General features: G+C 42.9%; 3 protein-coding genes and 2 pseudogenes across 10 annotated transcripts; 3 read left to right on the forward strand and 2 right to left on the reverse strand.

Annotated features, from left to right (window-relative positions):
- Positions 1-30,452: 30,452 nt before the first annotated feature.
- Positions 30,453-173,579, reverse strand: Msh3 (mutS homolog 3). 7 transcript variants are annotated; one of them, NM_001311120.1, is made up of 24 exons: positions 173,338-173,578; positions 171,800-171,917; positions 169,806-170,026; positions 167,724-167,912; positions 165,904-166,020; positions 165,308-165,425; positions 163,531-163,676; positions 160,821-160,987; positions 131,149-131,261; positions 128,020-128,134; positions 118,849-118,933; positions 117,728-117,837; positions 104,452-104,584; positions 93,305-93,492; positions 92,527-92,695; positions 84,502-84,566; positions 82,296-82,412; positions 75,270-75,377; positions 68,402-68,513; positions 54,149-54,303; positions 41,685-41,871; positions 39,531-39,660; positions 34,045-34,216; positions 30,453-31,121 (listed from the first exon to the last, which is right to left on the reverse strand). In NM_001311120.1, exons 1-24 carry the CDS (start codon positions 173,473-173,475, stop codon positions 31,010-31,012), a joined length of 3,285 nt encoding a protein of 1,094 aa, NP_001298049.1. In that variant the 5' UTR covers positions 173,476-173,578; the 3' UTR covers positions 30,453-31,009. The 7 variants fall into 7 exon arrangements, with proteins under 7 accessions (NP_001298049.1, NP_034959.2, XP_006517605.1 ...); NM_010829.2 differs by having other exon boundaries at positions 30,456-31,121; positions 54,149-54,306; XM_006517542.2 differs by having other exon boundaries at positions 30,456-31,121; positions 54,149-54,306; positions 169,806-169,935; positions 173,338-173,426.
- On the forward strand, positions 124,664-124,912 carry Gm20379 (annotated as a pseudogene).
- On the forward strand, positions 173,358-207,628 carry Dhfr (dihydrofolate reductase). Its single transcript, NM_010049.3, has 6 exons — positions 173,358-173,919; positions 174,225-174,274; positions 176,502-176,607; positions 184,240-184,366; positions 186,760-186,875; positions 203,300-207,628. Exons 1-6 carry the CDS (start codon positions 173,834-173,836, stop codon positions 203,376-203,378), a joined length of 564 nt encoding a protein of 187 aa, NP_034179.1. The 5' UTR covers positions 173,358-173,833; the 3' UTR covers positions 203,379-207,628.
- Gm19308 (predicted gene, 19308) lies at positions 174,925-175,400 on the reverse strand (annotated as a pseudogene).
- A 36,851-nt stretch (positions 207,629-244,479) lies between the features above and the next one.
- On the forward strand, positions 244,480-260,233 carry Ankrd34b (ankyrin repeat domain 34B). 2 transcript variants are annotated; one of them, XM_011244638.3, is made up of 6 exons: positions 244,480-244,776; positions 245,651-245,795; positions 247,345-247,427; positions 251,363-251,421; positions 251,866-252,011; positions 256,814-260,233. In XM_011244638.3, exon 6 carries the CDS (start codon positions 256,837-256,839, stop codon positions 258,361-258,363), a length of 1,527 nt encoding a protein of 508 aa, XP_011242940.1. In that variant the 5' UTR covers positions 244,480-244,776; positions 245,651-245,795; positions 247,345-247,427; positions 251,363-251,421; positions 251,866-252,011; positions 256,814-256,836; the 3' UTR covers positions 258,364-260,233. The 2 variants fall into 2 exon arrangements, with proteins under 2 accessions (XP_011242940.1, NP_780664.2); NM_175455.4 differs by lacking the exon at positions 251,866-252,011 and having other exon boundaries at positions 244,544-244,776.
- The last annotated feature ends 7,737 nt before the right edge of the window (positions 260,234-267,970 follow it).

Below are 267,970 nucleotides of genomic sequence, written 5' to 3' on the forward strand. Positions count from 1 at the left end.
TATCTGTCTGTATTATTGAGGTGTGTTTCTTCTATGCAGCAAAATGCTGGGTCTTGTTTGCATATCTAGTCTGTTAGCTTTTTATTGGGGAATTGAGTTTGTTGGTGTTGAGAGATATTAAAGACAGATGATTGCTAGTTTCTATTATGTTTGTTGTTATAGGTGGCATTATGTGCATGTGGCCCTCTCTCTCTCTCTCTTTGGCTTTGTTGTAAGATGATTAGTATCTTGTTTTTCTTTGGTGTTGGTACCCCCCATTGTGTTGGAGATTTCCTTCTAGATTCTCCGTCAGGCCGAATTGGTGGACAGATATTGTTTAAATTTGGTTTTGTCCTGTCCTGGAATATTTTAGTTTCTCCATCCATGTTGATTGAGAGTTTTGCTGGGTATAGTAGCCAGGGCTGGCATTTGTGTTCTTTTAGGGTCTTCATGACCTCTGTCCAAGCCCTTCTGACTTTTAGGGTCTCTGTTGAGAAGTGTGCTCTGATTCTGATAGGTCTGCACTTATATGTTACTTGGCCTTTTTTTCCTTACATCTTTTAATATTCTTTCTTGGTTCTGTGGATTTAGTGTTTTGATTATTATGTGACAAGAGGATTTTATTTTCTAGTCCAATCTATTTGCAGTTCTATAGTTTTCTTGTATATTTATGGCCATCTCTTTTTATATTAGGGAAATTTTCTTCAATGATTTTGTTTTATGTCCTTTAAACTAGGAATCCTCACTCTCTTCTATTACTATTAGTCTTAGATTTGGTCTTTTCATTGTGTCCTGGATTTCCTGGATGTTTTGGGTTGGAGTTTTTTTCTGTTTTGAATTTTCTTGACCATTGTGTCAATATCTTCTAAGGTATCTTCCACACCTGCGATTCTCTCTTGTATTCTATCTCTATATTCTATCTCTTATATTTTATTGGTGATACATATATCTTTATTTCCTGGCCTCTTTCCTGGGTTTTCCATTTCCAGGTTTGTCTCCATTTGTGTTTTTTTTTTCCTACTTCCACTTTTAGGTCTTGGATGACTTTATTCAATTCCTTCACCTGTTTGACTGTCTTTTCCTGTATTTCTTTAAGGGACTGATTTGTTTTCTCTTTAAGGGCTTCTACCTGTTTACCTGTGTTTTCCTATATTTCTTTCAGGAAATTATTTATATCTTCCTTAAAAGACTCATGAGATATGGTTTTAGGTCAGGATCCTGGTTTTCAGGTGTGTTGGTGTATCCAGCAACTTTGATGCGATGGAAGAACTGGGTTTTAATGATGCCAAAGTATATTGGCTTCTGTTGCTTATGGTCTTGCACTTGCCTCTCACCAACTGGCTATCTCTGGTGTTACCTGGCCTCAGTTTCTCTGTCTGGAGTGTGCCTCCTGTGTCCCTGAGTTGCTGCAGGTTTCCTGGGAGGCCTGTGACCCTGAGTGTAGCAGTTCTCCTGTAAGGCCTTTATACTGTGAGGTCTTCAGAGGGGCAGACAAGCTGATGATCTGTTGCCCTGTGTGAAGCAGATCTCCTGGGAGGCCTTCAGATTGTTGGGTCTTCAGAGGAGCAGTCAAGCTGTTGTCTTGCATGTAGCTGTTATCCTGGGAGGCCTTCAGACTGTGGGGTCTGTTGCCTTTGGTGCATCAGAACTCCTAGGAGGCCTCTAGAGTGTTAGGTTAGTTGCCCTGCATGCAACAAGACTCCTGGGAGGCCTTCAGACTGTTGGCTATTCAGAGGAGCAGACAAGCTGGTGATCTGCCCTGGTGGAAGGTGCAGGCCAGAAGGGGAGATGGAGTTCGTGGGAAGGGGTGGTCAGGAGGAGATGGAAACTGAGTCTACTGGGCTCCTTGTGGTTCCCAGCTGCTGCAGCATTTTTATCTCTTAAAACAATCTTAAAGTAATGTTTAGCATCTTTTTCTGATGATTTTTAATAACTAATAAGACTGGGGAATATTTTGAAATTCAGTCAAGCTATCCACTTTATTTTAAAAAGAAATAGAACTGGTATCAATTGTCCCCCATTGTCCCTGTTCAGATCATAAGAGTATTTATTTACACACACACACACACACACACACACGCACACGCACACGCACACGCACACATCTCATCTTTGTTTCTTCTTCACAATTAGCATTTAATTCATGGTGGGTTTTTGTTTGTTTTTGTTTTTAAAATCTTGTTTCTTATTCATTTGTTCATTTGTTCATTTGTTTTGTGTAAGAGCATTATATCCATACTCTGTTCTTAGTCACTGAGATGGATGAAATTCCAACCATATTCTAGATGAAATAAGATGTTACGAACTAACCTAGAAACCTAAGAGCTTTCCTTAACCTTCTTTCCATGGGGAAGATGCACTTCAAATAACCAGCCAGCACTGACTGCAGGAGCAAGCTATTCATATAGGATGACTGCCAAGGACCTTGAAGGCCTGTCACTTTTATTTGTCACCAGATACACAGTAACAAGGTAATAACTAGGCAGTTGAGTATGCTGCTTCCCACAACCCTGTGCCCATCTTTCTCTCAAGCACCAGTGTTTCAATGTTTTACAAACAGATGGAAGAATGGAAATGCTCCAGTGAGAGAGAGAATCAGCAAGTTAGACAACCACAGAGCTAGGAAGAGCTTGGTACTCTTGTCTGTTTGAAGGCAATGATATGATGCTATGGGATAACTGGCAGAAACAGATGTGCTAGGTTTTATTTTGTTTTGTTTAGGAGGAATAAAGATTTTCTAATTTAGGGCATAAATCTAGAAAACAATGCTAAGGACTCAGATCCTGAGTAGCAAAAGCCTTGGCCTAGGCAGACTTCATCTCTACTCTAAGGAATATAGAAAGAAGATGGAAAACTTTTTTTAAAAGATTTATTTATTATATATATAGTGTTCTGCCTGCATATATGCATGCATGCCAGAAGAGAGCACCAGATCTCATTACAGGTGGTTGGTTGTGAGCAACCATGCGGTTGTGAGCGACCATGCGGTTGCTGGGAATTGAACTCAGGACCTCTGGAAGAGCAGTCAGTGCTCTTAACTTCTGAGCCATCTCTCCAGCCTGATGGAAAACTCTTAATACTAATTATAACGGATTTTTTTTGTCAACCAAATTAAAGTAAGATAACAAAAATAAAAAAAATAGGAAATTCTTTTGTTGAAAATTAATTCAGACAATCTAGAAAACAACATGTTTTTTTCAAACATCAGCTTAACTGGTCTTAGAAGAATTCCTCTGACACATGTACTAAAGTTGCTTCAAGTAACTATAAAAAGCAACCTTTCTTTATATTTTTCCTTATTAATAAAGTTAAAAAAAAAGACATGAGAGCACAGATGATAAAAGGGGGTACCAAATAATAATAATAAAAAAAAACTTTTAGCAAAAAATAAAATATAGCAAAAAGATTTTTAAGAAGTCATGCTAGAACAATTGAGGTATTTGCTATGTACTCCCAGAAACCCAAAATTCATTCTCCTGGATAATATTCAGATACCACAGCCTGCCACAGCAATCAAGAAAGAGAAAAATTATGGAATGATTGTATTTCTGATGCCTACTACAGGGTCCACAAACATGAGAAAAAGACTCAAAGTAGCAACACATCAATTGTTGAATTTAAAAAAAAAAATCTAACCAGAAAAAAATAAGAGGATCTGGAAATTATGGATGATTTTTAAAACTGCCAGGATAAAACTGCTCCACGTAACCATGACAAGACCAAACTCGGGCTGAGGGTTCCACCCAGAGTTTCATACCTGATTTCATGATTGAAATAGAAATTTCTGGTTTCTTTGGAGACTCGGTTGTGTCATGTGATGTTTTTCTGGAAACCGCCTTGTGGAAGGATGTTTTTTTGCTGAAGCAGGCACGTAGTATCTTTCTGGAAGCAGCCTGGAAAGGAGCGTGTGGGGGTTTGCTAGAGCAGGGGCTTGAGAGGACATGTGATGCTTGGAAAGGATATAAATGTAACCCAACAGATTGTGCTGTGGCATTGGTTAGCCTTGCTTTCTTCACTGATCATCATTTGTCATGACTTCATAGGGAGAAACATACCAAAAAAAAAAAAAAAGGTCTCTTGCTATTCTGGCAGCTTCTTGGTACTTCCGCAGACTCTGGCCAATTGGCGGACCCTCATCGTTTCTTCTGGATTGAACTGTCATTGCTGATACATGAATGGTGTTTGAGAGGGGATCAAACTACCACTGCAGATTTGGTTTTGTTTGTTTGTTTGTTTGTTTTTGATAATTTTTTTGAACTGCTGATATCCTGGCAAAGCAGATTGAGTTAGTCCCAAAGGACTACTTCTAAACAGGTCCACATCCTCTTTGCTCTTTTAACTTTTTCTTTCCACTACCTATGGTGGGTGATGGGCTAGAAGGGAGGTTAAAACATTTTAAGAGCCCTTAATAAAGTAGGTTTTGAAAAATCTAAGCCTACACATGACTTACACTGAAGTCCTTGCAGTTTGTGACAGTGATTTGGAGTAGGCAGATAGTCTTACCTCGGAAAAGTGAAGCATAGAAAAGTGAGTCTCTTGAGCTGAAGCCTGAATCCCTCACACAAATGTGGCTCGGCATTAGGACATAAGAAAACAGAGGGAGAGCTGGAGATAGTGTCATGGGCATTTCGGGGGGTGGGGCAGGGAGGTTTGGTTTCCTTTGGTTGAGTTGGGGCAAAGTCCTGAGGAGAAAACCTACAGCCAGGTAACTCCTAGAGCCACCTAGAAAAAGCAAACAACTGCAGTACACTGAGGGATTCACCAAAATAGATTTTGTGGGGATCTAAACTGAACTACAGTGGTTAGAGAAACACTAAAACTCCTTGGTTTTCACCTCAGTCATTTAAAGAGCTGGCAAGGTTGAGCTATATTTAGTCATAAACAATGAGCACTTGTGAAAATCGCTGAGTGAAGGATGCTCTGTCCCTAAGTGTCATCAGTCAGGAGTCCTTGGCATGCAACTCAGACACAGCCTACACCATAAGGACATGAGCATTGCAGTAAGAAGCCCAGGCAAGCAGTCCCATGGGTGGCTTAGTGCTTTAGCTATGTCCCCAAGGGCATCTTTTGACTGTCACTGCACTGCTGTAGGTGAGCTGGTGCTTATCAATCAGCAGACTTCAGGCATCACTTTCTTACATGGTGGCTCTGAAAGCTTAAAGTGGAGGGAAGTGTGTGGAAAAACCTTCCCCTGACCAACCAACCAACCAACCAACCAACCAACCTACCTACCTACCTACCTACCAGGACAGGCGCAACTCCAAAAAGCTGTTCTCTTTGTGTGCTGCACTTACCAAAGGGAAATTCCCTTAAACTTTCAAGCCGGTTCCCTTGAATTGCATTCAAAGTTGGTCACATGTGTTCCTTGACAAATTTCTAAGTGGAAATTGAGTTGCCCTGGTTGGGTTAGAAGATTTGAACTGTAGTTGGGCACTCTGCTGAGGGCACAGCTAGAGTGAGGCTGAGACTCTGCTTGGAAGGGAAAAGGAGGGAATTTGACCTTAGGGAAAGGATGAAAAGTAAGGCTGGGTCTGGTGGCACATGACTGTCATCCCAGTACTATAGAGGCTGAAGCAGGAGTTCAAGGCCATTCCAGGCTACATACTAAGACCTTACCTCAAGAAGCAGACAAACAGATGAAGTAGTAAGTGTAGGAAAGCATTATATAAATTACATAAATGTTTTTAATGTTGCTCTTTGGTGAGTAGGGAACATGCAATAGTCAAGATAAGATGAAGACCTTTTGTGAAACAACCAACGCCAAGTAAACAAGCCGTTTTAGTTACTTTTCTGTTGGTGAGGAGAGACCATGACCAAGGCAACTTATAGAAGAAAATGTTTATAGAGGCTTACAGTTTCAGAGGGTGAGTCCATGACTCATAATGGGGATCATGGCAGCAGAGAGGCTTGACATTTGTGCAGTGGCTGAGACTACACCTGATCCACAAGTTGGAAGGAGAGAAAAGGAGAGAGCTAATCAGGAATGGCATGGGCTTTGGGGACCTCAAAGCACACCCCTAGTGACATGCCTCACCCAACAAGGCCTCACCCCTGTGACACGCCTCCTCCAACAAGGTGAGGCCTCACCCCCTAATCCTTCCCAAACACTTCCACCAACTGCAGACCAAATACTCACACATATGAGCTCATGGGGGCGAGGGGCACATTCTCACCCAAACCACCACACAGGCTTACTTACTACTTCTGCAGAATCTATACAGATCCACTGCAACTCTAATCCACAAATAGACCCAGGTTCATAAAACAGGTTTCATTGGGGACATTGCAGGTCTGGAGGGAGAAGAATAAAAGACACCGTGAGGCAAATATTAGTTCTAAACTTTTTTGCTCCAGTATGACACTTCTCAGCCCTTATCATTTATGGCCCAGGGCAAGTCACCTGGCATTACAGAGCCGCACAGACAGGAGGTACAGCCCACCTACAGGGAGGCACACTCAAAACAAATATCTGTATTCTGAATGACAATGCATAATACTGTGAAGTTGGGGTGTCATTTAGCCGTTCCTCAAAAGGCCATGCAGATGTGACACAGAACAGGGCATTTGCTGAAGGTTTCTTGTTTCCCAGGAGGTGGATCTCACTGTTGATCCCTAGATAAGAAGCGCCCAGAGAAACAGAGTCAGTGGACAACAGCAGTGGTTATTTCCTTTACTATGAAGCTTAGCAATAGGATAGACAATGCAATGATATTTTAAAAAACATTCAAAATGGCCATTAAAAATTCTCATTTCCTATCTGTAACTCTCCTTCTCCCTCTTAGGTATAAGGCCTTTGTGCAGACAGGACATTTAATGACCCCAGTGCCTCCTGTTATTTCTGTCTAGAATTCTTCTGACTCCAGGGAAACTTTTGACATACTCACTCCCACAGCCTATCCAGCCCCATTCGGACATGGCCTCACTGGGAATGTATGATGCATTTTTACTGTGAAAACGGTCATTTAGCCTGATGGCAAAGCCCATCTCTTCTAAAACTCTACTCTAGCCCTCCTAGAACACAGCGTGGGAGTGTGTCCTCAAAGCACACCCCCCGGTAAGATTTCAATTTTAATTAATTTTGTAATTGATGACATTTTAGGGAAACATATGATACAGAAGTCAGGTATGCCTTTTTGAAATAGTCAATTTTTGCTAGCTTTCTGATTAAAGAACTCAAGAAGAACTCAAAGGAGAAGAAAAGAAAGACATCTTCCAGCACTTCTAACTCACACATAACCAATACTGCAATTCAGTAATTTAAAATAATGACAACTGAGCCAGGCAGTGGTGACGCACACCTTTAATCCCAGCACTCGGGAGGCAGAGGCAGGTGGATTTCTGAGATCGAGATCAGCCTGGTCTACAGAGTGAGTTCCAGGACAGCCAGAGCTATACAGAGAAACCCTGTCTTGAAAAAACCAAAACAAACAAACAACAAAAAAAAAATAATGACAACTGGTTTTCTAGCTTCCATTCACATTGTTAAGTGAATCCCCACTGTGCAAGGACCAGCATCTTCAGAGCTGAACCCACTGAATACCAGCTCCTGACATTCCTCCTCTCCCACCACTGCCTTCTGTCCTGCAGACTTCAGTATTCTAGGCGCATGGTCTTTTTGTAACTGTCCTTTTCACATCTTTTAAAAGTCCATCCATGTTGTACATCTAGCATCCATAAAGTACATCTAGCATGTACTAGAATTTCCTTTCTTTACAATTTTAAAATTGTTGCACCTGTGTGTTTTGCCTGCATATGTCTGTGCACATGCATGTCTGGTACCCACAGAAGCTAGAAGAGATGGGCAAAGCTGAAGTAGCATGGCTTGAGCCACCATGTGTTGCTGGGAACTGAACCCAGGTCCTTTCGAACAGCTAGTGAGCTTAACTGCTGAACCATCTCTTCAGCCCTAGCTACTATGTTGACTATGTGTATAGTTCATTGAAACACAGTCAGGATGCAGAAACTTTAAAGCTTTCTTCCTTATACTTTTCCCAAATTCTAATCCAAGCATCCACTAATCGGTTCCTTATGTATTGTTTGCCATTTCTATAATGTCAAAAATTAAAACCATAGAGGAAGTAACCTTTTAGCAAAGATTTCTTTCAATTGGCATGACATATGTGATATTTAAGGGTGTCACTGTATTAGGAATGCTTCTTTGTTGTCACTGAAAAGTGTTCCATTATGGGTCTAGATAGATGGCTTAGCCAATAAAGTGTTTACTGCGAAGTGTGAAGCCCTGAGCTTGATCCTGAACATTTACATAAATGCTGGATACAGTGGTGTGCACATATGATTCTACTACTGGGAAGGTGGAGGCAGGGAGAATCCCTGAGTCTTGCTGGCAGATCTAGCTAGCAAAGTTGGTGAGGTTTAGGTTCAGTGAGAGACATCGTCTCAAAATATACAGTGCAGAGCTATTTAGGAAGTAGGAAAAAGACCCCTCTGGCCTTCACCTGCATCTCTCCTCTCTCTCTCTCTCTCTCTCTCTCTCTCTCTCTCTCTCTCTCTCTCTCTCTCTCTCTCTCTCTCTCTTTCCTTTCCCTTTGCCCAGTCTTTATTTATTTATATAATTTTTTGAGACAAGGTCTTTCTATGTAGGCTTGGCTATACTGAAACTCACTACATAGACCAGGCTGGCCTCAAATTCATGGAGAACCCGCTGTGTCTGATTTCCAATTGCTGGGATGCAGCACTCCTACCTGACCCTTGCCCACTCTTTTGTTTGTGTGTGTGTGTGCTTATGGCTTAGTTTTGAGAATTTTTCATATAGCATGGCTATATGGTCTTTCTTGGATGTATGATTTGTAGAAATTTCCTAGTCTCTGTATAGTTAATCTTTGTAAATTCTTTTTTTTTATTTATTACGTATTTTCCTCAATGACATTTCCAATGCTATACCAAAAGTCCCCCATACCCTCCCCCCCCCCCACTTCCCTACCCACCCATTCTCATTTTTTTGGCCCTGGCGTTCCCCTGAACTGGGGCATATAAAGTTTGTGTGTCCGATGGGCCTCTCTTTCCAGTGATGGCCGACTAGGCCATCTTTTGATACATATGTAACTAGAGTCAAGAGCTCCTGGGTACTGGTTAGTTCATAATGTTGTTGCACCTACAGGGTTGCAGATCTCTTTAGCTCCTTGGATACTTTCTCTAGCTCCTCCATTGGGAGCCCTGTGATCCATCCAATAGCTGACTGTGAGCATCCACTTATGTGTTTGCTAGGCCCCTGCCTAGTCTCACAAGAGACAGCTATATCTGGGTCCTCTCAGCAAAATCTTGCTAGTGTATGCAGTGGTGTCAGCGTTTGGAAGCTGATTATGGGGTGGATCCCTTTGTAAATTCTTAATGGTGTATGTTAAAGGTTAAATGATTTTTAACTTTGAGGAAGACTATTTTAAAAAAATAATAAATTACATTGGGCAACTTACTTTAAAGTTCTCTAACTCTAGATTGTAAACATGTTTCTGTTTCCTTTTAGTAAGTTTTAGACTGTATATCATGCCCTCAGTTTATTTGGACATAGTCTCTGTGCAAAGAGTCAGGTATAGTTCAGATTCATCTTCAAGGGTACAGATGTCCAGTTGTCCCAGTGCTATTTGTTCAAATACTACCCTTTCTCTAAAATGTTTTTTCTTTATGGTCAAAAGTCAATTGAATAGCCATGCACATACTTGTAATCATAGCACCTGGGAGGCTGAGTGGAGAAAATCCAGAATTCAAGGTGAACCTGAGCTACATAGTAAGTATTGGGGAAGCCAGGCCTCTATAGGAAGAGCAGGTCTTAAGAAGACAAGAACAATAACCAAAACTAATGGTTTAACCACATTCATGTGGGTTTATTTCTGGCCTATGTTGTTCTGTGGGTCTAAGTGGTAACTGTAGGAAATGTCACATGATCTCAACTACTGTGTGCTTGGAGAAATTCTATAAACCAAGTAAGTAGTGTTATCCTACTGTTTCAAACCCATTTGTATTTCCTTAAACATTTTAAAACATCTTGTTTATAACTACAAATAAAAAAAATTCTGGGATTTGGGTTAGAATTTACTAATAGTTTAGATAAGTTTGGGAGATTTGAAATCTTAGTGCTATGGATTCTCTTCATCTGTGAACGGCACCTCTTCATTTATTTTTAGAACTTCATTGACTTCTATAGTTTGTGTCTCTGGTTTTCACCATGTGATTTGGGCAGAACTATTGTATTTTGGAAGAAGTAAATTGTACCTCTTTTTAAAACTGACTTTTAAAAGCTCACTACTGTTTACAAGCATAGCAGAACATACAAAAAGTGTACCTATTTTATGTTACCAGGAGTCATGCTGGCCACACGAAACTGAGATTCAGTTTTTGTAGAGTCTTTTGGATTTTCTACACTGGCAGTTTTTCACATAGGTTGTCATTTGAATAAGAATGGCCCTCATAGCCTTAGATTTGAAAGCTTTGTCATCAGGGAACTGCAGGATTGAGAAGGATTAGTAGGTAAGCCTTGTTGGAGGAAGTGCATCATTGGGGATGGATTTTGAGGTTTCAAAAGCTCAAGCCAAACCAGTCTCTCTCTCTCTCTCTCTCTCTCTCTCTCTCTCTCTCTCTCTCTCTCTCTCTCTCTCTCTCTTCTTTCTCTCTTCTCTCTCTCTCTTCTTTCTCTCTCTCTCTCCTCTCTCTCTCTCTTCTTTCTCTCTCCTCTCTCTCTCTTCTCTCTCTCTCTCTCCTCTCTCTCTCTCTCTCTCTCTCTCTCTCTCTCTCTCTCTCTCTCCTTTCTCTCTTCTCTCTCTCTCTTCTTTCTCTCTCTCTCCTCTCTCTCTCTTCTTTCTCTCTCTCTCCTCTCTCTCTCTTCTCTCTCTCTCTTCTCTCTCTTCTTTCTCTCTCTCTCTCCTCTTTCTCTCTTCTTTCTCTCTCTCTCTTCTCTCTCTCTCTTCTCTCTCTCTTCTCTCTCTCTCTTCTCTCTCTCTCTTCTCTCTCTCTTCTCTCTCTCTCTCTCTCTCTCTCTCTCTCTCTCTCTCTCTGAATGTAACTTCTCCAGCACTGTGTCTGCCATGCCTGCTGTCATGCTCCTTGCCATGATAAAAATGGACTATACATCTGAAACTATAAACAAGCCCCCAATTATGTGCTTTCTTTTACAAGAGTTACCTTGGTCAAGGAGTCTCTTCACAGCAAGAGAACACTAAGGCAGGCATATTCCTTATAAATGGAGAAAGTTCTATTTCCTGCTTTCCAGTCTGTCTGCTACTACTTCTCTTTTCCCTACTACACTGGCTAGGAAATCTAACATGATGTTAAATAGAAATGTTGACAGAACACATTTGCTTTCTCCTCAATCTTAGGGGAAAGCAGTTTTCTTCTTCTCTGAGAAGGTGAGGTTGGAACACACCTTTAATCCCAGCACTCAAGAGGCAGAGAAAGACCAGTATCTATGTGTTTGAGGTCAGCCATGGTCTACACATCAAGTTCCAGGAGAGACAGGACTACACAGAGAACCCCTGTGTGGTGGTTTGAATAGGAATGGCTCCCACAGACCCATTGTTTGAATGCTTGGCTCATGGGGAGTGACACCATTAGGAGATATGGCCCTGTTGTAGTAGGTGTGACTTTGTTGGAGCAAGTGGGTATGGACTTTGAGTTCTCTTTTGGTCAAGCTCCACCTGTGTGGAACAGAGTCTCTTGCTGCCTGTAGATCAAGATGTAGAACTCTCAGCTTTTCCAGCACCTTGTCTGTAGACATGCTTCCCACCATGATGATAATGTACTAAACCTCTGGAACTAGAAGCCAGCACAATTAAATGTTTTCCTTTATAAGAGTTGTCTTGGAGATAGTGTCTCTTCACAACAATAAAATCCTAAGACACCGCATCTACAAAAGCCAAAGCCAAAGCCAAAGCCAAAAACAAAACAAATCAAAACAAAACAAAACTGATGTTAGCCATTCATGTTTTATACCACATTGAGGAAGGAAGCTGTCATATATTCCTAGCTTGTTTTTACTTCTCAAATAAAAATATTGATGTTTTTATTGACATTTGACATATTTGATCATATGACTATATGACCATGTTTGAAACACTTGAGTCTGTTAATAAAGAGGATTACATTGCTCAATTTTCAATATAGCTAACTGGTCTTGTTCTAAGAGAAATCAATGTAGTTTTGATGCATTTTTCTATTTATATATTGTTGGATTCAATTGTCACTATTTGTTAAGGGCTTTATGATGATGTCTAAAAGTCTCATCATGTCTTTAAAATATCCTCCTGACCTAGTAAAGGGGAAACATTGGCTCTTACTATGTACTGGGCATCCTCACTCTCCCATCTGGTTCTTTGGAAGATGAATATAGAATGGATTTCATTTTGTTTTGTTTTGGGGTTTTTTGTTTTGTTTCGTTTTGTTTGTTTGTTTTGTTTTTCGAGACAGGGTTTCTCTGTATAGCCCTGGCTGTCCTGGAACTCACTTTGTAAACCAGGCTGGCCTCGAACTCAGAAATCCACCTGCCTCTGCCTCCCAAGTGCTGGGATTAAAGGCCTGCACCACCACGCCCGGCTTCAGTTTTTTTAAAGAGAGTTGTCCATTTTACCGAGGTTGGTGAACTTGTGTAGGCTTGTTCATTGGATTCCCCCATCATTCTCTTAATGACTGTTCAGTCCATACTGGTTTTGCATCTTTTTCCCCTAAGACTTATATTTCCTGTTTTCTTGCTATTTGGAATAGCTAGAGATTTATTGATTTTTATAAAGATTCACCTTTAGATATTATTGGTTTTCTCACACTGTTTTAAGTTTATTTTTATTTTTCCTTGTTTCTTTATTTCGTGTATGTACATGCCTATGTGTGTGCACACATGCAGGTGCATAAGCAACTTGTACAAGTGTGTGATCAGAAGCGGTCATCAGATGTCTTCCTCAGTCACTTTCTATCTTATATTTTGAGACAGGATTGCTCACTAAGCCTAGAGCTTACTAATTTGTTTAGACTCAAGGGCCAGTGACATCCAGAGATCCAACTCTTTCTACCTCACTGGTACTGGGATTGCAAGTGGGCACAACTTTTCTTTTGGTTCCTGTAGTTCCAAACACAGGTCTATAAAGTATGCTCTATTGACTGAGCCAGCCTGCCAGTCTGCTCCTTTTAGCTTCTCAAGGTAGACGCATGCATTCTTTCCTAGTGAGCAGTGCTGGTGTATGTTTCCCAGGAGGCACTGCTTTTGATGATTTGTGTCTACATTCTCTTAGAAGATTTCTCTTTTCTCTTTGCCCTACTGATTTAAAAAGCTCTTTAGTGTGTATGTGTATGTATGCATGTATGTGTATGTATGTATGTATGTGCATGTATGTATGTGTATGTATGTATATGTATGCATGTGTGTATGTATATGTGTATGTATGTGTGTATGTGTATGTATGTGTATGTATGTATGTATGTATGTATGTATGTATGTATGTGTATGTGTGTGTAAGGGAAAGATTTCCAGATACCTGTTCTTGATCTCAAGCTTAATTCTGTATTCTGTATTCTGTATTCTGTATTCTGTATTCTGTATTCTGTATTCTGTATTCTGTATTCTGTATTCTGTATTCTGTATTCTGTATTCTGTATTCTGTATTCTAAGCCATCTTAATTTTAGGACAATTTTATGGCTAAGGAGATAGCCTCTATAAATGATATTACATCTGCACTTTAAAAGAATCAATATTTATCTCTTTTAGGGTGGAATTTATTTATCTCTTCTTGGGTGGCATTTCTGTAAAGGTCAATTAGATTAAGTTGACTCATGGAATTTAGGTTTTCTATCTTCTAATTTGTGTCTGTCTGTGTTTCCTATTGATCTTTAAATTCAGGTTGAATTTTCCTCCTAAAGTTATGTTTATCAGCTTTTGTTTTCTGTACTTGAAGTTCTGCTGTATCTGTACACATACAATCATGAGTGATATGCCTTTTTAGTGGCTCAATTATTTAAGTTGCCTCTTTAAACTTGTGCTGTTCTGGAGTATCCTCTTATTTAAGATAGTTACTCTCTTTTAATCAGTATTTGAATATTATGTCCTTTATATGAGGGATATTTTCAAACAATGTAGAATTCTGACAAGTATTCTTGGCGATTGGATATAAGTAGCTTTAAAGTAATTTTCTATTAAATCTGACATTTGATCCACGTGGAGATAGGCTACTCTTCTCTAATGAATTAGTGAGATTTTCTTGATTGTTTATGTGTTATGAAACTGGAGATTTCCTTTTCAATATTCTACCTAATAAGTCTCTCAATTTTGTTAAAATACTTCACTTGATGTTCATTTTGTTGCTTTTGCTGTAGATCAATAGGGCTGATTCAGGCTACACATCTGATATACCTTCAGAGGACTGTAGCTTTAGTGTCATTTCCATTGGCAAAGCTTTGCTGTACTGTTTGGAGTTAGTGAATGTGAGCACCATCCACAAACTCAGTCTGATGGTGATCTACCTTGTAGCTGGTTCTCAAAGTCATTGTTATGTTGTCTTGGGTCAGATCTATGCATGAGCAGCTTGAGTCAGACCAAGAACTTCATAGAATCTTCTCAAATTGAGTAATTTCATTGAAGCCCTCTTCTTCAAGATTTTGTTTCCCTTCCTTTTGTAGTATTCTCTCTAGGAATTAATCTACTTCCATTGTAAAGTGTTGAAGAATAGAATGTGAAAATATAGTGTATCTGGTGCAATGGTGGCATAATTGTGCACAAACAAACAACAAAAAACAGGACTGCGCTTAGTATGTTGATTGTACTTCAGGTTTTTATTTCCTTCCTCTGATGTTATGACTTGTTTTGCTAGCTCCTAGTTATTGTTTGTTTCCTCTGCTCATGTTTGGTTATAATCACTAGAAAACATAAAAGTAGTCTGTGTTTATTTCAATCAGGGCAGGGTAGTAATTAGATGTTTAGAAAACTCATTTTCTCTTACTGCTGAGAATATTAATATTGTAAGTAGTAGTATATATTTCAGTTTAATTACAAAAACCACTAGATACTGTTGAAATAATTATTGGTAGCACATAGCCAGGGCCACTAACATCAATTTAAACTCTTAACAAAGAGCTAAGATTTCCTCATCAAGTCTTCTTTCTGGTCATCAGAGATTGTTGTGCCTCTTATTCCCCTTATTCTCCTTGCTTTTGAGACAGGGGACAAGGCCTTGCTTTATAGCCCACAGTGTCCTAGAACTTATGACCTTCCTGCTTTAGCCTCTTAAATACTGTAATAAAAGGTATGAGATACAAGATCGTATAGCCTACTTCATGTTTGACTCACAGCACTCACAACAAGCATATCTCAGAACTTGAAAAAAAAACAATCATTCCAATGTCTAAGAAACTAGCTGCAAATTTTATATACACAGAAAATCTCTGGGTGTCACTCTACTAGGGAAGGCAAAGCCACCAAAACCAGCAAAGAACAAAAAGAAGATTCAGAAATGAAGCCATTCTTATAGCCTTCAGAAACTATGTGAATTTGTTATCTTAAAGAATTCATCAGTGGGGATAGTAATGAACATTTTATTTTAAAAGAGTTCATGCCAAACACAGTGGTTTAAAACAGGTTGTTCAAAATGTGCTCCAAATCCATAATTCTTAAAAGGAAAGTCTCTTCCAGGAAATATGGGAGAGACATAAGTTGAATCACTCCACCCGCCCCATCTGAAATAGGAATAACAAACCCTGCCAAGTTCTGAGAAAGAAATATGGATAGTAAAACCAGGGCAGTCACAATTCCATTGAGCATATCCTAAAAAGCGTATTACAGACAATGAAAGGGAGACCAGAGCATGAAATGAGGATGGGGGATCTCACATTCTTGTGGTCTCACCTGAGGCAAGACAGCCATAAGAATGGAGGGAGAGGGGGCCATCCCTCTCCTCCGTCCCTCTCCCCTGTGCTTCCATTGTACCCAGATAAGCATTCTCTTCTATTTCTTGCATGAAGAAAAAGCAAGCTTGAAGGTTGTTTTATCAGCCCATTTTTAGAACAAAGCCTTTCTATGAACCATAATAATCATAAAAGCATATGTGAATGGCCACAGCTGCACAGCTAACATTACCTCATGGGACAGCAGGACACATCACCACTTTCTCTTTCACAAATGATGCTTTTTAATACTATTTTGATTTTGCTTTTATTCTCTTAGTTTTTTATACTTCATGTACATGATATGTATGGTAATATCTGTTGGGCAGATCGTTTTTATTTCCCTCTATTTGAAGTTTAACAGGGGGTGGGAGTCTAGAAGATGAGTATAGAAGTAGAGTGACCTCAGCTTACTATAGAGCAGAGATGATAGAACTAAAAGAAATAAGATCAAATCTTAAATAAATGGCCTATGAGCCATATGATCTCACAATGTCCTGAGTACAAAATGGGGTTCCTGTTTTAGTTAGGGTTTATCTGCTGTAAACAGACACCATAACCAAGACAACTCTTATAAGGACAACATTTAATTGGGTCTGGCTTACAGATTTAGAGGTTCAATCCATTATCATCAAGGCAGGAACATAGCAGCATCCAGAAAGGGATGGTGCAGGAGGAGTTGAGAGTTCTACATCTTCATTTGAAGGCTGCTTGCAGAATACTTACTTCCAGGCAGCTAGGATGAGGGTCTTAAGCCCACACCCACAGTGACACACCTACTCCAACAAGGTCACACCTCCTAATAGTGCCACTCTCTGTGGGCCAAGCAGCTACAAACCATCACAATTCACATGAGAAGCCTGGGGTTGTCTATTCTACTCCCCACCACATCACCATAGACCATCTCAGTGAGTGAACATGGTTCTGTGCTGAGCAAAGGCATACCTGAAGTGGGTGGGGTGGTTTCCTATTGCTCAACGTTACTGCTCCCTGCCCAACTCCCATGGACAGAATGAATGACCACAGGAAGATTACATGAGGAAAGAAGTGGCCCAGTGATAGTCACTGCCTAGAGCAGACCACAGATCTAGGAGGAACTGTCCTGGTTCAAAGATAAGAAAACAACCATGTGAACATACATGCAAGATATGTTAAAAGCATTTGTGCAGAACACACACTTAGAAATTCTCCCTAACACTTAAAACTTTTAGGGGCAAATGTGTCCTGGATTATCTGAGGATCTAAAGAGAAAAAAATAGAGAAAAGAACGGGGTGAGGGGGCAAGATTGTAATGACTTAGATCATAGAGATGTATGCTACCGCCATCACCATACAGAGCTCAAAGTCAACACATAGAAACCATTTTCTTTTCTTTTTCTTTTTCTTTTTGGATATTTTCTTTGTTTACATTTCAAATGTTATCCTCTTTCCCAGTCTCCCCTCTTCCCAGGCACCCCCATCCCATCCCCCTCCCTCTGCTTTTGTGAGGGTGTTCCTCCACCCACCCACCCAATTCCACCTCCCTGCCCTCGATTCCCCTACTTTGGGGCATCTATTGAGCCTTCATAGGACCAAGAATCTCTCCTCCCATTGATGCATGACACAAGGTCATTTTCTAAATGAGAAAGCACAGAGAGTTATGCTTACATATATGGCAACAGAACTCTTCCGTGTGAGAGCAAAATCAGGGTAAGGAGAAGTAGTGTTTATGTGTTTTTACAAAAGAGAACAGAATATCATTAATGAACAAACTCTGGCTATTCTCCTGCACTTCAAAAATAAAGAACATCAACAAATGTGGACAGTATCACATAGGGAAACAAGTCAGACAGATCCCACATGTCTCCTTGACAGCATTCTGTCAAAAGTCAGTGTAGCTAAGTTTAAGGTGCTCCCGTTCATATGTAAATGCAAAAGACAGTCTGGTTCATGTATTCCAGAATTCAGGAAATACAGCAGCCATGATTCATTTCTAAAATATACCGTTGAAGATGCGGGCTAATAATAACAAACTCTCAGAGAGGCTGGAGATAAATGCAAAATATCTTAAACATAAAATCTATATGTAGGAAATCTAAATAAGAACAGACTACTATAGCTAAAAATTTTGAAAAGTTAAATGAACACTTACAGAGAGAAGTTTTGGTACTAGACATAGAGAAAATGACTGAATACACCAGAGCAGAAGCAAATGAGATGGGGGAAAGAGGAAGTAGTGTGAAGAAAATTGATTCCAAATGTTCTTGTATGGTGTTACATGAAAAGCAGGGATTTCCCATGACCTCACATACACATGCAATCTAAACAGAGCTATTGAAGACAATGGACAACCAAAAAGGGGTTGGGATGGTTAACTTTGCTTATCAGCTGAATGGATTAAGAAATGCCCAGAGTATTGGTATGGCCTTGGCTTCAGGAGACCTTGTTCCATAAAAACAAAGAGCCACACTTTTTTTTTCTTTTTTCAAAGAGTCCAAAAATATACACAGGAGAAGAAAACAAAACAGCATTTTAACCAAATTGTGCTGCTTGAACTGGATGGCTTCATGTAGAAGGAAGAAACCAGGTTCTTATCTCTCACTCTGCACAAAACTGCACTCCAAAAGGAATATAGTCCTCAACAGAAGATATGATACTGTAACTCTAATAGAAGAGAAAGTAGGAAATACACTTGAACTTAGAGCCACAGGAAAGGACTTTGAAAAGAACTCCTGTAGCAGAGGAACAAAGGACCCAACACTGGCAAATGGGTCCACATGAACTAAAAGCACACATCATTCAAGAAAAGAGGCAGCCTATAGAATGGGAACATATCTTACCAGCTAAACATCTGACAAAGAACTAGAATCTAGGATATAGGAAGAACTAAACCTCAGAAATCAAACAGCTCCATTAATAACACAATATGGAATTAAACAGCATTCTCAAAACATTGATTACAAATTGTAAGGGCAGTGCTGATGCTAAGGTCCTGTTCCCCAATTGGCTCTTGATGTCATTCAATAAATCCAGGGGACAATTACCCAGAAGGCATAGGTGGGACTTCTGGGTCCCTGAGACAAACAGAGAGACACAACGGAGGAGAGGAGAGTTTTTGCCATGTTTCTTATGGAGAAAAGTTGACCAGCCATGTGAGATCTCAAAAAGGAATGGCTACACAGGCTGCTCCTACAAGTGGGTGGTCAGGGGCATTTAGCAGGGGCTAGATGGGATTGGCCACAAAAGTTTAAGGCAGGTGGGAGGTACAGAGGTAAGGGTAATGACAAGAGCATGTTTTTCCAGGTCGGGGATAGTAGTGCTCAACAATTGTGTCAAGAGGCAAGTTGAAAATGAACAACTATGTGTGTGTGTTTTATCTGTGGATTCAAGGGAAGCTGGGTGGGAGGCTTGAAGCATAACCCATTCCCAGAGCGTAGGTGGGACAGCAAAAACCTATATGCAACAACAAATGTCTGCAAAACACTTTAAAAATATCTAGACCCTTAGCCATCACAGAAATGCAAATTGAAACTTCTTGGAGATTTCATCTTACCCCCCAAACAGAATGACAAACAGTGCTTTTGTAGATGGAGGGAAAGGAGAACACTAGTTCATTGCTGGTAGGGCTGCAAAATGGTGCAGCAACTATGGAAGTTAGTGTGGGGTTCCTCAAGGCTAGAAATAGGTCTATCTCATGATCCAGCTTTACCATCCTGGGCATGTGCCCAAAGGACTCTATTTTACTACAAAGATACTTCCTCCCTCATGTTCATTGTCATGGACATGACACATCATGGACATTGGCATGGATCATTGCTTCTCTATTCACAGCAGCCAAGAAATGGAAGCAGCCATGTGTTCATCAGCTGATGAGTAGATTTTTAAAAATGGGTATATTTCCAAGCACAGTGTACTATTTTTCAGCTGTTAAGAAAAATGAGGTTTTTAGGTGAATGAATAGAACCAGAAACAATCATCTGAGTGAGGAGATGAAGTAAAGCAAATGCAAAAAGATAACATCACCTGTGCTCTCTCTTATATGGGAGCTAGATTTGAGATCCTTAGATATGCACATTTCATTTGGAATACCATAGAGGTTAGAAAAGGACTAAGGGGCCATGGGGGGACACATGGATCTTTCAAGGAAGGACAGATAGAATACAGTGACACAAAGTGGGGGAATGAAACAGGACAAATTCATTGGGCAGTGGATGGAAGGATAGCACAGAAGACAGACTATGGGGCAGGGTGTGTGTGTACAGCTATCACTAAGGCAGTGGGAAAATCCATAGGGAGCCAGGTGGTGGTAGTGCATGTTTCAATCCCAGCACTTGGGAGGCAGGGGGATCTCTAGTTTTAAGGCCAGGCTGGTCTACAGAGGGAGTTCCAGGACAGCCAGGGCTATACAGAGAGACCTGTGAAGGAGAAGAAGGAGAAGAAGAAGGAGAAGAAGGAGGAGAAGAAGGAGGAGGAGGAAGAAGGAGAAGAAGGAGGAGAAGAAGGAGGAGGAGGAGGAGGAGGAGGAGGAGGAGGAGGAGGAGGAGGAGGAGGAGGAGGAGGAGAGGAAGAGGAAGAGGAAGGAGGAGAGGAAGAGGAAGAGGAAGGAGGAGAAGGAGGAGAAACAGAGAAGGAGGAGGAGGAAAGAAAGAAAAGAAAATCCACATGGAAGCCTACTGTTGTAGAAACTTCTGAAAGTATAGACATATATAAAAGGTTTAGATGGAGTTACCCTATAATATTGGACAATAACCCAAACGATACAACATGCTACCAAATAAAAATCCCAGTCCTTGTAATAATTACCTTTTTTTTTTAGTTGTTAGCCAGTGGGGCCTCATAGATCCCATCTTAGAGACTATTGTTGTGAAAAAATACCATGCTCAAAAGCAACTTGGGAGGAAAGGGTTTGTTTCTTCTTATACTTTGAGGTAACAGTCCATCATTGAAGAAATCAAGACAGGGATCTAAATTCAGGAACTGAAGCAGAAGCCACTGGAGGGATGCTGCTTACTGCACGCTCCTCATGGCTTGCTCAGCCTGCTTTCTTATAGCATCCAAGACGACCAGGGATGACACAGGTCACAATGGGCTGAGCCCTCCCCCATCAATCATCAGTCATGAAAATGTACCACTGGCTTGTCTGCAACAACCAATCTGGTGGGAACATGTTTCTCAATAGAGGTTTCCTCTTCTAAAATGGCTGTAGCTTGTGTGGTGTTGACATACAACTAGCCAGAACAATTCCCAAATATTATAGCTATTACTTTCACTCTTCAGAACGTGATGGTAAGAACCTTGCTGGACATACCACATACCTGAGTCACAAAACATGGGAGTTTCACCCCTACTGGCTAGCTTTCAGAGTGTAGAAGGTGCTCAGTCTATGTAGATGATAGTTAAAAACCATCAGTGCAGAGGCTGGTAGGTCAATGTTTGCACCAGGGTCTGAATGTGAGAATTTAGAGGTCATTTTAAAACCAAGGTGTGACATAGTATCTCCCTTATACTGATATCCAGAAACACTCTTAGCCCACCTGCTAGAGAGGTGTGTATGTGTTTCAAGGTGGGGATGGGGGTGGGTAAGAAAACTTTATTTAAAAAGAAAAGCACAGTTCACCTTTACATGTTCCATTAGGATTCTCTTTTAGAACTACTCAACCAAAAATTATTTGATATAAAGAAAAAAAAATAGAAAGGTCCAGTAAAGGGGCTAAGTGAGTCAAGGTTCTGGTTACCACCCTGACAGCCCAAGTGTAATCTGACATCCACTGTATGCCAGTACATGAGCTAAGACAACTCTCTCTCTCTCTCACACACACACACACACACACACACACACACTCGAATGCTATCTACTGTGCTCCATCCCCCAAATAAAAGTAAAATGTATCTGCATGTCAACTCTGACCTCACCCCTTAAGTCTTTATTTTTTCAGGAAAATACTAACTTTATTAAGTTTATATTGTGGTGATGGGAAAATATTTATTTCCTATATTGAATAAAATTTTTTTGTTCCTATTTATTTACAGGCTTTAACTTTCAGGTGCTACTGAATCTAAAGATTGAATGTGTATAATGTTTTAAGATTCAAGACATGAGTTTGATACATTTGGACAAAGTAGTTCTAGGAGGCTGAGTCTTAGATTTTTTTTCCATTTTGTATTGGCTATTTTATTTATTTAAATTTCAAATGTTATCCCCTTCCAGTTTCCCCTCCACACACCACTTATCCCCTCCTCCCTCACTCCTACCTCTATGGAGGCTCTTCCTTCCAACCCCCACCCACTCCTGCTTCAGAGGCCTAGCGTTCCCCTATCCTGGGTCATCAAGCCCCCACAGGACCAAGGGGCTCTCCTCCCCCTGATGCTAGATAAGGCAATCTTCTGCTACATATGCAGCTGGAGCCATGGGCCCCTCCACATGTACTCTTCGGTTGGTGGTTTAGTCCCTGGGAGTTTTGGGGCATCTGGTTGGTTGGTATTGTTGTTCTTCCTATGAGGCTGCAAACCCTTTCACCTCCTACAGTCCTTGCCCTAGCTTCCCCATTGGGGTCCCTGTGCTCAGTCCAATGTTTGGCTGTGTGCATCCACATTTGTATTAGTCTAGCTCTGGCAGAGCCTCTCAGAGGACAGCTACACCAGACTCCTGACAGTAAGCACTTCTTGAGATCAGTAATGGTGTCTGGGCTTGGTGTCAACAGATAGGATGGATCCCTAGGTGGGGCAGTTTCTGGATGGCCTTTCCTTCAGTTTCTGCTCCACTCTTTGTCCCTTTGACAGGAGAAACTCTGGATTAATATTTTTGAGGTGGGTGGGTGGCCCCATCCCTCAACTGGGTGAATTCTTACACAGCATAACCCTTCACAGTTTAACAAACTACTTCTCTCACTTGCTCTGGTGCAGAGTTGCTGCCAAGCTCATAGATCCTTCTAGAAAGTGCAGTAGCTGTTGCAGATAGAGCTGACTGGACAGAATAACTGCCTGATATAAGGCTACAACTCTCAGAGGTAGCTAGGCAGCTGCATAAGTTGGAATAACTGATTAGCTAACCCGTTCAGGTCTTCTACTGTAGGTGGGGGTAGGGAGATGGGGGGAAATAAAATCAAGCCTTAAATATACTAAATATATGCTCTACCGCTGCCATAGCTTCAGCCCTGCCCCACCCCCAAGTTTATTTTCTCCAAAAGGTGAAGGCCAAGAGATCTGTAGTGATGACTCACACTCAGAAGGAAGGCAGGAGTGCGAGTTACAAGAAAGTGTGAGGATAGAGTTGAAAGCAGAACTTAAAGCCAATGGGAGAGAAAGCAAAACACGGGAAGGCCTGGGAAAATGGCTTAGCTGGTAAAACACTGGAGCAGAGTTTGGATCTGCAGAACCCACATAAAATCCAAGCGAGGCCTTCTGGATCCAACCATTCACATGCATGTGCACATCTGTGTATTGTACAATTATCACACAGGCACATGCATCAGCACACACATTTTCACCCCCTCCCCACACACAGGAAAATCACAGAGCTGCTTCATTACAATGTGGAAAGAGTCACTAATAGGGAATATGTAAAAAGCAGAAGAAATTGTAAGTCTGTTGCCTATGCAGTGACAGAACAAGAAATAGAGCTTGGGGCTAGTCTGAAAAGACCTCCTTCCCTTTCCCCCCTCTTTGTTCCCTAAGCCCAGACAAAATCATTGTTTTTGTTTTCCATTTCAATGAATCCCCTAGTGGCTGCCTGTTCTTGCAACTTAATCAAATCTATCACTATTAACTAAGTTTGCAACAACTCACTTATACACAGATCAATGAGCGTAGAACAAATTGCCACCGAAGGGATCATTTTGGGTTAACAAGGTCTGAGCTACAGTTGGACATTTATATAACATTCTGCATAGCTGGTCACAGATTGCCTGAATATAATTAGGTGTCTTGAGATTGACCACCTACACTCACCAGTCTGCCATTTATAAATCTATTTTTAAAATTTGAATCAGATACCTTGAAGTCTGTGGGTACTTACTCTTACAGACAAGTCAGCATTTTCAACTTGTTCCTTCTTGTAAAGTTTGCACCTGACACTGAAGCAATTAATTGTTCTAGAAGAATCTGACATTGCAGTGTAGGTTAACCCACTGCTGTCCGTCAATAATTTATACAGAATTGTTTTGTTGGACTATTGATTAGAAAGGGTGAGCTAATTCCTGGCCCCACAAGTAACTTTTTAAGTACATGGGGTGTTAGTACTTCCAGTGAAGGAAGACATTGGGAACTCAGCTTGTGTGCAAATAGCAAAGCTGTTGAACCCTGGAAAACCAAGATGCTCGAAATTATTGATCATGGGTTTGCGCTTGGGAATATTCTTATCTTCTCTCCTGATGATGTTATACACGGATTTGAACGCTATTAATATTCAGAATACAAAGTACCAGATAACTTATGAGTAATTTAATACAACATACATGTTCTTCATGGACACTCACAAAAATTGAGTTTGTAAATGTTTGCTTTTGCTTAATATTCTGCTAAAAATTTTCCAACGTTAAAAAGTTAAAGGATGTGACTCAGGTGTAACTCAGAACTGGTCCTTGTGACAGATAAGAGTCTGAAGACATTAGGGTCACATTCAAATTGTTTCTTAATGTGCAAAGGGATCATTGACAATAGCTTGAGAATAAAGTGTCCCCTCTGCATTTTCTGCTCAGTTTTCCTTTGAATTTAAAAACACTCTGGAAAAATAAAGTCCACTGGGGCTGAGAGATGGCTTAGAAGTTAAGAGCAGCTGTTGTTCTTGCAGAGGCTCTCAATTCAGTTCCCAGTAACCACATGCTCACTCGCAAACACCCACAACTCCAGTTCAGAGCTCTGACACCCTCTCCTGACTACTGGGCACCAGGCACATATGAAGTACATAAACATACAGGCAGGCACAACACTCCTACACATAAAATAAATAAATCTAACAAGAGCAAAACAACTAATTTACACACACACACACATATACATACACACACATGCCTTAAACCTTTTGGAAAATCTAACTCAAAATTAGCTGGTGTAAATATACACATTATAAAATTCCTCAAACATAGCTACAGTAGAAAACATGGATGGCCTTGGCCACAGAAATGATGTTTTTGATGTATCAAAGGCATGGTCCATGAAAGAGTCAATTCTGGACTTTATTAAAACGTATTTCTGCTCTGTGAAAGGCCCTGCCAAGAGAATGAGAAAGAAGCCTCAAATGGGAAGGAAATGTTTGCAAGAGCATGTGTGACAAACGATTGTGTAGTTGTTTGAATAAGAATGGCCCCATAGGTGCATATGTTTGAATGCTTAGTTATCAGGGAGTGGTACTACTTGGAAGGGTTTATGAGTTGTTGCTTTGGAACAGTTGTGGCCTTTTGGAGAAACTGTGTCACCTCAGGTTGGCTATGGGGTTTAAAAAGTCCAAGCCAGGTCCAGAGTCTCTTTCTTGCCCTGCCTGTGGATCCAGACATAGAACTCTCAGCTACTTCCCCAGTACCATGTCTGCCTGCATGCTGCCAAACTCCCCACCATGTGAAAATGGGCTAAACCTTATAAGAGTTGCTATGGTCATGGTATCTCTTCAGAGCAAAGCAACACTGATTTAGACAGATTGTTAGCCAAGATATACAAAGAATGCTTAAAACTCAACAACACATTAATAATCAGATAGAAAATAAGCAAAAGCATTCACCTTCACAGAGACATGAAGCTGGTGAGTAAGCATAGGAAGACTCTCCCTATCAGATGTCATTAGGAAAGACATGGAAAAAGAGTACATGATGTCATACACAGCATTAGAACGGCTAGAGGCTAGCACACTTACATGCCTAATTCTATCAAGAACAGGAACTCTCATTTATGGCTCCTGCCCATAAAAAATTGCTTAGCCATTTTGGAGGACGGGTTAACAATTCGTGTAAAACTGAATATACTCTTACCACACCATCCAGCAATCATACCACTTGGTAGTTACTTGTTGAGCTGAAAAGCTGTGTACACAGAAAAACCTGTGTAAGGATGTTTACAACAACTTTAGTCATAGTTGTTATAAACGTAGCTGCAACCGAGACCTCTTTCAGCGCTGGATGGACGGAGCTGAACTGTGTCAGAACTGTGACAATGCAGTACCACTCAGCACCAGAAGAAATGGGTTGTCAGGTCAAGAAAAGAATGAAAAATTTTCTAACAATGTTTTTGCTGGCATACATTCATTGGACATGGAGGGATCTTAAATGCACATTACTATGCTAAAAGAGGCCAGTCTAAACATGCTACAATTTCTGATTCCAACTATGTGGCATTTTGGAAATGGCAAAAACTATGGAGACAATGAAGGAATCAGAGGTTTCCAGCTGTTTGAAGAAAGGCAGGGAGGGCTGAGCAGGTAGCATGATCTTTTATAGCAATTGGGTGGCTTTGTATGGCACTGCATGATGGGAAGATGTTATTGTCCAATGTACAGCGGTATACTCTAATAGAAGTCATGACTCCGAGTGACACTGAGGTATCAAGTCAGTCCCTCAACTGTAACAAGGGTAAGCGTTTGTCATGAGTAAGCATGGAAAAGGCTGGGCGGGGCGGGGTGGGGTGAGGAGGGGTGGGATATGTAAACTTGGCTCCTACTTGATTTTCTCTAAATCTGGAGTTGCCCTAAGAAATAATCTCTTTATAAGATGACGTTCCTTGGGTTCTACACAAGACCTCCTTAGTCAGGCAGAGTCTTGGAGGGAGTTGAGGAAGGCCTATGCACATGTTTCCTTGCAGACTAGATCATTGACTTGAAGGGAAACATGAGAAAAAGAGAGAGAAAGCAAAAAAGTGATAGATGATAGATAGATAGATAGATAGATAGATAGATAGATAGATGGATGGATGGATGGATGGATGGATGGATGGGTGGGTAGGTAGATAGGTAGATAGGTAGATAGGTAGATAGGTAGACAGACAGACAGACAGATAGACAGAGATATTAACGTTGAATGATAGTCTGTCTCCTAACCAAACACTCACATCTGGAACCAGGGAGGGACTAGATCTTAAGTCTTCCTCTCTTCTAACTCTGACAGAAGGTAGTACTCCCTATACCTCATGGGGCTTCGTAATGTAAGACACAAAAGGGGCCTTGAGAAGGTCAAAATGACACATAGTACTTCCAATCTTCTCCAGAAACATCAAGGAAGATGGGCAGAAGGAATATAAGGGCTGAAAGAAAGGCAGGAGGCCTGCTAGATGTGACATGGTGACCACAATCAGGAGTCCAGAGTAGTTACCCTCACTTGGGTAAGACTGGCCCTGCCAACTGTTAGTCATGGATGGGGTAAGGGCTCCTGGGGTCCTTCCTCTCCCTGCTGACTTTTCAGCTATTGCCAGATGCTGGAAGAGGCAGGGCTCTTGTCCTCAGTTGTATCTCTACTAGTAAGGCCATCAGGCTCCAGTGTAGATCAGTGCTTGCTCACCCATCATCAGAAAAGGACCTTCTTTTAGTAGACAAGAACAAACACAGAGACCCACGATTGGACAACATGCACAGTGAGAGGCTTTGGAGCACTCAGTCCTAAATGTGATGTCTTCATCAAACCCTCTCCTCAGGGCTCAGAGAGCTATGCAAAGAGGAGGCAGAGAGATTGTAGGAGCCAGAGGGGATGCCAAGGAAACAGTGTCTTCTGGATACAACAGGTCTGAGACACACATAAACTCCAAGACCATGGCAGCACACACAGGACCAGCACAGGTTCAAGCCAGATGGGTCTCCTTGGATATACCAACCACATTTCAGAGGCGTTGGCCAACACAAAACAACCTTTTTTTTTCTTAGTCTTTTGCTTGTTTATTTTGATTTCCCTTTTTGTGTGTCATTCTTGTTATTTTGTTTTGGTTTTGTTTTAAAGAAAGAAAAAAATAGGAAGTTTTGTAGGTAAGGAGGATCTGGAAGGAATAGGGGAGGGAAGTGATTAAAATATAGGATATGTATTTTAAAAAACTCAGTGGATCACAACAAAAGACTAAAAGTTAATTCAGCAAAGAGATTTGTGAGGGAGAAGTGAGGGTTTGCCTGGGAAGGGAGGTAAGAGAAGGGGTGTGTGTGTGTGTGTGTGTGTGTGTGTGTGTGTGTGTGTGTGTGAGAGAGAGAGAGAGAGAGAGAGAGAGAGAGAGAGAGAGAGAGAGAGAGAGAGAGAGAGAGAGAGAGAGAGAGAGACTGGAAAACACAATACATATGAAGTTGTCTACAAACAAATTATGAAGAAAAATCTTGTAAATGTAAGAGAGAGTAGGGAGGGAAAGAGAAGAGGTAGGGAGGGAGACGGGGAAGGTAGGAAGGAGAAAGAGAGGGAGAGAGGGGGAAAGGAAGTGAACGAATGAAGTCACCTCAGGCAGTAAAAGGAGCTGAGCATTTGAATAAAGGAAAGACAACCAGAGAAAAGAATTCCTTCCCCCCAGCTGAACTATTTCTGCCTGAAGACAGCCTCGCCATGTGTCTCACAACAAGTAGGTGCCCATTCTTCACTATGATTTCATGCAAACAGGGCAGATGACAAGTTATCTTTGGGATTCATTTTTAAAATGGACTGGGTGGTAGAGCCCAAGAGCCGTTAGCAAACTTCAGAGTTTCTAAATGCCACAACACTAAGTCCTTACCCAGAGTGGGCCAAGGCAACGGGCAGGCCTTTGTGAGGAGCCGGAGCTCACCCACTGAGCAGGGAAAACGGATTTCTTAAGATGGCATTTGAAACTTGTCGTGTCAACCGCTGTGCCACAAAGCACCAACTGTAATTGGAGTTGCCTTACAATTTGTGGTTCCAAACAGAGCAGTTCAGAGTTACAGGCATTTAATAAATGTGCCAGCCAAGCAGATGGGGGCCTGGATGTCCCAGGCAAGCCAGAATCAATCTCCGTGACAAAGACCCATCCCAACCAGTTTACCTGGGTCTGTAAAGTCCTCATATGCATGCGTGACAATGTCCCGTGGAGTAACTGACTTAACTCAGAGTTAGGAACCACAGATGGTGCGAATACACCCCACACTCCCAGTGAGAGGAAGCACCAAGTAGCATTCTTAGAATTACACAGCACAGCAGTAATTACAATTGATCTTGGGACTCACTAAAGGTCACCATTAATTGGTAGGCCCATAGTGGCTTCAATCTAGTCTTTCTCAGGAATTCACACAGTAGGCACTGTTTCACCAGCCCCACGACCCCCACCTTCACAACAACAGGCTCAAACCTAGACAAAGTGCCAGAAAAAAGATTCTTCTTTTAAAAGACAACTCACTTCCATAAGGACCGAAAGTTATCAGTGAGCGGGTACCTTGGTGACAGGGAGCCACCTTCTTATTCAGCTTCTGACCTAAACATTTTTTATTTTATATTCTTTTCTATTTTAACTATATTTATTGAGAACTATAGTATGTCATGTTTTCTCCTAACTTTAAACAAAGAGATGGAACAAATTATTGTAAATGTAAAAGTCACTTATAACCATTGGGACTAATTGTTCATAAGCCAGGGGGTTCTAAAACGTACTGTTTTGTCACATTCAAAGCTGCTCCTAGAACTAACCCAAAAGCCAGAATGGAATAATCCAAATGTACACCACCCAGAGAATGGTTAAATAAAACATGGGTTTGGCACCAAATGATAAATGTTCCATCCGTGGAAAGGAATGACTTACTGGTATGTGCTCTGACATGGATAGTTTTGAAAACATTAAGCTGAGTGCAAGGCAAGAGTCACTGAGGACCTCATGCTATCTAAGTCCCTGTAGATGAGGTACTGACCGAGAACAGGCAGAATGTAGGTTAGTGGTTGTCTTGTGCTGGAACTCTGTGCATAACAACTGTCACCCACGTGGGGCGATGAGAACACTGCAAAGCTGACAACAGTGACAACAGTGTTGTTACTGACAACAGTGACCTCTGATATAACTCACGAGGAGAAAAGCACCTGCCGAGCTGCACACTCTGAAGGATGAGATGGTGCTGTGCACAAATACCACAACAGAGCCACTGGGTAGCACTGAGTGACAGGCCACACTCTTCATCACAGTGGGACACGGAGGGAATAACCTAGAAAAAGGAATTAAAACTATGTGCATTAACCATGGGAAAGAAATGTAACTGATCAGGACTCATAAATGGGTGGGAAAGGAAGGGCCCTTACGCAGGATGACATACTTAGAAACAAAAAGAGCACATGGCTATGAGGAGCCAGATTGCAAGTGCTGTAAAAAAAAACCAGGGACACAGTTGGGTGTCTGTGTCTGTCCCTTGGAACTTGCAAGGAAGGAGGGTGTGTGTGAATCCAGGAAGCCTCCAGTTCAGCTCTAGGATGTGCTGTGCTGGTTAACAGTGCAGTCAGGACAACTGACATCAGCTCTGAGGGCCTTCCACAGCTGAAAATAAAAACAGCTGGCTGGGGTGGCACAGGTCTTTAACCCCAGAGCTCGGCAGGTAGATCTCCGAGTTCAGGGTCAGCTTGGTCTACATGGTGATTTCCAGGTCAGTCAGAGCTACATAGTAAGACCTTGTTTCAAAAATCAATCAATAGAAAAACATGACGATTATCTGGTATCTGGATAACAAAATACAATACGCCATGCAATGAGCAAGTATTCATTCCATATTTTTATTTAAGTAAATGACAAAATAATTTTATACACCAACCTTCAAGCTGTTAAAAAGATGACGACATTTAGCCCTTCACACTTCATGTGGCCTTTCCTTCCTGTGCTCTGGCTTCTAGAAGCTTCGCGATTCTCCTTCTCATAAAAACGTTTATGTGTTTGGTGAGCAAACCCTGGCATTATAAAGTTCTTTAGTTCTCACAAAAGTAGGTTCCTGTCAGATTAGCCTGTTGTCAATTGTCTGAACCTAAATAGGCACTGCCCCTCTGATAATGTAGGCACCAAGAACCTCCGTTTTAGGTTTTACTTAGAAGAACCCGCTTTGGTATGAAATGTACTGCCTAGGAAAATTGAGGCCTTTACACTCCATTGTCTTTTTCTTCTGAAAGCAGGAGGACAAGAGCCTGAAAAGCTCCCTTCACAGAGCAGAAGCCATCTCAAAAGGAAGACCACAGAGACGGCTGTTGCCACAGAGTTGTTTTGTACAGTTTGAATCTTCAGTTCTCTGTATTTTACTCCAAAAATGCAGTTTTCATTTTAATGTGGGAGAGAAGTCTGTATTTCCTCCATTTCCAGCTTATCTGCCCATGTGTGCAGGTCCTTCACACTGTGTGTCGTCCATAAGTCGGTAAAACATTCAAGCCTTTTCCTGGAGAAAATAAGAAATTATTAGTTATTTTGGAAAAGAGATTGATGGGACAGCACAGGCTCTGTGACCAGGAAGCTGTGGCGGTGTCCTCCACGCAGGGGGTACAGCTGCATTAAAAGACCCAGTTATTGATTACCATGACTGTCTTCCTGCCGCCTTCTAAAATGGTGCCTGCAGGGAGGGCACATGACTTCTTAACTCTGCCAAAGGCAGCTGATGTCCCTGTGTGTGTCCAGGAAGCTACAGGTGACTGTATGTAATCCTTTCTGTATGTGATGAGCGTGTAATTAGTTCTTAACTACCATTATAGCATACTCACACATACCGTACAAGAAATAGTTTGCTTTCTTTTATCTGACCAAGAGAACTGATGTGAAAAACACTTTTAATCAATAGGGAAAATAGGTACAGGGTCCTGATAAAGCATGGAATATTCCATCTTCAAAAAACTTTTGGGGATTTTATGTGTATGAGTGCTTCCTGGCATGTATGTTTACGTACCATGTGCATGATTGGTGCCCACCAAGGCCACAAGAGAGAGAGAGTCAGATCCCTTGGAACTGGAGTTACAGATAGTTAAGAGCTGCCATGTAGGTGTTGGAACTAGAATCTGGGTCCTCTGAAAGAGCAGGCAGTGCTCTTAACCACTGAACCACCTCTGCAGATCAGAAATATTCCATCTTAATGTAATATCCCACCTTATCAAGAAAACTCTGAAGACTTTAAAATGTCACATTTTAGGTGGAAAAATGAATGTCTATAATAATCTGAGTGTTCCAATTTTCTGACTTTAGCTTCTGAGGCTATGGTAGTAACAAGCATGAACTGTTTTATTACCAGCTTGGCTTTGTTTTGTTTGTTTGTTTTGTGTTTTTTTGAGACAGAGTTTCACTATATAGCCCTGGCTGTAGACTAGATCAGCCTCTAACTCACAGAGATCCCCCTGCCTCTGCCTCCAGAGTGCTGGATTAAGCAGGTGCCCCCTCACAGGCAGCGGAACCCTCGGAGGCGGCAGTTTGTTAGACTACCTGCGTCTTTGGAGTCTGCAGAAGGTTAAGGTTTAGATTTTGAGCTCCCATTGGTAATCTTCCAGGAAATGTTTTATGTTAATTTGTCTTGTAACAGAAGTAGCCTGAAGTTGATTACACTGCCTTGCCCCTGGTGTGACAGTGCTGACACAGGAAGCTGCCATCATGTGGTACTCTGGTGCTGGGGACTTGGTCAGTCTCTGCACGCCACCACCCACAGCTGGCACTGGAACACAGCTGCTATGGAAGGAAACTGAGGCAGAGAAGTGCATGCTCTCTACACAGCACTCAAGCTGCAGCTGCTTCTTCATTTTTCATGTTACAGAGAGTAACATGAAACTTTGATTTCAAGTGTTTGTGTGTGTGCCTAACATGTGCACAACACGCACTCAGCTGCCCTCAGAGGACAGAATCTGATGTTGATCAGATTTCCTGGAACTGGAGTTATAGACAGTTGTGAGTCACCTGTGGGTACTGGGAAATGACCAAATCATCTCTCCAGCCTCATAAATATTAACATTTGTTTGTTTGGTTGTTTGTTTGGTTGGTTGTTTCAAGACAGGGTCTCACTATGTAGTTCTGGCTGGCCTCGAACTCACAGTAATCTGCCTGCTCTGCTTCTTGAGTGCTGGGATTAAAGGTGTATGCCACCATGCTCAGCAATATTTTAATACTGAAACTTGGAAATGATTCTCAGAACTAAGTATTATCCTTAGGGAGTTCAGGAACTACTGGTAATCCAGCTGTAACTTCCAATTAGATTAAAACGTTTTCTTGGTTTATTTATGGTCAGGTGGTTCTAACAGTTCCTTGAGGGAACTCAGGCTACTTCCTGGTTGTTCAAGAAAGGCCATAATGTATTGCTTGTTCACAGGATGCTTTCCTGGTGGCACCTCCCTTTAGGTGCATTCCAGGAGTAGACTAAGGCTGGCTCATGAGCTGACTACATACTGACTAGCTGGCAAGGGGGAAAAGCAGTCTCAGAAATGGTGGAGGTGAGGAGAGGACAGCGAGAATGCAGAAAGCAACCCAATTATAACCGTCACACCCAACTCGGAAATACGGGATGAGTGGGTAACGGGAGAGCATGGCTACTCACCATGTATAGCCATATAGGGTTTTGTTCATATCCTGAAAGAAGTCATCTTTTCCCCAAGGTTAATTAATTCATTTTATTTATGTGTATGAACCTATGTCTGCATTAGTTTATGTGCACCATGTCTGTGTAGGTGCTGGGGACTGAACTTGGGTCCCCTGGAAGAGCAACAAGCAACCTTAACTGCTGAGCCATGTCTGTAGCCCCATGTCCTGACAGAGTTCTATAAGGCTTTTGGAATTCTTTTTGTCATTAATATATTTATCTGGGGGAGGGGACATGTCACAGTGTACACAGAGGACAACCCATGAGAGCTGGTTCTCTTTCCACCATGTGGATCCCAGGATCCGTCAGGTCTGCTGATAATCTCCTTTACCCACGGAGGCAGTTTTTATTGGTCCCTGACCCTGACAGAGTTCTTAATTCTGAAAGCTATTTCCCACTTTTGAGGCAGTGTGTAAGAGAAGCTCTGTGCAGGCCCTGAGTTCTGATATTGAGCTCAGTAACCTTTAACTGTGGTTCTCCAGCAGCAAAAGTGTTGGTGCACATGGAGTTAATTCTTTAGGGGGGGGAAAAAAAAGACCAAAAAGATGGTTTGCCACCTAATGAAGACCTGGCACAAACAAAGACTGAATTCATCTGCGCCTGCCCCAAGCGGCTCTCCTCTGGCCGTAAGAAAGCACACAGAAGCTGCACTCCAGAGGCACTGGGTGCTCATTTACAGTCCTCCCCCTCTTTCCAGACAGCTTGTAAGCTTCCCTAGGAACCAGAGCGAAGAACAAAATGGACACATCCTGACCTTCTCAGGCTGACTAAGCCTTCCAGCTCCTTAGACTTGTGCGCGGCTTTCTGTAAGACTTCTCTAGGTACATCTGCTAACTTCGCCACATTAAGTCCATAACTTCTCGCTGCAATTCCTCGGGTTATCTGATAGAGAAAAGTGACAGAATCCGGCATCTGCTCCATGTCACCTATGAAATAAAGAGGGGAGAAACCGCGATCAAACGATGCCTGAAAGGCGAGCCCAGGGGATAAGGAAGGAAGATATGAGCTCCCGCACGGCCTCTGTTCAGGGGAATGGTCTAAACATACTTTTCTCTCCACCTGTAGCTGGTTTTATTGATTTTATTGATTTAAGAAAGTTTTGAAAATGTTTTGCTTACAGGAGGCTTGGCTCACCTAGCATAGTCTTGAATAGTCAACAACTGTAAAACCTGAACTTCTGCATTAAAAGAGAACGGTTTAGGTGTTCTTCTAAACAGGGAAGGAACCATTATGTGTCCCACAGCTCAAGTAGCAGGGAAATTCTGGTTAGAGGAGGTGTGCACACCGAAGGGGACAGGGCTACTCAAGGGCCACTTGGGATGAAGAGTTTATTTCCACATCTGTTAGGAAGGCCATTTCCTCCCTTTGAGTATGAGATGGACCCAGTGACTCACTTCTAATGGACAAAATATGACACTGTAAAGAACAGACCAGAAAAACAACGGAACCTTGGGTATCCTTACATTCTTTCTTGCTCCCAAGAAAGCAAGCTGTCATGTTGTGGGCTGCCCTGTAAAAAGGCTCATGTTGAGACCTGTCGCTCATCAACAGTCAGGGAAGGTCTGTAAGGTCTGTGGCTTGTCAACACCAAGTTGGTGCTATACCCTGGGGGTTGAACAAAGCCATGAGAGCGGTTGGGAAGCCGAGCCAGGAACTGCCTGCCTTCCAGGCAAAGGCCCTAGAGGTTCTCTCTCTCTCTCTCTCTCTCTCACACACACACACACACACACACACACACACCAACAAATTTGAAACTTTTAAGAACTAGGAAATCCTCAGGTACCGTGCACAGATAGAGCTACATACAAGTCCATTTTTCAAACCTAAAGCACCACAGGACCATGAAGCTCTAAAACAAAAATACTGCATCACATCTGGTTGCAGAGGAGCCAGCTCCGAGGCAGTTTCTGGGACCCTCACACAAGCTGTAGATTCACCAAGGGCTTCCCTCCCTTATTTTCTTATTTGTCACCTGTGTATGCTTTGATAACAGCCACTGATAAACGCCAAGACATGTGAACACAGCAGTGGAAGGGGACAATGGAATTTACCTCCTCTAAGAACTCAGAAGCAGACTAAGATAATAGCTTTCTCGGTGTATTTGCAAGAAGTAGGAGGTGAGAATAGCCTAGACTCAGGCATCTATACCAAGCACTGAGAATACCTCTTACCTCCACATGAGAGCAGGAGCACAAAGAACAGGTGAGGAGTGGGGGAGCACAGCTGGGGGAGTAGGGAGTCAGTGAACCCTAATGGCTGGAGTAGGGGAGCACAGCTGAGGGAGTAGGGAGTCAGTGAACCCTAATGGCTGGAGTAGGGGAGCACAGCTGAGGGAGTAGGGAGTCAGTGAACCCTAATGGCTGGAGTAGGGGAGCACAGCTGAGGGAGTAGGGAGACAGTGAACCCTAATGGCTGGAATAGGGGAGCACAGCTGAGGGACTAGGGAGTCAGTGAACCCTAATGGCTGGAGTAGGGGAGCACAGCTGAGGGAGTAGGGAGTCAGTGAACCCTAATGGCTTTTTGCTACTCTTCCGTGCGCACGAGCAGAAGAACTCGAACACCCGTAGCCGTCAAAAATGCAAACCTCTCATCTTAAGACTAAAATAGTCCTGGCTCATTCCAGGCTAATCTAGCTTCCATGCTGGTCTTTCTTAAGCAAGGCAACACTCATTCATCTGTTCGTGCACCCATCTGTTCAACCCCTCTGTCCAAGCACGCTGGTGGCCAGCATACACTGCCAGCCTGTAAGGAGCAAAGCGCCTTCCTCAGAAATGGATGTGCTGACACATTTTCCAAGACTTGTTATTTTTCCCTTTACATATAATTTGTACCATATTTTGAGATACACACACACACACACACACACACACATATATATATATATATGCTATATATAAACAATAGAGATAGCTGTAACAATGGTTCTTAAGTCTCTGTTTTCAGGACAGGCTTCACTGTGTTACCCAGGTCACCACAAACTTTTGGCTCAAGGGATCCTGTACCTTGGCCTCTTCAGGAGCTGGGACTATAGACCATATCTTCTTTGTGCACATTTTCTACAATGTCTTTAAAGCATACTATAGCTATGACCTATAGTTTAATTGAATAATATATTATACTACCCTCAACCTTGACCACATCATTATCATGTTTGTATAGAGTGGGAGTCTAACACCAAATGCTGGTCTCTACTTCAGCGTTGATTGTTTTCATGACTTTAAGGGAAAGAACATGGTCACTCTCCACAGCTACCTAGGGGTCTCTTTCTCTAGTTACATTTTGTCTCAAGCCTACACCTTCTTGGTGGACTATATGCACTTGTGTATGTGATGACAAAAATATGGAGGCCAGAGGATACAAGTGGGAGGAGATGAGTAAACACCACCCAGTGTCCCACATTCTCACTAGTCAGTTCTCATCTTACAAGCTACACCCCTTTCTTAGGGGATATTTTAAAAGCTAATCACTGTTAGTCTATGAATATAATAATTCAAGTTTCTATTATAAAGAAAATTAGCAAAATATTTTTTAAGGCCAAATTTCTCAAGAATGTTATTAAAGAAATCTGATCAAACAATTTCCAAATCTTTTATACTTTTTGATTTTGCTGCGGGGGACATTGCATGCGTGGCACAGAGACTGCGTGGTGGTCAGAGGACAACTTTTGGAAGTCAGTCTCAGGGACTGAGCTCAGAATCAGGCTGGGCAAGTGTCCTACTCCACTACGTTCTCTCACCAGCCCCGATCAAGTTCTCTCTGAGGTTGTTGCTGGGTTTTTCGTTTGTTCGTTTTTATAGATTTATAGATGCTTAGAGATGGATTAAAAATCAGATGACAAGTCTGGTTTACCCCCTTGATAGGGTCTCATGTAGCCTACACTGGCCTTGAACTGGCCAGGTAGCTAAGAAACATCTTGAAATGCTCTTCATGCCTTCACCTCCTAAGAACCAGGGTAGAGGCATTCCTTGCATTACCCACTTTTGTCTAAGATTTTCCAGTTTGTTTTCTGGCTGCTGATCCATTGCTTTGGCAACCACGCACTCCTTGAAACATGGACCTTGAACATTTACTTTGTTTCACTGATATTAGTAATGGCCTACCCAAAATCCATTCCACATCTAATAAGACTTTTGTATTATGAGGAATTAACAGCTGTCCACTTAATCAGAACAATTCCTCACATCTAGCTCCAAAAGTGAGTCCTGATTCTGAGACAAAGTCATTTCTGCCATTCTCATTTAGATGCAACTCTGTTCCGAAAATGAGACTGGAATGATCCTAAGCTGCTAGAAGGCGCCTGGGGAAAAGGCCCCTTGCTCCTAAGAGGGTTACAGAAAGAAACAAGATATTGCTCAGTGGGAGAGTGCATGCTCACATGAACCAGAGTCTGAGCTCAACACCCAGGGCCACAAGTAGAATAACGAAAGCCTCAGACAGCGCTAGCCCCTGTTCTAGCTGGGAGTCTGCTATGTAGTATCTCAAAGAGATAACTGTCTGCCCACTGACCTGTGGCTGGAGCAAGCAAAGCAGGAAGACAGAACAAGGACAATCACAAAGAGGGGGAGCTGGGGACTGTGCTGAGATGCCAGCCTGCATAACCCCACTGTGATCAAGCTACTACTGGAACTCAAACACTTAGAAGAGAAAGTAAGAGACTCTCTAGGGGACCACAAAGGCGGCCTGAGGACTGCAGGTGTGCAGCAGGCTCGCACAGCGGCCAGCTCACAAGAGAAGAGCCACCAAGGGGTGCAGCAGGAGGGACTCCAGGGGCACTAACAGGTTCAGTTATGCTGGCATTCCGTACAGATGCTGTTTTCAAAGCTATCAGGAGGCAAAGGAGGATTCCGCTACAGACTCAAAGCAAACGAAAGAATGCAAAAATAAAAACTAGGCAGTCTTGGTTCTTAGAACCCAGTAGTAGTTATTGCTCATCTGAGGAGTGGGTGCTTGCTGTCACTGCTAAAATGCACATACCTAAAGGGACAACAAGGTGAATGAGGACAAAGGGGAGAGAGGACTGAGGTCCCAACTAACACAACGAGATCACTGATAAGCTGACCTGTGGCTCCAGAGGTGGGAACGGTGCACATCACTCAGAAGCATGGGAGAGGCAGAGGGAGGAAGGCCTAGTCTCCCTAAGAGTTATGTTCATGGAGAAAGTTTAAATCAATATAATAAAAGGCCAGACACTCTAGAGGATGGGATTCTGCTGTAGGCTGGCAGGGGGGTAGGAGTGGGTGGGGGTGGGGGAGGAATGTGATGGGGGAAGGGGCTGTAAGCTCTTAGTAGCACTGCCTTAGGCCCTACCTGCTGCAGAACTCTACATTGTTTACCCGTGGGTTTTACTTGCAAGCCATTTTCTGTCACACTGGATGCAGATTAATAAGAAGCAAAACTTCATGAGAGAATTTATGAGGCGCTTCTCAGGGCCCAGGAGAAGCAGTGAGTGCCTAGCAGTGCACTTATCTTAGGTCCAATCCTTTGTTTTATTTGGGCCATCTGCCTGGTTTCTTTCTAAGTTCTGTCCTTAGTTTTTTTTTTTTTTTTTTTTAAATTAAATTTGGTCTCTGGAGTGCCTTGGAAAATGGATTTTCCATTACAGCATACCAACTGTGCAAACTACCACAGGCTGGTAGCTTAAAAAAACTACTACCGAGCAGGGATAGTCTACAGCTTACTAGGCTACTTATGGTACTTGAATTCATTCCTGTTGGCTAATGCCGTTCTTTCTCAGAGAAACAAACACGTCATCCTCTGATGGCAGCAGTACTGGGAAAGCTGGGAAAACAGGACCTAGAAGGAGACTGGGCCAGGCATGGGCAAGCCACTTTACCTCTCTGAGATCCACGCATCCCCACTACGGGATATGGCTGGTGGTAAGTAATCGGTGTAAAGTGACACTGGGGAGGTGGTGAACACTTTAAAGATGACTAAAGATCCTCTGCACTTGGCTATGTTATCCTAGGATAAAAACCAAGGAAAACTGTGGGGACTAAGAGGAACCCCTCCTTCTGGAACAAGGGTTGCTTTTTAAACAGGGAAGGACTGAGTTTGCAAACATATAGATGTACACTCTATGCAACTCAAAACTTAAAGCAAATGAATACTGACAAATGTTCTTTATAATGGACACTCACAGCTTATATTCTTAATAAGCAATAAGCTCAAACTCCTATAAGCCTTGAGTTAGCAAACTGAAAGGCAGGACTATTTGCCTGTGCTATGCAAGGGCTCTCTTACCTGAGTCCTGCTTGCTTTCATCTTCATTGACCAAGAATCCCATGTGGTAATTCCCCACTTGTTCTGGGTAACATTTTTCTAGTTCACAGACTGGTGGATAGTGGGTAACGAACAGTGTTAAGGATTTCACCTAAAACAGTAAGACATATAGTGTTGTTTTGATTAAAATTTCAAATCTTTATAAAAGCTACAAGAACAAAAACTACCATATACTCTTGGCTTAGACAACAAATTAATATCTTGACACGTTCCTTCCCTTTCTCTAGCCTATAAAGGCAGATGGGCAAACAGACACACATGCATGCGCATGCACGCTCACACCCATAAGCACGCAAGCACAGACATGTTTCCTGAATCACCTCTCCCTCCCGCAGTACTGACAACTGAACCCAGGGCTTTCGCACAGTGGGCAAGGGCTCTGCCACTGAGCCACAGCCTCAGTCATAATCATTTGACAATTAGCTGCAGATAACATCACCTATATAACCAGAATAAAATTCCTATAAATAAGAAACTTACTAACAGAGTATGACTCATATGTCTTCTTAAGTATCAAAAATGCTTTTTCCCCCCTCTTCTTTGTCCTTTATGACATTAACACTGTGATTAACACACAAATTTAACTGCTTTCTTATTACCAGAAATTAAAAAGAGGAATTTGAAATTTAGTAAACAAAACAAAAACTAAGTTTCATCTATACAGGCACCATTCAAGTTAAATACGTGGGCAAAACCACAACAAAAATATAGAACTGACTGCTCTTCCAGAGGTGCTGAGTTCAATTCCCAGCAACCACATGGAGGCTCACAGCCATCTGTAATGGGATCCGATGCCCTCTTCTGGTGCTTCTGAAGACAGCTACAGTGTACTCACATAAAATATATAAAAAATTTTAAAAAAATTAAAAACACACTGAACAAAAACTTTGTGTTTCTGAGAAAAGGCATCAAAGATCAGCTAAGTACAGAGAAGCCTGGCCATGCTAGGCTTAGGAAGTGTCACTGCTGTCAACGGTGGTTCTTCCCAACTTGATCTAGAGACTCAACAGAATGCTGAGCCTGCTAGACGGTGGAAGGGACAGGCTGCAGCAACAGTGTGCAACCATGATGTGAGGGATAGCATTCCTGTTCTCTCTGGGTCTCTGAACTGCTTTCCTTTGAGGAAGCCTGGCTTCGTTTTATTACAGATGCCCAAGAGACCCAGAAAAGAGAGCAGAAGGCCCAGCTAAGTGCCAGCACCAAGCTTTCCAGCTTCTGTGTGAGCGACATTAGCAGGGAGTCCTGTAGCCCTTGTCCCACCTTCAGATGACAGCTACTCCCACTGACACGCTTGTCACAGCTAGCAAAGATGGAATTGAACAACACCCAGAGTTGCTATGACGGAATCCCGGTGAGCAGTGACATTCATTCACTAACAGTCACACCACGGACACAGTAGAGCACAGCAGAAATTATGAACTAGACTTCAGGGCTGGCAAACTCATTCTGCTGTAACTTCCTCCTGGAGGTCAAGCAGCTGTTAAAATGTGTTGGTGGTAAAAGGGGACTTTACCAAACCTTTACCATATGTAGTGAGATGTAGCTTTTCAAATTAGGATTAAAAAAAAAAAGGAAAGTGTTTTACGGGGAAGGTGCATGTTATCATTATCATGTCATCCTAATAAATGTCTGGACAAAACCCGGAGCTCCTCTGGCTATTTAGTTCATTGACAAAGGTAGTGAAGTGCTTGCCACACATGTAAAAAGCTGGGTGTGGTGCTGTGAGTTTGTAGTCTCTTTCCCCGGAGACTCCATGGGGCTCACTATCCACATACACTTCCACACTCATGCACATTCCTTGCACATGCACACATACACACATGCACATTCCTTGCACATGCACACATACACACGTGCATATTTCTTGCACATGCACACATACACACATGCACACTCCTTGCACATACACACATACAGAAGGGGAAGGGGGCATGCAGGCATTACATGAAGGCTTTACAACTATAGTTATACAATAACCATGAGACCAGAGTTCATGTCTCTCCACAAAAGATAACAGACTTGTTAATCATCTCCTATTTAAATGTATGCTATTATAATATGCTAGCTTCAAACAATATTAGTTAGTGAAACTGTAAAGCTGTGATGGATGCTTACGTCTCTGATAAAATACTCTAGAGTTGCATAGGCGATGGCGATTCCGTCATGGGTGCTTGTCCCTCTCCCCAGCTCATCCAGGATAACCAAGGACTGTGGGGACGCTCTCCTGATTATTTCCGCTGTGTCCGTCAGTTCTTCCATGAAAGTACTCCGGCCTTTGTATATATTGTCTGCAGCACCCATCCTACAAGCAAGATGAAAACACTTGATTCCCAAGTTGTCTTCCTAGGAGGCCAAATATTGTTTTATGAATTTAATGTGTGTGTGCAATAATTGAAATTCTATTAAATAAACATGTGTTGGATATAAAAAATGAATAATAGAGTAATGGACAGTTCGACTTCAAATTCCAAACTGACATCTTGGTGTTCCCAGGACAAATCAATACTTCTCTGTGTTGCTACGTTTAAATATCTATTAGCAGTAGGACTTGTACAGTAGAGAGGTTTTCCAGCATTTCATATGAAAACCCCAGGGTAATTAAAAAGTAAATTACTATATATAAAATAATTTATTTTCACACAATTTATTGTTCCTAGAATTAACTTACAGGCATTTAGTGACCTTGGTCAGCAGCTCACAAGAGGTTCCCATGTAAACACAGCTCCTACATTGCAGAGTCCAAAAGTCTCAAGGCTATCCCTTGAAAGAAATCTCCTGGAGCCTGGAATATAACCTACGTACTGCGCATGTCTCATAGAAGGCTCTACCATGGGTATTTCTTAACTCATGGAACCGTAGTTCCTGAAATTTCTTCCAGAACACAGGTTACAGTAGGTTCTATGTCACATTCATTTGTGAAGACATTTATTCAGTATAAAGGGAGCCAGGGAAGGTGAAAAGGAGCAACTAGGTTACAGAGTAAGGTCATGTAACTAACTGCACAATCTAGAGGTCAGGCTTTTAGCTCACAGTTGGCTTCTCAGAAGGCTAACTGCTCCTCTGGGAAACGCTCTTATCAACTTAGTTCTGCTTCCAGAGTTCCACACCAGGCTCTCGCCACACCTGGCCTGCAGCACTCGGACATTCTGCAGAGATTCATGGTCACTCTGAGTCTCGGGCAGCATGCTGGAGCCACCTGCACAGGAGACTGAGACGAGGCCTACAGGTGGACACAGCTCCCAAGTGCTGCCGATTCTATCCATCTTAAAGTCACTGAACAGAAAGCATCTCCTGAAACGCTGCTTCGTCAGCCACAGTGCAGCCACGTTTTCTGTCCATATGCTGATACTTCCCTCAGTCTGACAATGATAACAGTCACAACGTGGACTTTACAAGTCCCCATAGTCCACCTGCTGAGGGCTTGACCACTAGCCTATGCTATTACTGGGAAACAGTGAGACTTTCATGGGTTGAGTCTACATTGAAGAGAAATAGACTAGGAAGGAAAAGGGCTGACAGACACCATAGGAAAAAAGACAAAAGAAAACAAGGAAGCCCTGCAAGCTAAAAACAAAAGCATGATCAGTTAAGCAATCAGATGCCGAGGACAGCTATGATGATTAACCTGGGAGGTGCAGCCAGAGAAAGCTCTGACGGTGTAGACAGACAAGCCAGGGACTGGAAAGGACACACAAATGTCCACGGCTGTAGACAAGCACAGGAGACAGACACAGTGGACTAAGCCAGAAGGTGACAGAAGCCTGCTAAGGCAAGACACTGAGCATTATGGTTAGATTACATTTTGGTCTAGTTTTATAGCAGGATTTTAAGAAATACTAACTATTTCAAAGAAAACTCTCATTGGGAACAAAGGGAGGAGACTTAAGATTATGACCCAAATTTCATCTATAATGGAAGCCATGTTGGAAGAGCAGGAAAAAGCCTTGAGATTTAAAATCTGGACATTTATTTTATCTAAACTTACAAAAAGAATATGAAGACAAAGCAGGCTATTTAAGACATTCTAGACCTCAGAATACTAGCCACTCTGATGCCTAGACGAGAAAGTACTTGAGACAGACAAGGGAAGAAAAAATAGTACTTAAGAAAAATAAGGAATCGCAGCAATCAAGAGGAAATGAAAACGGCCAGAAAGAAATCAGAGGCACTTTAGACGGCCAGAAGATTCCTTCAAACCACAGAGTTTTATCTTAGAATTTTACAGACCTACTCATGTATAGTCATGCACTACATGTGTGCGTAATTTATGTTATTTTAACATGAATGTGCATGTACTGTACTATAATAATATAAACAGCTTTTTTAGTTTATAATAATAATAAAACTAGCTTATAAAATGGTCCAAGAAGCAACACAGCAAGTGGGCATCATGGTAGGAGACTCGTGGCAAGTAGTAGGCTTGGGCTACTTAGTGAAACCTTATCTCAATCTCTTCTACTACCCCAAACCCCAGCCCCACACAAGAGATCATTAGCAACAGAATGCCAGAGAGCTCAAGGCAGAAGTCAAACTGGAAGGAGAGAAGTTCAGAAAGGAATAAAGGACCCCTGCAGATTTTGTAGTGAGAGGTCAGACACCATGATAGCCAGCTGATAAATTTAAGCTTACAGGTATAATAAATCTTTCTGAGAAGTCACAAGAAGTAGTGAGATCAGAGGAACCAACCCAGGAAGGTTCCAAGGCCACCTCTAGGGATCAGGGGTGGGGCTGGAGGTGGGCAGGCTCAGGAAGCCTCCCCTCGCTATCCGTTACAGATTTGCATTTCCTATCAGGGCACACTGCTTCTGTGACTATATGGGATAAATGGCACTGCACTGCATGCCACTCTTATTAAAACAGACTTGTGCTAAACCATGGTCATCAGGGTGTGTGCAAGTTAGCTATGGATGAGAGCATTAGTGGTTATTTGGTGACATTTTCTTTTCCTCCTCTAGGCATCTGGGACAAAGATGAAGAAGGATGTGTCCATTAAATAAAGGCCACGTAGTTAAAGCCTTGGTTCCCAACTCCAGTAGATTAAAACATTGAAAAAATCCTGCTACAACATGGTGGCTAAAGGATTCTAGGCATTCTCCCCATTATTATCATTGGGGTACCTTTAGAGGTCTGACTGGGGTGCCTTTAGGGACCACTGAAATAAAATACATAAAGCAAATGTACATTATGCACCCGCACAGAAAGTGGCCAGCTTAGCTTACTGTTAACTCTGAAGCACTAATGGGGATTTCTAAAAGGAAGGCCGAGCTTGTGAGAAGACATTTGCAATCCTCCTCTTCCCTTGCCCTCGCCACCCCCTACTTCTCCTCTAGTTCTGTGGATTAGCCACGGCCTTCCAGATGCTAAATCCATGCTCAGCTACCACACCCCACCTCCAAGTTTTTCAGCTCTTGTTTGAGACTAAAGCCACTGAGCATTGCTCTACTTGTTGACATTTAAAAAAAAAAAAAATCAGTTGTCACCTAGCTAAGGAGCTTCAAGTGTAATATGTAGTAACTCTTAAAACTATGTTATTAATGAATTATGTAGGTAGGCATGGTGTGGTAGCCCCACCTCTATGGGAGGCAGGAACAGGATGATGAGTGGCAGTCAAGTCCTGCCTGGGAAACAGAGTGAATTCAACATCAGCCCAAGCACTCATAAGGACCTTATCTCAAAAGCAAAACAACTGAGATCTGGGGTTACAGGGTAGTGGTAGAGTGCTTGCTTTGTTTGTTTATGGCTCAGAGTTCAGTTCTCAACACAAAGACACACACACACACACACACACACACACACACACACACACACGCCAGAGCCACCTTACACAAGGAGGCTCCCTTCTGTGTGGGAGCAGCATCCCCATCTGTAAACAGGAGAGTCACTCCATAAACCAGACACAGCAATCAGAACCCTCTAATGCCCACGGCTCAAGGCCATGGTTTTATGAACATGGATTACATAGGAATACAGCACAAAGCCCACTGACCAGTCCCTAACCTAAACTCCAGGGCCCTGCTGCTGCACTGTGGACAAGTCACTGCACTGAATGTGGAATGACTGATCATTTGTGGAAATCATTACAAGAAGCAAAAGGGTTTAAAGTTATACTCTCCATATGAGACCATAAAAGTTAATATTCTTATACGTGTTGAGTTTATTCAAAAATAAATTATATGTAACTATAAGAAACATGAAAAGTTAAGTGCTTTTGATGAATATCAAAAGTAATTTTAAAGCTCCCATGGGAAGCTTATAATAATATGAGAGTTGTTAATTAAAGTTTGACATCTAGATTCAACAATATTCGTATTTTCCATTCAGTCAAAAACTACATTTAAAAATTTATTTTTTTACAATGACCCAGTTAATGTAAGAAATGCCCTTCCTATAATAACTCGGTGATATAGTTAAACCCAGGCTAACGGAGCATAATTTGTAAAATTCTATTACTATTTCTTAACTTCTGCTTACGTAAAGTCTCCTGCTGATCTCTTCAAAGCTTTCCTCCCTGAGGAGACTAGCAGAACTCATCACCCCTTAACCCTGTGTCAGGCTGTGTGTGCCATTAAGGACCATGATGGCAGTAGATGTTTCTGGAAATCCCAACCAAAGCCCAGAACCTTGTAAATTTCCTGTCCAGAAAGCCAGGCATGGTAACTGTCTGTTACGTGTGGATTGTCTGTTACCTGGGGACTGTCTGTTACATGGGAATGGTTTATTGATAAATGGTTTATTGATACTGTTAGTCTTCCTTAACTTAAAATACATCACTATGTGTGTCTCTGTACTTGAGTTTGGCCGAATACAATCAACAGATCTGATGTTATCTACTGTTCTCTTTTATCTGTTCCCTTTAGTCAACCATGATCTTTCACTATCTTATATCTTAATCTAAAATAACTTTTTGCAGTAAAATAAGGTGTATAAAATAATTGAAAGTTTATAACTTTGTGTTAAATCAACAATCACAAGACATATTACTGGATGATGATTCTGGAGTTTTTCAGGTGTTAAAATGTGCTAGAGATTTAGGGAATTCCAGAACACAGGTAAGCATACTTGTCTGGTTTATGCTCAATTGTAATAAAAATGAAAAATGCATTCTTCAGCATTCTCCATGGAGTCAGTCCACTCTGAGCAGACAGAAGGTTACAGTTATGTGATTAAGAAGACAAAATCAACTGGTATTTTTAGGAGTGGCAGCTGACTAATCTTTCTAATCCCCCTCCCCCCCTCCTACCCCATAACCCGTATATAGGTCAACAAAGCTTCATAAAACATAACTGGAGAAAGCAATGATTACTTCTTTGAATCAGTTTCTAAAAATCAAGAATACTTCTAGGAAATTCTGACAGACAATTTTTAATGATATTTGGGTTAGCATGCTACATGCTTCTCAGTTATAGAAATTGATCCAGTCTTTCTCCCTTCAGATCACAGGGCTGGCCTTTGCAAGGACATGCTTATGTGAGGGAGACCATGCTCAGTCAGGGCTTAACTATGAAGTCACCAAATGAAACATTGGTTACTTGTGTTACAATGAGATTCCTTTACCTTACCACTTTAAAGGGTAGTGATAAACCAAATAACAAAATGTACCATCTTTCTTCTGTGTGGGCAGTGTCTCCACGGCCCTGTTTTAGACCCTCACTCTCATACGGGCTCTGCTTCCAGTGACAGTCACTGCTCAGCCCTCCCAGCCACATCTACTATATTCTCTTTTCTTACTATGACTTTGCCCATCTCAGTATCTCAGATAAGAGAATTAGAAAGCAATTGCCTGTTGTAGCCTTTATTTAGGAGGTTTTTCAAGATGTTTAAGTATTTTGCATTCTTTCCAATTTATTCCACCTTGCTAAAATATTTCTAGAGTTCTGTCCAGTATGGGCACAGAGCTTCTTATTTTCTGGATAATTTGAACAAAAGGTAAGAAACCTACTCAGTAATAAAATAATCTGTAATTTTTTGTTTGTTTGCTTTGAGGCCGAGTCTCACTATATAGCACTAGGTGTCCTGCAAATCTTGGGCAGACGAGGCCTGCCCTGAAATTGCAGAGATCCTCCTGTTCCTGCCTCCTGAGTGCTTGGATCAAAGGTGTATGACACCACACTTGGCCCATACTTTAAAAAAATAAACAGCAAAAACAAAATCACAATGGGGATTGAAAAGAATCTAAATCATACAATCTAAGAAGAGAAAAGGCTGCAATTACTAAAATATGTGAAGGCACCAGATAATACTTAGAGGACATAAACCGTCAAGAGCAACTCCGCTCTTCACCTACCTGTCTACTGACAGTGCCGTTAGGTAGACATAAACACTAATCACCCCATAGTGGAACAAAACTACAAACACCTACGATACCTAGAGCTGGGTACTGTAGTGCACATCTATAATCCCAGAACTGAGGCAGGAGGATCAGTACTGTAAGGCTTGAGAGAGGCACTGTTGGAAAAAAAAAGAAAAAAGAGAAGCCGAGAGCCAAGGCAGGAATGACTCAGTCAGTAAGTGCTCACTGCACAAGCCGAAGAGAAGGAGTTCAGATGCCAGCACCAGGCAGAACCTGAGTCCCAGGAACACGAATCTGGGAGCTCCAGGTTAGATGCTGGGTGTATGAGGAATGGGGGTGGGGGGGGTCACAGAGGCTGGGTGTGTAAAGAATAGGGGGTCACAGAGGCTGGGTGTGTGAGGAATGGGGGTCACAGAGGCTGGGTGTGTAAAGAATAGGGGGGTTACGGAGGCTGGGTGTGTGAGGAATGGGGGACACAGAGGCCGGGTATATGAGGAATGGGGGTCACGGAGGCTGGGTGTGTGAGGAATGGGGGACACAGAGGCTGGGTATATGAGGAATGGGGGTCACGGAGGCTGGGTGTGTGAGGAATGGGGGACACAGAGGCTGGGTGTGTAAAGAATAGGGGGGGTACGGAGGCTGGGTGTGTGAGGAATGGGGGACACAGAGGCTGGGTATATGAGGAATGGGGGTCACGGAGGCTGGGTGTGTGAGGAATGGGGGACACAGAGGCTGGGTGTGTAAAGAATAGGGGGGGGTTACGGAGGCTGGGTGTGTGAGGAATGGGGGACACAGAGGCTGGGTATATGAGGAATGGGGGTCACGGAGGCTGGGTGTGTGAGGAATGGGGGACACAGAGGCTGGGTATATGAGGAATGGGGGTAACGGAGGCTGGGTGTGAGGAATGGGGGTCACGGAGGCTGGGTGTGTAAAGAATAGGGGGGGTTACGGAGGCTGGGTGTGTGAGGAATGGGGGACACAGAGGCTGGGTGTGTGAGGAATGGGGGTCACAGAGGCTGTGTGTGTGAGGAGTGGGGGTCACAGAGGCTGGGTATATGAGGAATGGGGGTCACGGAGGCTGGGTGTGTGAGGAATGGGGGACACAGAGGCTGGGTGTGTGAGGAATGGGGGGTCACAGAGGCTGGGTGTGTGAGGAATGGGGATCACAGAGATGGGTGTGTAAGGAATGGGGTCACAGAGGCTGGGTGTGGAAAGACCAGGGAAGTATCCGTGAAGAGCACGGGGTCATGAACCAGCAATAAGGACTTTCTTTAGCATTCTACTGCACAGCGTTGAGTATAGACTGCTGTTCATTTCAAAAGAACTCAGAATAAAAATGAAACGCTCCCACCACAAACAACACCAAGTACCTGAAGTCACAGCATGCCAATTGTTATCATAGGCTGTACATATTATACTCACTAGCCAGAATATTATTTTGTTCCAAATAACTTTCTATAATTATAAGTTGTCAGTTTACAACCTACAAGTGTGGCCGGGGGTAGCTCATGCCTGCAATCCATGCATTTGAGGTAGTAAGATGGTGAATTTTAGGCCAGCTTAGGCTACATGGTAAGACCTTGAAATAAATGAATAAAAACAGATAAAGAGCTGAATATACTTCAACAAATTAGTAATAATAATAACCATTATTATTATTATTATTATTATTATTATTATTATACCCAAAGATTTCTTAGATTTAATTTTGTTCACTTGTAGTAGCTTTGTACATATGAGGCAAATATGGCACACATAAGCAAACACATATACACTGCCACAGGACTGATCAAGTATGCTTTCTGATCCTTGCCAAAGGAGTTAAACATGTCCACATAAAATTCCACATGTGGATGTTTACAGGCTTGTTTTTAGCAAATTATTGATAACTATTAAACTTCATGAGTAATTCAGATGACTTTTAGTGTGAAAATGGTAAGCCAATATACACTGTGATAATGCAGATAACAGACTACCATCCACCAGTAAAAAGAAACACATTATCAAGCCCTGGAAGACCTAGAGGAAACATCAATACAATTACCCCAGAGAAGGGAGCCTACAGAGCAAGAGGGCCACATTCCATCTGCTACATGATACTCTTAAGAGTCTACAGATGCAGTGTAAGAGGGTCCATGAGTCCCAGCAGGTGGGTGGAGGGAGGATGAATAAGCAGGCACAGAGGATTTTCAGGATGGTGACTCTGTCCAAACCAAAATGAGCCTTCATGCCAAGCATGGGCTCTGGGTGATGACTAGTCAGCAATATAGCTTCATTCCGTGGACCACTGTGCCAGGCGAGGCTGACAGAGGGCAGCAAGAGCCTCTGGGAAAAAGTCTCTACTCTTTTCTCAAAATTGGACGTGAACTTAAAACTGCTCTCAACTAAATAAAGTCTTAAAAAAACAAAAGAAGAAAACCAGAGTTTTTAAGGGTCCCCTCCATCACACCCATCTGAAAAGTACATTGGAGAACTGCAAGCAGGGATCTGTCTCGATATGCTTTGAAACCAAGTCACATCAAACCTTTAGGAAATTTTGACCCAAATACAGGTATTAAATCAATACTTCCCAACAAAAAATAGCAGTGAGGCATCTCATGTTCACTACATAACTGAACACACCAGAGGCCTTCCCAAGGCAAGGTTCCTGAAGCCACTGAAGAAAGAACTTGTTCTTGTAGGTAAATGCCATCTTATCATGGGGTCTTTAGTGTGGGTACAACTGAGAAGACACAGGCTCATTTGAGACGCTTTCTTTCTTTCCCTGAAGGATGCACTGTGCATATCCTTCACAGTTTGTGTCCAACAAATATTTGCTGAGTTGAACTAGGCAGGATGAATGAATTGGCTGTCTGCTCAAAAGCAAACATTTGACATAACATAAGCCTTGTGGGCCCATTACCCTTTAATTCTATTTCAGGACAAACACACTCATGCCACACTGAATACGACGGGGTCACAGAGGTTAAATGTTTATAAAACAGGGGGGCATGTTGGCAGCACACCATCATATTATTCACTAGGGGCCAGTTATCATAAACACTCTGTCCACAAACATTTCACTGGCATCAACAGAAATGATGATGAGAGATGGCAATTGTTTTTCTCAAATGACTTCCTAACCACACTTAATAACTCATAGCTTTTCTCAAACTTAATTACCGAATCTAAGAGGCTGTATAAGGCTGAAACTTGCACTCAGACATCAGGAAGACAAACACAGATTTGATCTCAGTGATGCGCTCAGATGCTAATGGTTCTTGGAAACAGGCATCTCACTGATGAGCACATAAATCCCAATATACTGACTTAAATACATCACTTAAAGCCAAATAGAGATGCTGGCCACAAACCTACTTTAAAAAGATCTGCTAATGACGAAGGACATCATTCCTTAGCCGTGTGACCTTATAATAGTCAAGAAAGAAGATCCCAACCATCTGCCTGACGGCAGCTTTCCCTCCATTTACTTCCTATAGCACTCATGAGCCACAGCAGACATGCCATTGATAATTATGGAGTATACACATTTAAGCCCAATGTTCCAGATGTCCAATATAACATAAAAACAAGCAGCTTAAAGTCTGGAGCCAAACCTTATGCAAACATCGTATTCAGTTTAGCTATAGCGTGTTTCTCAATGGACACAAAAAGGAATTTTGAGTAGCAATGATTTAATTTGAATAACCACTTACTTTTACTGGAAGAACTGCAATGCGTACTAAGTAAGGATGACAAGGCATGTGGTGATTCTCCACTGTGAGGCTGCTCTGACATGAACTTTTAAAGTGCCACTGCTTGCGTAGCACCTCAGAGATTCCGGCTGGAAATCTTAAGGACTGGGCTTAGAAAGTAGCCATCTAAACAAGTAGCTACGTAAGGATGACCGTAGAGAAACCCTCACACCTCAGAACAGGAGGGGAAACCAGATCAAACTTGCTTCCATACCTGAGCCTTGAATTTAGAGTCTGCTGTCTAGGCAGGCAAGCCAAAGGGGGATGAAGGAGGAAGCAGCCACTGGATTATAACACGAGACCTGGCAGGCATGAGGGATCTTGGACAGGGCACTCTCTGAATCTTTTTGTAAATAAGCACAATGTGTACGTGGGGGAGGGGAATAATCTCCCTGGCATCAAAAACAATAAAAATCTAGCAGATGGTACTTCATATAAAGGAAATTAAAACAATAGAAATGAACATGTCCCAACAAGCAAAGTTAAGCACATATGTATTCTAATTTTACATTAAAATGTGAGGACAAACTTCACGTGCTGCTGCTCCTACACTGGTATGGCCGCCTTGGAGAACTTGAAAGATGCATGTTCCTTACAATCCAGCAATTCTACCCCTCAATACAGATGAGCTGGGGAAAATTCACTTATGTACAGTACATGATGTGTAAGTCAGTGCCACACACACTTAGAAGCTGCTTTTGCTCAAAAGCATTAATTCTTCACTCGGACCCACAATGTAACGGAGAGCAGGATGAAACCCTGGCAGCTCTGCCTTCATTCTGTATCTAAGCAACTGAAACTCCCTGCCAACTAACAGGTGCCTCCAGGAAAGCTACCTACCACAGGAATGACATGACACAGAGGCTTAGAGCAGGGACAATCATCATCTGCAAACCAGATTGGCAAAATTAAGTCGCCATCACGGACCAGACCAAGACCACTTCATTATGCAAACCTCTCTTGAGCTTCAACCCCTTTTTTGTTTAAACCTAAAGCTCAACTCAGTACTTAGAGGACGGGCATGGGGGTCCACACCCTGTATCTTCCCCGTCTGCCTTTCACTGCTGAATTGGGATGGCTGAGCCAAGCCACTGTGTCTTCTGGAGTCAGAGCTTAAGCCCCAGCACTTAAGTAACAAAGGTACCAACACTGTTTACATTTGTGAAACACTGAAACCATGCCAAATACTCACCAAGGAATGTGTGCACATGCATGAAACACAAGCAAAGGCCTAGAAATATACGTATCCATGCAGATGGATTTATAAATATAACGAGTGGAGAAACCCACTCAGAAGACTACTATGGGGCTTGCTGGTCAGTCAGCTTAGCTTACCAAACTCCAGGTCCCACTGAAAGACCCCATCTCAAAGAAATGAGATGAATATTCCTGATTCATGAAGAACATCTGAAGTTGACCTTTGGCTTCCATATGTATATGAATGCAGGTGCATCCATTCCCCTCCCCCCCATTTCTCTTCCCTCTCCCCTCTAGTCTGTAGTATTGACTCAGCACATTGACGCAGCAGCAGCAAACAGGTTATGATACCCCACCCCCTCCGCCTTCAACAGGTAGCCAGATTCTCCACCCAGATGTGCACAGTACTGTTACCTCTGACAACTCATATTACGCTCATCAAGTCCTGACTGATTTTGGGCTCTCCTGGAGGGTCTGCCTTCAGTTCCTTACCTCACTGTGTCTAATGCTGATGCTTGCACATGCCATTCAGTCTGAAGGGGCCCTTCCTTCCTTCCTTCTTTGACTAATGATCACACTCTTCAGAAAGGCCCTCAAAAGTCAAAGGATTCTTTCAATATGCAGACTTTAAGGCACTGCAGCATCTGCTCAAGGTCGCTAATACTGGTGATAGTGCATTCTGGTGATAGTGCATTCTGGTTTCACCACAAGTGTTTAACCATGAAGCTGGACAGTAACAAACATGCTACACAGAGAACCTGGTTATTACATAGCGTTATGCTTATATATTCAGTATTTACTCAAACATATCACACAAGAAATACAGACTATTCAAGAACTGATAAATTGCTAGATATGAAATGGGTAAACTACAAATTCTTTTTAATAAAACCAGGATACTCTACTCACACTGCTAAGAAAGCATGAAATTAAATTTACAAACTGAAATTAGTAAGCCCTGGCCAGTTATATGCAATGTTTAAGAGCAGAAATAAATTTGAATTAACGATCTTGCTTGGTACTTCTATCTCAAAAATGAGGAGGGAGCAGGTTTCAGCTTCCCACACTGGAAGGCACACCAGAACTTCTTTTCTCTGTTTAAATATTGATTTCCATTTCTTCATAGTCTTTCAGCTAAGTTTAAGAGGAGATATTGATTCCCTTCTTAAGATTTTACTTAAAGGACTCATTTTAAAGATTTGGGGGGTAAAAAAAGTTCTTCAGGGAAATGACACCCTGGGTGTCTTCCTTATCAACATATGCAGTGACAAATGACTTCTCCTGAATGGTGAATGTAAACCATTCATCCAAACATGTACACAAAAAGAGAGTTACATTCAAAGAGAAGGAGCACTCACCTTGTGAAAATGCCATCCACAATCCCAATTGTGGCTTCCTCTGCAGGGACGTAGGAGCCAATCTGAGCCATGATGGTAACCAGTGCAACCTGTTTTATGTAGGAGCTTTTCCCACCCATGTTTGGTCCGGTGATTATCATTACTCTCTCCGAGTCCTGCTGGAAACAAACAAATGAGAAAGGGAATTTCACTTACTGAACCAGAAAGGGATTCGAATGGTTGGTTTATATTTTGGGAGTGCAGACTGGGATAGGGGTTAACTATATAACCCAGGCTGGCCTTCGGCTTAGTAGGTAGACCAGGTTGGCCTCATATTTTAATCTCCTGCCTCCACCTGCCAAAAACTGGAATCATAAGAATCCACTACCATGCTTGGCTCATGTTTTGTTTTGATGTTCTTGTGGTATTTACAATTCATCCCACAAACAGGACTTCATGAGGCAAAGCATTACTTTGTGGCATATTTACATATGCTATTGAATTAATCCATTTTCCATTCCTATAACAAAGTAGCTGGGGCTGGGTAATTGTTTAAAGAAAGAGACTCATTAAGGTCAAAGTTCTAGATATTCAACAGCATGGTATTGACTTTCTCTCAGGTCTGGTAAAGGTTTCACAGTGGATGACATCAGTACAGTGGGAATGTGTACAAGAGGAATTCATTTTGCTGACAGGAAGTGAGGGCTGAGGACAGGCCAGTATGCAGGACATTCTTATGAGAAATAACCATTCCAGAAGACCTAATCCTTTCTGAGGGTTGCACCCCCGATGACTTATCTTCCATTTGGCTCCATCTCATTTTAGGGGAGATGAGAAAAGATACACAGATGGTTGTCAAGACTATGAAGAAATACCCGATTACAGTACAGAAAATGACACCACTTCACACACACATACACACACACAAACACACACACAAGAAACATCAAACAAGACAGAGAAGGAAGAAAGCCTGCCATGGTTGTCAATGTCAAATTCTGCCAAAGATGAGAGAAGAGCTGGAATTTTTATTCTGGAAGAAAAATACTGCATACCATTTTGAAAAACTTCAGTAATATCTGCTAAAGCTGAAAATAGACATAGCCAAGCAATCCTCCTCCCATGTACACACACTAAATGGAAATGAGGATGACACACAACAAAAGACACAGAGAAGCCTGTTGGCAGCGCTCCTTGCCTCTCAGGCCAGTCCTGAACTGGCGTACATGTTCACCCATCCTGGAGCAGGTTAAAAAGAGAAAGCATCAAGTAGGAATGTGTGCAGCTGTAGGAGAAGGCCAACCAGGCAACAGACACCTGGGATCCATGGGAGGCATTACAGGTGAGCCACAAAGACAACGTTGTCCTTAAATGATGGCAGGGAAATGGTTAGCTGTATGGAAATAAGCGTGGTCCCAAATCTCAGGAAACGGAGTCTGGGTGGATGAAAAAATGAATCGTGAAAAGCAAGCCCGCTACTTTTAGAAGAAAATGTAGGAGGAAGGTGGAGAGTGTGTTCCTTAGTGGAAGCATAAAACACATCTGCCCAGGTCAGACCTAATTGTGTGGTGTGTACCAAAACCAAAGGAAGAGACTGCTCACAACTGCCTTAAACTGGAAACTGCACAAATGTTTATCAACAGATAAAGTATGATACAGCAGCTCAGAGACAGCTATGGCAAGGGAGAAGACAAAGATATAAATTGTCAGAGGGAAGTTGTTAAATCACCAAACAAAACATGAAAAAGCAGTCGTCTTATATAACTCCTACCTCTCAACAGCGCAGAAGTAATGGGGGACAGGCAAAGGATATAAATAGCCTATTTGTAGCAAGGAAAGCACAGATCTAAAAGCATATTAGCGGGAAGGTGTAATCAGAAGCATTATGAAGGAGATCTACAAGCTATTCCTAACATTTTTCTGAAAGACTAGCTGATAAATAGCCAAGCAAAATGAAATCTGTATGTTGCAGAGACACCTGTATTCCTATGTTTATTGTAGCAAGATTCATAACATCCAAGAAATGGCAACAGTGCATCAATGTCAGAGGGCCTATCAACACACAAAAAGGCAAAGGAAATGCAATACCTACATACAATGGAATATTATTCAGTCATAAAATAGTTGGTAAATTCTGTTATTTGTGGCCAAATAAATAAAACTAAGGAGCACTATACTAAGTTAAATAAGCTAGGAACATGATCTAATTCATATATAAAATGTAATACTCTTGATATCATTCAGGAGGGTATGGAAGCAGAAGCTGAAGCAGCAGGGGATAATGGAGTGGGGGAAGTTATGAGCGGGTTCTAAACTGTAGTTTAGAGGCTTGGTGCTGCTGCACACACAGCAGGGTGACCACAGAAACGGATGTGTCCTATGTGTTTCAAGAAGCCAAAAAGATGTAGAATGCACTTGCTGTGTGAAGTATCTGTTCTTCTAAATTCTAACATCTATTTCCAGTATTTAATTGTGTGCACCAGGGAACATTTTGATACTTGCAAAGTCAAAAATAGCAAGGAGGGCTGAAGTGCGTGGAAGCTTATTTCCAACTAGCTTGTAACTGGCTTTCCTGACCATCATGCTCATTTCCTGATCCTAACAACCAGTGAGAGACTGCATTGTGCTGTTCTGATTTGAGGCTGTAGCCTTCCATCTTGAGATGCAGCTAAAGAGGCAATGGATACAGCTGGCGGGCAGACAGATTTAGTGCTTTGCTTTAATGTCTGATATGAGTGTGATGAACAGCGTTGGACAGAAAAGAAAGCTCAAAATGAAAACTTCACTCCATGGAGACAGTAGGTGGATTCCTAAGGGCCTTCCAACCCCAGGTTCCAGGAAACGAACATTCAAGGTTAGCTATCTAACATCTCTGGCACAGTGCTCCCAAGTACCCATGTAGAAGACTAACAAAAAATAGGCTGTGTGCTCATATACATACTAACACCAAGATCACATCAATGAGCTCCCTCAGAATCGGATTCAATGCATCTGTGAACTAGCAGTTTACAGGGGAGCAATTCTTTAACATACTTGATAATTTTTAACTCCTCAAATCATTCTCACTAAGGCATGATCCTAAGTGTGGTGGTTTGAATACACTTGGTACAGGGAATGGCACTATAAGGAGGTGTGGTGTTGTTGGAGTGGGTGTGGCCTTGTTGGAGGAAGTGCCTCTGTGGGAATGGGCGTAGGAAGCTTCCTCCTAGCTGCCTGAGGATGACAGTCTTCTCCCATTTGCCTTTGGAACGAGATGAGAACTCTCATCTCCAGGGCCATGCCTGCCTGGATGCTGCCATGCTTCCTACCATGATGATAATGGAGTGAACCTCAGAACCAGCCAGCCCCAATTAAATGTTATCATTTGTAAGAGTTGCCTTGGTCATGGTGTTTCTTCACAGTAGTAGAAACCTACTAGGTCACTAAGTGAATAAGGGATGATTTATGCATGTATAAGTCAAACTAGCTGTTAAATTTTAAAACAATTGTTAAATTGCTATTGACCAGGCCTGAACAAGGTCTCTTTTACCATCCTGGACCTTCACAAATTCTCCTTGGATATACTAGGGTTGCCAGGTCAAATAGAGGACAGTAATAAAACCTGTATTTCTGATAAATAGCAAACAACATTTTGGCATAAAAAGCAAATCAAACACAAACATGTTTATTCTAAAAAGAATTGTTTATCTGAAATTCAAATTTATCTGCTATACTTTCACTTGCTAAATCTGGTAACCTACTTCTAGGATATCACAAAGTCCAGTACGCCAGGATATTTGCTAGACCCCAGTCTAGAGCCACAGCATGAGTTCTGGCTGACTGATGACTGTAAGAGTCGGCCCTATCCCAAACTCCAACATGTGGAACCACCTGTGGCCCTCCTGGAGGGCTGGCCTGTGTGCCCCTGTGCTTACTTCTTGCCACTGGTAGGTAGCACAAGACTCCCACAGGGCTCCCTAGGTGGAATTAGAGCAGGTCATCCAGGTAGTAACCAGTGTGTATTGGTGCCATGAACCTCCCAAAGCCACAGTGGCTGTTACTGCTTCTAACAGACACAGCCTCCACAGCACTGGGCACAGAAACAGTGGTCTGGCATATGCACCAGCTGAGCCTGGCTGCACCACCGGAGAGATGGGATGCACAGAGTACCTGGGAGGCAGGCTTTCTCCCCATTTGTGTTTTAAAAATTACTGAAAGCTGCCTTCCATTGTCTAACCATCAGCTTATTTTTAATTACTTAACTAAAATCCCAAAGCCCTCATCTAATACAGGATGCCATTCTAGATACAGAGTCTCTGCCATCATTCAGGTAAGGAGCCTGACATCCAGGCCTGGATTAGTAGAACAACGTTTGATCCACAAGTGCAAAGTCCTGGGTTTGATCAACTGCAGGTAAGAGAGAGAAGGAAACCAAGAGGTGAGATGATATTTACAACGGATCTGAGGAGAGGCCACACACTATCAACCCACAGAATTATGCTGCTATCTGCCTTACCTGCAGGGTTAGATTTATTAATACAGTAAGTGGTTTTAAAAGAAACTATTTCCTCTTTGAGGACTGTCCACTTGGGGAGGAAAAGGGAAGGGGAATCCGAATCATTTCCCAGGGGCCCCCTTTGTAGCTTTTCAGGAGGCTGAAGCACTGCGGCATAAACACTTATAACAGCGTGTTAGAAACAATTTTTTTTTTTTTTAGGGACAACTAGGGTCCATTCATACTGTTTAATATGATACAATAGCATGGCTAAAAATTGTCCAATGCTTTTTTTGAAAATGTAGGATTTACCTGTGTCATTAAATTTAAAATACAAGCTATGAAGTATGAGACAGTCACAGCTATGTTTTAGAAAGATAAATAAAGCCTGCGGTGGTGGCATGACAGGGTTACACAGAGAAACCCTGACTCGAAAAAACCTAAATAAATAAATAAATAAATAGGACAAAAAAAAAATTAAAAGGTAAATAAGAGGCCAAAATGTGTAGAACATTTCCATTCTACCATGTTAGGTCCTCCAAAAAGAAACTCATCCATAAAATGGGAACTACATAAATGAGGATACCACTGTCTAATAGGATGCAAAGCCTTATCTACAGGAACCTGGCATACAGTAGGGGAAATCATCATTCTGTGGGAGTACTTTCCCTTGATATCTTTGATTCAGCCCTCTATTATTTACATAAGGTATCAAAAAAACCAAAAGGTTTTCTATCATTGGGATGAACAGGAATGGTATAAATAAATAAATAAATAAAGTCCTGTAAATCACTTACAATTACAGGCCAAGAAGAAGGTAACAACACCTCAAGCTATTCTTTAAAAGAATAACTATGAATCAAACATGGGCTGCTGTGCCAGCAAAAGTGGTTTCTGCAAGAGAGTTTGCACAGGCTGATATGTTTTGTAGGCCTCAGTTTTTTATCCATAAATTAAAGACAGGTAAACTAAATGCTCTCAACCTAAATTCAGTTATAGGACATAGACAACTATACCAGAGCAGAGGTTCTATACTCTACCCAAAGATTCACCTGCACACACCCAGAAGAGCGAGGCTGGGCAAGCCATTGGCATCAGCTGTGTGGGTAGAGAGGCAGTTACTATGGAATAGAATGTTCCAGAACACCCCTATATTTGAGGAGCGAGCTCAGACAAAAAATTAGCTTTTCAGCTCACTAAACTCAACTGCTTTCAAGTGACCAATGGCATATTCTTTTTTTTAAAATAGAGATATTTTTAAAGATTTATTTATTTTATGTATATGAGTGTTTTGCTTACGTGCATATATGCTTACCACACATGTATGTATATATATATATATATATATATATATATATATATATATATATATATATGCCTTGTGCCTGTGGAGGTCAGAACAGAGTATTAGATTCCCTTCAATTGGATGGCTGTGAGCCATCAGGTGGGTTCTGGGAAACGAATCTAGGTCTTCCGAAAGAGCAGGAAGTGTTCTTAATAGCTGAGTCATCTCTCCAGACCCAAATGGCATTTTTCTAATCAACCCTAAAGGACCTCCAATAAGAGGCAGTATAAACACCAGCAGGAGACACAGCAGTGATGAGTCACCAGGCACTGACACATAACTACTTCCTGTGTCCACCTCTGTTGCTGCTCTGTAGGCAGCTGTCAAGGCTCTCGGCAAGCCTTTCCGGTGTTCCTTTACCACAGTCCACTCTCTGTATGACAGACAAAGTGACAGTCTTAATAACTAAGACAGAACTTGTTTTTCACAAAAAGCTGTCACTTCCACAGACTCTCAGAGCACTGAAAATGTGTCCAAGTGTCACAGTCAAGGCTGACCTGCCTTTCTTTTCCTTCCCCTCCCCCTCCTTTTATCTTCCTTTCTCAATGCCACCCTGCACTCTCTTAGCTTATACATAACAAACATTTATTTCCCCATTCTGGATGCAGAGAAGCCCAGGATCTGTGTCTGTGCACATAGCCAACTTCTGGCTGGGTGCTCACAAGGCTAAAGGGGCACATGAACCCTCTCGGGCCCTTTCTTAAGGGTACTAATCCTATGCAGGAGGATCCTCTCTTACAATCTAACCAACTCCAGTGACTGGAAACAGTCCTTACCACCGTCAACTCGGTGCTCAGGATTTCTAAGAGTGACTCTGGAGGGGACACAAAGATTCCGATGGCGCAGTGCATCTTCTCAGAAGCCCGAGCTAACCATGGCACCTGCTTTGGCCCACTGCTCCTTGCACAGATGACTGCCTCTTTTCAGAACCTGCCCTAGACACAGCACAGATGCAGCAGGCGTTCTTGGTCTCTTTGCCTGCTTTCTTACTTAGTCCACCTGTCTACAAGGTTCCTCTGGTGCCAGAAGACTTATTTTTGCTCTTCAGTGACCAGCCAGGAGGTTGGCTATAAGATTACTCCTGCCTCAAAGCCTTTCCACAGGTCTGGGCAGGACAGACGTCCCTTAACCAGGGTCACATTTTCATTTCCTCTCTGAAATGACTTTTCCTTGACCACTTGTTATTACCATCTCACTGCTAGAAAGTTCCCATGGTAGATGTTTCATAGTCAAATGTGGTACCAAGGGTAACACATTTGTGGTACAAAGGTAGATATTACAAATATTTATCACATTTACATTTTAAAAGCAATGTCTGTACTACTTATAAAAATAGGGAAGATATAAGTCCTTTCCCCATCCCAAGATGTCAGAGTAAGGAAGATAAGTACTAAGAACTGCACACACCCATCTAACGTGCTCATCTACCTTCTGGTTAGGATTGTTATCTGAGATAACACACATCATAGGCTTCCAGATACATTCATTATATACCTTAAATCTGTCCAGAAGAGCAGAAGGCTGAGTGAGCATCCCTAAGAGAATAGTCAGTAGCCACTGTTAGCATGAGCAAAGAACTTAACAGGATAGAAAGAAGCCACACTTGATGAGAACTCTGTACCCACGGAAGCTGACTGAAGCGAATGGGAGTGTACAAGACTGGACACCCAACATGAGGTCAGGCCCTGAGAAAGTCTCAAGAAACTGCAGAGAGATGAAGGAATAGATGAAAGAATGAACAGAGGCAAACACAAGATGTAAGTACCATCCTAGGAGGCTTAGCTATTGGTGGACAGAGTGCTACCCATCATGGTGGATGGTAGGGGCCACTAGAAACCAAGGCTGAGTTTCACCCACACTTGCACAGAGATGGGGAGACTGAGACTCCTTTGCAGGAGAGGCACCTCTCTCAGGAGTCTGGCTTCAGCATGAATGGCAATGCTGAGTTCAGAATTCAAGACTCATACTGTAGACTAGAACCTGAAATACCCAAGTACTCACAACATTAAGTGCTATATTCTCTGGGAAAGACGAATAATCAACAGCAGAAGAGAGTCACAAAGGGCTGGGAGACAGCTTAGTTAGTAAGTGCTTGTAAGCTGGGGAACCTGAGCTTGGATCCCTACCACTCACACATAAAGCCAGGCAAAGTGGAACAGATACCAGAGACAGGAGAATCCCTGGGTCTTGCTGGCTAGCCAGCCAAGTTCAATCAGCAAGCTCCAGATTCATTGAGAGAGCCTGTCTAACAAAATAAGGTAAAGAATGATTGAGGAAGCCACTCAATGTCAATGCTCTGCCTTCCAGACCACCCACATACACACTAAGTGCATATGTATCTAATATGAATGTATACACACACACACACACAAGTTCATATGCATCTTCTCATTTAGTTCTTAGGACAGTTTGTTTCATGGGGGTGGGGGTGGGGGTGTCTTATTATATAGCCTGTCCTGGCCTCAGTTTTGCAGTTCTCCTGCCTCCATCTCCTGATACAAACATGACAGGTACGTACATGGTCCCTATGTTCCCATGTTACAGGTGAAGAAGTACAAAGCCTTGGGAAGCCAAGAAGCTTGCCCAGCAGTACAGAGCTACTAGCAGCAAACTGCTGATAGATATCTTGCAAGGGACTTCTGCTCAATGGCAAGGAGGTAGAGACACTGTAAAATCAGGGGAGAGGTTTCAGCCTGGGGTCCTTGACTCTGCCACTGGGTACAACAGAAGACAGGAAGTCACAGTAGCTCCAAAATCAACAGTAGAAAAGAATTCAAAATTGTCACATGTTCATTTCTAAGCCCTAGCAAAGAGCGAATTCTCTGTAAACCATGGTTCTGTCCTTGACAGGCACAGATACTAAAATCCATCTTTATAGAATGTGGTAGAACTATTTTTATAGTAGCTGAGGGCCAGCAGGAAAAATGTCAGTTTTAAAGTGCTTTATTCCCTGAAAATGTCAATCAATGGCAAGCTACAGACAAAGCCTTCCTCTGCACAAGCCCAGTCAGTCTCTGCACATTTAAGGACAGATGAATAAGGAGCAGAGAGGGAGCAGTGAGGAGGGACAGTGAGGCTCACCCCTGAGATGCCAGGGCAGTGGTTTAACCCTGCCTGATCCTTGCATCCTACCCATCTCCCATTCGGTAGAACAGTAGAAGCAAGGCTGGTTTCCCGCTCTTCACTTACAGATAAGAAAACCAAGGCCAGGTGATGGGTGGCCCATCTCAGGAGACAGTAAAATAATGGTAGAACTGAATTTGAATTTTTATTTGCTATCACCACTCAGACCCTCTATGCCTACATAAGAAAATGTGATATGTGGAAGGAACTTTAGGATGGAAAGACATACTACCATGGACAACTTGTTTCTGGGTAAAGTAGTAATGAAGGCTCTGTGAAGTAGGAAATAACATTTTGGGTCTTGAAGAATGAACAAGAGTTCAATTGATGGCCATGGGTTAGAGACAGGAAGAAAAAGAAACCTCAGGGCAGACACCAGCGCAGGTGATTGTAAGAAAAGGAAATCAGCATCAGTGAGAGAGAATGGCTGTGTGGCTAAGAGGTTTGCAGTTCTTTCAGAGGACCTGAGCTCACTTCCTGGCACCCACATCAGGTGGTGCACAGCTACCTACAACTCTGCTCCAGAGGATCTGGTGTCCTCTTTTGTCCCCTAAGAGCACCCATACACAGAGCTGCACTCACACAGAAACACATGCATATATATGGAGGTTAATAAATCAAGTTAGTATCGAACAACTGCCTTCTCAGTGTTTCAGAAACAAGAGAGGAGATACAAGATACAAGCCCTATAATACAAAGTAAGTACCATTCATACTTCCCTGGAGCTAAGAGATGGCCCAGGTTAGATGTCCCTTCAGCTCTTCAGAGTTCCCAGCACCCATGTCAGGCATCCCAACCATTCCAGCTCCAGTGGAGCTGGTGAGCTCTCTGGCCTCCACAAGCACTTACACCCATGTGCACATACTCACACACAGACACATGTGCACACATATAATTAAAAATGCATCTCTAATCTTCCTCCTTCACTTTCATCCTTCAGTTCATTTATCTAATTATCACACTATATAAAACACACACACACACACACACACACACACACACACACACACACACACGACAGTGATCCTATTTGTATAATCTAGCCAGGAAATGAAGTCAAGCTTAAAACTCAGATGTTTTAGGTAAGGCATTATCATTGTACTTGGTAATTAGGGATAAAGTCAATGACTACAGTTGATTCAACTAATGTTACATTTAATTTGTAGCCAAAGCAAGTATTACTGGGCATCTAAAACAACTTGTACTGGGAGGGAAGAGGAAACTGGGCAGTTGGTCCTCATTCTTACCAGCTTCAAACATTCTTATATACAAAGAAATATGTGTCTACTACACACCATAGACAGTACTGAGGACTAAAGAACCTCAGGTTACTTCTTGACCTGGACCCTAGTACTTGCCTCTAGGGCACTTAGGCAGTAGATTTCCCACAACCTAAAGAGATCCACAGTTCAGGGGCTTCCTGGAGATTCTCTTTGCACACTAGACTCATTTTCTCTCCCATGCAACAGTACTTCCTAAAGCAACACAGTTGAATTTATATCACTTATCTCAAAACCAAAATACAAGAACTCGCACTGCTTTCAAAAGCCCACCCACCAGATAGCCATTTGGGTCAATAAACAAATAGTCACAGGACAGTCCATAATATGACTGCCCCAAGCAGTGTGTCCTTATTTTTTTACAAGGTCATGAGGATATAAGGTACTGTCTTAGTCAGGGTTTCTATTCCTGCACAAAACATCATGACCAAGAAGCAAATTGGGGAGGAAAGGGTTTATTCAGCTTACATTTCCACATTGCTTTTCATCACTGAAAGAAGTCAGGACTGGAACTCAAGCAGGTCAGAAAGCAGGAGCTGATACAGAGGCCATGGAGGGATGTTCTTTACTGGCTAGCTCAGCCTGCTCTCTTATAGAACCCAAGACTACCAGTCCAGAAATGGCACCACACACAAGGGGACCTCCTCACTTGATCACTAATTGAGAAAATGCCTTGCAGTTGGATCTCACAGAGGCATTTCCCCAACTGAAGCTCCTTTCTCTGTGACAACTCCAGCCTATGTCAAGTTGACACAAAACTAGCCAGTACAGGTACCAACTCCTTAACCCTTAAGGGACAGTCACAGCCCTGGGGCCAACATCTGCCTGGCCAGAGCCAACTCCCTCTCTTGTTTTATTCCAGTGTGGAGTTAAACTGGCATCATTTCCTATGTTTTCCAGGCAGTAAGCATGGGTGAAAAGCACCATTTGCCCTAGACTATGCCCATGTTTCAAGAAATTATCTAAGGCTCAACTCAGACAGCCTTGACATGGCTTTCCCATTCTGAGAATTAGTCTATCATGGGTATGAAGAGGAGTTACGCTGTAGTATCTCATTTTTCTTCTATTTCTTCAGTGTAATATTCTGTAAACTGAAAAATCCCCAATTCCGAAAAACTAACATTTTCTAGAAGAAAAAGAAGAAAAATTTCAAGTGAGATTTGGAGCCTGCTGAAGGCGTCTCAGTAACACTGTGAGTAGGAGCCTGCTGTGTATTAGTGGTGTGCTGTGGGCACTGGTATGGCACCTACACAGTGTAGACGTGTACACTGCCTGTCCTTGTCAAGCTGGAACCCTTTGGGAAGCACACCAACAAGAACAAGCATCAGTACAAAGCAGGGGCGACACAGGGCAGTGGGTGTGGGGTGTAGGATCTATCATCAGAGCACTGGTGAGGGAAGGCTTCAAGCCAGGAGGCATCTAAGAGGGAGAAACAGCAGAGCTTGTGATGATGCGAGGCGGGAGGCAGGATGGGTGAGATGGGGAAGGAGGACATTCTCTGTGGAGGGAATACCATCTGCCAAGCCCAAAGGCAGTTCTGTGAGTCCCAAACAGCTGGAATGCACAGATGAGGGCAAGCAGGAGGGAGTCGAGGCAGGTTAGCAGAGGCTACAAGGGGAAGTGAACGGAGGACTGCACTGGAGGAGGCAGATGGAGGACAAAGCGGAGACAGAAAAGATTCCTAAAACTGAGAGAGGGAAAGTCAGAAAGACTTTCTTTGCTCATGAGAACATAATGATTTCATTAACACAGAGCCCAGGAAAGCTAGCATCATTTAGATGTAAGAAAGGTGAATTCTCAAAATGATGTAATTATCAGAAGTAACAATGCTACCTAACTTTGAGGACTTTTCTGCCAGGGTATAGTTTATAAGTTAATAGGCAGAGTACATTTTAGATAGAATCTTACATAGTAAGTTCTTTCTCTACAACATCCCTGTATATAAATTTATACCCTGAGAAACAGAATGCGCTTCACCATAGCAACAGGCTATATCAACTCCTACTCAAGTTAGGAAAAGCATATGTAAAAGAAACGAATATTCTGGGACATTCTAAGCTGTCTAACCAGGAAAAACTACTACACTTACCTTGTAAAGATCTAAATACATGAGTTAATGATTCTTTAAAATGCTCCTTGATTAGAAGGCTGCTTTAATTCTTCAAATTTGACTTATTAAAAAATATAATAGATTATTTTTTAAGAAGAAAATGAAAACATAAGGAAAAAAGAAATAAAGTAGCAGTGGCAAGGGTAAGATCCTTGGATCTGTGGACAGGCATGAGCAGAAACACAACATGTTTCACGGGTATTTATCCATTAAATACGAGCCAAGCTATTAGATATTAGAACTATATTACTCTCTCTAGAGAAGCTATATACTATTGCTATGAAAACTAAAAACACAGGTCTTATTCTCATATAGGCTTTGCCTTAAAGACAATTAAGATTAGTATTTATTAACTTATATGACAACTGATAGCATACACATCTGGTTGCTATGGTCCGAATGTCTATGCCTCTCCCCTGTTCTCAGGGAATTATAAATCCTACGATGACAGTGTCAAGGGTCTTTAAGATGTGATTAATATACAGGGACTGAGAGGGACCTCCCCTTCTCCCACCAAGTGAGGACACAATAAAAGGTGCCACACTAAAAGTACAAAGCCAGCTCCCACAAGGTACAGACACCCACCCTGTCTTCAATTCTGTCTTCAGAGTCATGAAAGATAACTTCTGTTGTCTATAACCACTCCATCTGTGGCACTTCAATGAAACAGTTTGAACAGGCCCAACACACAGATTGGAAGCTACTATCAAACCCTGTATGGCATGATAGGGAACATGACAGTAGACAGAACTCAAAGCTTTTCATCTTACTTCACACACGTATGACTGCTCAAACGACGACGTCAGAGGTCTTTGCTCTGGGGCCCAACTTGGAATGCTGCTACTGTCCCAACACCCTGCAAACTTCTCTCTTACAGCTCAGTTCTCCCACTGACTTAAAAACCTAATACTCTGTATCCAACCACTCTGTGTGACACTCCTGTCATGCATAGACTGCTCTCTAATACTCTGTATCCAACCACTCTGTGACACTCCTGTCATGCATAGACTGCTCTCTAATACTCTGTATCCAACCACTCTGTGACACTCCTGTCATGCACAGGCTGTATCTTGCTGCGCTTTTCCATTCAGGATCCACACATTTTTGTTTCTTTAGGGCCCTCCCACAGTTGCCCTTACTGCAGGCATCCACAAACCTCAGTTAGCATCCTTGATGTCATCCTCTAAAGAAACCCAGCTGACAGTTTAGATGGTCTCAGTAATCCTGTGGACAACTCTAACTTTTCTTACCCATTATCTTGTTTCATGCTCTCCTTCCCAAAGCCCTGTTCCCCGCTTCCTAAATCTTGCCATCACTGACAATACCAACAGCTCTGAGATCTTGCTTTACTCTGGGGTACTAATGTAGCATCATCAGTGTCCTCTAAGAGATCTCTAGCCTAGAACAGCTAATCACTTATGTGTTTTCAGAGCATTTGAAAATAGTGCAACATAGAACATGCTAATGCCGTATGCTAATGAAAATTTGAAAAGGCGTTGTATAATTCCAACATCATTAACATATTTCTGAATATAAAGTATTTTTATTGGGTTATATACAAGAAGTAACATAATTGTCTTTAGTTGCTAAATCTTTGTATCTACGGATATTTTCCATTGGGAATTATACCAATTGCACAATTGGTGAAAATAAAATTATGCCTGGGACCAGGCATGGTGCACACACCTTTAATCCCAGCACTCGGGAGGCAGAGGCAGGCAGATTTCTGAGTTTGAGGCCAGCCTACAAAGTGAGTTCCAGGACAGCCAGGGCTATACAGAGAAACCCTGTCTCAAAAAAAAACAAAAAACCAAACCAAAACAAAAAAACTATGCCTGGGATTGGTCCACTTAAAGTTGAGGATAAAATCAGATATGAAAATATTTGATACAAAGTTATAATCCTTACCACACACTGGTTTTGGGTGTCATGAGGTACTTACTGATAAACTCGTACTGTTGGGCACAAACTGATCTTGTTCACCCAGCAACACATCAATCATAGGGTGCCTTCCATTTTTTATGATGATCTTCTTTTCTTCTTGTAGAGTTGGCCTGAAAAAATAAGTTTCATCAACTCGAAGACACAAAAGGAGCTTTTAAAAAGAACCACTGACTAGCTTGGCATGGTGATACACCTTAAATCTCAGCACGGGAGGCTGAGGCCCGGAGACGTCTGTGAGTTTGAAGCCACCCTGGCTATACTGACACAGCATGAAAACCTTCAGTACTCAATAGGGAAGAGAGACAACAAAGTCTTAGACCTCAAGAGCACATGAGGTAAGGACTAAGACTAAGAGTTCAACTCCTCATCAACTAGTCAGAAATCAGGAACTGGGACCAGCAGCACATTGAAGGACAAGACTCAGCAAGCCTTGTGAAGTCTATCTTCATGCGATTTCAGTTTTCATTTGTCTGTCATCATCTAAGATCAAGTCAGCACATGTGTTGGGACCCTTTTTGGCCCTGATTTGGGCCTGAAGGACAAACCTGAGCCTGGCTCGAGTTTTGAGACCTGTCTCAGTCACTTCCATGACTAAGAAAGGTCTGTTTGGCCCTGCGTCTGTCCCCTACCCCCCACCCCATTGCAAATGTAGAGCTTTGCCATTGGCCCTGTCAACCACTCTATACCCTCCATCATACTTCCCTGTCTCCTACGTTATCTTACCCCACCAAAACCCCCCTCCCCATGGTCCAAACTTATATAAGCAAGTATCTGATTCCATAAAATTGAATTCCTGCTTCGACAAGACTCCTGGCTCAGTGTGTTTCTTTTGGACCTTCAACACTCGCCATCCCACTCAGCCCTGGAGAGACCCCTGGCGGGATCAGGACCTCTCTCCTCTCATCTGGACCTACCAGCAAGGAACCAGCAGACATGCATCACTAAACACAGTTCAGACCATTGGCACATCACTTCATAGTCATGTAAAGCCATTTCCAGATTAAATTATCATCTTAACATAAATGGCATTGGGTTTGGGCTAAGAGACTGAGAAAATCCAATGGCACTTCTGTAGTACCTTCTACTTTTGATACAAAACAAAAATTGCTGCCATGTTATTCTTTGGTTTTAAGTCTTTATATCTATCAGTTGAATTTATTTATTTTTTACATTTATTTATGTGTATGAATATGTGCCATGTGAGGGAGCGCCTGGGAGTTGTGGGTGACTGTGAGCAGCCATGTGGGCGCTGAGAATTGAACCCAGGTCCTCTGTTAGGAGCACCAAGCTTTATTCTACTTCTCAAAGCTATGTAGGTCAGAACACTTTCTTAGAAGGTGACAGTTAAGTCAGTTTGATGTCTCCTTTCTTAGCCTGCATCCGCACAGTCATGTTCATACACGGATGGCACTGGTTGCACTCCATTTGAAATATTTCACTACACCACCCACAAACACTTTCACTCAATACCTTATTTAAAGAATCACTACACATAAAAATAGATTTCACCATCTACTACCCAATGGATACTCGTTTTTAATTTTTTAAAATCTATTTTAATGATAACTTTATAAAAGTGAGACTAATAAAATAAATTTAAAAAAAATCAACCTCAGAACAAATACGATTATTTGTGCAATAATATTATTAAACACTCAATGTTTGTAAGTATTATTATTATACAATGAGACCATGGCCTCATTCGTGTTAGGCGAGTTTTCTATCCCTGATCTATCGTTTAATAGGCATGGCACACCAAACTTTACTCATTTCTTTCTTGGTCTTCAGAGGATACATACCCAGAATGGCTAGTGTGCTGAATGCAACGTATTCACCTATGAATATTAAATTACAATTTTTAATTTATTTCTAGGAGGTTGTAGCCTATAGTTATGGTTCTTCTTATACATGCATCAACAAAAATGGAATAGCTGGATAATTCCTGAAACTGCTCAAAACTCATCTTTTTCTTAAGGAGAATAGCTACCTTCATAATACAAATCACTTCCATTTTTAGATTCATAAATAGCAATTAGAATTATCAATCAAATGAAACCTTTCACTAAATGTCATCTGTTTCCTTTCAATTTCCTGCCTGCAAACTAAAGTAAATAAATTTTGTTGAACAAATACAGACACACAGAAAACTCTATCTCTTAGCAAAACGGGATAATCCAGGCTCTCATCAGCAAATATTAAATAATGAGCGGTCCCCAGTGTGAAAGTCAGACAAGAAGAGCACGTTTCATTTTATCCAATTATTTACAATCAATTCTTGACACATCAGTAGCAGTAACACAGCATTAGCAACTCTACACATCCACACTGTGGCCTGAGCCCTCATCAGGCCCAACTGTTTATACCAGAGCCTTCTCACAGAACCAAGGGCGGACTCTGTCTCCCTCTTCACACTATCTGAAGCTGTGGGCAGAAGGGGACTACGGCCCCCTGGCCTCTGTGGGTAGACAGGGTAGGCTCTCAACAGTCCCAGGGAAGTCGGAAGCAGATTATAGCAGTACTATCTGTGTTCTTTCAGGCCTTCTGGAATGATGTTCTAGCAGTTTGGGAAAGAGTATTAAAAACAGGAAAATAGAGTAATGGAGTCCCTTGCTGGGTCATGTACCCTGCACTGGAGTAAACTGGTGAAGGAAGCTGAACCAGTCCCCAGGGGATAAAACACTAAGTCCTGCAGATTCCTCAGATCACCAATAATGCCAAGTCTTTCTCAGACTTGTAAGACTGCCAGTGGGCCTCTGGGTTAAAATAAGGCAAAATGTATTTTTTTAACCAACAACAACAACAACAAAAAAAAGAAGTAAAATTTTTCTTTGTCCTCTGGAAGACATTTAAAAACTTGGAATTAGCACTTATGAATGTTTACAGTATGGCATCCTGAGGACACCAGCTCACATCTCATCATATTCTCAGTATTCTTTTGAGGCAGCTACCCATGTATAAGTAAACTGCTCTATGATGGTAGACACTTGGACTACGTCATAACAGTGCTAAACACTCAGTCTTCCCTGTCTGTCTGTCTGTCTGTCTCTCTTTCTGTGTGTGTAAGTGTGTGTTCAAGGGTTTTCACTAAGTTAAATTCAATTCCTGAAATAGAATTTGCAAGTCACCGGGTATGTACACTCTTTATAGAAGAAAGAAGTCACTATTAACATGTCTTCCTACCAGCACAATATGAAACTCACTGGTTTTTCTCAGACCCTCAACTGGATTGATATACTCACGATTTCTAGTCTTTGACAATGCAGTGGTGAATGGAGCCATCTCATTTTTACTGTGTGCTACCATTATTCTAAAATGACTATTTTTCAAACAGTGACCCCAGTGTCTTAAGCTGGGGTCACCCATGAAGGGAGGGCACCTTGGTTACTTTATTGACAACATCTAGAGTCACCTGGGAAGAGGAATTTCAACTGAAGAATTGCCTCCATCAGACTAGCCTGTGGTCATATCTGTGAGATTGTTTTCATTGATGACTGAGGTGGGAGGGCCCAGTCCATGTGGGCAGCACCATCCCTAGGCAGGGATTCTGAGCTGTGTAAGAAAGCTTAGCTGAACATGAGCCAGAGAACACTGGTAAGCAGTGTTCCCTCACGGGTTCTGCTTCAGTTCCTGCTCTGACTTCCCTCAGAGATGCACTGTAACCTGAAAGTGTAAGCCAAATAACCCTTTCCTCCCCAAGCTGCTTTTAATCAGAGTGTCTTATCACAGCAACAGAAAAAACATTAGAATAAAGGCACACATGAAATGACAAGAAAAAAACTAGTTTAGGGGGTTAAGTGTGTGTGTGTGTGTGTGTGTGTGTGTGTATATATATATATATATACACACACATATATACATATATATGTATGTGTATATGTATATATGTGTGCGTGTGTATGTATGTATGTATGTATATATGTGTATGTATATAGTAATATATATATATATTACTAAAGACTGTTATTTTGAGGGCAGCTTATGGGTTTATTATAAGAGAAAAAGAAGAAAGAACATGTAAGAGATATAAATTTTAAAATCAAATTCTAGGTGCTCTACCAAGTGAAGTCAGGGTGTCACCTCTGTGGCACTGGTGTGCAGAGTCACAGTGTGGCTCTAATCAGCAATGACCTATTCTATCAACATTACATAGTGACAGAGCCTCTCAGGGAAGGCGCACAGGGACATGCACAGCCCTGGGATGCTACTCCAGGACAGCACAGCCACAGCACGAAGACAGGCTGGGCATGCCGATGTGTCATATGCCAGCGAGGGGAGGATGGAGGACATCTACATGTTTCCTGGAAAGAATGAGACATCTGAATATGAACAGATGCAGCTACTATAATTCATATATTTTTAATTGCAGCTTTCTTTTTTAACTGTCACAGAGGAACACAACATAAACGATGTTAGGGAAACAAGGAAACATAATACAAATTAGACAGAGAGGCCTGAAATAAAGGTGAGGCTTGGGTAACCTAAAGGTTCCAAGACAGTAATAAGATCATCTTGACAGCATCAGCAAGAAAAGCTTGCAATTGTGAAGGCAAGTAATCTGTTGGAACGACGATGGCTCACGGCTCACATGCACTGACATCGCAAAAAGCTGAAAATTTAGGAAAAAATGTGTTTGTTTGCCTCTCATACAATTTAAAATGTACTTTAAATGCAAGCTTCCTGTTTCACAGCTATTTACAGCCATGTTAATTTTCTTTTCTGAAAAGAGGATGATGTAATGCACTGTAGAAAGTATATAAGACTATTTCCGTAGCTTCCCCAAGCCACACTGGCTTTTTCCTAATATAAAATACACAATATATAATTTGGAAAAATATTTAGCGTTTGAAATGTTCTTTGAAATGCTTAACAATGACTTACTTGATAATCTAGAACACTCTTTGGACTAAGGACAAACAGAAAAGATGGTTGAAGTACGCAGATAGCTGTCTGAAGGGACCTGGAAACCACCACGGCAGCAGCAGGCAGGACCTGACAGAATGGAGGCCCAGGGGAGTAGCACCAGGAGAGGTATCTGAAGGCACGGGGAAGCTGACCTGCGACAGCGGTGGCCTGGAGAAAGAGCTGTGAAGTACTGCCCCAGGTATAAGAGGAGTCAGGAGGAGCTGCAGGCACCTCCTGACACCTCGCTTCTGATCTGGAACAGGTGACACAAGACTGACAATGTCCCCAATGCTTATTAGACGCACTCACTCCAGAAGGGTACAGCATAAATCACTTCTACAGGCGGTGGCTGAGATCACCACACAGTCAACAAATCTGATAAAACAAACAAGCAAACAAACGAGCAAACAAACGAGCAGAAATGACAAGCAACACTAACAGATCTACAAGAGCTTCAGGTCCCTGAACTGACGGAGACTTAAGTTAGCCATGCCTACTTATGCAAAAGGCTAAGAAGTACCAGGGAAAAAACAATTTGTCTATCTTACACACTGGTGAAATTTTTAATTTGCTGCAATGAATCCAACCTCATAACCATTTAGACAGTGGTTTTCATGCAGGCACTTCCAGCAACAGCAAATAACTGAAGGTGCCGTAAGGAGGGATAAAGAGAGGAGGGCGCAAAGCTTCAAATAGGGACAGCTTATTTAAACGACACTACATGCCTCTGCTTAATTCAGAAACAGTCTGTCAGGGAAATCTCCCTTCACAAATCTAGAGTAAAAGAACTCCTACTCAAATCAATGGACTGCAGATTCTAACTTTTCACAATAATCCATGATAAATAGGACATACATTTCACATTTTCCTTGTTTACTACAAAGAAGATTCAGCTGTCTCTGTGTGTGTGTGTGTGTAAAACTGATTAGGCATCACTACGTATGCTTGAAATTCCTTTGGTATGATAAAGAACTAGGAAGTAACTGCAATGCCAAGAATCTATTTTAAACACGACTGTTATGACCAGCAATATAGATATATTCATCACAAGTGGGCAATGAAACAATACATTACATTAGAGAACATAGCATGTGTACCAAGTCTTCCAACGCTCTCTCACAAAGAAGAAATACTGCACAATAACAACCTTGCTTTAACACCTCTACACACTGGAGATTACAGGACACGAGTATTATTCTTTAGAAATCAACACACTACAAAGAAGAAACCAATATGAAAGAAGACAGACAGTCAGGTTGTCCACTCGGAGCTCGGGCCTCAGGCTCGGTCAGGCAGCACCTTCACGGGCTTTCCTCTTAGTTCCTACAGAAGCTAAACAGTCTCCTAACTTTCCTGAAATGTGTAGCTTCAACTAGAAAGGCTTTTGAAAGAGAACTTATTGAAAAGTCAGAATTGTTTCTTAGATCTATGGAACTCTAGTATCCTTTATGAAGAGGAGAATAAGGAATGTTGGGATGCTCAGAGGCCATTAAAGAAGAGTGGTATGAATCTAGCTCTCAACAAGAGGCTCACAAAAGCTCACGGAACCCCTCCCCACAACAGAACCCCCATCTTCCCAGTCCCTCGTTCATGTACAAGCTCTTATAACTGTAGTTTTTAAGTTTTAACTGTAGTTTTGAAGTGAAACATGTTATTAAGTTTCCAAGACAAAGCTAACAGCAAAAGGAGTCTTCAAGCTTCATTTAAAAACTTTACATAAACCCAAAACTTCAATTGGAGCAGTCAGTTCCAGAGTTAAGGCAGGTATCTGCATTTGTCAGTCATAAAACAAGGAAGGAAGGAGTTTATTTTTCAAATTAAGCCATACATGTGATATGCAGCTTTACCAAGAGCATAACACACCTGAACAACTACAACATTTTATAATAGCAATAGTGAAATTAATTGGATACTCCCATTTTATCTGAAGGCATGGTAAACGAGAGAAATGAAAAAGGTATTACCTGCAGTAATTTCCTTGTTTAGCGACCTTGGCCAGGGAGAAAATACAGTCAACAGTTGCTAGGTGATCCACAGCCTTACACAAAGTGTGATAATGTTCACCAAAATTCCTAAAGAAACGACAACAAGATAAGCAGGCTGACTTCTTGACCCATGACAGCTGTGCAACAATCTGCCTACCTGCAATATAAACACAAGTGAAATAAGCAGATATGTCTCACAGGTAAAGGGGAAGGACAGTATACTGAACTATCGTTTATGATAACACAACTGGTGACTGAGTGTTCCCTTTGTTTGGGACAGTTTTATATTTATATATATGTAAGTATATATAAATGTACAATGTCACAGATGAACACATTCCATCTGACTGTGACATTTTATTTCAGGATAGAGATTTCAGTGTAGATATCAGTTCACTCTGCTTCCTCCCACTGCTTCAAGAACTACTCAGGTGTGTCGGCCTCCCCAGGCACTCCTCCTTATAGCAACACCCAACCTTGGAGCAACTATATTGTTACCTCTTATACAGAACTGGCAGAATCCTGTCTTTCTGTCTGTCTGTCTGTCTAACTTAACTTTATAGCCCTAATATCTAGTCCACACTACCAGCACTGAACAGACAATGCAATAAAGAATTGTTAAGGACAAGACAGAAATAAGAACCTCTTCAGCTATCTTAATACCTGGTGATGGAAAATATCAAGACTTTCATTAAAAGATTTATTCAAAAAGTGAATAGAAATGTTTATAGAGTTGGGTTCTGTAAATCTGTTTTATCTCATGTCATAGTATTTTATTCCAATATATATATGTAATACTGTACAAACTATACACATCTAAATATAATGATAAATTGTGGGTGTTGAAAGTGAGTGTAACTGGCCAGACACAATGCATACCCCTATAATCCCAGCACTCAGGAGATGACCTGAGAGAACAGGAGTTCAAGGTCATACTCAGCTCACGGGCATCCAAGGCCCTAACTCAATATACATGGTACAAAAGAGCCCAAGACAATTCTAAGTGCTCAGAATGAAATATCCTTTAAGTAAAGAGAGAACTGAGCTTAAACTTTAGAGTAAGTTGTCATCTGAGAGAAACTGAGGCTCTGCTAAATTAACGACATTCAAGCACAGGCAGAGATGACCCCGACTCTTTGGGAATGGAGAAAGGGAATGAGAACTAAGTCCCCAGAGGGTCCAAGAGGAAAGCGGAAGGCAACACTCCTCACTGCCCAGACACTGGCGGGACCTGTGCTCAGCCACACAGTCAGTCCTCACAGCACAGCATCATTAGCCAAACCTCACAGGGTTCAGATGAACCCAGCAGTGACCCAGGTCATAGAACTACACACAGCAGAGCCTACATCCAAACGACGTTGTCCATTTGCTGTGCTTTCTTTTGTTAACAGTACTTGGCTAGACCCCCATGGCCTATCTATCACACACTAAGTAAATGATTGCTCTCAGACCACCACCTCCAATTCTAAACTATGGCTGCACCTCACAATGTGATTCTGCAAGGTTCAGTTAGTACTGTTGCTTGTTTCTGTACCTAGTTGCCTTATTCACGAAAATATGATGTAATTCAGATATCCCTTACACAAACTGGGGAAGTGTCATACTGAATATCTTTCTTAAAAAAATTTAGATATATATAAAAATAATGTGGATCTCAGAAGTGCTGAACTTCAGTCTATTTGCTACTTAAAAGTTTTACACCATTTCTCAGCTTATTAAATTACAACAATGATTAGTTCTTCCTGATTTTCTCTTACTTAAAAAAAAAAGCCCTCCATTTCTGATTTGTTTTATTATCAAAAGTATTCTATTAATGACGTTTTCATGTACTACTATATTTATTATTATTTGTAAACTAAAAATTGTATTCACAGTATACTTTACGCATGTATTTATACAGATATTTATCCAACTAGATAGAACATATTAATTAATTAACCTATTCCTCTTGAACTAAAGTTCATTAAAATAGGTGATAGGAATTTTACTAATAGCCTAAGAGTTTGCGCAAATCCCAAATACACAGTGTTTATGTCCCTATATCAGCTGGACCCTCCTCAGATGTTACCTGAAAAATGTCTCGTACTTTTAAACATACTGGACACTGAGAAGTCCCTACTCTACAGACGGCTGCACAGTGACCATATTGGACATTGAGAGGTCCCTACTCTACAGACGGCTGCACAGTGACCATATTGGACATTGAGAGGTCCCTACTCTACAGACGGCTGCACAGTGACCATATTGGACATTGAGAGGTCCCTACTCTACAGACGGCTGCACAGTGACCATATTGGACATTGAGGGGTCTCTACTCTACAGACAGCTGCACAGTGACCATACTGGACATTCATTGTGAGGCCCCTTCTCTACAGACGGCTACACAATGACCATACTGGACATTCATTGTGAGGCCCCTTCTCTACAGACGGCTACACAATGACCATAGTGGATGTTCATTGTGAGGCCCCTTCTCTACAGATGGTGCAGTGACCATCCCTTATCATTCCTAGTCTGATCTCAGCTCTATATCTATTTGTCTTCTTACTCACACTTTAGTCTGTGGCCTGCGCTGTTTTTAACTAAATTAATGACTCATCTATTAGTCCAATCCTGGCTCTCCTCTCTTGCCAGAACAGTTTATTTAATGTTTTAGTCCCTCCGTCTCTGCACATAAGTGCCAATGCACTTTGCACAAAGTGTCATTTTATACTTCCTTCCACTAACTTCTCCTCGGGTCTAATAAAGACCACCACGGCCCTACCCAACAGCCAATGGTAACTACCTGCTTCTGATGATCATCTAATTGTAGAAAGGATGTAAGTGATATTGTTTACAGTGGGTACCAATTCAGTCAATAAAAAAATACAAAGGATGAATAAAATTATTTAAATCTAGGCAACTATTTTCTTTCTTATGTCAATGACATAAGACATCAATAAGGAGAACCATTATTAAACTGTAAATATCACAATTGTCACACATACCCTGTTTAGTCTTCATGTATATTACTGTACACCTCATCAAACTTCAAAAAGATCATTCATACTTACAAGAACAACAAGCTAAATGTGGGCAATTCAGGTAACATGTGGAGCCACACATGGTGGTGGCTCTTTCCTGGGATCCTAGGACTTGAGAGGTAAGGCAGGAGGATCAGAAGTCTTAAGATCAGCTTTAGTAACATGATAAGACTGAGGCCAGCTTGGGCCACATGAAGGTTCATCTCGAAAAGAAGAGGAGAAACAACGAAATCAATGAACAAGCAGCATGTGGGAAGACTGACTATGTCACAGAAAGGTCAACCTCAGCGATCTATCTGTCATCCTGCAGCTCCAGGCTCCTGTCCGGGCACAGCCTCAGCGATCTATCTATCATCCTGCAGCTCCAGGCTCCTGTCCGGGCACAGCCTCAGCCTCTGTCATCCTGCAGCTCCAGGCTCCTGTCCGGGCACACTGATTTCAGTGACTTTGATGCTGGGCCCATGGAGGCAAAGGAGGACCCACGGGTTCAAAGCTGCTATGCTGACCAGAGACGTTTACTAGCAAATGGCATTCAACGATTTGTGTGGTTAATAGGAATGGAAACTATCTTATCTTCTTTGAAAATGCATTTCTCATATATTCTGAGCAACTATTATATGAGAGATAATATAATCCAATTTTTAAAAAAAGAATTTAGAAGTGAGAAAAGGTCCACAGTCCATATTCTAAAACCCAAGAGACATATTTTGAGAAAAGATTTCATTCCCAGCAGTGATCATGGCCTTGATTTTATGACTAATGCACAACAGAACCTCAGTAAGAAATAAATATGCTGGGATGGCTGGTACTGAATCCTCTGATGGCAGGTTCACTGAGGCTATCTCTTTATGACATGGTATTCACGCCATCTGCCACCTCAATAAGGAGCATGTAAAACAATCAGTGCTATGGTGAGCGGAGCTCTAACGATAATGCTCTAGATACATCTCAGCCAATTTTTTACTCTTGATCTTAGCCAAAAGGCCACAAAGAGATTCAGTCAGTTCGTAAATTGGAAACTTTGATATGTTCCATACTTCATGTTCTATTTCTTCTTTATTTTAGAAGAGGGTCTTACTATATGGGCTTAGCATCCTAACTATTGTGATCAGATGTCTGATGCCTGATGCATAAGTTTCCTTTTATTTTCTTTTATACTCTTAACTCCTGAACTGTCTTTCTTGCCATGTATGAAATAAGAAAAAAACGTAAAAGTACACACAGCATAAAACCGCTGAATCATCTGTTTGAAAGACAAAGGGATGAAAAGCAACCCCTCCATGCAGAACTAGCTACTGTTCTGAGTCTGCAGTCAAAAACACCAAGTTAGCTGAACAAGTTCTCAGATCCTTCAGAATGTAGCCCTCAAAAGATTGGAATGTATAAGTTTAATTTTTATGCTTTCGGTAAATCTACTATGGAAAAAGAAGAAAACCTAAAAGATTCAAGAGCCCCCTAAAATGGGAGAGTCAAAGTTAGCTGGGAAAAAAATGAACAGATAACCTTGTATCTCTGCTCACAAGACTCTGAGTCACCTCAAAAGACTCAGGGGAAATAAGGAGAAAGCTTGGTGTCTACTCCTGTTCTTATAACTCAGTTCTCTGAACAGAGGAGACCGGTATCTCCTTGCTATCTTCCAAATGCCCCAACCTTTTGTCTTCTGTCACTTTAACAGGATCCCTGCCATCCTCACTGAACCATTACCATTTAAGGTTTTAGACAGAGAGACTAACAGCTCTCTGCTCACAGGCATGCCTGTGGGCTCATCAACAACCAGACAGCACATGCTTGGTCCAGTCCAAACTGCAAAGCAACCCTCCCCTCCGGCTTGCTGTGGAAGACTGACTTCTTACACGTGCATCTCACTATTCTTTTGTAAACTGTGAAGTGACCACATATGAAGTCCCATGGTTTCAGGGAAGTCAATGGTGCACACTTCTTCCCAACGTCAGAGCAGTCAGTGGGAATGCACTATCCTGGACGTGTTTACAAGGCAGGAAACAACAAACTACAAACACTATTGTTTGCCCAAGAGCAGACACACAGCAGCACAACACTGCCTAACACTGTGGATATGAACAGCTGAGTGTCAAATCAAGCCAGAATGTGAGCCATTCCCTAATACAAGAAGAATTCTTCCAAAAGAAGTCCTGGATCATAAAAATGAAAAAACATGGCAGATTATTCTAAATTAAAACAGAGTAAAGAAACATGACTAAATGCCATACCCAGAAGATGCTCCAACATGTAATAAGAACACATGCTCCACTACGTTCATAGCAGCCTTATTTATAATAGCCAGAACTGGAAAGAACCCAGATGTCCCTCAGCAGAGGAATGGATATAGAAAATGTGGTACATTTACACAATGGAGTACTACTCAGCTATTAAAAACAATGAATTCATGAAGTTCTTAGGCAAATGGATGGATCTGGGGGGTATCATCCTAAGTGAGGTAATCCATTCACAAAAGAACACACATGATATGCACTCACTGATAAGTGGATATAAGCCCAGAAACTTAGAATATTTAAGATACAATTTGCAAAACACATGAAACTCAAGAAGGAATACCAACGTGTGGACAATTCCAAGAGGGAACAAAATACCCATGGAAGGAGTTACAGAGACAAAGTTTGGTGCAGAGACTGAAGGAATGAACATCCAGAGACTGCCCCACCCGGGGATCCATCCCATAAACAACCACCAAACCCAGATACTAGGCAGATGCCAACAAGAGCTTGCTGACAGAAGCCTGATATAGCTGTCTCCTGAGAGGCTCTGCCAGTGCCTGGCAGATACAGAAATGGATGCTCACAGTCATCCATTGGACAGAGCTCAAGGTCCCTAATGAAGGAGCTAGAGAAAGTACCTGTACTGGCTGGTTTTGTGTGTCAACTTGACACAAGCTGGAGTTATCACAGAGAAAGGAGCTTCAGTTGGGGAAATGCCACCATGAGATCCAGCTGTGGGGCATTTTCTCAATTAGTGATCAAGGGGGAAAGGCCCATTGTGGGTGGTGCCATTCCTGGGCTGGTAGTCCTGGGTTCTATAAGAGAGCAGGCTGAGCAAGCCAGTAAGAAATATCCCTCCATGGCCTCTGCATCAGCTCCTGTTTCCTAACCTGCTTGAATTCCACTCCTAACTTTCTTTGGTGATGAACAGCAGTATGGAAGTGTAAGCTAAATAAACCCTTTCCTCCCCAACTTACTTCTTGGTCATGATGTTTTGTGAAGGAATAGAAACCTTGACTAAGACAGTACCCAAGGAGCTGAAGGGGTCTGAAGCCCCATAGGAGGAACATCAATATGAACTAACCAGTACCCCCAGAGCTCCTTGGAACTAAACCACCAATCAAAGAAAACATATGGTAGAATTTGTGGCTCTAGCTGTATGTGTAACAGAGAATGGCCTAGTCGGTCATCAATGGGAGGAGAGGCCCTAGGTCCTGTGAAGGTTATATGCCCCAGTATAGGGGAATGCCAGGACCAGAAATGGGAGTGGGTGGGTTGGGTAGCAGGGGGAGGGGGAAGGGGATAGGGGATTTTTAGAGGGGAAACTAGGAAAGGGGATAACATTTGAAATGTAAATAAAGAAAATATCTAATAAAAACATATAAGTTGAAAAAAAGTAAAAGTTAATTAGATATTTCCTTAAAAATCGAGGCAGGGGATTGGGGAAACTCAAATATATTCGTTTTTTGAAAATATTTATTTTTACTTTATATGTATGACCATTTATCTGCATGTATGTATGTGCACCACATGTATGCATCAAATATACTCTCAAAAATGTAACAATGGGATTAAAATTTGTTGGCAGGGTACTGGAAATTGAGTCTAGGAAGACATATGCCCCCCCCTCCCTATCTACTAGGAAGTCACAGAAGCAATCTCTGCTTGTTTAGGGGGCGGTGTGAGAACATTTTCCAATCCATTTCTCAGAGCACAGACTGAGAGCGTTTTGCTCACTGCAAACTCACTCTAGGAAGCCAAGCCATTCAGCATTGCAGTCAAGGACTAGCTGCTCCCGGAGCTGATTCAGACGTCTGTAGCTTTCCACGATGAAGGGAGGGTGAAAGCGGCTCACAGCTTTTGTGCTACAAGAGGAAGGAGGGGAAAAATGGAAGCCAAGGTTATCAGAATCAATGCAGCCATGGTTTCAGAACATTAAAGCAGTTACTATTCACTGGTGAACCTTGAACATAAACAGAGAACATTAATTATGGTCCCAGTTTTGACTTTTTAACAATACGAGCATGTTCAGGAAGCTTTAAAATGTTCTTAAAATTATATTTGTATGGCAAAGTCAGAGTTGAAACTTTCTTCATGGCCAAAGCCTTTTTTCTCCATTATACTAAAGGAAAAAAACAGCAGAAGCAAGTGCGGCAAAAAAAGATGTGTGACAAGGAAGGGCGACACACTGGTGAAGACCGTGTCGCTCTTGAGATTTTATATTTTTCTACTTGGAATACTTCAGAGCAAAAAGGAAATAATACATCACAAAGGTAGTCAGCCCATGAATCTATAATGGAAAAAAGACAGCTCTTCAGGCCCAGTGGCCCTGGATGGGAGGGAAGAGCCCAGAAGCTCCTCTGGGCTTGAGGGTAAGCCACTTTCTCCGTCAAGAAGGGGCAGTCAGTACATGGGGGCAAGTATCCAGTTAGAAATGCTAGGCCAAGGCCTTGACCAGCATTGACAGCTTGTCCAAATGGAACGGACTTGGTATGAACTGCAGCGGAGCAGGGACCCTGGCCTCAGTGTTTAGCAGAATACCTAGGTACGAGACTCAAGGAGTGGAAGCTGCCCCCGCTGACAGCCAACCCAGGGAAATACGCTTTAGAAGGGCTCAAGGCTCTGATGCCCAGCTCCTACCTCACATCCCCACAGTTGTCCTTAACTTAGCTGTTGGATACTGCAAGTGTAACTGATGATACTCAAACCCAGCCTGATAGCAAGGCTCTGGCTGCCAAGCAGAGTAAATGGTAACAAGTCCTCACCACCAACAGGCCTTCCAGTTCATTGCACTGCTGGGACTGCAGGCTCAGAGGAGGCCAGCATCAACTTCTGCCTTACTTACAGCTCCTCAGTTACATGATCTAGAGCTCTAAGCAAGCAATTTATCACAGGGTTTTCTTCTGCAGTTGCTTAGCGAGTTACTGTTCTACAGACTAATATGGGTATTAGTAGTATCTCTTTTTTTTTTCTTTTCCCTATTTTTAATTGGATTATTTTATTTATTTACATGTCAACTGATATCCCCTTTCCTGGTTTCCCCTAAGTAGTGCCTCTTTACAAAGCACATTTTCACCCACTGTCTGCCCTATAGGACAAAAGTTAATACAGGGAAGGATGCTCGAAGTATAAAAACATCCCCCAAGTCAACACTACTCACATTTACAGCTTCAGTGGCAGAAGGAAAAACAAGGTATTCGAGTTAAAGAAACCCATGTGTGTGCCTAGAGTAGCTGCTGCCATGGCAACGGATAATAGTTACATTATTTAACATAACCTAATCACCATTATGCCACCATGTCATAATTTCCCTTCATCCTTAACATAAAAATTCTGTCATTTCACTACCAGTCTCCCTACTTATCTTGGCAAATATATTTTCATCCCCAGTCATTCAGACATAGGAAGAGAAGCAGCAGCAGAGATTCCAGCCAGCGCACTACTCAGATGCTCACACTTCTCCTGAATGAGCCCCGTCAAGGAACTGATGCTAACCAAGGACAAAATGCTCCCCAATACTGCTATCATTTATACTCATCAGGTCAAGATATAAGTTAGAAAAAGAAAGAACTACTATAACCGCGTGCCAAGGAAAACACAGAGAGTAAAGAAACACGAAGCTCAATGAAGCAGAAAATGAAATTCCAGTTTCTTAAAAGAAATGTCAGGTGCTACATTCATCAAAAAGCTTGAACAACCACAGTCATCTTACAGTTGAAGGTTCCTTAAACCTCCCCCTGTTATGCACAGCACTCACAGGCATGAGGCAAACAGTAATTGTTCTTCAAAATATTTCTAAGTGAATGACAAAGAAAATCATCTCTGATTCAAAGTTCATCAGAAAATCAGAGGAGGAAAACTACTCTTGCTTCAAGACTATAGCTGGTACTGGTCAGTCAGCACAGATACACATGCCATAACTCATGCTAGAACTAAAAGTGGCCTTAAACTTACCTTCCAACCTTCACCCAATCAGCTGGGATGCAAGATACAGCCGAGTTCTTTATTTCAATCATAAACTAAAATAAATGCAAATGAACAGTGAGATATTTAAATGGGCATGCAACCACGGTACATCCTAAGGCTTTTTCGAACCTGCTGCAATACTTTAGTAAACATTACTTAGTAAACATTTTTAGTGGTAAATGTTCAAAATAAATCCAGTGTTATTGCTGAGGGAGTTTCAGTATTCCCTAATAACTTCTTTCATTCATTACTATCCGTGCATCTTAAGAATTCTGATCCTCAGTAGGCTTCAGTTTAAAGTGTGTGTGTGTGTGTGTGTGTGTGTGTGTGTGTGTGTGTGTGTGTGTGCGCGTGCGCGCGCGCTGCCCTGTCCCTCTCTGTGTCCTACTTCCCTGTGTCAGGGTGTCTCACTGGACCCTGGGACTCCGTCTCAGCTGGGCTGGGTGTCCAGCAATCCTTAGGGTCCTGCTGTCTGTAACCCCCTCACTCTGCTTCAGGGCTGAAGTTACAGATGCATTTAAGGCAGCCATACTTTTCCGCTTTGCATGGGTGCTGGGGACCAGAACTGAGGTCCTCACGCTTGTGCAGCAAGGGCCCTCACACACTGAGTCATCTCCAACTCTACATATGTAAGGCTATAAAATGTTCCATTATTCTGTGCTCCCCCAACCTGAACAGAATAGGACTTTCAGAACAGTTGTCATATAAAAAGCCTACACGAACCCTCAGAAAGGTAGCTTTGGCTTTTAGAACACAAAGACATTTCTTCCCTTCCAGGAACATATGGTTTTCCTTTACAGGAATCTACCTTTTCAAAATCTTTTTTTTTTTTTTTTGATTTTTGATTTTTCAAGCCAAGGTTTCTCTGTATAGCCCTGGCTGTCCTGGAACTCACTCTGTAGACCAGGCTGGCCTCGAACTCAGAAATCCGCCTGCCTCTGCCTCCCAAGTGCTGGGATTAAAGGCGTGCGCCACCACTGCCCAGTTTCAAAGTCACTCTTAAATTGGTTAGATTTGTCCTTTGACAATTTCACACATATATTTGGTGCATTCTGTTTACTCCACAGCCCTTTTATCTCTCTCACCCCTGTCATCTCCCAATCCTCTTTATAGGTCCCCTCCCCATATTCATATCTTTTGTTTTGTGACCAATAGTTTTAACCAAGACCATATGCTTGAGCTCGTGTTTGGATCTGCCCTTTGGAGCATATGAGCTTGCTGTTTGCCCCTCCCCGAGAAGCTGTCAACTACCAACTGTTCAGGAAGGAAGATTGGGGCCTTATGAGCTCCACTCCCAACCACGATGGATGCCCAGAAGATGGCACTGCAACTCTTCTCATTCTTAGGCTCTCATACTTTTTCCACTCACTCTTCTGCAATATTCCCTGAGCCTTACAGGGACTACCTTCTCATACCCAACTGTGCTCTCTCCATGAGTGAGCTTCTCTGACAAGAACAAGAAGGAAGTCAACTTCTACCACACCTCATTTGTAGTATGAGTCAGAGTTGTGTCCTCTCAGTGTGCTCATATATGCATATACACATTAATGGTTAATATTTATTAATTTCCATACCAAGCAAAGATTTTGAAACTATTAACATTTCATATATAAAAGTTGATTAATACAGTTTCAAGTCTGCCATACTCATTCTACAGTTAAGAATTAACAGTCCAGGGCTGGAAAGATGGCTCAGTGGTTAAGAGCACTGGCTGCTCTTCCAGGGGACCTGAGTTAAATTCCAAGCACCCACATGGCAGCTCATAATTGTTTGTAACTCCAGTTCCAGGGGATCTACGTGCATGCATAGCACCAACACAGATAAAATAAAAATAAAGTTATTTTAAAAAGTGTATCTTTTAGAAAAAGAACAGTACAAAAATGACCATGTAGTCATAAAAATTAAGTGAAAACAAGCCAAAATTTAGTATTATTGATTAAAAGTAAAATTACTAACTATACTAAATAATTCTTGGGTTTAAGAATGCTCAGTGAAGGCACGCTGGCATTTTATGAAATAATCCCGAGAGTAACTAGATCAAAGGCAGATATCAAATTTCAAGGCGCCAGGAAGGAAGCATCCTAACCGTGGGAGGTGGTGATGAAGGCTTGGTGAACCTTCTGAAAAGCCCATAAAAGCAAGGTGCAGCCTGAGAACCACGGAGCAGCTCAAACGCCCACTCCAGGGACTGCCGCTGCCCATTAAGTCAATGCGTGCACAGCATGAAGAACGGGAGGCACAGCAGAGTCAGGCGAGCAGCCGTGCTCACACTCCTGTCCTCAGGTCTTAGCCTTTGTTCTTCAGCACGGCTTATACTGCGCTCTGCTCCAGGATAGGAAACTTCTTTCCAGTTATTCCCTTTTCCAAACAGCCTAAGAACGAGCAGGTAGACCCTTTGTTTATGAGTTTTACTGCTAAAGAAAAGCCACTGGAAAAAAGAATGCGTGGTCTAGAAAGCTCTGCAAGGTCTCACAGCAATCCCCTTCTCTGCTGACTCCACCACCCAGAGGTTAATGTAAGAATTCTGCCCTGTTCCTCTTTCTCCACATCCACACCAGCATCTGCTGTCACCTGAATTTTTGATCTTAGCCATTCTGACTGGTGTGAGGTGGAATCTCAGGGTTGTTTTGATTTGCATTTCCCTGATGATTAAGGATGTTGAGCATTTTTTCAGGTGCTTCTCTGCCATTCTGTATTCCTCAGGTGAGAATTCTTTGTTCAGTTCTGAGCCCCATTTTTTAATGGGGTTATTTGATTTTCTGAAGTCCACCTTCTTGAGTTCTTTATATATGTTGGATATTAGTCCCCTATCTGATTTAGGATAGGTAAAGATCCTTTCCCAATCTGTTGGTGGTCTTTTTGTCTTATTGACGGTGTCTTTTGCCTTGCAGAAACTTTGGAGTTTCATTAGGTCCCATTTGTCAATTCTCGATCTTACAGCACAAGCCATTGCTGTTCTGTTCAGGAATTTTTCCCCTGTGCCCATATCTTCAAGGCTTTTCCCCACTTTCTCCTCTATAAGTTTCAGTGTCTCTGGTTTTATGTGAAGTTCTTTGATCCATTTAGATTTGACCTTAGTACAAGGAGATAGGAATAGATCAATTCGCATTCTTCTACATGATAACAACCAGTTGTGCCAGCACCAATTGTTGAAAATGCTGTCTTTCTTCCACTGGATGGTTTTAGCTCCCTTGTCGACGATCAAGTGACCATAGGTGTGTGGGTTCATTTCTGGGTCTTCAATTCTATTCCATTGGTCTACTTGTCTGTCTCTATACCAGTACCATGCAGTTTTTATCACAATTGCCCTGTAGTAAAGCTTTAGGTCAGGCATGGTGATTCCACCAGAGGTTCTTTTATCCTTGAGAAGAGTTTTTGCTATCCTAGGTTTTTTGTTATTCCAGATGAATTTGCAAATTGCTCCTTCTAATTCGTTGAAGAATTGAGTTGGACTTTTGATGGGGATTGCATTGAATCTGTAGATTGCTTTTGGCAAGATAGCCATTTTTACAATGTTGATCCTGCCAATCCATGAGCATGGGAGATCTTTCCATCTTCTGAGATCTTCTTTAATTTCTTTCTTCAGAGACTTGAAGTTTTTATCATACAGATCTTTTACTTCCTTAGTTAGAGTCACGCCGAGATATTTTATATTATTTGTGACTATTGAGAAGGGTGTTGTTTCCCTAATTTCTTTCTCAGCCTGTTTATTCTTTGTGTAGAGAAAGGCCATTGACTTGTTTGAGTTAATTTTATATCCAGCTACTTCACCAAAGCTGTTTATCAGGTTTAGGAGTTCTCTGGTAGAATTTTTAGGGTCACTTATATATACTATCATATCATCTGCAAAAAGTGATATTTTGACTTCCTCTTTTCCAATTTGTATCCCCTTGATCTCCTTTTGTTGTCGAATTGCTCTGGCTAATACTTCAAGTACTATGTTGAAAAGGTAGGGAGAAAGTGGGCAGCCTTGTCTAGTCCCTGATTTTAGTGGGATTGCTTCCAGCTTCTCTCCATTTACTTTGATGTTGGCTACTGGTTTGCTGTAGATTGCTTTTATTATGTTTAGGTATGGGCCTTGAATTCCTGATCTTTTCAAAACTTTTATCATGAATGGGTGTTGGATCTTGTCAAATGCTTTTTCTGCATCTAACGAGATGATCATGTGGTTTTTGTCTTTGAGTTTGTTTATATAATGGATTACATTGATGGATTTTCGTATATTAAACCATCCCTGCATCCCTGGAATAAAACCTACTTGGTCAGGATGGATGATTTCTTTAATGTGTTCTTGGATTCGGTTAGCGAGAATTTTATTAAGGATTTTTGCATCGATATTCATAAGAGAAATTGGTCTGAAGTTCTCTATCTTTGTTGGATCTTTCTGTGGTTTAGGTATCAGAGTAATAGTGGCTTCATAAAATGAGTTGGGTAGAGTACCTTCTACTTCTATCTTGTGAAATAGTTTGTGCAGAACTGGAATTAGATCTTCTTTGAAGGTCTGATAGAACTCTGCACTAAACCCATCTGGTCCTGGGCTTTTTTTGGCTGGGAGACTATTAATAACTGCTTCTATTTCTTTAGGTGATATGGGACTGTTTAGAAGGTCAACTTGATCCTGATTCAACTTTGGTACCTGGTATCTGTCCAGAAATTTGTCCATTTCGTCCAGGTTTTCCAGTTTTGTTGAGTATAAGCTTTTGTAGAAGGATCTGATGGTGTTTTGGATTTCTTCAGGATCTGTTGTTATGTCTCCCTTTTCATTTCTGATTTTGTTGATTAGGATTTTGTCCCTTTGCCCTCTAGTGAGTCTAGCTAAGGGCTTATCTATCTTGTTGATTTTCTCAAAGAACCAACTCCTCGTTTGGTTAATTCTTTGAATAGTTCTTCTTGTTTCCACTTGGTTAATTTCACCCCTGAGTTTGATTATTTCCTGCCGTCTACTCCTCTTGGGTGAATTTGCTTCCTTTTTTTCTAGAGCTTTTAGATGTGTTGTCAAGCTGCTAGTATGTGCTCTCTCCCGTTTCTTCTTGGAGGTACTCAGAGCTATGAGTTTCCCTCTTAGAAATGCTTTCATTGTGTCCCAAAGGTTTGGGTACGTTGTGGCTTCATTTTCATTAAACTCTAAAAAGTCTTTAATTTCTTTCTTTATTCCTTCCTTGACCAAGGTATCATTGAGAAGTGTTGTTCAGTTTCCACGTGAATGTTGGCTTTCCATTCTTAATGTTGTTATTGAAGATCAGTCTTAGGCCATGGTGGTCTGATAGGATACATGGGACAATTTCAATATTTTTGTATCTGTTGAGGCCTATTTTGTGACCAATTATATGGTCAATTTTGGAGAAGGTCCCGTGAGGTGCTGAGAAGAAGGTATATCCTTTTGTTTTAGGATTAAATATTCTGTAGATATCTGTCAGGTCCATTTGTTTCATAACTTCTGTTAGTTTCACTGTGTCCCTGTTTAGTTTCTGTTTCCACGATCTGTCCATTGATGAAAGTGGTGTGTTGAGGTCTCCCACTATTATTGTGTGAGGTGCAATGTGTGCTTTGAGCTTTACTAAAGTGTCTTTAATGAATGTGGCTGCCCTTGCATTTGGAGCGTAGATATTCAGAATTGAGAGTTCCTCTTGGAGGATTTTACCTTTGATGAGTATGAAGTGTCCCTCCTTGTCTTTTTTGATAACTTTGGGTTGGAAGTCGATTTTATCCGATATCAGAAAACTGGATATAGTACTACCGGAGGATCCAGCAATACCTCTCCTGGGCATATATCCAGAAGATGCCCCAACTGGTAAGAAGGACACATGCTCCACTATGTTCATAGCAGCCTTATTTATAATAGCCAGAAGCTGGAAGGAACCCAGATGCCCCTCAACAGAGGAATGGATACAGAAAATGTGGTACATCTACACAATGGAGTACTACTCAGCTCTTAAAAAGAATGAATTTATGAAATTCCTAGCCAAATGGATGGACCTGGAGGGCATCATCCTGAGTGAGGTAACACATTCACAAAGGAACTCACACAATATGTACTCACTGATAAGTGGATATTAGCCCAAAACCTAAGATACCCAAGATATAAGATACAATTTCCTAAACACATGAAACTCAAGAAAAATGAAGACTGAAGTGTGAACACTATGCCCCTCCTTAGAAGTGGGAACAAAACACCCTTGGAAGGAGTTACAGAGACAAAGTTTGGAGCTGAGATAAAAGGATGGACCATGTAGACACTAGCATATCCGGGGATCCATCCCATAATCAGCTTCCAAATGCTGACACCATTGCATACACTAGCAAGATTATGCTGAAAGGACCCTGATATAGCTGTCTCTTGTCAGAGTATGCCTGGGCCTAGCAAACATAGAAGTGGATGCTCACAGTCGGCTATTGGATGGATCACATGGCCCCCAATGAAGGAGCTAGAGAAAGTACCAAAGAAGCTAAAGGGATCTGCAACCCTATAGGTGGAACAACATTATGAACTAACCAGTACCCCGGAGCTCTTGACTCTAGCTGCATATGCATCAAAAGATGGCCTAGTCGGCCATCACTCGAAAGAGAGGCCCATTGGACACGCAAACTTTATATGCCCCAGTACAGGGGAACGCCAGGGCCATAAAAGGGGAGTGGGTGGGTAGGGGAGAGGGGGTGGGTGGCTATGGGGGACTTTTGGTATAGCATTGCAAATGTAAATGAGCGAAATACCTAATAAAAAATGGAAAAAAAAAATAAAAAAAAATAAAATTAAGATCAGAAAAAAAAAAAAAAAAAAAAAAAAAGAAATTATTTCCAAAATTCTTGGGAAAAGATGTAATAAAAAATGGCATTATAAATAAAAAAAAAAAAAAAAAAAAGAATTCTGCCCTGTCATTCTAGTAAGCTCTCCAGTTACTCTCCTGGGACCTACTTAGGTCTTGGTTAAATGTCACATTGTTATTCAAAGTATGCTATAGCAACCTAGGCTAATACCATTGCCAGGTATGCTGATAATCTTTACACCATTTGTTTGTTTTGATTTCAGATAGGTATAATTCAGGCTGGTCTCAAACTCTTTGAACAGCCAAGGGTAACACTAGCCTTTGGCTCTCCTGCCCCTACCTACCGCCCAATCGCTAGATTTCCATCATATCACTGCCAGGCCGGCTGCGACCTTCTCGGCACCTGCATCCCTTTACTTCAGCATCACATGGAGCCCATTTCCTCTCCCTTACTGTCTTATTTCCCTTAATAACTTTAAATGTTTCTTATTTAAAAAAATTAAAAGAGAGATAGACATTTCTCTCTTGAGCAAGGCACAGAGAAACCACCAATCTGACAGACTCGCGGGTGGAAGGAAAGCCTTTACTATTATAGATGCAGGAGTGCGAACATAGGCCTCTGACTGTTCATCCTCCTGGACTCAAGCCTGTAATGTGGGCAAAGTCCACATGCTGGGCACTTTCCATTGACATGCATGGTAGCCGCTGACACACATAACAGTATATGAACTTTCTGCAAAAGTGGGGCATAACTGTGTTACCATGGTATCACGGTTTGATCAGGGAGGGGAGCAGAAAGCCTGGCAGTTGCAGAAGCAGAACATGGCAGGTGAGTTACGGCTCCCATGAAGTACTGTTTACTAGAAAACCAAATCCCTTAAGGTTTCTGCCCACCAGGAACAACACTAATCCTCAGGGAACCCCACTTAACCTTCCCCCAAAGGTCAACCTGTCAGCAAGGACACATCCCCCTGGGTCAGCGTGGACAGCCACAGCGGCATCAGCTCAGATCCCCACCCTGCTGACTGCCATATAAAGTCTGCCTGCCTTCCCACCATTTTGTTCTCTCAGCTCCGAGCAAGGACCTTGGCAGCTGGAACACCAATACATCTTTGTGCCCAGGGAGCAGTCTAGTTCAGTAGTTTCCCCGTACCGTCGCTTATAACAACCTACCCACAGACCTTAAATTATAAAATGGCTTTTCTACTCCAGGAAAACAGATATGACGTGAAAGCATGTTTGACATTACCTCTTGTCCTGATACAGTCACATACTGTAAAGAAGGAAGTTTTAATATTTTCCGAAATTCCTGTAAACGCATTTGGATGCTGTGAATGACTTCCTGAATTTCATTTTTCCTCTTTTTTATTAAAGGGAAGTCAGAGAGGTCTTTGAATAATTCAGTTTTATCGCCAACTCTAAAATATGAAAAATTCAGGTAATATATTAAAGCATATTAATTAGAACAGTTATCAATTTCATAGCATGATGAAATGCCAACAGACTGGAACTCAGGCAAACGTGGTTCTGATTCCAGCTCTGCCACTGAATAGTTATGGAAACACTCCTTAACTTCTGAGGATTGACAAAATCAGTTTTATTTTATTCACAACTCACATGGTGAAACCAAGAAATAAAACTGTCATTTCATTTGCCTAGTCAGAAAATAACAACAAATGTAAACCCGGCTCCCTGTGAGACACACCGTAAAACTGCTCCCTTAAAGGAGCAGCTACAGCTTCTAAATACAGGGACAAGCACTCCAGGGTGTCAACAAAACGAGGATAAGGGCCACTGGACACCCGCTTCTGAGTTAATAAACTGGCACTACCTCACTTTAGAAGAACTTTGTCCTTTTATCATCTGATACCTGGGGAAGTACTTCAACTGTCCCAGACTGTCAACTATGTGCGTTTAAACAACTATAAATGTTTCCAATTACAAATATACTCAAGCAACGTCATATACCACAAGCAGCACTGGCCGACAGCCAGCCACTGGGGAAGGAAGTGGAAGCCCGCACTTACTTGGCAGCTGGCCCATTCAGAACCTTTAAGTAATGTTCCACTGGGCTGAGGAGCTCAGGAGCCTCCACGATGAGTGCTCGGAGTAAGTCGGACTGAACGTGGGAATTAACAGCAGGCATTAATGCTTGAAGCTCTGACTTCAGTTGACATAGGCTTTTGACGATCAAGAAGAACTCTTGGGTAGAGCACTAGAAACCAAAATATTTTTTATCTAAATAGCAATAGGAGCTAGATATGGTGGCTCAAACCTGTTATCCCAACAGTCAGGAGGCTGGCATGGGAGGGTCTCTGCAAGTTCAAGATCAGTGTGAACTAAATAGAGTCCAGGCCTGTAGGCCAGGGTGCAGTAAAGAACCACTGAAATAGCCACTCTGATTTCATGAAATGTTCAAACGAGAGAAGCAGCATCCAGAAGAGTCCAGAGGGGAAAACACAACTCCCTTTAATTTGGTTCTTTTAATTGACTCACTGAGGACGGGTGGACAGACCTGACTTTGGGGCACAGACTGCTGTGTGGCTTAAGGAGAGAACCAAAGCATGAAAGCCACTCTGGTAAAGGGGAGAAAAGCTCTGTCAGAGCGGGGACACGAGGGGGCTTTTAGGGTGGGCTTAATTGGGCAGAGCAGTGTTAAGGAAAAGGATCTATAATCTATTACAGGCGGAAGGGAAGCAATTTACAAGGGGAGGCTCTGGCTTGTCGGGACGGCCGAAGGCTTCAGTCAAGCCATTCTGCTCTGATACTGGGGCAGCAGCCTTCTGAGAAGTACTGAAGATCCAGCTCCCATTTGCCCTGAGGGGCTGGGCTGTCCATACTCGTGTCTCAAGTGACTATCTTTGGGCCAACCTAACAGTTGTGACACCTCCTACCACCACTACCCACACACACCAAATTTGATAACAATAAAACAAACTAAAACTGCAGGGCAGTATTCGCCGTCTGTTCAAATGTCAAAGATGTACTTATTAATACGCATGTCACCCAAGGTGTAAGACAGACACCTTTCTATACTCTCAGGAAAAGCACAACCTTTTTGAAGAGCAAATGGGCATGTCCTCATAGCTATTAACAAGGCTCGTAGAGCATGGAGATATACCCTCGGGAAGCCAGGCTTCCGGGATGAACTTCTTAATAGGAGAAAAATTATGATTTTCTTTCTCCTGAGATAGATATACAAAGGACAGGTCATTCGTGAAGTACTTGCCTCAGTCATTATCGGTCGATTTTGCAGAAAGGTAAAAATAAAGTAGACCAATCTAATAACCAAACAAATCCAACTAAGTTAAAACTCCCTGTGTTAGAGCTTGGAAGCATGAGGGTACAAGAAGTAAACTGAAGGAGAGAGCGATCAGGAGTGTGGATCTTTCTGTTAAGGCAATTATACCGCAAGCACAGACCCAGGAAGTGTCAGAGGCAAAGACCCACGTGCAATGTGTGGCTTGAGCCCAGTACAGCCTGGCTGGAAATTGATTCACACACAAACTCTTTGCTTAACATTGGTGGAACATCCTTATCCTTAAATGCATTTACCAAATTTAACACCTAATACGGGTTCCTGTGACCCAATTTTCTCAGATATGAATTTGAAGTTTGAATATAAGAAGACATATTTATCTTTCCATATTAAGCCTCTTTGAGATCTTCCATCATTATCACCTTGAAAGCACCTCCCTGAGAATTCTACAGCCCCAGGTCTAGGCAGCCCACTCCCATTTGTGAGCTCCACAGAACTAGTAAGGTCTGTGCCCGGATGCCACTCGCCATTGGTGCAAACGGCACAAGCTTGGAGGAAAGCAGCAAGGCATCAAAGCTGAAGTAAGCGTGCCACAGCAGAGCCCGGGAAACTACTGCTCTAAAAAAATAAAAAATAAATAAATAAATAAACCAAAAACTAAGCCGGGCAGAGGGGGCACACGCCTTTAATCCCAGCACTTAGGAGGCAGAGGCAGGCGGATTTCTGAGTTTGAGGCCAGCCTGGTCTACAGAGTGAGTTCCAGGACAGCCAGGGCTACACAGCGAAACCCTGTCTCGATTAAACCAAAACAAAAAACAAACAAACAAAAAAAACCCCACAAAAAATCCAAAAACAAAAAATAAACTAAAGTGATACTTGGCAAGCAGATTCCGGGGTCAAGAGCTGCAGCAGCTGTGGTTTAGAGCACGCGGGCTTTGTAACGTTGGTTTGTTAACAGCTCGTTTCAGCTCTTCACTTCTGAAGCCAGTGAAACACAGAAGTGGGCCAAGGACCAGATTCCAAGTGAGCCACAGGTTCTCTTATATACAATCAGAAATTCCAAATTAGAAGCACTACACATGGACCACTTTTCAAATGAAACAGTTCAAAACTGTAACTTTTTCTAGAGTTTGGAAACTGTAAGAGATGCATAAAACTTAGTGAGGCAAACATCCAAGTCAACTTTAAAGACAGGCACTGAGGCAGCCTAGAATCACTGCAGATTGGCAAGACGATGTCGCCTCCATGCCATGGACATGTGGCCCTGCTCTTCTGATTGACAGCTCAAACAAAACCTGCTCTGCACTTACTTCCTCTTGAGAAAAAAAAAAAAAAAAGATCAGAAAAGAAAGGAAAAGAAAAGAATGAAAAAAAGAAAGGAAGGCCTCTAACATCTGTCAGTGAATTTTTTCAAATTGTAAAGGCAAGGCACCTGGAGATCAGTTGACTGGTGAAGGTAATAGCACTGATGCCCAGGCACTAGCCACGGATACAAAATAACACATGGCTTTGTACTTCTGGAGCACAGCAGAACCAAGCACAGAACTGTCCAATGTCAACATGGACATTGCCATGCATATCACTGCCAGCAAAGCCACAGCACAACACATAGTGCTACAACTGACTCTACTGACACAATCAACTCCTACACCCTCTTCCTCAGGACTGGCATCACCAAATCTGCTCTGCATTTTGTTCTAATTTAACCTAAGCACGGGGAACAATTATCCAAGTCCTCTTGGGTACCACAGATACCTTAAAAGAGGTGCTTAACATTCTGATAAAATTCCCATAGGCAAGGCTGCCCTCTTTCTCCCTACATATTCAACATTGTACTTGAAGTCCTAGCAAGAGCAATTAGACAACATAAGGAGATCAAGGGGATACAAATTGGAAAGGAAGAAGTCAAAATATCACTTTTTGCAGATGATATGATAGTATATATCAGTGACCCTAAGAATTCCACCAGAGAACTCCTAAGCCTGATAAACAGCTTCAATGAAGTAGCTGGATATAAAATTAACTCAAACAAGTCAATGGCCTTTCTCTACACAAAGGATAAACAGGCTGAGAACGAAATTAGGGAAACAACACCCTTCTCAATAGTCACAAATAATATAAAATACCTTGGCGTGACTCTAACTAAGGAAGTTAAAGATCTGTATGATAAGAACTTCAAGTCTCTGAAGAAAGAAATTAAAGAAGATCTCAGAAGATGGAAAGATCTCCCATGCTCATGGATTGGCAGGATCAACATTGTAAAAATGGCTATCTTGCCAAAAGCAATCTACAGATTCAATGCAATCCCCATCAAAATTCCAACTCAATTCTTCAACAAATTAGGAAGGCCAATCAGCAGATTCATCTGGAATAACAAAAAAACCTAGGATAGCAAAAAGTCTTCTCAAGGATAAAAGAACTTCTGGTGGAATCACCATGCCTGACCTAAAACTGTACTACAGAGCAATTGTGATAAAAACTTCATGGTACTGGTATAGCAACAGACAAGTAGACCAATGGAATAGAATTGAAGACCCAGAGATGAACCCACACACCTATGGTCACTTGATCTTTGCCAAGGGAGCTAAAACCATCTGGTGGAAAAAAGACAGCATTTTCAACAAATGGTGCTGGCACAACTGGGGGTTATCATGTACAAGAATTCGAATTGATCCATTCCTATCTCCTTGTACTAAGGTCAAATCTAAGTGGATTAAGGAACTCCACATAAAACCAGAGACACTGAAACTTACAGAGGAGAAAGTAGGGAAAAGTCTGGAAGATATGGGTACAGGAAAAAAATTCCTGAATAGAACAGCAATGGCTTGTGCTGTAAGATCGAGAATTGATAAATGGGACCTCATAAAGTGGCAAAGCTTCTGCAAGGCAAAAGACACCATCAATGAGACAAAAAGACCACCAACAGATTGGGAAAGGATTTTTACCTATCCTAAATCAGATAGGGGACTAATATCCAATATATATAAAGAACTCAAGAAGGTGGACTCCAGAAAATCAAATAACCCCATTAAAAGATGGGGCTCAGAGCTAAACAAAGAATTCTCACCTGAAGAATACTGAATGGCTGAGAAGCACCTGAAAAAATGTTCAACATCCTTAATCATCAGGGAAATGCAAATCAAAACAACCCTGAGATTCCACTTCACACCAGTCAGAATGGCTAAGATCAAAAATTCAGGTGACAGCAGATGCTGGCGAGGATGTGGAGAAAGAGGAACACTCCTCCATTGTTGGTGGGATTGGAAGCTTGTACAACCACTCTGGAAATCAGTCTGGCGGTTCCTCAGAAAATTGGTCATAGTACTACCGGAGGATCCCGCAATACCTCTCCTGGGCATATATACATAAGATTTTCCAACCGGTAAGAAGGACACATGCTCCACTATGTTCATAACAGCCTTATTTATAGTAGCCAGAAGCTGGAAAGAACCCAGATGCCCCTCAACAGAGGAATGGATACAGAAAATGTGGTACATTTACACAATGGAGTACTACTCAGCTTTTAAAAAGAATGAATTTATGAAATTCCTAGGCAAACGGTTGGACCTGGAGGGCATCATCCTGAGTGAGGTAACCCAATCACAAAAGAACTCAAATGATATGTACTCACTGATAAGTGGATATTAGCCCAGAAACTTAGAATACCCAAGATACAAGATACAATTTGCTAAACACATGAAACTCAAGAAGAATGAAGACCAAAGTGTGGACACTTTTCCCCTTCTTAGAATTGGGAACAAAACACCCATGGAAGGAGTTACAAAGTTTGGAGCTGAGACGAAAGGATGGACCATCTAGAGACTGCCATATCCGGGGATCCACCCCATAATCAGCTGCCAAAGGCTGACGCCATTGCATACACTAGCAATATTTTGCTGAAAGGACCCAGATGTAGCTGTCTCTTGTGAGACTATGCCGGGGCCTAGCAAACACAGAAGTGGATGCTCACAGTCAGCTATTGAATGGATCACTGGGCCCCCAATGGAGGAGCTAGAGAAAGTACCCAAGGAGCTAAAGGGATCTGCAATCCTATAGGTGGAACAACAATATAAACTAACCAGTAACCCCCTGGAGCTCGTGTCTCTAGCTGCATATGTATCAGAAGATGGCCTAGTCGACCATCAGTGGAAAGAGAGGCCCATTAGTCGTGCAAACTTTATATGCCTCAGTACAGGGGAACAACAGGGCCAAGAAGTGGGGGTGGGTGGGTGGGGGAGTGGGTGAGGGAGAGTGTGGGGGACTTTTGGGATAGCATTGGGAATGTAAATGAAATAAATACCCAATTAAAAAAAAGAAAATAAAAGAAAACACAAAGAAAAAAAAGTAAATACTAATGAAAATTAATCACATTAGAATTTGGGCATTTAAAAACTGCCTACTATGAATTAAGTATGCAATAAATTTCCATTTGGCAAAAAGTAAAATGTAAATAAAGTTTGTTTGTGAAGAGTGAACCAGAAGAAAAATCAAAATAGCATTTGAAAATCCACATCAAACATGGGAGTGGTCAAAAGACACATACTCCAGGATGCTGGATTTTTTTATATATATATACTTTTTATTAGGTATTTTCCTCATTTACATTTCCAATGCTATCCCAAAACTCCCCCATACCCTCCCACCAACTCCCCTACCCACCCACTCCCACTTTTTGGCCCTGGCGTTCCCCTGTACTGGGGCATATAAAGTTTGCAAGTCCAATGGGCCTCTCTTTCCAGTGATGGCCGACTAGGCCATCTTTTGATACATTTGCAGCTACAGTCAAGAGCTCCAGGGTACTGGTTAGTTCATAATTTTGTTCTACCTATAGGGTTGCAGATCCCTTTAGCTCCTTGGGTACTTTCTCTAGCTCCTCCATTGGGGGCCCTGTGATCCATCCAATAGCTGACTGTGAGCATCCACTTCTGTGTTTGCCAGGCCCCGGCATAGTCTCACAGGACACAGCTATATCTGGGTCCTTTCAGCAAAATCTTGCAGTATATGCAATGGTGTCAGCGTTTGGAAGCTGATTATGGGATGGAACCCTGCATATGGCAGGCTCTAGATGGTCCAAAAATAACTTTTTTTTTTTTTTTCGAGACAGGGTTTCTCTGTATAGCCCTGGCTGTCCTGGAACTCACTTTGTAGACCAGACTGGCCTCAAACTCAGAAATCTGCCTGCCTCTGCCTTCCGAGTGCTGGGATTAAAGGCGTGGGCCACCACACCCGGCCAGGATGCTGGATTTAAGCACAAATTTTGTCATAGTAAGTTCCTAGCTCTCTGTGATGGTTTGAATGAAAATGGGCCCCATACCCAGGGGACTAAGCAGATCCTGATGGCACACCCTGCTTCTTGTGGACACCCTCAGCGCCCCCTTTTACCTCATCTTCATTCCTAAGCGTCACTCCCAATATCGAGATGATAGTGTCCACCCCTGGCAGGATCTCAAAAGCATTCCCTCAAAGCAACCACCACTGACACTCTCCCGTAAGAAACAGAGAGGGCAACAAAACTAAGGCTCAAACATCCACCCAACAAAGACAACCAGATATCAACACCTACAATTACAATGATCCCAAACCCAGATGCGTGGATGACAGAATAAAAGCACAGTAACAGCCAGGACAAAGTTTTGACTAAACCCTACTACAGTCTGTCCTGAGAAATGAAAGAAATGGGAGGAGTTCAAAGCAAACTGAATATGTTAGAAGCCCTAAAAGAAATGAATGCATCCATTGAAGAAATCTGTGAAAACACCAACAGTGTAGTGGGATGAAAAACAAAACACTTTATGACTTGAAAGTGGAGGCAGATTGTTAATGAAAACCCAACTGAGGGAAAACTGGAACTGAAAAATGAAGGCACTCTTATAGGAACCTCAGAGGAAGCCTTACCAATAGAATACAGGAGAAAGAAGAGAGTCTCAGGCATGAAGACAAGGTAGAAATGGATTCCATGGTCAAAGAAACTTTAAGTTAAAAACCATCCAGGCACAAAACATCCAGTAATTCTGGGGCAGTGTGAATAAAAAGAAAAACAAAATCTGTAAATCTTAGGAATAGAAGAAGGAGAAGAAACCCAGCTCAAAGACACAGAAAACATTTTCAACAAAATCATAGAAGAAAATTTCTCCAGCATAATGATGCCGATCAAGGCATAAGAAGCAGACAGAACAACAAGTAGACTAGAGCAGAAAATAAAGCCCTCTTAACATACAATAACCAAAAATAGTAAGCATATAGAACAAAGAGATAATATTAAAAGATTCAAGGTTAAAAGACTGTCTTAGTCAGGGTTTCTATTCCTGCACAAACATCATGACCAAGAAGCAAGTTGGGGAGGAAAGGGTTTATTTAACTTACACTTCCATACTGCTTTTCACCACCAAAGGAAGTCAGGATTGGTACTCAAGCAGGTCAGGGAGCAGGAGCTGATGCAGAGGCCATGGAGGGATGTTACTTACTGGCTTGCTTCCCCTAGCTTGCTCAGCCTGCTCTCTTATAGAACCCAAGACTACCAGCCCAGAGATGGTCCCACCCACAAGGGGCCTTTCCCCCTTGATCACTAACTGAGAAAATGCCTTACAGCTGGACCTCATGGAGGCATCTTCCCAACTGAAGCTCCTTTCTCTGTGATAACTCCAGCCTATGTCAAGTTGACACCCAAAACCAGCCAGTACAATTGACCCCTTGTCAACTTGACACACAAACACAACACTAGTACGCCTCAACTCTTAGTTCTTATTCATCCCCAAGATCTAAACAACTTTAAAAGTCCCAGTCTTTACATATTAAAAGTTCAATCCTTTTAAAACTATCCTAAGTCTTTTTACAATTAAAAGTCTCTTAACTGTGGGATCCACTAAAATATTTTCTTCCTTCAAGAGGGAAAAATATCAGGGCACAGTCACAATCAAAAGCAAAAATTAAACTCCAACTGTCCAGTGTCTGGGATCCAACTCACGCTCTTCTGGGCTCCTCCAAGGGCTTGGGTCACTTCTCCAGTCCTGTCCTTTGTAACACACAGCTTTCATTCTAGGCTCCAGCTGCCTGTTCTCCACTGCTGCTGCTGTTCTTGGTGGTCATCTAATGGTACTGGCATCTCCAAAACGCTGCTGTCTTCCACTGTAACTAGGCTTCACCAATAGCCTCTCATAGCTCTCTTTATGGTGCCAAGCCTCAACTCCTTTGCATGACCCCTTCAGTCCTGGGTCATCAATTGCAACTTAGGCTGCACCTTCACCAATGGCCTTCCATGGCCCTCACAGTGCCGAGCCTCAGCTGCTCTGCGTTACGCCTTCATGTCTTCAAAACCAGTACCACCTGGGTAACTCTTAGACATTACCAAGTCCAGCCACAGCACAAGGTACAACCTTGGCTACCTCTGGAATACAGCCTCTGTGCTCTCAGAAAACACTTCCCAGAAGATGTCAAATCAATGATGCTGGTCTCTTCTTAATCACCTCTAATTTCTTAGCTCCAGCTAACCAGCATCAATAGTCCCAGTAATGCAAAGTTTTTGCTTTAGTAGTTCTGGTATCTTGTTAATCACAATTGATTCTTTAGCCCCAGCTAACCAGAACCACAGAATCTTCACAATCAAACTAGCAATGGCCCTTAAAAAAGTCTTTAATCTTCCCTCTGAAATTTCACAAGCCAGGCCTCCATCTTCTGCACTGTTCTTAACATTGTCTTCCAAGCTCCTACACAACATTCGACAGAGCTCTTAACACCAAATGGATCTTCTGGCCCAAAGTTCCAAGGTCCTTCCACAGTCCTTCCCAAAACATGGTCAGGCTGTCACAGGAATACCCCAGTATGCTGGTACCAATTTGTCTTAGTCAGGGTTTCTATTCCTGCACAAACATCATGACCAAGAAACAAGTTGGGGAGGAGTTTATTCAGCTTACATTTCCACATTGCTGTTCATCACTGAAAGAAGTCAGGACTGGAACTCAAACAGGTCAGGGAGCAGGAGCTGATGCAGAGGCCATGGAAGGATGTTACTTACTGGCTTGCTTCCCCTGGCTTGCTCAGCCTGCTCTCCTTTAGAACCCAAGACTACCAGCCCAGAGATGGTCCCACCCACAAGGGGCCTTTCTCCCCTTGATCACTAATTAAGAAAATGCCTTACAGCTGGACCTCATGGAGGCATCTTCCCAACTGAAGCTCCTTTCTCTGTGATAACTCCAGCCTGTGTCAAGTTGACACAAAACCAGCCAGTACAAAACGTAACACCTGACTTCTCAATGGAGCCTCTAGAGCAGAAGGGCCTGGATACATGGTCTGAAAACTCTGAGGTATCACAGACGCCAGCCCTGACTGCTATAGGGTGGGGCATTGGGCTACGTACAGACAGGCTGGTCTCCAGTTGAGCTGAGGTCTGAACCCCGAAGGGTGATAATTCACCTTCATGACATGGTAGGCATTCCCTCATGCTCCTGGAACTCTGGCCCCTGCCTAAGTTACCGCCCCCCACAGGAGAAGCATGGCTAGAAGTCACATAGGCAATGGCCCAAACTTCTGACCTTCATACTAAACTCCTCCCTAGTTACCTAGCAACAATAAGATAAGACAGAATATTTTAAAAAGGGTTGTTCAGCCCCTGCTTGCTCTCTTACTCCTCACCCTCACCCTCTCTCCTCTCTCTTTGTCTTCTCCTCTCCTCTCTCCCTCTTACTCCTTCTTTCTGTCTAGTCTGCCCCGTCTCTCTTCTACCTTCTCTCCTTCTCCCTGCCTTTCTATAATAAAGCTCTAAAACCATAGAGAGTCTCTGCTCATCAAGATCTGCTGTGCTCACTCTCGCAGGTGTTGGGAAGCTCTCTTCCCTCATCCCTCTCTCCCATAACCCCGGTGGCTTTAGCAAAGTAGCCCAGGGCTCCCAGGTAGGGCTGCCCCTTTCCACCCCACGAAGAGTGGGTCAGAAGCTTAGATGCCTACCCGGGGATGAGTGGAAGGTAGATAGCAGCCCTCCCATGCCTGACTGACCAGAGCATAGGTGGAACTCTGGCGGGGTGTGGGTCTTCCCCTTCCCCAGGGCCACCCTTTTTTAGTTTCCGACACTATAGCTTCCAAAAATTTCAATTACAATAGATGGAGAAGACAGATATTCCATGATAAAACCAAATTTAAGCAGTATCTTAAACCAGGTCCTACAGAAGATACTGGAAGGTAAACTTCAAATGAAGAGGCTAACCACATCCAAGAAAACACAAGGAATGAATACTATAAAACCAGCAAAAATGAAAGGGTGGGCTGCTGCCACACACAACACAGAGGGTGGGCTGCCCTACACACATCACTGAAGGTAGGACGCCCGCCCCCCCCCCAACATAGAGGGTGGGATGCCCACACACACAACTCAGCAACAGGCGCCAACACTGCTCACTGATAACTCTCAACATGGATGGTCTCAATTCTGGCAACAAAAAATAAATAAACTAACAGAAAGGATTCAAACACAGGATTTATCCTGCTGCTGTATCCAAGAAACACATGTTAGCATCAAGGATGGACACCATCTTAGGGTAAAGGATGGAAAAGGATTTTCCCTTTGTTTAGGGCAAAGATTATTTTAAAAAATTAAAAAATTAAGGCTTCTCTTTTTCAAAGTTGCAGATCAAAGTAAGTTTCTCATTTTGACAATGGTCTGAACTTGGATGACATAACACAGCATCTTGCATTTTAATAGAAGTACTTCTGTGTTGCTGTAGTCTCAAGAAGTGAGAAAACTTTTTGTGACTATAAATACTGGAATACAAACAACTTAAATTGTACAATTAAAATGTCTGCAGCTACAGTTGTTTTCTTGTGCTACTTATAAGCTCTAGTGAGATGCACGTGGTTTTCCATCAGGACCTCCAGTTGTTATCTAAGGGACACTGAGTCTCAGGAGGCTTGATTTTCACCACTTACCTTCTTGTGATAAATGCTACATAGTCCTCTCTCGACATCCGGTAACTTACGAAGAAGGTTTTCTATCTGCTCAAACACACTGGATTCTGAGTGGAGAACATCAGATACTGCATCAAGTCGGGCATTTATTTCCCTGTGAGAACAGAATAACAGCAATGTGCGATGTTAGGAATTCAGACTATAGACATTGCCAACTTTAATGTCAAGGACTATGCCACAGTCAGTTAAAGAGGCCTAGGAAGATGCTTTCATCCTATTCTTCCCTGCCTCCTCCTATCATGTGGCTTAATAACACACAGGTTCCATACAAGGAAGTCACAAACAAATTAGGATGAAGAACAGCTCATGAGGCAAATATACAGAGCACATTTCCCTGTCTCTGAGGGGGTCCGGTGTGCAGGTGTCAGACAGAGCACTAAACCCTGCAAAGAGATAAGACTGAAAACCCAGTGCAGATCGACTTTGTCAATCTGGATCAGACTTTAGGGAGTCTAATGCTAGAATGGTCTTTGCCAGCATATTTAAAACCCAGAACAATTTGGGACAAAGTTTCAAGGGAACAATCAGTCTGATCAGTTCAATTCCAGGTACACAATAGAGCTGAAGGCATGATTATAGATGAACTCTTTGACAAAGTACATGTAACCATGAGGGTGGGCTTTATAGCTAAAGAGGCCTAGAATCTAGTGTGGTATCTGACTAATAGCATAGAGGTCAGCAGGCCATGAAATACAAGTGGCATCTTCCCTAAGGATGGGTAATGGCCTAGGGAGGGAAGAGTCTCCCCAGATACCTAAAAGGTTACCATTTTGCTAACAAAAATCAACTCTCTGCTTTCTGGATGGAATGCAAATATTTGGTTTCATCTCTTCCACTGGGGAGATAGCTCTGTGTCCTCTTAACATTCCTGGTCCTCTTGATACTTTTCTGTGAATGCAAAGACCCCTGTGCCCCCAGCAAGTCTCCTCTGAGATTTGCCATGTCCCTGTACTCAAGTTCTACTCAGTGAACTGAGGACAGGAATGGTGGATATCACCTCTATGTCCTGGCTGATGAAAACGTCCTGTGCAACCTTCCACACTATCCTTCCCGCCTTTGCTCAAAGCACTGCTGTAAGCCACACGATGATGCCATCTACCTGGGCTCATGACTACAGGAGAACACACTTTACTTCCACATCTGCTACCAAATAAAGTTCTCAAGTAGTCAAACCATTAAGACTTGGGATGTGTTTGCTAAGATAACTTGGCTACCATGGCTCATAGGGCTACCTTGAGCAGTAAGATGAAGTGGTTATGGTAGAAGCACTGTTGAATGGAGCATCGTTGGTGGAAATAGAGCCTAATCAAAGATAGAGGAGTAACAATAGAAAGTGTGGAGACTGTGATGTCAGAAGACACAGGAAAACAGGGTTGTAGGACCTCATCAATGGTGACATACCCTGAGTGATTAAGTCACTTGGGAAGATATGTGAAGGCCTTGTCAACATAAAACGGAAACCTGAAGATTAAATGTATCCTCAGTGAATTGTAGCCCACCAACTCCCTATACAGGCACTATAGACTACTATGATACAAAAGACACTGGCGAGTGCACATGTCTGGTGCACACAGGCCCTTAGTACAATTTAAATGAATAAACCAATGGAGAAAAGAGTGAAAAACAGGGGCATCAAGCATTAAATAAGGTGAGGGTCTAGAAATAGATAGTTTGGCATTTAAGAACAGTTGCTGATCGTGCAGAAGGTCTGGGTTCTCTTTCCAGCACCGATATGCTGGTTCACAACCAGTCCTAACTTCTGTCCAGGCAGGGGTCTCTGTGTCCATCAAGGCCAGCAAAGTATTAATCCCCATGAAGCAAGTTCAGTTAACTACAACTCAACAGCCTCGAATCCACCCATAAAGCCATGCCTTTCTAAGGTGCAGTGACACTACACTAAACATCCCACAACTTAAGGATCACAGAATATCACAGGATGTTCAATAAACAGTTGTTTATTTCAATTCAACTTGCTTCCCACGGATACATATGAAATAAAGCAAACTGAGCTAAAAAAAAAAAAAAAAAAAAAAAAGACGAAAGCTGTTTTCCATAGGACTGTTGTGATAAAATAAATCAATGTTTTGCTTTAACATTTACCCAAAATGTTATAAAATACATATGAAGATCTACTTCAATAACTAATCCCTGCAAAAATGAAGGATGACACCAATTGGATCAGATGAGGTTGATGCTACAGATGGTCGAGGACAGACTTTTTAAAAGATACCATCTGTGAATGTATATGACACCCACACAGATAGCTACTATCTCAAAATTAAAGGTTTTTTTCAATATATAAAGATAATAGCAAATGACTCGAATAAAAACCTAAGTCAGCTTTATGAGTTCTAGCAGAAAAAAAAAAAATAGACACAGGACCATAAATTCCTTAAGAGATAGAAATATTATACTATGTTAGTTTCAACCTGAAAACCACAAAGCAAGCAGGTTTTGGTCTAGCCTGGTGTCGTCACAGGCCACAGCATAATGTGAATCATTTTGGTACTAACACAGACTTTTTCAGCTTAGAGCTTAAGAATTTGAGGAATCAGAGGAATGTGACCCAAGTCTTAGGTTCCACCATTTATTACTTAGCCTCACCTTGGTTTTTCCAGGTATAAAATGTGAATAGCAATGGGCCTAAACTTTAGTGTTCTTACAAGAACTCACAAATATAAGCTGGGCTTACAACACAATGCTATCATTAGTTCTGATCATTAGGTAACTGTCTCAGTCAGGGTTTCTATTCCTGCACAAACATCATGACCAAGAAGAATTTGGGGAGGAAAGGGTTTTATTCGGCTTACACTTCCATACTGCTGTTCATCACCAAAGGAAGTCAGGATTGGAACTCAAGCAGGTCAGAAAGCAGGAGCTGATGCAGAAGCCATGGAGGGATGTTCTTTACTGGCTTGCTTCCCCTGGCTTGCTCAGCTTGAGGCCAGCCTGGTCTACAAACTTAGTTCTAGGATAGCCAGGGCTATACAGAGAAACCCTGTCTTGAAAACCAAGCTGGGATGCATTTGGGTAGGGAGTAGGGTATAGATTATGAAAGAAATGGAAATAACTATAAACAGACCTTAAGAAATACCTACAAAGATGGTTATTTCTGGTAAAGTAAGTGAACAAGAAGAGCCGCACCTGGAATCTTCAGCACCAAGAAGCAGGTAGCAGTAATTTGAAGTGTTATACTGAGACTAGTGAGGAGTCGCATTGAGAAAACATGTTAGGACTAATTACAGATGCCTATGTGGGCAGGGAGACAGTAAAGGGGTGTGTGGTGTTGCTTAGCACAAATCTGTTAATACTAAGTAGCAATAGTTCCATTTTTAACTTCTGTATACAGATTAAAATGCCAATGACCAAAGAATGACTTCAAGGATTTAAAAATAAAACAATTCACGTAATTTGGAGGGTTTTTTTTTTTTTAATTGAAGGAGTTAAAAGGCCTTCTAAGAAATTAAAATAAAGCAGTAGGGGAGCCATGAGAATCATCCGATTAGCTCAGTCAGTGAAAGGTTGGGTAAGCCTGACAAACAACAGGAAGCAGCACTGTCAAAAGGATGAGAAATGATAATGATGTCTGAGCTTTCTGCACTGTCGCTGTGATAAAATACCCTGGCAAAGCAATGCAGGGGGAAAACTTATTAGGCACACAATTCCAGGTGACAGTCCAGCAGTGTAGGGAAATCAGGTGGCAGGAACTTGAAGCAGCTGGTCACATCTGTAGTCAAGCACTGATAGAGAATATACTTCTGCCCAGCTCTCTTTCTCCAATCCTTTAACATTCAGACCCAAACCTAGGGAATGGCTCACCCACAGTGGCTGGGTCCTCCCACTCTCCAAGATACTACCCTACATACATAGACTCCTTCACTGAGATCACCTTTTCCCAGATTAATTATGTCAGGTTGGCAACTAAAACTAACCACAACAGATATTATCCCAAGATGATCCACATTAGTGCTCCATTGGTCGTTCAATATTATACACCCGAAACCAAGGAAAGAAGGTGCCGGAACCATTTCATTGCAGATGCCAAAGAACAATGGACATGGGGTCCCGTAAATGGCTGATTACTCACTATCAACCATGGGCCAAAGAAGCCTTTGTTGAGGCCACTGGACTCCTTCACACTTGGAGATGAGCTGGTTGATAATGTTAGTATCACTAATAGTTCAGCCAACAGAGCTGCTCCTACTGATGCCGTTGGAACTTCCTGGTTACTTTTCATGAGGATATCTCTGCAATTTAAACATGCGAGCACTTGAGGAAGACATAAGGTGCACACAGACTCATGTCTAGTAGGTTTAGTTTTGCTGTCATCGCTTGGTTTTCATAAAAAGGTTTGCTTTAAAGGTGGATGATCAAAACTAGCCAACCAACTTCAGATGCTAATGCACTGGTCAGATGGTGTGGCTGAGTGGTTAAGAGCTTGCTTCCTTCTCAGGACCTGGGCTTGACTCCCAGCATCCCTATGACTCACAACCATGTGTAACTTCAGCTGAAGGTGGTCTGATGTTCTCCTCAAGGGCACCAGGTACTCACTGTTACACACACACAGACACACACACACACACTCTCTCTCTCTCTTCATATACAAAGTAAAATAAATGAATCTTTTTTAAAAGTAGCCTTCTACTAGAAACATAGAGTCCTTTTCTAAGACTGAAGTATTGCTGTACTGACCACATTCATTTACCTAATAGACAATTATAGAGTACGCAGAAAGCACCAATACAGCAGGTAGGAGGTGTCAGGGTAGAATTGTAAAGCGCATACTTTGCAAATCTTGTCCATATGAACTTACACCGTATTAGCAAAAACAAAAACCAAGAACCCGTTTTAAAAATCAGCAATGATATGATAAAATGGAATGATAAATGTGTTATGATCCAGGAACAGTGAAACACACAGAGATGCATCTAGTTTCAGGAGTCCATTTTGAAATAGAAATAGAATTATGACCACTGTTTTTAATCTCTCCCCCTACACCCCAACCTCTTCCCTCTGTCTCATTTGTGGTTGTTGATATGAACAGACGTCTTCAGGGGTCAGAGGGGACTTCTGGGACTTCAGCACTGTTCTAGATGAAGAGCTATAAAAGACTAGGGGAGATGCCCCAGGGATGTGGGAACCATGACAGGGGGCCAGAGCAGCACTGTGGCCTAAAAGCAACTGGAGCCACACAGCAGCTGTGACACTAAACTGAGAACCAAGACTGGTGGTCTGGTCAGGCTGAGGATCAGTTAGAAGCTGCTTCATAAAGCCAGCCAAGCAACAGAGAAGGGCTGAATGTGAGGAGGCTGCTATGGGAACAGAGAGGAGCAGACAGTTTCAATAAATAGCAGTAGCTATTATCGATTGTAAAACAGCAGTTCTCTCACATAGATGAGTTTTTGTTTCAAAGTCACAATTGAGGAAGTCCTCCTCCAGCACTCTGAGGATGGTCAGCCTGGGAAGCCCCACAAGGAAAAGCATAAGCGTGGAGAAAGATCCATCCAGAGGACCAGGAAACTGAAAACATCCACTCCTTCTCAGCAGTCTCCCTTGGTCCTCTGCTGCTGCTGCTGCAGTGAACGCTGCCTTTGATGCTGGGACATCACCGTTGGCCTGCATCTCCCCAGGCACTGAGCTGGGTAACCAAGGAGAGGAAGGACCCCATGTTCCTGGCCCTGTGAGGGGTTAATCCTCATGCCCTGGTGGGCAGACATGAGCTAAGACCCCCAATAGGTTCACTTTTGAAAAGTAGTTCAAAAGAGCAGTGAAGAGCAGTTGCCACACTTCCCGTTCACCTTCAAAGGTCAGAGGGCACAGGTGTGAAGGCAGTAGCAATCAGTCACAGCTCCCAGCATGCACCTGACACGTTCCTTTCCAGTGTGAGAATGAATAATCGCCCTGGGCTGAGTGAGCCCCATAAAAGTGCTGTTGGCATAGAGTGTGGGAAACCACAGAGAATTAATAAAGCCTCCTGGTGATGTTAAGTTTAAGTAGTTCTAGAGAGTTAAAAGTAACACTTCTGTTAATATAAATTTAATATTAAGTGAAAGGAAATATGTAATATTTCTATTACCTCGTCATTTAAGCCAGGGTAATAAACTAGAAACGGGGCATTAATAATCCAGACATACGGGTTTCCAAAATAAGAGCCATTTAATTATTCAACAGAATTAACTACCATGAAAATGTACTCTCTGCTGTATGAAAATCACAGGGAGATGTAGCCAAGGAGCTAATCCTAATGGTTCCCATTCCTTTCATTTTAATCGTTCATTTATGCAATCTGAGTACATCATAAAGTCAGCAGGCATGATCCTCATACCATTTTCTACAAAGTGCCTTGAACTCTAAAAGCACTCTTCTTTCTTTGTGTACCCTAAGGAGTCCATGTATCGGGACAGGAGTTGTATTGACTCCGAAGCTCCCTTCCCTGCACGTCGCTCTCCTTACTAGAGGACTGCACAGCTCCAAGCAGGACTAGATTCCTTGAGAGCAGGAGTAATACCATGTCACTGATACAGCACTACAAGTGCAAAATAACCATCCTATCCTAGTGAAGGAAAGCGTGAGGGGTGCTGTGTTCCACCCCCAGGCCCTCGCTACGTCACGGGGAATAAAGGATACAGAGTCACACTTGCTTCATCTTTTGGTTAAAAAAAAAAAAAAGCGACTTTAGGACACAGAACACAGGAATAGCTGGAGTTATGCAATGTGACCTGGGCGAGTGGGAGCGGTGAAAGGAGGCTAAAAAATTAATGAGACCACCCAAAGATTTAAGTTACTGTTTGAATTGATAAGATAGTTGCACTATGAAGTGGAGACAGCAGCAGGGGCAGAAGCCATCGCTGGGTGTCTCAGTGGACTGCTGGGCACTCAGGACACACTTATCCCTCTCCCTCCCCTACAAACAAGCAGACAGGGCTCTGTGGACGGACACACGTGCTTCCTTCTTCCCCTCCCTCTGGCACTGTCCAGGGTGACCTAGGGACTCATACGGCATCCCAGAACATCTGTGACATCACACTTCTATCCCACTCTAAACCAGAAAGACCACATTGGTTTTTAAACTATGGAAAGACCTTGGGTTTTTAATGTAATGAACATATAAATACATTACTTTCACTGTTAGAACCACCGAATTTGGGAGGTCCTGTTAGTAGCTGGCTTCAATAACCAACATACTACCTTTAGTGATCAATGATGGCTTAACACGTATGTACACAACAAGAACATGACATTGAGCTTCCTAAATTCTCAGGACTTCCCCAGAACAGCTCATTAAATAAAGGAGCATTTTGACTGAGCAGTGGTGGCGCACGCCTTTGATCCCAGCACTTGGGAAGCAGAGGCAGGCAGATTTCTGAGTTCGAGGCCAGTCAGGGCTACACAGAGAAACCCTGTCTGGAAAAAACCAGAGAGAGAGAGAGAGAGAGAGAGTGAGTCAGAGAGAGAGTGAGTGAGTCAGACAGAGAGGGAGACAGAGAGAGAAACAGAGAGACAGAGAGAGACACAGAGAGAGAGAGAGACAGAGAGAGAGAGAGAGAATGCTGCCCACCTGTACAGGCAGCATTCACTGGGTAGTGCTGCTGCTGCTGCCGACTTGATATGGAATGACACACGATCATCATCTATTCCTCAGTAAGGTTCTCCTGATATCCCTACACAAAGAAAATGCAGGAAGCAGAAAATCCAGAATGACCTAGATAGATCCCACGTGGGAGGGCCGTCCTCAGAGCCTGCAAATGGGCCGATTACAACTATTGCTGTATGTGTCCAAGCAAGGAATTTGACAGAGTTCCCTCTACACAGATGGGCTTGGGTGTGAATCGTGCTTTCACCTGATTACTGATGGTGGCAAAGCATAGCAGCAGCACCATTTTTAATTTTTTGTAATTTTGTTTTGTTTTTGCAAAATAAATAATACATGGAAAGTTTTCATTTTTTCTTTCATAAAGAACACAAATGACCAAAAACCACTAGCATGGAGTATAAACCAGTACAGCCATTTTAGAAATGAATCTAGAGGTTTCTTTAAAAATTAGAACTAAAACTCCCATATGGATGGCCCAGCTGTAGTACAGTCTATCATACCACAGACAGCAGTACAGCCGTATGCACCGCTGCTACTCACAACAGTAAGGAAACACAAGCAGCCGTGATCAGACAGGAAATGCAGTTCACGCACACAAGAGTGTGATTTACCCAAAAAGGAAATGTGTAGGGAAATGGGTGAAATGGGGGAAAAAAAAGTACTGAAAAAGGCAGCCCAGTCTCAGGACAAAGACAACACGCTCTTTCTCACAGCAGATGTTGGCTTTACCTCTGTCTGTTTAATGTGGAGAACTGAATACCTGTGGAAACCAGGAAACTGGGGACTGTGGCACTTTAAGAAAGGGAGAGTGGAAAAATATAAATTAAAATAAAGTAGGAAGGAGAAAGTTGAAGAGCCGGGAAGTTTCCGCAGGTATTGTAGAGCTGCAGAAACAAGAGGAGCATGGAGAAGGGTTAACCCAAATGAAGGAGTACTAAAAGGTAATATAGGGAGAAAAAAATCTTGTAATCCAAATAGAAAAACTCAAAAGACAGACTAAAGGAAGTTAACATGCTGCGAGAAGCAGTGGGTTAAAAATTAAAGTTCCCAGTCCTAGTTGTGGTGTATTTCAATTGGAGCTAGTTAGAGGAAGGAGGCCAGCCCCCGCCCCAAAACATGGCCACTTGTCAGTACTCTTAATTATAGACCAGAATGAGAAAACAAACAAACAAACAAACAACAGACAACCTATTGCCGAGGGCACTGCATATGTTGGTTACAAGACAGAGAAAACCAAGCTGGATCTGAGGTGGAAACTAACGCCCTGTAAGAAGCATCCCAAGTACTGGAAGGCACCATGCAAGTTGCTGAGGGTAAGGGTAGAGGGCATGGATTGTCATATCGAGCTGTGAAGCCGACGAACCACAAAACCAAAGTGCCATACAATACGTGTCTACCTGTGCAATAGCGGCAAGACTGTTGTGAGGTAACCAGCTGCTGCTCTCAGTCGATTGGATCAAGTCCATAAGACCCATGCCTGGTATTATAAGTCCAGTTAATTATCTGTCTTAGAGTTTCTACTGCAGTGATAAACAGAGTGACCAAAAGCAACTTGGGAAGGACTTGTCCTTCGTGAAGGGGTTCAGACCAGGTTCTTATGTTAGGAACCAGAGGCAAGAACTCATGGAAAAGCCATGGAAGAGTGCTGCTTACTGGCTCGCTCCCCAGCTTGCTCGGCCTACATTTTTACAGCTCACCCTAGGGGACACAGCACTCACAGTGAACTAGGCTCTCCTACATGAATCACCTGCCTCACAGACTTGTCCACAGGCCAATCTTGTGAGGCTATTTTCTTAATTGAGTTACTCAACCTAAATAACTCTGCCTCATGTCAAGCTGACATAAAACTAGCCAGCACACAAACGCCTGGGGAGGATGCAGCACACGTTCCACAACACATCTGTTACTGACACAGGAGCACATGGGAAACACTGTGTAACCCATGTCCTCATTTCCATTTCTACCTTCCTGGAAGTGATCAGTGCTCTAATGCCAATAAACACCCTTTCTGTTTATGTTTCATACTTTTACAGTCCTATCTGAGCCTCTGAATCTAACAAGATATTACTATTATAAGACTTAAGTAAGTGATATCATTTCATCTTTTTTCAATTCATCCATGTGGATATATGTAGATTAGGTCACCCATTTTAACTGCTGGTACTAGAACAATGTATGACTAGACAATTTCCTTTTAGATCCCTACCAGTGAGTTGCTTCTGAGTTTTTACTACAGTAACTAGTACAGCTAGCTGTCTTCTGACCATGGCATTCAAACTAAGAAGCATACTGTCTTAGTAGGGTTTCTATTCCTGCACAAACATCATGACCAAGAAGCAGTTGGGAAGGAAAGGGTTTATTCAGCTTACACTTCCATACTGCTGTTCATCACCAAAGGAAGTCAGGACTGGAACTCAAGCAGGTCAGAGAGCAGGAGCTGATGCAGAAGCCATGGAGGGATGTTCTTTATTGGCTTGCTTCCCCTGGCTTGCTCAGCCTGCTCTCTTATAGAACCAAGACTACCAGTCCAGAGATGTTACCACCCACAAGGGGACCTCCCCCTTGATCACTAATTGAGAAAATGCCTTAAAGCTGGAACTCATGGAGGCATTTCCTCAACTGAAGCTCTTTTCTCTGATAACTCCAGCCTGTGTCAAGCTGACACAAAACTACCCAGTACACATACTAATCCATTGTAAATAGTATTTCATATGATCATTGTAATTTTTATTTTACAGGGGAAGAAATGAGTCATAGACAAGGTAACAACATATCCAAAATGACAAAACTAAATAAGGAAATCAGGACTTCAGCTTTAAGTCTCATTAACTGTGCTTTTAAGCATTCACCTACATGCTTGGCTAGATGCCTTGGATAAGTAGCCAGGCTCCATTTTCTTTATCTATTAAAAAGAAGGATCAACTTACTCTGGATGCACACCAGCACAACACCACTAGACCATGAAGGCAGTGATCTAGGAAATGCAGCCAGAAGCCAAGAGAAGCAAAAGGTGCCAGCAAACTGCCAGAAGCTGGGAAAGAAGCATAGACCTCAAAGAACCAGCTCACCGTACAGAAACCTTCATCATCGTCATGGTTAAAATCATCAAGTCCATGGTACGGTGTCAGAGAAGCCCAATCAAACTTACAGACCATCCATACCACCTGTGGCATTTGGAATAGGAAAGGTCCCCACGGACTGGTGTGTTTGAATGCTTGGCACTATTAGGAGGCATGGCCTTGCTGGAGGAGGTGTGGCCTTGTTGAAGAGGTGTGGCACTCTGGGACTGAGCTTTGAGGTCTCAGAATCTCAAGTCTGGCTACTGTGTTACTTTCAATTCTGCTGCCTATGGACCAAGATGTAGACCTCTTAGCTCCTTCTCCAGCACCATGTCTGCCATCATGTTTCCTGCCATGACAATAATGGACTAAACCTCTGAAACTGTAAGCCAGCCCGACGTAAATATTTTCCAGTATAAGAGTTGTCATAGTCATGGTGTCTCTTCAACACAATAAAATCCTAAAACATCTCCAGCTGTGGAGTTCAGGTCCTATAAGCTTAACCTCAAATAGGTCCCAAATATTGCTGAAAAAGAAAGAACCCGCCTGTACTGAGAGGCCGAGGAGTAAGAGCTCTCACACACTGTTTAAAGCACACAGAGCTCTATTTGACCAGCCTGACTTTTTGCATAGTTCTGAGAGTTGGAACTTCTCCCATGATGTCAACAGAGATTTGACAAGAATGCAAAATGCTGCCACACTGAGTTAAGGACAATATTTTCATTCTTGGCTAAACACATATTCTAATAAAAGGGAAAACAGTTTCTTTGGGCAAATTTTGTAAAGCTAAAGCCAAGAACAATATAAAGGAAAGCTGCCTTTCCCAAGGTTTCTCTAAAATCCATTTTCCTAGAAAGGCAAGGTCCCCTTGCAGGGCAGGGCTTTACTTTCACATCTTACTCCGCTGAGCTTTTTTTGTTGTTGTTGTTGTTGCTGTTGTTGTTTTGAGATAGGGTTTCTCTGTGTAGCCCTGGCTGTTCTGGATCTCACTCTGTAGACCAGGCTGGCCTCAAACTCAGAAATCCACCTGCCTCTGCCTCCCAAGTGCTGGGATTAAAGGTGTGCGCCACCACGCCCAGCTTTCACATCTTACTCGGCATCCTAAAATTTTTAAATGGAATCATCTAGTCATAAAACAGACAAAGATTCTATATGCTATCAAAAGCTAAGAAAAGGAATATAATTTATATTATATATTAATACATAGTATGCAATATGCTATCTATTTGAATGAGAAAAACCTTGCTAAAACTGTAACGTTTTAAGCTGAGACCTAAAGTATTGTCAGTTAACTTTGTAGAAATTGAAGGAAAAAGGAAGAACATTCCAGCTAAACAAACCACCAAGTACCAAGATCACGAGATGTGGGACAGCTTCTCCACATCCAAGCACTACGGGCAGACACATGATGAGGAATAGATGAGAGCAGGCAGATGAAACAGCCATGAAAGGCCAAAACTTCTGATTTTATTGAAACATAATAGAAACTGTCTCAGGGATAAGGGTATGGCTCAGTGGAAGAGAAGTTCAGAAATTACCTAATATTTCACAAGTACCTGGGTTTGACCAACCCCAACAGTGAAAAAAAAAAAAATCACTATTTCATTGAAGAAATTTTTCGTCCCTAATTTGCTTTATATAGGTCTGGTATATCATCAGCCTATAGGTTACAGGAGAAGCCATGACCACAGATAAGTTCCTGAGTCAGAGAGGAGAACCCTGGGGTATTTCAAATTTTGAAGTACAAGCAGAGGGGGGCACTCACAAAGGAAATACTCATTAACTTATACCATTTTTCAATCTTTTAGATTTATTTTCAGTATATGGGTATTTAACCTGAATGTATGTATATATCCCTGCAAGCCAAGTACACATGACAGCAAGCCTGGTACACATGGGGACCAGAAAAAGTTGTGAGTGGTTGTAAGCCACCATGTGGGATGCTGGGAATTGAACTTGTGTCCTCTACAAGATCAACGAGTGCTTTCGACCTCTGAGCCCTTGTTTAATGCTTTAATCTTTCTAGCTCTTATTAATGTTTTAACACACAGTCTGCTACTAAATCTTGAATGTGCTTTTTGGCAGTACCGAAGCAAGTGGCCAAATCATCAAGTAGAACAATCCAAAGATGGAGTCTTAAAAGGGAATGCGATATAAATTATGTGATTTTCAAAAAGCACTGGAACCCATGCCTGCTAACATGCTCCATCTATAAGAAGCTAGAGAACCACACTGAACAGTCTTCTTGCTTAAACTCAGCAGACCTGATAAAGCTACAAGGGGAACCTTTTATAGGAAACAATGTGACAATATCATTAAACATAAATCCCATCTCAAAAACTGAAGTGAGCCCACTGAGCACCATGACCCCAACAATGCCCACAGACTCCCATCAAGTTTTGATCCTGACTGGTGTGGGGGATGGGGCTGGCTCTGTAGCTAGTAGACAGCTTCAATTGTTCCAACTGAAGACTGTGATCTAATTAGCCATGGCAACATTAGTTTTAAAGAAGCGAATATACTTTTAATTTTACAATTTTATATCCCCCAGTTTAAACACATACACACAAAGAATTCCTTTTACCTTAATTTAAGCAGTGGCTGGGTAACCCAATTCTTTAACTTCCTTCTCCCAAATGAAGTTTTAGTGTGGTCTAAAACCCAAAGCAAGCTTCCTTTGGTCTTCATATCAGTCTGGAAAAAATCAGATAACAAGTTTTATCACTGAGACGATTCTATAGTACAGTGCAGGGCAGTACTGCATCTGTTGCTGTTTAGGTGTTCTACTTCATCCACCTATCCTAACTTTTTCCAGTGTTAGTGCCAGGCAGCTGTTCCACCACTGAGCTCCATCTCACGCCTGATTTAAACAATACACATGCCCAAATAACGTGTTTCTCCTAAGAGCTGCTTATCTACCCTGGGAAAAAGAAAATATATACCCATGCACACAGATAAAATATCAAAATATTCAATGTATACAAAAAAGACTTCATAGTTTTGGTTAACTGTGAATAAACTATCCTGAAGCCCCTGTTTAAAGAAAGGCCCCTGGTAACCTTCAAGGTAAGCAGAGGACATTAGCTCTCAGCTTCTGTCTCTATCAGAACTCACACCCTGATTTGGAAGGGGCGTTGACACACAGCTTAATTATAGGTGACCTTTGCCTTAGGACCTGGATTTGAGAACTGCCCCTAGTAGGCCTGCCTGAGATGGAGCAGGAACAGTGTAGGAAAAACACTTACCAACCACATGAAGACAATCACTTCTCATTAAGTTTGAAAGAGCACATGTTCTAAGAAATATATATGGAAACAACAGCATGCTATGTCCTTTAGGTTTTTGTTTTTTGTTTTGTTTTTTTAAAGCTGCCAGGCAGTGGTGGCGCACGCCTTTAATCCCAGCACTCGGGAGACAGAGGCAAGTGGATCTCTCTTTATTCACGGCCAGGTCTACAGAGAAAGTTCCAAGACTACCAGGGTTACACAGAGAAATCCTCTCTCAAACAATCAAAACCAACCAAACATCTAAGCAAACAAGCCAGTAGCTCTATAGTCCGTCCACCCCGAGTAGGGCCACCGTCATCAGTGTCACATGGTGACAAACGGGCAGTACACCTGAGGGCAGCCTGCTGCCTCACTCCAGCTCCCTTTTATTTGCTCACTGCACATCATTTGTATCAGCTAGCCCTTGTCTCAGCCTGACCTGATTCTGAAGGATCTCCAGATTCCTTAGCGTGGTCCCATTAATTCTCATGAATTCCATTCCACTTGACAGCTGTTTAAAACTCCTGAAAAAGGTGAAATTCAATAAACGCACAGGTGAGCACATCTATTTTAAAAAATTAGAGCCGAGAAACAATCCAATAGTACTATGACAGAAATTAGGATTTTGACAGGAAATCAGCTGGAACCAGGAACGGTGGCAGGATGCGGTCATCTGCTGCCTGTGACACCAAGGGCAAGAACTCAGAAGGGAAAGGAAGCCGGACAACATTCCAAGCTGTTCACATCTCCAAGAACAGAACCAGACAGATTTTTATCACTGGCAGAGGACACGGTGCTATCTTCAAGCAAAACTGTGCAACGAGCTATGAAAATCTGTCAGCACACTTAAGGCCTCCCTCCCGTATCTGTGAGCACGCTTAAGGCCTCCCTCCCGTATCTGTCAGCACACTTAAGACCTCCCTCCCGTATCTGTGAGCACACTTAAGGCCTCCCTCCCGTATCTGTGAGCACGCTTAAGGCCTCCCTCCCGTATCTGTGAGCACACTTAAGGCCTCCCTCCCGTACCTTCTAGCATGGGCTCATCTTGGTAAAGATGTAAATATCTTTTACCCAACATTCCAACGTGTGCAACAGATGTAACTTACTCTATAATTAACAATATACATTAACGTGGCCAAGGTTTAGTGAGTGTAGAACAGAAAGTAACAAAAGTGATTTCTTTAAACACAGTTGGGATTCATACACTCCTTGTGTTCCTGAAACTCCCAGAAAATTTTACTAATTTGAAATTATCCTTAATAATTAATTTGAACATACATGTACAATTCTAAGGAAGTATTAATCAACGAGTTACTAGTTTCCCTTATCAGCTAAGCCAGCAGCATTAGATAGAATTGGTGAATTGCCTGCTTGCTTTGTTTTTTGTACCAATCTCAACCTGGACTAAAATGTGTAATCCTTGTGCCTCTGCCACCCAAGAACTGTGATTAAAAACACATGCCACCAAGCCCCACTACTAATAGTTTACTATAAAGGGAGAAAAGTAACTCGGGGTCATTTGTGTTCAAACCACATCCTAGCAGCACTTCCAGATGGGGACATCTACATAAAACTCCAGTTTCCCAAGCCATGGATAGAAACAAGCCCTCACCCAGAAATATAGAGAACGTACAATCAGTACCCAAGGCAGTGGGGCTCTTGAAGGGACCTCTTTGCTTCTAGAAGACTCCCCCAACCAAGGCCAACAACAGATTTATTCTGCCTTTCGTACGGTGATAACTAATTAACAATCAGAGGGTGACAACCTTACAAGCTGACAGCACACGTGTGTAGCCTTTCTGTCCTCTTCATAGCTGTTAATTTTCTTGAGATACAGTAATCTGGATTGCAACTGCATCATCTTTAGTGGATCTAAGCTCCTTGAAGGCAAGGATTCTGAGCTCAAGCACCACACTCATCTTTTCACATGAAGGTGTGACCTTCTCACATAGTGTGCAGCAAACCACAGATGGTTAATGAATGGCCACCACCTTCCTAAGTGGGAGTGGCTTTACGTTTAATTCAGAAGGTCCTAAAAGTACCTATGAAGCACCAAGCACGGCTATGAAGTGCAAAGCCTCATTTAGAGTAAGAGTCCATTATGTAGTGTCTGACTGCATAGCTAACAGGTGTTCACACGGATTCATAGTCAAAGGTCAAAGTCAGCGGGGCTAGCAACCTGGATTCTGAGTTGGTAACTAAGCAGCTACTTGTTTGTTTGGAAATGGAGCCTGATGATTCCTGTTCCTGACAGATTTAACTGGTTACATCCTGGAAATGACCAGTTAACATATGCCTGAATCAAACACAAATCCAAAATATGTGCTCAGCTACTACTTTAGTCCTGTGCAGTGCTATAACAGAATAGATCAGGCTTGGCAACCTATAAACAAGAGAAATTTACTGCTCACAGTTCTGGGGCCTGGAAGCTAACAATCAAAGATCCAACAGATCTAGAGTCTGCAAGGGCCTGTTCCTCATAGATAGTGCCATTAGTGGGTCCATGAGCCTTTTACAAAGGCAATAAATGGCCTCATCACCTCCTGAGAGTCTTGCCTGTCAATAGCATCACAGTGATGAGGGAGAAACTGGTAACCGGCATCTGAGGTTACGATTATATAGCTGGCATGAGAAAGACTATGAAAGAAGCGTCACTCAACACAAAGTGCAGGAAATAATTTTGTACTCTCTCTAGAGTGAAAATGTGTTTATGATTCAGAAATATTCCTTAGCTACCTAAACCCTCACAAGAATAGTATAATAGTCCCATGAGCCCAAACTCTACTCCCAGAGACATGACGCTTGAGGTTAGAGTGTAGAAGCAGCCTCTGATCCACCAGCTGGCCTGCCACTAATTAACAGTGAAATGCTGCTCTGCCATCTGACATACAAAGGAACTACTTAAGTAAAGTGTTGTCAGAAAATAAAAACAGTAAAGAACTGAGAACTTACAGAGCTTTCTGAGTACCGACCTGCCAAGAAGTATCTATGAAGAATTTGGTCTGGACCAAAACACTCCCTTGAACGTGGAATCAGAAAGGAGATCTAGAGATGTTATCTGCATATAATTCCTGGAGGCTTTTAATACCAACAACATGAAAAAAGAAACCAGGAGGTGAACCATCAGATTGGCTGTGTTAGCTCACAATCCCAGACCTTCACTGAGAAGGTCCTGTACCCTTCAGTCACAGGAACCCAAGCTTTTGGATGTGTTAAGTAAAAATGCAATTTTGTTTGTTTGTTTGGCCATGGGCTTTTTGTCACTGTTTTTCTTTATATCCTAATGGAACAAGAAATCTAAATTTCAAATTGGATGGAGTCAAGATGTTTCTTCAAGCTGAAACCTCCACTGAGTGAAATAAGATATGGACCAGTGGGCAATCCTCAACTAGACTGCGCCTGAAGCTCATAAATTCTTAGCAGCATCGAGGACTCACTGCACCTGGGAATTCCCCAAATGTGGGGTTGGTAAAAACTCTGGAATGGGGCTTGGACTCTTCCTTCCAAATACAAAACAAATTTCCTTCTTGTCACTGCTTGTTTCCATGGGGAATTCTCTACATTTCTAAAAGAAAGTTCTATCTGCTGGCATTCCCGGGTACTCAACTATATACAGTATTTGATCACTAGTCTAAAATATTCAAGGAGTTCTGAATTATTTATAGTCATGAAGATGCCAAAGTTTGTGTGCTTTGATATGAATCTCCAAAGCAATGCATAGCCAGAGCTCATGCAGAGCGAATCTGGACAGAAATCTTATGAGTCATGTGGGGAAAGACTTCATTAATATTTCAGCAACAAAAATACACAGGGTGTTCGTTGTTCTCAAGTTTTATTAGAGGAGAAAATAACCTTGACAGAGCTCGCTGAGGAAGTGTGAGGGGCTTTATTACTTTTACTCTACTTTCTGGAACAATAAAGGAGGCTGAGCTTTAGAGTAGTAGACGCATATCTGACCTGAGTGGTCGACAGCTGCAGGGAGCCTATTCAAATATTACTTTAAATTAGAAATGAAAATCAAAACACTCTCCCATGTGCCTGAGCAGAAGATCTCTGTGGGTTTTACAGTGAATCCATTCATTGGTTATCTAAGTTTGAGACAGGCAATCATGTGGGATTTTTATGTTACACAGTAGAATAACATCTCAGTTTCACTGTACTTTCACTCCTACTTGATTCATAATTACGTATAGACAACTAATGGGACATTCTCTAGAGGCCACCGATAAACCTGTTAACGAGTAGAATGAAGGCATACACCCAGCTCCAGAGACCCCTACCAGGGTCATGGGGGAACTCCACAGAGCAGAGGGGGAGGGGGGTGGCGGGACACCCATTCTCAGCTATACATCACAGACAGGGTGTTCCAAGAACTCCAATACAAAGTATCAAGAAAACAAACAACGCAACCAAAAAGGGTAGGTGTTATATGTAAACAAAGTTCTCAAAATAAGGGGGGGGCAAGAAATACCTTTTAGCCCCTCAGTGGCTGCTCACACCTTTCATCCCAGCACACAGGAGGCAGGGGCAGGAGGATCTCCAAGTTCCAGCTCAGCCTGGATTACTGATAAAGTGCTTAATGATCAGGGCAATACAAACTGAAACTACTTTGAGATTTCATCACGCCCCAATTAGAAGGGTAAGAATACAAAAACAAATGACAACAAGTGCTGGTGAGGAGGTGGGGAAATCCCATCTGCACTGCAGGTGGGTGTGCAGACTGCTACAGCCACTATGGAAATCCCTGTGGACTCCGACACCCACTGCAGTGAGTTTGTAGATCATTAGGGAGCTGATCCCAGTGGTACCGCCTCCCAGTCCCGGAACCTGGGATGCCTGTCCACTTTATTTGGGCGCTCTTTAATTCGTTTCATCGACGGTTCTCAGAATATAGACTTTACTTGCTGTTATGGTCATCCCTATTCTACTGGAAGTTCTAAGCAAATGAATCTTAACAAGAGCCACCAAATATGGAAACAGACACATTTTCAACAGTGACAAAGCCAATTCCTTCAGAATCGCATAGTTTAGTACTTCACTTAAATCTGTCACAACTGCATTGGACAGTTTTACAGTTATTGTGAGAAAACACCCATTTATGAGAGGGAAAGGTTGAGATTGGCTCACAGTTTCAGAGACATCAGCTCATAGTCACACAGGTCCATGACATTCGGCTCAGCACCCAGATGGTACAGCATAACCAGGAAGCAACGACAGAGACAGGACGGAGCCAGGAGCCCAGGATCCTCTTCTGAGCCTCTTGATCACTGACTCCACTGAGCCTCTGGGGCCACTCAGCATCCAAACTATAGTAATTACTATCTAGTGCCACACTCTCTGTTCACTACTATGCTGTCTTGATCAGAACAAAGCTACTTAAACTCTTAAAACAATTTTGTGACTTCAAAACTTGTATTACTTAATAAAACCCCATTTCATCTATGCTTATCAACAATTGCTAATACAGTGTATTTTCTCTGTACCATCTAAAACTGTTGAAAGGGTATAATGACTTTTCAGTGCATGCAGATCAAGGTCTCTGTGACACAGCAACGTCTATGAAAGCCTTTGCCAAACAATGCAAATTTCAATTTAATTTTTCTCTGAAAGCATACTTCGTGAAGAGAAAGTTTCCAAGTTCAGTGCTGTAAATGGATTTCATGCCCAAGGAAGTATCTGTTCTTCCTTGGGCAGCTGCTCTCTTTTTCCAAAGCCTAAGATATAGAGTCATACTTTCAGGATTACCTTCAGAGGGAAGCTACGTGCTCCCTAATGAGTACCTCGCTTGCAGTTCATATTTAGGCAAGACAGTAGCAGTTTGGTCACCATCTTTATGTATGAATCTTGGTTTCTAATGGCATTTAAGTCTTCTTTGAAATAAACAATGTCTCACCTTCTCTTTAACACTGTCTTTACTGTCTGCCTATAGAATGCTATTGGGGCATACACAAGGGAAGATCCACCGCTCTGCAGGTCTTTGCATCTTTTGTTTTTGTCTTTCAATCTTTGGAACCACTACAAAGGCAACAATTTGATGTATACTAGGTCCCTGACCTCCAGGTATGCACAGAGAAAATGCCACACTACCACCACAAATACACAAAGAAAAAGCTCAGTGGTACTCAGTGTAATCAAAAGATTCACGGAGCAGAGTGAAGAACCAGCGGGGAAGACCCCACACGCACACAGACCAAACCCGCGCCGCTGTATACCCTGTATACCCGTGTTCAGCGCCGACGTCCCCTGCCACCACCATGTCCAAAAGAAAGGCTAAAGGGGATGCTAAAGGAGACAAAACCAAGGTGAAGGACAAGCCACAGAGACCCGAAAGGTTGTCTGCTAAACCTGCTCCTCCAAAGCCAGAGCCCACACCTAAAAAGGCCCCCGAGAAGAAGGGAGAGAAGGTACCCAAGGGGAGGAAGGGGAAAGCCAACGCTGGGAAGGACGCAAATAATCCTGCAGAAAATGGAGATGCCAAAAGAGACCAGGCACAGAAAGCCTAAGGTGCTGGAGATGCCAAGTGACATGTGTGCATTTTTGATAACTGTGTACCTCTGGTGACTGTACAGTTTGAAATACTATTTTTTATCAAGTTTCATAAAAATGCATAATTTCATTTTACTTCTTTTTTTTTTTTTTTTTAGCTATATTGTTAGCACACAGAACACTTCATTACTGGGTGGAGGAAGGATCATGTGTCAGTAACAAAATCTCTCCCATGCTGGATTGAGGACAGAAAACCTCTTTCCCTGGTAATTTTGAAAGGCTCCTGTTGGCTCCCAGGAGAGACATCCTGGTCTCAACCAAGGTGGCCACCAAGGCACAAAATGCCTTGTGGTCTGGGAAATCTATAAATTCATTTTTATATCCTCTTCCCCCTGTACTATTAACATAAGACTTAATTCCCTTAAAAACCAGAGACCTGTTGGAACCTGGCCCCCAAAATTGGTTTCCCGGTCCATTGAGCGATGTGGACTTTGCAGTGACTTCATCCAGTGTTCTCAGAAGAGCACTGGTTCCTTTTATAAAAGATTGTGGAACTTCAGATTGATAATTCTGCCATGCTTGTTTTCCGAAAGTCAGGGTCGGCTTGTGAAAAGTTGTTAGACAACATCCTTAATGTGAGATGTCAACCCTCACTCTAAGCTACTTCCCCCTTTTCAAAGCACTGAATGAAGACTTCATTGGGTTTTATAGTGGCTTTCTGATTTTGGTAGTCTATACAAGGGAATTTGGAAGTTCTTGCATATTGTTGATTGTCTGCCCATGTCCTGCCTGAAATACCACGATTGTTTATGAAAAGTATCTTTAATAAAGCTGGTTACAGTTAGGCTTGGGAAAAAAAAAAAGATTCACCCTTACAGAACTCAAAATGAAGCTTTTCAAAGATTAACACGCAAACAATGCTAGTGTTTTATGACCTGGAGCTGTTCTTATTTTTAACTAAAGGAGAGGGCATGGCCTTCATCTACTCCTAAACACAGCAGAGACTGCCTTAAAACTTCTGTCTGCCTCATTCCCAGGCTCCCTGCTGTGCAAAAGTCAGACGGTAGGCGCCTTGTCACTGATTCAAGCGTCAGCCACACAAGCAGATTTCGCTCTTTCTTTCCTTTCCTTTCTTTTTTTTTTTCTTTCTTTCTTTCTTTCTTTTTTTTTTTTTTAAACAGGGTTTCTCTATATAGCTCTGGCCATCCTGGAACTCAGACATCTACCTGCCTCTGCCTCCCAAGTGCTGGGATGAAAGACAGGCACCACCATCTATGCCCAACTACGAATCTTTTTCAATAAGACTGTCTTTGGACCTTAAAGTAGAACCCAATGAGATAAATCCTATGCCACAAAGCTTTTTAAAAATAAAACCTCTCAGCCACATTAAAACATGTAATGGTTAATCTTAATTGTCAACCTGACTGGACTGAGAAGTACTCAGACACCTGTGTGGGGATCGGCAATGGTACTTCCAAAGACTATGGCAAGCGCTGGCCTAGTGAGCTGGATGTAGTAATCCCTGCCTGTGTTCACAATGGGATACATGAGGTGTACAGGGAGAAGGTGGGCTGCTAGAAGTCTTACATCACTCACTCCTTCCCCACCCCTCCAGTGCCTCCCAGTGCCATGACATGAACTGCTCCACCATACCCTCCCCACCATGACAGACTGACAACTCTACAACTGTGAGCCGAGGTAATCTTTCTTGCTATGAGCTGTTCTTTCAGGAATGTTAGGCACAATGAAGTCACTACTGCGTGTGTATAGAATAATCTAATACACTGACTTAAAACTATACCAACTACAATCCCACTATACTACTTTCTCAGCCGTGCCGTGTTTTCCTTCCTTGTCCATGAGGGGCGGGGGACTGAAACTGTTCTGAAACTGTTCACCATTCCTGTGCATTTCTCACTATTGTCCCCAAATATGTTCTGTCCTGGTCTGGTCTGTTCTAGAAGTGTTTAAATTTATATAAAAACCTGTAGTTCCTTTGCCCAGCCTGATCTTTGGCTTGATACATTGTCAATAAAGATTTTAATGTTGATCACGCAGGTCATTTTCATGGTTATACATTATCCTATAAATGTAACACAATACTTTACTGTTGGTGGGTATTTAAGTGCCTTAAATCAGACTAAATTGTTCCCAGAGAAATGATGGCCGATTTTATTAAAACACACACTAAAATACAGGATTCCCAAGGAACCTGCTTTTCTTTCACTCTCCCCATACCCTTGACTAACACAGACCTCAGATAACAGCATTTTAGTGAGCTAGCTCCTACCTGCTCACTGCCTCTGCAGGATGGGAGGGGCTTGCTCATGCAGGATCTGTACCAGGATGACTCCTGACAGAGCCACCAACAAGCTGGTGAAGGGGGCATCAGAAAGGCAAGAAATTGCCCACTGCCTTTGCTTGCACCTTGGTTATTAAGAATGTATTTTCCTATAATGTCAATCATTAGGTTTGAAATTATCACCAACTTGGTGGTCTGTGAAATCACGGAAACCAAGAATAAGAAAATTTGCAGTTTTTTGATTTTTTTGTCTTTTCTCCTTTTCATGTGCATGCATGTGTGCTCTGTAAGTGTGTGACATATTTACATGTATGTGGGCCCATGTGCGCATGCAGTTGAATGAGCACATGTGTGTGGAGACCCAAGGTTGATATCAGGAATCTTCCTAGGTCCCTCTTCCACCTTATCCTTTGAGGCCGAGTCTCTCGGTCAAACCCAGAGCTCTATGCTATGGCTGGTCTCACTTGCCAACAGGTGGGCTGACATGCCTTCCCAGGACTGATATCTGCAGTAGAATGATGTATCATTTCTCTACAACAAACACAATTTGGTAGTTTAGTTAATAGTTATTTTTATTATTCTAGCAACAGTACCAAGCAGTTCATCCTTGTACCGTTAGTGATAAGCCTCTGAGTATATATATATAATATCCCTACTGTGGCGGTGTGAATGAAAACGGGCCCAAAGGCTCATGCATTTGAATACTTAGTCTCAGGAAGTAGAACTGCTTGAGATTTAGCGGGTGTGGCCTTGTTGGAGGAAGTATGTCATTAGGGTGGGCTTTGAAGTTTCTTCTTTCAGATCTTTTGTGACATTACTTACTCGGGTTTGGACAGCATCTTTTCCAGGTTAAATTCCTTGAGGTACCTTATTACGGCAGCCAAGGCGCAGATCACAGGCTTCTCCAAGTTAATGACACCAGAGAGACTCTGAGAGCCTAAAAACAGAATACAGATCCTCAATGGTATTACTGTTTTAAAAAATATATATATATTTAAGTAAAATTCATCTACAAAAATAATCATTTCTAACATGTATACCAAGCTTGCATTTGGAAACCAAACTGTAATTACAAAAAAGCGACAGCATGGAAAAAAAAGACATTTCTTGTCTTTTCTCCTTCTCATGTGCATGCATCATTTTTTTATTAGACCGAATCATTTTTGAAAAGTAACATATTTTTTCAAATCAGAAAAAATTTAAATACTCTCACTATAAATACTTTAAACTATATATCAAACATGTATATGTAAGGTGAATTGACAAACATTTACAATAGTAAAAAAAAATTATAATCAACCTAAATAAACATCTACAGGACAAAGATGAAATACATTTCAGTAAATCAAGATAAAGAAATTTCCATTTTGAAAGAATGACTGACAGCTGTGTCAACTAACATGAAGGCTGTCCACAGCACATTGCTCCTAGCTTGACAGAGCAATATGTGGTCACCCACATCCCTGCCCATGAAAATATTACAATGGCTTTCCATCCAGTCACCTGCTCTATCCTGCACACTATCAGGTATTCTTAATGCAACCAAAGAATTCTTTTAAATGTGGACATGAGATTATTAGACAAATTATCCACAGGAGTGATCGTCCATCTCTTCTATTGATAAGCTCGTCCCTCGTGTTCTTCCTCAGTTACCCTGTGCAGACTCACTGTGCCCTGTAAGCTTCCACTCACTGTGCCTCTGTGGAGAATACCATGGCTCGCAACTCCTTTCCTGTGCACACCTCTGTCACATGCTATCTTCTCAGCATGGCTTTTGCTGCTAGCCTACTAAAAGTTCAACCCTCTTCTCTGCCTTACTCTCTGCTTAGTGTTTGTCACACTAACACACTGACTGTGAATGCCACATAGACACAGACACGTTCACTCCTAAGACAATCCTAAGATGATGCCAAACTGTCAATGATCACGGGCAGAAACGTCCTCATTTTTCTTCATACACAACTGTGTTGTTTGACATTTTTTTACAGACGTTAAAAAGGATCACAAAATGCCCTCTGTCTACCAGTAATGCTTCATCACTTAGCGAAAAGTGTTCAGAAACCTAGGGCAATAGTTCTCAGCCTGTGGGTCTCTATACCTTAGAGGTTTAACAACCCTTTCAGGTATTGACTAAGACCATCAGAAAACACAGATATTCATATTACAATTCATAACAGCAGCAAAATTACAGTTATAAAGCACCAATGAATACAATTATATGGTTGGGGTCACCACTCCACGAGGAACTGTATTAAAGGGCGCTGGTATTAGGAAGGTTAAGAACCACTGACCAAGGGTATAAGAACTGGAGAACAGCCCCTCCAACTGAGAATTCATTTTTACCTCATAGTTCTGTTTCCCTGGAAACTCTAAAAGTGGAGGCAGCACCATCTCCAGTAAGAATTCTTTGAAGTCAGTGAGTTACACTTGGCTTAGAAAGAAACATACTCAGACCCAGGGTGCTGACCTTTCCTGAGTGCCCTGACTCTTACACTCTGCCAAGCTCCTTCAGAGACTGCGTGGAAAGATTCCTCAAGAGCCTGAAACCCCTAAACCAGGGCAACTCACACCCACAGATAAGACTCTGTCACCTGGGGAAAGAAAACTTAAGCCCCACTGATGCCTTGGACTTCCCTAAAGGCTGCTGTGAGCACGGCTCACACTGAGGACGCATGCTCAGTAGGCAGGCCACTTTCAATGCCACAACCTTTCAGTTAATTTGTGGCCCAGAAATACTTGTGATGTCTTAGGATGTGTTTAACTGAGCTGAAGATGCAGTCTTGATGCTAGGCCATGCTGCTTTCAGATGCAGGATACAGTCTCTGACATTCACTAAACGGGATTTAGAGGCGATGGAAATGACAGTAAGCCTTGAACAGGAGACAGGGATAGGGCTGATAGTAAGTACTCTACAGCGTGTGGCACAGAGAGGCCAAGTTTGTCCTGACAGGACAGGAAGTGCCTTTCCACCTTGCCAACACTGCAACTAATGCTGACAGAACCTAGTGCACTGACAGGAACAAAAGTGCACACACTTTATACCCTACTATGTGACAGCCAATGTGAGTTTTTAAACAAGTAATGTTTACCACACATATTGAATCTACTCACCAATGTGCTTGCATTATAATTCAGGCAACCAACCTTCTAAAATGCTAGACCCCATCAGAATTTATCAAACATTCTATTAAGTAATGACATGAGCCGTCTTTAAAGTTGAAGATGAAGGGATTGTCACTTGTAACTTCACTGAAAAGCATTTGTCTAGCCAGCAGGTGACAGAACAGTCAGAAGGAGGAGGCGGCTTTACAGCAGGCGACAGAACAGTCAGAAGGAGGAGGAGGCTTTACAGCAGGAGACTGAGCAGTCAGAGGGAGGAGGCTTTACAGCAGAAGACAGAACAGTCAGAGGGAGGAGGAGGCTTCATAGCAGGAGACAAACAGTCAGAGGGAGGAGGAGGCTTTACAGCAGGAGACTGAGCAGTCAGAGGGAGGAGGCTTTACAGCAGAAGACAGAACAGTCAGAGGGAGGAGGAGGCTTTACAGCAGGAGAGAGGACAGATGGAGGAGGCTTTACAGCAGGAGAGAGAACAGTCAGAGGGAGGAGGCTTTATAGTGGTATTCTCATGCTGCTGGTGTTCTCTTCTTGTGGCTCTGTGGTTTGTTCTCTTCTGTAGAGACAGGGTTTTGCCCACTAAACCAAGCTAGGCTAACACTAGAAATCCCCCTGGCTCAGCCTTCTGAGCACTGGGTGAACAGACACGTGCCAAGCAGGCCCAGTTCCTATGGTATTGCACATGAGTCCATGAACAGGAGTTGTGCCCTCGGACGCTCCCACGGATTTCTACTTGCTTCCTACTTGTCAGAAAACTGAGAGCCACACTCGTGTCTTTATCCACATCTGGTATCAGTGCAATTGAAGGCATAAGGGTAACATGAATAAAATACTTACCCTGGCTGTCAACTATCTCTCTAGCATAAAACTCCGTAACTGTCTGGAAAGCATGGCTGTATTCAAAGTAAGTATTATTCATCCTTTCTACTCGAATCCTGTCATCCCGCACACTGAAAAGAGAAAAATTGAAATTTGGAGAGATTCCCCATTTTCTTGAATTATGTATATTAAGATGTCAGCCTTGAATAACAACAAAAGGCAACCTCATTTCTTATTGTCTTCAGCACACGTTGAAAACAGAGAGAGGAAGACTCCAATCTCTCAGGAAAGGGCTCTCATCTCGTAAGGTAGCTCAACTGTTACTTTTAGCCACTGCCATTTTACAGCACCTAACACATTATGACAACTTCATATTGAATATCAAAAAGAACCCTTTGAAACTGGAAGCAACTGGAGTATAAAGTTTATCGAAGAAAAAAATTTAAAGCATTTTAATGTGACCACATGAGTTGTTTAGAAATTATAGCAAACAAAACATTGAAGAGTTCGTTCTTTGAGGAGGGAGGCAACTCTGCCTTGCTGACTTTTTACAAAGTCCAGTTTCATCCCAGCCACCAGTCAGGTATACAGTCGATTCCCCTCAGGTCAGTTCTTGCTCTTAAACAAAGTAATTATGTAACCCTTTAAAATACAAATAAAAGTTTTTACAAATAAACAAAACCCCATCATCTGTGCTGGACAGTACAGTTCCCATTTTCCCTGACTCCCCCTCCTCATCTTTCTTCCATCCCTGGAAGGCTGCTCACATGCTCACAGCCCAGACAGACCCCTCCAGTCTTTACTGTTTATCTGATCAGACACAAACAAACACATACCACACACTCACATAACCTATTCTTCACTGTATTCTAAGCCGATGAGATGACAATTTGTTTCGCTACATAGTATTTCTTTAAAATCTCTGCTGTGTAAATGCCTTGTCTATAACTCATTCTTTTGAAGGATGGAAGATGTGTCATAGTCTGTAAGTGCTGGTTTATTCAACCTTTTCCCCATGGCTTGAAATGCACTCATCATCAATAGTTCATTACGTACTATGTTCAAACACTTTTATTTCAAAGTAGTAAAATATCAGATGCAGTCGTCACCCCAGTCACATTTACCTAGCACCTTAGGATGCAAACGCAATCGTGGACTCAGTGTGCTCTTAGGCTCTGCAGCATGGAATACTGGCCCGTGCTTCTTTTTTTTTTTTTTTTTTTGAGACAGGGTTTCTCTGTGTAGCCTTGGCTGTCCTGGAACTCACTCTGTAGATCAGGCTGGCCTCGAACTCAGAGATCCACCTGCCTCTACCTCCCAAGTGCTGGGATTAAAGGCATGTGCCACCACTGCCCGGCTTGGCCCGTGCTTCTAACTTCCTGAGTACTGCCTTGCTAAGTCTGCAGTTTGCTTTGGGGCACAATGTTATACTTTTAAGATTTACGAAGGCAAACTTTACTTACTTGTAAATCCATCTAAGTAGTCCACTAAATCTTATGTGTTCTACTAAAATTGACACTTGTTTTTCAAATATAATTTTCTTGAACTTATTTTTGTAGATGGCATGGGTGAGAAATATGATTTGACTCTCCATATAACTATTTTCAATCAGATATGATCATAGAGCACTGCATCTTGACCTACCAATTCATGACACTCCTTCACTACCTATTTCACATCCCTCTAGGTGTGACCCTGTTTCAATTCCCTCCCCACTGAAGACCTGCTCTTTTCTAAGGAGAGGGGGAGGGGGGAGGGGGAGAGGGGGAGGAGAGAAGCTGGGGGAGGAGAGGAGAAGAGGGAGGAAAACTGAAGTCAAGATGTAATATATGAGAGGTTTAATAAAGAGGAAAAAGTAAATATGAAAAAAATCAATTCACTGCACTGGTGTTTCTGTTCCTCTATCTCACATTGCAGGGTCTCTCTTTCTGTGATGCACTGTCTGGGTAGCCAAGAGACTTTAACTTGCTCTTCCAAAGCTTGTCTATTCTCTGATGATCCTTACAAGTTTCCAGTTCACCGTACTCAGTTTCACAAAAAACTTTACTGAGATTTTGACTAGCTATGTAATAACTGATGTAGAAAGAAAGGTTACCTTACCAGGAATGTTCACTGTTTAAGAGACGGTCCTTTCTATTTACATCTTCCATATTCAGCACTGACATGCTATGATAATCCAGGGAGGTTCTACATTGCTTTGGCTCTGCTCATTCCCAGTATAGACAGATGGTGTAGAGCCCAGCGTCAGAAATTCTCATGTGCACTAAGTTAGATCCACCGATTTAGACACTTAAAGTCAGAATGGCTGACATAAGAGGCACTAGGCAGCAGGGAGGGATATTGTCAGCTATTCCAGTGCCTGCCTGGTATAGGAATCGGAAGATCTAAGACTACAAAGGTGCTTATAAAGCCAGACTGTGCACACCTGCATCATGACGAACTAGAAAGTCTCCCAGCTTCCTCTTTGCTCTCTCTGTAGGCCCTTTTTGGTCCCTACCTAAAGCTTAAGGAAATTCTTGATATGGTTCCCTGCACCAAGCTAAAGGAAAGTCCTACTTTTTCTACTTTTAATGACATTTCTTGTGAATAAGGAAAGTGTAAGGTCCGGTTTAAGAGTCCCACTGTGAAGGCCAATTAAACAGCAGCCTGAGGCTCGGTACTCTCTGCTAAGCAGATGAGGTAAGTCCTAGACAAAAAGCTCATGGCTGAGAAAGAGACAGCTCACTTAAACTTACTGCTACTCACAAACATAACCACAAAGATAAAATCTCTCATGTGGACGCACAGCAGGCCTCACTCACGTTCTTAGTCTAGTTTATAACCTAAAACGATAGACAATGCAACAAACACAAATGAGGGTACGGAGAAGACACCTCCCTTCAGGACACTGGTGAAAATAGACAACTCGCTTTACAAAATCAAGAAATCATTGTAATAATTTTGTTACTTTTCTTAATCAAAAATGTTACTGATCAATTTTTGCTTAGAAAATAGTCTTTAAAAACATAACTGTAAAAAGTAAAACCATACACACCATTTTTACATCTATTCAAATACTGCCATGAAACAGAGAACAGACTGGCTATATCAAAACCTACAAACAATACACTGTAACTGCACAGTGTCCTTAAGTATCCCAAATGCAAGCTAGTGGGATGAGCAGCAGTAAGACTTATACACTGTCTGCAGCCATGAGGGAAGTAGACAGGAACACCAAAGCATCTGGCACCAAACAGCAACCATACTTACTGCAAACGTAGCAAGAAGTAAGGAGCTGAAGCACAGGCAAGAATGGTACAGCCACTGACCATGAGCACATACAGTCCACTGTGAGGTGTGGACAGCTGACCACGAGCACACACAGTCCACTGTAAGGTGTGAACAACTGACCAGGAGCACACACAGTCCACTGTGAGGTGTGGACAGCTGACCACGAGCACACAGTCCACTGTGAGATGTGGACAACTGACCATGAGCACACACAGTCCACTGTGAGGTGTGGACAACTGACCACGAGCACACACACACAGTCCACTGTGAGGTGTGGACAACTGACCACAAGCACACAGTCTACTGTAAGGTGTGGACAGCTGACCATGAGCACACACAGTCTACTGCAAGGTGTGAACAACTGACCAAGAGCACACAGTCTACTGTGAGGTGTGGACAACTGACCATGAGCACACAGTCCCCTGTGAGGTGTGGACAACTGACCACAAGCGCACACACACAGTCCACTGTGAGGTATGGACAACTGACCAAGAGCACACACAGTCCACTGTGAGGTGTGGACAACTGACCATGAGCACACACAGTCCAGTGTGAGATGAGGATAACAGACCACGAGCACACAGTCCACTGTAAGGTGTGGACAACTGACCACGAGCACACACAGTCCACTGTGAGGTGTGAACAACTGACCAGGAGCACACAGTCTACTGTGAGGTGTGGACAACTGACCACGAGCACACAGTCCACTGTGAGATGTGGACAACTGGCCACAAGCAAACAGTCCACTGTGAGATGTGGACAACTGACCATGAGCACACACAGTCCACTGTGAGGTGTGGACAACTGACCACGAGCACACACACACAGTCCACTGTGAGGTGTGGACAACTGACCACAAGCACACAGTCTACTGTAAGGTGTGGACAGCTGACCATGAGCACACACAGTCTACTGCAAGGTGTGAACAACTGACCAGGAGCACAAAGTCTACTCTGAGGTGTGGACAACTGACCATGAGCACACAGTCCCCTGTGAGGTGTGGACAGCTGACCACGAGCACACACACACAGTCCACTGTGAGGTGTGGACAACTGACCAAGAGCACACACAGTCCACTGTGAGGTGTGAACAACTGACCAGGAGCACACACAGTCCAGTGTGAAATGAGGATAACAGACCACGAGCACACAGTCCACTGTAAGGTGTGGACAACTGACCACGAGCACACACAGTCTACTGTGAGGTGTGGACAACTGACCATGAGCACACAGTCCACTGTGAGATGTGGACAAGTGACCATGAGCACACACAGTCCACTGTAAGGTGTGGACAACTGACCACAAGCACACAGTCTACTGTAAGGTATGGACAGCTGACCATGAGCACACAGTCTACTGCAAGGTGTGAACAACTGACCACGAGCACACACAGTCTACTGTAAGGTGTGGAGGGACCAGAAGCCTCTAAGACCTATAAACTGACAAAACTGCCAAAGGACTCATAGGGGGAGGGGTTGTGTGTGCAAGTGCACATGTATGCATGTGCCTGTGACAGACTGAGGTCAACCTCATGTATCCTTCCTCAGGGATGCTGCCCACACTGTTTTTGAGACAAGGTCTCTCATTGGCTTTGGGCTCACCCACTAAGCTAAGTTGATTTGCCAGCACAACACAAGGACCCTCTTGTCTCTGCCTCCCCAGTGCTGGGATAGCAAGTAAACACCATATAGAGCTTTTAAAACCTGGGTTCTGGGGTCAAACTTAAATCCTCAGTTTACAAGTGGATCATCTTCCTAGTCACTAAAGCACTCCTTGGAAACAGAATCTCACACTGTAAAGATACTCTCATTAATAGAATCCAAAGTGAGCAGACAAAGTAATAAGTGAGCTACCACGGTTTTAAATAGTTAACATTATGCAGAAAGTCATTATGCTAACTTAGACATGAAACCAAATGACCACACACTGTAAGATGCACTGAATGCAAAATTATAGCAAAAAAATGGATAAAAAATTGTTAATTGTTAGGGCCAATGGCGGGGACAACTTCAAAGAGACTTGATGATACACTGACGGGATTCAACAACTAGACTAGACGGTGGGTACGTGAGAGCACAGATGAGCCACAGTTCACACTCTATATTTAAAATTCTTGAACCGGGCTAGTTATGATGATACCTTAAGATACAACAAATACGACTGCCACTGTTATGGTGGTTTGCATATGCTTGGCCCAGGGAATGGCACTGTTAGAAGGTGTGGCCTTGTTGGAGTAGGTTTGTCACTGTGAGCGTGGGCTTTAAGACCCTCATCCTAGCTGCCTGGAAGCCAGTCTTCTCCTAGAAGCCTTCAGAACAAGAGGTGGAACTCTCAGCTCCTCCAGCCCCATACCTGCCTGGATGCTGCCATCCATTATCCTTGATAATGGTCTGAACCTCTGAACCTGTAAGGCAGCCCTAAGTAAATATTGTCCTTTATAAGACTTGCCTAGGCCATGGTGTCTATTCACAGCAGTAAAACCCTAACTAAGATAACCGTCAAGTTAGAAGAGTTACTTTCATCTATAATTCTCTTCTAAGAGCTCAGGAAAATGAATTTCATATAAAAACAACTAATAAAAAAGAACCAAGGTCAATTTCTAGCCAACTTATTTCAAGGACAAAAAAGCACAATAACATGTCTATAGATAATAGCAGAATGTCAGAAAAATAAAAAGTCAAATCTCCATAAAAGTAAAAAAAACCTAGAACTTAATTTTAAAAGGAATAACTATAAAAACAAGCCGATGGTTGTTGTTGTTTTGTTTTGTTTTGTTTTTGAGACAAGGTCTCACTACTGTTGCCCTGGATCACCTTGTATTTGCTACATACCCCAGGATGCCCTAAAAATACCATTTATCCTCCTGCCTCAGTATCTCTAGTGCTGGGATAACAAGTTGGAAAAAAGAAGAAAACAAATCCTCAGAAATATACTGTTAGAACTCAGATAACTCTAACAAAAAGGAAAATAAGTAACCCAGAGGGGAAGGAAAGCAGAAGGACACGAAGCTGAACAGGTACCACAGAGAACAACCTACAGAGAAAATGAAAACCAATGGCCGACTCAAAAGGAAGGGGACAAGACTATAAAATACTGAAAAAGGAGGAGGAAGAGGAGGAGGAGGAGGAAGAGGAAGAAGAAGAAGAGGAAGAGGAGGAAGAAACCCTAGAACAGGGCAGGTGGTCTACACTAAACATGTAACAGGTGCTCCCAGAATACAATGCTGAACCCCACCCCGGGAACTTAGTAGACATGTAGAATCTGCCAACATGGTTACAACATGCTTGCATTCCCAGCACCTCAGAGACTTGGGAGCACAAGGTCACCCTCAGCTACATGAAATTCTGTTTCAGAAAACAAGCACACAAAAAGCAGATGCAGTGGGAACCACCCAAACGCTGTGTCTCAGATTGTGGCCTAAATATCAGGAATGTTTAAATCCAGATGCTCATGAAAAACACTCTAAGGAGTGAAACTGGTTCATCACTAGTAAGTCAGGACTCTGGAAGGACTTTCATCTGATGTCATCTGATAACTGGACACTCACAGGCCTCCAGGTGAATGGAATGCACACTAATGTTTAAGAGCCACTCACTTAGACAATGAAGTTCGGACAACCACAGACTAGAGATACCAGACTTTAGAATTCGTGGTGAGAATTTAATATGCATTTGCTCACAAAATCAAGCCTTGAAGACTCAGCATAGCAGAGGCGCTGCCATTAAAGATGGGAGGCGGTGGGGGAAGGGGGGAGAGCGACCCCTGCTCCACCAAGGCAGACATGAGGGGAGAGAGGAGAGCCCACACTCCAACAAAGCAAACATACAGGGGAGACATGAGATGAGAGAGCATAGACAGCAAGCTCAGCTGCTTTCAGGAATGCGTATCAGTGAGGGTAAAACTTAAGGAAATCAAGCACCTGACACTGTAACAACAGAACTAACTACTTACATCCGAATCTTCCACACGAGGAAATGGAGGGACAAAAGAAAGGCTGAAGACCCTACGTGGAAAGCAACCCCAAATTAGAATCTGAAGTACTTTATACGCTCTTTAGGTGGCTTATTTGTTAACTATGCATGTGTCTTCTCCAAAGACCTAGAAATAACAGCTAATTCTATGAATAAGGAACCTCCTTGAACCTTCAGGTATCTCGTCCCACTATAAACTATAGCTGTTTGAAGAAGTGGTCAACTTCAGGAATAGAATAAGATAACGATAAGACAGGATGGTGAACTGAAATATCTTGTTATGTATTAACAAAAAAGTTAATAGCAGAGTCATGGCAAATGACTCAGAAACCAACTTCAAGAGCCCTCATTACCTAATTAAGGGCCAATTTGAGCATGAGGAAGAAACACACTCCGTAGCAAATACACTGAATTAAACTATACTAAATGTGTTTAAAGCCAGGTGTCCACTTTAAAAAGTGGCTAGTTCATTAGTAGCTCATGTCAGGAACTATTCAGTTCCTATGTAGAGACAACTATATGCCATCTAGTGGGAAATATAACATATGAAGTCCTCTCACTCTCCAAAAGAACCTCCAAATAAAAGCACCTGGATTTTATTAAGCAGCTCAATTCAACTAAAATTCCAGAAAATCCTGAGAAGCAAGTTAGACTTTATGACATAGCCATGAGACCCAGGCTCTGAAAACTCAGGAAAATCAACTATGTTTCTTCATCAAATAAGAGGGTACAGAGCAGGTGGGTGGGAGGGAATCAAAACAAAGCCAGCTGTGAGGATCAACAACAACAACAACAACAAAAAGTCACATAATAAAACTACAGGGGGATGGCAGCAAGAAAAGTTAGAGCCATGGTCACCCTGAGCACCATGCCTGACCTTCTGGAAGGATTTGGCATTGATTACATGCTGACCTGGCCCAGAGCTAACCTCTAGCAGTACTGTCTTATTCCCTATATTTGAACCATATCTTAAGTTTCTTTCAAATAAGACACATATACTTCCATTTTGACCGAGCGTCTCTAAAATAACCCCCTTCAGAAGTCTTCTTTTTACTGTATTCAGAATCCTTTCTCTCCTAACTACCAGCGTGCATCACCACTCAGAATGTAGAAGTACTGTAATATAAAACCCTCAAACAACCCAACAGCAAGAAAACAGGAACCAGACTCCTGAAAATGAACAACAGAGGGGCATTTCCTCTTGTAAAGAACCAGAACAGGTGTTTCCTAACATTCAAAATACAGATTGCCAACACGTGTGTGGAAACGTTCTTAGCATCACTAGTCATCAGGGAAGTCAAGAATCAAAAATGTCTGACTTTTACCAAGTCAAAACTGTAACACTAGATTTCTTTTTTAAATGTCAGTGGTGATATAGAAAAGGAGGTACTAAACAAAGACAGGGAGGAAAGTTCTGGCAGACACCATGTAGAACAGGTTCTCTAAAAACTAAAAACTAGAATTATGCTCTGATCTAGCAACCCCACTTCTGGGTGTATTTTCTAGGGAATGAAGTCTGGATCTTAAAAATACCTCTACCCTTCCAAGTTCATGGTAGACAAGTCCCAAAAGATAAGACGCAGAATCAGTCTATACTTACCAACAGAAGAATAAGAAAAACATACCATGAAATATTAGCCATATGAGAGAAAAGGGAAACTGTGTTACAAGCAAGAACATAGGCAGACCTCTGGGTGGCATATAAGTGAACAGAGCCAGGCAGGAAGAAAGGCACTGCAGAGTCTCCATTACATGCACCATCTATAAGAGATGAATTTTAAAAAGCCAAGACTACACAGTGGCTGTCAGAGGAGGGGGGACAGGTTGAGCAGGGAGGTGATTGTTAAACAAACATTAGTTCTGCTTTGAAATATGAACATATTCTGCAGTGTCAATGTCCAACAGTGACTAGTTACATATCACCAAACAGGTAATAACATGAAGTGATGGATGTGGGAACTTGTTGTAATCATTTCACAATGGATCAACCCATCATGTTAAACATCACAAAGATAGACACTGTTTTCTGTCAAATACATCAGTAAACCAGAAGAAAGACTGGGAGACAGTACAGATTTGGAAACACTCCTCCTTTAACAGCTGTACTCATTTATACACAGATGTTGAAAGTGAATTTGTCAACAGGAAATGAAGAAGGCTAAGAAGTGGCCATGAATAAAAGTGATGGCAGAATGCAAAACCTTCAGGGCACTCAGGTGGATGCAGGGAAATTAAATCAACTATGTATAGATCAGGCTTCTGCTAAGTGATCGTAGAGTAGGAAACAGAGCCAATACTTCAAGGGTTAACATGAGTCAGACATACAGAGACTGGAGGTGGTGGCAGCCCTGAGTGGTCACAGGGTGGAACTGTGCTCAGAATATTGTTGAAGAAGTAGCTACAACATAACAAATAGTTTAGGACATAATAGCTCCCCATATCCATGAACAATAAGTGGCAAGACCCATAGCGAATGCCTGACACTGCTGACAGCATTAGGCTCTTTAATGAAGCAAGACATAAAACTACCAGTGACCTACCACTTACATTCCCAGCTATTTACCTAGTGGAAGACACATATCCATATAGTTTATCATGAAAAGCAGCAAAAATTTTAGCCTTTCATATAGTATACCATACCACTACTTGGTAGTAAAAAGCAATCATATACAACAGAGAAAATCATACACAACAGAGAAAAGGTATGTCAGGTGAAAGGAGCTGGTCACAGATGCTAGGCATGAAACTGAAATGCTTCCGCACAGCAGAGCAAACAAGCACCTGAGTGAAGAAGCAGCCTACAGAATGGAAGAGAGCCATTCTCACGGCCCTGCTTTGCTCTCTGCTGCTATGATAAATCCTGAGCAGGAACTTGGTGAAGAAAGGGTTTGTTTCAGTTTACTCCATCACTGGAAAGTCAAGACAGGAAGCCAGAGACAGGAACTAAATACAGCACAGACTGGACGAACCCTGACTACTGACCTACTTCCCTTGACTGGCTCAGCTACCCTTCTGATGGCTCATCTGCCCATTGGTAGCACTACCCAAAATGAGCTGGGCCCTCCACACACCATCATTAATCAAGAAAATGCCCCAAAGACATGCCTATGGTTCAATTTGATAGCCCCAATCCCTCAATTGTGACTTCGTCCTGGATTGAGTTTTGTGTTGAGTTGATAAAACCTAATCTTCAAGTCAATTATACATCAGACTATTAGACTTGCTATCTAAAATATATAAGGATCACTAAAACCAGCTAATCCTACAATAAATAGCTATAAACTGAATTAGCAACTGTAAAAAGAAAGATAAACCAGTAATAAAATATTTAAAATATTCGATAGCCTTAGCCATCAGAAAAACAAAAATTAAAACTGCTTTAAGATTCTGTCACCACGGCTAACATCTAGAAAATAGATGACAAGTGCTAGCCAATGTGAGGGGAAAGGGACCCCTCAGGTGCTGCTGGCGAGCACGTAAGCTGTGGCCACCACTGCGGTGAGATCAGCATGGTGGTTGCTAAAACTGAACTCCTGTGGACCTGCTATCCCACTCCTGGGGTATTCAGAGAATCTGAAGTCCTAGCCCAGAAATACCTGCACATACACCTGCACCTGGGGCATTGTTCACTATAGTTAAGAAACAAGGCCAGCCTAGACGTTTATCAAAAGACAAACACAAAGAGAGAATATAGTCCATATACATAATGGGATTTTATTCAACTCTCAAGAAAAATGAAACCATGGCATTCATCAGAAAATGGATGCACCTGAATATCATTATGTTAAACGAAGACCAGGCTCAGAGAAACAAGCACTGCATGCTTCTATCATAGGAAAATTGGTCCGGGGGTAAGGGGTACAGGTGCACAATTGCACATGTGTGTATAGACTATGAACAAGAGCATGGTGACAAGGGATGGGGAGAACTTCAGGGTTGGGGAACAGGGAAAAAGGAGAGCAGAGGTTCAGAGGGAAGGATCAGCGAGAGAGGCCAGAGGACAGACACATATGTGTGGGGTAGGAGAAGGGGATAAACAAGGACAAGATGTGTGAAAAATGCCACAATAAAATCCACAATACGCTCATTTGTATGCTAACTTTAAAAAGCCAATTTCTAAAAGCCAGCCATAAAAAGACTGCATATCGTTTGAATTCAGGCAATATGTCCAAAACAGGCAACTGTATTGACACAGAGTAGAGAGTGGTTGCCTAGAGCTAAAGGAGTCACACTACCAGATATGAACATGAGAAGCTACAGGGTCATAGGCACTGGCAATATTGTCTATGAAGAACATTCGGGTGGTCACAACTGCGGCTACTATTGAACTATACAGAGAGTAGAATGTTGCTATTCATCTTCAAATGAATACACCAGCCACTCAGGAAAAGAAAGAAAAAAAAATATCAATAATGCCAAGGGTACAGATGAATTAAAGATGTCTACTACAGTGGCTCGATTTGTGACAAAGAGACAATGACACACGAGTTGAAGAGGACAGTTCGCCTGGAGGCCCACATAGGTCTAACATGATTTAGGAAGAAACCACAGGGAAATTGTCTCAAGTGCTGAGAAATGACTTTCTTCTATGACACTAGAGACCACAACAGCCTAACACAGGGGCCTTTATGGAGTTCCTTCCTGTGGGCCAGTGGTTCTCAACTTGCATGAGTTGTGACCCCTTTGGTGGTAGTTTACTAAATATCTTGCATATGAAATATCCATTATGAGTCAAAATGAAGTAGCAATGAAAATAATTTTAAGGATGAGGGTCAGCACAGCATGAGAAACTATTAGAGGGCCCCAGGTTAAGAAAGGTTGAGACTGCTGCTGGCGACTATACACACCTAACCTTCCAGAAGCCTGCTGCAGCCGCTATTATGTATCAACTGGAGAAGCAGTGACTGACCTCCCTGAGCTCAGTGTTTCAGACAAGCTCTGCAAGCGAAGGAGGCACCTGGTTACTAATCGCTGCTCGAATTAGGGCTTTGTTTGGTAAGCAGATAAGGGGTTAGAAACCCATTAAATTTGATAAAAATGTTCAGTTCTCCTCGAGACTCTCCTGAAGCATGGCGAATGCTCAGCCAATTATCTGGCCATATGTGTATTAACTATCCTCTTGCAAACATTCTGTTCTCAGACTGTCTCATTCCACAGTCTCCCCTCCTTAGCCTCCCAGATTCCTCAGGTGAAATTCAGTCCAAGCCACTTTCTCTGAGAAAGGTGGAAACTCTTTCGTCTTCATTCTTCTTGAGTTTCATGTGTTTTGCAAATTGTATCTTTTATCTTGGGTATTCTAAGTTTCTGGGCTAATATCCACTTATCAGTGATTCAATAGAATTGAAGACCCAGAAATGAACCCACACACCTATGGTCACTTGATCTTTGACAAGGGAGCTAAAACCATCCAGTGGAAAAAAGACAGCATTTTCAACAAATGGTGCTGGCACAACTGGTGGTTATCATGTAGAAGAATTCGAATTGATCCATTCCTATCTCCTTGTACTAAGGTCAAATCTTAGAGGCCAGAGGACAGACACAGATGGGTGGGGTAGGAGAAGGGGATAAACAAGGACAAGATGTGTGAAAAATGCCACAATAAAATCCACAACACGCTCATTTGTATGCTTTCCTCCCTGTCTTTGTTTAGTACCTCTTTTGGCCTTCCTCTTGTTCTCCCTTGGTCTCCTCCACTAGCACTCACTTGGCCTTCCTCTCTTTCTGTACCCCTTCCCGCCCCCCTGTTCCCTCCCAGTTCTGTCCAGTCTCCCCGCCCCCCTGTTCTTGCCCGGTTCTGTCCAGTCTCCCCGCTGCCTTTTTTCTCTCTGCTCTGGACTCTTCCAGACGCCTCTGGCTAGACAAAAACCTTCCTGTCAACCATACGTAGGAGCGGTCATGTTCTCAGTTTATACAAGCTCCAAAGAGCTTTCCTATGTCCTGGACTTGAGCTTGGGATCGCAGATCTCAGCATCCTGACACCTTGCTGACCATGAAAAGGAGCACAAAAGGAGAGGACAAAGAGAAGCACCCCTAAGTGCAGCCATGCACAACCAGGCTGTAGCCCCTCTTCAAGCTTTTTACATAGAAGTCAACAAACTCATCCTCAACTGAGGCTTTGGTCAGTAACGTGTTCAAAAATGTCATTTTTGTTTTTAGGGTTTTTTTGTTGTTTTGTTTTTGTTTTTGTTTTGTTTTTAAATAGAAACTGGAGCCTTCTGCTGGGCAGAGAAGGGGTAGGGGCTAAAATAGAAACTGAAATAACAAGAGGAGAATGTGACTACTCTACAGTACAGAGAAGAGTTTTATTGGATATGAAAGGGGGAAAGCAGGCAGACGGGAGAGTCCAGGCTGAACATAGCCACAGACTAAACTGGACCATGTGAGTGGGAGGGAGAGCAAGAAAGAAGTTGTTGACCAAGAAAACAGTGTAGCCAAAACTGCTGAGTCAGACAGGGATCAGCCATCCGGGAGGGAGGGTTGGGGGCACGGTGGGAAGGACCAGGAAGAGCCACGGGTACTGACTGAAACTTGTCCTCTGTTTGAGACCTAACAGACACAATCACACTGGTCTACACTGCCACCGTGAACCACCCCCCCAAGAAAAAAAGAGAAACACACACACACACACACTCACACACTCACACACACACACGCTCTTGAGGTTTTGGAGTTCTCATCTCACCATTTACTTTCTTTTAAATATGAAATAAACAAAACAAAAAATACATCTAAGATTCTTTTAACTGATATCCTAAAACATCGAAATCTATAATGTTCACTATGAGACTATAAAATCCTAGCTCCCTTTTCAAAGTCAAGTTTAAACTAAAACCTTGGCACCTATAACTGAATGTGTGTGAACCATCTTCTCTACGTACAGTATCGAAACAGCTGGCAAACTAAGGAGAAAAGTGAGCCTTAACAACCCAGCTCAGACCATCACAATCAAAATGCCTATTAAAGCTAAAACCGTAAACTTGAACTATATAAACCTTTACAAAAAGAAAATATAAAAGTCTTCATGCTTCTAGAATAGGCAGAACTCAGATACAGAAGACCTCACTAAAGGGAATATTGATATTAAAATCTTTTGTTCTTCTGTGTTCATGAAAAATTAAAAGCTAAGCCAAAAGCTTGGAAAAAACATCAGAGGGGGGAGAGGGAGAAGGAAGAGAGAAGAAGAGGTAGAGAGAGAGAGAGGGAGAGAGAAAAAGGGAGAGGGACAAAGACAGAGAATGTGTATGTACGCAGGCATGTGTGGTAAACATTTGACCTAGAATAATTCCTACACCGCAACACAAGCAATCCAAGAGATAAAATGGACAGAGAGGACACATGGATGAACATCCAGTAAATACATGAAATCACTCTATCCAGAGAGAACTAAATTAAAACCCAAATGTGAAATCACAATTTGCTCATTACAGTGACTCAAAGTGAAAAGACACAATGGGACAATAGATGCGAATGACAAGCCACAGCACTCACACACTGCAACAGACAAGCTACAGCGCCCACACACTGCAACAGACAAGCAACAGCGCCCACACACTGCAGCAGACAAGCTACAGCGCCCACACACTGCAACAGACAAGCAACAGCGCCCACACACTGCAACAGACAAGCTACAGTGCTCACACACTGCAGCAGACAACACACACTGCAGCAGACAAGCTACAGCGCCCACACACTGCAGCAGACAAGCTACAGCGCTCACACACTGCAGCAGACAAGCTACAGTACTCACACACTGCAGCAGAGAAGCAAAACTATGGAATTACTATAAAGAATATTTTTTGTTTTGTTTTGTTTTGTTTTGCTTTGCTTTGTTTTTCGAGACAGGGTTTCTCTGTATAGCCCTGGCTGTCCTGGAACTCACTTTGTAGACCAAGCTGGCCTCGAACTCAGAAATCCACCTACCTCTGCCTCCCAAGTGCTAGGATTAAAGGCGTGCGCCATCACGCCCAGCTATAAAGAATATTTTTGTTTTCCACAGGGATGAATATATATGTTTACCTACCTAACCTAGCAATTCCACTCCTAGGTCTATCCAAAAAAGTATGTCTGTGAGAAGATAGAGCACAGAGGGTAGTCTTAACAGCTTTCCTGAAAATAACCACAAGCTGGAAACAACCCAAGGATTTGGCAAGTGAAAAATCAACAAACCCTGGTATATTCGTCTAAAATAAAACTGCACACCAATTAAAGAGAACAAACTTTCCTCCCATACATTCAACACAACTACACATTTCTTTGAGCAAAGGTAAGAAAGTAGACATCAAAGAGTCCACACTGTAATGATTCCAGTTGTGTGAAACCCTAAAACAGCCTGCCCTGCCCTGCTCTCTGACCCCAGTGATCATATCATCAATGTTGTAGTGAAGGTTGGAGATAAAGAGAGGAGCCAGAGAGAGGCAGAGGAAGTCTGGAGAGAAGGCGGAGCTTTACCCGGGATGATGGCTGCAGGATGTTACACTAGCAGTGACTGAAACAAACTTACAATGTGCAAAGCTTACTGCATGTAAACCACAACTGATTAAAGCTGACTACAAATAAAACTTTTGAATCTGCTGTATATAATTTAAAGCTAAAGACTTTTTAAAGTCTTAAACTAACATGACTAAATTCCCATGGAAATGTAAACTCCAAACCCTTCTGAGTAAGATTTTGATTCCAGTATCTACCCAGGAAACTGCATATCTTTCACTTTAAAACAAAAATACTGGACTTCAAGATGGACATTCTAATCTAGTTATGGTGGCACACGCCTTTAATCCCAGCAGTCTGGAGGCAGAGACAGGTGAATCTCTGTGAGTCTGAGGCCAGTCTGGTCTACAGAGTGAGTTCCAAATCAGCCAGGACCAGAGTTTTCAAAGGGCCAGTCTCAAAAAATTATATATATATTTAAAAAGTATATTTTATATCTACACAACTTGAGGTATATTAAATGTCAACTAGAACTTATACAAATATATAGACATAGTACACTAAAAAATTTACAAATAAAAAAATGTTTCTCCCTAAGATCTAAGCCAGCCTTTGAAAAGCTTTTTTTTTTTTTTCTAAAAAACTCCATTTTACGTATGTATGAAGAAATACAACAATGAAACATTCTCAGATAGCTGGAAATTTTTCTCAAAATGTCTTCCATGCATTAAAAGCATTTTTTCAGCAAAACAAAACCAGGCCATTTCACTCAGGTTATATGCCTCGAGTCCAGAGGCTGATTAACAAACCCATCTTTAGGCTACTTCAAGGGGCCTAAAGTCCTCATCCAAACTAATGGTTTTCTCCAGAAATCCTAATTCTGATATTATACCAAGAGCAACTTCAGAATAAGTTTCCTAGAATTCATAGAACAATGAATAATGCATGTACAGATGTGCATTCATGGGTTACAGGCTAAACTGTGACCCCATGAACTTATCCATAGCCTAGCATACCTAAGATGGAGTCTTTACATGGGTGTCTGTTTCAGTGAGATCATTGGAGTGGGCTGTACTCCAGTATTTAAAACAACACCAGAAATGTGTACATGTCACAAGCACAGAGGACAGTGATATGGGGAGACACTAAGAAGACAGCTGAGAACTGCCCTTCCTTCCTAGCCTCAAAAGCAACACTGCTGCCACCCTGACTTGGGACCACGCCCTCCTGTGTGAAACCGTGTTAGGCTGCTCACACACCTAGTCAGTTGCTGCAATTCCACTAGAAGGATCAACAGCGCCTCAGGCACGAGCTTACAAATCACTATTATAACAAGGAAGACGCCAAGAAGAATCACTTGGTATCTGCCAGTTTCTAGAATGCCAATACTCTGACCTACCATAGATGATTTTAAGCTAATGTTGTACAAACTTGATACAAATTACTAGAAATATATCAACTCTAGAAAGCTTCTATAAACTACTGCATCACAGAGCAAAACCTGATGAGACAGCATTTTTATTAGCTAGTAAGTACTCCAAAGGACGGCCATGCTTAGAACCACAGCTGCATTTACAGGACAGCAGCTGGAGAACCACGGGATGAATGGTTAGGGTGCAGAAGATAGTAAGAAACAAGTGTAGCAAAAGTACAGTGTGACCTCTAAATAGCTTCGGAATGCTAAACATAAATGAAAAGGAAATCAGACTGGAAAAGCATGCCTGACCTCAGGTATATGGTAATTAATGCAAGCAAGGGATCTGCAAATCAAACTCAAATGGGCCATTTTACTCTTTCTGCATAAAATATTATTTAAAAGCATTGAATTGGGAGCTGGAGACATGGCTGACTCAGCAGCTAAGAGCGCTTGCTGCTTTTGCAGAGGACCAGCACCTACACTGACTGGGTAGTTCACAACCACCAGAACTCTAGTTCTAAGGGATCTGACACCCTCTTTTAGCCTCTATAAGCACCCACGTTTGTGTGCATGCACACAGGCAGACAAATGGACAGACAGAAACACACAATGAGACAGGCACAGACACACACACACACACACAAAAGAATCATCTAAAAAATATGTAGAAGCATTGAATCAAATTGGAATTACTTACAATTATGAATCTTACTAGAAAAAAAAAATCACTGCCTCATTCTCTTTACCACATTTTTAAAATGTTCACTTTTTAAAATTATGTTCATGTATGTTTATGGGCCGTAGTATGCTCACGTATGTACTAGAGTCCACAGAGACTAAAGGCATAGGATTCTCTAGAGCTGCACTTACAGGGGCTGTAAGGCACCAACAGGTGCTAGGAATTGTTCTCTCTAAGAGCAGTGCATGCTCTTACATAGTGAGCTGTCTCTCCAGGCCCACTTACCTCTCTTCTAAGTCGGCAACCTAGAGTCTCTCAGGACAAACGCACAAAAATCATACAGTTACCCCATTCCCAAGGGGAAAGCCATAAAGCACCAGCAATCCAGGCTGCACTAGGTAGGGACACCTACATTTTAAGTTAGAAAGAAGACACCCTCAAACAACTGGCATCATGATGACCCCAGAGGACTCTGTGGGGAATGGTGACAGCTGACTCAGCATTACTTACTACAAGCAGCCAGGGTTTAAGTGTAGAACTGCACATTTTTAAGTTAATCAGAATGTGTGACACATCGGTACTCTGGCACCAGTGCTATTTTACTATACAGGGTAGGACAGTGGTGACTAAAATACAGGCCCCTGAAGTAAGTGTCTGCCCTGCTGACACAGAGGGACAGACACCGAGGAAGGAAACAGGGAAGAAGCACAGAGAACTTCTCTCAGAAGCACAGCTTGCCCCAGGAGATGAGGAGTCTAAGCCACATGTCCCTCTGTGGTAACAAGTAGGAGCAAGGCAGGCAGGCGACAAGCTGCAGACCAGGCTGCTCCCACTGTGCAGCAGAAACAGGATTTCACTCTGCACGGAGGGCAGTCTTCTGTCTCGCTCTACTTAAGTTTTGTGCTATAGCTAAGAGTTATGGAAAAGACGGTAAAGTATAGGCACCTATACAATAATTCATATATAAGTGGTACCCTTACTTAGTAACTAGAAACTGTCCAAGTGGCAATTACTCTATCAAGGGCTTCCTACGTGTGCTCAGCATGTCACTCAGAACTTCTGTTTGCACTGAGCACACTCTCCATCACTGAGTTACACTCCTAGTCCTGAAATTAACATTTTATAGGTGCAGGAAAATTATCTCTACTTCAACAGAATAAAAGCAGGGCAAAAGAAACTGGGTCCCCAAGAAAGATAACACAGTCTTTGTTAACTGCAGTGAATGGTTACCATTTTACAAGTTCTTTACAGGCAGGACTGACACGAAGATACAGTTCACATCACCGCTGCCTATGCTACTGCTGTGTGACTGTCCTAGGTTACCTCGTATTTCTGAGAGGGTACCACTTTCTGTCTCTGCTCCAGCAAGTTATCACAAATTCAGCGGTTTCAAGCAACCCGCACTTCCTACCCGTCAGTCCCTAAGTCAACTTCCAGCAGGAGTTCTCAGGGGCCATGCAAACATTCCCTTCTCAGTTCCTAGAACTTCTGCTTCCTCTCCCTCCAGCTCCCAAGTGCAACTGCATCCCTTAACTTAACTCTTTGCCTTTTTCACCTGTCTTTCCTTTTCCATCATTAGCTGCACCCTGCCATGCAGTCTCCTTGTATCCACCTGAAATAAGAAAACAAAACAAAACAAAACACGAGGAGCAAAGTATTTAGTTACTGAGGAAACTTTATGCCACCACACCCTTGGTCCCATAAGAGAAAGGGTACTTAAAAAACTCAAGTCAACTTATTGAAACAAAGGCTGCTTCTCACACAACTGCTCCTGAACTGTCTGCTTGGGCAGTGCAGCCCTGCCTGGGGCACCCTGTCTGCAGCAACCCACAAGGCCAAGTCTGCTGGGTTTTTTCTTGCTTGGCTACTGTCAGTAAATCTACTGCAGACACAACTCATTTGCTCTTTTCAAGTCAGTAGCTCCAGAGAAAAAGAAAACAAAAGAAGAGAAAACGAAACTGGAAGGGGATCATTAAGAAATCGCGCTGTAACCAGTAGCCTCATCTACCTTTTGCACCGAAACCCCCTTTTCCCAGCCCTGCTGTGACCGCCTTCAGGCCACGCTTTCCCCACCCTTCCTTTTCAGCTGCAAACCTTTCCTCTCTAAGCCACAGCTCAGTCCTGCCTCCATGACAGCATTCATTCACAACACTCCAAAAACCAACAAACAAACAAACAAATCTCCACCTTCCCCGCTGTCACTCCAGTGACATCCGTTACTGACTCCTCCCAGTTTCCAGGTGAGAGCTGACTGCACTTTTGGTTGTTTGTTATTTAATGAAGGCAAAGAACTCCTCAAGTGCTGGACTGCAGCATCCACCACCCATCAGACTAGGAGCAGGGACTTTCCAGAGACCCACAACCAGCGAGCGCTCCCATTGATCTCAGCTTTGCCCTATGACTAAATCCTCTCTGAAAACTGCACGGTACCCTGTTTTGTACCGTTACCGCCTAATTACAAATTCCGTGCATGGCGATGCCCAGCAACTGTTTTCAATGATGAACAAGCATGTAATGGTGCAGCTCAGAGGATGAAGTAACAAGGTGAGGATCTACTGGAAAAACATACCAAGATTCTTCTTAGACGTCAGAAAAGATGTTTCATTAAAGCTTACTGCTAGACACCTAAATTAATAAAATTACCTAGATGGTAGAATAAAATATCCTAAAGGCAAGCCAGTCATAAACATGGAGGATGGCCCACCTTGGAGAGCTGAAGGGCCCATGTGGGCCTCAGGCTCATCACTTACAGTCTCTTTACTTCTACTTGGCTTCGTTTTAGCATTTAAATAGTGATCCGATTTATACACCGTTCAGTTCAAGTGAGAGAATCTAAGGAGGTGCGGGTGAGTGTGGCACTGTCCCTAAGTGCTCAGATCGCCTCCTGCAGTCACTCCCTTCCACCTCTGCCAGTGAGCATGTCACTAGCTTGCTCACTCTTGCTAAATCAGCTCAATGCCAACTTAAGACACTTTCTACACCATAAAAATTTATGAAATTACAGGTTCAGTTCACTAATTAGATGTTTTAAATATACATTTAGTAAATATTTAACTATGGAAGTTTAAAAAAAAAAAGGCAAGTCACTTAAAATTCTCTCAGGTAAGCAGGCCAGGTGTGGCTTGATGGCTGTCGGTGGTAGCTGGGGTGCTTGCTGGTAACTCAGCCATCCCCTTCGCTGTGCCTCGGACTCTGCACGGGACGAACCCCCTTTCTGGGCTCTGGGGCCAGTTGCTACTAAGGTAGCTTCTAATATTTTAACTGACACTCAGTTTTGTGCAATGACAAGAAAGGACAAGGTGTGCAAGAAGGTGAGGGTCACTTTGAAGGAGGGCTGATGAAATTCACCACTGCCTTTTGTAGACCCCTGCTGTGAAGTTAGGAGAATGAGGCCAGGATGGGCCCCACTGACTGTGCTCCACAGAATATTTTACAGTTTTAATCACTCTCACACAACTACAAAAGTCAACTTTACTGCAATAAATCTCTGCAAGACAATCAATGTACTAATGATTTAATTATATTAAGACACCTCTAAGGAAACAAGGTGACACAGAGCAATCACTACAACCTAGCCAAGGGGCTTCTACCCAGAAAGGAATGGAAATGTGTTCCTGTGTTCCTCCTGACAAGTCCGACTTCCCCTGTGTTAGCCATGAGACAGAGCGGACAGAGACAGACCATCTAGGGCCCTCAAGCTGAACAAAGACAAGGCGGGGGGGGGGGGGGGGGGCTCCCTCGTGTTACTCTTCACCACACACAACCAGGTTTTGAGCTAGGAAAGCCACATGTTAGAAGGTCAACATTTCAGACAATAAATCCTGTACTCTAGCCAGGGGCTACAGGAAAACTATGCTCCAACCTTCACCCACCCTAGGGAGGACTTAGCAGGGTAGGCTCCAGTCTCAACCTGCTGGAGAAGCACCAAACCCCTTGCTGGTGTGGTCAGAGGATGGTAAGAAACTGAGATATCCATCCCTGGCAAGTCCTCAGGCCCCGTGGTAGAGCAATGGAGAGCACACAGGCAGCCTGTACGTCACTCACTGTGGTGGTGAGGTCCCCCCTACTGAATGACACAGAGACTACATGAGAAGCTAGAACTCATATCACCCACCAGAGGCTGCAGAGGGAACATGAATGTATCTCCACTTGGCAGTAATGATGCAGCACAGCCCACCTTGCTAAATCAGAAAGCTCTGAAGACAGTCTAAGTAAGGCCTGGATTCTTGCCTCACAGTAGGTAAAAACACACATTACCACCAAAACTCTATCACACTAAGAAACAGGAAGATGACAAACTCAATTAAAAAAAAAAAAAATCAATGGACCAACAGCCGCACAGCAGCAACGTCAGAATCTCTGACAGTGCCAAGGCCTCACATGCATCACGGACTCACAGCAGAGGTGGCTACGAACACAGGACATGGGACCTAAAATAGGCATTCTGAGTAGGAGAGGGCCTGGTTGGGAGGGAGGGAGTGGGGAGAGAGCAATGGAAATGACCATGATCACAGGGCACTGTATATATGTATGAAATGGACACAGAGAAACTGGCAGTGCTGGGTTGTTCTTTTTAATGTTTCAAAAGCCAACAAGACAGGTCAAAAGGCAAAGGCACTTGCTGCCAAGCTTGATGACCTGAGTTCGATCCCCTCAATGCACATCATAGTTGCCTTCTGACCTTCACATGTGTGCCCAGATAGACACACTCACACACAAAATTAACTATTCATGTCTTACCAGTCAGTATACATAGGCTTGAAACGAATAAAAAGATAAAAAAAAAATCTCTGCCCAGAAATTAAAAGATACAACAAAAACCCAAACAAAAAATTCAGGAGTGAAAAGTCAATATTCAAACTAGAAAGCTTGGTGATTGGCTGCCTGGAGAAGAGGGAGGGAACTACCAGTGAGGTGGAGACAACCTACAGGACCAAGGAAACACCAGTTAAATACTGCTGTTATCAGAGTCTGGGAGGAAGGGAAGAAAGAAATCAGAGCAACAGTAACAGTGAGTGAACAAGAGGAAGCCTGGACAAGAGGAGGAGCTAGAGAAACATCAGCATTGACATCAGCAGTGATGTCTGAGGTGTTGGGGGATGGCTCATTGGGTAAGCAAGTGTACTTGTGCTCTGGAAGAGGACCTAGATTTCGTTTCCTGCGCTCACACGATGGTTCACAACCATCCAAAACCTCCAGGTCCACAGGATTCTACACTTTTTGACTGCCATGGGTACCAGACATGCAGACATGCATGCATGGCAAAACACTTATACACACAAAATAAATATTTAAAAACAGAAAAAATGTTGAAAAGAACCGATTCTTTATGATGAAGTACAGCAATGCTGAACTGAAAAAGAACCTAGTTTTGCTGTGGATGATATGGATAATGAAGAAGACGTCTGAAAAATTGCTACCTCCCTCTTTATTTTGCTATGGTTATAAAACCGGTACTTACAGAAAGAGATGGGGGGAAGCTATTAAGGAAAAAGCAGTATCTGACGGCCCCACTTGACTAGGAAAGCTCACTTCAAGCAGAGCATCCTCCTTCACATCCAACAACTGCCCATTCATTCTGTGACTTTTGTACATACGCCCATCTGTGTTCCAAACTCTTGACTTTATTATTACAAAAATGACATACAGCACCAAGGTTTAGGTTTAGATATTTAAGCCATAAATTATAAAAATAATATATATCAAATTGAGAAGTTTAGAAGTTTAACAAAATCGTTTTCTTTCTTTCTTTTTTTTTTTTTTATGGTTTTTCGAGACAGGGTTTCTCTGTGTAGCCCTGGCTGTCCTGAAACTCACTTTGTAGACCAGGCTGGCCTCAAACTCAGAAATCCGATTGCCTCTGCCTCCCGAGTGCTGGGATTAAAGGCATGCACTACCACGCCCAGCCGTTTTCCTTTTTAGAAAGGTATTTTTTCACTTGAAAAACAAATGTATTGTCTCTGTAGATTTTTAAATGTTATTTAAATTGCAGAAGAACAAATTCTGACACAAAGTATAGCAGCTATAACAGGACTCAGCAAGATAGCCTGAGAAACATCTTAATAAAGCCCCACCCTCCCGGATGGGCACTCCAGCCCCCTGCCCCGGCACTGAGCATCTCTGACAGGTCACTCTGCACCCACAGCTGATGTCTCAGCCAGCCTTTCTCCCCACTCCCACTCCCACCCCCACACCCTGTCCTTACATTGCCCAGCCTCAACATCCCCTCAGACTGAGGTACTTAGCTGTTCCTTCCCATAATCCTCAGTGCTTGAAAAGGCATCCCTCGGTTAGTCGGCTCCTGAGACCTAAGAATCATGTTGATGGCCTCATCTGAGTCCAAGGCACTATCTTATTAAACTTAGAACACTGTAGTCACTAACCTGGAGCCATCAAATATGTAATAACATCAGATTATTAAACAGTTTAATGAGACAAATTCCCTTTTTCCCTCTTATTCTTCAACCCCATCCCACTAAGGGTTTTTCTGTATAGTCCTGGCTGTCCTAGAACCTAGAACTCGCTCCATAGACAGGGATTTGCCTGCCTCTGCCTCACCTCTGGAATGCTGGAACTATAGGCATGTGCCACCAAATCCAGCCTGGCAGCAGGTGACCACAGCCCACCTCCTACTCACACTCATATGATCTCCTTCCTACTCATACTCACATGACCTCCTTCCTACTCACACTCACATGACCACAGCCCACCTCCTACTCACACTCATATGACCTCCTACTCACACTCACATGACCACAGCCCACTTCCTACTCACTCACATGACCTCCTTCCTACTCACACTCACATGAGCACAGCCCACCTCCTACTCACACTCACATGACCTCCTTCCTACTCACACACATATGACCACAGCCCACCTCCTACTCGCCCTGGCCTTACCTCTCTTTCTTCCTACTTTCAACTACTGACTTTCCCCAAGCTCTAGTGTCTCTCCTGGCAGTAAGCTCACCCACCTCTTCTTCTGACTCTCCCCCATGAATATATCTCCTTCCCTGCATTGCTTGGTTAAAGCCCTATGAGTTTTCCTCACTTGCCAAGATGAGCATTTCCTCTGATCAAGAGTCTCGCCGTGTGCCCGAGTCTGAATCGTTTCATTTTACACACTATGCACCTTTCTCCTCTCTTTCATCCAGTCAAGTCTTCCGTCCTGCAAATGTCCCTATGCAACCCACCTCCTCCACAGCCTGCTGTGACCAGGGTACGTCCATCTCTGTGAACTCAGACAGTCACCATGCTCGGCTCAGGACTCAATGGGAGAGCTAGTAAATACTATTAGTAACGGTTATTATTAGTTTAAGTAATGGTTTTCGTTCCTTTTCTTTTGACTATAAACATAAAACTCTCTAAACTAAAGCAATCTCAAAACTGCTGCTATTTTTTTCTCTCTATACAATTTGACAACCAATGGGATAATGGAATAGGATGCCTGATCCCCTCTGACAGACACGTGAGAAACAGTCTGCCACTATTCAGGAGTGTCTGATTCCGCTGACGATCATCTTTGTCTATTTGTTTTACTCTAAAAATGACACACTATACAAAATGAATGCAACTAGCTTGAGAAATAAATGGGAAGGATTTCATATTCTTAAAAAAGAAAAATCTTAACACAAAATATAAAATCCTTTGGAGACCTCTTGTGGTTAAAGTTAGGAATAAAAAGTTAAATTTTTAAAAACTGTTTTTTAAACTATATTAAATCTGCTATAATTCCAGGCAACTTTTGCATCTTCTCACATAGTAATAATATGTAATATCTTTGTTACCAGTAAAATACCCACCAGTACCTGACAAAAACTGGAGCTTTCACCTTCTCATCTAGTGCAGAAAAAGACGGGGTTACAGTGTGACTCTAGGTCTGAGAGATAAGAAACTACATGTCAGCACTGACACCAGACACCACTAAACTCACAATAAAACTTTCTTATCTGAAAATTGAACGTTACACTGCTGCCTGTAAGCCAACTGAGAACAGAAGTCTGGCAAACTATTCTTCCTGAGCTCTGTGGGTTTTAAAGTGGAGCAACTGTCTCTAATAAGAAAAATTAAGGAACTCACCTCATACGATGAAATAAAGAAAATGTAAATTTAAAATTGAGCACTACACACTTGGGAGGCAGAGGCAGGTGGATTTCTGAGTTCCAGGCCAGCCTGGTCTACAAAGTGAGTCCCAGGACAGCCAGGGCTATACAGAGAAACCCTGTCTTGAAAAACCATAAAAAAAAATAATAATAATAATAATTGAGTACTACAAATAAAATTTTAAAAAGATTTTGGTAAAAATAAAACATAGGTAAAACTACAAAGTGCTCTCAAGATGAGAAAAGATCTTTCAAATTATAAAAATAATAGGATGTTACCAAAAGCACAGGGACTTAATTGGTCCAAATACTTCACTAAAAACAACAAGTAGAAATAGCGAATCAAATATGTTACTTAAAATGTGTTTACTTGCCAGGCGTGGTGGCGCACGCCTTTAATCCCAGCACTTGGGAGGCAGAGGCAGGCGGATCTCTGAGTTCAAAGCCAGCCTGGTCTACAAAGTGAGTTCCAGGACAGCCAGGGCTACACAGAGAAACCCTGTCTGGGGGAAAAAAAAAAAAATGTGTTTACTTTTCTTGCAAGGTCCTTGGCAAGTCTCCAGCTCACCCGTCTCTAGGGCTAGGGTGCTCCCAAGTGTGCACACACAAGAATCAAGGGTCAGCACCAACAGCAGGGTCCTCTGAGGAGCCCTGCGAGCTCCCACCTCCTGCCCCACACTAGGATGATGGGATTCACTGTCACACACAGCTTCCCGCGTGGGTGCTCACAAGCTGAACTCAGATCTGCACACTTGCACAGCGATCGATCATTTGACCCACTGACCCCCTTCCACCTTGAATTAAAATATAATTGTTAAATGTTTTAAAGGAGTTGTAAGATTATTTCTTGAAAAATAAATAAATATCAAGGATCAAAACTAACAAAAGAAACCTAACAGTAGTCGAGAAACTACATCCTAAAAGAAATGTGCAAAGAGAAGAAAAAGAAGGCACAATGTACTCTAATAGATGTTCCAGGAGAGACTAAGGGAGGCGGGTGTGGTGCAGCTGTAACCCCAGCATCCAGGAAGAGGAGGCAGGAAGATCGGGCACCCCTCAGATACACAGGGAGCTGGAGGCCAGCCTGGGCCACATGACAACTTAAATTTAAAAAGAAAACAATATATACATGTATCCTGAACCGCATCCTGCCACCCAAAAAACCAGTAAGCAGGGAGCCGCAATAGTAAAGGGGAAATGGCTACATGTTTGTGGTGGTGTAAATGAGAGGCCTCAGTCTCCAGCACTGGAACACTTGGTCCCCAGTTGGTGGCTGTTTGGGAAGGTGTGTCATGGGAGCAGGTTCTGACATTTCAAGGCCTTGATTCCAGTTCACTGTTTTGTGCTTTGTGTTTCAAGTGTGAGCCCTCAGCCTCCTGCTCTTGCCATCAAGGACTCTAACCCTCTGGAACCATAAGCCCACGTAAATCCTTCTTTCTATAAAGTACCTTGAACAAGGTACTTTATCATGCAACAGAAGAGGAACTAAGACAATTATTTTCCCTGAGTAGTGAGTTTTCTTGGCCAGGCCCTATCCTAGAAACTTTATGCATATTATCTTTACAACTCATCTTTATAGTGAGCACTCTTACTTCCTGTATTTTATACAACAAGGACACAGGAAGACAAGATAGTCTAATTGATTACTCAAAGTCACTAAGGCAAAGAGACAGATTTCCATCCAACCTACGACCTTGTGACGTCTGAAAATCTACCACCTTGTTCTCTATAGACATAAATTAGGTACAGGTTCTCATAGAGACATAGGCTTAATTCTCCACTCTTCATGAGCAAAAGGTACAGAAAGAAAATTGACCAGGAATGGAGGCTTACTTGGTCAGTAAGCGTGAGCAGAATTATAAACCAGGAATGCTAGCTAGAGAAATACACTAAGATGGCCTGAAGTCGTTAGATTCCTGAGTCCCAGTCAGCCAGCATCTCCAGCATGCCAAACCCAGGCTTCTGACCCTCATCTGACGTGAGCACGAGGATGCCATCAGGCAAAGTTCCTTGCCAAACAAATCGCATCGTGTCACTGTCTGCTTCTGCACAGACAGGGTTTGGCTTTCTTCTTGTTTACTTTAACTTTTATTAATTTTTATAAAAATAATTAGAAAACAGAAATCTAACACAATGATTAAAATGACCAAATTCTAGATTAATCTAAATTAATTAAATATACACTTGGTTATGAAGGAAAATAAACAATATTAAAGGCATGAAACACAGTAAATGTTCTTACACTTAGGAATTTCTTTTAAAAGTCTAAGAATTTATTCAACTTTAAGCTCTCCAGCATCAGCACCCCTCATAAATGAACTGTTAGACTTTTAACTGGTCAATGTTGAACACAGAAGAGAATCAAGAACAAAAAAGGGGTTTTCAATTTTCTTACAGTTTTCAACCTATAATAGAAATAATAAAGATTATTCAGATAATCCCTGTAAATGTTCCAAAGAGTTCATGAAGCCCCTGGACCAGTATTATCTATCAATTTAGCAAGCAACCACAATTTGTATAAATGTTTCTAACTTCTGACTCAGAAATTCGGGAAGGAATTCAGAATGCACACAAACGCGTCTGCAGATGCTACCGCACCACCTGAGCAACAAAACTGTAAACACAACCGAAAGCAGCAGACACATCGCGGTCCACTCTACAACAAATGTCAGACACATCATGTTTTTGAAGTGTTTACTGAAATATTAGCAGACAAAAGGAGACAAGCAGTAGTCACTAAAATTTGCTTCAAGATAAGCACCCCAGGGAAAGAAGGGTGTGGCTGACCGGGACTGGCTCCGGCCTGGGGCAGGTAGGCACTGGCGGATGGACTGGTGGTGTCTCACTACACTAATGCTCCCTTAGTCTCTTCTGAAATGTCTACATTCATGTGTCTGAAATTTCCCATGAGAAAACAGGGAATTGTTAAGCTAAATACAGGTACAAAGCTATATTTGCTACATGAACCTAAGTTTACAAATAAAAAAGTAATACTTATAAAGAAATAAAACACCAAAGTGCAGTTACTTCTGTATTTGTGGAACTGGATTTATTTTATCTTTCTTTTTGTAATTCTTAATTCTTCTAAGTAAGTGCATATTAGTGCTATCATCAGAAAAACAAACTGTAAAATCAAGGCCTGACTTTAAATCAGTTTGATTTAGTCAGTGGCTTGTCATCCCTTCCTTCATGTAGATGGCACACAGGCCTACCCATGCTCCCTGCCCTTCTCTCACTCTTCCACAGAGGCACCTGCCTGTAGAGCTAACACGGCATGCATTGAGAATCCAGCAAGGCGTGTCCAGTCTCACACATGCATCTTCTCCTCTACTTGCTTCAAAATAAGTGCTGTGATATAAGGCCTAGTAAATAAAACTCCTCGGTCCCTCCCATGCTGAAGAGAAACTCGCAGCACAGAAATTATACAGACATTTAAAGAAATAAGTTCTAGATTACCTGTAGAATATATTCATAAATCTTTAAACAATATAATTAAGTAATATGATAAATCCCTTTAGAATGACTGTCATTTATAGTCCTATACAGTTTTTTCCTTTTAAAAACTCTATTATTGGAGCCAGGGTAGTGGTGCTCACCTTTAATCTCAGCACTTGGGAGGAAAAGCAGATGAATCTCTGTGAGTCCAAGGCCAGCCTGGTCTACAAAGCAAATTCCAGGACAGCCAGGACTACACAGAGAAGCTCTGACTCGGGGAAAACAAAACAAAAACACTCTGTCATTAGGATATAATTACCATAAGTAATTTCTGTAAGAATAAGCATTGGTTTGGGAAGTCACTCCAGTGTGAACAAGATCATTCCTCACCTGACATTGGTGGCTCTTTGGATGAGCATCTCTGTTGGCACAGACAGGTCGGAGGGAAGCAGTAATTCCACAGGCTGCAGGCTTGATATGCGAGTCTCCAGCTCCAGTCTGGAAGCAGAGTCCTGGAAGCAGTCAAACACAACCTCGCCAGTTGCGGGCTGCACTCCCTGGAAGCAACAGTAAGCATCATAGCACGGAACACAGAAAGCATCCCAGCTGCACCGACACATCACAAGCACGGTCCTACTTAATGACAGGCTCCCCAAAATGCGCTCAGCTTTTAAAGTGAAAATCCATCTGCCTTTTAAGACTCTGATGTAAGTTAGAGTCACAGGCATCTAAAAGGGGCTGAGGGCTGGTGAGAGGACTCAATAGGTCAAAAGGTCTTGCTACTGAGCCTAAGGACCTGAGTGGGATCTCCACAGGATTTACATGGTAGAAGGAAAGAACCTACACCCAGTATAGTCTTCTGGGCGCCACACATTTGCCATGTATACACAGAATTAATTAATTAATTAATGCAATAGGCTTAAGTGGGAGTTTCATGAGACACACTGAGTACAGGGTGGGACCTGGTGGACTTGACAGTGCCAAGTCTTCAAGCGTTCCTGGGCATCAGCTTCGCCCTGTACAGAAAGCAAGTTATCAGGACAAAGAGCCAGTAACCAAACTGATTGCATACAAGCAACACAGTCTAGTTCTTACATAGCAGAAATCAAACATAACACAATGAATGAAACCCATCTAGTTTCCAGTAAAACAGCCAAGACTACCTGTCACCCCAGTGTGACAACGTAAGAAAACCTGAAAGGGGCCAAGGTTTGGAAGAGTTGAAGAACTTAGTACAGTTGCTTAACCAAAGTCTGAAAGCAATAAAATGATGGATCTGCGGCTACTCCCCAGGCTGCACTCTCTCTACCACTGACACCTCAGAGATGAAGAGAAAAGGACAGTTTGCACTAATGAAAAGCCACAAGTGTCACAAATCTTTATATTGTTAATGCAATCAACTAAGTGACAGCCACTTCCGAGCCAGGCATCATTGAGGAAAGGAGAAAATGCCAGCAGTGTTTACATCAGCAATTCCTCCCAGGTATACACTCATGAGAGCTTGGGTATATGCATAAGATGCAAAAAGTACCTACCATATTCTTTACAGAGGCAAAAATTACCAAGCCCCCTAATGTGTCCAGCAACAGAGGGGTGAGTACATGTGGGTCATAAGATTAAAGAGCACTGCAATCAAAGATCTAAAGCATATAAATAAATGTCACATTCAGGCCAGCAACATGCCCCAGCCGATACAGGGGTGGCTACCAAGCCTGGTGACCTCTGTTTCATCCTCACGGGGTAGAAAGAACTGATTCTCATGAAGTGTCCTCTAATCTCTGCAGGCATGACCATGGTACATGTGTGACCCCGATCCTCATAGTGTGCCCAGCAAATAAACAGAAAAACAAATTTTTAATTTGTATATAAAACAGGGAACAAAACAATTCAAAACACTTACATAGTAGGCTTCCTTTGTACATAAAGTTGGAGGTGGTCAAACCAGAATTCAAAGAAAAGATTCCAGAGCTCAATGGCAAGTGCAGCCTTGGCCCAGAGCTCAGGACACCCACCGTGAGCCAGAAAAGAGACTGCTGAAGTCAACGATGAGAGCCAGAACCACTTAGGGTCAATGACCACTGCTCCAACTGTTCATATCCCTGCTCAGCCGCTACAGCCAGCCTTGGCAGTGGCAGGATGCTACTGCTAGATGCTAGAGCAGGGCCTGTGTCTCCTGTGCGACCATTCAGTCTGAGCTCCAGGTAGATTTACAACAGCACGGTACATATGCTAACGCCGATGAGCAAATGGCCTTACTGTTTGTAGATGGGGCCAACTGTCTACAATTAAATAGAAAGTATATCTCATGGGGGAAACATTCATTTCAGCCTCCCCCACTCTCACAGTCTTGCTAACTCCCCGAGAGAAGAGCTTACTGGCTAAGCAAATGTCAGGTTAGCACAGTTGTGTGGTATGAATAATGTATTAAACGGTACACGGAAGACCCTGATGCTTTAGGAATGTTTGTTAACGCTGGTCACTGACTGTAGATATTGACAAAGCACAAAGAGTGGTTATAAGGGAGTCTAATACTCCTGAGGGGCACAGTCTTAGACCTGTAAGTGGATAAATCTGCTCAAGAGTGGGCAGAATGCAAAATTAGTACTGCTACAGCTCCTAAATCACACTGACCGGAAGACGGGGTGGACATATCTCTGTATTACTTTAGTTTGCTGTCCTGCACCGGCCACTTAATTGTCTCCCTTAACTCTCCATCCCTCAGAATCTAATTAGCCACGTAACCGCTCCCATTAGACCACACGTTAGAGGACATCTCTGGAGCCCTTTGCTAGCCATGCGCATGCTGGGTAAAGCATTTTGTCGTGCTATCAGGTCCCTGTCCCCCTGAACGCCCATCACTGCCACCATTTTCAATGGCACATAGTCTGAACAATCTGAACCACCCACCAGCACAGAGGGCCAAGTAACCAGAAAAGAAAACCGCAACTAATTACTTGATGGGTACTGTTGTGAGGGAAATGCTTTCCTAGTAAGGTCCCTGGGAGCACTTCCAAATCCTCATGACGTACCGCTCACGACAACGTTGGCACACGAGGTACCACGAACACCCACCACTCACTCTCACCTTCCAAGGACTTACCACGATACCAACGGAAAGGTTCCCCTTCTTTTTGTCTTTAATGTTCTCCTTTTCTTCGTAGATACACAGAAGATAGTTGGTAGATGTATCTGTCATTACCTCATCGATATTTACAGAATCATCCAGCCTGATGAGAGGATTCACATGTAGTAATGATTAAAGAAAAATCCCATGCTGCTTCATGCCCACTAAGTGATAAAGGGTTATTTCCTCACGCAGCATTCTTCCAAGGACAGTCACAGTTGCATGGCGTCTCTTCGCTGAACTATAACAGGTACAAGGACAGGTAACTATTATCTTCTCAATTCCAAAGGGGCTAGAGGTGCACCTGCAACCATGTGGGAGCCCAAAAATGAACCCATTTTGCTGGGTCGACCGTGGCACTTGACTCCTTAACAACCCAGCAATGCTACACAAAGCAAAGGACACACACTCAAAGAGCATACATAAATGCCCGTCTCTAAAGTGCCTAGGACTCTAGAAACATCAAGAGAATTTTAACATATTAAACAGAGGCATACATTTACATATAGGAGTGTGCATGCTCAGACACGTAAAAAATGAATCCCATTAACCAAAATTCTCAAGGGTAAAAGCTTATGCTGGACAAAATCATCCTGTTTTCTCCATGCAGTCCCACTGGGGAAGCCAACCACTCGTAAGGGTAGCATGCCCCATGCCCAGCAGCAGACGGCCAACAAGACAAACGCAACCACATCTTTGGAAGTAGCAATTTGTTTATCTTAATTTTACAGTCTTTTGAGTATATAAGCAATAAAGCTTCCAGCTGGGTTTTTGTGGGATTCCTGTGTGAGCTATTGGTGTGCGCCTCTGCGTCTGTATGTGTTTCTGTTGCTTCTTCTCTGGGAGTTTTTGTTGTTTAGTTTTGTCCTATTCTAATTTTTTTGTCTTTGCTTTATCATTTGTAGTTGATTTTATTATAATTTATTAGATGCCTGTTTCCTTTCTAAAAGAAACAGAAAAGATGTGGATTTGAAATCTATTTTTAATAAAAGAAAAAATTAAAAAAAGAGAGACTTGACTTACTATCTAGTAAATCTTTTTAATTGCACCTTGTTCTTATCTTCTAAATAAATATTTCACTTCATAAAATAATGGGTCCAGTATGTTGCCCAGACAAGGATAATCCCAACCAGAAAGGCTTAAGAAGAAATTCAAGACCAGCCTGTAATACACAGTGAGACTGTATCTCAGAACAAAAAACTAAGAATCTTATTATTATGCTTTTGAAGTTACTTTGCTTCAACTAACAAAAAGAATTTATGAGCAATGATAAACTTTGGTATAATGATTGTACACACTGAAGCCTGCAAGAGAAAATTTCAACCAACTACCCATTTCAATAATTTGTTTATGACGTCAATTAATGAAGACAATCTCACATTTAATTGTGTCTTAATTTCGCCTCTGGAGTTGTTTTCACATGAAGTCAGGAAGTTCCTTTCAGGTCTCATGTTAGCAAGCTTCTGCGGAGCCAGCAAAGCCCTGGACACCTAACACGCCCCCACAAGGGGATGGTTGATTGCTCTCATTTCTTTTTCTTGCTATTAAAGTACAATGTACTCTGCTCTCACTGTGACAATGGACACATACCCGCCCTCTCCTCGGTGACACACCCACCACAGAGGAGTGCCTGAACAACTCAGCAAGCACACTGTCATTAGAGAAAAGGAAAAACTGTTCAGTTAAATTTGTCATTTTAAAGCAAATCCCCCCCTACAACAAGAAAGAGGAAGCTTCTATCCTAAAAGGATATCTTCACCAATAAGTGTGGATTTCGTATAAAGAGCGGTCAATTTCCGGGAGAAGACAGAACTTTTATTGTCTCCGATGGCCTTTAATGCGGCAGTTTCAGTTTGCTTCACAACTCCCACCTTCAACAAAAATAAGACACACTTACTGCCAAATCCAGTGAACCACTGTTTTTTTTTAACAAAGTTTCAAACTGTTAAAATGTTCTTTCTGAAGCAATGAAAATAAGGAAACATCCTCCATGTCCAGATGTAGAGCAGAAAGAACCCCAAGCAACTGGCAAGTAGATAAAGGAAGAAACACACTGCAGTGGCGGACACTCCAGGGCTGGCACGGTAGAGCACGCCTATGTGCCCAGCGCTTGGAGGACTGTGAGTGAGTATGAGTTCAAGCCCATCCTGGGCTTTACAACTTAGACTCTGGTTCAGAAAAAAAAAAAGAAAAAGAAAGAAAGAAATACAGACACAATGCTAATAACTATAATGCATATTAATTTCCCATAATCCCAAGATCTAAGGCTAATACCACTTCATAAGACATGATTTCACTCTCTAGAAGAGAATCCCAATTCCGTTCCCACAAATCAAAGCCAAAGCTAACCTTGTACCCTTTGGCCACAAGTCGGCGGACATGCACGAACAGTCTGTGGGTAGGTATGCTTGCAGTCATAAAGTTGTGGTCTAAGTGGCAATAAATATTGAGTTCCCGGGCAGCAATCTAAAAAGTGTAGATACAAGGCATGTCAATAATGTCTATTCAAGGCTTCCTGTCCAAGGTTTGTTCATTTTTTAAACAGTTCATCATGTCGCATACATGTAGGCTCTGACATTTATTTCTCTAAATACATAATCATCATAAAATGTTTAAAAGATATCCCCTGTATAACACATATGGTTTCATCTACTTTGGGCACCTCCAACAGGGTGACTTCAGAGCCAACATCTGTATATCTAAATCCCAAAAACACAACTGTTCTTCTTCAATATCCTCATAATACACAAATGTTTCCAAAGCCTTAAAATGTTCAGTCTTCCCTCTAGTAAGAGCCTGAGAGTATAATGGAACAAGACATTGTTATGTAAATTGACCAGCTAAATACCTGACAAGTAGAAGCCACTACAGGGCTTCTTAGGTGGTGTGTCCATTTATACAGAGGAAACACGCCTTTCCGATGCTACAGAGCATCTTGTCTCAGTTAGGGGTCACACGACTATGATGAAACACTATTGACCAAAGAAAGCTGTGGAGGAAAGAGCTAATTTGCCCTTTACTTCCATATCATAGTCCATCACTGAAGAAAGTCAAGGCAGAAACTTGTGAGGAACCGCCCTCACATTCGCCATTATAAGATGGCGCTGACAGCTGTGTTCTAAGTAGTAAACATAATCTGCACACGTGCAGGGGCAGTTTTCCCGCCATGTGTTCTGCCTTTCTCGTGATGACAACTGGGCCGATGGGCTGCAGCCAATCAGGGAGTAATACGTCCTAGGCGGAGGATAATTCTCCTTAAAAGGGACGGGGTTTTGCCATTCTTTTTCTTGCTCTTGCTTTCTTGTTCTTGTTCTTTTTCTTGCTTTCTTGCTCTCTCTTGCTCTCTTGCTCTCTGGCTCCTGAAGATGTAAGCAATAAAGCTTTTGCCACAGAAGATTCCGGTTTGCTGCGTTCTTCCTGGCCGGTCGCGAGAACGCGTGTAAGAGAAACTCATACAAAGCAGGAACCTGGTAGCAAGGAAGACTGCACTGAGGCATGCTGTTCACTGGCTTGCTCATTGTGGCTTTCTCAGCCTGCTTTCTTCTACACCCAGGACCACCTGAGCTAGGCCCTCCTCCATTAATTACAAAATTAATTACAAAAAATTGGGGAGGTGGCATTTAAGATAGGGTTTCTCTGTGTAGCCCTAGCTACCTGGAACTCACTCTGTAGACCAGGCTGGCTTCAAACTCAAAGATTTGCCTGCCTCTGCCTCCTGAGTACTGCCCAGCTAAAAATTTCATAATTAAATTAATTAATAAAATGCCCTATAAGCTTGATACAGACTGATCTTATGGAGGCACTTTCTCAATTGAGGCGCCCTCCTCTCTGAAGATTTCAGCTGTGTCAAGTTGACATACAGTGAGCCAGCAAACACACACACACACACACACACACAGACACACAGCACACATATACACACAGGTTACATAAATAAAATATTTTAAGACAGAAAATAAGATCTATTAAAAGAGTCTATGGCTACATAAGAAAAGTATCAGTTAGTGCTTGGAAACACAACTTGTAAGCAGACCTAGTCGTGAACACCTTTAATCTCAGAACTTGGGGGTGTCGAGGCTGAGCAGGATCAGAAGTTCAAAGCCAATGCAGGGAGCATCGCATGACCCTGTGAGAAAAAGAAAACGGAAGGCAAAGAAAGAATAACTTACTTCTGCATCTTCCCCAAAGAATCTGTACTTGTAACCACACTCCACACACAAAACTGCGTCTTTATGCTGCTGCTTCATATCTAAGTACTGCAGTTCTAACGGTGTATAGACGCTCTTGGATCGCTTGTTAAAAGGTTTACAATCGGAAGTCTTCTGGAAAACTTCAGGGCAGGGTCCAAATTGACTGTCCTAGAAACCAAAAGATGTATACAGTTTAGAAAGCACCAACTGAACTGTTGAGTTCTCAGAATAAAGGCAAGTTTGGCACAAAGCTAACACTGGGTGACAACACAGAACGGTTTCTAAAGGCATTCTGAGGGCAATTTATCTACAGGTCTGAAAACTTTTCCAAAATAAAATAAACACAAAATAAAAAAAACACAGAGAGAGCAGTGGGGGAAGGGGTACAAGTGAAAATGACATGTGATATCAAGATGAAAAGGAAAACAATTACTCTCTATGATAACTTTAAAAATTAAAGAAACCAAAGTAGAAAGCCAAAGTAAACTCTATAAATAACTAGACTGAAAGTCTAAATAGTTTAACGTTCTATATGCTTTACATTTTTTATTTTGAAAATCAATTAATATCTTGGTATTTATTCCCAGAAGTGTTGGACAGGATCGAGCAACACTTGTCCAGGGCACTTTCAGGAAACACACTGATAGACAGTAACCTTCCAAAGAGACTCAACTCATCTCAATAATCAAGCTGCAATGTGCTCCCCTCACTCAGTAACTGGGAAGGCGGCCAGCCTTGAACACGGCAGCAGCATCCCATATGCTAAATGACAGGAGGAAGAGAGCGGAGCACTGGCCCTCACCTGCTCCTGACTAGGGAAGACTGCAGATGTGTCTCACGCCCTGCACCTGCCTTCCCTCTGATGGACCAGACCCTCAAACTGTGCGCTAAAATAAAGCTGTCCTTAAACTGATTTTGTCAGACAGTTCATCTCAGCAAAAGAAAGGCCATTAGTCCACAAACAAGCCTCCAAAAGAAGAAGTGCAGACTCGTGGCAAGAGAAATGTGGTTTATTGAATCAGAATACAATTATCTTTAATTTTTATGAGATTTTTCCCTTTTGTTTTTATGGTTTTATATAAATCCAAGGATGCTATATAACATAAAATTTAATTCCCATTCACAAAAACTACATTTTTAGAAAAAGTACACATTTATGGAATAAGATAGACTTCCTCCCCCCAAAAATTTATCAGTGTGATACTAACAAATTGATATTAAACAATTTTTAAAACTATGAAGACAGAAATATTTCTCAGACCTATTATGCTTTTATATCCCTAGAGCCAGCACAGTGAACTCAACTGTGAATTCAGGAAACCTGTCACGAGCCCTGGTGCTGCTGGCTCTGCACTGACTGCCCCACAATATGGTAGCTTTTAACCACTCACTTGCATCCTATGACCCCCACCAGCTCATCAATCCAGGTAAGGTGTCCAACACCTTTAGCTTAGCCCCAGCACTTAGAAGACAGAGGTTGATAGGTCCCTGTTAGTTCAAGGGCAGCCAGGGTTGTATGTGAGACCCTGTCTCAAAGAAAATACAACAGCAATGGCCTATTGCCTGTAATAACATCCACTTAGTTCCCTGGCTTCCAGGGAAACTTCTGTCTGGTTACTTCGAGTTCGCAACATTGTTGCAATGCAGAGCTGGTCACCATCTATATAAAGCCTATACTCATTTGCTTTACCTCTGAACTGACTGTATCTGCCAAGCCTTCAACTGAAAAAACCACGTATATGATGCCCACTGGGATTCCCCATGCAAAATATGTAAACTGCCAATGAGAAGCAACCCCACATGAATGTTCCTAACCCACACAGTACAGCAGGACTGCCTGTAGGTGTTGTGTCTTAATACAAAACCAACTACTCTCCCCCAAATAAAAGTAAAACTCTTAAATGCTGAAAAGAAGCAAGAAAAGCTAAGACACAAATGTTCTCTCATCTAGCAAGGATGACTGGATATGGAAACCATTTATTTTCCTGTGTAACCTCAAAGAAGCGAAAAGTACTTCAGAACCCAGGTGACTAGTTATTCACCTACGCAGCAGTTACATACTTTCTGATTAGCCTGAGATTTGGAATCTTCGGACAAAACCGCATTCTTTGCACGTTGCAGAGTGATATCTTCAAAATCAGTACACCTTGGCAGAACTTCAAGTCTCTCCCGAAGAGCTTCTGTCTGGACTCTGTTTTGAGGGAGGGCAGAATCACAGCAGAATTCTTTCAACTTTTCCAGGGACTTTAAAACAATCCTGGGCCTCAGACATTTCTTTGCCTCTTGGGAAATATGAAGAAAAAAACACACCAATAGTATTTTGGCTTCACTAGGACAATTCATAACTTGCATAGAATTTTTCAGAAGGACATTCCCATTGGAGCAATGCACCTAGCTATAATGTGATAAAGAACACCATGTTCAAGGTAAAGATGACCCATTTAAGCATACATATAATTTCATTCACTGATGAAATCCACAGAGAAGTATAGTCAAAGAGGCTGGCAAGATGGCTCTGCAGGAATGGTGTCACCAAGTTGATGACCTATGTTCTGTGATGACCAGAAACAACAAGATGGGGGGAGAAAGCCAACTCCTTCGAGCTATGCTCTGACCTCTACACATATATGGCTCCCATGCACAGATGCGCGCGCGCGCGCACACACACACACACACACACACACACAATAAACACACAATAAAAGAATAAGCAGTGCAATTTTAATTTTAAAAAGCAGAACTCTAGTGGAACTCTGCTTCTTGTTTCTTTGCGTATAATGACAGACAGGCCAGGTATATGAAGCTAGACAGGGAACTGATGTATAGTCACTAATTCAGTACACAAGAGTCACACCCAATCCTTAGAAAAGCAAAAAGCCAATTCAATTGGCAACACAAAATGCTTAAGTCTCAGAATGGGGCCACCATGGAGTCTGGAAAGCTCTGAAATAAAAAGAACTGATTCAAAGTAAACTGAGCCTACATTCTTCTCACCCTTCAAGCTCTGAGAGCCTTTCTCCCACTCAGCACGGACTAGAGACTTCTCTGGAAAGGTGTAATATGCAGAATTTCTGGTTATAAACTATCCCAGGAAAATGATAAGAGCCAAAGCTGACTGGATGCAGAAATAAAAGGGATGAAAAAGTCAAAATGGTAGATGCAGGAGACAAGATGGTCATGAGCAGGGTTAGAGGTATAGGTCATGAAGAGGCTCTGTTCACCAGTACAGCTCTTGAAGTCAAACATGAAAGAGTTAAGATAGATAATAAGAAGGCTCGCTGGGGCAGGGAAAGGTGGCGCACACCTTTACTCCCAGCACTTAAGAGGCAAAGGCAGGTGGATTTCTGAGTTCGAGGCCAGCCTGGTCTACAGAATAGCCAGGGCTATATAGAGAAACCCTGTCTCCAACAACAACAGCAGCAAAGGCTCATTGGGGACTGGAAGAGAGCTTCCTAGGTAAGAGTGCTTACCAACAAGTCTTAGAAGCTGAGTTCAAAGCCAGAACTCACACAACGTAAGGAGAGAAATAACTCATGCAAATTGTCCTCTGACCTCTTTTACCTATGTACTATGACACACACAAATAAATGTGATAAATAGATCATTAGCAAATGTTTCATCTTTATAACCAAGATTTAAAACATAACATGGCAGGAGAGATTGTCCAGTGGTTAGTGCACATACCACCCTTCCATCAGAGAACCTGAATTGCCAGCAACCACATCAGATGGCTGATAACCACCTGTGACTCCAGCTCTCAGAGGATTACATGCCTCGTGCCTATGCAGGCATCTACACTCACAACACACACACACACACACACTCGCAAAACACACATACACACTTTTTAAAAAATACAGCAATAGTGAACAAAAGAGAAAGTTGGAAGAACTACTAAGAGAACTGAGCTCCTCTGTGGGCCTAGCCTCTCAACCAGCAGCTGAGGAGCAGCAGGGCTCCTTCCCTACACAGGAAAACAAAGCTCAGCACTCCCATGATCCCCTCTGCCTTCTGGGGAAGCCAGCAGCTGAGAATACTTAGTCTCTGGCACTCACCAGGGTGGTGAGCTGCTACTGAGATGTTTTCTTCCTCCTTCTCTGGAACTTTCCTTGCTTTTTTCTTAGTGGGCCCACCATTTCCCAGTGACCTCTTCCTGCTGTCACCTTCTGTCACCTGTATCGGGAAGGTTGGAAATGGTGTATTAACACTATTCTAAAGCTTGAAGTCTCTGGAGTTATTTAACCTTGCTGCAGAATGATAGTAAGTTCCTGCCTGCCACTCTACTTTTTACTCTGAAAAGGCTGTTGGGGGTGACTGTTTTTGCCATCAGAGACAGAAACTGGCAGGAACAGTCTCTCATTACCTCACATTCTACTAAAATTATGTGGAATTCTCTACTTTCCTACTCATATGTTAAATAAAATACTTCTACAAGATCAATTTTAAAAAATCTATTTTCAAAATGCAAAATTATAGAAGGAAGAGGAGTAATAAACGACCAATGTATTTCCTGTTTCAAAGCTTCCATTCACTATTAAAAGATGTCCTGAGACTATCTGTTGGCAGATAATCTATGAAAAACTTAAAACTTTTGCCTAATATCCTCTCAGTGGTGAGTGCAAAATGAATCTTAGTGAATGTACAGAAATAAAAAAAAAGCCTTAAAAAGAGAGAGTAGAGCATTAGTCAGTATTGGAAAGAAATATAAATGAAATGGGTTAAGATTCTTAAACTGATTTGCAACTGCAGTAAAATACAGGAGATGCCCGTTACAATCACCTTCTACATCTTCAGTCTGGGAAATGACCGAGGCCTTAACTCACCCTGAACAAGTGTGACACATTGCCAGCTAGTGTGGGAAACATCCTTGGGCCTGTGTTTGTGGCAGTATCACGATGGGGTTTTGGTTTTGTTTCTCTTTGCTTTGCTTTGAACTATCTGATGGGCTGCAAGCAACAGGAAGTAGCCAACTATAAGCATGTACAGAAACTTCATCCATCTAAATGCTTACACTGGAAATCTGTACAGTAAAACGATATTCTGGCACGGGGATCAGAAAGACAGAGCACATGGTTTTGAATTCTGAGAAACTAGCCTTAATGACAGCTTTCTTCTAGTCAGCCAAGCAAGCATATGTAAATAAAGCTCCTCTTCAACCATCAATACAGTAGGGAAAATGTAAAGGAAAGAATGAAGAACAGAGGTTAAAAAACGCATCCTGGGCCGGCCGGCCAGTCCTCGCCATTCACCACGATAGAAGTTTCTGGCTCGGGTTCCGGCTACCGACTGGAAGCACCAAGACCTCAAATCTATTACCGCTGGTCGGGTAAAAAAGTCAACTAAAACAAGGACCAGAAGAAGCCGCCACCTTAAGCCTTCCCTGGCCCCGCCCCTTAGCCCTACCCACCATTAATAAGCTCTCCATAAGGCCTCCGCTTCCGGCCACGACGGCTACGCACCCGCCCCACCCTGACCCCGCCCCTAGCGGTCCGGCCCCACCCCGCCCTCTAGCTCCGCCCCGTCCCAGACAGAACCCGCCCGGGACGGCCTTCGCCTAGGTGGACGCTAGGGGCGCCGCGGAGCCGTACTTTACCTTCTCTGCTGGCTCCGTGGAGGACGCGCTGGATCTTAGGCTTCCCGCAGACCTGAAGAACCGGCTTAGAACCGTTTGCCTCCCCGGGCCTGGGCCGGCGGCAGTAGAGCCTCCCGACGCGGATTTCCCGCGGGGCATTGCAGTGTGCAGAAGAGCCGGCCTGCTAGGAGCGCGAGCGCGCGGCCGCACTTTCTCGCGCCTGCGCGCGCGCACGCCTCAACCTGTGCGGGACCGGCCTTGGGGGCGGAGCCTTAGCTACACAAATAGAATGCGCGGCGGGCCTTGGTGGGGGCGGGGCCTTAGCTGCACAAATAGGATGCGCGGCGGGCCTTGGTAGGGGCGGAGCCTTAGCTGCACAAATAGGATGCGCGGCGGGCCTTGGTGGGGGCGGGGCCTAAGCTGCGCAAGTGGTACACAGCTCAGGGCTGCGATTTCGCGCCAAACTTGACGGCAATCCTAGCGTGAAGGCTGGTAGGATTTTATCCCCGCTGCCATCATGGTTCGACCATTGAACTGCATCGTCGCCGTGTCCCAAAATATGGGGATTGGCAAGAACGGAGACCTACCCTGGCCTCCGCTCAGGTATTGGCCGGGCTGGGCTCGGGAAACTGAGGCGGTTCACTGAGTAGGGTCATGCACTTGGCTTGGACGCGCGGGACGGGCGTGAGCGGTAGGCCTACCGGCCTCAGCCAGAGACCAAGCTACCGGTTCCCGCGGTGATCCCCCTGCTGTGCCAGCCTTTGCTCACAGGCTCCCTGGCCGGGAGCAAAGTCCTGTCCTTGAGCGGGCAGCAACACCACCCCCCACACCCACACCGGACTTGCACCTTTCGTCGCTGAATGGAGCCTGAGCATACATGACGGGTTAACTGTTTCTCTAACTTTCAGGAACGAGTTCAAGTACTTCCAAAGAATGACCACAACCTCTTCAGTGGAAGGTAATGTAGAGTAATTAAGTCATGAGAATTATGTTTGCTTGAAGCAAGATTTACATGGTAGAGGTATGAGTAGAAAGTCTCCCCTGGGAATCTGGGATCTCTGTTTCTTGCTAGAAATTTTTGTGCGATTCCCAGATTTTATTAAACATCCTCTTAGAATACTCTATGTTTGAAATTTTGTTAGCAAGTGCATATAGCTCGAATATAACTGGGCAGAATCGGCAGCAAAATTTAGCACTTTGAATAGAGACCTGAGCCGGTATTTAGAATTGTTACTGAAAGACAGAAGACTTGAGTAAATGGAGAAAAATGCAGGGGAGAAGAGGCTAAAAATAATTTAAATCTGTTGGCTTTAGGAAGACACGGTGGGATGAAGGCTGTGGTCTTCAGTGAGGCAGTCTGGGTGACTGACTTTAAAAGAATGGGGAGTGGTGTGCAATAATTATAAGGCAGTTTCCCATTACTTGTGATTGTAAGGACATTCGCTGTAATTCTTCCTAACAGACATGTTTGCTTATTGCTTATCATTGTAGGAGAGGAGGGCAGAGCTGATGGGAAAAAGAAGTCAGCAGTGTAGATGTTGAACATTAGTAGAGAACATAGTAGGTCACTGTGTAGACAGGTTGACAAATGCCATCTTGGGGGCGTGGCACAAAACATGCACACAAGCCACCTATTCATGTTCTCTACTGAGTAGCCTGGCGTTGGGATTAATGAGTCTGATGGCCAGCTGTGCTGCTCTTTCTACGATGACTCCTCAGTTCTTAGAGGGCACACTGTGAGCAATCTCAGCACAGCAAGATTTGTTACACATCAGCTGCACCTCCAGCTCCTTGCCATTGTGGACCAGAAAGTTCTAGAGCCGCTAGGCAGCATGTGCTTGGCTTTCTTGTTGTTCCTGTAACCAATGTTGGTCATCAGGATCTGGCCCTTGAATCTTCTCTGTACCCCGCTGTCAGTGCCTCTGGGTTTCCAGTTTCCCTTAATTTTCACGTATCAGTCTGACTGGTGTCTGATGAACTTCTTGGTCCTCTTTTTGATGATCTTGGGCTTCACCAGAGGCCGGCGAACAGCCATGATGCAGCAAAACAGATGGCAGCCACCTTGTAGGCAGTGCCAAAGAAGAGCTGCAGATGCCATCTTAACACAGTCTACTCTGAGTTCAAATCCTACTACCCGAATAAAAAGCTGGACACAGTGGCACATTTGTAATACCAGCATTAGGGAGGCACAGACAGAAAGATCTCTGGGGCTTGCTCTGTAGCCAATTTGTGGGCTCCAGGTTCAGTGAGAAAACTTGTCTCAAGAAGATAGATAAAGACACCCAGTCACACTGCCTGGCCTGTGCATATGGGTTACACAAAAATATAAAAGCTTTATATTTTTACCCAGTTTATGTTGGTTGTATCCATTTACCTTCTCACTCCCCCTGAGTCCCCTTCTCCTTCCCTAAGTCATGTTCTACTTGTTATTAATAACCCTGTGTGTGGCCATTGACTAGGATGTGAGCAATCTACAATCAGTCCAGACCAGAAGATGGGCTCTCCATCTCCCAGCAGCCATCAACACCAATACCTACTGGAGGGGCCTCAGGAACCCTCCTCCATACTTGAATTTTGCCTGGCTTGATCTTGTGCAGGAGCCAGATGAGAACTGATGCATACATATGTGAGCCCTGTCGTGGCCGAAAGTCAGCCTTTCACAGCTCTCTTCCCCTTCTACCAACTCTTACATGTTTTCTGCCCCTGTCTTCTGCAAAGGTCCCTGACCTCTGAATATAGATAGGTAGAGATGATCTTAAATATACATAGAGATAGGTATTATTTCTCTGGGATAGATGAATCAGAGACAAGTAGTTTAAGATGGTGAACACATTCAATCTCAAGAATTCCAGGATTAGAACCTGTTCTCCACTTTAGACACTAATAAAGCATGTAAGGATATCAAGTGAATTACAAAATCCAGTCAACCTGAGCCCTGTGGACTGAAATTATGCATGGTTGCAATGGATTAAAACCTAAGTAAAAGATATGAACTGCATGAGCCAAACTGAAAAATTGAACTATATTTAGTTAATGAGAACTAAATCTGAATTTTAGGTAAAGCTGTTTGTCTTAATTTTTCTAAAGGATGCCCACTAGATGTCACTATGACAATCGTCTTGCCTATGTATGTCACTGACAATATATGTGTATTTTCTGATAATCTTTTCTGCTTGGTATTATAGGTAAACAGAATCTGGTGATTATGGGTAGGAAAACCTGGTTCTCCATTCCTGAGAAGAATCGACCTTTAAAGGACAGAATTAATATAGTTCTCAGTAGAGAACTCAAGTAAGTGTTATAACATGAGCTCATTACAAGAAAAGTGATCTGTTTCCCAGGGCACAAATCAGTACATAACAGGATAAGGCAGAATGAACACCTGTGTGTGTGTGTGCGTGTGTGTGTGCGTGCACGAGTATGTAGGCAGGTACGCATGCATGTATCCATGCAAACAAACCTGAATGTTGCTCTTCTGTGTCCTTCCTGAGGGTCTGTCCACCTTGTTTTGTTGAGATGGGGTCTCTCGCTGGGGTCTGTATTCACCTATTAGTCTGGGTTAACTGACCAGTAAGTAAGATCCAGGAATCCTGTCTCTGCTGATCCACAGAGAGAATTATGGGTGCATAACACCAAGCCAGTCATCGTTTTTGAACCAGGTGCTGGGGATCAAACTTGGGTCCTCATACTTGCACAACAGATACTTTACAGTGTTATCCTCCCAGTGCCTTATAAATGACTCACTCACTGTCCAAACCAGTTGGTACTGTCAGAACTTACCCAACATACTTAAGAGACTTAGACGCTATCATCTGCTTAAGCCACTGAACCACACTACCTACTACAACAATAGAAACTGAGTGGCCACTTACACTATGGGGCAACTTAATTCTGTTCCTTTAAGTGCTTGATTTTATCACCTTAAGAATTAGAAAAAAATATGGAAACAGTTCTGCAGGTTCCTTTAAACCATTTTTCTATAGACCTAGCTCTCAGTTATAAGATTTATAACTGGTTTCTCGTTTCACAATCTAAAAGTGCCTATGTTTTTAGTTTCAGCGAATTGAAGTGGCTATCCCATTTTTGGAATCAATTCTAGACACAGTAAAATATGAAGGACTTGCAGAGACTGGTCATGGTCATGTACTCTATTGTCTCTAGTTAGTTACAATACCCAGATACTGTGTGTTCTTTGTACAGTGTCAGAGGTGAAGTAGTTCAGTGTATTAAAATGGCCCAGGAATCTTCAGGAGAAAGAGTGTCTGCAGTTGGTTTCTGCCAAGACATTTCATTTCCTCCAAAGTAACATTTGACTAGATGATTCCTTCTCTGTGACTGGAAATGTCCTAAGAACCTGAGGTGGTTGGGCTGAAGAAATAGCTCAGCAGTTTAAGAACACTAGCTGCTCTTCTAGAGGATCTGAGTTGGATTGCCAACACCCATGTGGCAGCTCACAACTGGCTCTAACTCCAATCCTAGATGGTACAGTGCCTTCTTCTGGCTTCCAAGGCTCCATGCTTTCATGCACATGGTGCACAGACACTCATGTAAGTGTTATAGACAAACACACAAAAGGTTAATGAAACTAACTTTTTTTTAAAAGGGACTGGAGGTGGTAGGGTACGTAAATAAGATTAGCTAGAAGTCAAATCTGGTCCTTTGACCTTGACCATGACTTTGAAATTGTTGTTGCTACTAGTCTTTACTTAATAAAATAACTTCCTGGATCTCAAAGGAGTTTTAGTTTGGATTTTTTTGATCAGCAGATGACAACAATCTAAGGGAAAGTTAGGACTCAGGATATTGACTATTCTTCCTTAACTTAATCCGTAGTCATCAGCAATGATGCACCATGTTAGAGGACCAGGCACTGCTTGTTTGAACTGCAGTCAAGAATGTCACTCCCACGTGTTTTATTCAGGACCCACCCAGAGAAGCACCCAGAGAAGCTATAGTTATATAAGAGCTTCATTGTAGGGGGTTGGCTTTCACGAATGGGAGGTGCAGTTACATGAATCCAAAACTGTGGAGAGCACACATCAGGGAGAGCAAGCTAGAACTTTCCAGGGGTGCTCTGGTCACTCTGGGAAGTCTGAGCTCTACCCTGAAGGCCTTTCGGTGGTTTAAACCAAAGTCCTCATAGATGTCACCACATCTGCAAGACAAGCATCGGAATGAGAAGTTAGAGCAGCCCTGGGAGGAAGAGAAAGCTCTCCCCATAGCTGCATGCTAAGAGATTCTTATGTAGGGTTCCTCCCACATGCCTCCTACAATGGCATAGGTTAAAAATTAGAAGAAAATACAAACATTTGCATTGGTTGCCTCTGCTGATGGGGACTATGTGATGTGCCTCTCACCATCTGCCTCCATCTTCATGCTGCTCCCTTTCTTGGTTGCTAGGATATTCTGGTGATCTCTCGCCTTGAAAAAAGTCTGCATTCATGGGCTATATTGCTATTCCCCAGGGCTTTTTAATAACATATTCTTGAATACTACTCAAATTTATTTATGGCCAGCTTGAGCTAAAATAAACATTAACAAATCTCAGTGGGGGAGATGTTCAGTTGAACCAGCATTTCTCCTCAAATGATGAGTCTAATTTTTTCTTTATGACCCCCCTATGGTGTATGTAATTGGATTTTGTTGTTTTCTGTGTCAACATTATAATCTTGACTGAAGTGCTTTGGTTTGGGGGTTTTGTTTTGGTTTTTATTTTCAAGTATGCTGGAGAAGTTGAAATATCATTTAGAGATGTTATTAGGGTTCATTTTTTTTAATTTCAATCTCTGGGTTCTCCACTTGGTTGTCACTTTACCTCTGTTCATAGCTGGGACCAGGCACCGCCAGGTCCTGTATCACAAGAACAGCTTTACCCATGGCAATCACTATCGCTTATGCAGGCTTTTACTAGAACTTGGGTTTTAGCCTCTAACTCCAGAGGGGGAGATTCTGAATCCTCAAGGTAACCCCCAAAGTCACTAAGGCATGGAGAGGAGAGTGCCTGCAAGCTTTCTAGGCAGTCAAGTTGTAACTTTAATAGAACTGACATGGGGCTAACAAAGCCTGCTGACAGGGCAAGACCGTGGTAATGGTCGCATGACTCGGAGCACACCAGAAGTCACCTTTTAACCCTAGAAGGATACATTGATTTACTTGGAGGAGGGCTGAAGTTTTTAGTAGGGGAGGACATAGTACCACACACCCATAATTCCATCACTTAAAAGGCTTTGCCATGAAAGCTCTTAAGATTGATGCTATGCTGGGCTATAGAGTTAGACAGTCACAAAAAATAACTGTGTATGTGTGAAGTGGGGGGGGGGGGGGGCTTGGTACCCAAAAATTAAAAACGTTTTGAATCAGTGCTATATTCCAGAAATTATGTTTAGAGATCTCAGTTGCCTCCATGATGTAACATATCATACACACACACACACACACACACACACACAAACACAGTACAAATTGTCTAGCACACTGCAAATCATCTTTATAAAAGCTCTTCTAAGTTTCATGGTGTAATGATTCTTTCTAGTTATGACATTCTCCTCTTCGTAAAGCCTTTCCCTCTGATCCACATATATCGCCCGTTCAGGGCTAAGCTCTGGCTCCAGGCAGCTTTGGGATGTAGGCAGGTCCTGAGTGGAGCTTGCTGAACCTCAACTGTATTACCCACTAAATGAGATCAATAAAGCCGCTCTTAGGATGATTTTTTCAGGATTCATTGGATTCTGCATGTTAAGTGTCTCACTCACGAAAGGTACCTATTATGGTTTGCATTTTCAATGTCCCCAGAAATCTGTTCTAGTTGATGGACTTGTGGGAGTGGGGTGGGGGTAATTGAATCATGAGGACTGAAACTAACTTTATCAACTTACTGATAACTTTACAACTGAAGGAATATTAGGAGCTGGTGCCTGACTGGGGGAGATGGATCATTTAGAGCCTAGCTTTGGAAGGGGATCCATTCCAAAGGGGTGTCTCATTGCTCTACCACATGTTTCCTGACGTGGTTATCTCAGGACAAAGTAGCCGGCCAAACTAGATCTCTCCAGCCTTAAGCTGATTGGCTCAAGTTTCTTATCACAGTCAGAAGAAAGAACCCAGCACAGTACTTAGCAGATACCAGTCCTAACCTTACTGCCTTGTAGCTTATAGAAAATATTAATATTAGGGGCTGGAGGAGGAGCATGCATAAAGGTCCTGGGTTTGAGCCCTAGCACCATAAAAATGAACAGTAATGGTATTGATTTCTTCATAGTACATAAACTTTTTGCCTTTTTTTTTTTAAGATTTATTTTATTTATTTCACGTATGTGGGTACACTGTTGCTGTCCTCAGACACATCAGAAGAGGGCATCAGATCCCATTACAGATGGTTGTGAGCCACCATGTGGTTGCTGAGAATTGAACTCAGGACATCTGGAAGAGTAGTCAGTGCTCTTAACTGCTGAGCCATCTCTCCAGCCCAACTTTTTGCCTTCTAACATTAATGGGATCACAGTGAATAAACTCATGATCTCACTTTTTACCTTAGTAGATCACTTTTTTTTTTTCACTTCTTGAATACTAAGAATTAAATGAATCTCTCTACCTAAATCAACGTGTACCCTCTCCTTTAGTCTAGGTGACTAGAGACTGCACTACTGTCTTATTAGTATTTTGAACCTCACCTTAAGTTACTTTTTTCCTACCCTCAACTTTCTCTGAGTTTTCATGTGTTAAATTACTTCACTGTAGCCTGCAGTGATCTCTAAGGAAGCGTGCTGGGTCTGTGCTTTGGGGCATGGTTCTCCCGTGTTGACACTCAGTGGCAGAGTCAGGCACTATCATTGCCCCACCACAGATTATCACCACGTATCTTCACCTCTGCACAGCTTCCTATTCTGGTTTCATGCTTTTTGGCCTCTGTCTCATTACCATCCCATCGCAATAGGTAAAAGGACTTTTTAAACCTTTATTGCCAACCTAGAAGCTGAGAACTCTTTACAGAATAAGTGGTCTTTGGGTGTCCTAAAAATAAGACCATCCTAATGACTCAACTCTGTATATCAGAAGTTAGGAAATATTGTATATTTCCCTACTTGGACTATTAGAAACTAAGTTACTATCTAGTAGCTACATGGGAGACTGGTTCTACTAAATGGACTAATGAGTTACACATTGTAAACATTGTTTCAAGATTGAACATCTACTTACACATCGTAATTCTAGTTAAGAAACAGAATACCAGCCATGTCCACACAATTCTTGACACAGAATTCATATAACCGCCCCTTTTCTTTCAAGTTCACAGCAACAATTTATCTTGGGTTCGGTTGATTTGGGTTGGTGTTTTAAATAAACTAGAGTTTATTCACATTTCACCAGGCCTCCCATTGCTGTTCTTTATTATTCTAGGATCTAATTCGGTATCAAACAGGTTGTTTCTCTTCAGTTTCTCCCAACCTATTACAAGACTGTTATTTAATTACAATTAATTGAGGTTCATTTTCTTCTGAAAACTTGCCTTGAGAGTTACTATGACCAAGAAAATATCCTAAAATAAAGAGCCAGAGTGATCTAAAGATAGAAAAGAGCCGTTCATTAAATGAAGCACTGGCTATGATAACCTGGATAGGTCAATTGTTATTTAAGACCTGTGCATAAGAGCATCAATCAACAGTTACTTGAAAGCTGGAAAAGCCCAAGGTACCAGGAAGACATGAGAGCCACTCTGCTTTGGAGAAATCATGGAGGAATTGTTTTGGAAGTAAGGGACTTGAGTTTGTTCACTCTTTACACAGGATAAATTTCATACTAATTGAGTATGCAAAGGTTACTGGAAGGCACTACATTTTCTACATGAACCTTTTTTTAAATTAGGAGCATAAAAGTTGTTTAGCTGTGAGTGACTTTAAATCAGACTCCAGATCCTGAAGAACATGTCAGGAAAAAGTAGTAGAGAAAGAAAATCCTCTGTAGACCTGGGACGCTCTCTTGCTCTTGGGAGCTCTGGGTTACACGTTAAGTTCAGGACTTCGTCGGTGATTTCTTCTTATTCTCCTGTGTGTACTCGGCATCAAACCCAGGACCTCAGGCGTAGCAAGCACATTCCTGTCCCTGTAGAGAGCATATTGCTCTCAGCTTTAGACTATGTCAGTTCCTTAATCAGCATTCCAGTCACCATAGATGATTTATGAACCAGATCATCTTCTCCATGACTCTTAAATCTTTCCTCCCTCTAGTTCCTGTTCTGTCCTTGAACACCACCGTATCCAGTCTTGTCCCTAAAGTTACCCTGATAACCTTTTGTGATAGCTCAGCTCATTTAACTTACTTCGGTCCCCGCTGTTTTGTTTTGTTTTTCCACTGTAAGTCTAAATATATTTTTGCTCTATCCTAATTCCCTTACGTATGACAAAGAGTGAGAAAAGTAAAATAGAAACCAAGAAGAGAGGGAGAATGCCACCAGGAAAATGAATAGTCCCCATTAGTCCTTGATTAATCATTGTTACGACTACCAGTTCAAGGCGATTATGTAAGTAATCCTTTTAAAGCACCAGCTAAGAGTTGACATTGAATTAGTAATTTCTGTTCTGTATCTAATCACTATAAAAGCCTGGTTGTATAAGTTTCTTCATTTATAAAGGGAACTGCAACTCCCCTCACCATCAAATATGAGATCTGAAATTGATCTAGTCAGCATAATTAGTGAGTTTACTTAACATTTTCCTTGCCGAGTATTAGTTATATAACTGGTAACAAGCTCATTTTCAAGCACTCTCTCTCCTTTCCATATTGTTCAAAATATGACTTCTTTTTCCCACATACATTAACAATCTGAATGCTGCTTCAGGTGTTCAAAATCGTGTGGATATTCTCTGTCTAATATTTAATCAGGTCAGTATCCAAACTGACAGAACTATTCACGAAGCATCTACTTAGCCACTGTGTGGGTTCTGCCATTAAACATCTGCACAGCCACTGTGTGGATTCTGCCATTAAACATCTGCACAGCCACTGTGTGGATTCTGCCATTAAACATCTGCACAGCCACTGTGTGGATTCTGCCATTAAACATCTGCACAGCCACTGTGTGGATTCTGCCATTAAACATCTGCACAGCCACTGTGTGGGTTCTGCCATTAAACATCTGCACAGCCACTGTGTGGGTTCTGCCATTAAACATCTGCACAGCCACTGTGTGGGTTCTGCCATTAAACATCTGCACAGCCACTGTGTGGGTTCTGCCATTAAACATCTGCACAGCCACTGTGTGGGTTCTGCCATTAAACATCTGCACAGCCACTGTGTGGATTCTGCCATTAAACATCTGCACAGCCACTGTGTGGATTCTACCATTAAACATCTGCACAGTCATCATGCGTACTCTTCCATTAAACAGCTGCACAGACAACGTGTGGACTCTGCCATTAATTTTACTGTGCTGCTTTGTCACCGTCACCACTTTGGTTGCTGCTGTTTGTCCACACATTTCAAAATAAAGGGGAGAACGAGTCCATTTCCCTATGTGTTATTAACTAGAATCCCGTGTTGCTCTAGCTTGTGGTAGGTGTTAATACAGCAAGATGCACGTGAGCTGAGTGTTGACAAAGATTACCCATGGAACCCTATTAAGCTTCCAGGGAGTTCCTTCCTTTCCACCCTGACCACCTCCCCACCACAGCAGAGACAGCTACGGTTGAGGTTGTTTTCCACTACAGAAACAGTGGGGTGTCACATATGGTTTTATGTTTTGATTTGCAAGTACTATTCAGGCATGAAATGTAGAATGCATGTTGGACACTGGCCATACATTCCAAGTACTTTGAGTTGAAAGAATTAGTTTTCATAGTTTGTACTAGCTGCTGCCAATTCGGATTATTTGACTAGTGTGGACAGACTTTTACAAAAACCATAAGTCTTTTTTTTTTTGAACCTCAGAGAACCACCACGAGGAGCTCATTTTCTTGCCAAAAGTTTGGATGATGCCTTAAGACTTATTGAACAACCGGAATTGGCAAGTAAAGTAGACATGGTTTGGATAGTCGGAGGCAGTTCTGTTTACCAGGTAAGTAGAGTTATGTATAAATAGAAAGAATTACCCTTCTCTACTTGCCACCATGCACATGGAAACAGGACATTGTCCTGACTGTAAACTACACAGGTGCCAAAGGGAAATATTTGACACTCATGCACAATAAATATTAAGGTAAATGTAAGATCTATAATTTATACCAGTCATACTTATAAATAGAAGTTACTTATATGTTAATGTATAAGACCTTGTATTACATTATGATGGTGCATCATACTTCATGTACCTTAGGCAGATTCACCCTCCCACCCACTCCCACCAACTTCAATGCCTTATTTTTAAGTCTATTTTTAAACTGGCAAATAATCAGATAATCTGAAACATGTATTTGTGGAGTGGCTAAATTGAGATATATCACCTTAAAATCAACTCCCAGCAATTTGAAGAGCACAGTAAGTAAGACCTTGTTCCTAACCACAGTCGCCATGCAGTGCAGTAGAGCCCAGATCTTACACTTCCTGTGTAACTGGAGTCTTGTGTTCTTTAGCCAAGCTCTTCCCACATGCGAGTCATTTTCAATTCAAAATACTAGTTATTTTCAGTTTAAGAATCAGTCTGATTTCTTGAGCATAGTGCTTATCTTATATGGTATGGCTTTCAGCTCCCTGGAGATTTCCTGGGTGTGCTGCTGTGCCTTTGCCTCCAGGATAAATGCCATGCTGAGAAGAGCATGACTCTGTCAGCACAGGCAGACGGTGGAAACTTTACCTCTGCGACCTCTCTGCAGCCTCAGGGTAGCAGGGGATGGCATGGTTTCATATCATAGTAGAAAATAATAGGTAAAGCAGAAAATACTCCTTTCCTGGTATCATTTGGTACCAAGTGACTTCCGGTTTGCTTGTTTGTTTGGCTATTCTTCAGAAAGGTTAACATGTGGAAGAAAAATCAGTCCCATTCCTTTGGGGTATATATTAGCATGTATACACAGAAATGATTCAAGAAAGGGGCATTACAGATTCCTAAACTGATTATAAACTGTCTGTGTCTCACATCCCTCTAACATTGTCTCATATTAAGATACATTCTATAGACTTAAGACTAAATGCACTTATGTAATTAGCTCTACAGTAAGAAAGTGGAAGCCTACAGGTAGCAGTCTCACATGTTGCAGCTTTCAGCCTGTCCCCCCATGCCAGTGCGAAAGTGGAATATACCAATGCTCACAGCACAGCTGCTTTTGCTATAAGTAAGAAGCCTATGGCTGTCCACGTCTAAAATGTTCACTGTATGTCCCTTTATGGAAGGCTCGCCCCACTTTGAATCAGAGCTGCAGATGTAGCTACAGCTAGTCCTCGTCAGCTTTTCTGGTTTGGGCTATAGTGGAAACTAGTAGAATATTTATTTGATTGCAACAGTGATAATAAATGATTTAACATGAGCTAAAATACTGAAAAGAAAGTGTTCTATACTCATATTTGGAAGTTAACAACTTGAAATCTTATATCTGCATGTATTTTTTTTCCTCCTATATATGTTTGAGGATCGATAGTTATCTGTTCTTAAGAATCATTTCCAGTAATAATATAAGCTATTTCTCCCAAGGCCATTTTGTCTATAGAGACATTCAAATTAGCATCGTAGACTGGTTAGAAAAGTCGTTACCAGAGCAGACTGAGCGCCGTCGTTAACAACAAGAAGCAAGATGAATGCCCTGCCTGCAGAGAAATGGGGGCAGTTTTAGATAATGACAGAGTAAGAAAGGTTTACCAATGGTGCTGGAAACATGGCTCTGCAGTTAAGAGTTCTTGCTGCACAATCATGAGGACCAGGATTCAGATCCCAGCACCCACATAACAAGCAGAGCATCCTGTAAACTTCTGCAACTCTAAGTGATTCCATAGCCTCTTCCAGCATGGACACACACAGGCACATTTACTCACACAGACACACAAATACGTAAATAAGTAATTTTAAAGAAATGGTATGCTGAGTGTTCCCATGGTGGTTTTAACAATGACAATCTCACAAAAGGATACTTAAGTGTACAGATGCAAACTTCTCTTTGGATTAGCAACTAGGTAATAAGGGTTAAACTCTCACAAGAGCAACCAAAGGAAAGCACTGGCTGCTTTTCAAAGGACTTGAGTTCAAATCCCAACATCCACATCAGGTGGCTCACAACCACCTCCAACTTCAGCTCCTCCGGCCTCCACAAATATCAGTACTCACAAAAACATATAACATATAGGCATCATTTTTAAAAATATAAGCAAATCTTTTTTTCAAAATATTTTATACGTAGTAAGACTGAACAGCTGTAAACACGCATTTAATGCCTAGTACAAACTTAACTAAAACAAGTACCTTCCAGTCTCTGCCTTTCAGCACAGGTTGAGGAGAGTGATACCTTGTGTTTTGTTTTAAAGGAAGCCATGAATCAACCAGGCCACCTCAGACTCTTTGTGACAAGGATCATGCAGGAATTTGAAAGTGACACGTTTTTCCCAGAAATTGATTTGGGGAAATATAAACTTCTCCCAGAGTAAGTATACAATTATTAATTAGTGAGAAGCACTTTAAGGACTAACTACAGAAAGAAGGGGAAGCAAGTAAGAACAAAGCACAATGACATATGGATGAAAATTTACAAGGCTCAGCAGAAGCCATAACTGACATACAATAAATTAGTAATAAAAAGAGGAAAGAGAATTATAAAGAAGAGTAACTTTTCAGATTTGATTTGACATAGCAATGTGTTATGTAGAAAGATACTTTTTAAATAATATTTTTATTTATTTGAAATTTTCATACAATGTATTTGGATCATATTCATCCTCTCCTCCACCTTCTTCCAGATCATGTTCTCTCTCTAAGAACAAAAACATAAAAACCATGGAGTCCAGTTTGTACTGGCTGAACTCCCAAACATGGGGCCAGCTTGGAGGATGGCTGGTAGACACAGTTAGTTTTGAAGAAAACAAGCTTCTCCTCACAGCACTGTCCGCTGGCTAAGGGTGGGCTTTGTCCCCACTCCTGTGCAGCTCTTGTGCTGTCACAGTCACTGAGCTCTCTGTGCATCTGTGTCCTATCTGCAAAACTCTGCTTCCTGGAAGCCACCCACCACCTCTGGCTCTACAGTCTTTTTCTCCCTTTTCTGTGTAGATCATTGAACCTTGAGGAAAGGAGCATGTGTGCTACAGACATCACATTAGGGCTGAGAATTCCAAAGTCTTTTTTCTCCATGGTGACCAGTTGTGGGTTTCTGTGTTAATTGTCATCGACTACACAAAGTAACTTCTCTGATGAGAGTTGAGCATCTGCGGGTATAACAATGTGTTATTGAGAGTCATTTTATTGCTATGTTAATTTAGTAGAATGAGAGTAGGCTTTCCCCTAGGGCCCCTGACTGGCTATCTAGCTATCTAGCTTCAGGTTCTTAGCCTTGCTGACAGTGTCAGGGATGGGCTGGATCTCAAGGAGGAATGGTTCAGAAAGAAGCAGCAGTTGGTTACTCCCATAACGTCCGTGCCAGTGTTGAACCAGTGTGTCCTGCAGGCAGCTTGCTGTTTCTGTAGCTCACAGAGTTCAAGGTAAGTAAGATTGACGGGTTTCTCTCTTTTCTGGAAGCACATGTATCACCTTCCAGCACTGTGAATACTACCCAATGGGAGTGCACTAAATAAATACTAGCCAATAGGAGTGCACTAAATGAATGTGAATACTACCCAATGGGAGTGCACTAAATGAATGTGAATACTACCCAATGGGAGTGCACTAAATGAGTGTGAATACTACCCAATGGGAGTGCACTAAATAAATACTAGCCAATGGGAGTGCACTAAATGAATGTGAATACTACCCAATGGGAGTGCACTAAATGAATGTGAATACTACCCAATGGGAGTGCACTAAATGAATACTACCCAATGGGAGTGCACTTAAATGAATGTGAATACTACCCGATGGGAGTGCACTAAATGAGTGCAGCTAGGTTTCTCCATGGCATAAGAATGTAGTGTCCTTTTTCACATGATACATGTTTGTTTAGTTTTTTATTCAGGAACTAAACTACATAGATGAGTTACAGGGCTTGCCAATTTCATTGTCTTTTAAAAAACTCCTTCAGCTGGTGTTAGGTAGCAGTTTCTTCCTAACTGAAGCACGCTTTCCTGGAGGAAGGAGAAAAGATTAAAGACTCAGGAAGCAAACTCAGCTTATGAGGCACAGGAAGCTCCTCAAGCTTAGGAGTAGCAAGGCCTCCCAGAGGTTCTGAGAGTAATGGCAGCTGCTGAGGAGGAGACTGATTAGCTGCCTGCCTGCCTGCCTGCCTGCCTGCCTGCCTGCCTGCCTGCCTCCCTGCCTGCCGTGCACAGGGTACTAGGCATGCAGCTTTAGTGTGTTGTCACCTACTAGAGTGAGCTTTTCATAGCTACCCTTCAGTCAGTCACCCATTGTTTCGGGAAATATTGAAAACTGCACCAGCCCGTGCTATCACCAGCTACTCTCAGGGCCCGGCCCACCCCCTGTGGTCAGCAGTCCCAAGTCCCAGTAACCCAGTAGAGGCTTACAATTTATAAGTCACATTTATATCAGTAAATTCTCGCCCCGCAAAACATCCACACAATTTACTCAGAGCCAATTGATATTGATATAAATTGCCCACCTAGATAAGACAAATGGTCCTGTAATTATCCATCCCTTATATGATATTCCTAGCTACCTGTGGCTATTTAAAGCCATGCAGAATATGGATCATCATTCTCCATTTTCCTTCCTTCCCTTCCGTCCTCTCACTTCCATCTCTAAAAAATCTCCGCTCGCCTTCCTTTTCCACTGCCCAATCACAGGCTTCTTCTCATATTCATATTTAAGTTAATTAGAAAATTCTACAACCCATACTCCTATAAGTGACACAAATAAACTCACTAGTTCACCAAGCTACACTGGGGAGTTGCTCCTTTGGTCTGTTGCCAGTGCAAGATCTGAAATAGAGGTTTGTTTGTGTCCCTACGAAGATATATCATAAGAACTTTTAGAAATCTACTTTAACAGACTTGGAAAACTCAGGCTTTAATCATTTTAGTGGCATCTAGCAGCTGTCACTTGCTCAAATCAGGCCTGGCTTGGGGACTGTGCGAACTGTTGATTCTGCCTGCTGGTGCTGCTGCCTGCCCTGGAAGCAAGGCCTTTACCGTGAGGTGGGAGGGGGTGGCCAGTGACATGCATGGAACAGTGCTGTCTGCTGGGTATTGTGCTGGGTGCAGGGACCCTCTGACCAGAGGCACCTACACCTAAGGAGACAGTGGAGCCTGAGGTAAGAATGAAGCTGGTCTGTTGTGTAAGCCAGAAGGAGGTCATGCCTTAGAGGATTCTGAAGCAGGGACATTGTCTGAGCTTCTGTAGCAAGTGCACGGGAGGGGAACCAGGGGATATCTAGATTTGGGTGAAGGTCTCGGAGTCAGAGGTTAAACTGGGCAGCATGGTAAACATGCAGAAGAAAGGCTACCCTTGTTAATCCAGCAGGAAGCTCCCTGAACTGGAAACCTTGGAGCATTTTAATTTAAAAGTGCTTCAAACAGTTAGCTATTGCAAGTAAAAGAAAAAGTTAGTTATAGCAACACTTCTGGACCAGTTCTTGACACATTTTTCCAATAGTCCCAACTGTGTCCAGTAATTATCCTTTGAGTGTGAATTTGCTTTTTACACATCCCCTAAAGAAGCATAACAATTTGGTCTAGATAAATGAATGGTCAAGCTTTAGAATAGCAGTCTTGATACTCTATAGGTCCACATAAACTTTAAATTCATTAATTCTGAAATAAACAGAAGTTTTAAATCTAAAGTAAACATAAAATTATAAGAAATGTCAGCAGCTAAAGTCCAGGCTTTGCTTAGGCTCCTGCAATGATGACTTAAACTGAAACCACAGTTGGTCTGGTTTTTTTGTTTTTTTTTTTTCCCCGAGACAGGGTTTCTCTGTGTAGCCCTGGCTGTCCTGGAACTCACTTTGTAGACCAGGCTGGCCTCGAACTCAGAAATCTGCCTGCCTCTGCCTCCCAAGTGCTGGGATTAAAGGCGTGCGCCACCACCGCCCGGCTGAGAATTCATAATTTAAATAGAAGAGAAAATATATAGGGTGTGGTGTTTATATAAGCATTTTAGAAAAAGATCAGCTGGGTGTGGTGGCGCATGCCTTTAATCCCAGCACTTGGGAAGCAGAGGCAGGCGGATTTCTGAGTTCGAGGCCAGCCTGGTCTACAGAGTGAGTTCCAGGACAGCCAGGGCTACACAGAGAAACCCTGTCTCAAAAAAAAAAAAAAAAATTATAAATTCTCACATTGTGTGAATATAGATCTCAGCTCTCCCTTCTCATTTCTTCATTTTTGTCCCTATTCTCAATAAGAACAGACTTCTGTGTGATCAGCTTCATTTAAATACCTCTCTAATGCTTACCAGCTTTTTTAAAAATTGGATATTTTATTTATTTACATTTCAAATGTTATGACCTTTCCCAGTTTCTCTGCAAATTCCCTATCTCGTCCCCGCCCCCTCCTTACCCTGCTTCTGGGAGGGTGCTCCCCACCCACCCACCCACTCCTGCCTCACTGCCCTAGCATTCCTCTACACTGGGCATCAAGCCATCACAGGACCATTGATGCCAGATAAGGCCCCTTCGACTCCTTGAGTCATTCCCCTAACTCCTCCATTGGGGACCCTGTGCTCAGTCTGATGTTTGTCTGCAAGCATCTGCATCTGTCATGGTCAGGATCTGGCAGAGCCTCTCAGGAGACAGCTGTATCAGGCTCTTATCAGCAAGTACTTCTTGGTATCACCAATAGTGTCTAGGTTTGGTGTCTGCATGTGGGATGGATCTCCAAGTGGGGCAGTCTCTGGATGGCCTCCCTTCAGTCTCTGTTCCACTCTCTGTCCCTGTATTTCCTTTAGACGAGAACAATTTTGGGTTAAATTTTGGAGATGGGTGGGTGGCCCCATCCCCCAACTGGAAGGCCATGCCTAACCTCTGGCTATGGTCTCCACAGGTTCTCCCTCCCCTTTGTTTCACCTAATGTCATCTCTGTGGGGTCCTGGGAGGCTCTTGCTTTCCTGGAATCTGGAACTTTCTGGTTGCTACCCTCAGTTCCCCATCCTCCATTACTACACGCCTCTGTTCAATTTCCTGACCCTCTGTATACCTCCTCCATCTCCTCCCATACCTGATTCTGCCCCTCTTTTCCCCCTCCCCCTTCTCTCTTCCTCCCAAGTTCCTGCCACCCTCCATTTCCCTTGATTATTTTGTTCCCCCTTCTAAGTAGAACTGAAGCATCCACTCTTTGGTCTTCCTTCCTCTTGAGCTTCATGTGGTCTGTGAGGTCTATAGAGGGTATTCCACACTCTTTGGTTAATATCTATTTATCAGTGAGTGCATACTATGTGTGTTCTTCTGTGACTTGAGTTACCTCACTCAGGATATTTTCTAGATCCAGCCATTTGCCTGCAAATTTTGTGAAGTCATTGTTTTTAAATAGCTGAGTAGTACTCCATTGTATAAATGTACCACATTTTCTGTATCCATTCTTCTGTTGAGGGACATCTGGGTTATTTCTAGCCTCTAGCTATTATAAATATGGCTGCTATGAACATAGTAGAGCATGTATCCTTATTACATATTGGAACATCTCCTGGGTATATGCCCAGGAGTGGTATAGCTGAGTCCTCAGGTAGTACTATGTCCAATTTTCTGAGGAACCACCAGACTGATTTCCAGAGTGGTTGTACCAGTTTGCAATCCTACCAGCAATGGAGGAGTGTTCCTCTTTCTCCACATCCTCCCCAGCATCTGCTGTCACCTGAGTTTTTGATCTTAGCCATTCTGATAGGTGTGAGGTGGAATCTCAGGGTCATTTTGATTTGCATTTCCCTGATGACTAAGGATGCTGAATATTTAGGTGCTTCTCGGCCATTCGAGTTTCCTCAGTTGAGAATTCTTTTTAGCTCTGTTCCCCATTTTTAGTAGGGTTATTTGGTTCTCTGGAGTCTAACCTGTTGAGTTCTTTGTGTATATTGGATATTAGCCCTCTATCAGATTGATAAAGATCTTTTCTCAACCTGTTGGTTGCTGTTTTGTCCTGTTGACAGTGTCCTTTGCCTTACAGAAGCTTTGCAATTCTATAAAGTCCCATTTGTCAATTGTTGATCTTAGAGCATAAGCCATTGGTGTTCTGTTCAGGAAATTTTCCTCTGTACCCATGGTTCAAGGCTTTTCCCCACATTAGATTCAGTGTATCTGGTTTTATGTGGAAGTCCTTCATCCACTTAGACTTTAGCTTTTGTACAGGGAAATAAGAGTGGATCAATTTGCATTCTTCTACATGTTGACTGCCAGTTGAACCAGCACCATTTGGTGAAAAATGCTGTCTTTTTTTTCCCCCACTGGATGGTTTTAGTTTCTTTGTCAATGATCAAGTTACCATATGTAGCCAGTTGAGCAGGTTTCACCTGAAAGGGGGGCTGGAAATGTAGGGGGGGGGGCGCACCAAGAGAAGGGTGAAGCCAAGTCAAGGTTCTAATCAACGCTACAAGTTTAATATTTAACACTGCATTTATATGGAGAAAGCCCATAGAACTCATCCTGTGTTTTGCAAAGCAAGGTCAGTGCTGCAGTCTAGTCTAAGTTCTTGTGGGAACTTGCAATTACAACCAAGGCAGATGACTCCACCTAGGTTGATAAGATTCATTGTGACAACTGCTTAAGGGCTGTTCAGCCTGCTCAAGGCTGGGAAGACCACAGCCATAGGTGTGTGTGTTCATTTCTGGGTCTTCATTTCTATTCCACTGATCTACCTACCTGTCACTGTACAAATACCATGCAGTTTTTATCACTATTGCTCTGTAGTACAGCTTGAAGTCAGGGATGGTGATTCACCCAGATGTTCTTTTATTGTTGACAGTAGTTTTTGCTATCCTGGGTTTTCCAAATTTGCAAATTGCTCTTTCTAACTCTGAAGAATTGAGTTGAAATTTTGATGGGGATTGCATTGAATCTGTAGATTGCTTTCAGCAAGATAGCCATTTTTACTATATTAACCCTGCCAATCCATGAGCATGGAAGATCCTTCCATCTTCTGTGGTCTTTTTGATTTCTTTCTTCAGAGACTTGATGTTCTTGTCAAATAGATCTTTCACTTGTTTGGTTAGAGTCACACCAAGATATTTTATATTGTTTATCACTATTGTAAAGGATGTTGTTTCCCTAATTTTTTTTCTCAGCCATTTATCCTTTGAGTATAGGAAGGCTACTGATATAAGTTAATTTTTTTTGATTAGATATTTTCTTCATTTACATTTCAAATGCTATCCCTTTCCTAGTTTCCTCTCCAAAAGTCCCCTCTACCCTTCCCCCCACCCTGCTCCCCAACCCACCCACTCCTGCTTCCTGGCCTGGCATTCCCCTGTACTGGGACATATAATCTTCGCAAGACCAAGGGCCTCTGTGTTTGAGTTAATTTTATATCCACCCACTGTAGGAGTCGCCTGGTGGAATTTTGGGGATCACTTAACTATACTACATATCATCTGCAAATAGTGATATTTTGACTTCTTCCTTTCCAATTTGTATCCCTTTGATCTCCTTTTGTTGTCTAATGTTCTAGCTAGAACTTCAAGTACTATATGGAATAGATAGGGAGAAAGTGGGGAGGCTTGTCCCTGATTTTAGTGGGATTGCTTCAAGTTTCTTTCCATTTAGTTTGATGTTGGCTAATGGTTTGCTGTATTATTGCTTTTACTGTGATTAGATATGGGCCTTGAATTCCTGATCGTTTCAAGACTTTTAACATGAAGGGATGTTGAATTTTGTCAAATGCTTTCTCAGCATCTAATGACATGATCATGTGGGTTTTTTCTCCTTTGAGTTTGTTTATATAGTGGATTACATTGATAGATTTCAGTATATTAAACCATCCCTGCATCCCTGGGATGAAGCCTACTTGGTCATGATACATGATTGTTTTGATGTGTCCTTGGATTCAGTTAGCGAGAATTTTATTGAGTGTTTTTGCATCAATATTCATAAGGGAAATTGGTCTGAAGTTTTCTTTCTTTGTGTGGTTTTGGTATCAGCGTAACTGTGGCTTCATAGAACGAAATGGCTAGTGTTCCTTCTGTTTCTATTAAGAGTATTGATATTAGGTCTTCTTAGAAGGTCTGATAGAATTCTGCACTAAACCCATCAGGTCTTGGGCTTTTTTTGATTGGGAGACTTTTAATGACTGCTTCTATTTCTTTAGGGGTAATAGGACTGTTTAGATGGTTTATCTGATCCTGATTTAACTTTGGTACCTGGTATCTGTCTAGAAAATTGTCCATTTCATACAGATTTTCCAATTTTGTTGAGTATAGCCTTTTGTAGTAGGATCTGATGATGTTTTGAATTTCCTCAGTTTCTGTTCTTATCTCTTCCTTTTCATTTCTGATTTTGTCAGTTAGAATACTGTTCCTGTGCTCTCTAGTTAGTCTGTCTAAGGGTTTACTTATCATGTTAATTTTCTCAACAGACCAGCTCCTGGTTTTATTGATTCTTTGTAAAATTCTTTTTGTTTCTACTTGGTTGATTTCAGTCCTCGTTTGGTTATTTCCTGATGTCTACACCTCTTGGGTGTATTTGCTTCTTTTTGTTCTAGGTGTACTATTGTGTTTCAGGTGTACTATTAAGCTGCTAGTGTATGCTCTCTCCAGTTTTGTTTTGGAAGTACTCAGAGCTATGAGTTTTCCCCCTTAGCACTGCTTTCATTGTGTCCCATTCGTTTGGGTATGTTGTGCCTTCGTTTTCATTGAATTCTAAAAAGTCTTTAATTTCTTATTTTATTTCTTCTTTGGCCATGTTATCATTGAATAGGGCATTGTTCAGCTTCTGTGTGTATGTGGGTTTTCTGTTGTTTTTGTTATAACTGAAGACCAAACTTAGTCTGTGGTAATCTGGTAGAATGCATGGGATTATTTCAATCTTCTTGTATCTGTTGAGGCCTGCTTTGTGACCAATTATATGGTCAATTTTGGAGAAGGTACCATGACGTACTAAGAAGAAGATATATTCTTTTCTTTTAGGATTAACTGTCCTATAGATATCTGTTAAATCCATTTGATTCATAACTTTCTGTTAATTTCACTGTGTCTCTGTTTAGTTTGTGTTTCCATGATCTGTCCATTGATGAGAGTGGGGTGTTGAAGTCTCCCACTATTATTGTATGAGATACAATGTGTGCTTTGAGCTTTACTAAAGTTTCTTTTATGAATGTGGGTGCCTTGCATTGGAGCATAGATGTTCAGAATTGAGAGTTCATCTTGATAAATTTTTCCTTTGATGAGTAGCTTTTTTTTTTTTTTGATAATTTTTGGTTGAAAGTCAATTTTATTCTATATTAGATTGTCTACTCCACCTTGTTTCTTGAGACCATTTGCTTGGAAAATTGTTTTCCAGCCTTTTACTCTGAGGTAGTGTTTGTCTTTGCCTCTGAGGTGTGTTTCCTACATGCAGAAAAATGCTGGGTCCTGTTTACATATCCAGGCTATATTATTCTATGTCATTTTATTGGGGAGTTGAGTCCATTGATGTTAAGAGATATCAAGGAATAATGATTGTTGCTTCCTATTATTTTTGCTCTTATTTTTATGTTTGTGTGGCTATCTTCTTTTGGGTTTCTTGAAAGAAGATTACTTTCTTGCTTTTTCTAGGGTGTACTTTCCCCCCTTGTGTTAGAGTTTTCCATCTATTATCCTTTGTATGGCTGAATTTGTGGAAAGATATTGTGTAATTTTCATTTTGTCATGGAATATCTTAGTTTCTCCATCTATGGTAATTGAGTTTTGCTGGGTATAGTAGCCTGGGCTGGCATTTGTGTTCTCTTAGGGTCTGTATGACATCTACCCAGGATCTTCTAGCTTTCATAGTCTCTGGTAAGAAGTTTGGTGTAATTCTGATAGGTCTGCCTTTATATGTTACTTGACCTTTTTCCCTTACTGCTTTTATTATTTCTTTATTTTGTGCATTTGGTGTTTTAACTATTATGTGACAGGAGGAGTTTCTTTTCTGGTCCAATCTACTTAGAGTTCAGTAGGCTTCTTGTATGAGTATGAGCATCTCTTTCTTTAGGTTAGGGAAGTTTTCTTCTATAATTTTGTTGAAGATATTTACTGGCCCTTTAAGTTGGGACTCTTCACTCTCTTCTATACCTATTATCCCTAGGTTTGGTCTTCTCTTTGTGTCCTGGATTTCCTGGATACTTTGGGTTAGGAGCTTTTTGTATTTTCCTTGACTATTGTGACAATGTTTTCTATGGTATTTTCTGCACCTGAGATTCTCTCTTCTATCGCTTATATTCTGTTGGTGATGTTTGCATCTATGGTTCCTGATCTCTTTCCTAGGTTTTCTAACTCCAGAGTTGTCTCCCTTTGTGATTTCTTTATTGTTTCTATTTCCATTTTTAAGTCCTGGATGGTTCTGTTCAATTCCTTCACCTGTTTGGTTGTATTTTCCTATAATTCTTTAAGGGATTTTTGTGTTTCCTCTTTAAGGGCTTCTACCTGTTTACCTGTGTTCTCCTGTATTTCTTGTTTTTTTTTAATTAATTAATTTATTTTTTATTTATATGAGTACACTGCAGCTATCTTCAGACACACACCAGAAGAGCACATCAGATTCCAATACAGATGGTTGTGAGCCACCATTTGGTTGCTGGGAATTGAACTCAGTACCTCCGGAAGAGCAGCCAATGCTCTAAACCTCTGAGCCATCTCTTCGGCCCCTCTCCTTTTTTGGGGGCGGGGGGGTGGTTTTTGGTTTGTTTTTTCGAGACAGGGTTTCTCTGTGTATCCCTCGCTGTCCTGGAACTCACTTTGTAGACCAGGCTGGCCTTGAACTCAGAAATCCACCTGCCTCTGTCTCCCAGGTGCTGGGATTAAAGGCGTGCGCCACCACCGCCCGGCTCTGTATTTCTTAAGTGAATTATTTATATCCTTCTTAAAGACCTCTTGCTTTTCTGGTGTGTTGGGTATCTAGGACTTGCTGTGGTGGGAGAACTGGGTTTGATGAAGCCAAGTAGCCTTGGTTGCTGTTGCTTATGTTCTTGCCCTTGCCTCTCGCCATCTGGTTATCTCTGGTCTTAGCTGGTCTTGCTATCTCTGTTGCTTGTCCCTTCTGTAAGCCTGTGTGTCAGCCCTCCTGGGAGACTAGTTCTCTCGGGGAGGAATTTGGGTACAGAGAGCTGTGGCACAGTCATCTCCAGAGCACAGAATGCTTAACAGTTTTAATCAAAACATTTCCAAGGTGCTGACCCTTGAGGATCCTTAACAACTTAAATGCCACTGTGGTTCTCTGACTTTTAAAAAGCAAGCCAACACCTTTGCTGACAAAGGGACACATCATGACATTCACTTGTGGAGACTAAGCAACTCCTTTGTCTTGCTGTACTACATTCATTCCTATACATCACCACAGTTTTAGTTGATTATAAATGTAAAATATTTTCTGGACTCTCAGTTCTTTTCCATTGGTCTATGGGTATCATTGTGTTACTACTTCACGGTCTTGTTTTGTTTTGTTTTGTTTTTTTATGAGTACACTGTAGTTGTCTTTCAGGCACACCAGAAGAGGGCATCGGATCTCATTACAGATGGTTGTGAGCCACCATGTGGTTGCTGGGAATTGAACTCAAGACCTTTGGAAGAGCAGACAGTGCTCTTAAGTGCTGAGCCATCTCTCCAGCCCCTTGTTTTGGTTTTAACTGGGTCGCATGTAGCCCAGGCTGGCCTGGAACCTCACTAGGTAGCCAAGAATGACCACCTGCTTCCATTTCTCAGGGGCTGGAACTACAACTACTTCACTTGGCTTACTACATGTAATTCTAACTGTAATCAGGAAGCATTAAACCTTTCAGATTTGTTCTATCTCAAGATTGCTTTAGCTGTTCTAGGTCCCTTGGGTTTCCATATTAATTTTATATTAGTATGCCAGCTTCTGATAGTAAGCAAGCTGGGATTCTCATAGGTATTGTATCCATAGAGCACTCTGAAGAGAACTGTCTCTAAACAGTATGAAGTTCTAAACCTAGGTAGATGTTTACTCTCTTCTGGTAAGTAATGCTTTACTGTTCAGTTCTTGCACTGCCTTGAGTATGTTTTGTTTCTTTTGAGGCTGTTTTCAGAATGTTCGAACTAGTGTATAAAACTACAGGTCACTATATCTGATATCCTGTAACTGGTACCCTGTAACTCTAAAGCTAGAATTAGCGATTATAAATGTTGGTCCCTTCCTAGCACTCGTGTAAGGAAGTAAAGGTGAGAGTGAGAACTGCCCTGTTAGTGTCATCTACAGCTGTATGTCCTCCTTTTAGTCAGATGCTTGCTGTTTCTTTCTCTTGCCTGTGTATCTGATCCAGAACCTCCAGCAGGGTGACTAGGAAATTAGACAGACGTCTTGTCTTGATCATGGTCCTAGTGGGAAAGCACATGACTCTCACACTGAGGAAGGGCCCTTTGATCTCTAGTTCATTAAGTGCTTTGATCACGAAGAACTGCTGGATTTTGCCATGTTTTTTTCTAAACCATTTGACACTATTAATACTGTATATTACGTGATTGGTTATATTAAACTAATATTGCATTTCCAAGGTCAATTCTACTTGGGAATTGTATGTGATACTTTTTTATATGTTAGTAGAGTCAGTTTGCTACCATTTTATTAAGGATTTTGTATTGTGTCTCTATGAGACATTTGTGTATGATGTTATCAATGTTCAGTTGGTCTTAGAATCAGGATATGTTAGCTTGCAGGGTGAGTTAAAAAGCACTGTCTCCTGCTTGCTTCAAAAAGCTAAGGATAGTATGTGTTAGTTCTTTGCCATCACAGGAGTTTGTGGTGAGAGGACTGAGACAGCACAAAGCCATTGCTGTGACATGAACATTCTAAATGACACTACACAGGAACAAACACCTGTTTCAATGCAGCATTTGATAGCCATGTGTTCTCTGACCTGCACTAACATCACAGCAGCCTCATTAACATAGAGTAAAGGGGAGACCTTAAGTGGGTCTGTCTTCCTTTAAAAGTAGAACAAGGGAAGCCTCTAGACAATAAGTGTCTTAGGGTTTCTACCCCTGTGAAAAAAACATATTGACCAAAAGCAACTTGGAGAAGAAAGGGTTTATTTCATCTTATGCTTCCAGGTACATCATGGAAAGAAGTCAGAGCAGGACCTGGAAGTAGGAACAGATGCTGTTTACCAGGTTTCTCCTTGTGGCTTAGTCACCCTGCTTTCTTGTATGCCCCAGGACCACCTGCCCATGAGTACCCACCCACCATGGGATGGCACCACTCGTGTCAATTAATCACACAGATAATATAGGCCAATCTGATGGGAACGTTTTCTTGATTATGATTCCTCCTACCCAGATGTCCTCATCTTCTGTTGTAACAACAGTAAGTGTACTCTATGTCTAGAAGGAAGTAGAAGGACTCTGCCCTGGGCCCTTGTCTCAGCTGCTGTACACGAGAGAACTTCTCATTGCTAAGGTCAGAATGAGCTTTAGTCATTCGCCATTGCCCTCCATCTTTCCATCAGCCCCTATTAGGTTTGCATGTGTATTTGTTTATGTGTGTATTTTATTACATTTTTAAAATAAATTACCAAATCCATACCCCATTTCATCTCTTCTGTTTCCTATCCTATCCTCCCCACAACTATTCCCTCACTATTTCACAGCTTTTGTTTTGTTTTACATGGACCTTGAGTCCATGTAGTGCAGTCAGCATGTATATGACTGTGGGCTCACCTATGTGCTACATTCAGAGGCCACATCCTGAAGAAAAATTCCTCCCCCAGTGGCCATTAGTTGTCGGTAGCTCCTGAGACTACTTGGACTTCTTGGCTTTGTCTCCCATGCTTACATCTTGTATGGGTTTGATAACATGCAGTCAAACTCATACGTATGACAGCTTTCTCTTGTCCAGAAACTACAACTGTTTTGCAACTATCCATTAATCTCTACTAACCCCTCTTCCACAATGATCCCTGAACCTTGGAGTGATGGGGTATTGCTCTCGCTCTCTCTCTCTCTCTCTCTCTCTCTCTCTCTCTTTCTCTCTCTCTCTCTCTCTCTCTGTGTGTGTGTGTGTGTGTGTGTGTGTGTGTGTGTGTGTGTGTTTTACATATAGGGGTCAAAAGACAGCCTCAGGTATCATCTTTAAGAAGCACTGTCCTCTTTGAGACTGGTCTCTCCTTGCCAGATTCATTCAGTAGGCTGTCTAGCCTATAAACCCCAAACAGCTCCTGTCTCTACCTCCACAGCATTAGACGTGCACCCCTGGCACCACATCTGATATTTTTATGTGGATGAATGGTAAGCTCATTAACACTCATTTTGATCCCCATTGTCTCCAAAAGCTGAATATATTACTCTTAGTTTATACCGGTTTCCATTCAAACACAGTAACTTTGATTAACATCATATGACTTACGATGTTTTTTTCAGTCACTACTCTAATGAAGTAAAGATAAAAGCAAGGACTGCTGTGAATGGAGAATGAATTAGAAAATGGATGAAGCTAAGATCCAAAGTTCATATTAATGAACCGGTGGTTTTACCATGCCCTGGCCTTTTTTCCTTTAAGTCCTTGCCTATGCAACTGCTACTTCAGCAGCACCGTGCCAGCCCGTCCCATACAGCTCTGTTCTCATTAATATCGCTTGGAAGAAATTTTTCTATCTCAAACATCATGAGACCTCAACCAAACCAGCAGGCTCAAAAGTTTTATATCAGCAGTATTCTGTTTAATGAGCTCAAAAAAAAAAAAAAAAAAAGATGCTAAGGCAAACGGTCTAGCTATGCTAGCCCATTTTATTATCACTAATAGAATGCCTGAGGCAGACAAACTTTAGAAAAAAGATATTTAGTTCACAGTTCTGGAGCCTGAAAGGTGTGTGCTCTGAGCCTCAGCATTGCTGCTGGTGAAGACCTCAGGCAGATGGATCCCAATGACAAGCATCCCTGGAGAGAGCTTTCACTCTTGGAATCAGGAAGACAGGGAGAAGCAGGAGTCTCAAAGTCCCATTAACCTAGGTCACACTTAAAGATCCACCAGCATCATCATCATACAAGACCAGGCTTTTAACACATGATGCCTTGGAAGACAGACTCCTTGCACCACAGCAGAGCTGCTAGTTGGCTCCAAACCTAGGGCCCCTGCCCCTCATCAGGGAGCATCATGGAGTAAATATTAGATGTACTGGTGTTTCCTCTTCTGATCCCATTACTCTTGACTCTTGAGGATCTTGGCAAAATCTCCATGAGACCCTGTGTTTCTGGTGAAATGCCCATTTTATTTTAGTTGCAGTTTGTTTTCTTTTGGAAAACTGTTTCAAGAATTGTGTTTGCCTCTGAGAGCTTCAACTGAATCATCTCTGGATTGTTTTAGTCTTTTATTATTTCAGAGCTGCTATTTATTCTGACTCTTAATGCTTGAAGATTCTAAATAGGAGGAAGTGGGTGAAGCCTATGAATAGGTAGTACACCAATTCCTGTGGGCCTTGAACTCTAGAGTCCAAGCCCTGGGCTGGGAAAATGGCTTAGGAGTTAATAAGATCCTATCTCAAAACCAAAAAAGTTTACAATTGTGATTGTAATTATAACCATTATTTTAAAAGACCTAAAGATAGTAGAGGAAAAACTGATTTAAGAAGAGCTCAATTTTAGTTTTACAGAAAAATTGCATTTAATGAGGTAGCTATCGAACATATTCGGCTGGCTATTTATCAGATTTTATCATTCTTGGCTTTTGAAAGAACCTCTTGGCACTTTACTTTCTCTGTCTTAGTGATTGACAGTTTTGATGCCAAATTTTACACACCAAAAATATGCAAATGTGACTTTCCCTGACTCATTCCAAAGAGACTCAGATCATAGTGAAAACAGGCCTAGTAAAACCAGTTTCAAAAGGCAGGAGTGCTACAGAGTTACCACCGAGAGGCTAGAGAGCAGTTAGCAAATAGAGCTCTGACATTGTGTTCAATTTTGTAACTAATGTCTGCTATTTCTCATCAGTGCATTCTATATCACAAGACATTTTACAGTTTTCTGCAGCATTCGTGGCAACAGTGGTGTAAAGTATCACCTAACACTAGAAGGGACTTTAAGGACCATGTCAGTTATAGGCTATTCCAAGAAGAAGACTGGATTGCAAGCCAAGTACAGATAGGTACACACAGGAGAGAAAAGATGAAAACGGCAGCTCCCAGCCAGCTCCCTCTATTGTACTCTGGGATGGAGCTGCATTCTAGGAGCCATTGTCATCATTGCAGGGACCTGGGAGAGCTCCCTGGGAGTGCTCCTGGGAGGCAGAGTGGCCAGAGGGTCTGAGCAGAGACCTATGTAAGAGTTAGGGGATGGAGAAGTCAGGTGCATTGTGGTTCTAACAAAGCAGTCACAATCTGCCACATGCTGCCAGGCTAGGAAAGCCATGGTGTGTCCATAAATCAACAGAAACCAAGAGTCTGCCTGGCTCCGGGCATACACCTTCAGTCCTTAGCTACAGATAATTTGTTTTTCTTTTCTTAGAAATGTGATTTTAGCTATTACTTGCAAGGTTCCTTAGAAATTGCCTAGTAGCTCTTGGTAGAGTGGAAAGATACAAGAGAAATAGGAACTAGGGCTCATTTTTATGAGGAAAAATTATGAATGTGAAATAAAAGAGAAGATTTGAGAGGTTGCACTTTCTGGCTTCACATAGTTTACTGTTTCCTTCTGCCACCTGTGTTGTGAATGTGACCTTAGAAGTGACTTGCCATGTTGAAGAAAGAGGGAGGAAAACTTGCTTCATATCCCACAGTGCTGATGCCCCTGAGTGAGAAGTCAGGGAAGCCACACTGTGTTTTCAGTGGATGTTGAATTGAATCATGAATTTTTTTTCTTTTCCAGATACCCAGGCGTCCTCTCTGAGGTCCAGGAGGAAAAAGGCATCAAGTATAAGTTTGAAGTCTACGAGAAGAAAGACTAACAGGAAGATGCTTTCAAGTTCTCTGCTCCCCTCCTAAAGCTATGCATTTTTATAAGACCATGGGACTTTTGCTGGCTTTAGATCTATGAGTAATTATTTCTTTAGGGAGGGGTAGTTGGAAGAATTGTTTGTTTTGTGATCCTGGGGATGGAACCTAAGACCCAGTGCGTGCTGAGCAAATGCTATACTGCTGAGCCACCCCAACCCTAGCCCCTATATAATTCTAAACAATATGTTGTCATTTCCCAGTAATCTAACAAGGTTATAGTAAAAGTGCCTTAAGAAATGTCACTTGCTATAAAGGTCTCAGTGCCCCTCCCATGAGACCTCAAGTGGCTCCCCAGCATATGCACAGGGTACTGTGTGTACAAGAGACCCCAGTGATGTAGAGCCCCTGGAGCATGAGCAGATGTGTGGGCTCATAAAAGTAGGAGCTAGGCAGGTAAGTCCAAAGGGCAGAAACAGGTTTTAAACAGCAGAGCTGGAACTCAGACTATAAAGAAAATTCCATCAAAGTAGAGACTGGATTATTGTATGCACATCACACTTGCAGCAAAGCTCTGCTCACTCAGACAGAAAATCAGTAAATGGAGAACTCCATTGTGTTCCATGGAGACGAGAGCAGGTGGAAGATTATGTAAGATCTGAAACACTGAAATTGTCTGCTTCTCATCTTCAGTGAGATTCCAAAGGATAGTACAGTGACAGAACAAGAATAGGCACTCTCTACAAAAAAAAGAAAGAAAAAACTAAGTAATAGCAAGCATAATAGCTACTGTTAAGAACTCAGAGATAATGAATTGAGAATGGATACTGCTTGAAATGAAAATTTAATAAGTTAGAAACTAAACTTTATAAAAATAAAAAAATGAGCATTAAAATGGCTTTCCTCATCTCAGCAGGGTTTCAGATCATCAGGTCAGAGAAAGTATTTCTGCCTGGCCTTGTAAATTAGTATGGTCTTTTTTTATCTTTTACTTGACAATTTCCTACATGTTTACGATGTGTCTTAATCATACCAGGTCCTCATCCCCACTCCCCCACTACCTTTGTATCTTCTTTCTCTTTTCATAACCTTCTGAAACCAGTCATTGCTTTCTTCATGTTCCTGCATGTGTGCTGTCCACTGGAGTACGGGCAGCCTGCCAGTGGACACACACACACACACACACACACACACACACACACACACACACAGAGCCATCAGTTACCAATAGCTCTTCAGCTGGGTGCAGTCTTAGGAGCCTCTCCTCCATCCAAGCTAGAATATGGGTCTGCAGATCACCACAGCTGCTGTGAGCTTGTGAGTGTGGTGTCCATGCCATGTCCAGAAGGCAGCATTATATATACATGGCCCTATTCCCCAGGCTTCAGGCCTTCATTCTTTCCACCACTTCTTCAGTGCTCCCTGAGCCTTAGACAAGTCTACTGATAGAAATGGTCTGTTCAGAGCTGAATAGTAAACAGTCACTTAGTCTCTACACTTTGATCAGCCTTGTGTCTGTAAGCTGGATGCTCTCTACTGAAAAAAAAAAAAAAAAAAACAGAACTTCTTCTCCAACCAGGGTTAAGAGCACTAATACAGGGTATAAACACAGGTATTTAGAAAGCACTCTGAAAACCTAGCCATTTAACAAAGCAGCAGTAGTAGGTTTGTCCTTAGAACCCATGACTTCCACACCACAGGCATTTGACCAGTTTTGCAGTACTAGACATGAATTGTCTCCTATAGAGCCGGCCTCAAATCCAACTAGGAAGCATTGACAGGCATGCCATTGTTGTTCAGTAGAAACTGTAACATGCAGGGCCTACCACCAACTAAGTCCATAAAAGCTTTTCTCCCTGGTGATGTGCTCGGCACCTTCTGGCGCTGAAAACTGTCCAGTGAAGGAGGAAGTTTCCAGGCAGCTCCAGATTGATTCTCTATGTCCTGCAAGTAAATGTGTTGTAAATGTGCCTTCAACAGTAGGGGCTTGTCATCTGGCTACGACAGGCAACCAAGAGCGATGGCAAAAGATGTGTTGTTTTGGGAGCCTCCTTAACTAGTTACTTTTAAGGGTGCCCCACACCTGGCACTGAGAGTTTCATTTAATAACCTAGGTCTTCATTTAGTAAGCATTGTCCACCAGTGTGTAGGATGCCTCCATTCAAACTTTTTTCTTTAGTTATAATTACCTGATAACCATGAACAAAGAGATGAACTCAAAGAGGCAGAGAGTCTGCTGAGCTAGCCCATGAAGCAGGTGAGCCAGTTTGTGTTATGTAGCAGTTTCCTCTAAGGTCAAAACCTGTCTTAGAAGGAAGCTGTTTTGACATAAGACGGTATAGAGGAGCTAGAAGAAGAGAATATTCTAAGGGAAGCTGGGAACTTCCTTAAGCTCAGCAAATACACAACTTAGAAGATCTTAAAATTGACCAGGTACACTAGACTCCTCCCTCCCCAAGCATAGATAAGCAATGATTGCCGAGGGGCTCTGAGACACGCTGAGCTGTCTAGAAGACCAACTGAGCCTCCTGGCAAAGCAGAGACCAGCAGAGCTGTCTGAAGGAGGCTTGGACCTACCGAACTCCCTAGAAAGAGCACTGGAACCTGTTGAGCTGCCTGTAGGTTGTCTAATACACTCCAGGTTTCCTGAGCTGTGACTCTGCTGGAACGGGCTTTTGGTGATGCAATTTTGATGGTCTCCTTCCTTTGAACGTCCATATCTGGGGTTAACAGACATTTGCTCCTGTCTCTCCAGGAGGTGTGTTATACAATGATTTGGATCCCTGGTGCTCAGGCAGAGGCAAGTACAGTAGCATATGTTTGTAACCCTGGCAGTGGTGTGGTATGGGAGAGACTGGCAGTGTATTTGCAAGCCAGACTGACCCAAGAAAGAAAGAAAAAATTTAATTGTTTCAGCATCTTTTAAATTTGGAAAAAAGCATAAATGTCAAAGAAATAATTACTATGTCTATAAAATACAATATTTGCAGCACTTGAAAAGGATGTGGCCCTAACAGGAAAGTTCTTCAGGAAAAGAAACACACACACAAAATCTAGTATTAGTATGTCTAAGAGTAATATATATTAAAAATAGTTGACAATATCAGACTTAGTGTTATTTTCTGTTTGTCTTCTATGATTAGGATTTTTTGGAAACTTTTATAGAGAAATTATTTAAACTATTAAGTCACAGCCTTTGTTTTCAACAGGAAAATGAGGGTATAGAGCATTGAGAGGAAAAATGATTTTCCAAAAGTCATCCATCAAGAGAGAGAGACCAGACCATACAAAAGAAAAAAGTCAATTCTATAGAACAGTTGCACATCAAATAAAGCAATAGCGCTTTCTTGCAATGAACATAACCTGAAAGCCACCAATATCCAGAATTTGTAGGACTCAGTGACTCAGTCAGAAAAAGAAACAAGTTATTTACAGAGGAAATTGAAGTGGCCAATGCAGAGCTGAACCTTCTACCAGAAAGGAGAGAGGCAGGGGAGGAAATTACATGTGCCAGTCTCACCATCTTTAGACTAAAATGTTGACATCTCCCAGAGCTAGGGATGCTATGCTCAGCACGCAGCAGTTTCACTGTGGATAAGACCAAGAGAACACCTCATACATGCCAAAACGAAAGACAAAAGCACCCTGGAAATCTAGACACAAGGAAATTGTCGTCTGGCTATTTTAGTATGAGTTCTCTCCAATGTGTATTCTGAAACAATTCAGTGAAAGTGGTGTGTGTGGTAGGATGCACCAGAAAGCACAGTTGGGATATGGGAAAACAAGAAACCTAGTTCAAGGTCATTAAGCAGATTCCCATTGACAACCCGGGAAACTGAGGGAGGAAGAAAGCTGGAGTGTGTAGATCCTGATCGTTGTTTGCACGATGTTCCACACTGCCAGCTTGTTGCTCTGTGTAAACCGGACACACTCCAACTGCCAAGGTCCCAAGCTGCTAACATAAATGCAAAGAATACGAAACACTAGCAATTCCATGTTTCTGCTACTTTCTACATAAAAAAAAGTGCACAGCCCAGTAATTTATTTGAAATATAATATCCATCAGGGTGAGGGTAAGGGTGATAATCATAGCTTCCACCAAAGCATTGTGTATACTGAAAAGGAGACATGATACGTTTTTGTGTTAGAAGGCGAGGTTTCAGGTGGGCTTTGAATTTGGTTTGACTGAGACTCATTGAGTTTGAGGTGTCTTTAGGAAAGGAAGAAAGAAGGGAACAAAAAATAAAAAGCAATGGAAACATGCCTTCAAATTCTGAAAAGGAAATTATTTTCAACTAATACATCTATGCTCACTCAAATAAAGACAGACGTGTGTGGGTCCTCTTCATGTATCATCTCTTTAAAAGCTGCTAGAGGAGATGCCCAAGCAAAACGAAGGGTTACAAACCTAAAGAAGGTAGCCTAGGATCTAGGAAGATGACTCCAAATGCAGGATGCTGGCTTTGTAGCTGGCTTAGGAAACTTAAAAAAACAAAGAACAAAAACCTGATAATGGGTAGGTGGCAGATCTGGAGCATTTGGAATGTTCTCACAAGACAAAGCAAATAAAACAAAGCTGGCAGTCACACAATTCAGCAATCAGTCTGGGGAATGCAATACAAGGAAGGCAATTAAGATGCTGTTTCTCAGCAGTGAAGTGTATGGACACAGTCACAATGGAATGAGTAGCTGTCTGGCCCAGAGAGGCTGTAAGCCAGAACCTCAGCTTGCCTGAAGTCATCAAGAAATGTCCATTAATTGAGAAAAAACATCAGGGAAAGCTACTAGAAGTTACAAGATGGCACTTTAGACAACTGGGGAGGGTTGAATATGAACTCCAGACCGGGGCCTCCCCGATAAGGCTGTGCTGACAGGTCAGCAAGCTCCAGGGATCCTCATGTCCCTGCCTCCCACTCTTGGCATTGTGGGTGTGCGGGACCATGCCATCCCAAGGCAGGTGGTGTCCACATGGGTACTAAGAATCTGAACCCAGTGCTCAAGCTTAGGCTGAAGGCATTTTACTGAGTCGCCTCCACGTTTTTCTTTCATCTTTCCTAATAAAAAGTTACACTTCTTCACAGGGGCTAGCCTCCTGTTACTCTTTGTACGCGCTATATAAAACTACATTAAAACTTTGAAGGCACTATCTGTCCAAATCCGGCTGAAACAACAATTAGTTGTGGTCACACAAAAGCCCACCCCAACTGTCAGGGAAACATTGGGCTTTTCCCTGCAGTGCCTGCCCTGCTCTTCCACAGGAACCCAGTCTCATTGTCTCCTGACTGTCTTCTGAACTATCACTGTAAGATGAGAATTTAAAGCAAAGATAGAAGTGATGAGCTGGGTATGTTCTAAACGCACCGGTGAGCAAGTTGTATGCTTCTTAGTGTTGGGGTTATGTAACACCCACTTCCTTATAAGCCATTTCTCAAAATGTTCCCATTACACCTGCATCAGGGATGGGTCCCAGAATCTACCTTTTAAGTAAACACCCTAGAAGATGCTGAAGCTAGAATGCCAAGGCCTAACACTGAAAAGCTTATCTGTGGGCGATGCCAAGCACCTGGATGCTGTTGGTTTCCTGCTACTGATTTAGAAGCCATTTGCCCCCTGAGTGGGGCTTGGGAGCACTAACTTTCTCTTTCAAAGGAAGCAATGCAGAAAGAAAAGCATACAAAGTATAAGCTGCCATGTAATAATGGAAGAAGATAAGGTTGTATGAATTAGATTTACATACTTCTGAATTGAAACTAAACACCTTTAAATTCTTAAATATATAACACATTTCATATGAAAGTATTTTACATAAGTAACTCAGATACATAGAAAACAAAGCTAATGATAGGTGTCCCTAAAAGTTCATTTATTAATTCTACAAATGATGAGCTGGCCATCAAAATTCCAGCTCAATTCTTCAACGAATTAGAAAGAGCAATCTGCAAACTCATCTGGAATAACAAAAAACCTAGGATAGCAAAAACTCTTCTCAAGGATAAAAGAACCTCTGGTGGAATCACCATGCCTGACCTAAAGCTGTACTACAGAGCAATTGTGATAAAAACTGCATGGTACTGATATAGAAACGGACAAGTAGACCAATGGAATAGAACCCACACACCTATGGTCACTTGATCTTCAACAAGAGAGCTAAAACCATCCACTGGAAAAAAGACAGCATTTTCAACAAATGGTGCTGGCACAACTGGTGGTTATCATGGAGAAGAATGTGAATTGATCCATTCCAATCTCCTTGTACTAAGGTCAAATCTAAGTGGATCAAGGAACTCCACATAAAACCAGAGACACTGAAACTTATAGAGGAGAAAGTGGGGAAAAGCCTCGAAGATATGGGCACAGGGGAAAAATTCCTGAATAGAACAGCAATGGCTTGTGCTGTAAGATCGAGAATTGACAAATGGGACCTCATGAAACTCCAAAGCTTCTGCAAGGCAAAAGACACCGTCAATAAGACAAAAAGACCACCAACAGATTGGGAAAGGATCTTTACCTATCCTAAATCAGATAGGGGACTAATATCCAATATATATAAAGAACTCAAGAAGGTGGACTCCAGAAAATCAAATAACCCCATTAAAAAATGGGGCTCAGAGCTAAACAAAGAATTCTCACCTGAGGAATACCAAATGGCAGAGAAGCACCTGAAAAAATGCTCAGCATCCTTAATCATCAGAGAAATGCAAATCAAAACAACCCTGAGATTCCACCTCACACCAGTCAGAATGGCTAAGATGAAAAATTCAGGTGACAGCAGATGCTGGCGAGGATGTGGAGAAAGAGGAACACTCCTTCATTGTTGGTGGGATTGCAAGCTGGTACAACCACTCTGGAAATCAGTCTGGCAGTTCCTCAGAAAATTGGACATAGTACTACCAGAGGATCCCGCAATACCTCTCCTGGGCATATATCCAGATGTTCCAACTAGTAAGAAAGACACATGCTCCACTATGTTCATAGCAGCCTTATTTATAATAGCCAGAAGCTGGAAAGAACCCAGATGCCCCTCAACAGAGGCATGGATACAGAAAATGTGGTACATTTACACAATGGAGTACTACTCAGCTATTAAAAAGAATGATTTTATGAAATTCCTAGGCAAATGGTTGGAGCTGGAGGGCATCATCCTGAGTGAAGTAACCCAATCACAAAAGATCTCAAATGATATGTACTCACTGATAAGTGGATATTAGCCCAGAAACTTAGGATACACAAGATATAAGAGATACAATTTTCGAAACATGAAACTCAAGAAGAACAAAGACCAAAGTGTGGACACTTTGCCCTTTCTTAGAATTGGGAACAAAACACCCATGGAAGGAGTTACAGAGACAAAGTTTGGAGCTGAGACAAAAGGATGAACCATCTAGAGACTGCCATATCCAGGGATCCATCCCATAATCAGCTTACAAACGCTGACACCATTGCATACACTAGCAAGATTTTATCAAAAGGACCCTGATATAGCTGTCTCTTGTGAGACTATGCCGGGGCCTAGCAAACACAGAAGTGGATGCTCACAGTCAGCTATTGGATGGATCACAAGGCCTCCAATGGAGGAGCTAGAGAAAGTACCCAAGGAGCTAAAGGGATCTGCAAGCCTATAGGTGGAACAACAATATGAACTAACCAATACCCCGGACCTCTTGACTCTAGCTGCATATGTATCAAAAGATGGCCTAGTCGGCCATCAGTGGAAAGAGAGGCCCATTGGACTTGCAAACTTTATATGCCCCAGTACAGGGGAATGCCAGGGCCAAAAAGTGGGAGTGGGTGGGTAGGGGATTGAGGGGGGTGTATGGGGGACTTTTGGGATAGCATTGGAAATGTAAATGAGGAAAATACCTAATAAAAAATATATTTTAAAAAAAAGAAGAAAAAAAAATGATGAGCTGGGAAGAAAACTTGATGGTCAAGTGCATGTGCTGCTCTGCCAGCCAACCCAGGTTCTTTTCCCAGCATTCGGGGCTCACATATGCCTTTAACTCCAGTTCCGGGTCTGACATCCTCTTCTGGCCTCTACAGGCCCCTGTACACACACACACTACACACACACCCCACACATACATTTTAAAATTAAGTAAAAATTAGCTACAAGCACACTAATTAATTGATCAACGATTTAGTTAATAGCTAATGAAACTCAACCAAGCACATAATGTGATTAAGTCACATGAGGTTACTTTGTGAGGTTACATGTGGCTGACCAACTACTGAAAACATTAAAAACAATAATTACCTTTAAAATATTGAACCTTGTGACTAAAGGATGTTCCATCTGTGTCATGGAGGAGAAAGCAAATATATAATTGGAATTAGTACCAGGAATAGAATGGGAGACTTTATGGTGAAAATGCTTATCGTCTCAATGGAGCCTCTGGACAAACAGGAGAGACACCTGTGGCGGCCCTGCGTTTGTGCTGTTCCTGAGACGGGAGATACAGCAGAGTGTTTTTAACGAGCAGCTCTTGCCCTTTCTGTTCCCCTGGAGACCGCACGTGCTTCTCTGATAATACATTGACATTTCTGTTAAACCACTTTCTTCTTGGAACAAAAAATGGAGAACAAATCAGATTGGTATGTGGTATTTCAAATAACCTGGTACTTCAACATACCAAACAAAATTATCAGAGGCAGAGTTTTAAGTGCTGTCGGCGTCTTCCATCCCTGAGCCATAGGACTCATTACTCAGTCCCTGAAGGAACAGTCTACAGAGAGGAGAAAACAGGGTTCTGACCTCAGGAAAAGCTGGAGAAAAAAAAAGATTTTTCTACAGCACCCACAAAATCATTTACAGACAAGATCGTGAGTGAGACAGCGTCTTCTTCAACACGTAGTCATGATCTACTTCAAAGGGGAGAGCAACCCAATCTAGCATTGAGAAACTAAAAGGTTCCCTTTTGCCTGCCAGTGCCTCAGGTTGGTGGTTTGTCCAGGCCTCTACTTCTTGCTAAGACTGAAAAATTTTTGTCTAGCATTTAATAACAAACCATTCGTACACATAATTGAAGGGCTATGTGGGTGCCCGTTTATCCACCACTTAGATTTTTGTCATTGACACCTTACTCTCTCTGCCTTATTACATATTTGGTTCCATCCCTCTATCATAAGTATCACATGTGTGTATATAATACATATATATAATATATGCATTTATATTCTCTGTGTGTGTGCGTGTGTTTAGACAGGGTTTCTCTATTATGTAGCCCTGGGTATCCTGAAACTTGCTAAGTCAACCAGGCTTAGCATCCTGGAACTTGCTAAGTAGACCAGGCTAGCCTCAGACTCACTGAGATCCACCTGCCTCTGCCTCCTAAGTGCTGAGATTAAAGGTGTGTACTACCACTACCACGTAGCTCATCTTATTATGCTTTATTCAAAGTTAGTTTTATGCATCATCTGTTTTTGCATATCATTAACTATGGTTCAATCTTGCTTGCTTTTTGGAAGAGTCACTTAACAAAATACAAATCTTAAGTGTATTTCCACAACATTTTGGCAGAAGCATTCAGTTTTGTGGCCCAAACCTCTGTCTATCACCTTGTATCGCTTTCTTTCTCCTTTCCAGCCACGCCCACCTCCAGCTCAAAGAGAAAGACCTATTTGGGGTTGTTTGATTTTCCTGTTCTTCATCCACTCCCCCACTCTGCTCTTCGTGGGAACAGAACCACACAGGATGTGCTCACTGCACCCATGATGATTGATTTTCCAACCATTTTTGCTCTCCCAATAATTTGTTCCTTTTTAATTTTCTTAATGTTACTCAATAATCAAAGACCAGCAACAATAAATAATAGGAGACTATTTAAACAGTAGAGGTTTGACAAGGTAAAACTGCTAGGTTACATGTTATGGTTGTTTTGCTATATCACATGGAAAATCCCTTATTATATAAGTTAACTAATGGCTTCTCACTAATTGAGTATCAACTTCCTTTTTCTTTAATGTGGATATTTATATAGATCAGCTCCCCTTATGTCTAGATTCTGTTTGCAAACCAAGCAAGATCAAGGCTGTAACCATGGTTTCGTTAACTTACTTACTGCTCAGAGAATTTAAATGCTGGTCTCCATTTCATTTTACTTATATAGTAATAATTTATTAACAAATTTGCTGGTTGCTTATCCCTTTTCATTTGAATAGACCCATGAATTCCATTGAGGTGAGATTTGAACCCCATTTGAAGGGGTTAAAGAGGTAGAACCGGTAGAACCTAATGGTCGGGGTAAGGCAGATACATATCCATAGATTCCATATTTAGCAACAGCCGACGAGGTGCCATGTGGTTAGACCCACAGTGACTGCATGCATACTAAACATGTACCAGTATTGTTCTTATCATTTCTTTAGAATAATACTGTTATTAGGACAGCCATTCCTATAGCCTGCCATTCCTATAGCCTTTGTTATAGTCATCCTTCTAAGTAATTGTGAGATGCCCTAGGTGTGCTGGAGAGCCACACAGGGCATCATGTGCCTATTGTCTTACCATCTCAGAGACTGAAATGAGATCACATGAACTCAAGAGGTCAAGACCTGCCACTGTAAAGGGAAAGCTTTCATCCCAAACAAAAAATACACTTGACAATGGATGGGGAATAATTGTCATACTTTTAATATAATGATTGTGGAACTCATATTTGGGTATCCTGATCACTCGGGAGATCAAGGGAGGACTATTTGCTGTAGCGTCATGAACCTTCCAGACTCCAAAACCAATACAAACTCTAGCCAAGATGGAGTGTGTTACCCAGGCCCCTCTGTCAAATGCCAAGTGCTTTCACCTCCTTTACTGCATCCTTCTAACTATTCTCTTTAATAACCACACATAGTCCTGGCATTTTCCTTCTCTCACTGACTCTGGAGTAACCAAACTTGTGGGTTTTCAGTCTTTAATCACTTCCTTAATGATCTGCGCTAATTAACCACAAAGATGTGCTTTCTGAGCTGTACTCTGATTCTATCACTGTCTGGATTTCCTAATGCTCACGGAGCTACAGCTAAACTTCACTTGGCCTTGAGAGGCTTCTATAGATGACACTGAGTAATGTCTCTAGCTTTGCCATCTCCCATACCTACGGCCTGTGACTTACACATAAGCCACCTTAGCTTTTCAGCAGTGTACAGGCCCAATCCGTAGCTATATCAACACCCTTCTTTATGCTGTTCTTCCTGCAATAAGTCCTGACTCCATTTTCTTCCATGGAAATTCTACCTGGGCCTCAAAACCTTACCCAAATCCTAACTGTAACTTTTCGTCAAACCCTCCCTTCTTTTCTCCATTACAACTCTTACAAGGTGGCAATTCAGAGATCCAGGTGTCTTCTATGTTGTGGTGTCTGTCCTTCACAAGGAATTTTCCAGGTTATTGCCCAGAGGGAAGCATGAAGGGCCATACATGGGGGCACTGGCATAGTGGAAACTCTGGGAAAACTGTCACAGAACCACACAGACTGCCAGAAGGCTGAGGAAGGTAGCCAGGCTGTGGGGGCAGGAGAAAGGGAAAACAGGCTTGGTGAATATCTAGCCACATTCTGTCATGGCCACAAAAAGAAAGAGCCCTGCCTGGCGTCCAATCATTCTACAATTTCTTGACTCTTTGTTCTAAGGTTAAGAGGTTTAGATGTCTGGGAATTCATCTTGCTTGCAGCAAGGGTCCTTGAACAATTTGAAACCAGTAGGTTCAAAGGAGTCAGTGCTAAGTGTTCTCTGATGGGCGTAAGGAGTACAGGCAGAGCTCTGTCTTCTCAGGAAATAATTCCATATCTAGTCTGCACTCCTGCGCAGATGAGACATTGAGCTACCTCCTTTATAAAGCATACAACAAGTACTCTTGTTCTTTGCACAGAGAAATAATTTCATTATGTAGAGCATTTAAAAAATATATATGTAAGGGCTAGAAAGATGGGTCATCGGTTAAAAGCACATACTGGTCCAGAGGATTTGAGTTCAAGTCCCAGCAACCACATTTTATGTCTACCCCCATGCAGACTCACACATGTGCATGTGATTAAAAATAAGTTTTTAAAAATTGTGTGTGTGTGTGTGTGTGTGTGTGTGTGTGTGTGTGTGTGTGTATGTGTGTGTTTTCTAAGCCAGCCTATGTTATGTAGGGAGTCTAGATGGCCTGGGCTACAGAGTGAGGCACTGAATGAAAAAGAAATGAAGGGAGGGAGGGAGGGAGGGAGGGAGGGAGGTAGGGAAAGGAAGGAAGGAGGGAGGGAGGGAGGAAGAAAGGAAGGAAGGAAGGAAGGAAGGAAGGAAGGAAGGAAGGAAGGAAGGAAGGAAGGAAGGAAGGAAGGAAAAGCCACACGAATAAACCAATGTGTGCCATTATACATTAGCTTTGGGCTTACAGGTTATACAGCCCATATTCTCATAGCCAGTGCTGTAATATTCTGCAAAAGGTGTTCAGCTGTGGGTATGTTCTTTCTTAGCCCTTTTATTTAGACTGGGGGTCCTGTCTTGCCCAATAGGCTATTAGTACTATTGACTTCTCCACATTCTGCCCTCAAAACTTAATTCCTAGAAGGTCTTTGTTCAAGATAGGATCCTGAATCTGAGCCCTATGACCCCAGCTGGCTAAAGCCTGCCTCCAGTATGCTTCTGTGAACATCCTTGGGCAACCTCTCAACCCACTTTTCCAACATTTGTATTTTAAGGAATTAGCTCATACAGTAGGGTGACCTGACAAATGTGAACTATGAGGGTAGGCCTGCAGCTTAGAAACTCATCCAGGAAGTGATGTAAAACCTAAACACATCCAAGTATAGAGGTGCTTGCCTTTGTTTCTAGCACTTGAGAGGCATAAGCAGATGATCTCTGTGAGTTCAAGGCCTGCCTCATTTGTGTGGTGAATTCCAGGCTTGTCAGGGCTTCATAGAAAGATCTTGTCTCAAAACAGAAGGAAGGGCTTGCCTCGTTTTTGATAGTCTTCTGTATAGCCCAGGCTGACCCTTCAAACTCATACTCTTCAGGCCTCCACCTCCCGAGTGTTAAGATTACAGGTGCATGACACCACACCCCTTTTGTGCAGAGCTGAAGACAAACTCAGGACCGCACACACCCAAGCAAGCACTCTGTCCACTGCGCCACATTGCCCAGCCTGCAGGATACTTTTTGTAAAGATCAATCTGTCTGGATGTTCTGCTTCCATTCTATCTAAATAGTATGACAACCATATTCTGGAGGTTTTGGTTTATAACAGGCTCTTAATTGTCACCTCCTTTCTCTATTTTTTACTGATTTTTTTTTTCAAGCAGAGATCACCAATGAAGAGTAAAGTCAAATTCCTTGTTTGGTTGGTTTTGTTTCTCGAGGCAGACTTTCTCTGTGTAGCCCTAACTACATCGAGAAAGTAAGTTCAGGTTAACCTCAAGCTCAGAAATCTGTCTGCCTCTGCCTCCCAAGTGTGGGGACTGAAGGCATGTGCCACCACGCTGGCTGTGAAACCTAACTTTTAAGGCTGTCCCTTCTAGGCCATTGAAATTCCAGCTTAAGCAGGGTATCTGGCTCTTACCTGTTCCTTCGGTTTCTGGGTATTTTAAGCCTTATCAAGCATTTCTCTCAAAGATCAAATCCGGCCAGATTCAAATTGCTGGCCTTCAGCTCTGCAGACTTGGAACAATAATATCCATTGAATGGGATTTGTCGGAATCTGTCTCTTTTCATGGACTATGTGGCTTGTGAGTGATTTCTGGGAAATGCTGATTACAAGGTATGCTCTTCCCGTGGATATTTCCGAAGTTAACACCCCCCCCCCCCGGTAGTATGCTGCCAAGTAGAAGCAATGAGGGGTGGCACACCCTCTGGGCTGGCCATTGTCCCTGCTGGTACTGAAGCTGCCTGTTTGGCACATGAAAGCATCACTTGATCTTCCAGAAGCCAGAATGCTGGCAGTCTCCCGCAGTCAGGTGTGTGGGGTGGGATAGCAGGGGAGCTTAGGTGGTTTTGTAGTTTGCCTCTCAACACAAATGCAAAAGCGAGCGAGCGAGAGAGAGAGAGAGAGAGAGAGAGAGAGAGAGAGAGAGAGAGAGAGAGAGAGCAAGCAAGCAGGAAAACAGCCAGGCTTTGAAGCAAGCCAGCCTTCAGCTCTGTCCTTGAGCCATTCTGAGTGGAACGGAGTAATTGTCTGTTTGGAGACCTGCAGAATAGCACATGGCAAAGAACAATTTGTACCTGGAATATATTCATTAGCTTGCATGTCAAAAGGCCACATGCAGATAGAAACCATTATCCTGGCATTCTCGGTAACCTAGCAGCCTTGAGACTTGAGGTGCAGAAACATAAGTGCCCTGCGACTACCTGTCTCTCTGTGCAGCCCTGCCTGGCAAACAGGACAACAGGGGGTGGGAGTATGGTGGGAGGGATAGCCTAGGCTCCTGTGGACTTGGGTAGAAAGACCAACAGGGAAGACAGAGGACTGTGCAAATAAGCACTCTATTAAGACCTATTTCTGGCGTCTTGGGACCCTCCTACTGGTTTAGCTTAAATTGAGAGGGGATTTGGTTTGCCTCACAGGCTGTTTCTTCCCACTCAATTCACAATTACAGCTTTCTTTATTGTCATTAAAATACATTAAATGTGTACTTGCTGCGGGGTGGGAGGGGTGTATGGCTTTCTGTTGAAATCTATATTAAAAACAATGTCCACAGCCCCGAGTCAGTGGAAGGAGCAACAGGATCAGAAGGCATGTGTTTCCATCTTGGGTCCATGTTGGTGTGTTCTTTAAAAACTTCCAGTTGCAAGAGACAGACACTAGAACCATCGGCTTTCAGGTTTAGAGGACAGAGTGATGCCCGTGCAGATGACTCTCAAACTGGAACCTGCAAGTGAGGCCTCTGGAGCTGAGGTGGAGGAGGGGTACTGCAGGAGTCAGCTATGATCTCCCAGATGTCCTCCTCATGCCTATTGCTACCCCACCCAGCCTTCTGCCTCCACACATGTAATTGGGATCATACTCCTAACACCTCATATTCTCTCTCTTCGTTGAGATTCTTAGGGAATAACATCAGGGTCTCAGCCATTCAGCCCATGTCATTCTACAAGAGCAGCTAAGGCCAAACAGCATTTATCGCTCTGATTTTTCCAGACACTCAGCCTTGAGGATACAGAGGTGAGCAAAAGCGATCTGTGTCTGCCCCGATGATGGATTTGACAGGCCGGAGTCAAACGAGATCAGTCCGTAAACACAGAGCCTTCCTTCCTACCCAGAGATCCCATGTTAAGCTTGTTCTGTCACTAACTGGGCATCTATTGATCATTTACTGTAAGTCATATAGGCACCAGGCATCCAGAGGTGAATAAGATGAAGTTCCCAATCTTACACAACCCTGTCCAGTTGATTAGCTTTTGAGCAGGTGGTGAAAGGGGGAGGCACAGGTTCACAGGGAGCTTCATATTGGAAATGGAACCTCTGCATGGCTGAGGAAGTCAGAGGAAGGATTGCCAGAGGAGCTGACAACTGAGGTGAACTCCGAAGTTAAGGAGTTTGTCAAGCTCAACCTGTAGAAGAGAGGAGGGTCAGGAAGGACCAGGGCTACTGAGCAAAGAAGCTGGAATGCAGACACGGAAATCAGAAAGACTGATGCTGGGTTCTGGGAAATGGAAAGGCACATGATAGAATCCCTAGAACATGAAGCTTAAATAGGAATACAGAAAAAGAAGTTTAAAATGCTTAGAGAATCTTGAAGACTTATAAGGAGTCCCTTAGGATTTCATGAAGACTTGCAGGACTCAATTTATTACAGTAAGTAAAATTTTTAAATTTTTTTATCTTCTTTATTTACATTTCAAATGTTATCCCCTTTCCCGGTCGTCGTCCCCCCCAACCCCCTACCTCATCCTCCCTTCCCGGCTTCTATGAGGGTGCTACCCCACCCACTCATCCACTCACACCTCCCCCACTCCCCAGCATTCTCCTACACTGGGGCATCAAGCCTTCACAGGACCATCACATGGAGGCCTTACAAGGCCATCCTCTGCTACATATGTGGCTGGAGCCATGGATCCCTCCATGTGTACTTTTTGGTTGGTGATTTAGTCCCTGGGAGCTCTGAGGGGGTCTGGTTTGTTGTTGTTGTTCTTCCTATGGGGTTGCAAACCCCTTCAGCTCCTTCTGTCTTTTCTCTAACTCCTCCATCAGTCTGTGCATCCATCTCTGTATTTGTCAGGCTCTGGCAGAGCTTCTCAGGAGACAGCTATATCAGGCTTCTATCAGCAAGCAGTTCCCAGCATTCTCAATAGCATCCAAGTTTGGTGACTGTATATATAAAATGGATCCCCAGGTGGAGCAGTCTCTGGATGGCCTTTCCTTCAGTCTCCACTCCACACTTTGTCTCCGTATTTCCTCCCATGAGTATTTTGTTCCCCCTTCTAAGAAGGACCGAAGCATTCACACTTTGGTCTTCCTTCTTGAGCTTCATGTAGTCTGTGAATTGTATTTTGGGTATTCTGAGCTTTTGGGCTAATATCCACTTATCAATGAGTGCATAGCATGTGTGTTCTTTTGTGACTGAGTTACCTCAGTCAGGATGATATTTTCTAGATCCAGCCATTTACCTAAGAATTTCATTAATTCATCATTTTTACTAGCTGAGTAGTACTCCATTGTGTAAATGTACCACATTTTCTGTATCCATTCCTCTGTTGAGGGGCATCTGGGTTCTTTCCAGCTTCTGGCTACTATAAATAAGGCTGCTATGAACATAGTGGAGCATGTGTCCTTCTTACCAGTTGGAACATCTTCTGGATATATGCCCAGGAGAGAGAGGTATTGCGGGATCCTCCGGTAGTACCATGACCAATTTTCTGAGGAACCACCAGACTGATTTCAAGAGTGGTTGTACAAGCTTGCAATTCCATCAGCAATAGATGAGTGTTCCTCTTTCTCCACATCCTCGCCAGCACCTGCTGCCACCTGAGGTTTTGGTCTTAGCCATTCTGACTGCTGTAAGGTAGAATAAGAACAAGCATTCTGAAGACAAGACAGGGCAAGGCACGGCTAAATGTGAAAGAAATAAGATCAAAGAGAGGGAGAGACAGACAACCAGACAGACAGACAGACAGACAGACAGACAGACAGACAGGGGAAGAGCTGAAGCAGAAGGCATGGGTTCCCATCCTGGATCTATCCTTGGAGTGTTTGTTAAAACCTTTAGTTACAAGTGAAACACACTAGGAGCATGGGCTTGCAGGGCAGTACAGACGATGTAGATGCCTAAACTGGAAGGGGAAGGTCTTTAGGGGCCACTTGAGGCTGTGAGCCCCAGGAAGAGAGCTAAGGGCAAGGGCAAGAAGGAAGGCAAGAGCTGCCACCTGAGCAGGTGGCACCTGCTGGACACCTGGCCTGGGCAGAGCTTCTCTGGCTCTGCACTCGGGTGCACAGTTCAGGAGGCTGAGCTCGAGTGTCAGATATGCTGACATCAGAATGAGGAGCAGCTCAGACCACAGGTCAAGAGGAATGTGGGAATGCATGGCTCTCAGTCTGGGGAGAGGCTGCCCTGCTGGGGATGAGGGGCACTGCAGAAAGACTCACTCACTGGACATGCAAGGCAAAAGCCCTAAGATTAGCTTTGCAGTCCTATCTTCACACTGGGGAATGTGCTCAGTCTGAGACAGAATAAGTCACTGCTCCCAAGAAAGATTAGTAGAATTTATTAAGAATTTATCAGCCCAGGCTTAAGATACACTGTAGTTTCAATGTTTAAGAGCCTCCTCCCTCATTCCCTCGTGTGTGTGTGTGTGTGTGTGTGTGTGTGTGTGTGTGTGTGTGTGTGTAATGGTCTGTGTCTATCTGTCTGCCTATGTGCCTATGTGTGTGTTCGTCCCCTGAAGGGTGGCTATTCTTTGAAAGCACCAGTACTGGGCTGTGTCTCTTAAGATCTGTGGGGCTTCTGCCTGGTCTCAAACTTCCCTTTGCTCCACTTTCTCGTATGCTTGCTAGTCTCCATTGTAGGTTAGAGACACTGTATGAAGAAACAGCTCTCCTAGAAAAGAAGACTGGTAGATTGGCTAAAAAGGAAAAATGTGATAATGATGTGATAATGATGATGATGGTGGTGGTGCAAAGACGCTCTCCTCTGAGACTAAAACATTCTACATACCCATGTAAAGATGTTTTTCAATGACAATAGCATGTAGCTCAGTATGCTGGGTAAAACAGATTGTTCATTCCAATGTGAGTAGACTTTGTCCAACCAGCTGGCAGCCAGAGAGAGAGACATCTGATTCTCTCTCAGTTCTCAGGTCCTTGAGCTCAAGCTAAAGAGAACTCACAGGTTCTCTGAGCGCTCTAGGTGGGTGGGTGTCTGTGGTGGTCTTCATACTTCACAGACTCTGTGATTCAATGAACCAATTCGAATGCAGCCATCAATCAGGTCTCAGGTCACACTATTGGTTGTGTACTTTGGAGAAACTGATACCAACCATAGACAGATGCCATCACAGTGCTCTGTAAGCTTCTCTTCGTGTCTGGAATATTCAAAATGAAAACAGGGCTGGGGTGGGGACAGTGTTCTAGAACTGGCAATTGTCAGGAGAAAGATGGATAACTTTCCTAAGGCCAGGTGTTGGTGACATCATGTTACCAATGCAAAAGAGGCTGAAGCAGGAGGATCTTGTGTTTGAGGGCAGCTAGAGCCTCATAGTGAGTACCTGCCTCAAAACACAAAAGCAAAACAAAAAATAAGCTCGCCCATGCTTCTTTCTTCCTTTCTCAGTGAATTCACTTCTTTAAAATTGAGGTTTAAACACACAACAGATGCTGTACTTAAGCATAATCATAAATCTCTTACAGCTCAGATTTATGCTCTACAAACACTGCCCTGATGAAGTTCAGCCTTAACCTTTGTTCTGTAAATGTTTCCTAGTTTTTCCACTGCTGTGTTACAAAAACAAATGTCAGCGTGAGTGTAGGCTTTTCATAAAACTCGGCAGCTCCACAGACAGCCTCTAATCCACAAGCATGAAAGACCAGACCACAACTTTTTCAACTGGAAATCATTTCAAGATATTTTTCTGATGTCCTTACAGAACTTGGGTCACTCCAGATGTTACCTGACATCAGTTAAATGGTCTCCAAACTGGCTTCCAGCGAAATTATACAAAAGTAAGGTGTCACTTGGTACTAATAAAACCTCTGATAACTCCTGTATTAGGGTTTCTATAGCTGTGAAGAGATACCATGACCACAGCAACTCTTACAAAGAAAAGCATTTCATTGGGTTCAGGGGTTTAGTCCATTTCCATCCTGGCAGGGTGTATAGTGTCACACATACACATTGTGCTGGAGCAGTAGCTGAGAGTTCTACATCTAGATTGACAGATGAGAGAGTGACACTGGGCCTGGCTTGAGCATTTGAAATCTCAAACCCTACCCCCAGTGACACATTTCCTCCAACAAGACCACACCTCCTCCTGTCATTCCCTATGAATCTATAGTGGGCCATTTTAATTCAAACCACCAGCAGCTACTAAGTAGCTTTTCCCCAGCTTGCTGCTTCTAACGTGACTTAGTAGATAATCTTATAAGGCCACAAGGTGGTTTGCAAGTCGTTGTGACTCCAGTTCTAAGGGATCGAATGCTCTCTTTTAGCCTCCATGGACACTAGGAATACACATAGTGTACATGCACACATACAAGCAAACATTTAATACACACAAAATAAGTAAATCTTATTTACTTTTTCAAAGAAGTGGTATTGTCTTGGAACATATGCAGATGGTTTTGATCTTGTGAATAACCTGAACACTATTAGCATTTAAACACTGGCTTGAAACTGGCTGGAGGAAATCTTTGCACCAGGTCATATGTCAAGTTGTATATGTAACTATTAGGACATCCAGTATCTGCTTGGGATTTATTTACTGACAGACTCGTAACTGACTTTGAAGGGTTTTCTTCTCAGACAGTCCTAGTGGGGCTGGCTCCTCAGCCATTGTCAGAGAGCGTGATGATCTGCTCCTTGCCAACCAGAAAACCATGGCAACTGCAGTCCCTGGGCAGCTGCAAGGATGAGCAAGTGAACCAAGGTAAGCCAGTCACTCCATAACACTAAACACTCAATTAGTACTTGAAACTTTTTTGAGATAGGACTTAGAACTCATTATGTTGATCAGGTTGGCCTTGAAGTCATAGAGATTCACCTGCCTTTGCCTACCTCAAATTAAAGGCCAGGCATAATACTTAATTTTTTTTTTTTTGCAGAGTCCTTCTTCCAATAGTTTTGAGATTTTGAGACTGTGACACAGAAAATATGGAAATCAAGAGATAACCTTTTCAATTAAGTTTATACAGGTTCTTGCTAGGAAGCCCAAGTTTGTCTGAAATTCAAGATCTCCCTGCCTCTAGCTCCTGAGTGTTAGGATTATGTGTTAGGTATGTGGCCTGCCTCTGTATGATTTTATTGATGATAGTCTTAAAAAAATCAAAGAAACCTTTGTATCTGTGAAAGGAGTAGATTATGCTATACAAAAAGAATATTCAGGTGTCAAGAAAAGTTCTTAGAAATTAAGAAATATGCTGCTAGTATTTTAGTAAATCCTTTATAAAGTTGAAAGATAAGTATGATGAAATCTTATAAAAGTAGAAGAGCCATGAATAAAAGGAAAAAATCGTATTGTGCATATGATTAATCTAAAATATCAACAAGCAAAATAGAAAAGTACCATTTAAAAATAGTAAATGAAAATAAATACATTACCAAGAAAGGATACAAGAAAAATCCCTAGAATTATAAAATAAGAATATTAATCATAAAAGGTCCTGTCACTGAAGGCACAACAAAAACATATTCAAAAGATAAATAAATCTTCATTGTCGCTGAAGAAAAACACATATTATTGTAGAGTCTGGAAGGAAATAAAAATCAAAACACAGATGTGAAAATGAATCTCTGAAATACAAATTACGTCCCACTTTCCTGACACACATTACTCTTCAATTAACATTTTAGGGAAGTTATAAAACTGTTGAAGAGAGCTTAGTATTTTAAGAAATTCTGTAGCTATTTCTTTTATAAGCATGGCAGCTAAGATCCCCTGACTTAAAGAGACTTGGAAAGCCGTGGCGTAAGCAGAGAAGGGTGATCAGGATGATAGTGTCCCCTGTCACTCTTCCTAATAATAGGTCAATTCAACTGTCGCAATCCTTCATATGCCAATCCCTGAGAGAAGGAGCAGAAATGCATTCCTTGCATTTGGAGGCTAAGTCCAGGTTTGTTCTGATGAGGGCTTTCCTAGAACACTCTGGCATGGTGGGTAGTAGGTGAGCCAGTTCACCATCACTACGTGATGCCTCTAGACTTTCATCTAGACTCCAATCACACTGAGAAGAAAAAGCCCGCAGGGTCCCAGCTCCTTCTTAAGGACTCACTTCTTAGTAACATCAGTAGCTGTCATTTTTTCTGTCTCTGTGACAGGATGCCTGATCACAGTGACTGAAGCTTTATCTTGGTTCACTGTCTCAGGGTTTCATCTTATCCTAGCAATAAAGGAATAAAGACATTGTGGCGGGAATATGTGAACAAAGAACTTTGCATCACAATGAACCAAGAAGCAGAGAAAGAGAGAGAGAGAAAGAGAGAGGGAGAGAGAGAGAGAGAGAGAGAGAGAGAGAGAGAGAGAGAGAGAGAGAATGGAGATTAAGAAGTACTGAGTATAACCTTCAAAGACCCAACCCAGTGACCCATTCCTATCAGACTGGTCCCATATCCCAAAGTCTTCAGAACCCCCTAAAACAGCATTATCAACTGAGGATTAAGAATTCAAGTTATGAGCCTACGGGAGACATTTTGGATGGAAAGACTGACACCATTCACTTCCCAGGCAGAATCTGCATTCTGGGGGAGGTAGCATTTAAGCCACGGTACCAACCAACTACATACAATTTCAGAATACTATATAGAACTACCAAACTTTTATGATGAATTTCTAAAGTCTTGCACGCGCTCGACTGGCCAGGAAGGACGACGCTGCAACAGGATCCTTCTGCACACGTTTATTGGGAGAGCTTGATTGTAGAGGCGAAAAGACCCCGAGCCCAGAACTGGTGCTGCTTTTATAGGCCTAGGAGAGGCGTGTCTCACACCCGGATTGGTTATGCACTACGCCTCATTTGCATGTTCCTCATCTGATTGGCTACTCTCTCTCAGTACCTCACAGAACCTCATTATCATACCTCATTTGCATGTCTCACATCTGATTGGTTATACTCTCAGTACCTTACAGAACCTCATTATCATACCTCATTTGCGTGTCTCACAACTGATTGGTTATACTCTCAGTACCTTACAGAACCTCATTATCATGCCCGGGCCAGGCAGTGTCTTTGCAAAAAAACTTTACTGCATATGTACACATTGGTTGTTTGTCCAATCTTATGCGTGGTGGCCAGCAGTAGTCAGTGCCACTCAGCAACGGCACATGTGGCTTCCCACACTAAAGCTCAAAATTCCCCCTTGATATAGGACTATATTTCTATTGATGATGCTTTTCTTTGCTCCAATTTTTCTTAATATTATTGATGGCTTTACAGTGTAAAAGTGAAATTCTTTCCTTTAAGATACTTAGCCCCAAGTTAAAAAAAATATCACAGCCTTAATTCATTTTGTTTACTCTCCTGACATTTTACAAGACAATTTTATGAAGACTTAACTGTTCCACGTGTATTAGGAAGATATAAAATGTTAAGAGACACTTAGGCTGGGTAGAGTAGAAGAAAATAGCATTTGAGTGACAAGATTCATTTAGGGGTCCCCAGGGACATGGCACAAAGTGACCCAACCCCACCTCTACCTGTTTAGCAGAGAACAAGGTGCCTTGGTAAGATAGGAGATTAATTAAATAGAAGAAAAAATAGTAATTTTAGAAGGATCGAGTGTTCCTGGTTAGAGTGATCAAAACTACAAGACTTGTATCTTAAACAGTCAAACCCATTTCAACTGAGAGCTGTACAGAGTAACTAGAACCTAGTGTTTTATTTTCATCTTACTGATTTCCAAGAATATTTATCCAAATGCTCTGTAAGCACATTAGTTCCTTATGGAAAAACATCATATCTTGTGCAGAATAGACACTTAGTTTGAAGTTCCCTCCAAACAGAGCCAAAACAAGACTGGAAAGTAGGTAAGTTGGGATGTTATCGTAGGATGCAAAACATCAGAAGTGGAGGAAAGCAGAGAAGGAAGAACCAGCCCTTTAAAAGGTACATTCTCAGAATGCCTGTTAGGTTAAAGGAGACTGGCCAAAACTGGAGGTAGCTTAGGGAATATGGCACAAGACTCCTCAGGTATCAGCTACAATCTCCCCCATCCTAGGGGCTCTTTGTAAAAGCTTCCTGAGCCATGTGATCCAACCCAGTGGGCCCCAAGCCTCAGGTCCCATTCCTGATATCGAGAAACAGTTGTGATTTTTCTACTCTAATTGCATCCTAAGACCTCACTTCATCTTGTGTGTGTGTGCACATCTGTGATAGAAGCCACCCCATACCAGCAAACTTGGGAGCTGCTTTTTGCGACCCTAAAGAAATCTTCAGGAATGCAAAGGTGAGCCTTAAGCTGGATCTGGAAGTAGAAATGTGAAAATGTATCCCTTCTCTGCATGATTTCTTCTTTTTCTTTCTCCTCTTCCCTCTCCTCCTCCCTCCTCCCCCCTCCTCCTCCTCCTCTTCCTCTTCCTCCTCCTCTTTTTTCCAACAGTCATTAGGCCAAGAAACCTGGGAATGAGAAATGGAGAAGGGAGGTGGAATTACTTGGTATAGATACTCCAGAGGGCCATTTGCATCCTTTCCTTCAAATCACTATGAATCAGGAACACTCCTTCCTGCCTAAGTTGTCTTGAGTTAGGCTTGTGGTCCCAGGCACCCATCCCACCAGTTAAACTCTGTACTAAGAGGCTGTGATCCAAAGGTTGGTAGTTTATGCTTAAGGGGTGGAGAGAGAGAGACTGGAACAGCAGCTGAGCCTGGGAGGAAGATAGGGTGCTTTAAATAAGGGCCTGGGCCTCCCTCCCCAGAAAATACACATGATCATGAAATGCAGGCAGGACGTTGAGGCTGGGTGAACACCGTGGCTTTTGTGTGTGTGGAATGGCAGGCTTGTGGCTTTTTGGTTCCTGGGATCTGTTGTTGTTGCCATACTGGAGGCTGAGCTAAGCATCTCACATTGGGTAAGCACTCTGTGGCTGAGCCATATTCCCCTAGGTCTTTCTTTCTTTTTTGTTTTGAGGCATGATCTTGCTAAAGTATCCAGACTAGCTTAGAACTCACTCTGTAATCCAGGCAGAGCTCGTGTCTCTGCTCCCCTGAGTTCTAAGATTATTAACATGAACCACAGCTCCCAAACCAGAATGCATGTTTGGGCATTATGATAATGTACACATTGCTACCATTCGTGTGGTGCTGCAAATCAATTAGCTGGCGGTACTTGAGTTCTTTATGAATACAGTGTGTCCCACATCCCCAGAACACATCTACCATTATCTCTTTCCTACGTCTTGAGACTCTTTCTCCTGATCCATCTTTAACCAGTACTGCCAATCAGTCATGGATACTTGATGCTCATCCTGGGGTGCTGCTGTGTGACTTAAAGGGGGCAGTAAGTTTAGTTGTACTTACTGCCAGTCACGTGGGTGGTGTGGGTACTTAAAAGAGCATGCGAAGTTACTAGCTATACCACCAAAGAAGCAGCTTTCTTCCTCTGCAACTGTTAAGCTTCTGTGTCCTTGAGGAGAAAGAGGCCTTGTACACGTCCTTGTGTGAACCCTCCTCCCCTTCCAGGAGGGAGCATTAGTGGGCCAAACTTTTAGAGTCTCATGCCATTAATCAGAACAGCTCTGATTTCAAGACAGAAATTGCCATGTCTTGTTCAGAGAAAAGAGTTCCACTACAAAAATTCTGATATAGAAGACGTGATTCTGGATTCATAGAACTAAGGATTTTCTTTAAAAGACAAGACATTTGGGCTGGTGAGATGGCTCAGTGGGTAAGAGCACCCGACTGCTCTTCCAAAGGTCCAGAGTTCAAATCCCAGCAACCACATGGTGGTTCACAACCATCTGTAACAAGATCTGACTCCCTCTTCTGGAGTGTCTGAAGACAGCTACAGTGTACTAACATATAATAAATAAATAAATCTTTAAAAAAAAAAAAAAAAAAAAAAAAAAAAAAAAAAAAAAAAAAAAAAAAGACAAGACATTTAAAGAAATATATACCACTAATGCTACCATGCTAAGCAATACATGAACTTACAGAAGGAGCTAGTAAGTCATGATTAGGATGGTCTACAAGGGTTTTTGGGCAGGGAGTGAGCAAGCTTTCCAAGGAAGTTTAAAAGTTGGAAAAGCAGAGCAAGAAGAAAGGACAGGAGGGAATCAGAACACTCAAGGATTCAAGGATTTGAGGAAGAAATGTATCCATCCGTTTCCAAGGCTGGAAACGACGTAGCCTCTGGCTCCACCCACACTGAGAAATTTCTACGTAATGTTGGCCAGCATGGCAATCAGAGATCACTTGGTTGTTGGAAATACCTTCCTCTTTCTAAACTTCACTTTGTGTGTTACCTTACTGCACATGAACATGGGAATCAGAAGTATGAGTGACTGTGTCAAAAGCAGATGACATCCTGAATGCATGTGTATTATTGACACTTGGCAGAGTTGTGCCAAAGACTCCTGCCTCAGACCCATGGGACTTGGCAGAGCCTTTCCAGGGGTGAGGCTCAGAGGGGTGATGGTAAAGCCTCCTTCTGGTCCAAGTACAATTGCTGGCAGAAACCTCAGCTCCTCCTTCCAGATAACTGTAGCCTGAGACTGATCCCCCTACAGAGACCTTCTACCAAAGCCAGCTACCTCCTCCTCGTCGTGCTGTACATAATGAAAATGCTGATGGTCTGGGTTGTCATGGTGAAGTTCCATCAGAGCATGAACAGCCTTGGCTCTTCTGGGCATGTGCCTGTGTGTCTGTCCTCTAGTCAGTCAGTCCCTTGCTGCCTCAGTCAGGTCAAGGCCCAGCCTTGCTTGATGTGACACAGAGGCTATGAAAGCTATGACCTATGTGGCTTATCACCACCAGTCTCCAGATGCTTCAAAAACAGATGAAGTCAGAAAGAATCTCCAAGGGGGTGAGAGGTTTCGCTAAAACCTCTTAAACAAACAAAAAAAACAAACAAACAAACAAATAAACAAAAAAGGTGGGCGTTGGTTATGCAAAAAAATAGAGATATTTCCACAGACTTTAGAAACACATATCATATTGCATTAGTATGAAGTCCTTATAATCCATTTTTTAATATTTCATGCATAAAATAATTTTCATTGTGTTAGGAGCAAAATTACAAGTTATATTAATTATTAGTTATTAGTTAATTTCTAGTTCTTATTTTCCCCAATCCACAATAAGTGAACCATTCCTCTTAACATTCTTTAAAAAATCAAATTATCCTATCATACAGTGGCTAATTACTATACGCTAAATATTATAATAATGTAGATTGCAATAACTATAACTTTTCATCATACTATGATGTAAACACTCTCCAAATCTTTCCAAAGTATTGAAAACACAACTTATAAATATTATGTTCTGTTTGTTTTGAGACCAGATGTGGCAGGTATTCCAGACTGGCCTCAAACTCATCATCCTCCTGCCTCATTCTTGCTCCCAAATGCTGAGCTAAAAGGCCTGTGCTACCACAGTCATGTTAATACCACATCTCCATGAGCTTGCCATTATTATTTTTAATTTATTTTCCCTTCTACATGCTGTTATGTGGGAGCTGTGACCTCAGCCTTGTAGAAATGGTTCCCACATGAACCCTTAACACCAGGATAAGATGCTGGCCTTCTCCATTATGCCCCTCTCAATCGAACTTGATTTTTCTCATCTTTTTCTGTTGTGTGGGGACCCCCACTCCCCATATAATCTTCTGGTTTAATTGAAGGGTGATTTACCCACAAGATCCGTTGCTCCTCTCCACAATGGAAGTTTTAATACAAACTAAGATGTCTGTTGGGAGTGCCACAGTTTGGATACATGCCCTCTCCAAGGCCCATATATTTAAAGGTTCAGTCCTAGAGTGGCAGGGCTTAGGGGGCAGTCTTAGGTCATGGGGCAATGCTGTGGAGGGGGACTGTGGGATCCTGTATTTTCCCCCCACTCCTTTTCAGGTCCCCGCTATGAAGTGAGTGACTCTGTTCTGCCAAACGCCTGTTCCCTGCCCTGGTGTTCTTGCCTTGACACATGGCTGATTAACAATGGGCACAACCTCTGAAACTGAGCCTGCTGCATATATCCACAAGGTATAACTTATAGGTGATATAAGGTAAAGCTAACAAGAGACAAAATGATGGACAAAAATCAACTCTGAAAGACAGTAGGCTATGGAAAGCCTGGAACTGCCCTAAGGAACACCCCTAACGTCAACATAGCCTGTTATTTCTATAACATTAAAGTCATGGTGGTTCCTAAGAAAGCAGTTTCATTTAAAATCTCTTCTTGTGTAAAGATGAATTATGTACCTTTTGTCCAAATAATTGTGTTAGTTCTCTTGAGGGGACCATATGCCTCTACTATCAAGATGTGTATAAACTTCAAACTGAAGGAGTGACTTCATCTAATGGCCAGATCATGGTTCTCTCTGATGATGTGCCCAGTTGTGTCCTGATCAGAGGAAGAGAAAAAGTATCAAAGTTCCCCAAGATTCAGCAAGTTTTAGAAAAATAAGATGCTCTTGCAAAGTTAGGAGAGCTTGAAGAATGGTGGCTCACTCAGTAAAGTACAAACATGACATCCTGAGCTCATAACCCTAGCCCCCATGGAAAAAGAAGTATGCACAGTATGTCTCTTTATTCCTAACACAGGGAGACAAAGACAAGAACGTCCCTAGATCTCCCCAGCCTAACAGCCTAGCCAAGTCAATGAACTCCCAGGTTCAGTGAAAGACCCTGTCTTAAGAGAGGGAGGGAAGGGGCGGGGGAGAGACAGAGACAGAGACAGAGAGACTGATTGAAGAAGACACCTGATATCAATTTCTGACAGCACACACACACACATGCACACACAGTGGATGGAGCTAAATTTTAAGGCTCTTATCCACACACATGTGGAGGCAAGAACTCCAGTTCCCCTGCCTCTGAGAGTGTCTCCCACCCTGCTCCCCAGCTGCTGTTCACGCCCTGCTCAGCCTTTCTGTTTGACTGCTCTCTGACCCCAGGCCCTGTTCCTCTTACTTCCTTGACCTCCTGTTTTCTTATTGTTGTTCTGTTGTTGTTTGTTTGTTTGTTTTGTTTCTCTGGAGCTAAGAACTAAACCTAAGGCTTCATGAAGACAAGAAAAATACTGTATTGATGAGTTACATTTCAGTCCCCTTTAAATTTTGAGACAGGGTGTGGTGGTTTGAATAGGTTTGGTCCCCATAGATTCACATTTGAATGCTTGGCTATAGGGAGTGACACTATTAGGAGGTGTGGCCTTATTAGAGGAAGTGTGTTACTGTGAAGGAAGGGCTTTGAAGTCTTAAATGTTCAAGCTACTCCCAGTGAGATACAAATCCAGTCTACTGGCTGCTTTCGGATCAGGATGTAGAACTCTCAGCTTCTCCTCTAGCATCAAATTTGCCTGCATGATGCTGTGCTTCCCACCATGATAACAACAGACTGGACCTCTAAAACTGTAAGCCAGACCCAACTGAATGTTTTCTTTTTTAAGAGTTGCCTTGGTCATGGTATCTTTTCACAGCAATAAAAGCCAAACTAGACAGAATCTGTATTAGCCAGAGTTCTCTAGAGTCATAGAACTTATGGAATGGATCTTTCTCTCTCCTCTTCATATATACCTTCACACAGGGTCTCACTAAATTGTCCAAGCTGGCCCATTTGTAATTCTCCTGCTGCCTCAGTCTCTCAAGTAACTGGGGTTATATACAGATTCTGTGCAACCATGCCTGGCGACAAGACACGTCATGATTTCATTTCTACTAAGTAGACAGTTTTCCTGCCTATCACCTCCCTTTCCTAACAACTACCCTAGTTCCTGTGGGACCAGGAAAGGCAACCTGTTTTCTGGTCGAGCAAGACTTACTCGGGAGACTCAGTAGAAACTCTACAAGGAATGGAACAGTGAGCCATGCTCAAATACAGACATAGGTGCCCTACACCATGGAACTCCCAACTCCATAATCCTGTGACTATCAGCCTATTATGGCAGGATACCAAGCTCCTGGTATCCTGCCTAGACTCCACCCCCACAGTCAACTTGGCAATAACCAGTGATGCTCCACCCCACAGTTACCTAGCAACTGCAAGATAGCCCAGCCCATTATAAAAGGGGCTGCTTGGCCCATTCTTCTCTTTCTTAAACTCTCACCTTTCTTACTCTCATCTCTAGCCTTCCTTCTCTCCCTCTCTTCCCCCTTCTCTCCTCATGACCATGACTGAAGCTCTAAAACCATAGACCATCAAGACTCACCATGTTGGAGCAACAGAGCAGGTTTTCCTCTAAAGAGCCACATATAACCTCCCAAGGGTTCTTGCCCACATGGGAACCACCCAGTGCTCCATCTCTCCCTGCCTTCTTCTCCCTTCTGCCCAGGGCTGATCAAGCTGCCCCCATGGCCCCCACTTCATTCTCAGCTCTTCTGAGACACACAGCGATGTCTGGGATGTCTGAGACTGAGAACCTGTTATCTCTGGTCTCCGTGAGGCCCAGAGACCTCAGACTGTTCCCTCTCCACCCTCTGTGGACTGCAGTTCTAAGGCTTCCAATAGCCAGATGACCACCTGGGGCCACGTGAAGAGAGCATGGCAGTCTCCTATGTCCACCCTCCCAGAGCACCTGAGCTCTGGCTGGACATGGGTTCTCCCCCACCTCCTTTATTCCCCAATGCCCACTGCCCAGCAAGTTCCCACAAGTGACTAGCTGTAACTTTGGTGTGAATCATTTAGCAAGCCTAGTTTTCCTACTTATAAAATGAAAGGTTGCTTTCAACGGTCTCTTTGAATTAAAAAAATATTACTGCCTTGCTGTCTGATTTTGGAGACTATGTCCTGTCCCTGATCAGTCCCTGGTCCACAGAAAGGTGATTAGCAACTGGATGTGCTGAGCAATCACATGGTTTCCTGCCACCTGGGCTCTTGTAGTAACTGCAGATTCAAAATTAATCCTTCCTGGCTATCCTAGCTTCTTTTCTAGTCACTGTGAAAAAAAGAAACCTGAAAGAAACAAGGAAGGATTTATTCTGACTCCTGGTTCAGAGGATACAGTTCATCATGGAGACAGGAGCTGCTCACAGCCATAACTGAGGTAGTGACCAGTGACTAGTTACAGGGCCTTAGCAGTCAGGGAGCCGAGGGAGATAAGCTGGGAGTTCTCAGAGATTCACTTCCTCTAGGCCCCACCTCCTAAACGTTCCACACTACCAAACCATACTCACACTCAAACCATAAGAATGATCTAGAACCGCACCAAATCCAGAATCAACTTTTCTTCTCACATAATATCATTCTCATATCATACTCATGTTAACATATAGAGTGTGAAAGAGCTATTGTTTCTCCAGATGAAGAAGCCAACACTGGATTATTTATATAGAAAGGAGGGGAAGGAGGGAGGAGAGAGAGAGAGAGAGAGAGAGAGAGGGAGAGAGAGAGAGAGAGAGAGAGAGAGAGAGAGAGAGAGAGAGAGAGAGAGAGAGATTGGCAGACTAGAGAATTAGCCTCATGAAGAAAGCCCTCAGGTTGCTGGCACACAGTCAGATGGTTCCTATTGAAGACACAGTCATCATGGAGTATGTGCTTCAACTTCTCCAGCCCCAGACATTCTGTCCATGAAGTCTCAGCTCCATCCAGCCAACTCCGAGTGAAAATCCAAGAGCCTGGGGAAAGGCATCTAATTGCATGTGTCACAGGGCCTTGGGATGGAGTGTGGTATTTTCTCTGCCTTGAGATGGAGTGGTATTTATTTTTCTCTGCTTCAGCTCCAGGATGGAGAAGGTGAGAGAATGGTGTGCTAGCTTTTCTCACTTAGCAGAAACTCACAGGTGATGGATGACCTGTAATGAAAGACAGGTTAATATGCAAACAGCACGACATATTTATTTAGTCAAAGTTTTACCTGATGCAAGCACCTTTAGAAAAGAAGACCCAAGAGACCCCAGAGAAATTATCTCCCCAGAAAATTTTTGGAAGCATCAGCAGCCATGTAGCAAAACTGAGTCTGTGACACAAGTGTGGCAACAGGAGTTTGGATCCCCAAGACCCACATAAAACACCACAGGGGCACGATGCGGTGGCCACTTGTAATTTCAGCCTCAGAAAGTGGAGACAGAGGGTCCCCAAAGCAAGGTGGCTAACAAGATTAGCCATATCACCATGCTCTGGCAATTTGAGAGACTCTGCTTCACTGAATGAGTGGGAGATTAATGGAGGAGAGCTCTTAACATCAACCTTGGACCTTCACATGAGCACACATACACATGTGACCATGCACCCACAACACACACATGAGCACACACACATGAACATGCACATGGGGATGGAGAAAGAAAGAAAGAGGTAAAACCTACTGGGAATAGACTCAGGAGAGGCCGACAGTGCTTGCCTGCTCAAGTCTCCTGGGTTGTGTGTTTCCCTTCCTCCTGGGCATAGAGCAGGACTTGTATGGAGTGAGAGTCTTTGGAGGAGTGACCTCCCTGGGTTTAATGGCTTATTTTGGCCGGAAAGAGTTCTAGTTTCTCTTAATCGTCTTGGGAAAGAGGAGTTCTGGTTGCTATGACCTGCTCTTGGGGAGAGAGAAGATAGGAGACAGGAGGAGGAGGCCAAAGAGATTTGCTTTCACGGCCTCGTGCTCTCCCGCAGCTCAAAGCACTCATCATGACAAACCTGTAGTCTTTGGAGTGGCATACTTGCAGAGGGGAACCTGGCTTCCCCTCATCTTCAATTTGCCAACATGGGAAAGCAGTTTGGGTGCTGGACAGTGATGACTGTTCACTTTGCAGCGTCCTCATTCATGATTGCAAATTTCACCCATCATGAGGCTTTAATTACACCGCGAGCAGTCTAAGGGCTGAGCAGGTATCCCAGCATCGCTTCATCTTATCACTGATTCATACGAGCCACTGGGTGCTCTGGTTAATGAAAACATATTCATCAGTGTAGTGACTAATTTACATGGCTCCTCTGAGTGACAAAATGAATATTTAGAATGAATGAGTCATCAGAAGAGAAACCATCTTCTGAGTACAGGTTGCCTTTGACTCTACCTGGTACCCAATTCTGGGTGAAAATTCTGAGCAAAGCTGGTGTTACTTTTCCTATAACAGTGCACTGTGATTTAGATATGTGTAGGTATGGTAGCTTATCTTGATTTTCAGTTTGATTGATCCTGGGATGAACTAAGAGACATGCCTGAAAAAAATTATGTGAGAGGGAAGCTTTTCTCAAGCTTGAGCAGCATCTTTTGATAGGGGCCCCAATATGAAGCTGTCTAAGGCTGAAGCAGCTGGGCCTACCTGCCTTCACTCCTTCCTGCTGAGTGCATCTATCTCATTGATGCTTCTCTTGTTGCCTCCTTTCCCTGTGCCATATGGAGACCACCAAAAAATCCAGATGATGGACTGAGCCTTGATTAGAAGTGGATTGCTTGTAATCTCAGTGTTGAGGAGAATGAGGCAGAGATTTCAACACTGGGCTATATTAGTAGTACTAGATACATAGATAGATAGATAGATAGATAGATAGATAGATAGATAGATACATAGATGATAGATAGATAGATAGATAGATAGATAGATGAATAAATAAATAAAAAGAAGAATCAGAATGTGTTGCTCAAGTCTGCATGATAGTACAAAAGTAACAGTAAGTATTATGTAAACTAACGGGTATTTGGCTGCTTAAGTAAAAGTTTACTGATAGTCACTGAAATTTCAATTTTGTATAATTTCATGTGACATATTTTTGAGACCTAGGTAAAATATTAAGGCCTAGGTACAATGTTAAGGCCTAGGTAACAGTTACCTTGCTAGCCTGCCATTATAAGGAAACTGTCTAATGCCAAGACTGGTTACATATTCTGTTATGTTCTGTGCCCTTGGAAACCAGTTACATTAGAAGTCAGTAGAACTCTTCTGTATAGTTACCCGCAATTAATTTGGACCCAAACCAACCACCCAGCAGCACTTCCTTCACCTATGTATAAGCTTTTAAGGTATTGGCTTTTACAAGCTGCCCCTGGGATGGACCCAACATAAGGGAGGAGAGATACCTGCACTCATATAAGAAACTATTTGGAATAAGACTTCCATTTTGAGTGGTGTCTAAGTTTAAGTTCCCAAGACCTCCCTGGGAACTGACGTCCTACTTGGCAGAAAGAGACATGTACACGAGTAGCTGGCATCCTGGTTGGCACATTAAGACGTGAATGTTAGACAACTTAGGGCACAAATGTTAGACAAGGCAAGTCCTCTGCCACAGTTGAATACCCAACCAATGGGAGCAGGATAAGTGTACAACACAGACATGGTCCTAAGGAAATCCCCTATTTCTAAATCCGGAATGGTGAACTAACTTGACATAGATTTTTGTGGATTTGGAGCTTTAAAACCCTGTAGAATCTTAACTCAATGTCATGGTTCGGTTCCCAACTCTGGACCATTGCCCTGCTCGGCCAGTTTTCGGGTGTATGCTCTATAAACTCTCCCTGTCTGACTGAGCTCGGGAGTCATGTGGTTTGTGAGGTGATTCCTAGACACCAACAATATCAGCTTTATTCTATTTTTCCCCAATCATTTAAAGATGCAAATGTATGCTTAGTGACAGGCCTTACAAAATTAGGCTGGATTTGGTCCATGATATAATTTGACTCATGATGGTTATAGTTTGCTAATCTTTGTCAGAGAGCCATTTTTTTTTTTTTTTGTACAGAAGAATCTCCATTTTTGGTTCATTTATTTATTCTGCTTGTATATTTGATGCAATTTGTAGTCACAAGAACTTAATATGATCCAGCACTGGGCCAGACGGCAGAGATAGCAAAGCCCTGGTTCCTATGGCGTGGACTCACACCTTAGTGCAGGACTGGCCATGGAAAGTTCCTTAGAGAAATGACCACATTGCAGAGGCAGCCTCAGTAACAGGGAGACAGTTCATGATAAATCTGGGAGGCATGAGACAGTCAAATGCTGGACACACTCAGGAATCAGCAACATCTAATCCGACTATATTAAGTCATCCTAGGAAGGCCTGGCCTGGCCATACAGTTCCACCATAAATCCCAGCATGGTGGGCAGCGAAGACCACAGGAATAATTCAAATGAGTAATGCCAATGGCAAGTAACTTTCTCACTACTACGCAGTGTTACACACAGCATTTTCATGCATGGGAGCATCTTCCACTGCATCCTGCCACCGTGCCTCTTATCCCTTGTCCCTCCCATCTGACCCCTTTGCTCCCAGGTTTTGTTTCTGCTTTGATGTAATCAGTTTATAAAAGAGTATACACGATGCATCGCCTCCTGAATGGCTCAACTTGGGAATCAGAAAAAGGTGGCTTCTGAAGCCATGGGGATCTTTTTGGCTTTCTAATTTACTGAACAATCCACATGGCTAACACTCTTGGGGGAAGATAATGGAGTCCAAGGACTTCTAAGAAGGGGATGTGCTGCGGTGTGCCCCAGCAAGGGGAGTCGTGCTTTCCAGGGTCCATGGCTTATAACACAAACCATTGCATGAAAGCAAGAATAACACAATTACTTCAAATGTTCATTAGATTTGGGGCTCCTGTCCGTCTTACAGTGCCCCCCTCACCCCTCCCCATCCACATTAAATACGAAACCTCCATTTTGTGCTTCGGGAGAAAAAAGCTGAAGATTATACGCTTGGCCTTGAAGTGGAAGTCTTTTTGAAAGTCATGAACACGAAAATAATAAATCACTCATTTCGACATAAGATATAAGGGCAAGAGCATCCACTCCTGTTTCGAGGATGGGCACTGAGACTTCATCAGGTGACTGCAGAATGCCGTGTTGCGCAATCAAAAATTCAGGATGAATTGCTCAGAATGCTTTATATTAAAAGATACCATCTTGCAACGAGGGATGCTCAGGAGATGGGAGGGACATTAATCTGCATGCAGTGATCATCTCCTGCAAGCGGACACAAGAATCTGATGGGAGACGAGCCATCCAGATACCGGCACCCAGAGGAGCTGTGCTGGGCAGAGCACTGCAGCCCTGTGCCATTCAGCCAGACACCAGGCTGCTGCCCCATCTTCCAGCCTTACCTACCACCTTTCTCCTGCTGCTGGCCATGAGATTAGGAGACAGGGAGATAAGCTGTGCAGGCTGACTGCTGGCCAGTGTAAAGATGCCCCAAACAACACTTCAAATTACAGTGCATCTTCATTTCTGAAATAAGTCTTACATTTACCCTGTTCAAATCTCAACAAGTTTAAGTGGACATGGAGTATAAACAAAAAAACAAAAACAAAAACAAACCAGGCCTCCTCCCCTCACCATCTCCCATTCTCTCAGTTGCCGTCTCCCTACAGAGCCTTTAGTTAAAATTTCTATGCATCTTTCCAGAAATACTTCACACATGTTATAAAAGCAAATGTGCTTTTAAAGATACTGTTTTAAATCATGGATATGGTTATATTAGTTGTGATAAAGGGATAGAATGCAAAGTTCCAAAATGTAAAGACCTCATATGAAGCCATGAAGCTCTCCCTGCTTTGAATCTAGGATAGGTACCAGAGCAGTGCTCAGCTCCACGCATGAAGCCATCCAGGACTCAGACCCCTCTGACAGCTCTGCCATTGCCACAGAGCAGCTTCAACCACCTCTTTCCCTCTGTCAGAGGAGCAAGGGAGAAAAGGTACAACATTTCCCTGAGCACTGTCATCAATGGATAAAACCTTAGTCACATGGCTCTCTAGTCAGCATCAGGGAAGCTGGGAAATAGCACCATAGCTCAATTTCCTCAATGTTCTTGCTCTTGCGGGTGACTTAGCACCACAAGGAAGAGGTTGCTCAACCCCAGACCAAGACACCGTTGGGACTCAGTCCCAGGTTTCTGAGACGTGCTCTATCATCCAAAAGTCCCAGCTCGGCTCCAAATCCTCACAGGTAGAGTGACTATCAGATTGTAGTATTCTCTTGCAAAAGAAAAACACCATTGGAACAGCAATGCTTGGTGTCGGGCCATACTCACTGTGGAAGCATGTATAGAGCCTCCCCTTTATTGGGGGACTTACCTACTTCTACAGTGCAATTCTGCCTTATGGAAATGAATTCATCAATATTCAAAGCAGCCCTCTAGTTTAGGAGCCTCTATGAGCTGATAAGGTCCATTGTTCAAGTGAGAACTTCAAAGACTAGTTGGATAGCTATCCTGGGTACATATAGCAGGATACATATGCTAGTCTGCATTTTTTACTGACAGACTCTGATTCCATTGGCATTTTAGTGAAGTAAAGGAAGGGAGGGAAGAAGGAAGGCAGGGAAGAGAAAACAATTGCTTCTGTTCAAGGTAGAGGCAGCCTGTGGTCCAGTTCAGCTTGTGAGTAGACACCTCAAGTCAGGCAGGAAGTCAGGAAGTATATTGCTTTTCTAATCACACAAAGGACACACAGTTGTCATTCATTTTCTTCATTTTAGCCCTGATCTGTCAGGCCTGCACTATGGATATGATGTGAAAAAGCTAAGTAGCCATTTTGTGAACATGAGACCTAAACTACTAAATATGATTGAAAAAGAAGTCAGTTGCTTCTATCCCAAACTTATGAGGGGGGGAACTGTAGACCTACTTAAATAAAGTACAAAAATTGACCCAAAGCTATTTAAACTGATTTTTAAATATAGAGTCTACTCCTGGACATTCCAGAATTCATAGGACAATTGTCCCTCTTCAAGGATCACGCCCCTGTCCTTAAGCCTGCCTGTCTTCCTGTCCAAGATTCTCCCCATGCATCAGCTTCTCTACCCTGATGCTCAGCAGTCTAAATATACAACCTTGAGTCTCTACGTCCTGGGATGTAACTTTCACGTAGCCACTGAAGTGTGTGAAACCAGATAACTTCATCTCAGCATCTCCACTACAAGCCATTTACTAAACCATCTGTAAAGACCAAGAAACAAAGTTTTGGCATCTAAACTTTGGGAAACCAGAGACTTTTAATAAAAAGTCAAATAGGCCAATGTATTGGAAGAAAAAAAAATATGGGCCTCTCACTTCTGAAGGACATTTTTCAAGCCCTAAGAGCCACCATGCTGTGCACCTGCTGGGAAGCATTGGGTTGCAGAGGCCCAGCTCCCAGCCCAGAAAAATACCCCAGCACATGGACCAAGGATTAGATGTAAAATTTGTATCCCATTACTATTTAGAAAAACCCCAGAAGCTGTTATGAAGCCAGTTTTTCCGGACATCTTTTCTTTCCTACAAGGAGTGCTAGATAGTCTCAACGGAGTACACTAGAAGCTGTGGCTTGGCAGGACAAAGCCCTGCTGGACTGCGTGGGTGCATGGAAGCCAGGGTCTTATGCACACCAGGTAGACACTTCCTTGCCGAGATATATCCCCCACAACAGCTCTGGCTTCAAGCACAATCTTTGGAAAGAAGCGTTAAGTCTCACTGCTAATCTTTCTAGCATTTTCATCCCATTTATTTAGTTTGTTTGCTTTTGGGGTTTTGGTCTGTTATGGGACAGGGTCTTGTGGTGTAGCCTAGGCTGACCACGAACTTATAACAACCCTTCTGTCAACAGACCAAAATTTATCTCTAGAAGACAGACATAGATTGAGGAATTCATGATAAAGATACTCATCAGAGCCAAGCATCTACCCTTACTTTTCTTAAAACATATCTTGAAAGGCATAAAACTGTGAACACAAAGAGTCTTCCATTTTAGATGTCCCACTTTGTTACCCACAATGCAGGATGCCTTCAGTGAGCTTTTCAGTCCTTGCCTTGTTCTATCTCCTCAGCACTCCTTTCCTTGGACTCCAGGAAGCCTCCTTACCAGGTGTGGTGGCACGGAGGACACAGGGAAGAGTCACACAGCAATCCCTGTTCCTGGTTCCCTCCTAAGAGTACTTTGGAGCCCTGGTGGTCTTGCTGGCAAAACAGGGCTGCAGATCCACCCCTCTCTCCTTCTCAGATACAGCTGCTGCACTGGGTTTAATCACTAAGCTTAAGCTATGTGTCTTGGGCCCTCTTTGGGGACCAGCAAGACAGAGGCCATCCCTTCCTGCCCTTACACCTCACCTTGGCTGCTATGGTAATTCAGTCCTCACAGTTCCTCCATGAGTCCAAGAGCTGGAGGATGAAAAGGGACACAGCCTGGAACAGGGCACTTTCCACTGACCACACACTTTGCCCAAGGTACACATGGAATGTGTTAGCCACTGTCTCCTTGCTGTCCCTAGCCCCACTGTCCCAGGGTTTATTAATGTTTATTAACACTGCCCTAGGAAAAATAGCACAGACTGAGGAGCTTGGGGACAACTGAAAAGCGCCCCTCAGGGTTCTAGAGACTGGGAAGTTTAGAAGCTCAGCATCTGGCCAGGGCTGCTCTTGTGGTTTCCAGCAGTGCTGCTTGCACGTCCTTTAGAGAGAATGAGCACTGCCTGTCACATGTGGAGGATGCCCAGACACCAGCTTACTACCCCCTTAGGCCCTTTCTCAAGGGTGCTAACCCATCCTAAGGGCCATACTCCCATGACTCATCACCTCCCAAGCATTCCATCTTCAAATATTGCAGTTATAATTCAATGTAGCACTGTGGGAAACACATTCAGACCACAGCATCCCATACATTAGATAAAGCAGGTCCGCCTTCTCTAGCCTTTTGCTCAGCATAGGTGTTTCTAGCCCAAAGCAGCCTGGACTCTCATTCTATGAAAGCTCCCAGGAACAGTGGACCAGGAAGGATGACTTCTCAGCATTGCCCCATCTCCTGACCTGGTAAGGACCAGGTCAACAGGAAAATCCTTCAGGCTTCATTACTCCCGTCACCCACCCCCCCCCACCCCCAGACATCTCTTGTCTCTAGCAAATAGCTTCCAGTACTTCAGTGGTGGGTGGAGGAAGCCAGATGATAGCCTGCCAAAGAAGTTCACAGCCTCATTTCTGGAGCCTGTGAATATGTTATGCTATGTGGGGAAAGGAACTTTGTAGGTGTGATTAAATTATGAATCTCGAGATGGCAGATTATCCAAGGAAGCCCAGTGCAAATACAGAGAAGTAAGGCAGGGAGGTCAGAGGGTGGAAAGGAAGCTGAGGGGCGGAGGGAGACAAAAAAAACAAGCCAGAGCAGAGGAGTTAGGGGAAAAGAAAGATACAGAGAGTCAGAAACAGAGAGAGATACACAGAGAGACAGAGACAGACAGAGAGACAGAAAGACAGAGAGAAACAGAGAGAGAGACAGAGAGTGAGACAGAGATAGAGACAAACAGACAGAGACAGAAACAGAGACAGAAACAGTGACAGAGACAAACAGATAGACACAGAGACATCTGAATAGGATTGTGGAGGATGGGACCACTAGTCAAGGAACGCAAAGGGCCTCTGAAAGCCAGGAGCAGGGGAAACAGACGCTCTCCTAAGAACCCTCCAGAATCAACACAGCCCTGCAACTCTGCTGAATTCAGGAACATTAAAGCTGTTTGCACTTCTGACTTCCGTAACTATAATCAAGTAAATAAATTTGCACTGTGTTAAATGTGGTGATTGTCAATTATCAATGAGATTCGTTTGTGAGAGCAATCAATAAAGAACTTATAAAGTAGTGGTGAAAACTGGATAAACTTTGAGGTTTGGTAACATCCACAGAGGCTGAACACATGTTGATGTCATGAGTCACAGTTCCACTCTCAGGTGTACCCCACAAAACTGTGTCTACAGATAGGTGGGCAGGAGATGTCACCTGCTGTGTTCATAGCAGTGTCTGTGGACTTTCCCAAGCCTGAGAATAGCCCTAAATGTCTCCCAGAAGCAAAACAAATTGAGACACACAGACACAATGAACGAAAAGAAGGAGAAAAGCACAGTCATACATAACATATTGTCTGAAGTGTAACAACGAGGGTGTGTGTGTGTGGGGGGGGGGGACCCAGGCAGCGAGACATATTCCCAATGATGTTAGAAAACACACAAGCAACAAAACCGTTCTGTGCTGGCAGAGCCACCAGTCCTCCCAGGGTGCAGACATAAGGGGACCTTTGGGGTTGCTGGTAATACGTTCTGTTGTTGGCTTCAGTTTGTACACAAATCATTAGACTTGTGGTCCACACCTTTTAATATGCATGCTGTGTATATACTAATAAAACTGTTAAAAAGAGATGGAGAAAAGACCCATGCCTTCATAAAAGTTTGCTCTCTCCTTTCTGGGACTCCCCAAAGGTGTGTGAACAAAGGGTGACCCACCCCAGGTAGTCCACCTTCTTAGAGCCTGCTTCTGGTGCAACATGTCCTGAGAATATGTGACAAATGTTTATAAGGAACCATTTCACAGGAATTTTATTTAAGCAGAGGAAGTCTGCCAAAGGGTCTATTATCTTCCCCTTTGGGGATGGAAAAACTACAGACTAGCTTGATTTTAGGCAAGTATGTTGCCCAGGCTGGCCTTGAATTCTCACCTCCTTCAATACATATGAAAAGCTGAAACTATCTCGTTTACATAATTTCCTTTTTTCTTCATGTCTCTGTGGAGTTTAATACCTCAAATTTATTTTGCGAAATTTTGTTAGCTATTCCATTAAGCCTTAATTAGAGTATAATGAAATTATAAATTCATAAAATAAAAACAAAACGGTTGCTCCTACAAACGTTCAGTTCTTTAGTGAGGCTCTGGCTTTACCTGAAGTGGGGGAAGGAACCTGTGAAGGCTGAATCTCAGACCAACGAGATGGCTATGGGATGGAAGGGAACGTGGACGCAGACCCGGACCAAGGGCACGGGGACTAGTGGGGAGGGGCGTCATCTTTCTTGGGCTACCTGGGCTCTGCCCATTCGCTCTCCCACCAGTCGCAGCTGTCAAAGCTCAGTGGCCTGGAGTGGAGACGGGGCGGGGCTTAGGAGCGGAGGCGGAGCCTCGGAGAGCATCTTCTGGCCCCGGGGCCCGGACTGGCCCGCCGCCCCCACCTGCAGCGCGGCGGAGCGCGGGCGCGTCACTCCCAGCGGAAGCGCCAGCCCCGCGTCTGGCGAGGTGCGCGCCTCGCCGCTCCCGCTCCAGCGCTTCGTGGCCCGCCTGTGTCTGCAGGGCAGGGGCGGGGGCCCGGTGACACGGACAGGGGACTGAGATCGCAGTCGCCGCCGAATCGTCGACAGTCACCCAGCTCGGACGGAGCGTCCGAGCAGGAGCCGATCAGGAAGGTGAAGGACCACTGCCGAGCCGACAGCGCGTCCCAGGTCAGTCCGCCCGCTGCACTTGGGGAAACTTTGGGATGCGGTGACAGCTGCGAGACTGAGGCACCGAGGGTCGCGAGGCCGTGTGGCCGCGGTGCGCCCCGCGAACAGGCACCTGCCGCACATTTGACACCGCAGCTGCCAGTGTGGGGACGGAGACCCTGCTACCGCGGACCACTACGGGCCACCGAGGGCCAGCGGGCTTCAGGGGCCTCCCGGGAGACTCCGGCTCGCCCGCGCCCCGCCGCGCGCCTCCGGGTTCCCGCAAGTCCCCAGCTCCGGTTGGCGGCTCGCGCTCGGACCCCGCGGGTCTGCGGATTCCGCCGCCTTCGGGCCTCGCGACGCGGGAGGAGCGGCCCGGGGCCCAGGGCTGCGGGGTGGGAGCCCCGTGGCGGGAGCGGCGCGCACTCGGCCAGTGGAGCGCGCGGGTCGCGGGGTCCGGCAGGAGCGCGTGGCCGCAGGTGCCCGTGGCCGCTGGGCAGCGGAGGTACGGAGCGCGGGCTGGGGCCGCGGAGCCGATTGCAACCTCGGGCTGCAGGAACCGGGGTCGCCGGGTAGGCAGTCCGGTCCCTGCGGCTCCCGGGTGCGCACATCCTTGGCACCGGGCATCCAGACCCCTTCAGCGGAGAGCGGGCTGAGGAACGGCGCCAGCCCGGGCGGAGGACCAGTGCTGCCTGCTCTCTGGCACGCCATCTCCCCAGCGAGGGCCGAGTGCTAGGCTACGCGGGGACCACTGCCCAGGGCCTCCCGGCACAAGCCTTTTTCTTGGGCAGCTGCCTGCCCTGGCTTGGAGTGGAGGCGACGAAATGAGCACCCCGCCCCCATCCGCGCCCCAGCGCTGTCGCCCCAGTCACCTTCCTTTGCCCTTCTCCGACAGCACCTTGGACTTGCTCTCTCCTGAACTGGGGAAAATCTGAGGAAACCAGGCACGGACCTTGGAGACACGCCGCCTGCACACTCAACAGTCTGGAAATCCAGCCACCTTGGTACCTCGCCGCTTCCCAGACACTTTGGAGGAGCAGGTTTGCAATTTCTACCCCCATCCTCATCCCCTCCCCCGTCTCTGTCTCTGCTGAGGGAGGGAATCTTCTGAAGAGAAGATGGGATCTAGGCACCCATAACCTAGCCCCAGGAGGAGCTCATGGGAGCCAGCCTAGCTTTGTAGCTATGTGAGGGAAACAGCACACCTTATAAACTAACTCCTTCCCGTGGGCAGTTCCTGAATATTTCTTAGAAGACTGGAGACCCAAGAAAGCTGACTTTTCCTGGGCAGTCAGTGCATCTTTTATTTGGCTCCGACTCTCTGCTTGCTGGGAACAGACACATTTTGCTTATGACCTCTGGCTGGCCTCATTCCAGTTGCTGTCTGGCTTTGGACTGCTTGCCCATCAGGACAGTGATTTTGAAGAGCTGACTGGGAAGAGAAAGCTGCAAGCCTCAAGTTCTGGTTGGCTCCTGCTCAGGGTTGTAGTCTTCCGTGGGACCCGTGGGCTCCCTATTCCTCTGGACTGTGGCAGCAACTCTGCCCTTCACCTCTGCAAGGAAATTAATTTTCAAACAACTTGGGGATGATGGTGGAGGCACCCCTGTGTGAGCAGATGCAGGGCTTGGAAGCAACCAGGAAACAAACAGGAGTAAGAAATCCTTTTTAAAGGCTTACATGATTCTGGGACTAAGAAAAGATGGAGATGCCATTGGTGTGTAAAACCTGACATCTCCCTGTTAGGTCCCACCAGTCCAGGGGACTCACATAAGCAGGACCTGTATTGGGTGATGCATATTTGGAACCTAGTACTTAATGAATTCCTAAGCAGTAAATGCCTCCCGATTTTTAAACTCACAATCATCTACAGTAATGTAGCTATTGCCTCCCCTCCCACCCCACCCCCACTTAGGAACAATACACTCCCAAACCTGGTAACTCTGGAAGAGCCCAGGTTCCCCAACTCATTTCACACCAGGGCAGGAACTAGGATAAGAGAAAGGACTGTTCTGAGCTTTAGAGTCATATACCCACTTTATGGCTCCACAGCCAGACAACTGTTTTATAAGAGAGAACACAAAGGAAAATCTCTCTCCTGTCCTAATGAATAGAAAGCTGGGGACGGTGGGAGGACAAAGGCAATAGGAGGAATCAGCTCCAAGATGGCTTTCCAAGCATGTCAGACATATAGCACGACCATGCTGGGTACCACACTAATCAGGTACCCCAACTGGGCCCTGCCGTGGGATGTCCATCATCTAACAGGCAGGGAGATACCGTACTCCAGACAGGCAGAAAGAAGGAATGACCTTGGGAGAGTCCAATCACCTTTCCTACTCTCTGTACAAAATATGGATTGAAGCAGATGAGCACCGAGGGGTGGGCCTGCCTGCAAACAGACTAGGTTGCTGTGCGTGGGATCCATTCCAGACTCATTTACAAACTCAGAGTCGGTGAAATGTGATAAACCGAACACTGTAGGGATTTCTAAACAAGGAATTAAAACACTCAACTTCAAATGGGAGAGATGCAGGCAACAAATCGTCCGTGTTTATGTGCCTCTGAATAGCTCTGATTTCTTTTGGTAGGAGCTGACAGCTGGCTGACAGAAACCTCATCCAAAGAGAGAAGAGACTAAACCCAAGTATGAAATTAGGGATGATGTTTTCAGGTAACTTTCTATTTCCATTCAGAGTGGGTGTCTGGAAGGGTGAGTGTAGGTATGGTTTGCTCCATTTGTCAACAGATATTTTTCCCCCAAGGGCCCCTGAGTCTAAGGTGCCATACTTTGACTGTTTTCTAGTTTCCTGGTGGCAGAATAGAGAGCTGGGAATCCCAGCTCCAGCCTGCAAACTCCCCCTCTGTCCACACTATCTGATGCTTCTAGTATCTCTGATCTTTCTGAGCAATTTGTTCATATGGCCAGTCTTTGGGGTTTTGCCCAAGAAACTGGTTGTCAATTACATAGGGTGGGGGCAGCATCGGGAAGTCCAGATGATCTGCCCATGGATTTTTCAACCCACCTCTGGTTTTTGCCCTGTGCCTGCCTCACTGCCACCCTGCATGCATGGTGCCTGGGCCTACTGGGGCCTATAGGTCAAGGGTCATATATACTATATACATGGCAGCATTGATCACTCTGACAGCCCTCCTCTCCCTCCAAAGCTTATTGGAAGTTGCTCATTCGATAACACCTTTCCTCTAGCTGCCTTTGTCCCTGGAAGTATATACCTTTGAGTCCTCCCAATAAAAATTTTGAGTGGAAGCTTAACCAGCAGGGAACAGTGATGTATTCTAACTAAAGTTAAAGACCTACTTTTAACCAGAAATGAGGCTGGAGCAATGGCTCAACTCTTAAGATCACCGGCCTCCCTTCCAAAGGACCCAGGTTCAATTCCCAGGACCCACAATGCTCCTCACAACTACCTATATCTCTTAGTTCAAGGGGATCGGGTGCCCTAATCTGGCATCTGAGGGCACCAGTACAGACATACATATGGGCAAACATTTATACACATAAAATAACAGGCATACATATAGTTGATGCTCATACACATAAAATAAAACATAAGAAAGAAATAAAATAGAAAGAAGGATCTATACAACTACTTAGTAATTAGAATCGTCTAATAATGTAGGGACCCATAAGGAAAATCTAGGAAATTCTTACCAGATTCCACTCAATCTGATGAATCATTACTTACAGAGTAAAAAAGTCATTTCCAATAGTCCATCTGTAATTTAAAGTTAGTTAGTTTGTGTATATCTGTATGTTGTCATGTGTGTGCAGGTACACATAAATATATATATATATATATTTGGCAGCCAGAGGAAAACCATGTTTCATTTCTCAGGCACTGTCTATTTTGTGGTATGTGTGCATGGTGTGTGTGTGTGCATACATATATTTATGCACATTGCTCATTTGTGAGCACATGTTGGCTTACAGGTCTATGTGCATGCGTGCGTGCGTGAGTGTGCCTCTGTGTGTTTGTGTGTGTATGTGTGTGTGTATGTGTGTGAGTGTGTGTGTGTGTGTATGTGTGTGTGTGTATGTGTGTGCCTCTGTGTGTGTGTATGTGTGCTTGTGTGTGTGTATGTGTGTGTGTGTATATGTGTGTGAGTGTGCCTCTGTGTGTGTGTATGTGTGTGTGTTTGTGTGTGTATGTGTGTGAGTGTGTGTGTTTGTGTGTGAGTGTGTGTGTATGTGTGTGAGTGTGCCTTTGTGTGTGTGTGTGTGTTTGTGTGTGTGTGTGTCTGTGTGTCTGTGTTCTGTCTTCACTTTCCATATCCACCCTACGTTTATGTGGATGCTGAGGATCTGACTTCTGGTCCTCCCACTTACACAATAAGTCCTTTACAGACTAAGATGTCTCCCTAGCTGTTACCATTTCTTTAAAGTCTCTCACTAACTGGGAACTCACCAGGTAGGCTGGGCTAACTTGCTGACCCAGTGAGGCCCAGGATCTGTGTAGTTCTGCTTCTTGAGTGTGGGGTTACAGGCGTGCACTCCCATGCTCATATTTCTTCTAGCATCAGTTCTGGGAGTCAAACTCAGGTCCTTATGCTCTCAAAGTAACTTTTTTACTCCCCAAGTCCTCTTCCCAGCTCTGTTATTTTAAAGGGCTTTGGGTTTGGGATGCAATAGAAAGAGAAGGTTAAATTCTGAGATAAAATTCTTGAAAAGAGGAGTGAACCAAGCAGGAGACTCAATAGAAAACCTTCCGTCAGGTGCTAAGTTCACTTCCATGGGCACACAGCATACCTATTATAAGACTGTCACTCCACAGATGATGGAGCCAACCCTTCAGGAGGCCAAGGCTTGACTAGGGCATACAGCTAACATCTATGAACATTACGATTGAGCTCTGGGTCTGTCTGACTCTGAACCTATTCCAGTTGACCTGTGAACTATGTGAAGGGCGCAATGACACTGAGAAAGTGTCAGTAAAAGGAGGAAAGCAAATGGGCTGACTGCATGTCCACACGCTCTCAGCTCTGGGTTCTTAGGGAGCTTCCTACGGGAGGAAAGACCGTTCCAGGCAAGAGAAGTCTTCATCAAACACTCTACAGAGAGAGATCATATTCAACTGTCAGGTTTGGGGTTTACAGATTGATCTGACAAGGGTAATGACCCCCTCAGAGAGGGTGAAGGCCTAAAGACAGGGTTGGTCTAATAAGGCAGTGACTGTACGATGATGCTCTGAGAGCTTGGTCATAACCTCTGGGGAGGGATGTATCTGACAATCCTCTTCTAAAAACATTGAACTTTCAACAGTAACAGATGGCCCTATGAAATATTACAATTCAAGTGGACTAAGAAGCCATTATAGCTCAGTGTGGAAGCACATGCCTATGGTTGTAGATACCCTGGAGACTGAGGCAGAAGGATTGCTGGAGCCCAGGTATTCAGGCCAGTGTCAGCAACCAACATAATTTCAAGGCTGGGGAGCCAGCTCACTTGGTTAAGTACTTGCCATGTAAATCCAAGGACCTGAGTTTGGTCTCCAGTATCCACATAAAAGGTGCACACTTGTAAATCTCAGCACTGGGAAAGGAGGGTCAGCCAGATCCCGGGCTCTCTGGCCAGCTAAACTTAGCCTTATCAGAGATCCCTAGGTACTTACCTTAAGTAACAAGGTGGGTAGCTCCGGAAGGACACTGGAAATTGACCTCTGGCTACACACAGGCATGCCCCCACCCCAGTGAACATGCACTGACATCCATACACAACAAACAGAATTTATTCCAGTGAAAAGTAAGCCTCCTAGACTCTTTTATGCTGCCATCATCTACATGATAGAGGAGGCAGCCAGTTGGTACTCAGCTCAACCTCCTTGATACCCTGCGGTCCACAACATCCCCATTTCTGAGGAATAAAGAAGAGGCCACTGCCCTTTCAGATATCCCAGTCTCTAGTTTGTTGACAGTTCGCTGTCTTAGAGCCTCCTGACTCTAGCCTTGGTGAGAGAAAAGCTGTAAGCATAACTGCTCAGGATTCCTGTTGTAGAAGAGGGGTGTGTGTGTGTGTGTGTGTGTGTGTGTGTGTGTGTGTAAAGTAAACTAAAGTCTTTCCATCTTTCCACACACTTAAAGGTTCTTAGACTTAAGAATGAGAACAACCAAATAAGAGTCTTAGTGTAATATTGAAAGTCAGAGCAGGGCAGGATGGCATAGGCCTTGGGGGCAGAGGCAGTCAGATCTCTGTGAGTTTGAGACCCAACATGGTCTACATTGTGAATTCTAGATATCCAGGGCAACGTAGTGAGACCTCATCTCAAACAAACAAACAAACAAACAAGAAGTCAAAACATTGTAACTTGTTCTTATTAAAGTGTCTATTTCTCAAACATGACTTTGGCCTAAGGATTTTTTTAAACTTGTTTTTTTTTTTTGTTTTGTTTTTTTTTGTTTTTTTTTGTTTTTTTTTTTTTGTGATTGCTACTGAATCCTTTCTTGGCTTGGATACTAAGTGGTTTCTGTACTTGATATTATGTTCCAGTGCCTCCTAATTTCTTTGCATATTAAACCAATTTGTATGTGAAAACTGGAAAGAAGTGGTTTCTGTGGTATTCTCATGCGAACTTTCGAATGCTTTCCTTCCAGAGTAGACCTGCAAGTCGGTATCCACACTGCCATCCTGATCGCTGCATCCCACATCTCAGGTATGTTTTGATGGTAGAATAGCTCTTCTAGACTTCCATGACAGGGAGAGAAAACCAAAGCATTTGCTTTCCTTCAGTGCTTTGCTGTGCTTCAGGAATGATAGTAAAATGGAGGCGGTTCAATTTGGAGTTCCACCTTGTGTGGGCTTATTTATGGCAATGCCAATGGAACATCCAACAAGAAATATTAGTAATGATACCATAAGAACTGGGCTGTGTTGTGAAAGGAATGTCTTGTGTGCAACCTTTGCATATATTGACCTTTTTTGTATGGAGGCTCCTATAATAACAAGAGTGGTGCTGTATGGAAGAATGTGTGGGAATACACTGTTTAAAGAACAAATGCCTCTAAATACAACACCCCGTTGAGAAATGGAGCACCATTGGGACTTGAGAGGCCTCTGGTGACCCTCCCAGATCACACCGTTTTCTCTCCTCCACCAGCACCCACTGTCCCTTTGGATGCTCGTCGTAGTTGTCCTCCATTTATAATGGACTCCTAAGAAAAAGAACATTAACTAGACAGCAAGCAGAAAGCCAGATGATGAAGGAAGGCTGATATTGCCTGTATGTGATGAAAGTCTCAGAAGGTGAGCTGGCCCAGGATTTGTAAGCACTTATAGGAACCCTAGGCAGGGTCAGGAATGAGTCCTGGGATTCCTTAGTGTGGCCTCTGCCTGGACGTGGTGCAGAGCAGTGACTGAGTACCCAAATGGAGTGGGGCTGTTTGTTTAACCTTTCTCTCCCAAGCCCACCAGGACTTGCCCCAGGATGTCAGAGCCGAGTAAGTGAGTCAGAGCAGAGCTAACATGAGCACCACTTGGGGACAGCAAGGGGGTAGGGGGAACACAGAGATGAGTCCAGACATAGCAAGTAAAGATAAGAACTGAAGCCAGGCTGCTATATGCTTTGGTCCTCAGGTGACAGATGGACCATGGTGGGTGACTGCACTGAGCATGTCTGTGCACATCCTGGCAGGTCCCTCCAGCATTCTCTGGGGCTGGGGCAGGGGTGCGGGGTGTGCCTCTCTTCCAGGGTCTTCAGCTTCCATGGTGCTCTATTTTTCTTGCTTACCATTTGACCTCAGTAGATTCCATCCTTCAGTTAATTCTTGAGACTATGTTCCAGTTGTCGCCTGAAGGTTTGGCTAAATATAGAATTTAGCCGGGGGGGGGGGGGGGGTCATTTCTCCTTCAGATGTCTAAAAACACTTCTGCATTGTGTCTCATTGCTATTGTTGATGTTCCTGAATCTATACTCATGTTTGATTCCTTGGTATGTGACTTATCCCCAAACCCAAGGGCCTTCCTCTGCCATCAAGACTGTGGAATCTTCTCTTCTGTGGCCTGGAAGTGCACACGCCCATGTTATGGGAAGTGCACAGGCACGTGTTATGGGCATGCGCTGTTTCACTCAGTTCTGCTTTGGCCTCTGGATTGGATAACTCTTTGTTCCCCAGGCCTGGGACTTCCCCCCACTTTTGTGATGGATGGCTTCTCATGCTCCCCCTTTGATATAGTTGCCTTGCTGACACTGAGATAAAATATTGTGACCAAGAGCAACTTGGGAGAAGAGAGGTTTTGTTTGCCTTACACTTCCAGCTCATAACCACTGGGGGAGTCAGGGCAGGACTCCCTCCTGGTCCTGGCTCATATAGCCTAGCTCTTTTATACATCTCAGGATTACCTGCTTAGGAGTGGTGTGCTCCTCGGTGGGCTAGGCACTTCTGCATCTGTAACTGAGGAAAACATTTACCCACAGGCCAAACTGATCTAGGCAGTTCCTTAGTCAAGTCTTTCTTCTCGTGTGACTCTAGGCTGTGGAGTTGACAGTCGGTGTTAACTTGGACACTAGTCTACCTCTTTTTCTTGCTAGAAATAGCATTTGGATGCTGGAGTTCCCGGACTGGATTTCTGGTTGTCTTCTCCCCCCCCACCCCCACCTCCGTTGGGAGTTATTTTTGTTTTGGGAGATGGGGGTCTCTCTGTGAGGCTGACTTTGAATTTGTGGTCCTTCTGCTTCTCCTTCCTGAGTACTGGGATCACAGGCTGGTGCCATGAAGCCCGTTTTTTTCCCTTTATTTTTCACTGTGTTTGAAAATTCTCAGCACTACTGACATCCCGTTTGCTACCGAGCTTTGCGGGCCTCTTTCATGTTCTTTTGAGATTGCATGCTCTGTGAATATTCTTCTTCACAGACTCTTTCTCCCAACCGTGCTTAGGACATTCCTTGCTCCTTCGGGGATACTGCGTTTTGGAAGCTTTTATCTTTCTGTCTATTGGCTCATGACTAAAGGGCTGGACAGAAGGACCGGTGAGAAGGCTGGTGCACACGGGTAATGCTTGTCACATGTGAGTCTCATTGTAGACAGCCCTGGTGGTGTGTGAAACCCTGTGGTATTCTCTAAGACAGGTAGGCTATTGAATACAGACCTGAGCAGCCTTCACCCGAGGTGGGATACACTTGAGCTCTTTTCAAACAATCACTTCCTTGTCTTCAGTCCAAAGACCCTGTGTCTTAGCATTTTCAGAGAACAGAGCCCCAGGTGGACCCGGGGTGGAAGCAGGTTTGTCACTGGTGGCCTGGAGTTGGAGAAGCCACCCCTTAGCCACACTTCCTGAGCTTTCACAGGTCAGTGTGGCCCAGGGAACTGAGTGAACATGGAGTTGGTGTACTGGCTGGGGATGGAGTCTCCGACTCAGGGAGTATGGGAGGCTCTCTGCTGCTGTCCCTGGAGGTCTCACGGGAGCAGCAAGGCTTGCCTGCTCCCTAGCATCCTTTGACTCTTCTTACTGTGGAAGCCCAGTTCTAACGAGCCCTGCTGTAAAGCATGGGTGTTGTGCATGGGGTTAGCTCTTTCTCAGGCTGACTCCTCTGCTTTAAGCCCTCCAGGCTGCTGTTTTCTTCCCTGTTTTCTCTCTGGCTTTGTGAGTGTATGCCTCTTTAAAAAAAAATCTTTCGTTTGGGGAGGCTTCAGGAGGGAGCAAAATGAGCTGTATTTTGCTGTATAAGCCCTAACCCTAGCCATCTGCAGCCATATTTCCGGAGTTTGGTTCTGTCCCTATAAACAGAGCCTGTCATCATAGATCATTGCAGATTAGGCTTCACTGTCTCTCTTCTTCTTTTGTCTGTCTGCAAAAGTCTTTTTCTGATGTTAATTTAAATATATGTAGTATTATTATCGTGTGCGTGGAGATATGCTGTGGTGCACGTGTGGAGGCCAGAGGACAACTTCCCGGCATGGATTTGCTCTCTCCCCCTTTATGTAGGTTCTGGGGCTTGACCTGGGTCATCAGGCTTGCACAGTGACCTTTACCCATGAAGCCTTCTTATTGGCTTCTTAATTCTGTTTGTTTGTTTGTTTGTTTGTTTGTTTGTTTTGGGACTGGGGACAGAACTGGGAACCTTTCACGTGCTAGGCAAGTGCTCTACCATTGAATTACCGGCCAAGCCAAACCTGCTAAATTCTTACACAGTCTTCAAAAAGAAGCTCCTGCATCTGACCTCTGAAAAACCTCATTTGTTCCTAAATGACTAAAACTGCTTAAATCCTGTGACTCCTGCTATAACCAGTTCTCTATAGCATCTTCCAAGTCTCTGTGAGCTCCCCAGGACACGGTGGTATCTTCGCAGCTCTGCCCAGCACTTATCAGGGACTTACAGGTGACATCGCTGAATTCATCTCTTTGCATGCTGACTGTCTTCCCCCTGTTGGCCTTCTGATCTCTGTGTACTCTTTCCCTCTAGTAAGGGACTAGTCTGTTAATCACCTCTCCCACTTCAAACAGAAGATTTCCATCCCACAATCCTAGTCCTTTTTATTTCTTTATTTTTGAGCCAGGGTCACACTTTCTAGCTCCCACCCTGGCTTTAAACATATTCTGTGGACCAGTCTGGCCTCGAACTCATGGTGATCTTCCTGCCTCCACACCTCAAATGCCAGGATTACCAGAGAGATCCAGCAGCTGGGAGTCATAATCTTCCATTTAAAAAGTCAGTGATTGGCCCGTTTACTGAGCTGTGCTGGCATTGCATAGAAATGGACAGCCACCTTGGTGTAGAAGTGTTCCTAGTTCTCATTTGTACAATGCCAATGCATAGTATGAACTAGGGAGAGCGTCTTATGAGGTCTTGGTTACAACAAATAATAAAATATGTTCTAAATAATGAAAAGATCCAGAGACTAGGAGAAACACTATCTTTCTAAAATTTATTCAGATTATATCTACATGAAATGCATATCACGTTTATAAAACCTATCTGATCTCTGTCTCCTGCTGTAAGCACAAATGAAAGACAGATTTTCTCTTAGCTCAATATACAGTGATGACTATTACCCCCATCATGAACTCTGTTGAGGAAGCCTAAACCAGAGATATTTAAATAAATTAAACATGTAATTTTAGTGTCAATGGTAAAGATTATGTGATTACAAACCCTGCATTTCTCCTTTTAAAGTTTCTTTTACACTTGACTTTATGTGTCTATGTGTATGTGTGTGTTTTGCCTGCGTGTACGTCTCAACACTACCTGCATTCGGGTTGCCTGAGGAGAACACAAGCAGGCATCAGGTTCCCTGGAACTGGTATCACAGTTTTCAGCTGGGAATTGAATCTGGACCCTCTGGAAGAGCAGCCAGTGCTCTTAATGACTGAGCCATCTCTCCAGTTTCTTAAATAATAATAGTCGTCTATACGATTTTTTCATTTAGGTTTGTGTGCATGCACGCGCACGTGTGTGGTCTACGCATTGGGTGGGGGAAATGCAGGGACTCGTATGCTTTACACTAGTACAATCACACCAGGAGAGTAGAGGAGGCCTTTTTTATTGCTTTCTGTCTTATACCATTCAGACAGGGTCTCTCATTAAACCTAAATCACCTTTGCAGGTGGGCCAGCCGGCCAGGGAGACCCTGGAACCCATCTGTCTCTCTGATCATGGTTGGGTTACAGGCCCATGTGGCCGCCCCCGGGCCTCCCCCAGCCTCTCACTAGGGTGCTAGAGAGTCAGGTCTTCATGCTTGCATAGCAAGCTCTCTTACCTGCTAGCTATTTCTTCAGCCCAACTTTGCTTCTTAATATGAATGTTTAAACTGTGTTCTTCAAGAGCAGAAAATAAGCAGACCGTTGTCAAATGTGAAAGTTAGGAAAAGACTTGCGTTCCTGCTCCAAGGAAGAATTTAAAGAAACGTTTTAACTTACAATTCCATAAAGGTTACTATTACTCTGAAATTTCTTTTATTTTTGTAATTTATGATTTTGCTGTGCTTCAGCTAATAACATAATCTCATCTATGTCCTGATCATACATATTTCAAAAATAGACAAAATGACAAGATGAATACAAGTTGGACATTGAGTCTAATTGTCAATTTTTTTTTTTTTGATAACCAGGTATTGATTTCTGACTTTTGAAGATGGATGAAGGCTCAGAAGTTTCAACGGATGGAAATTCCTTGATCAAAGCAGTACATCAGAGCAGGCTTCGCCTCACTAGACTTTTGCTAGAAGGTGGCGCCTACATCAACGAAAGCAACGACCGTGGGGAAACCCCTTTAATGATTGCTTGTAAGACCAAACATGTCGATCAACAGAGCGTCGGTAGAGCCAAGATGGTTAAATACCTCTTAGAGAACAGCGCTGACCCCAACATCCAGGACAAATCCGGGAAAAGTGCCCTGATGCACGCATGCTTGGAAAGAGCCGGCCCAGAGGTGGTTTCCTTGCTCCTCAAGAGCGGGGCCGATCTCAGCTTGCAGGACCATTCTGGCTACTCAGCTCTGGTTTATGCTATAAATGCGGAAGACAGAGATACCCTGAAAGTCCTCCTTAGTGCTTGCCAGGCAAAGGGCAAAGAGGTTATCATTATAACCACAGCGAAGTCGCCCTCTGGGAGGCACACCACCCAGCACCACCTAAACATGCCTCCCGCAGACATGGACGGGAGCCATCCCCCGGCCACGCCTTCGGAAATTGACATCAAAACAGCCTCGTTGCCACTTTCCTATTCTTCTGAGACGGACCTGACACTCTTTGGCTTCAAGGATAAGGAGTTGTGTGGGGGCAGTGATAATACCTGGGACCCAGACTCTCCTCCGAGGAAGCCTGTGATAGCCACTAATGGGCCCAAGCTATCCCAGGCTCCAGCCTGGATCAAGAGTACCCCATCATTAAAGCACCAGGCCAGAGTGGCCTCCTTGCAAGAGGAGCTCCAAGATATCACTCCAGAGGAAGAAATAGCCTACAAAACCAACGCGCTGGCACTCTCTAAGCGGTTCATCACCAGGCACCAGAGCATCGATGTAAAAGACACTGCACACTTGCTCAGGGCCTTTGACCAGGTCAACTCAAGGAAAATGTCATATGATGAAATAAATTACCATTCCTTGTTTCCAGAAGGAAGCCAGACAAGCGTGGAGATTCCCACTGACCGGGACCCAGACTCTAATCAGATTTTTGCCTCCACGCTGAAGAGTATAGTTCAAAAGCGAAACTCTGGGGCCAATCACTACAGCTCTGATTCGCAGCTCGCTGAGGGTGTCACCCCTCCAACCGTAGAAGATGGCAAAGCTGCAAAGAAAAAGATCTTCGCGCCATCTCCTTCCTTGCTTTCAGGGTCCAAAGAATTAGTGGAGCCTGCTCCTCCAGGCCCCCTGAGCAGGAGGAATCACGCGGTGTTGGAAAGGCGTGGTTCCGGGGCTTTCCCCTTAGACCACAGTCTGGCGCAGAGCAGACCCGGCTTTCTGCCGCCCTTGAATGTGAATCCTCACCCTCCCATTACAGACATTGGTGTCAACAACAAGATCTGCGGCCTGCTTTCTTGTGGCCAAAAAGCGCTTATGCCGACGGCCCCTATTTTCCCGAAAGAATTTAAAACCAAAAAGATGCTGTTAAGGAGGCAGTCCCTGCAGACGGAACAAATTAAGCAATTAGTAAATTTTTAAGAGATCATTAGGAAACACATTATGTTCAAATCAGAAATACATAGACTTAGAGAAGAAATCTTAACTATATCCTTTTAAGTCTTAGCTAGTGCATCGCAGCTAGGCAAATCAAAATATAGTGTATTTTGTATTAGGTACCGCGAGCACAGCTTAATACATAGCTTCTGAGGGAATTCTAACAAAATGAAAGCTGTTTTTTTTCTCAAAATGTCCAATATTTATCAACTTTCATGTGGTCCACGTTTTTTCATCTAACCAAAACATCACCAAGAAAGAAAGTTTCCTGTGTTAGAAACACTTTTAACATTTCAGATTGGCTTCATGTTCTATTATGAAACAATGCTCTCAAGTCAGTAATTTTGTGGACACTTTATGTCAACAAGGTTGTAGTTTTTCATGTTGCCAAAATCAAACAAAACACTGACATCAGTAAAGCGAAAACTACAAAGGAAGAATAAATGGATCCCTTTAAAAATGTTGACTCAGGCAAGTAAAAGTCTAATTAAACTTTGAAAGCATGAAAACTAGATCGACAGAGCAAGCAGTGTTCACAGTGGCTGCTAACTATGTATCAGAACGGCAGCTGGGGGTGGGGCGGGGGCGGAGGAGATGGCTCATGGGCCCTGCAAGCCGAATGGCCCCTTTGGATGCCCAGAATGCACGTGACAGTAGTGCAGGCATCTGTAATCCCAGCATTCCCTGTGGGGCGATGGGTGGAGCCAGGAGAATCCCTAGAAACGCATGGCTCAGATAGTCTGTCTACACTGCAGTTAAGAAACCCTGTCTCAAACAAGGGAACAAGGATGACTGATACCAAAGGCTGTCCTCTGACAGGCCGACTCCCCATGCGAGGCAGCAATGCGCGTACCAAAGCCTGTTGTTTTTACGCCATACATTGCTTTCAAACAAACTTACCAATCATGTTATCTTATGGAATTACTCCTGTTATTTTTGAGTATTTTCTCCATAGGTTTCCAATATCAAGGTAATATAAAAAGTAAAAAGGATTCACCCTGATATACATTCTTCCCAAAAAAAACCCACCCAAAACAGACCGGGGTGGGGGTGGGGGTGGGGGTGGGGCTGGGGAGCAAGAAGTTTGGGAATAACAAAAAGAGGGAATTAAACGCTTGCTTCATGTTAAAAAAAAAAAAAGAAACAATGATTAATAGATTAGTTTAGTTTAGGTAAAATTACAAAATCCAAGTAGAAACCTAATCATAAGGTGTGTTACAGGGTCACTACTAAGCAATATCTTTATTTCTGACATGTAGTTATTAGACAGTCATTATAAAGATATATAAAGATAACGTCCTTGGTGTGACATCTGGATCATCTAGTATTTTAGGGTCTATGAATAACTTGTAACAAAATACACATTACTATAAGATATTTAAAAAGTGACAATATTACCTACATGACTTCAAAGTATAGTGTTCACAGAGTTCTTCACTCTGGCAGTTCTGAAGCAAAGAGCAACCGATGCACTAGAAAACCAAGGGTGTGAGTCCAATGACATCATCTCCAGCTTCATTTCTTTGCCCAACAGGTGGCACGAGGCCTTTCTTGGTAATTTGATATAAGCATTTTGAAATGTACATAGAAATTATTTAATTATTTGTGGCTTTTATTTAAAAAACTAAATTGCAGGTTTTTCCATTTAATGTTTTGAAGAGACTCTTAATTACATTAGAAATATTTTTTATTCAGAAATTAAAATTGTACTGATGTTTCTAAGTAGCTGAATTCCTTTCGCAAGTTTTAATATCACAAAAAGTACTTGACCTCACATGGTAAGGTGACAGTTGGAAGAATATGTAAATAGAGTAATTCATTATCAAGGTGGTATCAATAAAGATTTAAAATATCATTTTGACTAAGTTTTATTTCTCCTTCAAATACTAATAATATTTCAACATAATTTCAAGAGAAATTGTTCCACATGTGTACTTTAAATAACGAAAAGATAAGTAACTTGTCTTCCCAACATGAAAACACAATCTGACATGATTAAAACTTTGTCGACCGTCACCATAATTTTTAACCTTCTTGAAATCCTAAGCACACCTTAGATACCCGGGTTGTTAGAGCCTAGCTGTAAAGCCACTCCACCAGGCTTCTTTCTGCACTAAACGGAATGTGTTGCTGGGCACCCATGATGAGTCTCCAAAGTTTCTTACAGGAATCGTGGGGTGTGTGTGTGTGTGTGTGTGTGTGTGTGTGTGTGTGTGCATGTGTGTGTGTGAGAGTGCATGTGGGTGTGGGGGGGCGGGGTGTGTGTGTGTGTGTGTGTGTGTGTGTGTGTGTATGTGTGTGTGGGAGTGTGTGTGTGTGTTTTACATTTATGTTTGAATTTCATATAGAGTTTGATTTAACATTAGCTTAAAGGTCACCTTTAACTGGGGGTTTTACAGGTATGGTTCTTAGTTCCTGATGAGTAGGATTCCTTAGACCACAGTTAATATAGACCCAAGGGCTCGCCATTTAGAGGGGACAGGCAGCCTTGTTACTAAGATGAGCTTGATTGACATTGCCTCTCCAGAGAAGACAGTGGCACCTGCATAGTGTCTCCTTGGTGGACATGCTCAGGGACGTCTAGCCACAGAGCCCTTTACGAATCTCCTTCTATTCCCAATAATTATGATTCCTGTATTTGCTTACAGCTACTGCATTCATTTGGAAAGTAATTTTTGAGGGTGATGAATTTCTAGGAATGATAGAGCTAGCAAGCCAGCAGCTGTAGCAGACTGTCCCACCAGCCTCGGCATGGACAGGTGAGTCAGTCCGAAAGAGCAAGGTTACTTCATTTGCAGGGAAACAAATAGAAACAGTATCGCCGTGCTAAGCCAAACATGCCAGGCTTAGGCAAATATATATATATATATATATATATATATATATATATATATATCTTGCCGTGTGGAATCTAGATTTAAATGTATATTTAAATGTGACTATCATATGGAAATGTAAGTGGGACTATTTGGGGAGGGAGACTGAGTGGAATGGGAGCAAATCCTGTATGAATATATTAAAGTGAGGCTAGAGAGATGGTTTGGTGGGTAAAGTACTTGCTGGGCAAACTCGAAGAGATGAGCTCACATCTTCAGCCTCACATAAAAGCTAAGCACAGCTACCAGCCAGGGAGGCAAAGGTAGGAGCAGGAGGTGGGGGCAGGGGTTGGGTGGCTAGCCAGTACCAGCACAGCTATGAGCCAGGGAGGCAGAGGCGAGAGCCTGGGGGGCCAGAGGACAGAGGCGGGAGTGGCTAGCCAGTTCCAGGTTTATTGAGGGACCTTGTCTCAAAAAATAAATAGGGAACAATAAAGGGGAACATTCAAGATTGACCACTGGTTTGCACACTCACACACACGCACACACACACACACACACACACACACACACACACACACACACACGTGCACACACACACACCTTGACATACCTCACATACAAATATATGTTACAATTGTTGCAAGGTAATTCCATCGATGAACACATAGATACTCATAAAGCCAAAGTAGAAAGTTTGTATTACTGGCTGGCAGGCTGTGTGGGGAACCTGCCCAAATCCTGCAGCCCTGAGCCTCACCATTCTTTACCTTTTATGAACAGCCCCACATCCTGGTTGACACACTTCGGTTAGCAAGAAGCCAAAAAGGCAAGGTCTGCCAACCATGCCCGGCAATGCTTTTCAAAACCAACCTGCTCTCCCTCCTTCCCCCTCCCTCCCTCCTTACCTTCTTCTTTTTCCCCTCCTTCTTCCTTTCTCCATCTTTCATTCTCTCTCACCACCACCCCCAACTCTCTGTAGATTCTCCCTACATTTTCCAGGCAGATCCAGATCTTCTGGGCTCAAGTGAGCCACCTGCCTCAGACTACTAAGGAGGTGGGAGCGCAGGCAATACCTCTGTGCTTGGTTTAAACCCTAATTTAATACAAAGCTTAGTCCAATTGGAAGCCATGATTCTTAGTAGATTAATAACTATATTTATATAGCCTTGTTTAGTGCCAGTATTCTTTAGACCACATTTATTTTGTTTTGTTGAGATTGGGTTTCACTATATACCTCAGGCTGGCCTTGAGTTGAAAACTCCCAAGCCTTAGCCTCTGGAATGCTGGAATAGCAGGTATGTACTACCACACCTGGCTGCTATTTATTTTTTTGATAGTTTCTTATCTTATCCACGCACAGCTGGCGTTTGGATCACAAGTCCAAGTTCCTAGGAGAGCCAAAGCCCAGCAAACCCATCAGATATGGCAGGCTCCCCTGTCTGCCTCCCAAGCTGACACGCTGTCTCTGTGAACCTTCTCTAACAATCTACAACTAGAGGGAAGGAATAGGAAGAGAAGGCTGGGAAGGATGCCCTGCAGATACCAGAGACCACTGGAGGACTCCACTATGCTGAGACGCAGGATCAAATCCACAGTGAGAGGCAGTCGGGACGCAGGAGGCTCAGTGCGTAGGGTTAGGATGATCAATGACAGATAAAGGAGATAGACAACTCCAATTAATCACTAGCTTGGTACAGTCGGTGTGTGCCAGAACTGCCATCGGGCCTGGATCACGTGACTGGAAGATTACTCTGGGTCTACTACTGATCCAGAATTCCTTGAACAACTGTGGAAGATCTGATTCTGGGGCTGGCATTTAAACCCAAATGCACATGTAAGAAGAAGAAGAGCTGTGGTTTGAAGTGAAAATGTTCCCCATAGGCTCCCGTACTGAACATTGCTCTTTAGGCTGGTGGCTCCATTTTGTGATGCTGGGGTCTTTCCAAGGTGGGGCCTGGCTGGCAGAGAAGTCACGTGGCATGCACTTTTACAGGGTTCTGGGTCACTATCTACACCCTGTTTGATGTACAGGGGACAGCCACAGCCATATGGTCCAACCATGCATCCCGCCCTATGGTGGACTGAAACCCTCCAAGACCATGATGCTGAATAAAGCGCCCTCTCTTCAGTTTTTCTGTAGGTGATTTGTCACATTGATTCACAAGTAATCAATGCAAGAAGATGAAAAATATGATGAAGAGTCTGCAAAACAGTTAATAAAAGAAGTAGTATTTAGAGGCTGGAGTGATGTCTCAGCAATTAAGAGCACTGACTGTTCTTCCAGAGGTTCTGAGTTCAATTCCCAGCAACCACATGGTGGCTCACAACCATCTGTAATGGGATCTGATGCCCTCTTCTGGTGTGCCTGAAGACAGCAATAGTGTAGTAATACATTAAATAAGTAAGTAAGTAAGTAAGTAAGTAAATAAATAGTAGTATTTAGCTCAAGACGAGTCTGTTGAGATTGGCTGGCTGGCCTTATATACTGAAATGGATGATGACATGCCTTAGCCCAAAGTCTTCAAGTGCAATCAAACACGACTAAAAACTAAGCTACTAGAATATTTCCACTAGGGCTGCCAATCCAGGAGAAGCTTGTCCTAGGGAGAGAGAGATGCCATTCCTGGAGACACTCACAGGGGAAGGCTGTGGGTCAGACACTCAACAGGAGGGCCTCTTACTTAATGAACTGTCTTTGAGATTGTCTTTACTTGTTCTAGACTGGATAGGGAAAGTTGAAGGCAGATTCTGGGATTTCAGTCATGACACAGCCTTCTGCTTTGTTTTTGTGCTCACTCAGTGTTGGTTGGGATGACAAGATTTTGATTGCCTAGGAAAACATTTCAATCCAAATCAATTTTCTCAAATTGGAAAAAAAAAAAGAAAAACCCACTTACTAGCTGGCTCCTGCAACTGTGGGTCCTTATTGGGACCAAGAGTGGAAGCTGATGGAACATTATGGCGAGTGCAGATCTGAGTCTATCCTACAGCAGGCAGCCATGATGGAGCAGTTCTAAGAGCTACAAAATCAGCGGGAAGGTAGGTGGTAGAACAGAAGGACCTCAATGGGTAAAGCTCTTAAATTACCATGGCCTGTGATAAAGTGAGTTATTACAATCCCATGCTGGCAGGAGTACCAAAGGGTGGTGTACAACAGGAGAGCAGAAATGTGTGTGTGTGTGTGTGTGTGTGTGTGTGTGTGTGTGTGTATGACGCTGGGGATTGAACCCAGGACCTTTCTCATGCTATGGTAGTTTGAATGAGAAACACCCCCATAGGCACAGTATTTGAGAACTTTCTTCCTAGTTGGTGGTGCAGTTTGCTGGGTGATTGGATCTGTGACCTTGCTGGTAGAAGTCTGTCGCCGCAGGGAGCTTTGAGGTTGGTAGCCTTGCCCCACTTCTAGCTTACCATGTCTACTTCATGTTTGCCATTGAAGATGTGAGCACTCGGCTTCCTGCTCAGGCTGTCTGCTACTATCCCTCTGCGCCACCACGTTAGACTCTTATCCCTTTGAAACTATAAGCCAAAATAAATTCTCCTTAAATTGCCTTTGCTCATTGAGCTTTACCACAGCAACAGACATAACCAACACACATTAGATAAGCTTTGTCCTGAGCCCAGGAGTTTTCTTTCTTAATCAGCCCTTGAGCTGATAACGAAGCAAGACTTTCAGAGACAAATATCTTAATGAAAACTTTGGGCTTTCGTTATGTTCTTCCACTCCAAGAAAAAAAGAAAGAGTGAGCGTCTTAATCTACAACAGCAATGAAGCACAGAAGGCTCAGGCCCCAGAGATCATGGGACAAGCTCTCCAGCAAGCCTAGCACAGGAGCAAAGGCAACGGGAAGGATCTGGGAGACTGGCCAGCCACCCCTCCACACACACTGTAACTGCAGGCTGGGTGGGAAGTTTTATTGTCTAAGATTATGAAGGAATTTAAATATGTAGTAGCGTCAACATCACTATGGGAGTGGGGTGAGATGGGGTGAAGTCTTAGAAAGTAGGGTTACTTAAAGAATGTCTTTCTTAGAATGGAAACTAGGTCTAGAATTAGAGAAGGTTTTCATTTTCCTCTCCAAACTGGTATGGAGTAGCATCCGTGACCCCTTGAGAAAGAAAGCTCTAGCTGGCTTCTTCCCTGTCCTGTGCCATTAGCCAGGTTCCATGTTGATCACCCACGCTTTTCTCTGCTCCGCAGTGGACTCGTTATGGAACCACAGCCCCATGAACATTTCTTCCATTTCTTGAGCTTCTTTCCTACTTTCCTGCTTTCCTACCATCCTGCTTTGGGTCTTCATTTCTCTTCTCTGAGAATCCCCAGTCTCCTGGTTGGTTCTCCCTGCCTTCCTCACACTTCAAATTGACCACAACCCTTTTCTGCTTTCAGAAGGGCTGTGATCCCTGGAGAGTCCAAGCACCTCAGCGGCACCTCAAGGTTTCTTCTCAGCTAACTGGGGGCCTTCCCCACAACCTGGATGGAGTCTCGACATGGAGGCCACAGGGAAATGTTTGGAGACCAGATGTCTGTTCCATTTCTTCGTCCCTGAGATGCAGGAAACCGTCATGTTCCAAAACCATGTGACGGGTCAAATTGTGGTCTCAGCTTACGGATAAATGGGTATACAGAAGAGAGACGAGTAATGACAGTAAAATCAGAAAAGTAATACGGATGTGGCCACTAGAACAGTAATCCCAGTTCCTCTGCGGGCTTGTCTATGTCAAACCCTGACGGAAGTCCTTCTTGGGCCAGCAGACTGGATCAATCTCAGTTTCTACAGGAAGAGATATGGCCCGTCTGACTGAATCTTTCTTTTTAACACTTAACTATCCTTGCTTTTGTTCATGAACGTATGACTCTTGTGACTCTCAGAACCTTGAAAGCTCCTCAGAGGCAGGTTCACATCAAAAAGAACAAGTAGAGGGATACAGCACCTTTCTATGAATTCACTAGATGCCGATTACTGCGAGTAAAAAGCCCAGCGAACTAAGATACCAAGCAAATCAATAAACTTCCAAATTACTTTTAATAATTTCCCACTGGAGAAATCAAGTGGTTACACAGCTCTCACAGGACCAGAAACAATTGTAGATCTGAAAGGCTCTGAAATTTGGAACAATCAAACTTCTTATCAATGGCTCCTCTAGGGTGGAAGGGTCTTGTGAGTTGTGGCAAGCCGAACTCAAAGACTGAGACCACAACCCTGACGCCCTAGACTTGGGGAATGTGGGAGAGGCAAGTACTTTGTGCTTGAACTTCTTTGCAAAATTCTTCAGTGCGTGTAAACAACTTTGCATAAAATGCTGTCCCATAACGCTGTCTTGCGACCCACGGCATCTTTCTACATTAACAAGAGCTGAAAGGGCTGGCTTCTCAGTGTACGTTAGCAGCTCATGCATTTTTGTATATCAAGGTCTGTGAAAATACTATCAAAGATTGACGTGTACACCTTACAACAGTGAAATGCACCTCTTAGCAATTCCCTGCCACACATACATCCAAGTAGGCATTTTCATGACTTCCCCAAATCACCCCACTGCCCACCCAAAACTCTCCCACGAGCAACCATCATTCTGACCTCTGTTGGATGCTCTTGGACTTCATACAAATGGATCCACAGAGTGTGTGCTCAGCTGTCCCACTCCTTCTGCACTGTGTTTACTATTATCCTGACTGTGAATAAGAGGTTCACACCATTTTAGGGCTGTGTAGTAAGTCCATTATATTTAGCAGTCTTCTTGCTGATGGAAATGCGTTGTTTCTAATTAGGGGCTCAGGATATAACTGCCACCAACATTCTGTCACAAGTCTTTTTCTGTGTACACAGGCACTCCCTTGATTTTACATTTATGGATTGAGTGGCTGGGTCCTAGGGCAGAGTTATTATCTTTATTGGACACTGCAGGAATGCTCCCCCCCCCCAATTGTCAGTCCTTATAGTGCCAGCCATTCTGCGACATATGCACTGGTATCTCACTGTGACTTGAATGGCATTTCCTGGAATGAGAGGTAATACTGTCAGGACCTTTCCAGAAAAACTTGCTTTGGGTATATAAGTATTTTATTTTGTGATGCATCTCTTAGTTTTTGTCTCATTTTTAAATTCAAGCTTTTGGCTTTTTACCAGTTTGTAGGAGCTCTTTGCATAAAATAGCACTCAGTTGTCAGATAAGCCTCACTGGCATCTCTGTCTTCTTTTTTTAAGAAATTATTTTCATTTCATGTTTATGGGTGCTTTGTCTGAATGTATGCCTGTGAATCACATGAGTGCAGTAGTTGAGGAGGCCAGAAGATGGCATCGGATCCTGTAGATCTGGAGTTTCAGACCATTGTGAGCCATCCAGTGCTATGGAAAAGCAACCAGTGCTCTTAATTACTGTGCCATCTCAATGGTGTCTTCAATGAAAAGTTTGTTAAAATCCATTTATCTCTATTTTCTCTTAGAGTTAGTACTTCCTGCCCTCCCCAGGAGTCATGAAACCTGTACACTCACTGCTAAAGGCCTAGTAGGCTCAGCTTTTATGTTTAGGCCAAAGGTGCTCTGCGGTCATGTGTGTGTGAAGCCGTGCGTGCTGTCGTTTTCCCACACAACTGACCATTCATAATATACCTGCAGTAGGATAAGCCTCACAGCTCCCTTTTAAGTTCTCTTGCTCCTTAGGAGGCCTTTAGACCTTACTTAATCTGAGTGGTTCCTTTAGACCTTAGTCTGAGTGGCAGCATCTTGAATGTCACTTAGCCATTACATACTATTGCTTTAAGACGATTAGGC

The sequence above is a fragment of the Mus musculus genome, chromosome 13 (genome assembly GCF_000001635.26).
Source record: "Mus musculus strain C57BL/6J chromosome 13, GRCm38.p6 C57BL/6J".
Classification (NCBI taxonomy): domain Eukaryota; kingdom Metazoa; phylum Chordata; class Mammalia; order Rodentia; family Muridae; genus Mus; species Mus musculus.

Bases quoted from the DNA above. Each gene is read 5' to 3' on its own strand.
- Ankrd34b (XM_011244638.3), top strand. From the start codon at position 256,837: ATGGATGAAGGCTCAGAAGTTTCAACGGATGGAAATTCCTTGATCAAA.
- Msh3 (NM_010829.2), bottom strand. From the start codon at position 173,475: ATGCCCCGCGGGAAATCCGCGTCGGGAGGCTCTACTGCCGCCGGCCCA. The intron at 166,021-167,723 runs GTAAGTTATTCT...TACACTTTTTAG, and splicing joins TCTTTGGGGAAGATGCAGAA to ATTGCTGCCCGGGAACTCAA. The intron at 160,988-163,530 runs GTAAGTCCTTGG...TGTTGCTTCCAG, and splicing joins ACCTTTCCGTTGGTATCGTG to GGAGTGCAGCCCGCAACTGG.
- Dhfr (NM_010049.3), top strand. From the start codon at position 173,834: ATGGTTCGACCATTGAACTGCATCGTCGCCGTGTCCCAAAATATGGGG. The intron at 173,920-174,224 runs GTATTGGCCGGG...TCTAACTTTCAG, and splicing joins CTACCCTGGCCTCCGCTCAG to GAACGAGTTCAAGTACTTCC. The intron at 184,367-186,759 runs GTAAGTAGAGTT...TTTGTTTTAAAG, and splicing joins GAGGCAGTTCTGTTTACCAG to GAAGCCATGAATCAACCAGG.